Source organism: Mirounga angustirostris, unplaced genomic scaffold (genome assembly GCF_029215605.1).
Source record: "Mirounga angustirostris isolate CCGP_5_RB_7025 unplaced genomic scaffold, mMirAng1.0.hap1 SCAF_10, whole genome shotgun sequence".
Lineage (NCBI taxonomy): Eukaryota > Metazoa > Chordata > Mammalia > Carnivora > Phocidae > Mirounga > Mirounga angustirostris.
Genome location: NW_026991718.1, coordinates 65,715,817 through 66,004,174, shown reverse-complemented (window position 1 = coordinate 66,004,174; position 288,358 = coordinate 65,715,817). Strand labels below are relative to the sequence as shown.

The 288,358-nt window shown below is 39.4% G+C and overlaps 4 protein-coding genes and 1 non-coding gene across 19 annotated transcripts; 3 read left to right on the top strand and 2 right to left on the bottom strand.

The window, feature by feature from the left end:
• The first annotated feature begins 52,521 nt into the window (after positions 1-52,521).
• On the top strand, positions 52,522-235,292 carry ACYP2 (acylphosphatase 2). 14 transcript variants are annotated; one of them, XM_064572510.1, is made up of 6 exons: positions 52,524-53,198; positions 64,915-64,931; positions 66,289-66,398; positions 78,201-78,230; positions 218,685-218,849; positions 220,649-221,021. In XM_064572510.1, the coding sequence occupies exons 1-6, from the start codon at positions 53,057-53,059 to the stop codon at positions 220,845-220,847; spliced, it is 663 nt and encodes a 220-aa protein (XP_064428580.1). In that variant the 5' UTR covers positions 52,524-53,056; the 3' UTR covers positions 220,848-221,021. The 14 variants fall into 14 exon arrangements, with proteins under 14 accessions (XP_064428582.1, XP_064428580.1, XP_054365848.1 ...); XM_064572511.1 differs by having other exon boundaries at positions 52,525-53,198; positions 218,685-218,774; XM_064572512.1 differs by lacking the exons at positions 78,201-78,230; positions 218,685-218,849; positions 220,649-221,021 and adding exons at positions 85,541-85,619; positions 87,101-112,350 and having other exon boundaries at positions 52,522-53,198.
• LOC123851310 (complex III assembly factor LYRM7-like) lies at positions 127,091-127,689 on the bottom strand. The gene has a single exon (XM_045884998.1). The coding sequence runs from the start codon at positions 127,656-127,658 to the stop codon at positions 127,344-127,346; it is 315 nt and encodes a 104-aa protein (XP_045740954.1). The 5' UTR covers positions 127,659-127,689; the 3' UTR covers positions 127,091-127,343.
• Positions 168,314-169,577, bottom strand: TSPYL6 (TSPY like 6). The gene is given in 4 exon segments (XM_045883921.1): positions 168,314-168,868; positions 168,870-169,064; positions 169,066-169,243; positions 169,532-169,577. Coding segments are annotated over 4 exon segments (942 nt in total). The 3' UTR covers positions 168,314-168,345.
• On the top strand, positions 234,936-269,322 carry CUNH2orf73 (chromosome unknown C2orf73 homolog). Of its 2 annotated transcripts, XM_045884992.3 has the most exons (7): positions 234,936-235,005; positions 235,237-235,305; positions 235,421-235,500; positions 239,699-239,909; positions 246,228-246,381; positions 258,890-259,002; positions 259,814-269,322. In XM_045884992.3, exons 3-7 carry the CDS (start codon positions 235,496-235,498, stop codon positions 260,180-260,182), a joined length of 852 nt encoding a protein of 283 aa, XP_045740948.1. In that variant the 5' UTR covers positions 234,936-235,005; positions 235,237-235,305; positions 235,421-235,495; the 3' UTR covers positions 260,183-269,322. The 2 variants fall into 2 exon arrangements, with proteins under 2 accessions (XP_045740948.1, XP_045740947.1); XM_045884991.3 differs by lacking the exons at positions 234,936-235,005; positions 235,237-235,305; positions 235,421-235,500 and adding an exon at positions 236,235-236,388.
• Positions 266,762-266,868, top strand: LOC123852180 (U6 spliceosomal RNA). The gene has a single exon (XR_006792800.1). It is a non-coding gene; the product is annotated as a U6 spliceosomal RNA (small nuclear RNA).
• Positions 269,323-288,358: the final 19,036 nt, after the last annotated feature.

The window sequence follows — 288,358 nt, the reverse complement described above, 5'->3', positions numbered from 1 at the left end:
CTGTTACCATTTTTCCATCTGTTTCCTAGCTTTCAAAAATGTGTTATTTTTCCTCTGCTGATGTTCATTTCCTATTTGCTCTTGAGGTTTGTACCATTTTTTGATGGGATTCCCCTCCTCCCCAAAAGGAGACAAATACATCTAGTTTATCTGCCATATTTAACTGGAAGTCCCTTACTGGTTTTTGATTTTGGCAGTCTGGCTCATGGATATGAAGATGTCTTTTATGTCTCTGAAATACTAAATTAATAAAAAAAATGACAGTTTTGATTGGCCAGCATTATTTTCTTCCTTCCTCTGGTAAAAGCACTTGCATCATTACTTTGAGTGAACTGTCCCTTCTCCAATCCATGTGATTCTGTGGAGCTGCCAGTCACAGGAACTCAGCCCCTGACCACAGGTATGGGCATGTGATCTAATCAGGAAATTGGTTTTACTCTCATGGGAATATGACTCCAGAGCAGAGACAAATAGAGACCAAGAGTACAGATGGTGCTGAGTTTTCTTATTGGTGACCCCTAGAGGGATGGCCCATGATTGTATTAGCCTGGGTCCTTTGCTGGACACAATGAAAACAACTTTGCTACAGCCGGAAAGGGATTTAATGGGAGCATATTTATGGTTCATGGAATTTTTTTTTTTAAAGATTTTATTTATTTATTTGACAGAGAGAGGGGGAGTGGGAGAGGGAGAAGCAGGCTCCCCGCCGAGCAGGGAGCCCGATGTGGGACTTGATCCCAGGACTCTGGGATCACGACCTGAGCTGAAGGCAGACGCTTAACGACTGAGCCACCCAGGCGCCCGGTTCATGGAATTTTTGAGAAGATTTTAGAATCAGGTTCGAAGAATAATCAGTTACCAAGTGTATTAGTTTCCCACTATTGCTGTAACAAATTACTATAAACGTAGTGGTTTAAGACAACACACATTTATTTTATTATAGCCCTGGATGTCGGATGTGTAAAACCAAGATCTGATCCTTCTAGAGGCTTCAGGTAAGAATCTGTTTCCTTACCTCTTTTCAGCTTCTAGAGACTGCCCCCTTCTCTCATCCCTCTGGTCTCTTGCGTTTGATGACACATTTTCTCTCTCTCTGATCTCCAGTCTCCTTTTTATAAAGACTCTTGTGATTACAGTGGGCCCATCCAGATAGTCCTGGATAATCTCTCCATCTCAAGAACCTTAATTTGATTACATCTTCCAAGTTCCTTCTACCATGTAAAGCAACGTATTCACAGGTGCCAGGGATTACTACATAGATCTTTCAGGAGCCATTATTCAGCCCACCACATCAAAGAGAGCTAAATAGCCATGAACACAGCTGGATTACAGTGCAGCATGGTCATAAACCCCTGCTGCTGCCCGCATTGAATATGCACAAACAATGCCATCAGCTGAGACCCCAGAGCTGTCTTGATTCCTCCTCCCTGCCATCAGGGTACTGATTATTACTTTGTTATCCAATATCTGTTCTCTTCTCTTCTTAATAATAGAATTTTCAGATAGTCATAGGACTGCCCAGAATAAACACCTTCCCAGCCTTCCTACAGCTAGACATAGCCATATGACTAAGTTTTGGCAATGAGGTGTAAGTGGAATTGTCTTGTGGAAGCTTCTGAGACGCTTTGTAAGGAGGTAGTTGGGATTTGCTTGGTTCTTTATCCCTTCATGTGTTCTGCTGCCATCTTGGACCATGAGGACCAGGGCCACACCTTAAGGATGGTAGAGAGTGAGTAGAATGAGCCTGGCTTGCAGGGAACTTCATGAAGTAGGGCTGCTATACCAACTCTGGACATCTCTCCTTCAGGCTCAGTTTATGTGCGAGAGAATTAAAATTCTATTTTGATGAAGCCACTGCTTCATATTTAATGGAACTTAATCTTTTTTTTTTTTTTTTAAGATTTTATTTATTTATTCATGAGAGACAGAGAGAGAGAGAGAGGCAGAGGGAGAAGCAGGCTCCCAAGGAGCAGGGAGCCCGATGCGGGACTCAATCCCAGGACACTGGGATCATGACCTGAGCTGAAGGCAGACGCTTAACCATCTGAGCCACCCAGGCGCCCAATGGAACTTAATCTTAAGTGATACACTGGGGCTTTCTTGTTCAACTCTTTCTTCAATTGCATGAGCTACTCCAGTATCCTTCTCATAAGCTTTAGCTTTTTTTTTTTTTTCTTCTTGAGTTAGAAGGATACTGTTTCTGGGCCTGCTGGAAAGAATTTTACCAGCCAAAGGAAGGTTTAGAATGTCACATACTGATAGCATCACAGTGATTCTATCATAGTCAGAAAACTGATTACTGAAACCACCAACCTAGCAGTTCTCAACAGAGGCGAACTTGGGACATTTTTAAAATTTGTTGACCCATTTTGGCTTGTTAAAATGATTGGAGGATGTGCTGGCATTCCGTGGTCTGGGGCCAGAGATGTTCTGCAGTGTACAAGACAAACTTACACATCAAATATTGTTCTTTGAATTGAATGAGACTTTCGAATGTCCCACAGGACTTTCACGTATGTATAAAACTTACAATTATCTGTGCCTAGAACCCAACTCTATTTTATATGAACCTTTATGTAGTTTTGACATATTTTTTAAGATCACTGAATTTTCCAGGAATGTACCTACTATGTAAGCCGAGAGGAGATTGCACACTGTTTGCTGGGGAATGCAAGAGGCATTCACTATTTTGAAAACAATGCTGCTCATGGTGTTTGAGTCTCCAGTGCAGCATGATAGGCATTTGTGGTTGTTACATTCACAGTGATTCTACCCATAGAGGTAAGCTCTGAGTGCCTAGGAGTTTACATTCTGGGATATATATCACTTTATTTTAAGTGTATTTTATTTATCCTTTATTTTATAGTTAGATCATTATACTGGTTTAAAAAATATTTCATGTAAATTATATTACCTATGAATTCCATTTTGGGAAAGCAGAGGAGGCATTACAAAATGCTTGTTGTAAAAAGGGGACATTGGACCTGAGAGAGCTCTGGCCAGTAAAAACAAGATGATGTACTAGTGCAAGTAACATTGCGGGAGGGGTGGTGATGTCAAGTCTGTTTCCCACAGCTGGTAGGTATGAGTTCTTTGCACCTGGGGAGACTCCCTTGATAAGGCTCAGGGGCTTCTCTAAACATCTCTTCTTAGCCCTCAACATTACTTTAACTCTGACCAGGCAGATCATAGATTACTCCTATATCCCTCCAGTGGATTATTTTGTAACTGACCTTGCACACCACTCATCTCTGTTCAGCTTCCATATCATTCTCTCTGTGACATTAGAAATCAGTATTTTTATTTTTATTTTTATTATTTTTTTAAGATTTTATTTATTGATTTGAGAGAAAGAATGAGAGAGAGAGCATGAGAGGGGGGAGGGTCAGAGGGAGAAGCAGACTCCCCGCTGAGCAGGGAGCCCTATGCGGGACTCGATCCCGGGACTCCAGGATCATGACCTGAGCCGAAGGCAGTTGCTTAACCAACTGAGCCACCCAGGCGCCCCAGAAATCAGTATTTTTAGATGCTGAATCCAGATAAACCCACATAGAAAAAATAAATCTGGTTCCACTTTTACTTCCTGTACGTGATATCATTAGCATATTTTCCATATATGAATAGGGACTGTCGTGTACCATATGTTATTCATCATATGGCATTATGCCTGTTTCAAGGATATTTTAATATAGCACAAAGGCAAAAGGCTTAAGCTGAAATGTGTTCTGTGCATTGTGGTTTAAACTTTCTGGTTATCACGAAGCCTGAGAAAGTTAGCTTTCTACATATATGTAGTAAATTACCTAGAAAAAATAACTGAGCAGGAAAAAGTTTGGGCAAAATAAAAAATAAATTATTAGAATTTTAATTTAATCTTGGCAGGGCCTCAGAAGTTTTGTGATTATAGGCCATTTTACTAGATGGGCAAAGAAGAAACTGGGAAAGAGCCTGGCTAACAAGGAAGTAGGAAGGCATGATTTCCCTATTCTAGTTACTAAAGGCTTGAAGATTAGACTGTTGAAAGCACAATATTGCATATTGAAGATACTTTCATTAACTCAAGAAATAGTTATTGAGGCCCCTTTATGTATCAGGCACTTTGCTAGTTCCCCGGGGGGAAACAATGGTGAGCAAAGACAAACACAATTCCTGACCTTGAGGAGTTTAGCCATAATTTTTAAATGTTAAAAAATAAATTTAAAAACCACTTATTGTTATATATTTACAAATAGAGATAGATACTGTTAAGCAACGGAATCTAAAAAATCTAAAACAAAGGACACTGACTACTCTGGAATTTTTCCAGATACACCTTCCATCTTTCTGACCCTGTTTTTCTATAGTCTTCATCAACAGGTAACTCTGGTCTCAGGTTGGGTTTGTCCAATCAGAAGCATGAGCAGGAGGTTAGAGGGTGGGAGCAGAATAAGGTCAGGCTATTTACTCTCTCCCTGTCAGTATAGACGGACTTCTTTCTTTGCTGCTGGGTACAGCTATTCCCTTTGGGTTCCAAAAACCCACCATCCTTTCCTCCTTTAGGTGAGGGGTGATAAGGGCTTCCTGTTCTTGCTAGCCCATGATGCTTTACCATAGCTGGCTGGCTTCCTTTAGTGGGACCCATATCTCTGTAAATGGTCCCTTTGTTGAACTCATCCTAACAGCACCTGGACTGATACATTAGCCTAGACCAAAGTGCAGTGGGGCTGTTGATGGAGAGGAGAGCACTGTAGGTAAAGGGAGGAGCCCTGGAGTGGAAGTGTTTGAAGAAAGGACCATATAGCCAGAGCATAGAGAGGGAAGGGGTGAGATGGTGGTGGAGGGGGAGGCAAGGGCCAAATCCTAGGTCATAGGACTTAATGGATTTCCTTTTTTTCCTCTTTATTTTGGCTGCTCAGCATTTGAAACTCCTTCTTGTGTTTGGGGAATTCCCCACTTTAGGAGTATTGGTGGGAGGCTGGCCGGCTTCCCATTATAGAAGCTCACCTCCAGGTGGCTAGGTGTATTCACAGCCAATCAAGAACACCCACCCCATTTTTGGATCTGGAGCCAGAAGCAGAACAGTGAAGAATTTTCTTCTCCTCTTGGCAGGTCTGGCTATGTCTCGGGCAGTGCTTTCCAGGGTGTTGGCGGTGCAAACTGTGGCATCCATTTCCTCAGCTTGGCCCTCAGCCTTCTGGGTGGCTCACATCCTTTTTCTTAATTTCTTTGTTGCCTTGAATGGGCCAGAGTCAATTTCTTCCAAGAGGCAACCTCCTTTTAATAAATGTTTTTGCTCTTTAAATCGGCCAGAATCAATTTCCGTTGTTGGTAATTAAGAAACCTGGTAACTAAGTACACTGTGGTAACTAAGAAATTTGTGCCTTAATGACCCGGCTCAATGTTTTGACCTTTACCATAGAAACAAAGGGAGACTATTTAAAGCTTTTAAGCTGCAGGAATAGAGCAGTGCCAATGACAGATCAAGTTGCATTTTGGAAAAATCTTTCAGACTGCATTGAAGAGGGTCCAGATTAAATGTAGGGAAACCATGAAATAGGTGATGTTGGTTTAGACCAAAGAGGTCTTGCAGTGGAGACAAAGAGAAGTCCGTGGACCTGAGGATTGTTTAGCAAGTGAGCTTCTATGATTAGATGTGGGGGAGGTTAAGGAAAAGAGAGGCATCAAGGATAATCCTCAGTTTTCTGTTTCCTGAACCAGTGTTGACTCTATAGGTTCAACTACTTTGTTTAAAGCCTTCATCCCTACTGAGGACGTAATGGTTGGTCAAAATTATTTTTTCATCCTTCTATGCTTTATATACATGCATAAACCTGTTGGAGTTAGATAACAAATTGCACATAAAGTGTCTTCAGATCCGGACTCTGAACTCGGACCATGTTTCAATGCTTGGCTATCACCCATGAGGAGAAACACAGTTGGTCTCTGAGTCACACTGTTAAGTAGTATTCAGTGCTGAGGATTCATCTGCAACACTCACATCAACATATCCTTGGGCTCTTATGAGTAGGAGGAAAACCTTTTTAGAGAAGCCAGAATTAGGCTGCCATCTGTTGTGCATGGGCTTTGCTTCTTACACATAACTGGTGAATAAAACATTTAACAGGTGGTAGCTGGAAAGTGATATGCAGCATCTCCATTCATGAGAAAACTCTAAATTTTGTTTTCTGTTTAAGGACATTGCTTAAATGCCCTTCTGGGTTTGTTTGTACATCCTCTGTTGAATGAATTATAAAGTCCACTAGCATCAGCACTTACACCATGACCTGACATCTGGAAATTGAGAAACTGGTGTTTCTTACTGGTGTTCACAACCTCCTCAATGGGAGTCAAGCCATATTTAATACCTCTTCCAAACTTGACTTATTTACAGCTTCCCTCAACCAAAATAATAAAATTTCAATTTATTGTGTACTTATTTTGTACCAATTACTCTGTCAACCACTAATAAATATATTTTTATACACCCCTCCCACACCATATATTTATTTAATTCTCACTCTAACCATGTGAAATAGGTATTGCTGACCCAACTTTACACTGAGGGAATTGAGGTCCACATTTAGAAATCCTAATCTGAACTCACTAGTATGTTACTGGGCCCATGCCAAATCACTGTGCCATAAAATCATGTGACTTATCATTTGTCCCTCTCCTTTATTCTGCATTCCCTCGACTGCTATCAATCCAGAATGTATTATATTGTTTTGAAATTGAAGACATCATGTTATGTATTCTTAGAGATAAAAGCGTAGACAAGTTAATGAATAAGTAGAGTGAGGATTTAAAGTAGTTAAGGAATTGAAAATTTAACCGGTTAAGAGAAGTCATCAGGATCTCTGATCAATCCAGGAAAGTTGGTCTAACACTTTTCAGTGGATTCTTCCATCTGAATCCTATAAATTAGTGTGAGAAATAGGATCAGAAGATTTTTTAAAAATTAAGTTAACTCTACCCCCAATGTGGGGCTCGAACTCACAACCCCAAGATCCAAGAGTTGACAGAGCCAGCCAGGTGCACCTAGGATCATAACCTTTTTTAAGACTTTGTTTATTTATTTGACAGAGTGAGAGCACAAGCAGGGGGAGTGGTAGGGGAAGAGAGAGAAGCAGACTCCCCAATGAGCAGGGAGCCAGACATGGGGCTTGACATGGGGCTTGATCCCAGGACCCTGGGATCATGACCTGAGCTGAAGGCAGACGCTTAACCGACTGAACCACCCAGGTGCCCCAATCAGAAGCTTTTTAAAACATTACACAAGGGGCGCCTGGGTGGCGCAGGTTGTGATCTCATGGGCTGTGGGATCGAGCCCCACATCGAGCCCCACATCGGTCTCTGTGCTCAGCACAGAGTCTGCTTGAGACTCTCTGCCCCTCCCCTGCAAGCTCTCTCTCTCTAAAATAAATAAATAAATCTTTAAAGAAAAAAAAAAAACATCAGACAATCTCCACTATAATAAAGGGGATATACTGGCCCTGGAGTCAAAATACGGGGTTTGAATCCCAGTTTTGAATCCTAGGTTTATTACCAGTTGTGTGAAATTGGGCAAATCACTTGACATCTTAGTCTGTCTCCTCAGACGGTAGCACCTTTGTTATGGAACATTTGTATTAAATGAACAACTTTTACAGAAGTTATTTATCAACTATAAAACATTGTACAAATACAGATATTATTAACTTACTTGAGGCCCTAAAGTTTGAATTTTTGGAAGTCAAGTCTAGGGCAAATGATGTCTGTGTTCCTATAAACAGAGCAATGTTACTAACAGCAATACCAACCATCACGGCAATTTTACCTTTTGCTCCATCTTCACGTTTTATTTTCTTCTTACAACAACACTGTAAGGCATTGCCAGTGTATAAAATTTATAGAACAAGAAGCTGAAATAAGTTCTCCAGTGTCAGCGAGAAAATCGGAAATAAAATCAGGATTAGGGGCACCTGGGTGGCTCAGTCATTAAGCGTCTGCCTTCGGCTCAGGTCATGATCCCAGGGTCCTGGGATCGAGCCCCGCATCGGGTTCCCTGCTCAGCGGGAAGCCTGCTTCTCCCTCTCCCACTCCCCCTGCTTGTGTTTCCTCTCTCGCTGTGCCTCTCTCTGTCAAATAAATAAATAAATCTTAAAAAAAAAACAGGATTAAATTCTATCTTGCATTGTACATTTCCCCTCTTTAGAATAGCTTTGCTTAAGACCATTTATGGGAAAAAAGCATCTGTGGTTAAATTTAGCAGATAATGTTGAAAGATGAGACTAGGAGAATATATTTAGAGAGAGAGTCTAACTTAATATGAATTATCTGCTAGCAAAAAAAAAAAAAAAATGGGTTTCAGGTATTCCTAGAACTCAGTCTAGCAAATTATTCATTACTAAGGGAGAAAGTCTGTGATAACTGTACTTAAAAATTTTTTAAAGCATCTCAACTTTGAATTTAGGTCTGAAAGTGATTTTTTAAAAGTGATTTCTTTTTTTTTATGTGAAGTGTCCCATACTTATTGATATGTCTACATGGTACATTAGCAAGCCAACAAAACAATACATAGTTGACTATCCAATGATTCTTTAAAGTTAACATATAAATTTTTTGCCTTTTCCAGGGCGCCTCAGTGGCTCAGTTGGTTAAGCATCAGAATTCTGATTTCAGCTCAGGTCATGATCTCAGGGTCATGGGACTGAGCCCTGTGTAGTGCTCCATGCTCAGTGTGGAGTCGGCTTGAGATTCTCCCTCCCTCTCCCTTTGCCCCTCCCCCCTCTCTAAAATGAATATATAAATCTTAAAAAAAAAAAAGTAAGTTGCCCTTTCCAAATATAGGCTGTAAGCACAAATTGTTTCATTATTAGCCTAAGTGCTTTGGTTATCTTAAACATGAAATATTTTTATATCTATTTGTATAACCCATAGGATTTAAGCAAAACATTGAGGGAAGGGGAGCCCAATGCACATTGTTTAGTGGGACATTTCATTTTACAGGTGTATTTTGGCTTGGAAGTTGTCCAGTTGAATGTGTTACTGATAAAATGGATTAGATTATTCTTACACTGTTACTGATATTTCTATGTGGAGGGATATTGATTTCTTTAACACTCTTGGGCTTTTCTATGCTTCTTTAGTCTTTTCATTCCAAGAGAGGAAGGATGACATTGTTCTGTTAAATTTGAGAGGGAACTGGGCTTGCATAGTCCTATCCATTTGTAGAGACACTATTTGGTATGTCTTTCTAGCTTACAAAGAATCCCTTGAATACTTCCTTGCTCCCAGGGATGGGTTGCCAGGCAGCAGGATGCCTGCCTCTGGCCACAGGCTACAGGTGGAGGTAAGAGTACTTTGGGCCAAATGAGATTTTCTCTCTAGAAATTTGAATAAAGAAATAGAGTCAGTCTGGCCATGATACCTATGTACTGGCCATTGCTTTCCTCTTATGTGGATCAAGAAGAGAAGGCTATACTGCCAGAAGAGGAGGATAAAGTAGGTCTAGAGAAGAGAACTGCCTGCATTCTGATGGTTTTCCAGTTCTTATTTCTGGTCTTTTCTGGGGCCTGGTTGAATTCCTGACATTAGATTCTATGAGACAGCTGTTTCCTTATAATAAATCTTCTCTTCTTGTTTTTGCTAAAGATAGCACTAATTCTTTTCTGTTACATGTGCTCTAAGTATCCTAAATGACACATTATTTAGTGGTCATTAATAAAGTAAATAGTCTTACACAGACTATTTGAGAAGGAGGCTGCTGGTATATGTATTTATTGATAAAGCCATTTTAGGTGGTATAATGACATTTTATTTTAAATATCCTTGTTTGGTTTAACTGATAAAACATTATTTATAGGGGGAGGAACAAGATGGCAGAGGAGTAGGAGACCTAAATTTTGTCTGGTCCCAGGAATTCAGCTAGATAGGGATCAAACCATTCTGAACACCTACGAACTCAACAGGAGATCAAAGAAAAGAATAGCAGCAACTCTCTGAACAGAAAAACAACCACTTTCTGGAAGGTAGGACGTGTGTGGAGAAGTGAATCCGAGGTGATATTCGGGAAGATAGACGGCAGGGGAGGGGGCCTCCATAAGCTGCTATTGGCAAGTGATAGAGCAGTGGAGCGCAAAATCGGACGATTTAGAAGTCTGCTCCGCTGAGGGACGTCGCTCCAGTGGCTTAGCAGGGGGTGGAACCCTCGTGGGACAGTGTGGTCTCAGGACCCTTGGGGTCACAGAAAGACCAGGGGTGCCTGAGTGCGGCAGAGCTCCCAGGTATAGAGCAGGGAAGCCGGCTGCACAGATGGAGCTGAGGAGCGGGCTCTCAGCTCGGGGTTGCCATAAACCATGATCTGTGGCACAGTCGGGCCACTGCTCTTGCAGCAGAGACCCAACAAGCAGCAGATCTGGGGAGACTCTCCTTCCTTCCCCGGGAGGAGCGGCGCAGGAGCTCACCACAGGGATCCACTGGGTTTGGAGACTCTACACAGGGGTTGGGTGCCAGAGCTAGAAATGCTCGGTCACAGGCCGGGTGAGCACGGAGTGCGGCCGGAGACCGGGGAGCCGGGAGTGATTGACTGCTTTTCTCTGGGGGCTCACTGAGGGGTGGGGCGCCAAGTTCTCGGCTCCTCTGAGCAGAGATTGGGAGGCCGCCATTTTCATTCTCGACCTCCAAAGCTGTACAGAAAGCTTGCAGGGAACAAAAGCTCCAGAGAGCAAACCCGAGCAGATTACTTAGCCCAGACCAGCAAGGGCAGGGCAATTACGCCTCGGCAAAGACATTTGGGAACCACAGCAACAGGCCCCTCCCCCAGAAGATCAGCAAGAACAGCCAGCCAAGACCAAGTTTACCAATCAATAAGAATGGCAGAAATCCAGCGCTCGGGGAATAGTGCACATAGAATGCATGGCTTTTCCCCCCCTGATTCTTTAGTCTTTCAAAGTTAATTTTTTAAAATTTTCTTTTCTTTTCTTTTCTTTTTGTTTTCCCCTTTTTCAACCAACATCTTATCAATCCCTTTTTAAAAAATCTTTTTTATTTTTCATTTTTAGAGTCATATTCTATCCCTTCATAGTAGTTAACCTTGTTCTTGATATATATATAAGTTGTTATCTCTTTAAAATTTTGGTAAACCGATTCTTCTAACAGACCAAAATATCCCCTAAATCTTTAGTGTATGGCTTTGTTCTAGTCTCCTGCATGATCACATTCTCTCCCTTTCTTTTTTTTTTTTTAATTCCTCTTCTTTCTTTTTTCAACCAACTTTTTATCAATTCCTTTTATAAAATCTTTTGTAATTTTAACCTTTATAGTCATATTCCATCCCTTCATCATATTTACCCTTATTATTGTACATATATAAGTGTTTCCTTCTTTAAAATTTTGGGAGGCACTTCCTTCTAACAGACCAAAATGTGCCCAAAATCTGGTGTGTGGCACTGATCTGTGCATCAGCCTGGTCATATTTGATCATATTCCTTTTTTTTTTTTATCCTTTTCTTTTTATTTGTCTTTTCTTTCTTTCCCTTTCTTTCCCCCCAGTTTCAGGTCTCTTCTGATTTGTTTAGTGAATATTTTTCTGAGGTCATTGTTACCCTGTTAGCATTTTGTTCTCTCATTCATCTATTCTCTGGACAAAATGACAAGATGGAAAAAAACCACTTCAAAAAAAAAAGAACAAGAGGCAGTACTGACTGCCAGGGATCTAATCAATATGGACATTAGAAGATGTCAGAACTAGACTTCAGAATGACGATATAAAGATATTAGCTGGGCCTGAAAAAAGCATGGAAGATATTAGAGAAACCCTTTCTGGAGAAATAAAAGAACTAAAATCTAACCAAGTCAAAATCAAAAAGGCTATTAATGAGGTGCAATAAAAAATGGAGGCTCTAACTTCTAGGATAAATGAGGCAGAAGAGAGAATTAGTGATATAGAAGACCAAATGATGGAAAGTAAAGAAGCTGAGAAAAAGAGAGATAAACAACTACTAGGTCACAAGGGCAGAATTCGAGAGGTAAGTGATACCATAAGACGAAACAATATTAGAATAATTGGGATCCCAGAAGAAGAAGAAAGAGAGAAAGAGGAGAAGGAATATCGGGGCAAATTATAGCAGAGAACTTCCTTATTTGGGGAAGGAAACAGGCATCAAAATCCAGGAAGCACAGAGAACCCCCCCCTCAAAATCAGTAAAAATAGGTCAATACCCCGACATCTAATAGTAAAACTTATGAGTCTCAGAGACAAAGAGAAAATCCTGAAGGCAGCTTGGGAGAAGAGATCTGTAACCTACAAAGGTAGGAACATTAGATTGGCAACAGACCTATCCACAGAGACCTGGCAGGCCAGAAAGGACTGGCGTGATATATTCAGAGCACTAAATGAGAAAAATGTGCAGCCAAGAATACTATATCCAGCTAGGCTGTCATTGAAAATAGAAGGAGAGATAAAAAGCTTCCAGGACAAACAAAACTAAAGGAATTTGCAAACATGAAACCAGCCCTACAAGAAATATTGAAAAGGGTCCTCTAAGCAAAGAGAGAGTCTAAAAGTAACATAGACCAGAAAGGAACACAGACATTAGGACCACCTTTACTGCATCCCAAAGATTTTGAACAGTTGTGTTTTCATTTTCATTGGTTTCCATGAATTTTTTTCAATTTTCAATGACAGCCTAGCTGGATATAGTATTCTTGGCTGCATATTTTTCTCATTTAGTGCTCTGAATATATCCTGCCAGTCCTTTCTGGCCTGCCGGGTCTCTATGGATAGGTCTGTTGCCAATCTAATGTTTCTACCATTGTAGGTTATAGACCTCTTGTCCCAAGGTTCTTTCAGGATTTTCTCTTTGTCTCTGAGACTCGTAAGTTATACGCAAACAATGAATCATGGAACACTACATCAAAAACTAATGATGTAATGTATGGTGATTAACATAGCATAATAAAATAAAATTTAAAGAAAATCCACAGCTAATATAATACTAAATGGGTGAAAAGCTGAAAACTTTACCTTAAGATTAGAAACAAAACAAGGATGTCTGCTCTCATTACTTTTATTTGACATTGTACTGGAGGCTCAAACCCAAGTGATTAGGCAAGAAAAAAAAATGAGAGGCATCCTGATTGTAAAGGAAGAAGTAAAAATATCCTATTTACAGATGACAAAATCTTGTATGGAGAAAATCTAAAGGCATCTATAAAAAACTCTAAGAACTAATAAAAAAGTTCAGCAAGTTTGCAGGATACAAGATCAATATACAAAAATCAATCGCATTTCTTTTTTTTTTTTCTGTACACTAGCAATGAAGAAATGATATCCAAAAATGGTATTAAGAAAATAATTCAGTTTATAATAGAGTCAGAAAGAATAAACTATATACATTGGGCTTCAAGAGAAGCCCACTTCTCCCTCTTCCTCTGACCCTCCCCATACTTGTGCTCTCTCACTCTCTTTCTCATGAATACACCAAATCTTTTAAAAATAATAATAATAAAAAGGCAAATAACCTGATGGAAAAGTGGGCAAAATATCTGAATAGCCATTTCTCCAAAGAAGAAACACAGATGGCCAATAAATACATGGAAAGATGCTCAATGTCATTAGTCTTCAGAAAAATAAAAATCAAAACTACAATGAGATACCACATCACACCCAGTAGGTTGGCTACAATCAAAATGGCAGACAATAGCAATTATGTCAATGTGGAGAAATTGTAATCTTCATATGTTGCTAGTGGGAATGTAAAATGGTACAACTCCTTTCGAAACAGTTTGACAGTTTCTTGAAAGGTTAAACAGTTACCGTATGACTCAGCAATTCCACTCCTAGGTATATACCCAAAAGAAATGAAAACATATGTCCATATAAAACCTGTATATAAATGTTCATAGCAGCATTATAACCCCATAATCACCCCAAAGTGGAAATAATCCAAGTGTCTATCAACTGATGAATGGATAAATAAAATGTGGAATAGACATCCATGAAATATTATTCAGCAATGAAAGGAATGCAGTATTGATATGTGCATCAACATAGATAAACCTTGAAAATGTTATGAAGGGTGAAAGAAGCCAGTAACAAAAAACCACATGTTGTATGATTCTATTTATATGAAGTGTCAAGAATGGGCAAAGCTATTGAGACAAAAGCTAGATTAGTGGTTGTTTAGGAGTGGGGAAGGAGGGGATAAATGGAAAGTGAGTGCTAATGTGTATGGAGTTTCTTTAAGGTGATGAATGTGTTCTAAAACTGATTATGGTGATGGCTGCACAATTCTGTGAATATACTAAAAATTATTGAATTGTACATTTAAATGGGTGAATTGTATGATATAAGAATTATATATAAATTTTATATGGGGGGGAGGGAGCTGTATTAGAGTTCTCCAAAGAAATAGAACCAATGAGATTGGTAGATTGATTGATTGATTGATTGAATATAAGGAATTAACTCACATGATTATGGAGTCTGGCAAGTCCAAAATCTGCAGGGTGGTAGCCACCCAGATGCCCCTTAAATCTTAATTTCATCCAAAAACCCTCTCACAGAAACATCTAGAATAATGTTTGACCACATATCTGGACACTGGTTTGGCCAAGTTGACAAAAAATTAACACAAAGGCCTATTCTTCCCATTTTCTCATTGGTCCCAGAGACTGGAAAACTTTGGGAAAGGCATTGTTAATTTGTCTCAAAAGGAGTTCTAGATATAGCTTGCTCTGTACAGTAAAAGTTCAGTGGACAGTGTGTGCCTGACAGACTAATTAGGCTATTAATAGAGTTAATAATAGGGGTGATAAAAATAATTCTTAATAATAAAATGACTCAGTATCTACTTCTAGAAGTTTCCTTTTTCCTAAACTTTCACACAACTAAACGTTTAAAATGTCATTCATGTTGACATTTCTCCTTTTTATTAACACATATATTTTGTGAGTTCCTTGTAGCATATATTGTGAGCTTTACATTTAAAAAATGTTTTTATTTTATTTTAAAGATTTTTGGGGTGCCTGGGGGGCTCAGTTGTTTAAGCATCTGCCTTTGGCTCAGGTCATGATCCCAGGGTCCTGAGATAGAGCCCTATATTGGGTCCCTGCTCAACGGGGAATAGGCTTCTCCCCCTCCTTCCCACTTGTGTTCTCTCTCACTATCTCTGTCTCTCTCAAATAAATAAAAAAAAAGATTTATTTATTTATTTGAGAGAGAGAAAGAGCACAATAGCAGGGTGAGGGGCAGAGGAAGAGGGAGAAAGAATCTCAAGCAGACTCCATGCTGAGCATGGAGCCTGACTTAGGGCTCGATCCCAGGACCCTGAGATTGTTAACTGAGCCCAAATCAAGAATCAGCTGCTTAACTGACCCAGGTTCCCCAAAAGTGTTTTGATTTTATTATTTTTTAAATTTTTTTTTTAAAGAAAACCCAAACATTTTATTTTATTTTTAAAGATTTTATTTATTTGTCAGAGAGAGAGAGAGAGCACAAGCAGAGGGAGAAGCAGGCTCTCTGCTAGCAAGAAGCCTGATGGAGGACTGGATCCCAGGACTCTGGGATCACCACCCAAGCTGAACCTTAATGGACTGAGCCACCCAGGGGTCCCTGTTTTGATTTTAGATGCAACAATCTTTCCTAAACATTCACCAGGGCCTAGAAATGAAAATGTTCCCTTCTGGAAACTCATACATTTAAGCACAAGTTAAGCTCTTATTTCTTTGCACAAAGTCTGCTTAGTTTTTTATATAAAATATTAAACCTGGTAGGGAGCTTATATAAATGCGAGGAAAGAGTTCTGGAAGGAGATATACCAAAGAGATAATAATAGGGAGATGAAAAGGGAACTGGAGCTGAGAAAATGGGGGAAATTCAAAGTGGTCTTCAAACTTATCTATATTATATTAAAAGTTGATATGAAGAATATATGCACTGATCACTTTTGTAATTAGCAATGAAAAAGTAACACATCTGATCTGATTCCCTTATTTTGCAAGTTGCAGAATGGTGGCTTGGAGATCATTCTACTGGTAGCAACAGGACCAGAAGCCAGGTCTCCTGTCGCTTAGTCCCATGCTCTAAATCATCTACCCAGCCAGTAATGTACTACAAAGATCAAAACCAGCTTTTTTTTTTTTTCATATACTGAATATAGAAAAATATTAACTAGTCTAGAAGCTTAGTAGGTTCTTTTATAGAAATTCAATTATAAGACTCAAGTTTGTGTTTTCCGGTACCAGTAGGAAAAAAAAACAGAGTGCCTTGGAGAAGGGACTCTGAAGAACTGGTGTGCCTTAAGATGAGTCAATGAAGAAGAAAAAGAGGGTAGAGAGGAATAGGGCTACGCTGGAGTGGGGCTGGTGCACAGACCAGGGTCCCTTACCAGCAGTCAAATATGGCTCCCCTGGCCTGTGAAAAAGATAGTGCTTAGCAGTTGCCCTATATTGAGTCCTGAAAGTTGCCTTACTGATTTTACGTCGGTGAGTATGAAGATTTAACTATTTCTAGAAACTATTTTGATTTACTTCTAAACCTGAACCTGGGTTCTTAGGGTCTTCTAGATGTATGTTATTTGGGAATAAAAAAGCATTTAATTTTGGGGGGCCTGGGTGGTTCAGTTGGTTAAGTCTTGATATCAGCTCAGGTCTTGATCTCAGGGTTGTGAGTTCAAGCCCCATGCTGGGCTCCACACTGGGTGCTTAGCCTACTTAAAAAAACAAAGCAAAACAACAATATTTAATTTTATTAAGCACATACACATACATATATAAATCTGGCTTTCAATAATGTGCTTTTCTTTGTAGACAAAGCTAATACATTCTATCCTCATTTTGAGTTACTTTTTAATACATTTATATTCTGTGTCTTGGTTTTCTTTCTTGTAAAAATTTAAGATGAATTTTCACTAAATACAACAAAGTTAAAGTAGAGTTAGAGATTTTAAGAGTTGGAGGAAGATGTAGATTCACCTAAGCTAACTTAGGTCAGCTGTGAATTTAAAGGACAAAAGACCTAAGTTTATGACTTCCCTTTATTCTTATAAGCTCCTTGGTGAATCTATCCACTGTTTGCTCCATGAGGGCAAACTTGTTTTTTGCTCAACATTTTATCCCTAACTCTGTGCCTGGCACATGATAGGTGCTCAATAAATATTTGTGAAATGAATGACTTCAAGGCTAATTGCAGAGCCAGTAGCAGAGGTTCAACAAGTCTCAGTGCATGGAATATTGCAGCTTGGCTGCTGGAGGTGGGCAAATAATTGTTGACAAGGGCAAAGCCAGCCAAGGAAGAGAGGCTTCTGAGCAGAGGAAGTGGTAGTGACACAGGGAAATGGCTCATGAGGATACAGAGACTGTCAGAGTGCCCAGCAAACTGGTCCTGCAAAGTAAGCAACGCTTCAAGGAGCCTGGGAAAGTATAGAACAGGGGAATGATCTAAATGATTGGTCCATGTTCCCAGTAAACTAAGGCTCAGAGAGGCTGTGACTTTCCCAAAGTGTCTGGTAAATCAGTAGCAGGGTTGGGAAAAGAAACCAAGTCTTCTGGCTCCTTGAACTAACGTTCTTTCTCTTGTACCATTTCACCTTCTTTAGAGACTAAGAGACAAAGATGTGCAAAGCTAGACTAGGAGTGTGTTCTGTGTAAAACCCCCCGCAGCCTACCGAAGCAGTAACTACTGAGCTTTCTGTCTTGTCTCTGACACAGGGAAGTATGCTATCCTATAAGAGAAATGATGTCTGAGAGAAGTCCCACAGGTCAAAGTGCATAAGTACTGATATCTATTGCCTCTCACCCAGATTGGAAGTAATCACTGATAACAAACCCTGGTTGATAGTGAAAATTCAGGGGGCGCCTGAGTGGCTCAGTTGGTTAAGCTTCCAACTCTTGATTTCAGCTCAGGTCATGATCTCAGGTTCATGATTTTGAGCCCCACAACCACTATGGGCTCAGTACAGAGTCTACTTGTCCCTCTGCCCCTCCCCTTGCTCAAGCATGGGTGCCTGTGCGAGCACACTCTCTCTCAAATAAATAAATAAATAAAATCTTAAAAAAAAAAGAAAGTGAAAATTCAAGTATACACTTTAGGACAAAGCCAGCCATTTACTAAGTAAGAAGTAATAGTAATTTTTTAAAACTGTAGCTTTGTACAACCCATCAGAAGCTATTCTTGCACTGTCTTGGATCATCTCTTCTATTGCCATTTATTTATTTTTTTGAGAGAGAGTGCACGAGCATGAGGGGGAAGGGGCAGAGGGAGGGAGAAAGAGAGAGAATACTAAGTAGCTAGGTAGCTCCAGCATGGAGCCTGATGCCAGGGTCTATCTCACAACCCTGAGATCATGACCTAAGCCAAGATCCAGTTGGAAGCTTAACCGACTGAGCCACCCATGTGCCCCTATTTTTTTTAAGTATAGTTGACACACATTCTTTTTTTTTTTTTTAATGAATTAATTAACCAGTTTTATTTAGAGAGAGAGTTGAGGGAAGCAGAGAGAAAGAGAATCCTAAGCAGGCTCCATGCCCAGTGCAGAGCCTGACGCATGGGGTCTCACAACCTGATCTCACAACCCTGAGATCACAACCTGAATGGAAGTCAAGAATTGGGCACTCAACCGACTGAGCCACCCAGGCACCCTGACACACATTCTTTTGCCATCTTGAACAGATATTTATTTATTTTAACTATTTAAACATTTCATCATTTTAATTTTTCACTTGTTTAAGACACCTCAACAAGCTTTTTAATTGCTGAAGTCAGAAACAGCATTTGCATCTCACTTCATGATGAGTATGCAGTGTATGTACTGTTTGTTTATTGAATAAGTGGAGACTTAAAAGTGAAATTTATTGTAGTTTCATTTTTTTAAAAAGTTTATTTATTTATAATCTCTATACTAAACATGGGGTTTGAACTCATGGCTCTGAAATCAAGAATCCCATGCTCTTCTGACTGAGCCAGCCAGGCACCCCTGAAATTCATTGTAGTTTTTTTTTTTAAGACTTTATTTATTTATTTGTCAGAGAGAGAGCACAGGCAAGGAGAGCAGCAGGCAGAGGGAGAAGCAGGCTCCCCGCTGAGCAGGGAGCCCCATGTGGGGATGCAGGACTTGATCCCAAGACCCTAGGATCATTACCTGAGCCCAAGGCAGATTGCTTAACCAACTAAGCTACCCAGGAGTCCCTCACTGTAGTTCTTAAATTCACTTTATAGTAGTATCAAAATCAAATATCCCAAGCTCCAAAATGGTCTTTTATATATTTATTTTATTTTTTTATTTTTGGGCCCCAAATGGTCTTTTAAAACGAAGAACCTTTCCAATGACGAGGACAAGCTGGCTAGTATCTAGTTCTTATTTACCTTCGTTTCCCTCATCTGACACTTGACATAGAAATGAGTTCATGGTGTGTTCTAAGGAGATGACTGTGAAGCAAATGAGTCACCACCTCGCACTTCTCATCCTTTTCTCCTTCACCATGCACCAGTCTGGAGGCTTGGGGAGGGGACTGACCCCTTCCAGTAATCCCATCACCTTGATACAGGGAGTTTGTTCAGGTAATCCAAACCTGTCAATCAGTGATTCAGGAAAGGGCAGGTGACCAATTCAGGCTAATAAATAGGGACTTATGTTTTAAAAAGGTTTCTCATTTTTTTGAGAGAATGATGAAATCAGTCACTCTCCTTCTGGCTGAAATGGAATACAGATGGGAAGTTGGAACTGCTGCAGTCTTTTTGTCACAATGAAGGAAGCCATAATTAAGATAATGCTGACACCATAGATGTCAGAGCAGAGAGATGGAAAGACAGGAAATCCTTGATGATAGTGTTGAGACTATGTCAAATGATTCCCATCAAACTGACCTTGAAATCTGACCATGGGCAGATCCAGGTTTAGGTTTGGAGTGTTGGAGTGACTTCAAAGCTTATACAATTTGAGAGTTTTCTTTAAGAAAAAGAATGCGAGATTACAAATGCAAAAGTAAATTCAAATGTGACTATTTAATTAGAATGAGAAAAAAAAAATCATACCAAACCATGAATTTTGAAAAGCTGACAAATTTCCCCAAATCAGTAATCTTTTTGTTTTCTTTTCTGCCTGACATATCTTTATGGTACTTTTTGCTCCTACTTTTTGGGATGCATTTTCTTTGATGTCCTCTTTATAAGACAATAGCATTAGAGAGATTTTGTAATCTTGACGAGAATTCAGTGTTTCCTCTTCCATGATCCAAATTTGTTTTGTTTAAACCTTAAATAAGTTTATTTCAGTCTTACAGCATTTTTGTAATGGCATGCAAAGTATACAGGTTTGTCAAATGTGGGAAACTCTATCACATTTCATATGTGACTTACAGGATTTCAGGGTATTTCAAATTTTCTTGAGCAATGATAGTCTTAAATCTTACAGTGTAAAACAGTGCATTTTGAGTGGATCACCTGTAGTTTACCAACCGTCCTCAGTGTCTTCTTTGTAGTGGCAGATTATGAATTTCCTGCTCTCCTCCTTGGTATCAGTATCTTGGAGCAGCTACATACATGTGGCCCCCCTCAGATTTGTTCATTGCACTGCTATAGTTTGTGCCCTAGAAGCACAGGAATTCTAATAAGTTCTATCTCAAATGATTCCCATCATAAAAGAAAGAGCCAGCTACATTTTAAATTTTATATACTGCATCATCCAGTGTATACCTGACATGAGAGAATTTCTGTTTCTGCTTACACTTGCACCTATCTGATGATCTGATCGGGTTCCTTGGGCCATGACTGAGCTCAGCGGATTTTACTCACTGTTGGATGTGAAGTGGTACTCAGCTGGCAAGCTGACTGGTCACTGGATGATTGGGGATGGAATCTCTGGTGGCCGGTGGTTGGCTGGCCCTCAGCTGAGGCAACAGGGAAGATTAGGCTTTGTGTGTTCCATCTTTCAGGAAGCTCGCTTGGGCTCCTTCACAGGGTGGTCCGAGATCCAAGGGTGGTCACTGTTCCAAGCGCTAATGCGCAAATCCTTTTCAAGTCTCTGTTTGCTTCATGGATGGGATCACAGGAGTCTCACAAACACTTCCCAACGCTCAAGCCCTGCCTTGGCCTGATCTGACGCTCTTCTCCCTGAGTCCTAACCCTGATCCAACAGTAATTAGGTACAGAGATATGGCCTTAAAGGATCTCTAGTGATGGAGCTGAATCAATTTTCCTTATTCCTGTCTTATGCCAGGATGCATAATTTGTACAATTCTTTCATAGTAAAAGTGTCTTGTTATTAAAATAGAATGCTTTGTCCCCAGTAATCAAGTTTTAAACCTACCATTCCACATTATCATGGCATTTCATGTCTTTAAGCTTGTTTTATGTATTTGCAGCCTGAATCTAGATGAAATTTTCTGGTACTGACAAACTTTCAGTAATTGAGTTGTAGGTTAACATTCTTTGTCTTGCAAGCAAAACCCAAGTTCATATGTAGGGCTGATAAGTAATCACTATCTCCTCAGGGAACCAGAGATTTGCATGCTGTGTTGTCAAGGTAACAGCTGCCCATGTCTTCCCATTAGGATCTGTTCATACTGTTATTGAAGCTAACACAAGTGTGAGTCTGCTGCCACAAGCCAGGGGTCAGTTTGCAAATGATGTCTCTCTTGAGGACTAATCAGTAAGAGCATTACCTTCCCAGACAGAGACCACAGTAATGGCAACCATGTGAAACTGACACATTATCTTCCTTTTCCATTATATCTGAAGCTCTAATGACAGCACACTCATCTTTCTTTGTTCAGTTACGGGTTTTTTGTTTTGTTTTGTTTTTGTGAGCTCTAAAGATTTAATACCCCATAGCTGACCCAGAATGTTTGACTGGGACAAGTCCTAATGGGTTGTTACTTTCAAGAGAAATCAAAGTCCTAAGTTTATAGAGAACAGCCGTCAGTGGAGAGTGGTAAACAGAGTGGTAGGAAAGAATGGCGAATCTAGAAGGATAAAAAGAGACAAGCATATGTTACAGAGAAAGACTTTCTACACTAGCAAATTAGGAGAGTCTGGCCTGCTGTGAAGCAGCTGACATGAGGCTCCAAGGTCCTCCTGATAATCATAGGACCTCCACCTTCACAGACAAAAAAAGAGCACAATCTGGACAGAATATACTCTCACACTCTCCTAGATCCTGGGGGAAAAAGAAACACCTTTTAAAAAAACCCCAAACCAAATTCTACATTCTAGGTGAAAGATGATCCTGATGAATAAGCCTCTCCCACTGCAAAAATAGAAGAATGATTTCTATGCTAACATCCTTAGGAGCCTAGAGACCATACCTATTTAAGGACCGTCCAAGGATTAGATTCATATCTTAGTATTTGGTTTGTTTCTTAACTTATAAATAATGCAGATTTGATTTTCCTCTAATGGATTTGCTGAAAGTATAAGTGAAAATCACAATCATTTAAGTGAGAAGTTTGATTATTCCTAACCATTTAATAGTATTACTTACTAGGAAAGGAATACCACGAGAATCAACAAAAATGGGCTCCCCACACAGTCAGTTGCTTGCCTTGCGCTGCCCCCTTCCTGCCATTCATTTCCATCCAGAACAAGTAAGGACCTTGGAGGCTGGTGCTCAGAGAATCCCTCACTGGGAAAACTTAAATATAGACTGACTGTATATCAAAAGACACTATTAAATTTATGTCAGTTTTCTTAGATGTGGTAATGGTATTGTGATTATGTAGGTGAATGTTCTTATTTTTAGATGAAGCATGTGAACTATTTAGGGGTTGGAATTTTCTGATGTCTTCATCTTACTTTCAAAAAAACATATGTGGAAAAAGAGAAAAAAAGGAGGGAGGCAGGGGGTGGGCAGATACAAGCAAATGCACCAAATGCTAAAATTATTTGATCTCAGTAAAAAATATATGGTGTTAATTGCACCATTTTTATTTTCACTATTTGGAAGGTTTGAAAATTTTCAAAATAAAATGTTGGGGAAAAGATATATATAAAAAGAACTTCATAGTCCCTGACCTCTAGTGATTCTAGAAGTTTCTTTGAATCATTTTTAAAGAAACCCCAAAACCAAATTCTACACTCTAAGTGAAAGGTGATCCTAATGAATAAACTTCCCCTACTGCAAATATGTAAGAATGATTTCTATGCTGACATCCTTAAGAGCCTAGAGACTATACCTATTTAAGGACTGTCTGTCCAAGCTTCTTTGAATCATAACTGAGAAGCTGACACTCCATACCAGGCATCTGGTGGTCCATGCATTAGTTAGTTCAGGCATTGTTCCTCCAAAAAACTAGAAAGCAAGTGGGCAGGAGGGTTGCTGTGGGCAGGACTTCAGGTAGCAGAGGGAGAGCCTAGGATGCTGTTTCATTGGCTCACTGATCTTACAAGTGGACGTGGGAGGTGGAGGGTTAAGCACAAAGTATTATCCAAAGAACAGTCTAGACCAGTCCTAAAATTTGTATGCAACCACAAAAGACCCGAGATAGCCAAAGCAATCTTGAAAAATAACAATAAAACTGGAGGTATCATAATTTCAGACTTCAAGTTATATTACAGAGCTGTAGTAATCAAAACAGTATGGTACTAGCACAAAAACAGACACATAGATCAATGGAACAGAATAGAAAGCCCAGAAATAAACCCACAGTTATATGGTCAATTAATTTTTGACAAAGGAGTCAAGAATATGCAATGGGAAAAAGTCTCTTCAACAAATGGTGTTGGGAAAATTGGACATCTACATGCAAAAGAATGAGACTGGACCACCTTCTTACACCATATACAAAAATAAACTCAAAAAAGGACCAAAATGTGAGACCTGAAACCATAACAATCCTAGAAGAGAGCAAAGGCAGTAATCTCTTTGACATCAGTCGTAACAACATCTTTCTAGATAATATTTCCTGAGGCAAGGGAAACAAAAGCAAAAATAAACTATTGGGACTATATCAAAATAAAAGTTTCTGCACAGCAAGGAAAACAACCAGCAAAACTAAGACAACCTACTGAATGGGAGAACAAATTTGCAAATGACATATCCAATAAAGGGTTAGTATCCAGAATATATAAAGAATTTATATAACTCAATACATAAAAAACACACAAAACCCAAATAATCCAATTAAAAAATGTGCAGAAGACATGAACAGACATTTCTCCAAAGAAGACATTCAGATGGCCAACAGATACATGAGAACATGCTCAACAGCACTCATCACCAGGGAAATGCAAATCAAAACTGTCAGTATGGCTAAAATCAAAAACTCAAGAAATATCAAGTGTTGGTGAGGATGTGGAAAAAAAGGAACACTTGTGCACTGTTGGTGGGAATGCAAACTGGTGCAGCCACTGTGGAAGAGAGTATGGAGGTTCCTCAAAAAATTTAAAATAGAAATACCATATCATCCAGTAATCAAGCACTACTGGTATTTACACAAAGAATACAAAAATGATATTTCAAAGGGATATATGCATCCTATGTTTATTGCAGCATTATTTACAATAGCCAAATTGTGGAAGCAACCCAAGTGTCCATCGGTAGATGAATGGATAAAGAAGAAGTGGAATATATATACACAATGGAATATTATTCAGTCATAAAAAAGAATGAAGTCTCACTGTTTGCAATAACATGGATGGGTCTAGAGGGTATAATGCTAAGAAAGTAAGCCAGTCAGAGAAAGACAAATACCATATATAGTTTCACTCATACGTGGAATTTAAGCAACACAACAAATGCACAAAAAAGAAAAAAAAGAGACAAACCAAAAAAACAGACTCTTAACTATGGAGAACAGAGGGTTACCAGAGGGGAGGTAGGTAAGGGGAGGATGAAACAGGTGAAGGAGATTAGGAGGGCTCTTGATGAGCACTAAGTAATATGTGGAGTTGTTGAATCACTGTATTGTACACCAAAACTAATGTAACACTGTATGTTAATTACACTGGAATTAAAGTTAAAAAAAAAATCAAGAACGTAAGGTTGAGGACATTAATGTATTTCTCTTTTCTCTATTTTGCTGCATCATTTATTATTGTTTTGGTCTGAGAATCAGATCTGTTTCCCTGGTCTCAAGGAGCAACTTTTTACACCAAAACGCAGTAAGTACCATCCCAATAGTTTCTGATTCAAGAGAAAAGCTGAGCACGAGTCTATACCTGTGTGCATGCATGCAGGTCCATTTGCTAGGCGTTTGAAACAACCGCAGACTGCTACAGTGGAAGGAATGGATTCAGTGTTTCCTAAACTGTTTTCCCATTAAAAAAATACTTTGTAGTCAAATAAGTTTGGAAACACTGCATATTACACTATCTTCTTCAGATTCATTTTTTTTTTCTTCAAGATTCTATCTATTCATTTAACAGAGAGAGACACAGCAAGAGAGGGAACACAAGCAGGGGGAGTGGGAGAGGGAGAGGGAGAAGAAGGCTTCCCGCTGAGCAGGGAGCCCGATGCGGGGCTCGCTCCCAGGACCCCGGGATCACGACCTGAGCCCAAGGCAGACGCCTAACGACTGAGCCACCCAGGCACCCCAGATTCAAAGCACATTAGTTTATTTAAAAATTTGAGAGGTCCCACAAAAAGGACTATGTTAGGGCGCCTGGGTGGCTCAGATGGTTAAGCGTCTGCCTTCGGCTCAGGTCATGATCCCAGGGTCCTGGGATTGAGTCCCGCATCAGGCTCTCTGCTCCTTGGGAGCCTGCTTCTCCCTCTGCCTCTCTCTCTCTGTCTCTCATGAATAAATAAATAAAATCTTAAAAAAAAAAAAAAAGGACTATGTTATGTACTAACGGTTTAGCACAGGGTTTTCCAAACTTATCAGGATACCTACTCAACATTATGCTGCAGGACGCTCAAGTCTAAATGCAACTAGGAGAGCTATTTAAAACTATCAGACATTAATGTTTTCTACTAAATTCTGTTGCTATTAAATGACAATCTAGAAACAATGGTTTTTCCAGAGACAGATTTTGTATACACTATCATATGTAAGTTATGGTAGGAAAGTTCTGGGAGCCAAAGTGACTTAGATACAAATCTTCAATGAAAATGAGGCATTTGATGGGGCGCCTGCGTGGCTCAGTCAGTTAAGCGACTGCTTTCGGCTCAGGTCATGATCCTGGAGTCCCGGGATCGAGTCCCATATCGGGCTTCCTGCTCGGCGGGGAGTCTGCTTCTCCCTCTGGCCCTTCCCCCGCTCATGCTCTCTCTATCTCATTCTCTCTGTCTCAAATAAATAAAATCTTAAAAAAAAAAAAAAAGAAAAGAAAATGAGGCATTTGAAAAGTAGAATCTTAACAGGAAAGTCCAAGTTAGGAAAACACACTTGTAGTTGTTTCAAGACACACATATATTTTAGAAACCAAAGTGTATCACTAATGTTAAATATTCCTAATCTCATTGGCATTGCCATGCTAATTTCATTCTTCCATACTTTTTGCTATTCTCTTGCATTTCATTATTGCCACGAACTCTTCCTTAAAAGTGTTGCCTAAGACAAGTGGATGGGTAAATAGTGTATAAATGGATGGATAGATGGATAGATAGGTGGCAGGATAATTTTTTTAAAGATCCTATTCATTTATTTGACAGAGAGAGACACAGCGAGAGAGGGAACACAAGCGGGAGGAGTGGGAGAGGGAGAAACAGGCTTCCTGTGGAGCAGGGAGCCCAATGCGGGGCTTGATCCCAGGACCTGGGATTATGACTTGGGCCGAAGGCAGACGCTTAATAGCTGAGCCACCCCGGTGCCCCGGGTAGCAGGATATTAAAACTGAAGTTTTAACCAGTACACCAAAATAAGATAGATGGGAACTGCCAGAGACAGATTCCCATATGTAGAATTTACAGGGGAGATTTTCTCAAGACTCTTAGATCAAGGATATAAAGTGGTGGGGGAAAAAAAAGTGGGGCAGACTTTGAGGAGCCCATGCAAATGACCCATCAGAGAGCCAACATATTATTTTTAAAAAATACTTTATTTGTGGGCACGGGGGAGTCTGCTTCTCCCTCTCCCTGCTCCCCGCTTGTGTTCCCTCTCTCACTGTCTCTCTCTGTCAAATAAATAAAATCTTAAAAAAATATTTTATTTATTATTTATTTAAGAGAGAGAAAGAGCACAAGCGGGGGTGGGGCTGGGGGGGAGAGGGAGAGGGAGAAGCAGATCCCCGCTGAGCAGGGAGCCCGATTCAAGGCTCCATCTCAGGACCCTGGGATCATGACCCGAGTGAAAGGCAGGTGCTTAACTGACTGAGCCACCCAGGCGCCCCAGTGCTAACTTATTTGATGTCTGCCAGGCCTGAGAGCACACAGTCTCTCCTCCTACTCCACCCTTCCTACTCTCTTGCAGGGGTCTGAGATTGGCCTGAAAACTGAGGTTGGGGTTGAAGGTGGAGAGAGAGAAGCCAACCACAGAGCCCCTTCTCTCACTTCAGGTTTCCAGTCTGCAACAGAACTGAGCTGGGTTGAAAATAATCAATTTATTTATTTACCTATTCATTCATTCTTTCGTTCATTGCAATCACCCAACATTGAGCTTGAACCCACACCCCAACATCAAGAGTGGCAAGCTCTACCAAAATAAGCCAGCTGGGCACACAGGAAGAATCACCTTTAAGTCAAGTTCAGAATTCTGTTCAACATCTTGGACTGGAAAGTCTGATTATGAATTAAGACTGTGACTTAAAGTGACAGTCACTTAAAGTGAGAGCGACCAATCTATTAATTAAGATTGAGCTGAAAAGTTACGGAGACCGCCACCGTTTTCATTTCAGATAAGGGGAAAGGTTGTTGCTGCTTAATTTACTGTAAAGAGTATACGGAAGATAGAAGAAAAGTTGTGTTTGATCACACACAACCCTATTGCTCACGTCCAGTGTCACGACCTAACTTTCTGTTCTGCCTGCAGTGGTATTATTCTGATGCTGTGCACCTCACAAGTTGTGCATTCACCCGGCTGCTGAGTGTTAGATGACGGATAGATGAGACAGTAAGAAAGATAAGATAGTAAGATTGATAAAGTTAGTTAACAGAACTTCTACCTAACAATTCTCAGATGTTTCTAGAGAGCACTAGAGATGCCTGGAATGATGCAAAAAGGGGTTGAGAATGTTTGTCTTACTGCTAGACCATGAACTCCTTGCAACAAAGGACTGGTTCTTTTTCATCTTTACTTCCCAGGGTTTACTTCAGTTGCCAGAACACAGAAAGAGCCGACAAACTACTCTGAATGGTTAATGTACCTTAAGTAACATTACTAGTTAAATCATGATTGTTGATTTTTTAACTATGTATTTAGGTAGTATTAATGCTATTGAGTTATTACTATTTTTCAATGTGAGAATTTAATCCTCCAGCATGTAATTTTAGTATATTCCTCATCATAATTCAGCACTTTTTTTTTTCATTGAACTGTAACTATAAAAACTTTGTACATCCCTGCATCACTGCTTAGTAACTTTAAATGGAGCCACAAGATGGGGAAATGCCGGGAATTCTCTTGTTGACATTCAAGCCTGATTACACTCTGCTCTCCCCTGTCCTTGCCCCCTCTGTCCTGCCATTCTTGTCCATGAACTGCTTTTGCAGTCAAACTGGGCTACTTGGCATCCCAAAGTGCACAGTGTTTCCTCTCTTCCTGCCTAACGATTTCCTCTTGCCTGGAGTGCTCTTCCTATTCCTCTTTGCCCTACCTTCTCTTGCATCTTAATGGATTCCTCATAACCCTGTCCCACCTTCTCTACAGCATTGTCCTGGGCCAGCCCAGGAACATCTTCCTCTGACTCTGGAAGATCTACCAGGCTACATCACTCAGGAAGCATTAACTTGTTAACTTTTTGTGTGTGTTTGCATGATTTGACCATCTGGATTTTGATGTTTTGAGGGTAAGGATTCTGTTTTATTTTACTTTTATTTGTTTAAAGATTTTTTTATTAGTTAGGTAATATCTACCCCCAACAAGGAGCTCAAACTCACAACCCTGAGATTGAGTCAGGTGCTCTACCAACAGAGCCAGCAAGCTGGCCCAGTTCTGTTTTAGACATTTTGATTTCCCTCACATGCCTTGGACATAATAAGAACTGATGTAATTTGACTTATTTAAAATTGATTTTCCTAGTTTAAAATAGGCAGAGGAACTGTGCTAATGTTTCTCAAAAGGCAACACCCAGAAGAGGCAGACTGGGATGATTGAAAGTGTGAGTGTTGTTATATACTCTGATTAAAATTCTCAAAGCAATTCAAAAGAGTATTTATTGGGTGAATAAATGAATAAAATAAACACTGAATATTGATTTGGTACATATGTAATATAACTATATTGGAGGATGGGGGAAGAATGTGTATATTGGCATGGGGCGCATAGGAAGAAAGCTAAATCTTCATCTTCCATAGTCGTTAGGAAATCAATACATAATTTCTAAAATGGAAAAAAATTCAATAAAATAACAGTGTCAATATGTTATTTAGGATCACAGAGGTAAATAACAAAAGAGCTAAGAAAGTACAAAAAAATGGTTACCTCTGTAGACCTTTTATCTCTTGGGAGCACATCTCACTCTCTTGATTTTAAATAAATACATTTCCAATTCTGGATTTCTTAGTTTCTCTTTCTTTTTATATCTTTCAGATGTGTCCTGCTGGGTAAACAGCTTACAACTTATTTGCTTAAAATCTGACATCATCTCTCTCCCTCCTACCATACTGAGAGGTTTCTACAACTTTGCATCACTCCCAGGGGCATCATTTTGTTATTCCTTCCTCTTCTTTCTCTAGTCATTCAACAAGTATTTATTGAATGCCTACTCTATCTGAGCCATTGAACTAGATCCTGGATAAGTAAGTAATTGATAAGTAAGGCCTCACAGTTGAGATGATTCTTCTCCAGTGTTCCTTTGGTCTGCCTGCTTTGTTTTGTTTTAGTTTTTGCAGTCCCTTCCCAAAAACAGATGACAACCATTGGTTCATTGCCCAGGGAAAACAGAATTATTCATTCTTAGGCTATGAATATAAAATCTTGGCCGTCATCTCGAGGTCAGGCCAGAGAATATGGGCCAGTCAGCAAACATTGGTCAACACTGTTGGGAAACTCTGAAGTATATGCTCCATTGGTGGAGCTGTTGGTGGGTCAAGTGCATCGTGCTGTAAACAACATTTGTATATTTCATTTATCCATTCAATATTTCTTGATTATCTACTGTTTCTAGGAACTGTGAAAGTAATGTAATACATTAGGATCACAACAGAATATAATACAAGACCACTGCAATTTTTTATATATTTCAGCCACATGTATTTGTGTGTCTAAGGCAAATAATTGAACATAATGTGATGAGCGTCCTAATAAAGATATGGAAGAATTGCAATGTGACCATGGGGAGAGAAGCATCCAATCCTGCCTGTCAGGAAGAGTCACGGATGGAGTGAAGTAAATCTCAAAAGAAAAGTAGAGTGTGACAAGAGGAAGAGTGTGTGGAGGCATAAGGGCATGAAGGGGGTCTGTCATCTTTGGGCAGCAGCAAGTGACAACTAGGTATGGGAGGGGGTGGAGGGGGAGTGAACGGAGAAGTAGGAGGGGCCAAGTTGTGAAAAGCCTAAACATGAAAAGAATCTTAAGCAGTGAAATGGCATGCCTTTTAGAAAGATGTGGTGTGATGTGGGTGGGAGGGTTGTAGGAGAGACTGGAGAAAGGAAGAGCAGTTGCTCGGTTTTTGTAATAGTCCAGGTGAGAAATGATGAGCCCCTGAATAAGGATAGTGACCGTGGGGAAGGAGAATGAGAATGACTTTAAAAGCTGTGTAGGAGGTAGAATTTACAGAACTTGGTAGACATATAGGGAAGGAAGGTAGAGGTTATGAATCAGGTTTCTAGCACAGGAGCTGGATGGATGAAAAAGGAAGAACAAGTTTATGAGTGAGAAAAAAATTGATTTAGTTTTGAAGACATTGAATTTGTGGCCATAGGGGACAGTGGATTAGAGCTCCTTAGAGGCACCTGTAAGTATGTGAGAGAAAAATAGGGACGGAAACCATATAGGATAGGGAAGAAACAATGAAGGGATAATGGGCACTGATCATCAGGAGAGGAAGAGATGTTAGCTTCCTGGAGGGCAGAGAAGAATACATTTGGTACCCAGCCGATCCAGGGCATCTCTTCTTTTTGCCTGCCCAGTTCTGATGGCAAGTAGGTAATGTAGCCAACCTAACCTGAGTAGAGCTGGCTCCTTAGACTCAGACCCCTCAGAGGTGAAGGTCAAGGATTCTCCCACCCCCCATCACTCCAGGTAAGCCATTTAGACTGGCAGAAGTGTTAGCTGAGGGAAGGGTAATCTGGAATTGTCAGTAGAGAAGGGAAATGGAGTATCTCAGATGTGGTTTTGAGAGCACCTGCAGGGGCAAGGGATGTAATCCGATTCACCAACATTTTCCTAAGTTTCTCCAAACAAAGGAACCAACCAGAAAGCTGAGGGAGATAATTGCAAATAGAATGGATTTACTATAAGAAGTAAGTGAATCCAAGCGTGGTAAAGGTGGGCTGTGATGGACGCCATGGTGCTCTGCTCGCCTCCCAACCCGCTTTGGAACCAAGCTGTCCATTCTCCAGTTGCTGGAAGTATTGACTGCTGACAACTTCCCTGCAAGTCCTTTTCTGGAAAGATTCTTAGCTGTCTAATTTTACATCCCCCAGCTCACATGCAAAGACTGCTCAATGGTGGGGTGCAAAGTCCCAGCCCGCTTGTTTCAATTCAGGACAACTCTGAAGGGCCCCAGAGCTCCTGAGATGGGCGGGCGGGTGGAGGCTTCCACTGCAGCTGCACAATAGGTCACCTCCTCCTGAAGTTCTCTCCAGCAGGGTTGTCACCAGACCCTCCTGCACACAAGTCTCTGCTTCAGAGTCTGTTCCTGAGGAACCTAACCTGAGACGTGAGGGCAATGCAAATGAGCAAAATATTCCCTTTTCATAGTAGAAAGTCAGCAAATAATACCTGAAGGTGATAAGATATATATATGAAGGTGTAAGCATAATGTCTAGAGCTAACACAGACAACCACCAGAACTACAAATAGAGATAATGAAGACAGTTCTGTCCTTGTAAAGTCACTGGGGATTGATCAGGTGGGAGGCTTGCTTTTCCTCCTCAGATTTTCTGAACTACCTCATTTCATATCACGTGCAAATAGTACTTTGATTCAAATCTAGTTTTAACATAAAAAAAGACTCTTAGAAGCAACTAATTGTGGAGAAGTAGTGGAGTGAGGTCAAGAAGTAATGTTTGCATTCAGAGGTCTGGAATTCGGATGCTTTGTGTCTGGCTAATCTGGTTTAGGTCACTTACTCTTTCAGAGCCTTAGTTTTCTCATCTGGTAAGTGGGAATAATAATGATATTGAAATTAAAACTATGCAAGAGTATGGTGAGGTATAAATAAAATAATGAAAGTGAAAACGCTTAGTAAAGCCATAAAAGGCCATATTATATGGGAGAACGGAATACATGTTACTAGCCAGGTACTAGAGAACACAAAAGAACAGTTAATTCTGGCAGTGGATGAAAGACCTCAGGAAGACTGATCTCTTGAAGTTGTCCTGAAGAATAAAAGAGAATTTTGATAGGCAGAGAAAGAGGAGTGAGGAGGAGGGGGATTTTATTTATTTGTTTTTAAAGATTTTATTTATTTGACAGAGAGAGAGACAGAGAGAGAGGGAACACAAGCAGGGGGAGTGGGAGAGGGAGAAGCAGGCTTCCTACAGAGCAGGGAGCCTGATGCGGGGCTCAATCTCAGGACCCTGGGATCATGACCTGAGCCAAAGGCAGACACTTAACTGACTGAGCTACCCAGGCACCCCTTTATTTTATGTTTAAAGTAATCTTCAATTCCTTTTATCAAGCTAAACCATGGACATAATTAAAAGGCAACAATTCAGAAGGGTTTATAATCTCCTTCACCTCCTTCAAGTCTTTGTTCAAATGTCATGTTTTTCAATGAGCTCTTTCCTGAACATGTTATTTATATCTGTAAACTTGGCCCCACTCTTGATCTCTCTTACCCTACTTTATTCTTTCCTCATAGCACTTACCCACTTCTAACATATTAAAGCTTATTTATTCTGTGTGTATGTGTTTGTTTTTTTTTTTTCTTTTTAAATAATCTCTACATCAACGTGGGCTTGAACTCATGACACTGAGATCAGGAGTTGCATGCTCTTCTGACTGAGCCATTCAGGCGCCTCTTGTATGTAATTTAGTTGTTTCTTCTCAGTGGAATGTGAGCTTTAGTAGGACAGGAATTTTTATTTGCTCTTTTCCTCTCCCAAAAGTGCCTAAATAGTGCCTCATACATTGCAGGGACTCAATGAATATTTATTGAATAAATTAAAAACATAAAACAGTATTTTTTTAACTTGCTGGATTATTTATTTTCTATTTTTATTTTTTAAATTTTTTAAATTTTTAAAATTTTTTTAAAGATTTTATTTATTTATTTGTGTGAGAGAGAATGAGAGAGAGCACATGAGAGGGGGGAGGGTCAGAGGGAGAAGCAGACTCCCTGCTGAGCAGGGAGCCCGATGTGGGACTCGATCCAGGGACTCCGGGATCATGACCTGAGCCGAAGGCAGTCGCTTAACCAACTGAGCCACCCAGGCGCCCTATTTTTATTTTTTAAATTTTGTTATGTTATGTTAGTCACCATACAATACATCATTAGTTTTTGATGTGGTGATCCATGATCCATTGTTTTCGTATAACACCCAGTGCTCCATGCAGTACGTGCCCTCCTTAATACCCATCACCGGGCTAACCAATCCCCCCTCCTCCCTCCCCTCTAAAACCCTGTTTGTTTCTCAGAGTTCATAGTTTCTCATGGTTCATCTCTCCCTCCAACTCCCCCCCCCCATTTTTCCCTTCCTTCTCCTAGTGTCCACCATGCTATTCCTTATGTTCCACAAATAAGTGAAACCATATGATAATTGACTTTCTCTGCTTGACTTATTTCACTTAGCATAATCTTCTCCAGTCCTATCCATGTTGATGTAAAAGTTGGGTATTCATCCTTTCTGATGGCTGAGTAATATTCCATTGTATATATGGACTACATCTTCTTTATCCATTCATCTGTTGAAGGGCATCTCGGCTCTTTCCACAGTTTGGCTATTGCAGACATTGCTGCTATGAACATTGGGGTGTATATGGCCCTTCTTTTCACTACATCTGTGTCTTTGGGGTAAATACCCAGTAGTGCAATTGCTGGGTCATATGGTAGCTCTATTTTTAAATTTTTAAGGACTCTCCACACTGTTTTCCAAAGTGGCTGTACCAACTTGCATTCCCACCAACAGTGTAAGAGGGTTCCCCCTTCTCCACAACCTCTCCAACATTTGTTGTTTCTTTCCCTGTCCATTTTTGCCATTCTAACTGGTGTAAGGTGGTATCTCAATGTGCTTTTAATTTGAATTTCCCTGATGGCTAATGATGATGAACATTTTTTTATATGTCTGTTAGCCATTTGTATGTCTTCTTCAGAGAAGTGTGTTTTCATATCTTCTGCCCACATTTTGACTTGATTATTTGTTTTTTGGGTGTTGAGTTTGAGAAGTTCTTTATAGATCTTGGATACCAGCCCTTTATCTGTAGTGTCATTTGCAAATATCTTCTCCCATTCTGTGGGTTGCCTCTTTGTTTTGTTGACTGTTTCCTTTGCTGTACAGAAGCTTTTTATTTTGATGAAGTCCCAAAAGTTCATTTTTGCTTTTGTTTCACTAGCTTTTGGAGATGCTTGACATCGCCCACAGCAATGTCAAAGAGGTTACTGCCTATGTTCTCCTCTAGGATTTTGATGGATTCCTGTCTCACATTGAGGTCTTTCACCCACTTTGAGTTTATCTTTGTGAATGGTGTTAGAGAATGGTCGAGTTTCATTCTGCATGTGGCTATCCAATCTTCCCAGCACGATTTATTGAAGAGACTGTCTTTTTTCCATTGCATGTTTTTTCCTGCTTTGTCAAAGATTATTTGACCATAGAGTTGAGGGTCCATATCTGGGTTCTCTATTCTGTTCCATTGGTCTATATGTCTGTTTTTGTGCCAGTACCATGCTGTCTTGGTGATCACAGCTTTGTACTATAGCTTGAAATCGGGCAACGTGATGCCCCCAGCTTTGTTTTTCTTTTTCAACATTTCCTTGGCGATTCGGGGTCTTTTCTGATTCCATACAAATTTTAGGATTGTTTGTTCCAGCACTTTGAAAAATGTCATTGGAATTTTGATTGGGATGGCATTGAATGTATAGATTGTTCTGGGTAGCATAGACATTTTAACAATGTTTATTCTTCTGATCCATGAGCATGGAATATTTTTCCATCTTTTTGTGTCTTCTTCAATTTCTTTCATGAATGTTCTGTAGTTCCTAGAGTATAGATCCTTTACCACTTTGGTTAGGTTTATTCCAAGGTATCTTATGGGTTTTGGTGCTATTGTAAATGGAATCGTTTCTCTAATTTCTCTTTCTACAGTTGTGTTGTTAGTGTATAAGAAAGCAACTGATTTCTGTGCATTGATTTTGTATCCTGCCACATTACTGAATGCTGTATGAGTTCTAGTAATTTGGGAGTGGAGTCTTTTGGGTTTTCCACATAAAGTATCATGTCATTTGCGAAAAGAGAGAGTTTGACTTCTTCTTTGCCAATTTGAATACCTTTTATTTCTTTTTGTTGTCTGATTGCTGTTGCTAGGACTTCTAGTACTATATTGAACAATAGTGGCAGGAGTGGGCATCCTTGACGTGTTTCTGATCTTAAGGGAAAGGCTCTCAGCTTTTCCCCGTTGAGGATGATATTCGCTGTGGGTTTTTCATAGATGGATTTTATGAACTTGAGGAATGTTCCCTCTATCCCTATACTCTGAAGAGTTTTAATCAGGAAAGGATGTTGTATTTTGTCAAATGCTTTTTCTGCATCAGTTGAGAGGACCATATGGTTCTTCTCCTTCCTCTTATTAATGTGTTCATTCACATTGATTGATTTGCGAATGTTGAACCACGCTTGCATCCTGGGGATAAATCCCACTTGGTCGTGGTGGATGATCCTTTTAATGTATTGTTGGATCATATTAGCTAGGATTTTGTTGAGGATTTTGGAATCCATATTCATCAGGGGTATCGGTCTGAAATTCTCCTTTTTGTTGGGGTCTTTGCCTGCTTTGGGGATTAAGGTAATGCTGGCCTCATAGAATGAGTTTGGAAGTTTTCCTTCTGTTTCTGTTTTTTGAAACAGCTTCAGTAGAATAGGTATTATTTCTTCTTTGAATGTTTGGTAGAATTCCCCAGGGAATCCATCAAGCCCTGGACTCTTGTTTTTTTGGGAGGTTTTTGATCACTGCTTCAATCTTGTTACTGGTTATTGGCCTATTCAGGTTGTCAATTTCTTCCTGTTTCAGTCTTGGCAGCTTATAGGTTTCCAGGAAGGCCTCCATTTCATCCAGATTGCTCAGTTTATTGGCATATAGTTGTTGATAATAATTTCTAATAATTGTTTCTATTTCCTTGGTGTTAGTCGTGATCTCTCCCCTTTCATTCATAATTTTACTAATTTGGGTCCTTTCTCTCTTCTTTTGGATGTCTGGCCAGTGGTTTATTGATCTTATTAATTCTTTCAGAGAACCAACTTCTAATTTCATTGATCTGATCTACTGTGTTTCTGGTTTCTAATTCATTGATTTCTGCTCTAATTTTAATTATTTCTCTTCTAGTGCGTGGCTTAGGTGTCATTTGTTGCTTTTTCTCTAGTTCTTTAAGGTGTAGAGTTAGTTGGTGAATTCGGGATTTTTCTATTTTTTTGAGTGAGGCTTGGATGGCTATGTATTTCCCCCTTAGGACCGCCTTTGCAGTATCCCATAGGTTTTGGACCAATGTGTTTTCATTCTCATTGATTTCCATGAATTGTTTAAGTTCTTTGATTTCTTGGTTGACCCAAACATTCTTGAGCAGAGTGGTCTTTAGCTTCCAAGTGTTTGAATTTCTGCCAAATTTTTTCTTGTGATTGAGTTCCAATTTTAGAGCATTGTGGTCTGAGAATATGCAGGGAATAATCTCAATCTTTTGGTATCGGTTGAGACCTGATTTGTGACCCAGTATATGGTCTATTCCGGAGAAGGTTCCATGTGCACTTGAGAAGAATGAGTATTCTGTTGTTTTAGGGTGGAATGTTCTGTGAATATCTATGAGGTCCATCTGGTCCAATGTGTCATTCAAAGCTCTTGTTTCCTTGTTGATTTTCTGCTTAGATGATCTGTCCATTGCTGAGAGTGGAGTATTGAGGTCTCCTACAATTAACATATTTTTATCAATATGACTCTTTATTTTGGTTAACAGTTGGCTTATATAGATGGCTGCTCCCATGTTGGGGGCATAGATATTTACAATTATTAGATCTTCTTGTTGGATAGACCCTTTAAGAATGATAGAGTGTCCTTCTGTGTCTCTTATTACAGACTTTAGTTTAAAATCTAATTTGTCTGATATAAGAATTGCTACCCCAGCTTTCTTTTGAGGTCCGCTGGCATGGAAGATGGATCTCCATCCCTTCACTTTCAGTCTGGATATATCTTTAGGTTCAAAATGAGTCTCTTGTAGGCAGCATATGGATGGGTCCCGTCTTTTTATCCAATCTGCAACCCTGTGCCGTTTTATGGGAGCATTTAGGCCATTCACATTGAGAGTGATTATTGAAAGATATGAATTAATTGTCATCATGTTGCCTGTGAAGACCTTGTTTTTATAGATTGTCCCCGTAAATCTTTGTTGTATATCACTCTTGGGATCTTTCTCCTTTTATAGAACCCCCCTTAATATTTCTTGCAGGGCCAGCTTAATGATCACATATTCTTTCAGTTTCTGCCGGTCGTGGAAGCTCTGCATCTCTCCATCCATTCTAAATGAAAGCCTTGCCGGATAAAGTATTCTTGGCTGCATGTTCTTCTCATTTAGTACCCTGAATATGTCTTGCCAGGCCTTTCTGGCTTGCCAGGTCTCTGTGGATAGGTCTGACGTTATTCTGATGTTCCTCCCTCTGTACGTAAGGAATCTCTTCCCCCTAACTGCCCTTAAGATGGTTTCCTTGGTTCTAAATTTTGCAAGTTTTACTATTACATGCCGGGGTGTAGGCCTGTTTTCCTTGATCTTGAGAGGGGTCCTCTCTGCCTCTAGGATGCGAATGATTGTTTCATTCCCCCAGATTAGGGAAGTTCTCAGCTACGATTTGCTCAAATACATCTTCTAGTCCTCTTTCTCTCTCCACTCCCTCCGGGATTCCAATTATTCTGACATTGGAACGCTTCATGGTGTCACTTATTTCTCTGATTCTATTTTCATGGATTCTGAGTTGTTTTTCCCTGGCCTCCTCTTTTCCCTTTTTATCTATTATATTGTCTTCCAGGTCGCTTATTTGTTCTTCTGCCTCAGTTACCCGAGCTGTTAGATTATCTAGGTTGGATTGGATCTCATTGATAGCATTTTTAAGTTCTGCCAATTCAGCCTTCATTTCTGCCCTTAGAGACTCTATGTTGCCATTAATTGATTTTTCCATTCTAGCCATTGCCTTCACAATTGCTAGCCTGAATTCCATCTCCGATATCTTGGTTATATCTGCATCCATTTGTAAATCCAGCATAAGTCATAATCTCTGAGTCTTTTCTGTTTTGGGGGTTCCTCCTCCTAGTCATTCTGTTGATGGGTGTTTGAGGGAATGTATAGAGTCCAAATTATTGACCAGAACCCAAACAAGATGCACCTGTTTTCTTGGGACCTTAGGGTTGCTGGCCTCTTGTTCTCCCAGCCTGTCTTCTGTGGGAGGGGCCTGCCGCGGTGTTACTCAGGCAACCCTGTTGGGGTGGAGTTGCCCTGTGTCCCTGTGGTGGGGGATGGACTCAGTGGGAATCAGTCTTTGGGGCTTTTGTTCTCTGGTGCCTTTCCCTGGCGGCTTTCCGCGTCTCTTCCACGAGTCAGAGCAGAAGAGACCATTTCCAACCCTCTGCCTCAGAGCAGAGAGACCTCAGTCTGTTCTTCAGTGAGCTCTCCAGGCCACACTCTCTCAGTTTCTGTCCGTGCTGCTATAAACTGCAGCGTCCTGGGTTGTGCGCCCCTCCACAGCGCTCCCAGTCCTACCTCCAGGTCGGAGCACGTCTCTGCCCTTTGTGCTTCTAAAACCGCCAGCCGCTCCCAGTTCACCCAAGCGACCCCACGGCTCCAGTTTCGGCCCCCGGGGCTGCAGTTCGCAGATGCGATCCTGCAGCTCCGGGTTTCTGCCCCAGGGGCTGCCCTAAAGTCCTTTCCCCGCCACTACCGGTCTGCGAGTCAGTGCCCCGTCCGCAGCGCGAGGCTGTCACCCACCGTAGGTGTAGGATCCCCATGGCCAGGCTCCCTCCCGCTGCTGTTTATCCTCCGATCTGCCCGCAGAATCAGGGCTCCCCGCTTCCTACCTAGAAACCAACCACCTGCGATATTCTGCTTGTAGAGATCCAGATCTTCTTACATCTCAGGCTGGTTTCGTGGGTGCTCAGAGTGGTCTGGTAGATATCCAGCTCAATTCTGGGGACCAGTTGAAATAGGGTCCCCTACTCCTCTGCCATCTTCCCTAGTCCCTTGTTCATAAAACAGTATTTTTAAAAATATTTTATTTATTTATTTGAGAGACAGAGAACGAGTCGGGGGGAGGAGCAGGAGGAGAGGGAGAGGACAAGCAGACTCCACGATGAGCATGGAGCTGGACGCAGGGCTTGATCTCCTGAGATCATGACCTGAGGTGAAATCAAGAGTCAGATGCTTAACTGACTGAGCCACCCAGGCATCCCTAAACATAAAACAATCTTGCTTATTCTACTGCTCTCTAAACCCTTTCACATTCCTCAGAGACACCTGCTTTAAAAATAAATAAAAAATAAATAAACAAACAAACAAATAAATAAATGTATATAAAAACAAAATAATCTGTTCCTTTGGAAAATTTCAAATATACACACATAAAAGCAGAGAGAATGGTACAGTGAACCCCATGACCCCTACTTCTACAATTACCAACATTTGGCCAATCTTGTTTCTCCATCTTGCTATATTTGGGGGGTATGGGAGATTGGCACTGGAGTATTTTAAAGCAAAGCCCAGGCATCATGTTAACTACAAATGTATTTGAAAATCTAACCTCCGTGCCATTATTATATCTAACAAAATTAATGATTTCTTCTATAATCATCTTATATCTGAATCATAATCAAATTTTTCTAATTGTTTCAAACTCATTCTAATAAGGATCCCAAGCGAAATCTCCACATTGAATTTATTTCATCTCCTAAATTTCATTTATTCTATAACTCATTTCTACCCCTGTACCATCGATTTGTTAGAGAAACTAGGTCAGTCATCTTGCAAAATGTCCCATATTCTGGATTTGACTGATTGCTTCCTTGTGGTGTCCTTTAACTTGCTCTCTGGAGGTAACTACTTTTAGCAGTTTCTGTTTTTAGTTCTTTTCGTGATTACCTTGATATCTCTAAATGAGTGTTTCTTGATTTAGACATCATGTGTGCAAATTTAGCTTGCTTGCCCTGCCTCTCTCCTCCGCTGCCTTGCTTCTCCCAACATAATTTTGTCACGGATCTTTGTTTCTTTCACCTCTTTGATTTCAGACAATATTCTTGAACCTCTATCTGCCATTCCATCAACCAGGAGAGCATCTCTCATTGAAGGTGTTTGTGCTTGGCTGGTCCCCTTCACCTGTTCTTCTTCCCTTTTACTTCCCAAACTCTATTGGCAGTAAATCTAGTTTTAAATTTTCTGGCTGGATAACATTCTTTTCTGTAATCACAATTTTGTCTTCTGTGATTTGTCTGTTAGTTTATTCTAAAATAGTAAAAATTAAGTGCCCATTTATATTATTGTGGCTTTTCAGGCTTAGTTCACTGCAGAGGCAAAAAATACCCTTTGATTTCTTTTTTATGCGGTCAATGTCAGTACCCCTGTACCAAAGAATGTCCTCTAGTGTCACATTAAAATACCTTCTCCTTTTTTTACACTCCACCAATTGCACAAAATCGTGCCACATTTTAACTTGCTTTGTATTGGTACATGCCAGGAATGATGTTTGAAACTGGTTTGGATTGACCATTCCATCATCAGCCTATTCATAAGGGACTATTTTTTTGAACCACAATAGAAGAAAGTACCTAGTATTAAAAAAAAATAGCCCCTTGTGAATGGGAAATTAGGCTGGAACAGTCAACTCAAACTACATAATGGAAGGTCAAGAATACCACGCCAGGAAGTTGAGACTTTGTAGGTCCTAGGAGGCTCTTGAGGGTTTTTAAGGAATGCGAGGTACTTGGGCTTAAGCTCTCTTGGAAGCAGTTGTCTAAAGAAGGCAATCCAGCAGCAAGGGAATTTCCAAGTTCTACTGGTCACTTGAATAGCACTCCCCACATCAGGGAGCTTTATGGTGACAGGGCCTCACAGGGCATCCAAAGAACCTGCAAGTGGCTTCATGAGAGAGTCAGTATTTGAACCTCCGCAGCCCATCCTGGACTCTAGGTAAGAAGCCCTGATCAACATCAGCATTCTTTAAGACTGCCTAGGAATTTACATAACTTTTAAAAACTGATGGATATTCAAGTAGATTCCAATTCCAATTTTTTACAGTAACAAACAACTTTGCAATGACAATTGTTTTATTCCTATCTTTGCATCCCTGTCCAATATTTTCCTTGGGAGAAATTTATAATTGCAGAACTGCTGGGTAGTGCTTATGTAATTCTTTCTTTCTTTTAAAATTATACACTTAACTTCTTATAGCAGTTTTAGGACAACAGAAGAATTAAGCAGAAAATTCAGAGAGCTTTCATATACCCCACCTGCCCCCACAGAGTTCCCCCTATTATTAACATCTTACATCAGTGTGGTATATTTGTGGTTACAATAGATGAATGAATATTGATGCTTTATTACTAACTGAAGTCCCTATTGTACATCAGGTTTCACTTTTTGTATTGTGCAGATCTCAGGTTTTGACAAATGTATGATGCCATGCATTCATCATTACAGTATCATACAGATGAGATGCGCTACTCTAAAGATCCCTTGCATTCTGCCTAATCATCTCTTTCTCCCTCCTCCAACTGTGTGTAATTTTTAAGGCTTTTGAGGTTGATAGTCAAATTACAAAATGTTTGTATCCAAACACCAGCAGTGTGTGAGAGTTTCTATTTTGGCACATCATCAGTAATACTTGGTATTATTATTATTATTTTTGATTTTAGGGAAATCAAGATCTCAGTTATATTAGGACAAATACAAATAAGATATCGGTGTGTTAGGTCTCTTGGTTACAATGACAGAGACTTAATAAATGCTAGCTTAAGCAAAATATGGGATTTATTGCCTCATTCATCTGGATGAAGGTCTCAGGAACTCAGCTGATGTCAGAAGGGCAGGTTCTAGGTGGGGTTCTGTTCTGGGTAATCTCTGGCAATCCTTTAGATGTCATGCGGCTATTTCCCTGTCTCTAAAATAGACCTGCTGGGGCGCCTGGGTGGCTCAGTCGTTAAGTGTCTGCCTTCGGCTCGGGTCATGATCCCGGGGTCCTGGGATCGAACCCCGCATCGGGCTCCCTGCTCAGTGGGGAGCCTGCTTCTCCCACTGCCCACCCCCTCCTCATGTTCTCTCTCTCTCTCAAATAAATAAATAAAAATCTTTAAAAAAAAAATAGACCTGCTGTGCTTAGTTCTCAGGGTTACTATAAGTGTTAAATGGGAGCTCGTACATAAAAGTGTCTTAGTAACTGTAAAATGCTACTGCAAATGTAATTTAGTGTACTATTGACTCACTCCAAAGGAAACCATATATATTCAATCAGCAAAATATGTTTTAAGTGCTGAATTATTGACATTTTATTATATTCATCATCACTGCCAACCTTTTTCCCCCATTATCAAACTTTTTAAGACAAGATTTTACAAATGGTAGTGAAAAGTAAATCATTCTAGATGAAAAATTTCCATGTTGCAAAAAAAGTTTCCTATGCCCAGGTAATCACCATCTTATTAGTATAACAAGATATCCCTGAGACACATGGTCTTTAAAGGAGGTTAATTTAAAGGATGCAGTAGATGAGTATATTGTAAGCCATGATGCCTCGTACATAATAGGAGTTCAATCAGCATTTACTGAATGGGTTTTCTTGTAAGTTTTGCTTTTCCTATAACATCCATATCTAATAGAAATTCATGGTCAAGATCCTTTCATATATAAGTGATGTGTTGAGTAAACAGCCCTAACAATACTTAAACTGCTTATCATTTAGGGTTCAGCATGCACCTAAAAGTGTTTTAGAAGTGTGACTGAAACAGGAGAGAACTTAGCTGGTACTAACGTTCCTGAAGGATTAGAATAGTAGTCAGGTGCACATGGCCTGCCTTGCCTCGGAGAGATGGTAGGTGGCAGCAACAGACCAGAAATCATAGTTCATCGAAACAACCCAGGCTTTGGAAGCGTTCTTTTTAATGTATTCTTTCATTAATTTTCTTTCAAAATAAAAAGTACAGCTGCAAAGCAAGTAGACATCAAAAATAAATGAGCATGATTAACTAACTTACAGGATATAGGCTGCCTAAATCTTTATGCTATAATCTCTCAACAGCAAGTTATATTTCAAAACTCTAGGCTTAGCTTTATTACCATTCTCGGCTTGTTTTTTCTTACACTTTTTATTTCTTCTCTTTGTAAGCACTGAAAATTTTCATGCTTCTTTATTGACAGGAGGGTGGGTGGCATATTTGGACTTTCATTCTGCTTAAACTTTGATCTATCCTATTGTGAAGATTTTGTCCCCAGGCATTACATTGGTCATGGTTCAGTTACAGAAAAAATAATCCATTCTAGACAGTTTAAACAGAAATGGATTTAACACTGGGTATTAAATGGCTTATGGAGTTGCTGGGGGGGCTAATGAAAGAGTCTCTGGGTCAGTGGTTCTCAATCTTAGCTTCACACCCCAAGCATCTGGGTTGATTTTAAGAATATAGATTCTGGAATCTACTGCAGACATATTGAATCAAAACCTCTGGGGGGCATGTGTATGTGTATAATTAGTAAGCTCTCCTGGTGATTCTAATGTGCAGATAGGGTTGAGAACCACTTTGAGGCTGAGGTTTCAGGATTGACCCTCACTGTAGCACTGGGCCACCAAGGGAGCTACTGATTCTTTTGCCATCAGGAAATGTCTGAATTGAGAGGCTGCTGGCTTTAAAACTATGTCTCCCCTGCCACCATCAGGAAGCTGCCATGGTCTGGACATTGCCACATCCAGGGAATCGCAACTCAGAACCTGCCACACTTGCTATGATATTAACTAGTAAGATGGATGTCCTGAGCCCTGCTTCCTGGTGCCCAAAAAGTTGCAGTCACTGTGACCTCAGTTAACAACACCACAGAAAAACTAAACTACTCTCTGATTGTGCTTATCACAGAACCAGCAGCAGATGGCCTCCACCTCACTCATGCCCTCCCTCCTCATCCAGCATGATACTTCTGGTGTTGATCCTCTATCACATAAGGAGTCCCAATTGCAGGAATGTCTATGGGATGCAGCTTTAAAATTTCCAGCTCTACAGAACAGGAAAGCAAGCTGGAAAGAGATTGGAATGGATGTTGTATACCAATCATCTACTAAGGGCACCATGAAATAGATTTTGTTTTCAGGACGGGAGAACCGTTGATGTCACTAGCCCAGATCTGAGGGTAAATGTGATTTATACCTCTCAGGGAATAAGCGTGCATGCTTGTGTGTGTGTGTGTGTGTGTGTGTGTGTGTGTGTATAAACTAAGGAGGGATCAGAAAGAATGTCTTTCCCAGATAGGCTTCTTGCTTCCACAGGAAAAGCAAATCTGAGACTGGCTGAATTCTATGCTTGAGAAGTATTAGGAAGGGAAGTGCCTGTACTGCCTACTTTTTTCTGAGTTGGTGTCTGTCTCGTTTCTCCCCTTCCTAATCTTGGCGCTATAGCTCAGAGCCTGGGCATACTCTGTTCAAAACCTGGCTTTGCCATTTGTTGCCTCTATAATGTGTCCAAGGAGAAGTATCTATGACTAGTTCTCTCCTTATCCAATCTTATCTTTTCCTTAGTTAAGACGTACAGACACCTATTTCCTGTTTTCTAAAGCACTCAGTGCTAAGTATAATGGCATTTTTCTATACTGTTTCTTCATATCTAGACATGTTCTTATGCATTTTATATATTTTCTTCTTCTGGAAGTGAACTATGTTTCTTTTTTTTAAAAGATTTTATTTATTCATTTGAGACACAGAGATACAGAGAGAGAGAGAGCATGAGCAGTGGGAGAGGCAGAGGGAGAGGGAGAAGCAGACTCCCGGCTGAGCCAGGAGCCCGATGTGGGGCTCGATCCCAGGACCCTGAGATCATGACCTGAGCTGAAGGCAGACGCTTAACCATCTGAGCCACCCAGGCGCCCCTGAACTATGTTTCTTTTCATTAATTAGGCATTACTATATTTAATTATCTATTTGTGCTTCTTCACACCAGTTAAGACCTGATCTAGTGCTTTGAAGGTCAGCTGTTTAGTCCCATCTTAGCTTGACTTAGATTACAAAAAATTTAAATCATGTGCCCACTTAGTGAAGTAGTTGAAAATTTTTTAAACTAATAATTTTGTTCATGTACTATGGTGAGAAATTATTTTGAAATGTTATGAAAACATAGAACAGGATATTAAAATGGATTTTTGAAAAGTAAACTTTTAATTTTAGAACACTTTTAGATTTATAAAATTATTATGAAGATAGTGCAGAGAGTTCTCCTATACCCTACACCTAGTTTCTCCTGTTATTAATATCTTCCATTAGTATGGTACATTTGTCACAATTAAGGAGCCAATTATTAATACCTTACTGTTTCACTAAAGCCCACACTTTATTCATATGTCCTCAGTTTCTTCCTAAATTCCTTTTTCTCTTCCAGAATCCCATCCAGAATACACATTACCTTTAACCAGCATGTCTCCTTAGGCTCCTCTTGGTCGTTTCTCAGGCTTTCATTGTTTTTCATGGCCTTGACAGTTTTTTGTTTCGTTTTGTTTTGTTTGTTTGTTTTTTAAAGATTTTAATTTATTTGAGAGAGAGAGAGCGCACAAGCAGGCAGAGGGGGAGGAAGAGGGAGAAACAGACTCACCGCTGAGCAGGGAGCCTGATGTGGGGCTCCATCCCAGGACCCTGGAATCATGACCGGAGTGGAAGGCAGATGCCCAACCGACTGAGTCACCCAGGTGCCCCAGCCTTGACAGTTTTGAGGATTATTGATCACATATTTTGTAGAATGAAAATGGACTCTTTTATTTTTATTTTTTTATTTTTTTAAAGATTTTATTTATTTATTTTAGAGACAGAGCACAAGAGGGGGGAGCGGGAGAAGCAGACTCCCTGCTGAGCAGGGAGCCCGATGCGGGACTCGATCCTGGGACTCCAGGATCATGACCTGAGCTGAAGGCAGTTGCTTAACCAACTGAGCCACCCAGGTGCCCCAGGGACGGCTGGGTGGCTCAGTCAGTTAAGCGTCTCTTTTGGCTTAGGTCATGATCCCAGGGTCCTGGGATTGAGCCCCACTGTAGTCTCCCTGCTCAGAGAGGAGTTTGCTTCTCCCTCTCCCTTTCCCCCTCCCCCATCTTGTGCACGCTCGATCTCTCTCTCTCAAATACATAAACAAAAACTTTAAAATAAAAAATTAAAAAAATATATTTATATGAGAGAAAGAGAGCGCACATGGGAGGTGGGGTGGGGCAGAGGGAGAGAGAGAAGCAGACTCTCCACTGAGTGCGGAGCCCAAGGCAGGCTCCATCTCAGGACCCTGAGATCATGACCTGAGCTGAAATCAAGAGTCAGATGCTCAACCCACTGAGCCACCCAGGTGCCCCTAAATTTTATTTTAAAACTTTACATAAAAATTTCAAACACATAACAAAATTAGAGAATAGTATAATGGATCCAATCCCCATGTACCTATGACTCACTTGCAATAACTATCACCAACTTACTAAGTTTATTCTACCTACATTGTCCTGTCCCCAACCCCAGAGGATTTTAAAGCAAATCCCAAATATCATTTCATAGCACCCTTCTATATTTCAGTATACACCTCTAATTGGTAAGGTCTTTAAAAAAAATACACCCACAATGCCATGATTTCATTAACAAAGATAATGCTGTAATATTTAAGTCAACCTGTTTTCAGGTTTCCCCAATGGTCTCAAAAATGTCTTGTTGAATTTATAATTTCAAATCAGGATCCAAACAGGGTTTATATATTGAATTCTGTTGATTTGAAAAGTGGGACTTTTTGGTCTCAGTTTTACTTGAGACCTGAGACTGAAAACAATAGTTACACCTCATTTCAAGATGAGGTACTGCACCACCATGTCACGCAAAAGGGGTGTTTAAAACTGGCTTTAAGATCCTTAACCCATAAAATTAACAAGTCAGGAAACAATAGATGTTGGTGAGGATGTGGAGAAAGGGGAACCCTCCTATACTGTTGGTGGGAATGCAAGCTGGTGCAGCCACTCTGGAAAATAGTATGGAAGTTCCTCAAAAAGTTGAAAATAGAGCTACCCTACGATCCAGCAATTGCACTACTGGGTATTTACCCCAAAGATACAAATGTAGGGATCTGAAGGGGTATGTGCACCCCAATGTTTATAGCAGCAATGTCCACAATAGCCAAACTATGGAAAGAGCCTAGATGTCCATCAGCAGATGAATGGATAAAGAAGATGTGGTATAAACACACACACACACACACACACACAGAAATATTATGCAGCCATCAAAAAATGAAATCTTGCCATTTGCAATGATGTGGATGGAACTAGAGGGTATTATGCTAAGTGAAATAAGTCAATCAGAGAAAGACAAGTATCTTATGATCTCACTGATACGAGGAATTTGAGAAACAAGAAGAGGATCATAGGGGAAGGGAGGGAAAATGAAACAAGACGGAAGAGGGAGACAAACCATAAGAGATGAAACAAATAATACATTATATGTTAATTAAAAAAAAGATCCTTAGCCCGACACCCACATCAGGCTGGAGAGGATTTCTTTCTTTCTTTAAGATTTTATTTATTTATTTGACAGAGAGAGAGATAGCGAGAGCAGGAACACAAGCAGGGGGAGTGGGAGTGGGAGAGGGAGAGGGAGAAGCAGGCTTCCCGCCAAGCAGGGAGCCCGATGTGGGACTCGATCCCAGGACCCCGGGATCACGACCTGAGCCGAAGGCAGATGCTCAAGGACTGAGCCACCCAGGCGCCCTGGAGAGGATTTCTTCCAGGAAAGTGATTAGAGGGCTACGGCTTTCCCTCTCCGCCCCCCTCCCACTATGGGAGAGAGAAAACAGGTGCTTCCCTTCACCATGTGCCTCCCAAGAGGCTCTTTAAAAAAAAAACCCTTTTTTTGGAGAGCTTGGCATTTACTCCTTGGAGCTAAGAAGGGACTGGTATTTGATCCATACCTGAAGAAAGTAAAGAGGAAAGACTGTGGCTGGAGATTATCTGTATGATGCCTGCCAAGACAGCAGAAAGAGGGGGTCAATTCAGAGCAAACTGCAACTTCTCTCAGTGGTAGGACAGAGATAGGAGCCCCACAATTAGATGTGACGGGAAGGAGGGATCTGGTCCCGTGTTCATTTTAGGAGGGATCCCACCCACGCGTCCTTGCTGAGGGCTAGTCTCTCAGCAGAAAGGGGTTGGAGGTGTAGCATTTGATACAGAAGTTGGGATAGGGGTGTGTATGCACAGCCGAAGTATAGGCCTTGTCCATCAGGGGAGCAAATGTTGGGCACTTCTGGTGGTTGAAAGCTCTGAGCCTCCCCAGAAAGTTTCCTTCAAAAGAACTAATGAGCTTTGAATATCTACCAATCCTGGAGAGCCCAAACTGGATTCCAAAAGTACGAGTTTCTTCCAATTCTCAGGCAGGCAGACAGAAACTGAGGTAGGAGGTATCAACCATGCCCTCTCCCCTCTCGAGCCTCAGCAGTACCAGGGTAGGAGAGGGAAGTGACTTTTTTCTTTTCTTTTTTTCTTTTTTCTTTATTTATTTTTCAAAGATTTTATTTATTTATTTGACAGAGAGAGACACAGCGAGAGAGGCAACACAAGCAGGGGGAGTGAGAGAGAAGCAGGCTTCCCGCGGAGCAGGGTGCCAGATGTGGGGCTCGATCCCAGGACCCTGGGATCATGACCTGAACCAAAGGCAGATGCTTAACGACTGAGCCACCCAGGCGTCCCTTTTCTTTTTTTTTTTTTTTTAAAGATCTTATTTACTTATTTGACAGAGGGAGAGAGCACAAGCAGGGGGAGAGGCAGGCAGAGGGAGAAGAAGAAGCAGGCTCCCTGCTGAGCAGGGAGCCCGATGCGGGGCTCGATCCCAGGACCCTGGGATCATGACCTGAAGGCAGATGCCCAACTGACTGAGCCACTCAGGTACCCCGAGGGAAGTGACTTTAATGATAAATGTACTTCTAAGTTTTGAATATCAAATTGGACTGTGATAAGGAAAAATTGGTTCAAACCTGGGACGGAAATTTCCTTCTGAGAAGAAATATGCTTTCCTGATAAAATGCTTAAGCAATTTTCTGATAATTTGTAATGAGGTTAAAGGCTCTTCTGGGAAACTAGCTGCTTTCTCATCTAATAAACTGGCCTCTAATGATCTTGAATCCAGTTTAGTACTAATTAACCATTTCTTTGTCTATAAAGTATTCCGTCCATGAGGGAGGCATGGAGTTGGTTTGTTTAGGCCTCTTCAATTGTGGAAGTTAACAATTTGTATTCTGTTGACTCCTGCTCTTTTAACATAATTATTGTAAAACTATTTCAGGTGTAGAAATATGTTGATGGATAAAGTAATTTTGGTTGTCCCTGAAATTATACCTTAATGTCAAATTTCTGAGAAATCACTCTCAACCAATACTTCATGGTGATGGATTAGAGATTTATAGGTGGAACCTCCTCAGTTCAAATGTCTTTTGGGTACAGAGACTACATTGTCTGTCCCTACTTCACAGGTTCTGGGGCCTGGTCATTTTTTACACTCATATTATACAGGCAGGATTTTCGTTTTCTATATATTACCTTAAACATGATCCTGTATCACACACAAATTGTCTTAAAGGGTTCAAGAAACAGAATGATTTCGCTAGGTTTTAATTTCAACCAGCAGTAACACAAAGCCTAATTATTTCAAGGCTATTGCTCAGGTTATAAAATGAAAACTTTTCTTCTAATTGAATCATGTATTGTATGTGAAGCACCTGCTTACGTCTGTTTGCATCAGAAGCCAAACAGTCATACACCCATACAGTGTTGGTAGTGGTATATTGAAATTGGTGCAGCCCTTTGAAAAACCACTTGGCAATATGTATCAAGAACAGTACACATTTATACAGCTTGGGTATTCTAACTTCTATCCTAAGTAATTAAAAAATATGGGAAGGAAGCTATGTGCATGAATATTTTCTTCAAAATATTTTTTACAGTAATGAAAAATTAGAAGCAACCTGGGTGCATAACAACAGGGACTTAGTAGGTGAATTTATGGTTATACCCACATAACAGAATATCATGAAATTAATAAAATATTTATTGGAAAGGTTATAATACGGAAAAAGAAAGAATAAAGGTTGAATTTATACTATGATTTTAACTACTTAAAATAGATGTGTAAGAGAATACACAAATGATAAAGGTTGTGTTAGGGTTATAGATGATTTTGTCCTTCTACTTAAAAAAATTTCTCTATGCATAGATATTTCTATTATTTAAAATTAGCTTAAATATTAGCCACATTTGCTTAAAAATTTTAAAGTCTTAGAATCACATATTATTGGCAATCCATGCTGAAACAGTACATAAAAATGCCTGTTTACTAATGTTCTGTAGTTGGCAGACAGAAAATTTTTTAGCTAAGCAAATGTCAATTGTTGCTTAGCATTTCTAAAATTAGCTACATAATAATTGGCAGGGTTACTCTTGGGTAAATGTGGAGAAAAGTCAAAGACTAAGAAAAAGAAAATGTCAACCTTATCAGTGACAGGATTAATGATAGTGACAGGATCTCAACCCAATTTGAGTTTTACTTCTTGAAAGGCACAGTACTAGCAGGGAAGACGCTAAATAATTAGGATGAAATCTGGTAAGTACTTGCACAGACAACTAAACAGGATAGAGGAAGATTTGGGAGTAGGAAGAAGTATTCTAGACAAAGTAGATCCAAGAGCAAAGATTTTTTTTTTTTTTTTTTAAAGGTCAGGGTACGTTCAGAGAGCTGAATAATCCAAAGTGCCTTGACTATGGGTTACTTATAAACTATAGAATAATCTATGGATGGGGATAAACAGGTAATAAGAGGTTAGTGGAAGGCTGAAGACCTTCACTTTTATTCAGAATGCAATGGAGAGACTCTGAGGAGATGTCATTGAAAATGATATAAGATCTATGTTGATTCTAGAATCTGCATGGAATAAACTGGAAGGGAGATGAGAGGAAGACATAAATTGTGAGGTCTCTGCAATAAACCAGGAACTTCATTACATAAAATTACCTGGAAATTAGCACTTCCAGAACATATTTTACTTTAAAACGTTTCAACCAAATTATAAACAAGTTTTAGGTGATTTTTTGGTGTTCCCTAATAAAATTGGCACATAATATTTAATCAGACTGCAGAGGATTATTTTAACTCTGTGAGATGCAGAGAAATATGCAAAGGTATTGAAGCCAACAAATATGTTGAGAAATGCAAATTCTCACAAGTAAAAAGATTTGGAATTCTAGAAGGCAGCAGATTACCAATAGCTGTATCCAGATTCTTTGGAGCGGTGGGTTGCTTTAAATTAAGACTTCATAATAGCTCACGATGAAGTGAAATTCTCTAAGTACAAAGTGCCTTAACCTTGTAGGCAACTGGGATGTTGCTGAACAATAATCAAGGCCGTAAAAAAGCTATGTGAGTGAATAGCAGACAAGACGATTACTTTCCTCCCCGTTTCCACGGCACATAACAGGTTATATTTTTAAAGTTTCGTCTTAGAAAATATCACAATCCACGTAGAATGTGGATTCAGGCCGCAAACCTTTATGACGCAATAGAAGAGGTGAAGAGGATGCTGACAATAAGAATTGGCTCAAAACAGCCAAATAGAGTTGGCAGTCGCCTAAACATTTCACAAAAATTAACTCACTAACCAAGTACCCTCAAGCACCAAGCTAGCAGATCCTTCACTTCAAAAGCAACCACGTTGGGGCACCTGGGTGGCTCAGTCGGTTGAGCGACTGCCTTAGGCTCAGGTCATGATCCTGGAGTCCCGGGATCGAGTCCCGCATCGGGCTCCCTGCTCGGCAGGGAGTCTGCTTCTCCCTCTGACCCTCCCCCCTCTCATGCTCTATCTCATTCTCTTTCAAATAAATAAATAAAATCTTTAAAATAAATAGATGTTATTCCATTTGCAGTTCAGAGTGTGGCAAATGAAAAGTACAAACAGGGGCGCCTGGGTGGCTCAGTTGGTTGAGCGACTGCCTTCGGCTCAGGTCGTGATCCTGGAGTCCCAGGATCGAGTCCCGCATCGGGCTCCCTGCTCGACGAGGAGCCTGCTTCTCCCTCTAACCCTCCCCCCTCTCATGTACTCTCTCGCTCTCTCAAATAAATAAATAAATCTTAAAAAAAAAAAAAAAAAGCAACCACGTTTGGTTACCAAACTATCGACATCTGGGCACAGAATCCGGCTTTTATTTACCAACACTGAGAAACGAGCCCCGAGTTAACTGCATCGCAGGGAGCGCAGAAGCGGCGCATCCCTCCCGGGGAAGCCAGCCTGGCTCCGTAAGGGAGGAGGCGAGGGCGAGGAGGGAGGCCTCGGCGCCAGGGGCCGAGCGCTCTCTCCGTCTAGTGTCCTTAGCTACCCCGTTCGCGGCGCCCGCCGTTCATTCGCCGCCTTCGACGCGTGACCCCGGCGCGCTCGCGTCCCGGGCCGGTGACAGGCGCGGGGTACGCCGACAGAGCCCATGTGCCCCCTCCCTCTCCTGGCCGCCGCAGTTGCCGCGTCCCGAACCCCGCGCCGGCTCCTCGGCAGAGGACTTGCCGCCGCCATGTCTGCCGCCGGGCGACTCAAATCCGTGGACTACGAAGTGTTCGGGAGAGTGCAGGGTAGGGGACCGCCCCCCCTACAGTGGGAGGTCAAAGAGGCGTTAGGGGAGGAAGGGGAGAAGGCTACCAGACGTGCCACCCATCTTAACGACCCCCTCACCCCGCGCCACACTCGCGGAGGCGGGGACTTCCGCTCTGCCATGACACAGCAGCCGCGGGTGGGCAAGGAAGCGGAGCGCGCCTGCGCTGGAGAGCTGGGGTAGGCGGGGGAGGGAGAGCTGAGAACGCCGGGGTGGCGGGGGCGAGGGGAGGGAGAAAGGCGTCCCGAACGCGCGGAGTGGGGGCGTGCGCGGTCGGGGGACGTCCGGCAGGCAGGGAAAGAGCAAGGCTGGGTGGGGAAGGCAGAGAGGGCCTTTGAACTAGTGGCCCCCGTTTCAGGCCACTTAAATTACCGGGCTGACTTGAGTTTCAGGAAGGACCCCGAAAAAGAAAGAAAAAAGAAAGAAAAAAAAGAAAGGACCCCGGATGATGTTTGATGGTTCCCTCTGCCAGAGATTACACTCCCCCCCCCCCGCCCTCCCCCGGCCTTGTAGCTTTTAGAAGAATTAAGTTGTCTAATTTTTGTTTCATCCTAAATTTAAATAGTTGCAAGGGATGTAATGTCTGGCTGATTTTTGCCATTGTTATTTCTAAATTAAAATGTTAAATCGCTCTGAAATTTATCCAATGGAATATAAATATGGTAGTGATTTACTATTTACCGTTATTCATTTAAATTTAAGCTTTTTAACGTTGGGAAATTTTACATCATACCTTTCCTCTGAGTTTGATTTCCATTCTACTTTCCCCACAGCATTTTATCCCATTGTTATGTTTGAGAGTTTATTGATCACACTATCAAGCTTTTTTTGCAATATATATGTATAGTATGTGTGTATATATACACATATACATTTAGATATATTTTCTTAATTTTCTTGGACCATAAAGCTCTATTATTTTTTTTTCTTCTGGCTTGAGTTGCTATTGTGATTATTATTGGAACACAATCATGAAGATAATAAAAATACATTTAAAGACATGATAAACATTCAGTTTAAAAGGAAAATTTGTATTGGAAATTTATTTCTTAAGGAGAAAGCTGGGGGTATTTATGGAACCTTGATTAAAGGAAGTATACTTTATTTTGGTATGCTAGAGGTTTTTACACTTTGAAGTAATGTACAGGGTCAGATTAAAGATGGGCAAGAGTATGCTTTTTGTAAATAGATGGGCTTTCCTTTCAAAGGTGGTTGTGAAAAGGGAGGTAGGAAAGGAGAATCACCTCAGAGCACAGGTACTTTCTCAGACAGGCCCGTGTCAGGAAAGAATACATGTGAATGTTGAAGATCTGGAAATTGATTTTCTTAAAATTATCCATGGCCTTGTACCCTATAGAAGGTCTTTGGGTACACCCAACCGTCTGGTATTATGGATTGAAAACTACCACAATAAGTCATTGGAAGCACAGGACATAAAATATGAAAATGGTGGCAGAGACCACCTGACAAAATATTTGGACAGGAATGTCAGTGGTTAAGAAGTGCGTGTATGTGTCTGTGCACGTGACATTTATGGGGTATGTTCCATGTGCTGAGCATCTTACTATTGTTTACTTAATCCTCATCACAATTTTGTGAGATATATGTCTTATTCCTGTTTTCACAATGAGAAAACAGATACAGAGAAGTTCACTAACTTGGACCAGTCCTTAGTTGACAAATGGGATTTGGTCCTGCATCTCTCAAATTCTAAAACCTGTGCTTTTCCATTATGTGGTGTTTTTCTGTTAATACATAAGGTGTTTCTCTCGATTTTAACAATATAACTGTACTTTTGTGCATATGGTGGTTATATGGTATGTGAAGATCAATTTTGGGCAGCATTACAAATATAAAAAAGAGGAATGTACTACACAAATAGTGGGATTTAAAAAATCAGCTTTAGGGGCGCCTGGGTGGCTCAGTGGTTAAGTGTCTGCCTTCGGCTCAGGTCATGATCTCGGATCCTGGGATCGAGCCCCGCATTGGGCTCCCTGCTCAGCTGGGAGTCTGCTTCTCCCTCTCCCACTCCCCCTGCTTGTGTTCCCTCTCTCACTGTCTCTCTCTATGTCAAATAAATAAACAAAATATTTAAAAAAAAAAATCAGCTTTAGGGCTAACTTCCATAGTTTGCAGTATGTTAAATGGAAGAGTACATGCAAACTATTGATTTATCAAGGCACAGTATGTAAGACAAATTCACAATCACATGTTTGCTCACATACACACTGACATTTGCTGAGAACTTAGGATGTGCCATGCTCTGTACCCAAGGTTTACCTCTGTTGTCTCATTGAATCCTCAACACTGTGACCTCAGCATTTCCCTCATTTAACAGGTGGAGAAATTGAGGCATAGAGAAGTAACTTTCCCAGTAACAGTGAGTTAAGTGGTGGTGCTAGGATTTGAACCTTGACAGTCCGATACCAGAGCCCATGCTCTTAATCATTATAATCTCTTGATTCTTCTCTCAATACTTTTCCACCTTTATTTTGCCTTCTTCCTAACTTATGCACCAAACACATATATACACTGGTGTAGGACATTTGGACTAAGTTATTTGGACCATTCTGGATGACCCAGAGGACATTTTTATGGTACTTTTGGCTCCAAGGAAGTTTGACCTGGTCCGTAAGGAGTCAGACCTCTGCCTCTCTCTCTGTTGCTTGTTGACCCTGCCACTATTTCTGTATATTAGTCTGTATCTCTGTCTCATAAAACTCACTATTTTCTCATGGATTACTTAAGAAATAATACAAACCATTAGCTTTTTGTCTGAGTCATAATGATTATGTAGAAGTAATCGACAGCAATCAAAAATAATATAAATGAATAATAATTAGAGGGAACATTGTAAATTTAACTTCTAAAAGTATGGAATAATAAAATCTTAGTGAAAGCTGTCTTGCTAGAAATAATGGCCATGAAAATAAATTTACAGTGGAAGTAGCTGTAATTGGGAACATTTAATATGGACAAAACAGATTGATAAATAAAATTGTCAGTAAAATATTTCAGTGGAAAATATTCCCAATGAAGATGGTTTCAGTGATAGCAAAATGAACATGGAAGATATGGAAAATGATTTAATTGTCCTGCCTGATGGAAAACTGGTCAATGAATTAAACTGGCTTGATGGAATTTATGATAGAAAATATTTTCCAACCCAAAACAAGGTTTGTTATATTTGTGTTTAGAATGTTTGAAGACATCCTTGGTGATAAAAGGCAGTCAAAACATTCTAGGGGTCAAGTATTACCTGCCTTGTTCTCAAATACACACAGCCTAATTTACAAACAGATTATATTCCAAGAATTAGTTTCTAACTTGGTTGTTTGAAATTCAGGAAAATACACTTATAGAAACAATATTACCAATATTGGATTCACTTCTCAGGAGCGTCTGCAAAGTTGACATAGAGAGCCTTTGGTTGCTGTTGCCTTTTCATTGCTGCTTCTCTTCCTCTGCCTTTTTAAAAAATAAATGTTGTGTTTTAGAATAGTTTCAAATTTATAGAAAAGTTGGAAGATACTGTAGGAAGTTCCTGTATACCCCACATTCAGTTTCTTTAATTAAAATCTTACATTAGTATGGTACATTTGTCCCAACTGGTGAGCCAATATTGATACATTATGATTAACTAAAGTCTGTACTTTATTCAGATTTTTTTAGTTTTTAACCTAAAGTCCTCTTTCTGTTCCAGGATTCATCTAGGATATCACTTTACATTTGGTCGTCTTGTCTCCTTAGGCTTCTTTAAGCTGTGACAGTTCTGTCGACTTTCCTTGTTCTCAGTGATTCTGGCAGTCTTGAGGAATACTTTGAGGTTAGGTACTTTGTAGAAAGCTCCCAGTTGGGATTTGCCTGGTATTTTTGTCATAGTAAGACTGGGGTTTTGGGTTGTTGTGAGGGAGACCAGGCAAAGTGCCATTCTCATTACACAGTATCAAGGGACGTACTATCACTGTGACTGTCGCTGTTGATGTTAACCTCGATCACCTGGCTGAGATAGTGTTCATCAGGTTTCTCCACTGTTAAGTTACTCTTCCCCCCACCCTTTCCATCCTTTATGTTTTAATCTCCCTGTTCTCAAGAAGCTCCACGTATTCCCCCACCAATTTCTGCTGCACCGGGGACTGTGGGATAAGGGATAGGGGAGCAGAGGACTGAGCTTCTGTATTTTTGGAGTATTCGTAACCATGGCATGGCTTAAAATGTTCCTCTAAATCTTTAATTACAGTTACATCTGGAATAATACCTGAAAATTTGAAAGGGAAATTGATTAAGCTATGTATAGATGCTTTGATGCTTTACCAGCTCTTGGGTGAATACTAATGACAGTCATAGAAATGGATTGTGGCCCTCTGTTGGTTTACCTGTGCTTTAGAAATTTGGCAGTTGATTTTTGACAATATTAACTCAGATTCAGAATAGGAGTAACTTATTGGACTACAAACATAAATAATTTTTTTAAGATTGCTTTAAAAAATCGGGATGAGGGACGCCTGGGTGGCACAGCCAGTTAAGCGGCTGCCTACAACTCAGGTCATGATCCTAAGGTCCTGGGATCGAGTCCCACATCGGGCTCCTTGCTCAGTGGGAGTCTGCTTCTCCCTCTGCCTGCCGCTCCCCCTGCTTGTGCTCTCTCTCTCTCTGATTAAAAAAAAAATGGGGATGAGTTATTAAATAGCTTTGTCAGACCCACATGATTTGGGTGTACACATTTTTCCTTATGTAGACTGGAAAAGCTGTGTTTGAGAGGTTGAAAATTTTAGTACCTAAAGTCAAGAAACATAAATATCATTAAGTCTAATTCCCTTGCTTATCTCTGTTCCTGTAGCATTTCATTTATAGTCCTGTTCTACTTCTTGTTTTTACTTCTCATTAATCCATTCTGCTTTCAACTACAATTATTTGTGTACACATCTCTGTGGCTCAACTAGACAGAAAGGATAGTATTTTCAAGGTCAAGCTGATGGCTTGTTTTTATAGCCCCTACAGCTGTGCTTCTGGTGGGGACTTCAGAAGGGTCTTCAATTAAATTGAAGTGCAAGGGGAGAGTTGGGTTGGAGAAAAAACAGTAGTGTGACGGCGGTTTCAGCAATCTGAAAGATGTTGGTGGAAGGTGAAAGGTTAAAGGAAGGCCTTTCTAAAAAAGATGTTTAACATCATTAAGAGCCACTGTCTAAGGTAGTGACTGGATGACTTCCTGCATCCAAAACTGACACCATGCAGTCAGATCCCAGGATGAAGGGGCACATTACAACATAAAAATTTGATTTTACGTGAAAGGATGCGGATGTTTAAAATTCATCATGGTTTCTTTAAATATCGGTGCTTCTTTGTGAATTTCAAGTAAGATTTGCTTTGCAAATATTCACCTCAGAGGCTCTCACTGACACATCTTTGCACAATTGCGGCCCATTGAGCCTCGACTCAGCAGCGTGTGTTTGGAGTCTTTCATAACTGAAGGGGCTGATGTCTCTGTCCCAGTTTCCAGAGCAGTGTGTCTGTAAAAAACCTGCATGTGTCATATCAGCTTCCCTTCTCTTTAACAAGCGAGGTGGAAGCGGGGCCAGAGAGGCCATGGAAGCCCATAGAAGCATCTCTTCCAACACAGGCCCAGTCCCAGGAGTGCTCTGTTCCCGCCAGGGCCAATGATAAACTGCAGAGAATCCATCTCCATGTTTGCTTTCTCTTTCTATACGGATCTCCGTCTGTTGTACCCAAGTGCTTCAAACTAGGGATCAGGACTCTCAGAAAGATTCTGAGAAAATTCCAAGTGGGTTATGGAGCTTTGGATGGTTAATTCTCGCATGGTTCACTGCTTCACAAAGTGAATGGACTGACACCTCTCGATGCACATTCCTGTGGGGTTGTGGTTAAGGGGCCTAATAAATAACACCCCTCTTAATTATGTGAGTTCTTGACGAGGAAGACGAAGAGTGAAGCAGAAGTTTGGGAACGTGGTGTGAATCTTCAGGTAAGTGGATTTCGCAACAATCTCAGTGCAGAATGAAACACACTCACCCCGGCATAGGCAGGGCTCTCCTAACACGTGGAACCGGGAGACACATAAGATCCCTGATCCCTGAGGGAAACTCACTCCCAGGAGGAGGAAGAAGAGGAAGCACTGGGCTATGCTTGTTTCTCCTTCTGAACTTACCAGTTAGATAAGCCCCTGCATGTCCCTGAGGAGGAGTAGGGACAGGGTAGAGTGGCCAAGAGTGTCACACTAATGGATATTCCTCCTCAAAGAAGGAACTACCGTGGAGGCTCAGAAGCTTTCTCCTCTAGAAATAGGTTGCAAAGTCCAGAGAGAGCTCCACCATTTAGTTCTGGCCCCGGTTCTTCAAGATGTTCTGTTCCCCAGAGTGTTTTTGTGTGGGGTGAAAGGAAAAGTTAGGGAGGTTGTCTGGTGACCACAATGGGAGAATGACTGCCCTGTTTGACAGAAAGAGGCAGGAAGGACTACACCACGGTCCTGTTTTCTGCTCTCCTTTTTCTTTTTTTTTTTGGGTGACATTTTAAAAAATTGAGATATAATTCACATAATATTAAACTCACCCTTTTAAAGTGTTCAAAGCAAACTAAATATATAGTGATTTTTTCCAGTAGTCACGATGTTTTTGCACCCATCACCACTAATTCCAGAACATTTCCATCACCCCAAAGAGAAACCCTCCCTCACATTTCCCTTTAGCAGTCGTTCCCCATTCCCCTCAGGGGGGTCAGGGCCGAGGCCATTGTGATGTCCTTGGCCTTTTCCTCATGGTTTCAAGAAGGCTGCTATAGCTCCATCATGATATTCAACCTACAGTCAGGAAGAGGGAGGCTATGAGGGCGAAACCGCCGGCCGTGTCAGTCCTGTCAACGCGCTTTCCTGAAGTCTTCCACCAGGGACATGGCTCGCATCTCATGGGCCACTCTTCTTACAAGGAAGACGGGAACTATAGAAAGGCATGTTGCTGCCCCGAGTAAAATCAGAATCTGTTAGAAAGTTAGAAGGGGAGAATGGATTCTGTGTAGGCAGTTAGCAATGTCTGCCACAGATATTTATAAATTAAGTAAATTTAACAGTAATGATTACATTCTGTATTCTTTCCCAGCTAGTGACACAGAAGGATTTATTCCAGGAAATCTTTGATCTCCATGGTCTCAACCTCAAAACATTAGATCGATAACCAAGACAAACTAAGTTTCTGTTAAGTCCATACTGAATCTTTCATACATGATTTATTTCAGTCTTATGTTTTGTTGTCCATCTGTCACTGCCTAGAGTAATGGGCAACATTTCCATTTTCTACCTGGTTTGTTAAGCAGTATGAACTTAGCCTAAAATTATGTCTCTTAAATGGCAGTCCTTTAGCTCTATTGTTTTAAGATTTGTTTAATAAATGAGTGTGCCATTATTGCTCATAGTTATAAATACAGCCACACATTCTGCTTCAGTCTCTCATCTCAAATCCTGTTAAGTTCTATAAGACGACCGATTTAACCTTTACTTTTTCCCGTTCTTGTGGTTGTTATGTCTTTATTTATAAACAACATGCTGATATTAATAGTTCTTTTTTTGCCAACTTAGGCATTATCTAGTGGCTTCTTACTATCTTTTATTTTATATACTAAATATGTATGTATACATGTAATGTTAACTTTAAAAGTAAAACTGCCAGTTATTTTACCAGCAAAAAAGGGTTTATTTGGGAATAAAAGAGAATTGTGAATCAGGACAAACAAGTTGGGGCACAACCTTAGGTGAGTCTGGGCAACAAAGGAGAGGCATGCTTTTTTAAGGACAAAAGGGGTACTTTGGGAAGGCCATTATGGACTAAAACTCCAGTGGGGTAAACTGGGAATTCCAAGTGTGGTGGCTTCTCTTTGACTGAGCTGTTGCCCAGATGAGGGGGCAGGGAATGAGGAAAGTGTTTCTTCCTTAGGCTGCAGTAGCAGAGTACTATCTATGTGCAAGGTCAAGCATGGGTAAGGTCAAGTCCCTCACTTCCTGTTGGGTCTGCAATGGACTATGAATGGCAGGGCGTGAGAGCTCCCCCTGCTTAAACCTCCCAACTCCATTTGAGTCAAATTTCCCATTACTAATTTTCATAACACTATGTATTATTTAGGTAAAGTTCTGCTAGAATCAGCACAGAATTCTTGAGATTCTTCCCAGCTCTGGAATGCAGTAAATTTATTATCATCATTTTGAATTAAAGTCTAATCAATCTGCCTGTATGTATATTTGCAATATTAATAAGGAATTATTACAGGAGAGTTAAGTATTTCACTTAAATAATTATCAGCTGGTTTATCTTTCATTCATTTATTCAACTGCTATGTGCCAAGCTCTGATCTAGGTGCCGGGAACACAGTGGTGAACAAGACAGAAAAAAGTCGTGTCCTAATAGAACTTTCAGTGAAGACAGGAAATTTAAAAAAAGTAGACAAATGTCTTGTAATGTCATATGGTAATCAATACTATACATATACAGGAAATATATGGGGTGCATTGTTGTTTTAGATGAATTGGTCAGGTGACATATTGTTACAGGATTTTTTTTCCTTTAGTGCCCGTGGTTCTTGGTCACACCGCTTTGAAGAATGAAGAGGCAGACCAGAGGAAGGGTGGTGGGCAGCAAAGGGAAGTTTTTTGAGTGATAGTAAAGCAAAGTTTATTGAGCGATAGTGCAAAGCTCCTGAAGAGGGAGGGGACCCAAGAGGGTTGCCACCAGAGTTTCTAAGTCTAGGGGATTTTATGGGTTTGTCGGCAGGCTGTTTTAATCTTATTAACCCTCCATGCGCCTGTCACCCAATCAGGTTTTTGTCATCTACCTATCACCTGGGAAAGGTTGGACGGCTCCGTCCAGGGTGGTGTAAAATCCTTTTAAGGGTGGTTTCCTCTTAGAGCGGGGGTGGGGTGGGGTGGGGGGCCTTTGTCCCTGCCTGCCTTTCTCCCAACCATCCTTCATTAATACTTCTAAGGAGATGACATTTGTGCAGAGACATGAAGGAGATGGAGTTAGTCATTAGAAGGTCAGGGGAAGAGCATTTTAGGCAGAGGGAATAGTACATACAAAGACTGTGAGGCAGGAATATGCTTGGCATATTGAGGAGCACGAAGGAGGCAAATTTGTCTGAAATGGAGAGAGCAAAGAGGGAGTCCTAAAATATGAGGTAGATTCATGGGGGAGGGAGTCTGGAGGCTGTGGCCAGTAGGACACCTCTTATTTTGAGTGTAATGATGAGCCAGTAGAGGGTTTTAAGCTGGGGAAGAAAGTGATACGACATTACTTAAGAAGAGAAAATCACCTTGGGTGTTTTATAGAGAATAGACTGTAGGAGGGCAGAACTAGAAGCAGGGAGACGAGTTAAGGAGGCTGTTGAGAAATGATAATTTGGACTAGGGCATAAAAACAGTATTACCCATGTTTCTAAAAACATTGAAACAGAATCAGCTTTTTTTTTTTTTTTTTTTTTTGGTAAGTCTTAAATGAAGTTTGGGGCTAGGAATAATTTGTAAAGTGAGTGCAGTGACATGGTTTTGAATATTTAACTAAGTGACAATCTAAGTGAAGGGCTGCGTGGGCTGCTCTAACACCAGGTCCAAGGAGGGCACAGGGGAGGGTTTTTTTTGCCTTTTCATTGTCTGAAGCTCCATTCCTGTAGTGCTGTGGGCTTGTAAAATAGGTGAAGGAACATTGCTCTGCAAGCACATGATTTAGTTACCAACATGAACCTGAACAGCGTCATCCAGAAAGGCATCAGATCTGCAATACCCTACAAGACTTTTCCCTTTACGATGCAGTTCTTGATTGGGAATAAAAGTTCTGGGACGCCTGGGTGGCTCAGTCGGTTAAGTATTTGCCTTCGGCTCAGATCATGATCTCAGGGTCCTGGAATCGAGTTCCACATCAGGCTCCCTATCCCTCTGCCCCTATCCCCCGTTCATGCTCTCTTTCTCTCAAGTAAATAAATAAAATCTTAAAAAAAAAGTCCTTTTCAAACCTTTCCCAGGCCTTCCATTAAGGTAGCACCACCCATTGGTTCTACACTTTCGTGTGCCTGTGAATCACCCGGGGAGGATGCTAAAACCTGATTCCTGGACTCTACCTGCAGAGTTTGTTTCCGGAGGTCTGGGGAAGGGGCCTGAGAATATGATTATTTGAAAAACTCCACTTCTGCTGGTGCTGTTGGGCATTGGACTGTTCTTTGAATAGGAAAGTGCCGGACCAGATGTTTCCAATTTCTGTTTACTTCCGTTGCCTGGCTTTCTTTTCCTAATGCTGACATCACAGGGGGCTGCTGGCTGTGGAGGACCTCGGGGTAATGGGCACAACACAGCCCTGCCCTAAACCTTTAATGCTTCTTGGGCAGTGTCTTTTTGGGTTCCTCTCAGGCTTAGGATAAAACGACTGCACACTTTTCACAGTTTGGCCTGTTTTCTGTTCTGTCCCTCTCTTCTACATGGTCGGCTTTAGCTGAAGTTACTCTCTGGTTTTCTGCCAAATCCTTGAATATCTACAAGCTACTGTCTTTCCTTCCATCTATATAACAAATTGCCTTTCTGATTCCCCTTCAGATCAATACTTGCCACTCATCATTTCTCCCCATTTTATATGTATCTTTTAAAATATCTTTATAGCCCTATAAAAATTCCATTTGTGATATATCCTGTCTTTATTGCATTACTACTCTTTTTCTTCATCCTCATTTGATATCACAATACGCTATCATGAGAAAACAAATGATACCCCCTGTTATTATAAATCTGCTTACAGAATACATAACATTATCTAAACCATCGATCTTTTCTGTATCTTTTTAAGTAGGCTCAATACAAAATACATAACATTATCTAAACCATCGATCTCTTCTGTATCTTTTTAAGTAGGCTCAATACAAAATACATAACATTATCTAAACCATCGATCTCTTCTGTATCTTTTTAAGTAGGCTCAATTGCTCTATATATAGGCACTATCTTTTGACCTCTTTGGATATTGGTTTGATTTATCACTTATGATTTCCCAATGTATTTAAAACATTTTTTCAGTTGAGATATAATTTAAATTCAGTAACATTCACCTTTTTTTCGTGTATAGTTTAATGAGTTTTGAAAAATGCATACAATCACTTAATGACCACCACAGTTGAGATGCAGGGCAGTGCCTTCACCCCAGAAATTTCCCTCTTGCCCCTTTGCAGCTCTCCTTCCCCCAGCCCTTGGCAAACCTGATCAATTTCCTGTCCCCATAGTTTTGCTTTTTCCAGAATATGGAATTAAAATAAAAAAAGAAATGTTTTATTGCATTCAAATTTGAATTTATTCCTTTCACTTAAAGAAGAAATTCTAAAAACTGAGGATGGGTAAGTTGTATGCCAAATATACTTAACTGTCCTTGGTAATAAGTATTTTGTTTTATTTGCCCTTTTGAAATAGAATGAATATGCAGTGTGGCTTTTCATGATTCTTTGGTTTCAGAATAATACTATTTTTCTCCAAAAAGTCTTCCTTTTCTGTTTTTATTTTAAAAGAAAATAATTTTAAAAAACATTCTCTGAATATGTTCAGATATGAAAGTTTTTGTTCATTTACTTACTATTTAATAAAATAGATGAAAGTGAAGTCAGGAGATACATAATTTTTTAAAAGTTAAACGAACTGACATTTCTTTTTATCTTTTTTTTTTGTACAGGTGTTTGCTTCAGAATGGTAAGTGAATTTTTTGGTTTTTTTTCCCCCCTACTTGTTATTTCTATTTACAGAGATAGAGCAGTTTTATACTTAGTGCTGGTCTAGTGCTTATTTTCTGTCCTTGATGGTAAATGAAGTACTTGTATTTCTTCCAAATTACTGCTTGAGATTTTTTATTATAGTTGTCTTTTGGAAGTAGTCTATCAAAAGCATTACAGCCTGCCTAGTTTGTAGTTAATGTTTTGTATGAATTTCAAAAGTATCTCTACTGGGATAATCAAATTAAACATTTTGGTTAGGTTTACTGAATATAAAGTATGAGATTTTGTCATTGTTCTGGATGGAAGAAGCCCTCCAGGCAAATGTCTCTATCTTGAATTGCATGATAAAAAATGCTCATGTTGCATAAGGAAGTGGTTCTCAGGGATTAAGACAAGTTAAGACTCCTTATTACTTTAAAAATTTTTATTTTGTTAATATGCTTTTTTCCTAAAAGTAAAATGTGCATGTGTTTTCACCTATTGCCTGAGCTAGCAGTCACTAGATTAGCTCTCTGTTCCTAACCTCTGAGGGTTCTAGCATGTTCCCAACCAGTGAAGTCTCCTCGTTTTGAGATAGTTCCCTACCCCACAGATCAGATTGTCTCCTTTTTCATTATCATTTTCACAACCAGCTTCACCATAAATCCTAGCTGTAACCATCTCTGTTTGGTTGGGGATGTAGAGTGTGTAGATTCTTGGTCACTCTGACCTCCAAACAGAAGACTGTGTTTTTAAAAAATTTCCGTAGATAGCATCCACAAGAATTTTGTATGATGTCAATAAAATAGTTCAAAATCAAAATGTTGCTAGGTTTTCATTTGTCAGCGTAACTGAATTTAGAACTGAGAAGAGGAATTTTTAAAAGACTGTAAAGAATAATAGGAGAAATAAACTTACCTATAGACAGTTGTAACATTTGTGTGGCAAGTCCATAGCCAATGGAAGACATCAGAATCTTTTAATTGAATACTGTATATTGATCATGATTCAGTATTTTCCCTCAGTGATTGAAGATCTTGGAGTGATGATCATGTGGAATCCAGACAACGTAATTGAGTGTTAGAAGGTATAGGGGCCATGCAACTGAATTTGATGGATCCCAAAACACATCATGGAAACTGTTTTCTGAAGTAATTCCCACTATCAGTTTATTTTCTCATAATATTCGCTTTCCTGAAAGTGGAATTTAATAAGATCCCATTTAGGTGAAGGTCTTGTAAACAGGTATGATTGTAGGTCAGCTACAGAATTTTTGGCATGGATTGTAGGAAAAAAACTATCAGTTACGTTTTTTAATGCTGGATTTTGTTTCATTTATTTTCTCCTAAAACCAGTACACAGAAGGTGAGGCTAAGAAAATAGGAGTGGTTGGCTGGGTGAAGAATACCAGCAAAGGCACTGTGACAGGCCAAGTGCAAGGCCCCGAAGAGAAAGTCAATTCCATGTAAGTAGCAAGACTAATAATGCACTCATGCTATTAATGAACTTATTTTAATGTTTCATTGGACACTAAGAATAGTATTGATGGACCAAATTCAGTTTGTAGATTATAACTAAACTAACACGTTTTTAGGCATACCAGCAAGGAAATCTTCAGAGTTGGGAATGGAATTTATACATTTAGGAATGGATTTCCCACTTGGGCAGGCCCTCCAAAAGAGCAATGGTGTCACTCTTTAATCTATTTGAATTGTGTTCTGTCTCTTCTAACATGGGGGAAACATCTTGGGCCCATGTATCTCTCATCCAAAGTGGTTGTGAAGAAGCAAAAGCCTTTGGATGGTTCTTGAAGTTCTTTTAATTAATTGATTAATTAATTTTTTGAGATACAGCATGCGAGCATGTGCAAGGGGTGGAGGGAGAGGGAGAGAGAGAATCTCAAGCAAGCTCCATGCCCAGCACAGAGCCTGACATGGGGTTCAATCTCACAACTCTGAGATCATGACCTGAGCCAAAATCAAGAGTTGGATGCTTAACACCCAGGCACTCCTGGTTCTTGAAGTTTTTAAAGTAGACTTCAAGGCAAAAAGGCTGCTCTCTACTTTTTATTAAGTATCTTATTTATCTAATTGTAATTTTATTTTTACTGTTGGTAAAAGTGTGTTTTATGAGTTTTAGGGCTACCATAATGAGTCCTTGCATTCCAAAGGAGACCTGGGTTCAGTAGTAAGGAAAACAGTGCCCTGTCATATTCAAAGGCCTTATCTTTTCAGTTTCATAAATTCCACTGTTCTCTGAAGTATTTTTTTAAAATAAAAAATAGCTAACATTTGCTGAGTATTTGCAGTATTAGGTAATATGCTACACGCTTCACATGGTTTATCTCATTTAATCTTCATAACGGATCTTATGACAAAAGTGCTAAGTCATACCCAATTTATTTTATTGTTTGCAGTTTATCTTTGTTTTCATTACTTAATGTTTTCAGATTTCAAAAGTAATACTTTTTTGCCTATTGTAATAAGTGAAGTAGTAAGATGCTGAGAGGTAAAAAAGCAAAGCTAGTAATTTGCCCCTTTACCTCTGCTTCCCTCCTCTTGATGGAACCCCGGGCCTGTGGCCTTGTGAAGACTTTCTGAAGCTTTCTCTTTCACTTTAAAGTATTTAAGCATTTATAGTTAGGATTTTGTTTGTTTTTACCAAAATAGACTACTTTATGCATATTTTTCTGTAACTAGTTTTTTCATTTTATAGACATTCATCAATCAGTAAACATATAACCACTAACTCCTTATTTTTTCTAATTTCTTTATGCATAAGTACATACTTTGTGTATAAAACTTGTAACCCAACTTGGAAAGTGGGGTCTAAAAATTCAATTTCATAAACTGTATGGTAACAGTTAATGAAAAACTAATTTTCAGTAGGATTGTCCAAAATGCAGAAAAGATTGTGAGACTTATGTTGTATAGAACTAAGTAGTTAAAAAAATGATAAAGTGCCAAATGACTATGAAGTATTAGGAATAGGGGCTGCATGGGAGGATAGATGCTCATGCCTATCATGTTATATCCTAATCCATGTTGTAGCAGGTTTTTTATTAATATCCTTCACATAAATGTAATCATATCATATACATTCTGCCCAGTTTTTCTTTTCAACCCCTGCACACCCCTTCTTCCTTCCCAGTACTACCAGTAATCTATGTTAGCAACTGGGAGGGCTTCTTCCCGTGTTTGTTTCCATATTCACCTTCACACACACACACACACTTGGGTGCACAAACAGTTTTGGGTTATGAGCAATATTTGCTTTTTAAAAATGGGATCATGGTGTACACACTTCTGTGCATCTCACTTTAAGATTCAAAAATATCCCCAGGAAACAAATAATCCAATTAGAAAATGAGCAGAAGACATGAATAGACATTTCTCCAAAGAAGATGTCCAGATAGACAACAGACACATGAAAAGATGCTCCGCACTGCTCATCATCAGGGAGATGCAAATCAAAACCACAGGGAGATGCAAATCAAAACCACACTGAGATATCACCTCACAGCTGTCAGAATGGCTAAAATAAAAAACACAAGAAACAACAACTGTTGGCAAGTATGTGGAGAAAAAGGAACTCTCAGGCACTGTTGGTGGGAATGCAAACTGGTGTAGCCACTCTGGAAAACAGTATGGAGGTTCCTCAAAAAATTAAAAATAGAACTACCATATGAGGGGTGCCTGGGTGGCTCAGTTGGTTAAGCGACTGCCTTCGGCTCAGGTCATGATCCCGGAGTCCCGGGATCGAGTCCCACATCGGGCTCCCTGCTCGGCGGGGAGCCTGCTTCTCCCTCTGACCCTATCCCCTCTCATGCTGTTTCTCTCTCTCTCTCTCTCTCTCAAATAAATAAATAAATAAATAAAATCTTTAAAAAAAAAGAACTACCATATGATCCAGTAATTCTACTATGAGGTATTTACCCAAAGAAAATGAAAACACTAGTTCAAAAAGATATATGCACACCTATGTTTATTGCAGCATTATTTACTATAGCCACGTTATGGAAGCAGCCCAAGTGTCCATCCATAGACGAATGGTTAAAGAAGATGTTATATATATACAACAGAATATTACTCAGCCATAAAAAAGAATGAAATCTTGCCATTTGCAACAACATGGATGGACCAAGAGAGTATAATACTAAGCGAAATTAGTCAAAGAAAGACAAATACCATATTTCACTTGTGTGGAATTTAAGGAACAAAACAAATGAACAAAGAAAAAAAGAGACAAACCAAAAAGCAGACTCTTAGCTATAGAGAACAAAAAGATGGTTACCAGAGTGGGGGTGTATGTGGGGGCTGGGTGGAATAGGTGAAGGGGATTAAGGGTACACTTACCATGATGGGCACTAAGTAATGTATGGAATTGCTGAATCACTATAGTGTAGACCTGAATAGAACACTGTGTATTAATTATACTGGAATTAGAAAACAAAACAAAACAAAAATACATCCAGGGAAACCCATCCAAGTCAAATGGTAGAGCTTTAATTCATTCTTTTTAATAGCTGCTTAATATTCCACAGTATTAATGTACCATTATTTATTATCTTATTGCTGAGAATTCATTTTGTTTCTCTTTTTTTTTTCCAGTAAGAGCAATGCCATAATAAATATTCTACTGGTGATTTCATATTTGGGAGATAGATTCCCAGAAGTGTGGTTGACATGTCTGTGTACTATTAATTTAAAAAATATTTGTCAGACTGCTTTTCAAAACAGCTGTAAACAATTTACATTTTTTTCCTTTTCATCCTGTGGGCAATTGGTATTATTGCTCTCCAATTTCTTTTATCTGATTGGGTGTAGAGTGATGTATTATTTTTTCACTGTAATTTGCTTTTCTCTAATTACTGGTTATTTTGAGCATCTTCGTGCTTGTGGCTATGTGGATTTGTTCTCATGAACTAACTCCCTTTCACATCCTTTCTCCATTTTTCTATGGGACTGTTTGTCTCTTGCCAATTTTTAAGAGCTCTTTTTATATTGGTAATGATTACTAACTCATTATCTGTTATCTCTTTTGCAAGTATTTCCCCAAATCTATCCTTTGCCTATTCATTAGTTTTGTTTATTTATGATGGCTTTTGCAACATAGATTGTTTTAATTTTTATAAACTCAAATATGGTTATCTTTTCTTTCTGGTTAAGAAACAGATTGTAAGTGTTGTTCTAACTTTTTGATGCTTTATTATATTACACATTTATTCCATTTGGAATTTGTTTTTTGTTTATAGTATGGGATTGGGGACTATTTTTTACCAGCTGGATAGCAGTTGTGCCAACATTACTATTAAATAATCAGTCTTTCCCCATAGAACTGAAATCATTTTATCGTATATTGACATAGCATATAAACTGGATTTTATTCCTGGGTTCCCTTCTGGTCCCCTACTAGATCTATTTATCTATTCCTAGACTAATACTTCATATTGATTTAATTACAGTGTCTTTGTAGGATATTTCCCTTCACTATTTTTTTTATTCATTTATTTGCTTCCTTGGGCATTTATTTTCTCTTTAAACTTTAAGATACTCTTATTCATTTAATTGGAATTATATCTGTTTTTTATTTTTATTATTTAATTATTTATTTAAAGGTTTATTTATTTATTTTAGAGAGAGAGTGCACTCTTGCGGGGAGGGGCAGAGGGAGAGAGAGAGAATCTTAAGCAGATTCCAGGCTGAGTGCAGAGCTTGACGCGGGGCTCAATCTCATGACCTGAGCCAAAATCAAGAGTTGGATGATTAACCGACTGAGCCACCTAGGTGCCCCAAGGAATTACATCTGTTTTTTTAAAAAAACTTCCCCGATTGTCTTACAAATATGCTTTTTAAAATAAGCTTTAGGGGTGCCTGGCTGGCTCAGTGGGTAGAGCATGAGACTCTTAATTTGGGGGTTATGAGTTCAAGCCCCACACTGGATGTAGAGATTACTTAAAAAATAAATCTTAAGAGCACTTGGATGGTGCAGTCAGTTAAGTGTCCAAGTCTTGGTTTCAGCTTGTGTCATGAATTAAGGGTCCTGGGATCCAGTCCTGCATTGGGCTTCCCATTCAGGAGGGAGTCTGCTTGAGATCTCTCTCCCTCTCCCTTTGCCCCTTCCACTTGTGCTGTCTCTCTCTGCCTCTCTCTAATATAAGTAAATATTAAAAAAAAAAAATCTTAAAAATACCCAACAACTTTATTTTTTAGAACAGTTTTAGATTTACAGGAAAAATTGTAAAGATATTACCAAGAGTTTCCATATACTTCTCACCCACTTGGCCCTATTAACATTTTACATTGGTATGATACATATGTTACAATTAATGAACCAGTATTGATGCATTAGTATTAACTGAAGTCCATAGTTTTTTCAGATTTCTTCAGCTTTTACCTAATGTTCCTTTTCTCTTTTAGGAACCCATATTTTACTTGCTATTTGATTCCACACTTTTATGATATTAAGAGAATTGATATTAAATCTTCTCATCTAAAAATATGGATTTCATTTCATTTGCTCAGATTTTTAAATGTATTCTTCAATATGTTTTTATGATTATCATCATATAGATTTTGTGCTTTCCTTGCTGACTTTATTCCTAAATCTTTGTCTTAGTCAGTTTGGGCCGCTGTTACAAAGTCCCATAGACTGGGTGGTTTATAAATGACAGAAATTTATTTCTCACAGTTCTGGAGGCTGGAAATCTGAGATTAGAATGCCAGCATGGTCAGGTTCTGTTGAGTCTTCTGCTAGGCTGCAGACCACCAGCTTCTCATTCTATCCTTATATGGCAGAAAGAGAGCTAGCTAGCTAGCTCTCTGGCCTCTTGTTACAAGGGCACCAATCTCATTCATGAGGGCTCTGCCCTCACGATCTACCTACCTCCCAAAAGCCCCACCTCCAAATACCATCATATTGGGGATGAGGCATCAACATATGAATGGGGGGCACATTCATTCCATAACAATATTTTATTGACTTTTTCACGATTGTGTATGGAATACTTTTCCTATTTCTATTTCTGTGTGCTTATGCTAGAATAGGGAAAGCCTAAAGACTTTTATCTTATATCAGAGTTACCTTATTGAATGTTCTCATTAATTCTACTAATTTTTTTTTGGTAAACTATAGTTATTGGATTTTGTTAGTACACAAATATGTAATTAGCAAAAATAATGTATCCTTTTTTCAGTGTTTATTTCCTTTACCAGACCCATCAAAGCAATGTTGAATAATAGCAATAGTGGGCATCTCGGTCTGATTGTATTTGAAATGGTTTTATTTCATCAAGTAGAAGAGTTTGCTGTTGATTTTTGTCAAATATACTTTATCACATTGAATTTCACTCTTGAGTTACTCAAATTAAGCTCTAATTAGTCACAGAGTGTTATTCTTTTGAATCATTACTGAATATTACTTGCTAATATTTTATTTAGAGTTTTTGCATCTCTATAAGTGGGATTATGGTTTCCTTCTTTTAAATTTTTACTCTATCAGTTTTGCTGGCTTCATAAAATGTGTTAGGACATTTTCCATCCTTTGCTTCATTCTGGAATAACTTAGATAATATTGGAGTTACTGTTACTAAGTTAGCTGAAACAAGTTATGAAATCACTTGGTCCTGGTACCTTCTCAATGCTGAGCTATTAACCACCTTTCCAATCTAGTCTATTGTAATTGGTGTGTTTGAGTTTTCTACTTGTTCCCAGATTCATTTTTTTTTTAAGATTTTATTTTTATTTTATTCATGAGAGACAGAGAAAGAAAGAGGAAGAGGCAGAGGGAGAAGCAGGCTCCCTGAGAAGCAGGGAACCTGATGCAGGACTCAATCCTGGGACTCTGGGATCACTACCTGAGCCAAAGGCAGACACTTAACCGACTGAGCCACCCAGGTGCCCCCATTTATGTTTTCTTAGGAAATTATCCAGTTTTTCTAGGTTTTCAAATTTCTTGCTATGGATTTTATATATATTTTATTTATTTATTTATTTATTTATTTATTTATTTATTTATTTATTTATTTATTTATTTATTTATTTATTTAAGAGAGGGAACAAGAGCGCAAGCACATACAAAAGCAGGAGGAGGGGCAGAGGAAGAGGGAGAGAGAATCCTAAGCAGCCTCCGAACCCAGCATGGAGTCCGATGTGGGGCTCAATCTCATGACCCTGAGATCATGAACTTGAGCTGAAATCAAGAGTCAGATGCTTAACTGAGCCACCGAGGTGCCTCTGGATTTTATAGTTTAAAAGTCTCTTTGGTACTGTGGTTATATATCTTTTGAAAATTCCTAATCTTATATAATTTTATTCTCTCCTCCTTTTTCCTTAATCAGGTTCAGAAGGAATGTATCCATTGGTATAGTTTAAAAGACAGCTTTTGGATTCATTGATAATTTCGCCTTTTTTTTTTTTTTTTGGTTTTCTGTTCATTAATTTCAACCTTTATCTTTACTAATTCCCTCTTTATTTCTTTTTATTTTTTTTTAAAGATTTTATTTATTTATTTGACAGAGAAAGACACAGCGAGAGAGGGAACACAAACGGGGAGTGGGAGAGGGAGAAGCAGACTCCCTGCCGAGCAGGGAGCCCGATGCGGGACTCGATCCTGGGACTCCAGGATCATGACCTGAGCCGAAGGCAGTCGCTTAACCAACTGAGCCACCCAGGCGCCCATTCCCTCTTTATTTCTTTGTTGATCCTTCTCTAAGTCTTCAACACACATTGTAGTTTCCTTTAGTTTTAGTCTATTTAAGTTAATAATGAAGTTCGTTAAGCATTTCACCCTGAATACAGCTTTTGGTTTGTTCCATAGATTTTGGTAAAATGTGTTCTTTTCATTGCTTTTGGGATAGTTTGTAATTTCATTTTTAGTTCCTCTTTGAATAATAACCAATGGTCTTCTGGGTATGTGTTTTTTGAAATGTCCAGTGTCCCTCTCTGTCTTTAATAATGTTTTTTTTGCCTTAAAGTTACTTTGGTATTAACAGTTATACACACTTTCTCTCTGTGTTCCTATAGAATATCTTTTTTTCATTGTATCATTTTCAATGTTTCTTTCTCATTGTGTGGTTTTGCTTGTTTTTATTGAAGTAGTTGATGGACAATGTTATATTAGTTCCAAGTGTATCTCATTATGTTTTATGTGTCCCTTGCAAGCAGCATATAGTTGGGTTTTGTTTCTTTATGCAGTCACATAACCTTTGTTTTTAAATTAAGGTATTTACCCATTTAAGCTTAATGGAATTACTCATATTTATAATTAAATTTATATCTTACTATGTTCTTTCCCCCTTGTTTTATTAGTTCTGCTTTCCTTTTCTTCTTCCTAGCCTTCATTTAAATCGACTGTTTTTGTTTGATAACTGACTGAGATACCAGGATCGTTTAAAGTTGTTGCTGATTTAAGGCAGATCACTGGAGAATTTCCTCCCATCTCTATTTTCAAAAATTATTTTATAAATTTGTACCTGGCTTATACAATAAAGGATGCCACCCATCAACAGTCTGTTAGTCTAGACATCACATAGAGCTGAAGAGATAGCTTCTCCCTCTCATTCTCTGTCCCATTATGAGGTTCCAGGAAAAAAAAGGTCTTTTGGGACCTCAAGGCCAGGGGGAAAAAAACTGTTTCACATTAGTAAACGTCTTGTTAAACATTTATGGATAGGGGCACCTGGCTGGCTCAGTCAATAGAGCATGCAACTCTTGATCTTAGGGATGTGAGTTCAAGCCCCATGTTGAGTGTGAAGCCTATTTTTTTTTTATTATGTTATGTTAATCACCATACATTACATCATTAGTTTTTAATGTAGTGTTCCATGATTCATTGTTTGCATATAACACCCAGTGCTCCATGCAGAATGTGCCCTCCTCAATACCCATCACCAGGCTAACCCATCCCCCCACCCCCTCTCCTCTAGAACCCTCAGTTTGTTTTTCAGAGTCCATAGTCTCTCATGGTTCGTCTCCCCCTCCGATTTCCCCCCTTCATTCTTGCCCTCCTGCTATCTTCTTCTTCTTCTTCTTTTTTTAACATATAATGTATTATTTGGTGAAGCCTATTTTTAAAAAATAAATTAAAAAAGTAAAAAATAAAAAAATAGTTTTTTATTATTCCATTTTTTTTCTCTGTTAGGTTAGATGTTATATATTCTTTTGTTTCTTTTACTAGTATTTTCGTAGAGGTACAACATGCAACCATAACTGGTCAAAATTTGATATTAATTGGTGTCTTTATTCTCTTCCCTAACAATGTGATATCTACAGTACCCTTTAAGTCCATTTACCTCACTCTTTATTTAGATGTTAATTTAAATAATCTATTTTAAAGCTCATAAGAAATTATTTCCAAAAGCCAATATTTTTTTGGGGGGGGTGTCTTCTGTGTATTTGCCATTTTTGTTGCTTTTTTCCCCCTTCCTAATTCTCTAGGCTTCTGTGTGGGAATATTTCCATTCTGCCAAAGATCATTCTTTAGTATTTTCCTTCATTTGAGCTGTTGGTGATGTGTTACCTCAGTTTTTGTTTCTCTCTACACGTTTTTATTTTACTTTCCATTCCTGAAAAATGTCTTTGTTGCATATGACAGTTATTCTTTTCAGTACCCTGTGGATACATTAGAGTGTCTAGCACCCATTGTTTTGTTGTGAAATCGGCTGTCAGTTTTACATTTTGCCTCTTTAAAGTAATTTTGCCGCATTTAAAATGGCAACAGTAGTAAAATTGCCAGTTTACCGTTTGCGATAATAAATATAACATTAAGCCTGTCAGTCGGTTTAGGTGATTTTCCCCACTGATACTTAGTTCTCTGGGTACATATGCGGAGGAGGCACGAAGTGAGGTTCATCGGGGGCCGGTTGTTACCATCCACAAGGAGCAGAAGTGAGAGAGCAGGGCTGGAGGGCACTTACAAGAGTGTGCCTAGAAGGATGAAGCCTGGAATCTAGTTTGGACAAAATGAGAAATGGGCTGGGAGGAAATTGATGGGCAGTGAGAAATGGTTGTCTTATTCAGTTGTGGGTCCACAGACTTGTGATGGCTTTCAGGAGCACTGTTGTGTTGCACAGTGCAGCTGGGGAATCAGGGGAGTCAGCGCAGAAGTGAAGGGATGGAGTGGGGATGTGAGACATCTCCAGTGTTTCCTGCCCCGCAGGAATTCTCCCTAAACTTCCCCAGGAAATGTGCCAGAGAGTCAAGTGCTCATGTGGATGGGCTCTTTCACTGACTTTTTTCTGTGTCCAGCGGTTCTTTCACTGGACTTCATCTGAGCATTGCAAAGTGGAACTTCCTCCAGCTGTCTGAAAAATTAGTGAAATTTTGCACATTTTGGTGATGTCATGATTTTCTTTTTTTACTGCTTTTTATTACGGGATTTTCAAACCTATCCATGGATAGAGAGAATGGACAACGAACCCCACATGTCTATTACCCAGCTTCAGTAACAATTTCTTGCATTCTTTTCTTTTTAGTATTTTATTTATTTATTTGTCAGAGAGAGAGAGAGAGAGCACAAGCAGGGGAAGCGGCAGGCAGAGCAGGCAGAGGGAGAAGCAGGCTCCCTGCCAAGGAAGGAGCCCGATGCGGGACTCGATCTCAGGACCCTAAGATCATGACCTGAGCAGAAGGCAGATGCTTAACCGACTGAACCACCCAGGCGTCCCAGTTTCTGGCATTCTTATTCTACATAGTCCTCCAACTTTTCTTTTGCTTTTCTCATTATTAGAGTATTTAAAGCCAATTTCCTGCATCATATTATGCACCTGTAAGTTAGGTTGAACAATCAAAATTTTGAGGTACAAAGTGGCAATTTCACATTGTTCAGTCTAAAACTTTTACTATTTTTCTCTAACAGAAACTCTATGTACCTGTCAATATATTTTTCTAAACCCACAGCAGATTTATCTCCAAATGTCAAAGTGCATCCCTTCATCGGTCTGTTGCACCTTCCCTGAGGCTTGTCTTCTTCCCAGGCTTGGTCTCTGCCTGCTGGGCCGCTGTCATTCTGATGCTTCCTTCTGTCCCTTTCCTGTGGAATGTGTTCCTATTTTCTTAATCATGTTTTCATCATCTTTGATTTATTCCTTTGTTTTGCTGAAGCATAATTCTCCCTAAGCTTCCCCAGGAAATGTACCAGAGAGACATAAAGTTTGTACCCTTGTCTGCCTTCATTTGCCCTCATACTTGATTGATTATTCAAGTTATAAAATTCTATGCCCCTGGGATGCTTGGGGGTGTTCCATCGTTTAGGCGCCAAGTCTTGATTTCCACTCAGGTCATGATCTCAGGGTTGTGAGATCAAGCCCGTGCTGGGCTTCACACTCAGCAGGGAGTCTGCTGGAGACTCTCTCTCTCCCTCTCCCTCTGCGCCTCCCCCTGCTTGTGCGCGTGCTCTCTCTCTCTCTCTTCCAAATAAATAAATAAATCTTTAAAAAGAAATGCTATGCCCACAAATCATCACCCACTCAGAATTTTGAAGGCATAGCTCTATGACTTCTCGTGCTGCTGTCGAGAGATTTGATGGCATTCTCCTACAAAGGAGTGGAAATTATATGTTTATTCCTCTCAGAAAGCTTTTTAGATATTCATTGTATCCCTCTTTTTCTGTGTTTCACAATCATCTGCCTTCATGCTTGTTTTCATTTCACTTTCAGTGCTGGCCTCTCAGAGGAGGAGAATTGTCTCTCATGATTTCTCGCCTGTTGTCCCCTTGGCTCTCCTCTTCTGAAACTTGTGTGCTGACCTGATCCTCTAATTTTCATTTTTTTCTCACCTCATTTCCAAACTTTGTTATCTGGAAATTGTCTCACTTTTGTCTTCCAACTTTCTGATTAATTTTGTTTCTGTTGTGATGTTTTGTTTCTGCTTCATAGCACCCTGTTCTTGTTTTTATCAGATCTCCCTGAGGGTATTGTGTGTGTGTGTGTGTGTGTGTCTGCTTTGTTATCTTCTGCTTTTTGCATTGTTTCTGTTTCCTCTAAGTTCCTTCTTTTTTCCCTCACCCTTCTTTGCCTTTCCTTGTTTTTTGTTTCCTTGTTTTCTCTGCTTGTAATACTTTCCTTACAATCATATTTTCAGTAACTTCCTCATCGATATGAACAGACAGCCAAGAATAAACAGACTTTTAAGGAAATTTTCCAACATGTAATTATAAACTGTTGGCTGGAGGAATGGTGGAGACTTGGGGAGAGATGGCGTTTTTGTTGGCAAACCTCCAAAATGTTAAATCTGTAGGTCTTGTCTTTTGTTTTTCCTGGTGCCTCCAGATCCAGAGTCTTCTGTGGTGGAGTCAGGAGGTAAGCTGACTTGCTGCTCATTGTTTTTGGTTCTGCGGGCACTTAGGCTGAAGCATCTTTTGTTTTTCTGTGTAGTTACTTATCCTACATCTGCTTTCCTTTGAATTTATTGAAATCTCTTGCTCAGGTTATACTTCCGTATCAGCTGGAACTGTTTTCAGCTGCAGATTAATAGAAAACCTGACTTAGAGTAGATAAAACAAACAGGGGTTCATTTTTCTCAATAATAAGAAGTCTGGGGGTAGATGGTTACTGGCCTTGGCTCAGTAGCTCAGTGGTATCAGGGTCAATGTCTCTGTGATTCTCTCAGCCTTTCCTTCGTGGTCAAAAAAGGGGAAGTGCAGCTACACAGAATATCCATAGTTAAGGCCTGAAGAAGGCAGGAAGGGGTAATGGTTGTATTGCTTTCCCTGAACTTGCCCAAACAGACATCTGCGAGTGTTTCATTGCCTCGCATATGGTCATATAAATACTCCTTGCTACAAAAAAGACTGGGAAATTGGTTTGGCATATCGATTGCCTGAACAAAATTGGTGTTCTCTTGGCCAGCAAGAAGGGGAGGGCAGTGGGTAGTACGTAAGCCATGAATGATGTCTGCTACATTTTTTTGTATCCTGATGCTATCGTTTTAATGGGGTTTCAGGTAAAAGGAGATAAACATGCCACATTTAATTGCACTGTGAAGATTAAGTGAGAAAATCCACATAAAGCACTTAGCACAGAGCCTGGCACAGAATAAGTAATAAATAAACATTTGCTCTTGTTATGTGACCCATGGTGCTTCATCTTTGCACATGTTTTAGTGGCAGTTGGACTGGCCAGGTGGAAATGCCACTAGGCTCTTGGATATATGGGTCAGCCCTGCAGAGAAACTGGGCTGGAGAAATAAATTTGGTTGTCATCACTATGTGGATAGTGTTTGAAGTTACGTACATGGATGGGATTTTCCAGGGAGAGCTTTTGTGATGACAAGCAAGCAGGAAGCACACATCAGAGAATGTAAATCAAGCTTAACCAACATGATAAATTGGGATGTCATTACAAATAAACATATTTAGATTGTGGAGCCTGAATTTAGTCTTCTAGCCTCTACTTTGTGCAATATATTGTTTAAAATACTGAATTATCAAAAAATTAAGCCACAGTTGAGAGAAGTTACAGAAGTAGGTGGTAAGGTCAGACTAAATGTGGTATATTTATAGTTAAATAAATATGGCCTTATTTTCTTCCAGTTATTTTAAAAAAACCACTTTACTTACTTAAGACTGCTATGACATCAAAAATCAGAACTAAATTGTCTTTAAACACATGGGTGTGGTTTCTTCCTAAGTTATTGAAATGTGGAATTCAACAGGGACCATCATTTGGAGGTGGCCTGGCTAGGACTGTAGCAGCTCTGCTCTGTTCTTGCAAAGGAGCCAGCCGTGTCCCAGGACACACTGCAGATGTTTGTGCTTCCTTTCCCTTCTGTGTTTCATTTTCTTGGAAGGAATGACTGATAGCTTTTTCTGCAAATTGCACTCTATAATTCCAATTGCGGTGGTAGGGTCTGCCAACATTTTTTGATGTGTAGAAACCATTTGAGTCTATTGTTTTAGTAAACCTCCTCCCCTTTTCCCCCAAAATTCAACAAAAATATTTTCTATTTCTTGGTAATCATGTAAAATTAATGTATAGAGAGGATTCTGGGCATAAACTTTTGACATCTATACAAATCTATACAAAATATATTTTTCTTAGAGACTAGATGGTAATTCTGTAAAAAAAAAAAAACAAACCCTCAAAACACAAAAACTAAAAACATTTGCATTTGGAGACATCGAGCCAAATTCTAAAATTAAAATTACATCTTGATTGGTACATATTTTTAAAACCATATGTCCTGTATCTGTACTCTGCACTTGAAAGCATCATTGATGGGCTGGGGTATGTACTGTAGACAGTGATCAAACAGATATGTGGTTTGGAGAACTATGTCACAATACAGAATATGCTTGAAGGCATTGAGGATATTTAGACTGGAGAAAAGAATACTTGAGGGAATCATGATCGTTTCCTTCAAGTATTTGAAGGGCTGATACATGGGTAAAGATAAATGTTCTCTGTTGTTCCAGAAGGTGATAATTTTGAGTATAGCAATGGGTGAATTTGTTTATTTCAGTTCACCTTGACAAAGAATTTCCCCATAAAGGCATCTAATATATCTAATGGAATTTTAGCTAAGACTAGAAGAGGTCTACAGGAGGGATCGGCATACTATAGCCTTCCAGCCAGATTTGGCCCACTGCCTGTTTTGTAAATAAAGGTTTATGGGAGCACAGCCACGCCCATTCATTCATGTTTTGTCCACTGTGCTTTTGTGTTACCTTGGCAGAGTTAACAATTGAAACGGAATCCAGATGACCAGAAAGCCTCAAATATTTACTATCTGTCCATTTACAGAAAGAGTTTGCCAACCCGTTCTGTAGATATCAGACAAGTCAAGGGAGTTGTAGAAGATCTAACTCATTGGATGGTAAGTTAGTGTAGGTGACCTCCTAGGTCCTGTCCAACTAAGATTCTGTGGTTCTCTATAGAGCTGATAATAAACAGGGACTTAAAATGTGTTCATAGGAGAGAACCCAAGACGGGCGCCTGGGTGGCTCAGTCGGTTAAGCGTCTGCTTTCGGCTCAGGTCATGATCCCAGGGTCTTGGGATCGAGCCCCGCATCGGGCTCCCAGCCCTGCCATCTCACACTCCTTGTGTTTATCTCTTCCACAGATACTTAGCATTTGTGTGAGATGTGAATTTTAACAGCCTTGTGCTTTAACTATGAAAATGCCATTGTTTTGAAATTCTAGTTGTTTCAGTAGTGGATTGGAATGAAGCAATGGATTTTGTAAACAATTAGCTAGTGTCAGATTCAAAGTTATTTAAAATTTTTTAAAATAACTTTTCTCTGGCAGACCATTCGTGGCATGAATTTCTATGTAATCGGAATTGCTAGTTTTCCTAACTTTTTCATCTGAGAATCTCAAAGCATTTAGCTAATATTTTTATGCCTTATCCATCAGTGTTTCTTATACAAGTACATGGGATTATTAAGAAAATTCCTTTGGTTGTTCTGTATGAGTGTGTGTGTGTGTGTGTATGTTTTCCATTGGATGTTCTATTGAAATACAGAAGACTTGGACATTTTTTAAGACAAAAATTCATTGAGGAGGTGTAATTTTGGAAAAAATTTTAGTGTGACCTGATGGTATAAATCATTCCAATGGGAAATTAGAATCATAAAAAATATTTACAGTGGAATCTAAAACATCAGGTTTTAGACCTCAAATACTAAGTCATTTATTTTCCTTTGAAATATAACATCTTTATTAAAACTACTTAAATTCATGGTTTTTGCTTTAAAGTTTACATTTTAGATATGTGAACTTAGTGAGATAATCATATTTAAGAAATGCATAATGCAGCACTAATTACTTTTTTAAAAATTAATAGATTTTATTTTTAAGAGAAATTTTAGGACTACAGAAAAATTAAGTACAAAAAGTAGAGTTCCTATCCAACCCCTCACATCTGCCCTCACCCTAACCCCACTGCCCATTTCCTTTATATTATGAACATCATACATTAGTGCAGCACATTTGTTACAATCGATGAGCCAATATTGATACACTGCTATTAACTAAAGCCCATAGTTTACATTGGAGTTCCTTCTTTGTGTTGTATATTTTGTGGGTTTTGACAAATTATAATGACATATATCCACCATTATAGTATCATACAGAATAGTTCTACTGCCCTAAATATCCCATGTTCTACCCATTTATTCTTTCCTCCCTCTCCCTAGCTCCTTTCAACCAGTCATGTTTTTACTGTTTCCATAGTTTCACTTTTTCCATAATGTCATATAGTTGGAATCCTATAGTATTCAGCCTTTTCAGACGGGCTTCTTTCACTTAGAAATATGCCTTTAAGATTCCTCCATGTCTCTTCATGGATTGTGAGTTCCTTCCTTCTGTGTGTGTGTGTGTGTGTGTGTGTGTGGTTTTGGAATTTATTTCAAAAAACAGATTTTGGTTAGATGGTAATTGTATACATTGAGTTTTAAAAGTTACAGAAACAGTGACTTTTTAAAGCTTTTTTTTAAGACTGCTTTTTTAGAGAAGTTTTAGGTTTATAATAAAACTGAGAAGAAGGCCTAATGATATCCTTTATATGCCTTCCCCCACACATGCAGAACTTCTCCAATTATCAGTATCACTCACCAAAATGGCACCTTTTTTTTTTTTTTTTTAACCAAGGATGAACCTGCATGGACACATTGTAACCACACAAGGCCCACAGTTTACCTTAGGGTTCACTCTTTTTATGGGTTTGGCTCACTTCTTTTTATAGCTCAATAGTACTCCACTGTATGGATGTACCACAGTAAATTTATCCATTTAGTTGTTGAAAGACATCTTGGTTGTTTCCAAGTTTTGGCAGTTGTGAGATTAATTACTTTTAAAAATATAAATAAAATAAATAAATACACTTTTAAAGTATTTATTGTTATATTTTAAAGTTAACTTACATATGAAAATGTAAGCATAAAATATTTTTTAAGAAGATACCTCAATTTTTCAGCAGCTTGAAACCTATTTCATTCTACCCACTACAAAATAAATGTGTTATTTTTTTTTTTAATTTGCAGAAGGTTTACATGGTTGTTCCAAAAATTCAAATGCTATAGAATTATATGGGCTAAAAGATGTAGGCCTTGCCTGTCTTTCTAAGATCATAGTCTTACACATTTTTACTTATGGGTATAACAACATGTGTATATGTTAAAAATACATATGGTATAGTCCTGTTATTATAAAAAACCCACAACTATATATGCCCATATGATTACATTTATCTCTTTATCATTTACAAAGATGGCATCATGCTATACATATTGTTCTGTCACTTGTAAACATTTCACAGTACTGTGTATTGTGGATATCTTCTTTTAAAAACTGAAGTACAGTTGACATACAATGTTACATTAGTTTCAGGTGCACATCGTAGTGATCTGACAAGTCTATACCTTACGCTATGCTCAGCACAAGTGTAGCTACCATCTGTCAGCATACAACACTGTTACAGTACCATGGATATCTTTTCATGGCAGTAAATATTCTTTTAAATCCCTGCAGAGTATTCCACTGTATGGATCAATCATAATTTAATCATTCATCTATTACTGGACATTCATATTATTGTAATTTTTTGCTACTATGAATCTTGTTGCAGTGAGCATCCATATTTATATATGTATTTCTTTTTCATTTATTCTATAATTATTTATTTGGCCAGGTAATTCCAGGTGCTGGGATTCAGCAGTGTGTACCAGAGACGATGTTCCATTTCTTGTGTGGGGAGACACACAATAAACAAATAATAAATAAACTAGATATTTTCAGATAGTAGTAAATGCTGTGAAGGGAGTAGTGGTGGTTTTCCTACTTCAGATGGGATGGCCAAAGAAGAGGTTTCTGTGGAGCTGACATCCGAGCTGAGAGCTGCATGGTGTAGAGGAGGCTGCCGTGTGTTGAGTCTGGGGCTGTGGCGGGGGCAGGGACAAGCAACTGTGCACCAGGCAGGGCAGTGGGAGCATCTGCCTGGTACAGGCAATGAGGGTGCATGTGTGTAGGGAACCTGAAAATGAGGAAACCAACTAAAATCCGTTCACTTTTTATTATCATCCTATGCCAGCAATTCTAACCAGTAACATCCTGTTCTCTGCTACCTTTCCCCACCACAACATTGACATTGTGTGCTTGTCACTATATCCCTTATAGTTTTGAAGCCTTGATTCCTAGACATGAGTCAAAGGCTATGTGCATTTTAAATGTAAATTGGTGGTTCACTTTTAATTATAAAAATTATTAAGTATTTTTCAGATAAATACTGAATAAACTAAGGACTCATGAATGAGGAAGTTTTGTTCTATGTACTTTTGTAAGTAAACAGTTGTATAGATTTAGGTAATTTAAGTGAATCAAGACAATTATAAAAATTAAGAAATGGAAATGAAATAAAGTCATCCATAAACTCACTGTTTAAAAATAAATACAGGGGTGCTTGGGTGGCTCAGTAGGTTGGGCATTGGGCGTCTGCCTTCTGCTGAGGTTATCATCTTGGGGTCCTGGGATTGAACCCTGTATGGGGGGGAGGGTCGCTGCTCAGCAGGGAGTCTGCATAAAATCTTTAAAAAAATAAATACAGACATACTATTTTGATTCATAATGGAACTATTTCTGCTTCTGTTTCTCTTTTGCTGAGGTATTAAAGTCAAGATCCTAGTGATTTTAGAAAATACTCAAAATTAGGAAATTATAGAGCTGTTAGGCTTATCAGAGTTCACCTAATATTTTAACCCTATTAAGGTCCTATTGAAACAGGCATCTCAGTCAATCATGTGAAGAAGGCATACCTGCATGTGTGGTGGGACTTACTTGCAGAACAGGGCCTCAAATATAGTAATCCATCAGGTCCCTTATTGGATTATGACTTTGGGGGATAATTTTAAATAGTTAAAAGATTCTATCATGATAATGTTTTCTCCAGCAGATATTTAGTATGTGTCTTTCCATGTCCCTCTGCTAGGTGCTGGGGGTACAAAGATGATTGAAGGTATTGTGACAAGTCCAGTCTAACTGGGAAAAAAGAGGCAAACAGGTGGATTCAGCGCAGGGTGGGACCTGGGAATGGAGCTCGGGGGAGGGGGAGTGCATGGTGCTAGGGTGCCCCTCCTGCCTTGGGGAGCTGTCCAGGCCGTGCCTCCCTTCTGGGCTCTTGTGCCACTGTTCTTCTCACTGACTTTTAATCCTTTCGCCACACCATGCTCTTGCACCCTTAGGACTTTTGCAGAAGCTACTCTCTCTGCCTGAAATTTTTATCTCCAAACCTCTCTGATGATTCCCCACCCACCCTGTTAGACCCTCTCTGCGCATGCTCTGCTTCTACAGCTGTTAGGAAGAATTGCTTGCTTCCTGTCCCCACCTCCTCCCCAAGAGAAAGCTTTCAGCTGTAAGTTAACAGGAAACCTGATAAACAAGTGGCTCAAACAGACAGGGTTGGTTCTTCGCAGAGATAAAGGAGGCTGGAGGTCAGGGACATGGGAGGTAGTTGTCTTATTATCCGTGTCAGGTGTTTGGTGTGAAGGATTCTCTTGCTTTTTCCCTCGTGGTTATAAAATGACCACCCCATCTTCTAGCCTCACCCACATTCAAGGCTGAAGGAAGGGATGGCTCTGGGTCTATTCTTTTTTTGTCTTGGAAACAATCTTTTCCAGAAGCCTGCAGCACACTTTCTTGTTGGTGCCACTGACCTACTGTAGCTGTGATCAGCTTCTCCAGCACATGATATGGAAGGTAAGGGTTTTGTGTTTTTCTGTGAGATGGTCAGTCCGGTGCGGCCACAAGAAGAGACAGAGCAGCTTCAGATACTTCAGCTTTATTATACTTCAGCTCCTAAAGACAGAGGGTCACGGGGAAAACACCAGCATGGTCAGGAGGGAACAAAGGGAAGGATAGGCCAGAGCCTGTATTAGGGTTACCGAGGGAAGGGCAAGATAGGGCATGGTGAACAGTGGAAGACTGGGTAGTTTGAAGAATTCCAGAGGGCTTTGGGTTTTAGTTGCCTGGTACCTGGCCCTGGGATGTTTAGGGAGAGGAATATTGCCTCCTGGGATGCACGGGTATGATAGAGGAGGTTGTAGGGCTCTGGATTGGTTTGTTTGCATATTAGAGGTGTACTCAAGGCTGAACTCTGCTATCTCTAAGAACTGGTTAGTCCCTAGGAGAGGCATTCTCCACTTTCCGCACCTGCAGCCAGAAGGTTTTTTAAGATGTCAAAACATAATATACAGAAAGTAAAATATATATATATATACACAGACAATGCCATGAGAGAGAAGGGATAATTAAGATGTGTTGGGTTCACTGTTCAACAATGTCCATTACACGCCTGGAGATTCCTTACAGGAAGGGATTGTCCTGTTCTTCCTTGAATTCCCAATGCCTCGCACACTACCTGGCACACTGCATGGTGACATGTAGATCAGGAAAAGAAGGGAGAAGGACATCCCAGGAGAAAGGAATCTTCAGTACAAAGGCACTGATCCAAAAGAGCCTCCTTTGTGTGTTTGGGGACAAGTGACTGGAGCAAGACAGAGGACAGGGACTAGCAGAAATTGAGGCTAGAAAAGTAGTTTGGGTCAAACTGAAAAGCTCTGAGTGTCATGTTAATTTGTCCTCTCCCTGTATTAGCACTGGGGAGTCACTGGAGAGTGTCAGGCAAGGGAGTGACAATAGGATTTGTGGGTTAGCTATTAAGTGTGATGGTAACGTGATGTAGGAACTGGTGCGAGAGCGACTGGCGTCCGGGAGGCTAATTAACAATGTCTAACTGTGGTTTGTTAGGGTAGAGTAAGAATAATTTGGGGGATTTGGAGAATGTCATTTTGAGGTCCTCATCTAGAACAGTCATCCTCAAAGTATGACTCTGGCCCCTAGCATCAGTATTACGTGGCCGCTGGTTAGAAATGGCAATTCCTGGGCTGCCACTGAATCAGAATCCCTGGGGCGGGTCCAGCAGTCTGTTGGAACAAGCCCTTAGGTGACTCTGAAGCACCTAACGCTTGAGAACCACTACCTAGAGCAGCAGATACCTGAAGGGATGAGTGAGATCATCTGGTCCGAGGCAACCAGTCTGCATGGCAGAATCACCTGCGCAGCTTTTTTTAATGTCCGTGAGGTTGGGCCCCACATCAGAGCGATTAAATAAAAATCTCTGGGGGTGGGAACCAGACACCAATTCATCTCTCTTGCTCCCCGGGGATTCCAATGTGCAGCCAGGGCTGAGAACTAATCTTGTGGAACCCTTATTGATGAGAAAACTCAGGGCTGGAAGTCCTCTTGCTCAAGGTCCTACAGCAAGTTCAGGTGAGAGTCATTTTCTCCCTCTCTCCCCCCCGTTTCTCCCTCTCTCCCCCCCGTTTCTCCCTCTCTCCCCCCTTTCTCTCTCTTTTCTTTCTTAGCATGTGTGCCCAAGGGTGGGGAGGGGCAGAAGGAGAGGGAGAGAGAGAATCTTAAGCTCCACACACATTGGGCAGCCCAACACGTGGCTGGAACTTAGAACCATGAGATCATGAACTGAGCCAAAATCAAGAGTCAGATGCTTAACAGACTGAGCCACCAGGTGCCCCCAGAGTCAATTTTTTAAGCTGTCTTCTCTGTGCTGTGATGAACACTATCCCCACTTTTTAATAAATTGCTCCAGGAGACTGGTTTTTAAAATCATTCACAGTGACAAAACTGCCAAATTATTAGAGAGAAAAATAGGTTACAGACAGGATTATAAAAAATTACCTTCTCCTCCTAGTTAACATTACTTCACACTTGAGAAAGTTACCCTTTTTATAAAGGTGTTGTAAAAATATTTTTTCCACATCAATGAAAAGTAGTGCGTAGATAAGATACCGATAAATAGTGCTTTGTCATTTGTGTGTTTAAGTAATGAGAACCTGCTTTCAAACTCTAGGTGGAGCTCTTTGGTTTATATGTCTTTGTTCTATTTATAATTTTGAGGGTCTTTGTTGAAAAGGTATTTGGGATTCTTTTTAAAAAGACCTTAAAAATTTGTAAGTATTTTTAAACACTTCTCAAGTCTCCTTTTCTTGCTTTAGAGCCATATTGATAAAAACTTAAATTTTTGTTTCGTTCCTTGCCCAAAGAATCCAAATCCAGGCCTCAGTCATTTTCAAATCCATCTTAAATCTGTATTGTTATCTCCTAATGTTTAATGAGTGGGATGTTTCCTTGGTTTTTGTTTCTGATAAGTCTCAATGTTGAAATAGAATTGAGGTAAGGTGGGATTCCTTTTGTTGGTGGAGAAAGACTTTGTGGAGAACACAGCTGTTGCTATAGTAACTTCTGCTGTTTTTACCCCATTGTATACAAAGGTGTGTTAACAACTACCTTCCTGTAAACAAAAAAGAAATATTTTGCTGCCGCTTCTTTTTGTCTTCCCTGGTAACTAGCTCGGTATTCTCTTTCTGCTGGGAGTACGCTTGAAGCAAAATTTCCAGAATAGGCAGCATGTTATTTTTGGATGGCACAACTCAGTGGTTGTGGTCCCTGGACCAGCAGCATCAACACTGGCATCACCTGGAAGTTTGTTAGAAATGCCTATTCTTGGGTCCCACCTAAGACCTACTGAAACAGAAACCCTGGGGGTAGGGTCCGGCAATGTGTGTGAGCCCCTGGTCTAAGCTATTTTGAAAAGATGAGAAAACTCCATACTCATTGATGCTGTGCTCATTTAAGCGTTCTCAAGTGCTTTTAAAATCACCTTGGGATTTTGTTAAAAGGCAGAATTCTTACTGAATCAGTTTGAGGTGGAGCCTATTACTCTGCATTTCTTTTTTTTTTTTTTTAAAGATTTTATTTATTTATTTGAGAGAGAGAATGAGAGACAGAGAGCACGAGAGGGAAGAGGGTCAGAGGGAGAAGCAGACCCCCAGCTGAGCAGGGAGCCCGATGTGGGACTCGATCCCGGGACTCCAGGATCATGACCTGAGCCGAAGGCAGTCGCTTAACCAACTGAGCCACCCAGGCGCCCCTTACTCTGCATTTCTAACAAGCTCCCAGCTGATGTGCATTTTTCGTGTCCATGGATTAAATTTTGAGTAGGGAGGATGTTGACTAGGATATTGACTATACTCATGCCCACATATGGGAGTCATCTATGATTTATCAAGATATACTTTTGATTTGGTATGCCTAAAATCATTGAGTTTTCCCTTATCAGTCACAGTGTGAAGAGGCGATTTCTAGAATATAATGCTGTGACTCACCCTTGTTAAATGCTACAAGAGGGTATTGTTGGCCAGAATCTGTCTCTGAGACCCTCTATGCTAAACAACAGACACACTTGTGGATTGCATTACTTTTTTTTAATTGAGGAAACTCGTTCATTCATGGCATGTTAAAGCTAGAGAGACAATTCTGAAGTTTGGTGTTTGTAGGCAAAATAATTTCAGCCAAAGAGAAGTGGTTCACAAGTGTTGGGAATCAGTCATTGCTCCATATTTATTGAGCACCTGCCATGTGAAGCTTTGAGCTGGGCACTTAAGGAAATTAAAAAAAAAAAAAAAGCTGAAGTCCTTGACCTTGGAGACTACAATCTGCCTGAGGAAATAACCTATGCCTGTGAAAGTTAATTACCAATATAGGGAACATTCTGTCAAATGGTAAAGCAGAGTGGTTGAACCTCAGAAAACCAAAGGATAGCTATTGGCTGAGGAGGTTAAAACTATGGAGTCTGGGCTCTGGGGGTGGGTAGAATTGGGCTATTTAGAGGAGAATGAAAGAAGGGGACTCCACAAAAGACGAGGTGGCATGGGCCAAGGTATAGCTTCCTGGAGTGAACCTTTGGTCCATGTGGGAACAGAGGAATAGTTCAGGCCACACAGAGTTTAGACTTCTTGTTTTGGGGACATTATGAAGGTGAGCTAGAGCCTGATTGGTAAGGATTTAACTGCCAGGCTTCTGAGTTTTGACTTGAATTCCTTGTGTACCAAGGAGCTATTGAAGAAGGCTTTGGTGGGGGGCGGGGTGTGTGTGAATGACCCAATCATGAGGATCTAGAAAAAGTCATTAAGGAAATTGTGCAGGATGAATTGAAATGGCAAAGACTGGAGGCACAAACACTTGTTGGATTGCATTGGGTGGCCTTGGCAGTAGGCCTGAGAGAACACTGCAGGAAATATGAGGAAGAGATTTGGCAAAGGAGCAATCTAAACTGAAAATACAAGTGGATTAAAAAGTTAAGATAAATTCATATAAATGGCAACTAGGGGCATTGGGGACTATATGTCTATCCTTTTGAGATCCTCCTTGCGGCAAAAAGCCTTTTTTCCCCCCATAACCATCTTGAAGACACTGTGTAGATTAGGTGGGTTAAGTAATACTACTTTTCTAATGGTTCGAGATTTATGTCTTATTACACTTGCATTTATCTTGTGGGTTTTGTATCTCGCTTTATGGTGCTCTGCCTTCCTGCAATCATGAGTATGTTTTGGATACTGCCAGTCACAAATTCCCAAGCTGTTAGGTAGTATTTTAAAGGCAGTCATCTTAAAATATTAAATCTAGACGGAACCTGAGAAGTAATCTAGCATAACACACACACATTCTCTGTCTTTCCCTGTCTTCTTTCTCTCTTATTCTTTGGAGATAACAGAAGTCCTCTAGAACTTGAGGCAGAAGGAAACTGCACTTGAAAATAATGGCTAGTATCACCATGCCTTGTCCATAAGATGGTTTACAAAGCTGTGTCTGATCTGATCACAGGTGCCTTGGGCTGGGGCGGGGGGGGGGGGGGCCGGGGGGAGGTGGTCATCCTGGTATGAATAGAGCATTCTGAACCACTCTTCCAAAGAGTCTCCCTCCCTATTCTACCCCAGGGGAAAGCCAATGCACCTTTGACCTTAGGGAGAGGGATATTTATTGACAGTCAATGGCCATTTGCCCATTAGCTCTCCCAAAATCCCTGGAACCATTATAAGAGTTTTGAGTCAGAACCACCCAGCCTAACTTACTGAAGAAAATACAATGCCTTACTACACCAAAACGCACTAGTGTGAACTCTTCTAAAGTTTGCTGCCGTGCATTTTAGTTCAGACAGTTACATAGCAAAATTGAAGCCTTAACCAGTGGTGCCTCATTGTTGTGTTTATGAGGGTGCAGCCTCAATGATCGGCACGCTGTCTAGTCAGCTAGCCAAGGAGACAAAAGAGCGTCTTTTCCATATGGCTGTGATATTGCCTTGAGAGCGTCCAGAGCATTATGTAAAATCTTGGATACATGATCTGGTGCATTGATGATTGCCTGTTTCCTGTAGGTAAACATTCATTCATTCCATGAAGTATCTACTGTATGTATATCAATCAGGTAGAGTGATGGAGCTATGGATACAGAGATGAGTAATGTAGTCTCTGCCCTCAAAGACTTGAGGAGAGATGGACAAATGAACAGAGAATATGTATACAGGCTGAAGCAAGATGAGGATTTGACCCCAAAGCGTCTTGGGAGCTGTGTAAAGGACTTCACCCTTCTCAGAAACTGAGACCCTCCTGCTTCCCTTGTCACTTCCTATAGGCTGAGGTGACATTCATTCTGATACTGCGATATTTTATTATTGCTCAAACATGTCCACATCTCCAGTTTGGCTGACCCTTCTATCCTTGTGAAATCTGCCAAACACAGAACTAGGGAATCTGATTGTGGGCCAGACCAAGGACCTGAATTAGATGCCTGACCAGTACTCACCTTCTCACTAGCAAGTAGGTAGGCTGCCTTGTTTCTCATCTTGAAGTGTTCCCAGAACCACAGACCCATGCAGATTTTTACAGCAGTTTGGCTTTTTTATTCCCGCCTTTCATACCACCCCTTTGTTCCATTTCTTAGTTGGACATTGACCATCCCAGTATCCCTGGTAATGTGAAGCTGACAGAACTCACAGGCAGGGAAGGGCAGTGGCCCCTCTTGATAAAGGATTCCCCCCCCCTTTTTTTTTTCAAATGCTTCCACCAGTTCCATTTGTTGTAGCCATCACAAAAGCTAGATGGCAATGCTTAGGTCCCTTCCTCATTACTACATCTGTTGTCTTTCTGCTTCCAGCTTTGGCTGAACATTAAAATATACCCAATGTATCACCACTTGTTCCACCAATTCTTGTTACAATTAGAACATTTTTCTGGATAATTCAATTATCCAACACATCCATTATTTCTCCCAGCTCACCAACGAGAAATTTGACAAACCTATTTCTGTATCATTGCTCAAGTAATTGATGACTGTATTGAACAGGACAGGGCTCAGTAACATGATTGAGACGTATATAGACAAATGTGCAAAAACATAATGATGTAATTACTTTAGACATTATATTATAAATATTTTCAAATGAATAGAAACTGGGGGAATAGCGTAATGAACACTTACCTCTAGATTTCATAGTTGTAATATTTTTCTAGATTTGTCAAAAATATAGATACTAATTTTTTTTTTCTTGGTTTGGTTAGACCAGCTGTGAAAGATACTTGAGGGACTGTTGGGGGACATTTGAATATGGCCTGGGAACTAAAGAACCTTAAGGAATTCATGTTAAATTTGTTAGGTATGATAGTAACATCATGGTTATGTAGGAAAGGACTTTGTTTTTCAGAGCTGTATAGTGAAGTATTTGAAGTATAAATGTTGTGATGCCTGTAATTTTATGTCCAGTACTTCAGACTGTCATGAGGAAGCCTGTGAGAGAGGGAGTTGCATGGGAGATACCTAAAGAGAGTAATGGCTAATGGTCTGTTGTCATTCTGTACGGATGTAGTTGTTTTGAGTCTGGAATATTTTGTTAAGTTCTAAATAACGAGCCAATTTTTGTTTTGTTTTAAGATTTATTTATTTTAGAGAGAGAGAGAGAGTGTGTTTGTGTGGGGGGGTGGGACAGGCAGAAGGAGAGAGTCTTAAGCAGACTCTGAACTGAGCATGGAGCTCAACGCTGGGCTCAATCTCACAGCCCTGAGATCGCAACTTGAGCCGAAAGCAAGAGTTGGACACTTAACCAACTGTGCCACCCAGGTGCCCCGCAAGCCAATTAAAAAAAATTTACCATATTATATGCAGACCAGAAACTCTCCTCATCTCTGTGCCATCCCAGAGCCTCATGCCATCCCATTTCCCCCACCCCTAGTATTATTGTAATTTATAATAAAGTGTTTTTATATTTTGGTATAGACCTCTCAAAACTGTCCACTCTGCTGTTGGCTCTATCCAAACATGCCCCAGACAAAACCTCTGTGTCGAATCTGCTACATCAAAATATTCAATAAAGGAAAAAAGCAACACGAATGGTCAATTAGGGACCGTCAAAAGTAATGGGATATTACCAAGGGAAGTGTTAATAATATAACTTCACACACATTACTAGGATAATATTTAGACAGGTGTAATAGAATCAGTTATTCTATATCTGCAGTTATTAAAAAAATACATATGGTAATCACTGAATTAAAGTAAGAAATTCCATTTAATAAAGAAGAACTGTGAAAATGAATATAAAACATCTGTTGGGAAAAGGTAACATGGATGGTAAGACACCAGTACTGGAGAGGATGATTATTAGAGATAATACATTAGTTGTAGTCTGGCTGTATCTGTAACCATTGGAATGAAATTTGAAGTATTGCAGTTTTCTGGAGATCTAAGGATGAGAAAGGCAAAATTTGTATCCCACGCATTCAATTAAATGGCATATGAAATGGGCAACCAAGGTTAAACACGGGTATGATGATCCAAAACTTTATTTTTGGCACCAGTTTCCATCCCTTTAAACCTGTTGGGATTTGTAAAACTTGATTTTGCTGCTGAAGGGGCCAATTAGGAATGTTAGAGGTGGTGTGGTTTGTGGTTTTTGCTTTTTGTTTTGTTTTGTTTACCTAAACAATTTTAGATGCTCTTCTTTGTAAACTACTAAAGTGTATTACATTCATCCTTTTACCTCTCTCCCCCCACCCCCACCCCAGTTGGAAGCTGTTGGGCAGATGTTAGCCTCTTCTGGACAACTCCAGTCTGTAATTTCAGCAATGACTGTTCCAGGGCCAGTCAATGTGTGTGGCGTCATTTGTGCTAAGGCCTAATGATCACTGTGTTCTTGAGTTCTTCAGTCCTTCTATGGTATTCTTCTTGACTTGTTGGGTCTGCCTGACTCTTACTGGTTTCTGTAAATTTGCGGTCATGCCCATGAGAGCCTTTCCCTTCTCCCCCCAACCTTCCATTTCTTTCTTTTTCTCTTTCTCTCTCTTTCTTTCCTATTAATTTGACAGAGTGCAGGCGAGCATGCACACACGCAGGGAGAGCGGCAGGGAGAGGGAGAAGCAGGCTCCCCACCGAGCAAGGAGCCCGATGCGGGACTCGATCCCAGGACCCCACGATCACGACCTGAGCTGAAGGCAGACATTTAACCATTTCTAAAATATGGGCACCACTGACATAAACACATACTTTAATCTGGCCCTTATATCAGAAAAATTACTAGACAGTCTTCAACCTCTAGGAATTTGACTTCAAACTAGCTATAGTCTACCAGCTCTATCTGTGTTACTCTAGACATTTTTGGCAAACAGCTCACAGGAAAGGCCCACAAAAATTAATAGTTGTTTTTTTTCCCACTAAGGAAAACTACTGTCTTGTGTTTTTATAAGTTAATTTTGTTTTTAAATAAAAGAACTGCCCTTATTTTAAAAGTGAAATAGTGCTAAAAATAACAAACAGCAGCCTCCCCTCTTCAAACCATCCCATCCTACTCCTCAACAATTGTTTTAATGATTTCTTTGGGTGTTCCTTTGAATTTCTAAGTAATATCCTTAAAGTATACTTCAAGTATAAAGTATATATATCTCTATTGATGTTCTATTATGATAGATGAAGAGGTAACTGTTATACTGCTTATACCACACTTAGCTTTCCTCATTCCCCAATGTGTCTGTGTCTGACTTTGGGTTAAATGAAGCAGAAGTCAGTTTTTATATTCTGAGATCTCCGTGTTCACTGTTAGGTGAGTAGTCTGTTCCCCAAGAATATGCTTGTGAGCCCTTGGGAGGCTATCCTTGCAGGTCCCTGTAACTTGCCTCCCTTCTCCTTTTCTTTTTTCTTTTTTCTTTTTTTTAAAGATTTATTTGTTTTAGAGAGAGTGTGCACATCCGAGAGAGTGTGCAGCAGGGGAAGGGGCAGAGGCAGTGGGAGAGGGAGAGAGAGAATCTCAAGCAGACTCCACACTGAGGACAGAGTCCATTGTGACCTCCGTCTCCCGACACTGGTATCATGATCCGAGCCAGAATAAAGAGTCGCTCAACTGACTGAGACCCCCCCAGGCACCCCTTTTTCTTTTAAAGCCTGGGAGGGGGTCCAGCTGTTCTTCATCCTCCTAAGAAGCCCCTAGGGAGGAATCTGGCTCCAGTTTTTGTCTTTTTATAATTTGGTGATACTTAATGATATTTGATTGTCCGTTATATACAGTTGGCAAACTTTTACCCCCAAATACAGTTATATTTTATCAAAAACACTATTTTTTTAGAAGATTTTTATTTATTTGACACAGAGACACAGCTAGGAAGGGAATACAAGCAGTGGGAGAGAGAGAAGCAGGCTTTCTGTGGAGCAGGGAGCCCGATGTGGGGCTGGATCCCAGGACTTTGGGATCATGACCTGAGCCGAAGGCAGACGCTTAATGACTGAGCCACCCAGGCGCCCCTCAAAAACACTTTTTAAAAACATTTTATTCTAGAGAGTGTGAGAGAGAGCACACAAGTGGGGGGAGTGGGAGAGAGAGAATCTCAAGCAGATTCCATGCAGAGTGCAGAGACCAACACGGGGCTTGATCGGAGGACCTCGAAATCAGGAGCTGAAATCAAGAGTCCGATGCTTCACTGACTGAGCCGCCCAGATGCCCCCAAAACACTTTTTGCCATAGACCAGACATAATCTCTCTGATGGGTAGAAGCATATTTACATCTCTGGCTAGATTTTGAAAAGAAGATCTTGAGAACAGGGATTCTGAATGGGGGATTTGAGAAGGAAAGGTTAGGATTTGGACAAGCCACAGGAAGGAGGTTATGTCTTTTATATTCTTGGTCTCTTGACTTTATCTGAAGCTTCTGAACTCCTGGAATGGAACATAGTTATGCAGTCATGGTTAACCTTTTACTGCTCCTCTTCCTATAGGTTGTTAGTGAGGGGAGTGGAGCAGTTACATGAGGCCGAGCATGCTGGCTTTTGAAGCTTATGGGTGGGTCTTGTATTCCCAAGGTTTCCTGCTGGCTTTCCTTCATGTCTGCTCTGTACCAGCCCCAAATTTGGGCCCTTTCAGTGTCACAAAACTACTTAAAAGAACTATAAAGATACAGGAGCTCAGTTTTCAGTCACAAGTGTCCCTCTCACACTGAAGATACCAATTAGAATAGGAACTATTGTAGAAGGACGAGTTGATTGTTTCCTATCTATTGAGGGTTTTCATTTCCGATGACCGAATTTATAAAAAATAAGTAACTTTAGCTGCCAGGAATTTTTCTTTGCATAAATTGAGCAGACTCTCTTGATGTCACTTGTGGTTATGTAAGAATTGCAATGTGTTAGTGGTTGCTAAATATGTTATTACCCTGCTGGAGAGCAATAGTGCTCTTTCTTTGTTCGTGAAGGTCAGTTTTCATGAGTAGAGGAATTATAAACAAAATTAACCAGGGAACTTAATTTTATTTCATGTAAGAGATTTCTTCACCCCTTAAGTTAGTGATTCTAAAAATCTAACTGGAAAATTTAATAATAGACTAAGTAGATCTAAGCCTCTTTGGAAGTTAGACTTGTCAATTCTATTTTTGGTTTCTTAGGAAACAAGTTAAAAACAGCTTTTTAGGCCTTAATACATTTCTAATTACATTTCTTCTCTTTTGAGAAGCTTGTTTTTCTTAAAAAGGGTGCTGAGTTCTTTGTACTAAGAGGAGTATTGGTTTTAAAAATTCATATTCCCTCCAACCATACTCATTAAAAATATATGTAAATGTTTGCAAAGGGATACACAAAAGTCCTATATTTTAAGTAAAGCTTTTCACATTGAAGTTGTTGAGTATGATCATGTGTTTTTATTTGTGAACACATTTGTAGCAACTGCAGTGATGGCCTGGGTTAAATTTCTTTTATCTCCCCAAATCTGCAACACCCAAGAGTGTCTATAACCCATGGGTGTGGAGACCAAGTCAGCTTCCCTTTGTGGACTAGGAACAGTGAGCCGGAGTTGGGGTGTGTGTGTGGGGAACTGCCCTGCAGTCAGCCCTTGGCTCCTCTGTCTGTAGTTGGTAGCTCGCAGACCTCGCATGTTGCAAGGCTTACATGTTACCTTGACTGATGTCCACTGAGTTGCTTGTATCATTTCCAGACACTTTAGAGATGAAAAAAGTGGAAGGAAGAGGGTAATTTTGCAGATGAGTTGCTGCCTTTTTTGGGAACGTGAATGGAGGGAAATTGTGCAAATTCTCAGCCTGTCTGCCATGGTGACACCGTGTCTTTGACATTGGCCAAGTGGTGGTTACTAATGACTCTTCAGCTGCTCTCACCAAGTTCCAGGGAGATTGTTAGTGTCCCTGACAATCTCTAGAGGCATGGGGAGTACATACGCTTTTCTATCCCCTTCTCCCCACTGGCCATGCACCTACTCCATTGGCCATCATCTTGCTCCCCAAATACTGAAAGTTTGGAGGGTCCCCATCTTCACAAGGTTATTCCGTTGTCATTTAGTGCTCCATTCAAGTATCCCTTCCTCAGACATTTGTGGGGCACTCCATCTGAGTAGGCCTGGTGTCGCTCTCTGTCACCCTAGCCTAGACACGTAGTGTCATTGGGTATTTTTGTGTTTGTTTTCCTCTGTCTCCTTCCAGAATCTAAGCTCCATGAGAATTGAGCCTATATTCTAGTTGGTTCAATGGTATATGCCCATTATCAAGGGAAGGGGTTCAGCAATTTTTTTCCCTGTAAAGGACCAGATAACAGGTATTTTAGGCTTAATGGACCAACTAGTCTCCGTCACAATTACTCAACTTTTTTCTCATAGCTCAAAAACAGCCATAGACAATAGGTAAACAAATGAATGAAGTTGTGTTCCAATAAAGCTATATGGACACTGAAATCTGAATTTCACGTAATTTTTATAGGTCATGATTATTAGACTTTTTTCTTTCTTTCTTTTTTTAATAGATTTTATTTATTTATTTGACAGAGCGATAGAGAGCACAAGTAGGCAGAGCAGCAGGCAGAGGGAGAGGGAGAAGCAGGCTCTCCGCTGAGCAGGGAGCCGGACGTGGGGCTCGATCCCAGGACCCCAGGATCATGACCCGAGCCGAAGGCAGCTGCTTAACTGACTGAGCCACCCAGGCGCCCCTATTAGTCTTTTTTCTTAACCTTTTTTTTTTTTTGGATAGCTTTATGTACTTATTTTTTAATATATGCTCTAATAAAATAGTCAAAATAAGCACTTGGCTTCCCAATATAATACATATTTTTAAATTCCAGTATAGTTAACATATGGTGTTATATTTGTTTCTGATGTACAATATAGTTATTCAACAATTCTGTACATTACTCTGTGCTCATCATGATAGCTGTACTCTTAATCCCCATCACCTATTTCATCCAATCCCCCACCCACCTCCCCTCAGGAACAATCATTTTGTTCTTTGTAGTCAAGAGTCTGTTTATTGGCTTATCTCTTTTTTTCTTTGTTCATTTGCTTGATTTCTTAAATTCTATATGGAAGTGAAATCACATGGTATTTGTCTTTCTCTGACTTCTTTCACTTAGCATTAGATCCATCCATGTTGTTGGAAATGGCAAGATTTCATTCTTTTATATGGCTGAGTAATATTCTGTTATATAATCTGTTATATATATATATGATCTGTTATATATGTATACATATATATATCACATCACATCTTTATTCATTCATCTATCAATGGGCACCTAGGCTGCTTTTGTAATTTGGCTATTGTAAATAATGCTGTAGCCTTAACCTTTTTAATTTGTAAAAACCATCCTTGCTTGTGGGCTAGATACAAACAGATGGCAGGCCAGATTTTGCCCTCAAGCTATAGTTTCCTGACCTCTGATGAAGAACATCGATTAGCCAACACTTAGTACAATTTATTATAATGAATGAATTAGTAAAGTAGAATGAAAGGGAGAAATTTTTACATGAAGAAATCAATATATTTACTCCAAAATATAGAATGTGAAAATATTCTTGTAAATCAATTCTGAATAAATATATTGTTCTAGAAGGATAAGAATAATATCCACTCTTTCAGTGTCCTAGATTTGGCCTGGCTAACAGAATACACGTTGCGAATTGAGTCTCAGTCAATTTAGACATGCACGACTCTTGTGTTCTTTGTGGTGAATAATGATAGCTATCAGGGGGCTGGTATGGTTAGTTACTCTCACACACATGCTACCAGTAGTAGCAGCAGGTTTCAGGCAAAATTCAGGCACACATGCAGGTTTTTATTAAGTATTCATTAGCAAGTAGCCCAAAGCAGTTCATTCAAACTTTCTGTAAACCCACTGGAATTCCAGTGCCCTGTTCTTGTAAGTGCTTTGACTTTATCTCGTAAGCAAAGTTTATTAAAGACAGACTACATTCTCAGGGCAAAAAAAAAATCTTGTAGTCACAACTCCTCTAAAACCAGTAGTTCATATGGACCAGTTAGAGTCAAACCCCTCGTGTCATCCCTATATTTGTGCAAAGATAGAGGAGGTTTTCTAAGCCATTTGAGCTAATCCACATACTTTGAATACCTTTAATTTCACCAGTGATAACTCATTTTGAACATTTGTCATGCCAGTGAACAAGTCACCAATTCACCAGGAAAAACTGGTTTGTGATAAAATAGCAACTAGGTAGCAAAGTGGCATTCATTGGTGTGAAGAGCAGAAGGATGTATAGAAGCTGCCTCAGGAACGTTGTCTTTTTTATAACATCAACTGACCGCTCTGGACTGTGATTGTTGATAGCAAGTTACCTGACCAGCCCCAGCCTTTAAAGTTAAACTAACTGGCATCGACTTACTGTCACCCTGATCATACCGAAGTGGGAACAGACTTTGTAACAACAGCCCGTGCCCTCAGTCCTTACACCATCCAATGGAATGTGTAGCCAAGGGCACCAACCTTCTTTCCGGTACATGTGCATCCCAGTGAGGATGAATAGAATTACAAGGGAAGGGGAAGAGAAATATCTGTTGTAAGTTTTGTAGACGTATGTAGTGACCACACAACAGCAGCTCTCCAGCATTGCCAAGCCTGGTGTGCTTCACCCTCTCTCGGTGGTTTCTTCTATCCCTGATCAGTCCTTTGTAAGCAGTCACTTAGCGTGGTCACCCCATTTGAGTGTGCTGTGCCTTCCTTGGAAGGACCATCACTGATGCAAAGATGAGTGGAAAGCATTCCCCACTTCTTAAATATTCTTCTAAAATAGGATTTTTATTGGCCATGTGAAATTCTGTCACATAGACTTCAAGTGTTTTTCGAGCTAGTTCTCTCTTGTTGAAGTGCATATACAGTGTTATACTGATGTTTATCATGATACATCAAAGCATTTATGGTACCATGAAAAACTCCCAATAAACACATTTTTAAATGTTTACTCTGTTATGAACAAAGCATAAAGCTTGAGTTGTTCATTGAATAGTGACAAGAGATTTGCTCTAATCCATCTGGTTTGTTTTATGTAGTGCTTATAATGACAAAGAAGTGTATTTTCAAGATAGTTGGCTGGGTGTACTCTGTCCTCTATAGAATAAAGCAAGGCTGAGGCCCAGACCCACAACTTCAAGTTCTTTAATTCTGGGCCCTTAGAAAGGTTGAACTGATTGGTGGAAATAACACTTTTACTTGAATCTGAGATTTTTTTTTTCTGTGTTCTGGGCCAGCCTTTGTTTGGATAATGGATTACATGACCTTTTTATGTTCCTTGTGTGCTCATAATTCTAGGGAAAAAAAAACATTTAGTGGAAAAGATTTGAAAGAGAATATAGTTTGATGATCATGTAGCTTGTGTAGGAATAGTGCCACATTTGAAAACAGTGAGTAGAATTTTAATCAAGGAGTAGGAGACAAAGGAACCATGTGCTCTTAAATTCTGGGCTATTATTTCTCCACCTTACTAGCTCACCCTGTATACATTCTCTTTACTTAGGTTAATTTTCCCCTAGTTTTAAAAAAAAAATCACGAGTCCTTTCCTTCATTCACTCATTCATTCAGTGCATTCAAAAAATATTCATTGAGCACCTGCCATGTTGTAGGCACAAGGCTATGGCTGTGAACAAGCTGGATAAATTATCTACTTGCATACCCTGACATCTCTCAAGGGAACTGGGTAATTAATAAGTACACAAATAAGATAATCGTGAAAAATGATGAGAAGGAGATATATAGGATGATGGGGAGTAAATGAGATAGGGCACTTTAGGTTGGATGGTCAGGGGTAAGGCCAAACTCATTTTGTCACAGAAGTTAGCACCCTAGAATGGAATGAGGGGACCTGGCTTCAGGACCTGTGGCAAATTCTTCAACCTCTCAGAACACCTTGACAGCCTGAAGATAATGATGTCTACAGTAGTTAAAGAATTAGAGAAAATTCCTGACACTGTGAGCATTATTTTCTGTCAGGAAGGCGACAAATAAATATTAATTTCCTTGTTAAAACTCTTAAAATTGGGGCACCTCAGTGGCTCAGTCATCAAGCGTCTGCCTTCGGATCAGGTCATGATCCCAGGGTCCTGGGATCGAGCCCCGCATTGGGCTCCCTGCTCAGCGGGAAGCCTGCTTCTCCCTCTCCCACTCCCCCTGCTTGTGTTCCCCCTCTTGCTGTGTCTCTCTCTGTCAAATAAATAAATAAAATCTTAAAAAGTATAGGGCGCCTGGGTGGCTCAGTCGTTAAGCGTCTGCCTTCGGCTCAGGTCATGATCCCAGGGTCCTGGGATCAAGCCCCGCATTGGGTTCCCTGCTCCACAGGAAGCCTGCTTCTCCCTCTCCCACTCCCCCTGCTTGTGTTCCCTCTCTCACTGTGTCTCTCTCTGTCAAATAAATAGAAAAAAATCTTTTAAAAAATTCTTAAAATTATATATAATCTGAATTCTATAATATCCATTTTCCAATGATCTGATTTCAGAAAACTCTTCTGTACATCTTTGAATCAATTTAATACATCAAATATCTACTGGGCACTTACTGTGCACCTGTCCATGGTGATACATTATCACAAATGAAATAGACACCACCCCTGCCTTGTCAGAGGTCATCTGATGACCTTATCTGTGACTGACAAAGCTGTTTCTGATCACTGGTTCTCCTGACTAGTAGTGACAATGCTTCACCCCACCGGTAGGCAAATATCATGTTCAAATTTTGTTGTGGCTGTGAAATGAAACAAACATGTACAAAAACTGTATAAAACATGGGCTATAAATCTTAAAATCTGATGAGTCCTCTCTTACAAAATGCTTATTTATGTGCCAATCATAAACTTCTGTTCCTCCACTAAAAAGAACAAAGGAAACAGAAAAATAGAAGATAACGTCTATGACCACCATGTGCTGCCCGGACAGCCTTACTTCTGGATTGCGTCGGGCTTGAAGGAAAAGAAATGGGGTGCAGTCATGTGAAGTCCTACAACTGGCAATGACTCTGAATCTTGAGCAATTTATCCAATTGAGAGTTGGTGGGGTGTTGTGTGTATTTTTGTTTTGGATTATCGTTTATATATAGTGGTGTCCACACTGGTACAGACCCAGATTCCCCGGAATTTGCCAGGGAGTACTGGCCATCTAGTTTTGGAAGGACTTCATATGGAAAGGACAAAGAATATATTAAGCTAACATCAAAATGATATTGGCAAAATACCAAAGGCAAATCCAATTCAAGGTATGAACAAGATAGGGATATCTGCTCTCACCACCACTGAATCCTGATTTGAGAGTTTAAGGTAATATAATAAAAACAAAAGATAAACCAAACTTGTGAAGCAGGAGGTAGGATTATCACTATTTGCCTTTTTTTTATTATGTTAATCACCATACATTACATCATTAGTTTTTGACATAGTTTCCATGATTCATTGTTTGTGTATAACACCCAGTGCTCCATTCAGTACCTGCCCTCTTTAATACCCATCACCAGGCTAACCCATCCTCCCAGCCCCCTCGCCTATAGAAACCTCAGTTTGTTTCTCAGAGTCCATAGTCTCTCATCATTCATCTCTCCGTCCGATTTCCCCCCTTCATTTTTCCCTTCCTACTATCTTCTTTTTTTTTTTTTTTTTTTAACATACAGTGTATTATTTGTTTCAGAGGTACAGCTCTGTGATTCTACAGTCTTACATAATTCACAGCGCTCACCATAGCACATACCCTCCCCAATGTCCATCACCCGGCTACCCCATCCCTCCCACCCGCCACCACTCCATCAACCCTCAGTTTGTTTCCTGAGATTAAGAATTCCTCATATCCATGAAATCATATGATACAAGTCTTTCTCTGATTGACTTATTTCGGTCAGCATAATACCCTCCAGTTCCATCCACATCGTTGCAAATGGCAAGATTTCATTCCTTTTGATGGCTGCATAATATTCCATTGTACATATATACCACATCTTCTTTATCCATTCATCTGTTGATAGACCTCTTGGCTCTTTCCACAGTTTGGCTATTGTGGACATTGCTGCTATAAACATAGGGGTGCGCGTACCCCTTCGGATCCCTACATTTGTATCTTTGGGGTAAATACCCAGTAGTGCAATTGCTGGGTTGTAGGGTAGCTCTATTTTCACCTTTTTGAGGAACCTCCATACTGTTTTCCAGAGTGGCTGCACCAGCTTGCATTCCCACCAACAGTGTAGGAGGGTTCCCCCTTCTCCACATCCCCACCAACATCTGTTGTTTCCTGACTTGTTAATTTTAGCCGTTCTGACTGGGGTGAGGTGGTATCTCATTGAGGTTTTGATTTGGATTTCCCTGATGCTGAGCGATGTTGAGCACTTTTTCATGTGTCTGTTGGCCATTTGGATGTCTTCTTTGGAAAAATGTCTGTTCCTGTCTTCTGCCCATTTCTTGATTGGATTGTTCTTTGGGTGTTGAGTTTAATAAGTTCTTTATAGATTTTGCATACTAGCCCTTTATCTGGTATATCATTTGCAAATATCTTCTTCCATTCTGTCAGTTGTCTTTTGGTTTTGTTGACTGTTTCTTTTGCTGTGCAAAAGCTTTTTATCTTGATGAAGTGCCAATAGTTCATTTTTGCCCTTGCTTCCCTTGCCTTTGGCAATGTTTCTAGGAAGAAGTTGCTGCAACTGAGGTCGAAGAGGTTGCTGCCTGTGTTCTCCTTTGGGATTTTGATGGACTCCTGTCTCACATTTAGGTCTTTCAAACATTTGAATCTGTTTTTGTGTGTGGTGTTAGGAAATAGTCCGGTTTCATTCTTCTGCATGTGGCTGTCCAATTTTCCCAACACCATTTGTTGAAGAGACTGTCTTTGTTCCATTGGACATTCTTTCCTGCTTTGTGGAAGATGAGTTGACCATAGAGTTGTGGGTCCATTGCTGGGCTCTCTATTCTGTTCCATTGATCTATGTGTCTGTTTTTGTGCCAGTACCATACTGTCTTGATGATGACAGCTTTGTAATAGAGCTTGAAGCCCAGAATTGTGATGCCACCAGCTTTACTTTTCTTTTTCAATATTCCTCTGGCTATTCGGGGTCTTTTCTGGTTCCATACAAATTTTAGGATTATTTGTTCCATTTCTTTGAAAAAAGTGGATGGTATTTTGATAGGGAATGTGTAGATTGCTCTAGGTAGCATTGACATCTTCACAATATTTGTTCTTCCAATCCATGAGCATGGAACGTTTTTCCATTTCTTTGTGTCTTTCTCTATTTCTTTCATGAGTATTGTACAGTTTTCTGAGTACAGATTCTTTGCCTCTTTGGTTAGATTTATTCCTAGGTATCCTGTGGTTTTGGGTGCAATTGTAAATGGGATTGACGCCTTAATTTCTCTTTCTTCTGTCTTGTTGTTGGTGTATAGGAATGCCACTGATTTCTGTGCATTGATTTTATATCCTGCCACTTGACTGAATTCCTGTATGAGTTCTAGCAGTTTTGGGGTGGAGTCTTTTGGGTTTTCCACATAAAGTATCATATCATCTGCAAACAGTGACAGTTTGACTTCTTCTTTGCCGATTTGGATGCCTTTGATTTCTTTTTGTTGTCTGATGGCTGTGGCTAGGACTTCTAGTACTATGTTGAATAGCAGTGGTGATAGTGGACACCCCTGCCGTGTTCCTGAGCTTAGGGTGAAAGCTCTCAGGTTTTCCCCATTGAGAATGACATTCGCTGTGGGTTTTTCATAGATGGCTTTTATGATCTTGAGGTATGTACCCTGTATCCCTATACTCTGAAGAGTTCTGATCAAGAAAGGATGCTGTACTTTGTCAAAGGCTTTTTCTGCATCTATTGAGAGGATTATATGGTTCTTGTTCTTTCTTTAATGTATTGTATCACATTGATTGATTGGCGGATGTTGAACCAAACTGGCAGCCCAAGGATAAATCCCACTTGGTCGTGGTGAATAATCCTTTTAATGGACCGTTGGATCCTATTGGCTAGTATTTTGGTGAGAATTTTTGCACCCATGTTCATCAAGGATATTGGTCTGTAATTCTCCTTTTTGATGGGGTCTTTGTCTGGTTTGGGGATCAGGGTAATGGTGGCCTCATAAAACGAGTTTGGAAGTTTTCCTTCCATTTCTATTTTTTGGAACAGTTTCAGAAGAATAGGTATTAATTCTTCTTGAAATGTTTGGTAGAATTCCCCTGGGAAGCCATCTGGCCCTGGGCTTTTGTTGGGAGATTTTTGATGACTGCAATTTCCTTAGTGGTTATAGGTCTGTTCTGGTTTTCTGTTTCTTCCTGGTTCAGTTTTGGTAGTTGATACATCTCTAGGAATGCATCCATTTCTTCCAGATTATCTAATTTGCTGGCATAGAGTTCTCATAATATGTTCTTATAATTGTTTGTATTTCTTTGGTGGTGTTTGTGATCTCTCCTCTTTCATTCATGATTTTGTTGATTTGGGTCATTTCTCTTTTCTTTTTGATAAGTCTGGCCAGGGGTTTATCAATCTTGTTAATTCTTTCAAAGAACCAGCTCCTAGTTTCGTTGATCTGTTCTACTGTTCTTTTGGTTTCTATTTCATTGATTTCTGCTCTGATCTTTATTATTTCTCTTCTCCTGCTGGGTTTAGGCTTTATTTGCTGTTCTTTCTCCAGCTCCTTTAGGTGTAGGGTGAGGTTGTGTATTTGAGATCTTTCTTGTTTCTTGAGAAACACTTGTATTGCTATATACTTTCCTCTTAGGACCACCTTTGCTGCATCCCAAAGATTTTGAACAGTTGTGTTTTCATTTTCATTTGTTTCCATGAATTTTTTTCAATTCTTCTTTAATTTCCTGGTTGACCCATTCATTCTTTAGTAGGGTGCTCTTTAGCCTCCATGTTGAGTTCTTTCCAACTTTCCTCTTGTGATTGAGTTCTAGTTTCAAAGCATTGTAGTCTGAAAATATGCAGGGAATGATCCCAGTCTTTTGGTACTGGTGGAGACCTGATTTGTGACCTAGGATGTGATCTATTCTGGAGAATGTTCCATGGGCACTAGAGAAGAATGTGTATTCTGTTGCTTTGGGATGGAATGTTCTGAATATATGTGAAGTCCATCTGGTCCAGTGTGTCATTTAAAGTCTTTATTTCCTTGTTGATCTTTTGCTTAGATCTGTCCATTTCAGTGAGGGGGGTGTTAAAGTTCCCCACTATTATTGTATTGTTGTCAATGTATTTCTTTGTTATTAATTGGGTTATATAATTGGCTGCTCCCATGTTAGGGGAATAGATATTTATAATTGTTAGAACTTCTTGTTGGGTAGACCCTTTAAATATAATATAGTGTCCTTCCTCATCTCTTATTATAGTCTTTGGTTTAAAATCTAATTTGTCTGATATAAGGATTGCCACCCCAGCTTTCTTTTGGTGTCCATTAGCATGGTAAATGGTTTTCCACCCCCTCACTTTAAATCTGGAGGTGTCTTTGGGTCTAAAATGAGTCTCTTGCAGAAAGCATATCAATGGGTCTTGTTTTTTTATCCAATCTGGTAGCCCGTGTCTTTTGATTGGGGCATTTAGCCCATTTACATCCAGGGTAACTATTGAAAGATATGAATTTAGTGCCATTGTGTTGCCTGTAAGGTGACTGTTACTGTATATTGTCTGTGTTCCTTTCTGGTCTATGTTACTTATAGGCTCTCTCTTTGCTTAGAGGACCCCTTTCAAGATTTCTTGTAGGGCTGGTTTCATGTTTGCAAATTCCTTTAGTTTTTGGTTGTCCTGGAAGCTTTTTATCTCTCCTTCTATTTACTATATCCAGCTAGGCTGTCATTGAATTCTTGGCTGCATATTTTTCTCATTTAGCACTCTGAATATATCATGCCAGTCCTTTCTGGGCTGCCAGATCTCTGTGGATAGGTCTGTTGCCAATCTAATATTTCTACCATTGTGGGTTACATATCTCTTCTCCCGAGCTGCTTTCAGGATTTTCTCTTTGTCTCTGAGACTCATAAGTTTTAGTATTAGATGTCGGGGTGTTGACCTTTTTTTATTGATTTTTGAGGGGGGTTCTCTGTGCCTCCTGGATTTTGATGCCTGTTTCCTTCCCCAAATTAGGGAATTTCTCTGCTATAATTTGCTCCAATATACCTTCTGCCCCTCTCTCTCTCTCCTTTTTCTGGGATCCCAATTATTCTAATATTGTTTCATCTTATGGTATCACTTATCTCTCGAATTCTGCCCTTGTGATCCAGTAGTTGTTTATCTCTCTTTTTCTCAGCTTCTTTATTTTCCATCATTTGGTCTTCTATATCACTAATTTTCTCTTCCTCTTATATCATAGCAGTTAGAGCCTCCATTTTTAATTGCACCTCATTAATAGCCTTTTCGATTTTGACTTGGTTAGATTTTAGTTCTTTTATTTCTCCAGAAAGCATTTCTCTAATATCTTCCATGGTTTTTTCAAGCCCAGCTAGTATCTTTATAATCATCATTCTGAAGTCTAGTTCTGACATCCTACTAATATCTGTATTGATTAGGTCCCTGACAGTCAGTACTGCCTCTTGTTCTTTTTTTTTTTTTTTTTTTTTTGAGGTGATTTTTTCTGTCTTGTCATTTTGTCCAGAGGAGAATAGATGAATGAGAGAACAAAATGCTAACAGGGTAACAACGACCCCAGAAAAATATACACTAAACAAATCAGAAGAGACCTGAAACTGGGGGGAAAGAAAGGGAAAGAAAGAAGAAAAAGAAAAAGATTAAAAAAAAAAAAAGGAATATGATCAAATATGATCAGGCTGGTGCATAGATTAGCGCCACATACTACGTTTTGAGCATATTTTGGTCTGTTAGAAGAAAGTGCCTCCCAAAATTTTAAAGAAAGAAAAACTTACATATGTACAAAAATAAGGGTAAATATGATGAAGGGATGGAATATGACTGTAAAGATGAAAATTATAACAGATTTTATAAAAGGCACTGATAAGATAAGAAGTTGGTTGAAAGAAGAAAGAAGAGGATTTAAAAAAAAAAGAGGGAGAGAATGTGATCAGGCAGGAGACTAGAACAAAGCCGTACACTAGAGATTTAGGGTATATTTTGGTCTGTTAGAAGAAAGTGTATCCCAAAATTTTAAAGAGAGAACAACTTATATATATATATATATATATACCAAAAATAAAGTTAACTACTGTGAAGGGATAGAATATGACTCTAAAAATGAAAAATAAAAAAGATATTTAAAAAAGGGATAAGATATTGGTTGAAAAAGGGAAAAAGAAAAATTTTTAAAAATTAACTTTGAAAGACTAAAGAATCATGGTAAAAAAGCCATGGATTCTATGTGCAGTATTCCCCTAGCGCTGGAGTTCTGCCGTTTTCATTGATGGGTAAACTTGGTCTTGGCTGGCTGTTCTCACTGATCTTCTGGGGGAGGGGCCTGTTGCCATGGTTTCCAAAAGTCTTTGCTGGAGGCGGAATTGCCCCACCCTTGCCAGTCGGGCTGAGTAATCTGCTCGGGTTTGCTCTTGGGAGCTTTTGTTCCCTGCAAGCTTTCCGTACAGCTTTGGAGGATAAGAGTGAAAATGGCGGCCTCCCAAACTCTGCCCTGGAGGAGCTGAGAACTCAGGGCCCTGCTCCTCAGTGAGCCCCCAGAGAAAAGCAGTCAGTCACTCCCATCTCCCTGGTCTCGGGCAACACTCCGTGCTCACCTGGCCTGAGACCGAGTGTTTCTATCTCTGGCATCCTGTGTGGATTCTCCAAACCCAGCAGATCCCTGTGGTGCGCTCCTGCGCTGCTCCTCTAGGGGGAGGAAGGTGAGTCTCCCTGGATCTGCCCCTTGTTGGGTCCCTGCTGGAGGAGCAGCGGCCTGACCATGCGGCAGATCACGGTTTATGACAACCCCGAGCTGAGAGCCCGCTCCTCGGCTCTGTCTCTGCAGCCGGCTTCCCTGCTCCGATACCTGGGAGCTCTGCCGCACTCAGGCACCCCCGGTCTTTCTTTGACCCCGAGGGTCATGAGACCACACTGTCTCACGAGGGTTCCACCCCCCGCTTAGCCACTGGAGCGACGTCCCTCAGTGGAGCCGACTTCTAAAAGTTCCGATTTTGTGCTTTGGGGCTCTATCAGTTGCCGGTAGCCGCTGACAGAGGCCCCCTCCCCCGCTGTCTATCTTCCCGAATATCACCTCGGATTCACTTCTCCGTGCTCATGTCCTGCCTTCCAGATAGTGGTTGCCTTTTTGTTCAGAGAGTTGCTACTATTCTTTTCTTTGATCTCCTGTTGAGTTTGTAGGTGTTCAGAATGGTTTGATCCCTGTCCAGCTGAATTCCTGGGACCAGACGAAATTTAGGTCTCCTTCTCCTCTGCCATCTTCCACTATTTGCCTTTTATATCATTGCTTACCTAGAAAATCCACAAGAACCAATAGAAAAATTACTGGAATTAGTAAAAGTTCATTAAGAGGGAAGATACAGGGGCACCTGGGTGGCTCAGTTCATTAAGCATCTGCTTTTGGCCCAGGTCATGATCTTGGGGTCCTGGGATCGAGCCCCATATAGGGCTCCCTGCTCAGCGGGGGAGTCTGCTTCTCTGTCTCTGCCCCTACCCCAGCTTGTGCTCGTGCTCTGTTTCTCTCAAAAAAAAAAAAAAAAAATATATATATATATATACACACATATATATATAAATAGGGAAGATAAAAAATGAATTTGCAAAATTAAGTACCTACCTTAGATTTCAGTGTAATTTTAATTTTGTTAACTGCCAGCATTTTTTCTTTAGAGAATCACCTCTGATCCACTCCATGTGACCCTGCCCAGTCCCAGATACAGGGAAGGGTATGAGATGTTGCTGGGCTTGTCATGACACCACATTCCCTGGGTACAATGATATGTCTGGGCAGGGGAACCATATGCCCCAAGCAGGACTAATCAGAAATGCTGAAAGAGCCCACCTTCTACTAGGACTGCACGGTCAGGAGATGCTGGGATTGTCAGCGGCCATCCTACCCTAGCACCATCATTTGATCCCTGGATCCAGCTGTGACTAGGCCCACATTACAACTTCAGACCAGGTCCTCCCCTAATCGTTGCAGGGTTTGGGTGAGAGGACAAATGGAGGCCCACAAACCATGTGTTTCTATGTTGAATTTTGAATTAAGCTATGAAATAAAATGTTTTACCTCCCTACCTTGATAAACCTTCTAGTACAACAGAATTAAAAATGCAAATCAAAATTGTGGAACGGTGCTGTCTATATGAGAGTAAGTTGGCAAAATATAAAAATGATTGCATTAAATAATTATCATGCAAACCTGGGTGTGCTGATCAGGGGTCAGAATTTTAGGATGAGTACGAATATAAAATAACACATGAGTCATAATTCTACAAAATATATTTTCCTTGCTTACATTTTAGCAAAATCACTACTATTATTATTATCAATAATTTTTGTTCTACCTACAGTAATCTAAAATATTTAAAAATGTAACTGTATTAAAAATGTACCTAATTGAATCAAAAATGTAAATTAAGGCAATTGCAAGAATTTGGAAGATTAAATGTTCTAATATATACTTCTTAAGTTATTTGAGAGAGAGAGACAGCACAAGTTGGGGGGAGGGAGAATCAGTCTCCCTGCTTGGAGCCCCATGTGGGGCTCTGTCCCAGGTCACTGAGATCATGACCTGAGCTGAAGTTTAATGCTTAACCAGTTGAGGCACCCAGGCACCCCCTCTAATATATTTTCTAAAAATGTTATTTATTCCCTAAAATATTTAGGATTATCTAAAAATTGTCATTTAAATAATGAAGATTTAACTTTCTTTTGAAAATTTAATTTTATATTTTCATGAAAATAAAACTTCTTAATTAGGAGCAGGGTCTGTCTCAAAGGTCACAGTTGGAGAATATTCAGAAAAAGTTGCTTTTTAATTTTGAGAACACAGGGCAAGAAGTGTGGAGAAATTTTCCAGGGGGCTGAATAGTGTTAGTCACAAGAGTGGCTGTTCAGCATTACAGGTTGCATTTGTCACCTCTAAGTGTCACGTCCTGAGTAACAGAGGAACTCATGCATTGTTTAATAAATGTACTTATTAGTGTCCCTTTTTTGTGGGGGGCCTGTAGAGAGTGAGGCCAGGGCAGGAGCCCTCTTGCTTCTGTCGAAGGGTAGTACTCTCTAGGAGTTGGCAGTCACGTAAACCAGCAAACTTTCATACAACTATGTAGAAAATATAATGCAATAAGATTCCATTCATAATAGAACCTTAAATAAAAGTTATCTGGAATTAGGTAGACTTAGGAAGTAGACACATGTATAGTATGTATATGAAGAAAACCACACGCCCTTACTAAAATATGTTAGAAAAGCAGAAAATTTGAATAAATGGGGAGAAGTGCTGTGTCTTTGGGTAAAAAGTCTCAAAATTATAAAGATACCAATGCATTTAAAATTAATGCATTTAGACAATTCTCATCATAGTGAAAGTTGTGACTGTCTCCATACCCATTCCATGACAGGTTTATGGGTGCCAATAATTTTAATCCTGTTTTTCTTAGTTGTGATTGATAAAAAAGAGAGAGAACGGGTTGGTGACACATTTCAGGCTAATGGAGCACAGCAAGCAATTGCTGGTGGCTCTTGGTCTTCAGCTGGCTGTCAGTGAGGATGCATTGGTCCAGGTTGCTTCTGGCAGCCATCCTACCTCCACGAGGAAACATAGCTGTAAGATGAACTCGACCCCATTAGGGTAGGATACCTGGAGGCTGAGAGATGGAAACATGGGTTATTAATGACATGGAGGGGCCATTGTTTCAAGCAACGCTGAAATTTGATCTGCTTTTGGATTCATAGTTATGAACACCAATCAATTCCTTTATTGTTGTAATGTCTTTGAATTGGGCTTTCAGGGTTTTGCATCCCAGAGCATCTTAACTAATGTAGTCATCATTATCTCCCATGGATGTTTTTTTAATGAGAAAATGCTTTTCAAATTTATGGGGAGGAATGAAAAATTTAAAATCCTACAGTAATCTTAGCAGTGCAATACTAATCCAAATACATTAGATCAGTGAAAGAGAATAGGAAGTTCAGAAACAGACCCTAATGCATGCACTTCCTATATGATGAAGATGGATTTTTTAATAGACAAGGCTGAGACCATGGGTAACTATTAGAAGAATATTAGCTTCCTTCCTCCTATCTGGATTAAGAGTTGAATGTAAAAGATTAAACCATTGAAGAACTAGAAGAATATATAGATATGAAATATCTACATTGGAGTTAGTGAGGGCCTTATAAACTGAAAGACAAAATATAAAGGATATATAGGGTAGACTTGAAGTGTTTAGAAATTTATATGCCAAGGGACACCATAAACAAAATTTATGGGCAAAAGGTAAATTGTTAAAATATAGCTAAATGATGTATGTTGTGAGTATAAAAAACTCACAAATACAAATATTTGAACAAAACATTGCCTGAAAAAAATCCAAAGGGGAAAAAAAATGGCCAGGTAGTTCACAAAAAGGAAATTATTGATCAGCAAATACATGCAAAAGGTTTAATATCCCTAGTAGTTATGGAATTTCAATTTAGAGAGCTTTTTCCCACCACCAAATTGGCAAAGATTAAAAAGAATACTAGCATAATATCTGAATGAGCATGTATACATATATATTAATATAGGGTGGCCAGCTACTCTTGCTTGGGAAAGTGCTAGATAAAATATATCTAATAAATGAAACTTTGTTTTCTGTTTGTTTCCTGGAAGGTGTGTTCTGGTTTTGCTCAAGAGGCCAATTTTTCAATTAATAATAATTATGTGAACTTATACTACCATAAAAATTAACCTCATATTTTTTAGCCTATAATATAGGCTGGAATGTAGCCTGGAATGATCGACAACTATTATTACACAAATAGCACATTCTGTTGGAACAATGGCAGCAATTTATGTGTTTTATAATTGCGTTGTTATTGTTGTCTATCTGCAAGTGATAAATAGTCGTAGATTAGAAAATAGTTGGTATTATGAATTTGCAGAAAATAGAAACATTCCCATTTGCAATTCAGTTAAAGTTTGCTTTAAAATTACAGAGTAAGTGGGTGCCTCGGTGGCTCAGTTGGTTAAGCAACCGACTTTTGATTTCTGCCCAGGTCTGGATCTCAGGGTTGTGAGATCAGGCCCCACGTGGGGCTCGATGCTGGGCGTGGAGCCTGCTTAAGATTCTTTCTCTCCCTCTTCTTCCGCACCCCCCCAAATAAAATAAAATAAAATAAAATAACAATAAAATATTTCTTTGTTTTGCTTTTATTTGTACTATGTTCAAAAAGAGGGGTGTTTGGGTGGCTCAGTCAGTTAGGTGTGGGACTCCTGATTTCCCCTCAGGTCATGATCTCGGGTGCTGTTGGGCGTGACCCTGCTAAAGATTCTCCCTCTTCCTCTTCCCTCCCCCCTGCCCCCTGTTTGCATTCACTCTCTCTCTCTAAAAAAAAAATAGGTTAAAAACCAGAGCTTTAAATAGGCATGAGATATAAAACCTCAAGACTGATCATTTTTCACCCCACTGGCATTTTCTTTGGGAACACTGTATAATGGCATTTGGTCAATGCTCCAAGAAGACATCAATAATTGGAGATGAAAAAAATTAACTGTACATTTTTATTGAGTTAAATCTTTTGTACAACCAGCCTCTTCATCCTTGAAGCATTTGATTCAAATCTTAAATGCACTGACTTTTTTCTCATCAGGAAGTCCATATTATAATTATATATAAAGATAAAATATCCTATCTATAGAGTTGTACTTTCAACGTCAATGATTCTTATTTTCCTCAACATTTAATTTTGTTATTTTCTTTCCTATATTTAATCTATTTACAAGTTCTGGTGAACTTGTAACATTTTTTCTTTTCCTGTTGCTTTGTAATTTATAGTTGATTTATTTGTAAGTGTAATGTTTGATATTTCTACCTAGATATGAAAAATATTTAGGTTAGAAATGAATTATCTTTTATAAACCTTTATACCTTATTAAAATGCTATCTGCACAGTGGATGCCCACTCAACTGTGATATTACTTAAAGTGTAAGTATTCAGAGTTGGTATCACTAGTGAAAACTCTAGGAGCTATTTTAGGAAGTTGTATTTTCTGATAATGAATATTCAAGTGAAAGTAGAGAAAGAAAGAACCATATGCATTTGCTTGTTTGGGGGATCTCCCCAGACTAGGTCAGAAAAGAGACCTCAGAACTCTGGCTAAACTGCATCAATCTTTTCTTGTTAGTTAAATTTTGGTCTTCACTGCACCTGGCATGCAGCTGTCTACAGGTTGATGATTCTCTTAGCCTTGTTAGCTCCTTTGGGAATGTTCTTGTTGTCAGGGGTGCAGTGTTGGTCCCTGTGTGCTTCCAACATGGAGGGCTACACTCGCCACAGACTGATTCAGTCAACTTCTTGTACTGCAGATCTTCTCAGGTTCTTCTTTGGCATGATAATCAACTGAGAGATGCCATTTTACATATAGGTCCTTTGACATTCAGTTATCTTTCATGACTATGGTTTGTAGGTTCAATCTCTTGATTGAACCGTCGAGGATGGAGTCTGTGATCCTTCTGACCAAGAAACTGAGGGCTCCTCAGAGTTGTAAATTTTTTTAGAGGTTTAATGAATTACATTAAATATTTATGAGGCTCCTATAGTAATCCTATAATAATCAGGATATTGTGCTAGACAGTGTTTCTCAACCTTGGCACTCTTGACGTTTTGGCCAGATAATTTTTTTTTTTTTAAGATTTTATTTATTTATTTGACCGAGAGAGAGAGAGACAGCGAGAGAGGGAACACAAGCAGGGGGAGTGAGAGAGGGAGAAGCAGGCTTCCCGCCGAGCAGGGAGCCCAATGCAGGAGTTGATCCCAGGACCCTGAGATCATGACCTGAGCCGAAGGCAGTCACCTAACCAACTGAGCCACCTAGGCGCCCCTTTGGCCAGATAATTCTTGATTGTGAGGGGGCTGTCCTGTGCGACATCCCTGGCCTCTATCCAGTAGATGCCAGTAACAGCTCCCAGTTGTGACAATCAAAATTGTCTCCATACATTGCCACGTGTTCCCTGGGGGGACAAGATTGTCCCCACTGAGAACCACTGTGCCAGAAGATAGCCCCACATTTATTTACATTGCCTGTTTGGTTTCCTGTAAAAGCATGTCACTGTAGATTTTACTTGGTCACTGTTTGTTATGAACAAAGTAGTATTGGTTGATTTAATTTTTACTGTGTGCCAGGCACCAGGATGAGAACTCTACATATATTACCTGATGTAATCCTCGTAACAACACTGCATTAAAAGTATTAATGACGTTAGATCGTATTCTCACCCCCATGTTACAGATGAGAAAAAGGAGTTTTGGAGGTTATTTTAGCTTCGATTCCCCTGAGACCCTGGCTTACGTGTGACTGATTGAATTGGGAGGCAGTCCCAGGAAGCAGTGATGGAGAAGGGAGAGTGAAACAGGGAAGGAAAAACAGCCAGTAAGCAATAGATGTTGAGCTGGGATCTGGCTACCACCAGAGCACTCTACCTCTCGAGACCTTTCAGAGGAGCCATGAAGAATGCATCTCAGAATTATTTCCCTTCCCTGTTTGCTAGGTTGGGAAGAGGCTGAGGAATGTCTCCCCTAACCCCATTGGTTACCCCCAGGGGCAGGCACCTGCCTGCCTTTCACTAATACAAAGACTCGGCGGCTGTTCCCTGAAGGAGTCTGTTTTCTATCACTATGTAACAGCTTACTAAAAGTTTAGTGGTTTTTTATTTATTTATTTTTAAGATTTTATTTATGTGTCAGAAAGCAGACAAGCAGGGGGAGCTGCAGGGAGAGGGAGAAGCAGGCTCCCTGCTCAGCAGGGAGCCTGATATGGGACTCAGTCTCAGGACCCTGGGATCATGATCTGAGCCGAAGGCAGAAGGGTAATGACTGAGCTACCCAGGCGCCCCAAATTTAGTGGTTTAAAACAACATCCGGGGCGCCTGGGTGGCTCAGTCATTAAACGTCTGCCTTCGGCTCAGCTCATGATCCCAGGGTCCTGGGATTGAGCCCCACATCAGGCTCCCTGCTCAGCGGGAAGCCTGCTTCTCCCTTTCCCACTCTCCCTGCTTGTGTTCCCTCTCTCGCTGGGTCTCTCTGTCAAATAAATAAATAAAATCTTTAAAAACAAAACCAAAAAAACAACATCCATTTAGTAGCTCCCAGTTTTGTAGGTCAGATGTCTGACATGGCATTGCTGGGTTCTCTGCTCAAGGTATCACAAAGCTGGAAACCAGCTTCCTGTCACTCTTCAGGCACTTTGGAAAAATCCACTTCCAGTGCTTTCAGGTTTTTGGTAGAATCCAGTTCCTTGTGGTTGTAGGACTGGGATCCTCCTATTTTTGCTGGCTATTTCCTGGGGGTCACTTTTAGCTCTTAGGAGTGATATGATTTACTCCATTTTTTTTTTTAAAGATTTTATTTATTTATTTGAGAGAGAGAGAATGAGAGAGAGCACATGAGAGGGGGGAGGGTCAGAGGGAGAAGCAGACTCCCCGCCGAGCAGGGAGCCTGACGTGGGACTCGATCCAGGGACTCCAGGATCATGACCTGAGCCAAAGGCAGCCGCTTAACCAACTGAGCCACCCAGGCGCCCTCACTCCATCTTTTTAAAAAACATCTTAATTCCAATATAGTTAACGTACAGTGTTATGTTAATTTCAGGTGTATACTACAGTTTCAACAATTCAATATATCACCCAGTGCTCATCAGTACAAGTTCACCCCATAATCCCCATCATTTCTGCTCACCCATTCCCATCCCTGCCCCCCAATCATGAGTTTGTTCTCTATAGTCCAGAGTCTGTTTCTTGGTTTGTGTGTGTCTTTTTTCCCCCCTCTGCTTGTTTATTGTATTTATTTATTTATTTTTAATTTAAGTAGGCTCCATGCCCAGTGCGGAGCCCAATGCAGGGTTTGAACTCGTGACCCTGAGATCAAGACCTGAGTTAAAATCAAGAGTTGGATGCTTAACCAACTGAGCCACCCAGGCGCCCCTGTTTTGTTTTTTAAATTCCACATATGAATGGAATCATATGATCCACCGCATCTTTCAGCCAGCAACCATGCATGAAATCCTTTTCATGCTTCAATCTCTGACTTCCTCTTCTGCCACTTAAAGAAAACAATTTGTTGGGTTTTAGTATATTCACAAGATTTGCAAGCAACATGACCACCTAATTGCAGAATGTTTTCCTCACTTCAAAAAGAAACCTGTTAGTGGTCACTCCCCCTTCCCCTGTAGCCTCAAATCCTGGCAACTGCTAACCTATGCTCTGCCCCTATGATTTGCCTGTTCTGAACATTTACTATCAATGGTATCATACAGTATGTGCCCTTTGGTTCTGGCTTCTTTCTAGGTTCATTCGTGTTGTAGCATGGATCAGTACTTCATTCCTTTTTATGGCTGAATAATATTCCATTGTGTGACTTTACCACATTTGATTTATTCATTCATCAGTTGGTAGACATTTGGGTTGTTTCCTCTTTGGGCTGGTATGAATAATGATGCTGTAAACATTTATGTGCATGGTATTGTGTGGACAAAAGTTTTTAGTTCTTTTGAGTATATTCCTAGGATTGGAATTGCTAAGTCATTTGGTAAATGTATATTTAACATTTTGAGGAGCAGCCAAACTGTTTCCTAAAGTGGCTGCACCATTTTACAAAGCAGTGCATGAGAGTTCTAATTTCTTCACGTCCTCACCAGCACTCATTCTTGTCTTTTATTTTTTTATGACAGACATCCTAGTGGGTATGAACTGGTATCTCATTGTGGTTTTGATTTTCATTTCCCTGATGGCTAAAGATGTTAACATTTTCTCATGTGTTTATTAGCCCCTTGTATATACACTTTGAAGAAATGTCTATCTACATCCTTTGCCATTTAAAAAAAATTCGGTTGCCTTTTATTCAGTTGTACAAGTTTTCTGTGTACCATATTCTGGATATTAGACCCCTATCAGATATAGAATTTGCAAACATATTCCCCCTTTCTGTAGACTCTTTTCATTTTCTTTTTTTTTTAAGATTTTATTTATTGAGAGAGAGAGAGAGAGAGAGAATGATAGCATGAGAGGGAGGAGGGTTAGAGGGAGAAGCAGACTCCCTGCTGAGCAGGGAGCCCGATGCGGGACTCGATCCTGGGACTCCAGGATCATGACCTGAGCCCAAGGCAGTTGCCCAACCAACTGAGCCACCCAGGCACCACCCCCCCTTTTTTTTAAGTTGTATTTTAAGTAATCTCTATACCCAACATGTGGCTTAAAGTCATGATCCTGAGATCAAGAGTCACGCACTCTTCTGACTGAGTCAGCCAGGCACCCCTCCTTTCATTTTCTTGATAATGTCCTTTGAAACACAAAAATTTTTAATTTTTCTTTCTTTTTTTTTTTTTTTTTAAGATTTTATTATTTATTTGAGACAGAGCAGGAGGGGAGGGAAGGGCAGAGGGCGGCTCCCTGCCAAGCAGTGAGCCCAATGCAGGACTCGATCCTCAATCCCAGGACCCTGAGACCATGACCTGAGGTGAAGGCAGACGCTTAACTGGCTGAGCCACCCAGGCACCCACAAACATTTTTAATTTGATGATATCTGTGGTTCTTTTGTTGCTTGTGTTTTTGGTGATACATATAGGAAAACTTGCTTATTCCAAAGTCAGGAAGATTTACACCAATTTTTTTTTCTTAGATTTTCAGGTATATATTTTAGTTGTGCCTGGGTGGCTCAGTCATTTAAGCACAGGACTCTTGATTTTGGCTCAGGTGTCACGATTCTGAGATGGAGCCCTGAGTTGGGCTCAGTGGGGAGTTTGCTTGAGGTTCTCTCCCTCTCCCCCAATCACTCTCTCTTGCACACTTGCTTTCTCTCTCTAAAAAGATCTTTAAAAAATACTTCTTATTTTTTATTATTTTTGATAAACTCCACCCCCAATATGGGGCTCACATGACCCCAAGATCAAGAGTCGCATGCTTCACTGACTGAGCCAGCCAGGCACCCTGAGTTTTATATTATAAGCTCTTATATTTTGAGTTAATTTTTACACATGGAATAAGGTTAGGGATCCAACTGCTTTCTTTTACAGATAAGTATTCAGTTATTTCAACATCATTTGTTAGATGACTCTTTCCCAATTGAATAATCTTGGTACCCTTGTAGAAAATCAATTGATCATAGAGAAAGGCATATTACTAACTCTATTCCATTTGCCTGTATGTCTCCATATGCCAGTACCACACATTCTTTGTTCCTGTAGAGTCATATTATATTTTGAAGTTGGAAAGTATGAGTCCTCCAACTAAGTCTTCATTTTCAAGGTTTTTGTTTTTGTTTTGTTTTGTTTTTGGCTATTATGGGCTCTTGAAATTCAATGTGAATTTTAGGATCAGTTTGTCCATTTATGTAAAAAAAGTTGGAATTTTATTGAGACTATAGATCAACTTCAAGAGTATTGACATATTAACAATATTAAGTCTTTCAATCCATGAACATGAGATGTTTTTCCATTTATTTAGGTCTTTAATTTCTTTCAACAGTACTGTGTAATTTCTGGTGCATAGTCTTGCACTTCATTTGTTAAATTTATTCCTAATGTATTATATTCCTTTTGATTCTACTGTGAACATAACTGTTTCCTTAATTTCATTTTCACATTTTTCACTGCTAGTCTATAGAAATACAACTGATTTTAATTTGATCTTGCCTCCTATGGCCTTACTGAATCCATTTATTCTAATAGTTTTTTAGTGGATTCGTTATGATTTTCTATATATAAGATCATGTCATCTGCAGTTATAGAGAGTTTGACTTCTTCCTGTCCTGTCTAGATGAATTTTATTTCTGTTTCTTGGCTAATTGCTCCCGCTAGATTACTCTAGTACAATGTTGAACAGAAGTGTTGATTGTAATAAGTAAGTAATAAGTACCTTATTGTTAAGGGACAGCTTTCAAGCTTTCACCACTGTGATGTTAGCTGTGGGTTTCTCGTAGATGTCCTTTGTTAGCTCGAGGAAGCTGCCTTCTAGTCCTACTTTGTTGAATGGTTTTTAGTCGTCTCAGGGTGCTAGAATTTGTCAAAACTTTTTTCCTGCATCTGTTAAATTGATCACATGGTTTGTTTATCTTTCTAATACTATAGGGTATTATGCTAATTGATTTTTTAAATATGTTGAACCTGGAGCAATTTAATTCTCTCTTTCCTTCAAAAAGGTAAATGAGTGATCCATTTTCTGAATCCTTGTAAGTCTGAAATTTGTCTCATTCAAGTTACATACTATATATTGTCTGGAGGCAGGATTCTTGGAATGCAGTCCCTTTTTCTTTAAAGTCTATATACATCTATCAGGGGCCAATATGGTATATGAAAGATCCATTGCAGTCTGATTATTTTATCTTTGTGAGTATCTCACAAAGAATCACAAAGAATACTCTTTGGAGTATTCTCTCTCAAAGTCTCTAAAGCTTGATCTTTATTCTTGGAGTTCAAAAACTTCACCATAATATGTTAATTGTGTGCCTCCCCACCCTCCCTGCCCCCATTATAACTGCTTGGCATTTGGTGAACTTTTTTGATCTGAAAACTCAGTTTTTCCTTCAGCTCACAAAAGTTGTCCTATTTGAACATTGCTTCTGTTCTTTTCTCTCTTTCTGGAAATCCTGGGTTGGTTCTCTATGCCTCTTATATTTTCACCAGTAATTTACATTTCTTTGTAATCTTTGCTTTATCATGCGATAGTTCCTTTATTTCATCTTCCTGTTTATTAGTTTGGTTTTCAATACTAGCCATTTTACTTTCTCTGTTGGAATTTTGACCTTAGATTTCATGTTTCCTTTAGCACCACCCCCCTGAAATTTTTGTAGTTTTTCTGTGTGTATCTATCCCCTTGAACATTCTTAATACATTTTTATTGTTTCTTACATTCCCTTGGTGTTGGTAGAAGCTGCCTATTCTGTCCATTCTGGTATTCCTAGTTTGAACTGCTAATTCCCTGAGATGTCTATGCAGTTTTTTTTCTTTCTTAGGTCCGGGGAGTGTTCTCTCCCAAGCACCTTACAGGGTGTGGTGGGTGAAGTCTCTTGGCCTTGGTGGATGTTGCCAATGACCTGTGGCAGCTAATCTCAGAAACTTGAGAATGCATCTGGGCCTGGAGAGGCCATTTTGGTCAAAGGCAAGTTGAAGAACCAAAGGAAACCAGTTTGCTTCAAAGAGATAATGCCCAGAGAGAAGCAGATAGGTCACTGGTAAGAAAAGGAAGGCTCAGTTCTTGAAGGGGAGGCCTACTTTTTTTTTTTTTTTTTTTTAATCCTTGGTTTCCCACAAAACCTTTGCATATCTTCTTAGGATAATGTTTACCTATCTCCTCTTCCCATCCACTCCTACAAGACACTTACCCTCCACCCCTTTCTTAAGATGGTTTGAGTTGATTTCTCTTCCCAGATGAGGCAGCAGTCACATCACTGTTGCCTGGGATGCTTCTGTCTTCAGACAGGCCTCAGGAGATGGTGGGGAGCCATCTCCTCAATATTCTTTATTTAGTGGCTTAGATTTACCTCACCAGGTATCTCCTTTCTAGTAATCTCTTCCAATAATTCATTCCGTGCCTAAATCCCTTCTCTTGAATTCTCTTCTACTCCCCAGAGTTTAATTCTCTTCCTTGTGTCTTTAATTGGTACACATTTACCAAAGTAATTCACATATTGGGTCAGGGATACTCATATGCAGCTAATTTTGTACTTTTCCTATGATACAGGCTTTGCTTTAGGGTTAAATAGATTTCACTAATCCTGACTAATGAGCAAATAGACACCCCCTTTTAGAGTATATTTTCTGAATACTTATGGCTGTATTCTCTATCACTAGTTCATGTATTTACTATTCTAATTTACTTCTGTTGTCTTATTCAAGGATCACAAACTGGCAGCTGTGGTTGAATTCCACCTGGGGCTGATACATTTTGTTGGGAAGAAATAAAGTTGTTACCATTTCATTTTAATATAAACTTATCTTTTTGATGGAGCATGCATGCCCTGCATCCTCACTCCTCTGTTACAGCCCACACTTCCCACATTTGTTTACTCCCGTATTCTTGAAGGCACTTGGGTTTTAAGTTTGGGAACTTGGGCTCAAGATGTCATTGTGATTTATTTGTTTGCCAATAGTTTTCTTAAATAATTGTAAAGGATGATACTGTGAATTAGAGGCACAGTTTAGATCTGTTATTGACTGTCATTGCTGGCTGCTCCCAGAGAATGATCTGGCATTGTTTTCTATTCAATTAAAAAGTCCCCCCCCCCCAAGTCCTCTGGTGTTTATAAAATGTTTCTACCCAAAACCTGTGGTATGTTTTCACTTAATTAGGTTGCCTGCCACTTTGCTAAAGGTATAATTAGTGATACCTCTATTGTGTTTGATTCAAAACTAATATACTAAAAGGTGCTTTGACAACAAGATAATTTATCCTTTGTGTTTTGACAGACCCAAGACTCTTAGAGTTTTCAGAGATGACATCCTTTATTTATGCTAGGTGCCTGGTAGCATTTATATAAATTTTTCCCAGTACTGATGTCTCTTCTTTGTTTCCCTTAAGCAGGTGTATCAATGCATTTCACTTTGGTTTATTCAAATCTTCTTTGTGATCTTTTTCTGCTGTTAATTGTTCCAAAATATAATTTAGAAATGCAAACTAAATGTTCCCCTGTAGGGGGAGCAATCTGTTTTAAACTCTTAATAAGTGTAATAAAAGCTATAAACCATAGAGGGAACATTCGTAGGCTCTCTTCCTGTTAACGCAAGTTCTTTGAGTGATCTGAAAACCATGAGAATTTGATGATAACCAATGTTTGCCGCTAGTTATAAAATTGGAATTATATTAGGATAAATGAAATACTCATTTTTTGGTTAGGGTTTTGGGCATTGTATTAATCAGAGTTCCAGGGAAGCAGAACCAATAGTATGTATGTATGTATAAATACACATTTTTATTAAATATATATATATATATAGTCTGAAGACTGGAAACTTAGGCAGAATTTCCAAGTTGCAGTCTGGAGACAGAATTCCTTCTTCTCTTGGAAACCTCAGTTTTTGCCCTGAAGGTCTTTAACTGATTGGTTGATGCCCACCCCACATTATGGAAAATAATCTGCTTTACTTAAAGTCTACTGATTATGAGTGTTAATTACATCTTTAAAATACCTTTACAGCAACATCTAGACTGGTATTTGACCAAATAACCGCACACTGTAGAGTCTAACCGAGTTGACACATAAAATTAATCATCACTGGCATCTTACATACATTTTTATCAATGTAGGGATGAACCTAAATTAAAGATAATGGTAGCTAGGTTTTTTGGTAGTTTGGATTCAATATTTGGCACAACTCTGCAGTAATAAAGATATCAATTTGTACCTTAGTACTCCAAAGTTGAGTGGGGACCATGAAACATATAAATCACAAACCATACTTCTTATTATTTTGGATTTTTTTCCCTTTTTGGGGGGGAGGGGTTAGTCTCCTATAATAGTATTGTTCTAGTTTGTTCTTTGAAACTTAGCTTTCAAGCTCTTTGTGTGAATTCAATATTGGGCAATCTTGAGCACATAATTAGAATACTGGCCAAAAGGTAGATTAAAGAGAGAAGGCTAATCAACTGGCTATCCTGTGGAATTTCTGAAATCCCAAAATTGTTACAACACAGAATGTTCCAGGACCTCACACAGATCCATAAAATGTATCTTCTGGGTTACATCCCTCATGTGGTTTGTGTATGCTTCCAGCTCAAGGAGATGTGGAGCTTGCTTTTCCTTTGACCTCACATGATCCAGTTGGAGGTTGCACTCCACCCTCTAATTTAATTTTTGTCTCTAAGTTAAAAAAAAAAAATTGTATTTACCTTTTTCTTTACAGTCCTAAAGTGGTTCTCCCTCTTTCCTCTTCCCTTCTTCTCCCCCCCTCTTTTGGCCCCTTCAGTTCTGATCCTGCTGTTAATAATATACTGTCCTTAATCTTAGACTTCTTATTTTCAACTTATGTGACAATCTTCAACTATATTTTTTCCCTAAGATGATTGCAATTTACTCTTTCTTAGAATGGTGAATGGAAGCTTTGTGCATGTGTGTGTCTTTTTAATTGTTGGAGCTTGATCTCTACATGACTTTCCATTAACTTGGTATCATGTGACCCCTAGGGTTGGGCAGGAAATTAATTTTTGTACAGAATAGCAGGATACAACCGAAATAATTTTCTTAGCTCCAAGACCTCTTTGCTGCAGAAGCACAAACTAAAATTGTGGCTTAGTGATTGACTTAACTCATTAGACAGCCTACTAAGAATGTAGGTTTAGACTTCGGAAGGAAAGGGATTTTTTTTTTCCCCAGGGCTTAGCATAGGTCCTGGTTATAGAAAAAATAAGGAGAAAAACTGTTACTTGCCTATAGTACTGAGCAATATTCTGTGTCATAAATCAAATTTTACAGGATTAGTCATTTATCAGATTGTGTTCTCACACTTTATTGTGTGTATGTGGAGGGCATATATGTTCACCGAGGCAATTCCTAATATAAAGTTTATTAGCTTTTCCTTTGATTTCTCCTTTATGAGAGAAAAGTATTGAGGAAATGACAAAAACACTTTTTTTTTTTTTTGGCAAGCTCAGCTTTTTCAAGCTGTTTATTTTTGCAGATGTATTTCATCAATTCTTAAGAATGAAGCTAGGAATGTTTGCTGGCTTCTAGGTTAATACCACCCAGAAAGTTTTTTTTTTTTTTTTTAAATCTGTTTTCTTAAAATATATTTGGAGGGGAGGTAAGGAGTCTTTTCATTTTTGTGAACCACTAAATTAAAAAAATATTTTTACAACATTTTGAATACTGCCTTTTAATATATAGCTTATTTTAATTCACTATTGGCTTTTGGATCCTTGTTCTGTGTCGATGTGTTCATTACTTCATAGTTAACGATTGTTATGGAAAGGAGATTAAGTTGTTCATGTTTATTTTCTTTGGAAAATTTGAATATACTGTTCATGTCCTCTTAGGATTGTTGATCATTTGGAGAGCCTCCTACAGAGGTTAGTCTCCAAGGATATTGATACTTATCGACTGTGACTGTGTGGTCGGTCAACATCAAATACACTTCTTGTAGAGTATTTCTTAGAGAGTTAAAATAACTGTATTAAGACATTTTGTTCTGACGCATTTTTTTGAAACCAGACTGGAGTAAGAGGAGTTGAGAAAATCACCTGGAATGGTTCATTCCTTCATTGGGAAACAATTAAAAAGCCTCCCAGTTGTGACAGGCTTTGATGCCGCCCTGTCCCTGTAGAAATGGACAGTTGAGATAAAAATGAAAGCAATTAAAATTCAGTATAGTGACTGTTACAAAAGGGGTTCCTTTTCCTGATTGTGTCCTATCATTTCTGGCCATCTTTAGATGGCCTGCTACTTTGAGCTTTGAAGTTGGGGTATAAAGCCGAAGCAAGGACACAGAGCAACTTACTTTGAAATAAAGAAATAAAATTTAAGCTGCCAACAGAGAACCATGGTAATATGCTTCCTTTTCTCTTAAATCCTAGATGAGACTAATGTGCCATAAAGCAGAGTTCCTCAAGCTGAGGGATTTGTCCCACCTTGTGGAAGAAAGTAAAATCCCTGTGAACTCCAGTGTTGACTGCAATTATTATATTACTCAAATTACTTATTTTACTTAAATTGTTCATTATGTTAATATGCGCAGACTTGAAACTACAATATAGTATTTTATGCTTTTAACTCTTAGATTATATAAAACCAAAACAAATTTACATATTACATATAAATAGGACTATGAAAGCAGTAGAGTTCAAATGAACATTACAATTAAAGGCACATCCGCATGGATTTAATGGGATGGGTGACGCCACTTTGCTAAAATAGCTGTTGATTTGGGGGCTCACAGCAGAAAGATGTTATCCCAGGTCTACTTGTGTGGTTCATCTGTTTCTGTATTTGGATTCTGATAAGACTCAACAAATGCCTGTTTACATAAGTATGTTATTAAAAGAATGTTAGTACCTTGAAGTCTGTAATTGGAAGTTAGGCTAATCAAGCCTCATCTTGAGTAAAATTCTGCCAGTGAGTAGTCTTGGAATAGCATATAAAAGCTACAATCCTGGGCGACTCTGTAAAGCCTCATCACTTGATAAAGTTAACCTAACTGTCTTCATTAAATAGGTATCTGATGTAATTGTTGCAAGGGTTAGTAATAGAAAATTTATTTCTTATGACCATATTCCCAATAAATGGATACAGGTTGGCACAAAGATGATACTGGGCCCTCCCACCACTCTGCTTATTTGGACCCCAAGACCTTTCAGGCACACAGCTTTCCCTGATGACAATTGACATAAACCCACTTGTGCATACAAACTACTGCATAAAAATCTTGTGGCAATATGCAGTTGCATGGGGATCGTCTAAAAGATGCAGATTACCTTTATATTCTTTTTTTTTTTTTGACATACATCCTGAGCATTTATTTTAGTTTGTAAAGTTTGATTTTTAAAGCAAATAACATGTCTTATTTAATGCTGTCTAGGAATATTTATGTTCTGCAGTTTTCAGCAATGTCCTTTTAATGTGAAATTTAATTATGAAGTAATACTTTAATTCATTCATTTTCAGTAGGCTGGTTCTGAAATACTTACATTTCTAAAACTTTTGCCAGAGTTATGTACTTAAGATTAAAAACTAAAAGACTTGATTTTATCCTAGAAAACTCATTGCTTCTGAGTTGGTGCATCACAATATGGCACATTTTCTATAAGGAGCTCTTTCCTAGGGACCAATTTCAGTGTATTGTGGTCTGTGTGAATACCTTGTATAACAGATGTTCTGAGTAACAATTCAACATCGGAACCTATTTTTATTAGCTCTTCTATTTTCTTGGGAGAAGTTTCACTTTTATTACTTTTGAATTCTTCATTTATCTTTATTCTGGCTGCTTCTAATGCTCTGGTACCATTTTTAAAAACCCGTTGTCTGGTCCTGTGTAATGTTTTAAAGAGCTGTAAAACCTTGGCCGCCTGACCCATGGCTCTCCTCACCGCGGTGGCTACTTCTCCGGCGATCCACCTTTATATTCTTTTTTAAAAAATTATAAAAATTAAAACACAGTTTTTAAGCCATCATCCAGAATATGAAGACCTTTAATACCATATCCATAGATTTTAGTTTGAGAAATACTGCCACAGAGTACGCAAGTTTACTGATACTAAAAAAAGACTTTGGACTCCAAATACAAAATTCTGTCTCTTTAAATAGATTTGTGAATAGGTTCTCGATTCTGTGCATAGCACTACGATATTTAAGTCTGATGTCTAGGACCTGACAATGAAATATGTATTATATTAATTTATGAAATATGTATTATAAAGAACTTGGATATGTTCTAGGTTTTAAGAGACCATGCTAACTGCTGTTAGCTTTTGTTCCTCTGAGGCTATGAACATCCTGATCTACTTAGCTGGGCTGAAAGAGTGACCATGAAGCTCAGCTTTGGTGTCGTCGTCTTCTTTTTTTTTTTTTTTTGTTAAAGATGTTAGTTATTTGTGAGAGAGAGAGAGAGAGAGCGTGTACGTGTGCAAGTGCAGGGAGGGGCAGTGGGGGAAGGAGAGAGAATCTCAAGCAGACTTGGAGCTAAGCATGGAGCCCGATGCAGGGCTTAATCTCACAACCCTGAGATCTAACCTGAGTGGAAACCAAGAGTCCATGGCTTAACTGACTGAGCCACCCAGGTGCCCCAACTCAGCTTTTGTGTTTTCTGTACCCAGTCCTGGCTCTGGGCACTGTTGTTGGTTTTATGTTTACGTAGGTAATTTTATTTTACTTTGAAAACTGTGATACTCACATTTTCATGTGTTGCTGGTTACATTTAATTTCTAAATAAAGAAGTGATTCATTTACCAAAGAATAAATTTAACTCTAGCCTCACCAGTTTTTCCCCTATCCTTTCTGTGTTTCAGATGTCTGACACCTGCCATTTCTCTATGGTTTGCATTATAGTGGCTTCTTTCTTGTACAACTTCAAGACTCATTATTTCCATCTCTGTATTCTTCATGATGTCAGTATCTCTGCTTGCTTGCTTGCTTGCTTTTTTGAATTTATTTTTAGCTAACTTAGATCTGGCACAATTTCAATGAAGGGCATAATGTGTTTACATTTGATAAGGGGCTGATTGTAAGCTCCACCCACTGCCGGCCATAATGTTTGGCACATAGGTATTCATTGTAGGTGAATGAAGGAACAAATGAATGAAGAATGGATGGATGGATGGATGAATTTGGTATAGTAGTAGTGGTGATGGTGGGGCCATGTTTCTCAGGAGAGGCATGTTTTAGATGGCTTATCATTTGAAGCTGGAGACTTTGTCTTACTGATTTTTGTATTGCGTGAACCTTTATTTTTGGAGATTGAGGAATCGTGTGGAAAATTTGCTAGTTCTAGCTAATGTATTTAGGGGGGAGCATGATCTTTGGATAACCAAGTAGATAGGTTGCCTTCACATTACAGGAAACAGTTGTCATAGATCATACATCAAATTGCATATAGAATTTCTACTTTGTTTTGCTTTTCAGTTTTGGTTTGAATTCACCTGTCATCCTGGATCTTCAGATGTAATCTCCTTTTCCCTGCACTATTGACTGAGAATGCATTTCTCTTTGCCTTACTGGGGCTGGAATAACCCAGTTACGATCATACTAATCGTAGTCTGTCTTGTCGGCCTTTACCATCTGCTTTCCTATTCCCAGCATCAGTGGTTAGTGAGAACACTAAAAGAATACAAAGAAAATGGCTTAATTTCAGACTTTGCACATATAGCTTATTATTTGTGACTCAGGCAATAAGTGTGAAGCAGAGGAGGTCATGTGCATTCCTCATTGATCAGTTTGCCCATTGGGTCAGCAAGTTTCTTTTTATAAAGTGGTTGTGTAATCACTAACTGCACAGTAGCCAGATGTACTTGATAAATCAAGTTTACTTTATTGTGACCGAAAGAGTAAATATATTCTTGTACAAAAATATTCAAAAAGCCTATGTGAAGAAAATATTAATCAACTGTAATCCTACTTCCTAGAAATAACCACATTTTAATAGAAGTTATCTTTTGCTTTTTTTTTTTAATATCTTGGCTGTTTTCACCACAAGAACTTAAAAAATTTATTACCCAGATAAAATATATTTACTTATAGAAAAAATAGAAGATATAGATTAAAATTTAAAAATACCCATTGTAATACCATCTAGAGATAAGAGATACTAAGATTTTGGTATATATTCTTCCAGACTTTGAACTGCACAATAAATTATATAAATTCCACTAGGTGGAAACACACCATACATACTTAGGTATAATCCTTTTTGTGTATATCTTTCCATGTTAGTAAATACATATCCCCATTATTAATAAAAGCTGTGTGATATTCCATTGTACGGATATATAAAATACATAATTTTTTTAATCATGAGCTTTTAAAATAATCTTATAATTGTTTATGGTGGGGTTTGTACCATACATAAGTTTTACATTTTTTATGAGTCCTGTCTCTCAGTCTTGTTATGGTGTCTCTTTTTGGGATCATGCTTAGAATTTCCTTCTCAATACAAATTTTAAAAAATTATTCAGCTCTGTTTTTTTTTTTCCCTAGTACTTTGTTGGTTTCTAATTTAACAGTAAAAACTTTAACCAATATAGAATTTATGTCTCATATTATGAGACAGAAAGCTAACTTTATTTTTTATTTATTTTTTTAAAGATTTTATTTATTTATTTGACAGACACAGCGAGAGAGGGAACACAAGCAGGGGGAGTGGGAGAGGGAGAAGCAGACTTCCCACTGAGCAGGGAGCCCAATGTGGGGCTCTATCCCAGGACCCTGGGATCATGCCTGAGCCGAAGGCAGACGCTTAATGACTGAGCCACCCAGGCACCCCCAGAAAACTAAGTTTATTTTTTTTCTAAAACCCTTTGTTAAATAATTTATCCCGCTACTAATTTAAGATGCCAGTCTGGTCATTAATGATCCATATAAATAATTAGATCTGTTCTTAGACATTTAAATTTCATTTCATTGATGTATTCTCTTCCTGTATGAGATCCGGGTGTATTGTTTTAATTTTTGTTTATAATATTCATTTCATGTCTGTTTGAGCAAAACCTCTTAAAGTTTCTTGGCTAGTCTAATAGCTGGTCATCTTCCAGATAAATTTGAGAATAACTTGTCAAGTTAGAAAATTTTCTGCAACTTGAGTTTTTTTATTGGAATTATGTTAAATGTAAAGATTAATTTGGGGAGATTAACATGTTTATGATATTTTCCCATCAAATATAAACTATGGTGACTATAGTTAACAGTACTATAGTCTATAATTGAAAATTGCTAAGAGAGTAGATCTTAAATGTTTTCATCACACACACAAAAAGTAACTATGTGAGGTAGCGGATGTATTAATTAACCTTATTGTGGTAATATCACAATATATGTCATATTACATTGTATGCCTTAAACATACACATTATTATATGTCAGTTATTTCTCAATCTGGAAAAAACATAATATAAAACATTCATATTTATTCATTTTATTTATTTTACTTCCAAATGACCTACGTTTTATTCATATAGTTATTGCATATTCTTAAGTTTATTGCAAAATACTTTATTCTTTATTGATATTGTGAATAGGACCTTTTTCTCTTATTGTTAGTACAGATATATGTAAATTTGATTACATTTGTTTTATATCCAATTTTTTAAACTTTAATTTGTTCTAATAGATTTTTATTTTATTTTTCTGGGTTTTTCGTAGAGATAATCGTTTCTTTCCAGTAGATCTCATTTCCCTTTCTTGATCCATTGTGTTAGGTTCAAACCTATTGCAGGAAAATATTCAAAATTTCAATAACTGGGCTTCCTTGCTTAATTCCTGACTTGAAAGACAAAGACTCTAAGTTGTTACTGTTCAGTAGAATTTCTGTAGCTATGGGATTAATTTCCCAATGTCCCATACATGTGGCCATATGAGAACTTGAAGTGTGGCTAATGAGAAAATTTAATTTTAATTTAATTTGATTTTAAATAATTTAAATTTCAACAGCCAACAGGTTAGAGGCTACCATATTGAACAGCCCTAGGTTTTCACTGTTAATTATGTTGAGTATTTATTTTAGGTGCATCTTGAAGAGAAAGCCAGCTTAGAGTAAAGGAGATGGGATAAAAGTGAGATGCCTTTAGCAGAATGTGGGAGTAGAGTAGAATAATTGGATGAGGGTTGAAGGAAAGCTTATTTTCCATCTATTTTTTTACTAAGTGTGGTTGTAAACTAAACCCTTTATTTACCCAAACATGTACCTTCTTCTGTGTTCTTTTTCTGCATTTCCACCATTTTCCTAGCCTAAAACCTTATCACTTTTTCTCCCCTCTTTCTAGTCCCTAATACCCAGACACTCCTCCACCCCACCCTCATTTCCACAGACCTCCATCTTACCCATTCTTCAAGGTCCTTCACAAATGTACCTTCTGTATGAAAGAACCCTTTTTTGATGTCATCGATTAAAAGTAGTTTTGTCTCCCTTGAAACTAGGATTTAATTTGTACTTCATTTTTGTAGTACTTAGTCCTACACATTTTTAAAGCTTTTTATGACCACATATAGATACATATCTATATCTATTGATAGGTTTTACAAAAGATATTGTAAATATTACAATAGATAAGCATATCTATTATAGTCTCTTTAAGGAAATAATCCTTGACTGATTTACTTTTCTGTCCTCTGCTGGTGTGCTCTCTGCATACATGTGTGTATATATACACGTGCTCAGTACGTATTAAATGAGTCATATACAACTTGTATTACTCATCTATGTTTTGTATGTCTTTTCTTCAAATGAGAACTTTGGGAGAGCAGAGATCATACGTATTTTTGTATTTTCTGTGTACTAGCACAATGCTAAGCATTGAATGATTGTTTGGCAATTATTTAAAATATTCATAAAAAGTTTTAAGACCTGTCACTTAGGATTGACATTTTGCTCTATGTAATGGGTATCCAACTAGACTAGCTTAATGGAAGATGAGTTATTTTTCTCAAAAATAAGAAGTCTGAAGGTATACCGTCTAGGGCTGGTACAGTGATGCCATGATGTCATGAATGTCCCAGGTTTTTTTTGTCCTTAACATTTAAGGACATAGAAAACATGTCACATATTGTCCTTATAATCATGTGAGGCTCTTCCACCTCCAAGCATCATATTCATGTTTTGTCCCTTTCTATCAGGAGAACAGTAGCTTTTCTAGAGATCTCTAAAAATTGACTTCTGTTCTTACTTCTTTAGTCAAAACTAGGGTCGCATGGGCACTGCCATCTGCTAGGAATTTTGGAAGGTGCATGCTTTTAACTGGGTACGTTGTTGTCCAGCAAAATTTGGATTCTATTCATAAGGAAGAAAAGGAGAATGAATCTTGGATGGGTAACCTGGAGTATGTATCTTGGATATGGAATGTACACTTAAAAACATTAGGATCAGGGCACCTGGGTGGCTCAGTCGTTAAGCATCTGCCTTCGGCTCAGGTCATGATTCCAGGGTCCTGGGATCGAGTCCCACATCGGGCTCCCTGCTCGGCAGGAAGCCTGCTTCTCCCTCTCCCACTCCCCCTGCTTGTGTTCCTGCTCTCGCTATCTCTCTCTCTGTCAAATAAATAAATAAAAATCTTTAAAAAAAAAAAACAAAACCATTAGGATCTACAAGGGGATAAGATATGTGAAAAGTTCAAATCAAGACAATTACATGAAAAATTTCATATGCACAACCAGACTTTAGTAAGTGCTACTAAAGATTTGAGGTACAAGAGCTCTCTGAAAGATGGAGTTGACCAGGAAATCTTCAGTGTAAGAGGTAGAACTTGAGTAGAGTCTTAAAAGACTGGTCAAATATGATACAGAGACACTGGATGCCTGTTTTGCAAGTGAGAAATAACATGGTTAAACTATGTTTTTGAATCACGGGACCAGCTTAGCAAGAGTAATGAATTCATGTTACAGGGCAAGAGAAAATAAGTTGGGGACAGCACAATGGAGGCTTTTGTATGCCCACCATGAGGAGTTTGGATTTGAGACTTGTTCAGATTAGATCTATTGGAGGTTTCTGAAAAGAGGAATAATAGGGGGAAGTAGAAAAGAAATGATAACTGAATAGATACGATAATAGAAATGTTAGTATTAGAGAAAGCTTAAAAGACTAATTCACAGATTTGTCCATTAGAATTAATATCTAATGCAGTACCTCCTATCCAGTAGTTAAGATGGTTCATAATAATTTTGACCAAAGCAGTTGGTTCTAAGGAGTCTCCAATACTTAAAATAGATATCTAATATTGTTATATTTGAAGTCTCCAGTTACAGACCAATGGAACTCTAGAAACCAAATTTTCTGTTAAACTTATTTTTTATATTGCTGAGGAATTCTTGGTTTCCATTAATACCACGTAGATTTTAAATATTATGTCAGCATGTTTTATCATATTAATACCCAAGTGTAATCTTTCTTAATTAAAATCATTTCTCTAAGCTTGCACTGAATAATTTATAAAAAGATGATTGAAAACAGATTGGTGCTCTTTTGACTAAATGTACTTTTGATGTCTATTTTCTCAACCTAGAATTTTAAGTTTGTTGATAATGCTTAAACTTCAAAGCACTTATGTTGACCTAATGTTTCATTTTCATTTTTAAGTCAATCTTAATACAATTTGCAGTTTCTTTTAAATAAGTGAGGTGTGTTAGAACTTTCACCAGTGCACTTAACAATTTTATAAAATGACATATTTATTCAACTGTAAATATCTAAAGAGTAAAGATTTATCTTCTATTTTAACAGTGACATCGATTAGTTTTGATGGTTTGACATACCAGTTTGAATAAGAAGACAATTTGATTCTATTGAAACACATAAAACATGGTTGAAATTATTTTCTACATAATTATAAATGAACATCTGAAGCCTGAGTTACATCATTTATTTAGTAATTGGAGTATCATAAATTTTCAACTTCATTAGTGGCTTCTCTCTCCAGAATTTTCTCTTAATTACCACAAGATCTTTCCTTTCAGAGATTCCTTAGTATAAATTTAACTCCATGTGGAAATAGACATATGATGTAATTTTACCCAACTAGTTAAAATTTTGGTGTTCATTGTTGCCTACTCTGATTGTTCAGCCCCCATCCCAATGATAATGGATTTGGCCGTGAGACTTGCTTTGGTCAATGGAATGTTGGTGGATGTGACATAAAGCCTTACGTATATTTGCATGGTTTGGCTTTGGCTTTGCACACTGGTAATATCCCTTGGGAAGAACTTTCCTTGGGCAGCTGCTGCCCCTTCTTCAGCTTGGTCCCAGAGTGAACACAGGTGGAATGAGCCTGAGTCGAACCACAGTCTGAAACAGAGCAGCTCAACCAAGGCTTGCTTAGACCAGCCAAACCTTAGTCAACATACAGATGCATGAGCATGAGAATAAGTGCTTGTTATAAGCCATTGAATTTGGGATTCTGTTGGATTATTGTAGCAATAGCTGACTTGTATGGTCTATAAAAAATCAGTCCTTATATTTTCATTAAGAAAAAGCATAATTATACATGGCTAAACTATCAGCTCTCTTCTTTATATTTTTTAAGATTTTTCATTTTTATTAGAGAGAGCACAAGCAGGGAGAGCTGCAGGCAGAGGGAGAAGCAGGCTCCCCACTGTGTAAGGAGCCCGATGTGGGGCTCGATCCCAGGACCCTGGGATCATGACCTGAGCTAAAGGTAGATGCTTAACTGACTGAGCTACCCAGGTGTCCCAGCTCTCTGCTTTATTCGTTGAAAAGTAATAGTACATAACACTAATTGAGAGTATCTCTTGGCTAGTGGCCATTGCAAATTTTGAGTAAAATGCCTGAAATGGAACTTGATGAATTAGTTGTTGAAGCTCTCTTTTCTTTTCTTTTCTTTTTTTTTTTTTAAAACATGGCTGGTACTTTAAGTAATCACAAAATGGAATGACATAGGAGTCATGGCTAACATTTGTTCGGGGCCTGGCCACACATGTGCTTGGCATTAATACCACATCTTATTCTCATAGCAAACCTGTCATTCAGTAAATAGATATTTATTGAGCCGCTAATTATATGCCATATTGCATGGTATGTCTTGCATTCATTTTTGTTGAATGAAGACACCAAGGCTCAGAGAAGTTAAGTGACCAGTTCAAGTTTCACGGCTAGGGAAGGGCAGAGCTAGGATTTGACTTAAGGTCTGACTTCAAAGATCAAACTACTGCCGCCATTGTGTTGTTCATGTTTGGAGAGAGGTAGGAGAGAAGTAGAGAGAAGATAAAATTTACAAACGGATTTACCTAACATTTGTTGGTGTTCTGTCTCTCCCTAACCATCATTTGCTATTTAAACCAGGTATCACCTGGAATTACCTCAGCATTCAGAAATCAGTAATTAGCTTAGACTCCATTTGTGTTACAGCCTTTGAAAGTCTGAAGCTGTCCCCACAATTTCTTTCTTTTTTTTTTTTTTAAGATTTTATTTATTTGACAGGGAGACACAGCAAGAGAGGGAACACAAGCAGGGGGGTGGGAGAGGGAGAAGCAGGCTTCCCGCTGAGCAGGGAGCCCGATGTGGGGCTTGATCCCAGGACCCTGGGATCATGACCTGAGCTGAAGGCAGACACTTAATGACTGAGCCATCCAGGTGCCCCCCCCTCCCCAATTTCTAATTCCCAGGTCTCATGCTCTTACGGTCTCCCTCCTGTGTGTCTGGAGACCACTTTGATCTGCCATGTCAGTCTGGGTGTAGAGCTCTGTCCTTCCCAGTTCCTGTAGCACATGCCTTCACCAAGCAATTTATGGACGTTACTAAGGATCCCCACACAACACCCAAGGTCTTCCACCATTCTCTCCCTCACAGCCTTGCCCCTAATTGCAGTGCCCTCTCCAAATTCTCTTTCTGTTCTGCAGAATATCTTTCCATTCCTTTTGAAGCCTTGATATTCCAGGCACCTCACAACTCTGGGAATCATCTCTTTCCCCAAACTGGAGTACCACTGTGTGCCATCCCTGTCTCTATCTCATTAAAGGCAAAAATAGATTCTCCTGGGAAAACAGCAAAAGTTGGAATTGGTCCCATCACTGTGACAGCCCCCATTTAGCTGGATTTTGATTTGAATTTCATTGAATTTTCAACATCAACAGTTTTGTTCAACTAACCTTAAATGGTGAGAACTGAAAACATCTAAGAAAGAGCTACTCTTCTTAGGTTAGAAATAAAATACTTTACATAACTAAGAAAAAGCCTATATTTAGAATTTTACTTCCTACCTCTTTCCAAAAATGTGATTTACAAAAATTACAGAAAAAATCTGAATATAAGCTTTTCTGTCCTTTTTTTCAAACCACTCTTCCTATTAGCTATTCAGAGTGAATTTTAGGAGTTTGAGAGCTTAGTTTGTTTATGAGTCTAGAATTTAGCTATTTGTATAAATTTGAAGAGTCTGAAGCATTTGCTTCTACAACACTGTATTAGATATGGTTGAAGAACTGCTTTCTGCTTCTGGATAAGCCCAGACTACTGTCTTGTCTTGTATGATTGGCCACTTAAGAATAATTCTGACAGAAATTAAAATTTTTTTTTAAAGATTTTATTTATTTAAGAGAGAGAGTGAGAGAGAGAGAGAGAGCACAAGAGGGAGGAGCGAGAGAGGGAGAAGCAGACTCCCTGCCGAGCAGGGAGCCCGACGCGGGACTCGATCCCGGGATCCAGGATCATGACCTGAGCCGAAGGCAGTCGCTTAACCAACTGAGCCACCCAGGTGCCCTGTCAGAATTATTCTTAATGGGAGAAATCTAAAAACCAGTTGACTAAGAACACTTTAATTCTCACTCATTTCAAATATATTCATTGGTTCATTTTTAATTTAGGAAGCAATTTTCCTAGTAATTTGGCAGAATTAGTTCCTTTAGATAAAAACCTTACCAAAGATGCTGACCTTAGGGATTTTTTGAGGAACTCATGGTTTTTTTGTCTTTTTTTTAATTTCATGATTATAGTGGTATTATTTTTTACTTAACAAACATTATTTTCTTTATTAAAGCATTGCACTAGGGCATGTTTCAAACATGTAAGCAGTAATAAAAGGGAGTGAGTGAAAGATGGGGTAGATCTCAGAAGTGAGATGCTTTTGAAAGTGGGATGTCTCAAGATTCCACATTGGACATTGGTGTTAAGGTGCTCATACTGTTAGTGAGGTCTTAATACTAAGACTGAAAAATATTTTACCTTTGTGTGACCTTGACCAAATTCTTTAACCTTCCTTAAACCTCTTATTCCTTATGTGTTTACTAGGGATTGTATTTGCCTTGCCTATCTCAAAAGGTTGTAAGGATCAGATAAAAACAATAAATGTGAAAGTACTTTGTATTGTACAATAACTATAGACATTAGTGATTATATTTGTGGAGCAAAAAAGTAGGCAAGATGGAGAAGAAGGAAGGTTGCTCTTAAATTCATTCCCTCAGTGTGTTTGAAAATGGATAGTCTTCAAATCCTAAATGGTTGAAAGATGGCAGGAAGGGTACCACCAATCTGGGGCCCAGCAATGTCAGGGCTCTTTCACTGGCCCCAGTGAATGCCAATTCCAATCATTTCAGTAATATTCAGTGTTTACAAAGGTCTGGGCACCATGATGATTGCTAGGGATACACACAATGACAAGATACAGATCTTGTCCTCCAGCAGTATCCAATCCAGCTATGGACAACACAGCTGTTCATCCTTAGCAGGGGTGAGCTGGAAGAAGGCTGGGCAGAGTGTGATTGGAACAGAAAAGAATTAGTTATTGTGACTGGATCTTGCATGTTTTTTCCCATCATTAAATAGGGTAATTTAAGCTACACTTCTGGTCAAGCATAGCATGTGGTATAGACTTCTGAAAACATTATGTTGTACATCTGAAACTAATGTAACATTGTGTATAAGTTGTATCTAAACAAAAAAATATAATAATCCACGATATTTTTTACTGTTTAACATAGAAAAGAAAAAAATTAGGATGTTTAAAAACGGTGGTTACAAACAAAATTCTACAATCATTTTTTTCTTTAAACATTTTTTTAAAAATGTGAGTATCCATTATCTCAAATATTTTCTTTATCTAGTATCTTAATGTCTTCCTTATCCACTCGTCTGTTGATGGGCCTTTAGGATGCTTCTATGTCTTGGTTATTGTAAATAATACTGCAGTAAACGTAGAGGTGCGTATACCTTTTCAAATGAGTGTTTTCCTTTTTTTTTGGGTAGATAGATACCCAGTAGTGGAATTAGTGGACCATATGGTAATTCTCTTTTTAATTTTTTGAGGAATCTCCATACTGTTTTCCACAGCAGCTGCACCAGTTTGCATCCCCATCAATGGTGCACAAGGGTTCTCTTTTCTCCACATCCTCACTAACACGTGTCATTTACTGCCTTCTTGAGTTTAGCCATTCTGACAGGTGTCAGGTGGTATCTCACTGGGTTTTGATTTGTGCTTGCTTCGGCAGCACATACACTAAAACTTGGAATGATACAGAGATTCGCATGGTCCCTTGAGTATACCATTTTTCCTTTTAATAGATGAGGAGTGACGGGACTAGTGTCTTCTTTACAGTTTTGTCATGTTTCATATTTCTTATATGCTCTTTTCAGGTTTCAAGAACATTGTCAGGATGAGGTTCTACTCTATTGCTAGTGTTTTTGTTGGACACTAAATCTTCAGGTGTCATTTTTAACCTAATCTTTTGTATTCAAAAGTTAAATTGTTAGTGAGCTTTATCTTTGATAGTTTTTAAAGGAAATAAGTAGATAACATACTATTCATATTAATGAGGACCTAATGACAAAGATTACTCCCAATTAATGGTAATCATTTTTGACTCTAAAATGCCTGAAGGATTTCTTCCCAACTTCTTTCTTAGACAAATAATAAAATAAACGGTTCATTTTCAGGGTATACAACAACAGAGAGGGGAGAAGATGCCAGAAGATGCCAAGTAAAGTAAGGAAGTTAAGCTAGGATAAAAAACTACAGAACATCCAGGGGGTCGCATGGGGAGTAATCTGGTATTAAAGCAAATTCTGTACTGTATCTAACTGCTGTTCTACTCCAGTAGAATTGCTACTTTGGTGCCTACTTTAACCTAAATATTTAGAGAAAATATGGGAAAGTTTGTGAGAAGATGAAGTCTTGTGTAAACATGCTGGTCTTAATTGTTTGTATTTATGGTATAAATCCCACAGTGGCACCAGTGTGGCTCAAATACTCACTGTTATCATAAAGTCACACGCTGTACTGAATGCTTTGGGAGAAGGTAGCCAAGCCCATGTTCAAAATTCAAAACAAAAATTGTTGAAATACCTAAGTGAGTAAAAATGGATTCTCTTGGCTAAGTCTGGACCCGTCTTTTAAAGATGTTGAGCATCGGGGCGCCTGGGTGGCTCAGTCGTTAAGCGTCTGCCTTTGGCTCAGGTCATGATCCCAGGGTCCTGGGATCGAGCCCCACATTGGGCTCTCTGCTTGGCAGGAAGCCTGCTTCTCCCTCTCCCACTCCCCCTGCTTGTGTTCCCTCTCTCGCTGTGTCTCTCTCTGTCAAATAAATAAATACAATCTTAAAAAAAAAAAAAAGATGTTGAGCATCTGGAATTTTTATGTGCAATTGTGAGGCCCCTGTTTGCTCTGATAGACAGTCTCTTGTTGTTATTGGCTGTAGGCAATGAGAAAGGGCAGGGTCGGGAAGGACAAAGAATTTACAGTATAGAGCTTTCAATAATAATGTGTCGATGTCAGGAAGAGTTGAGCCATTTCTGGTAAGAAAGAGGTGTTCATTTTAAACACTGGTGAATTTACTTACACGATCTACTCCTGAAAAGTAACAGGGGAATTCACAGGCCATGGGTCACAAGATGCATTGAAGTAATCAATTCCTAAGTGAAACCACAGAGAGGAGAAGTAAATGCTAGAAGAGGTGACACAGTTCAGCCATAGGAAGGGAACACGGTGTCTTCTCTGATTGATGTTCTTGCCCAGCTTGAGACTTGGCAGTAGCTTCTTCCCTCACCACTCCCTTACCATGATGCACACTTAGCAGCCAGCACAGTGTAAAACACAGTTCCAGATTAGAGTTTCAGAACAGGCTGATGCTTCGTAGCACTCATTTTGATGCTCAAAGATATAAGATAACATTTTTCTAAACAGATTCAGGATTTTGATCAATACATTTGGCTGGAGTGATGGAAAGCTGCCCAAGTCTATGAAATTAGTTAAGAATTTAGTTTGGTGAAGGTACATATAATCTGAAGATCTGTCTGTAAGTCATTAGGTATAAATATTGAAGGTGAGTTGAGTTTGGTAATTGACTGCTTCAGGGTTCCAAATTGGACAGTTAGTGTTAGGATGTCTTCAGTTTTAAATCCAGCCTTAATAGCTATATGTATTTAGAGTATCTTTTTACAAAGAATGAGTAACAATTTTTCTTTTTCCAAAGGCAGTTTAGCTAGGTATTAGATGTTTAGAGATTGGGTTTCTTATTTAACTCTTCCTTATAAGAGTTTGGAGTAAATCACTTTTTATTTTATTTCTTTTACTCAATTTATAAACTAGGTACACTAATTCTGGCTTCCCTTTGTCTGAAGGTGTCATGCATTACCACTCTTCATGATAAAGCCTTAAAATATCAGAAGTAGTGTTATGTGTATAGATAGTGGTATCAATATTGCATAGAATAATAGCAGAGTCATGTAAATGAATGCTAAAATATTTAACCTTTATTTTTCATTGTTAATATTTATGTTTATATTTTATAAAAATTCCACAAGTATTTGGAACAATGAAATCAGATGCAAAGGCTCATACATGTCTATTTTCAGATTCCATCTTTCAGGTCACAGCTTAAAAATTCTAGGGTTAAGGCCTTGTAGGAATGGAACAGGTCAGTACCCAAAGCTACTACCATTTTGGCTTGATTTTTGCAAAACTTACACATCAGCAGCTCACAAACTAAACTCCAGTTGCTCTTTAAGATAAGCCATGATGACAGAGTGGCTATAAAAGTAACATCTCCTAGATACAGAGAAGTGTGAACAGGTTCAGGCTGGGTAAACAATAGCTCCTTCCTCTTTGAAAGGAAAGGAAGATAGAAGCAAGTAATGGATTTCCATCCCTTACTACTTTCTTTTGGGAAAGTGATTACATTTACTGTAAATTAAGAAGGAAAAATTTACATAGGAGTAGGGAGGCAGATCACAAGTGAATAGATATGGGATCAGGCAGATCTCCAGCATTAGGCAAGACCCAAAGATAGTAATGCAGCCTATAATTCCATAGATGGGTAGATAGGAACCATAATAATAACAACAGCTAATTTTTTTAAAGATTTTATTTATTTGAGAATGAGAGAGAGAGTGAACATGAGAGGGGGGAGGGTCAGAGGGAGAAGCAGACTCCCTGCTGAGCAAGGAGCCCGATGTGGGACTCAATCCTGGGACTCCAGGATAACGATCTGAGCCGAAGGCAGTCGCTTAACCAACTGAGCCACCCAGGTGCCCAACAACAGCTAATTTTTATGGAGTGGTCATTATTTATTAGCCATATCGACAGATAATTCATGTGTGAGGCAGGTGCTGTCTCTATCTCTGTTAAGGAAATGAAGAAATCAAGGTATACAGAGATTAAGAATCTTATTACTCAAGGTCATACATAGCTGAGCTAGCTTTCACACCTGGGGAATCTGATTGCCAAAACTACACTCTTAACCAGTATGCCATACTGCCTCCCATGAATGTGAAAAGTAGATTCCTAATTCATCAAATTTGTTAACAGGTAAGGGGATGGTGTGGATCTGGTGGAATATGGCCCTAACAGAAGCCAAGTTCTAAATTACTTAGGAAGTGGCCCAAATACCAATGTAATTCTTAAAAACAAAAACAAAACAAAAGGTCCAGTCCAGCAGGCCCTGTGTATTGTAGGAGTCTCCCGTGAAGTATTAAGGACCCATTACAAGGAGATTGAGACGGCACAGTAAGAAACCCAATCATGGGAAACTGGAATACAAGGCAAAGAACCCAGCACAGGGGATGGGAGTAAAATCAGAGTAAAGTCGAAGAAACCATAATTCAGGGCAGGGATAGGAAGATCTTGACAAAGGATTTCTTACCCTATCTCACCTGTTGAGAGCTGGAGTTGACCCCAGAGCTGGATGCATAACTGGAGGTCAGGTTAATTTCATAGATTCAGCTCAGAGGGAAAGAGAAGAAAGGACACCATCTGGGTAAGCCATGACAGCCTAATCAGAGTGGGTTAGAGTTCCAGGGAAGAGGCTAGAATCTACTCATTTCACTAACATCATTTCTTCCCCATGGCAACCCCTACCTGGGGGAGATGGTGGGAGATGATTAGCCAAGACTCTGGAATACGGCGATGAACTTTCATAGCATAATCACAAACTTAAATAGCATCCTTTCACATATATCTTAGGGCCCAATCTAAAGTTCTATTCTCTTACTATTTTTTTTTTAAACAAACATAGTATGTTATGTAATTTATTGAATGTGGGGTTTGCTAAGACATTTGGGAGATTATTAGAAAGAACAAATAGATATGGAATTGTTCATTAATATTCATGTCACTTGTTTATTCTGACTTATAATAACTTTTGGAGAATAGATAGGATTTGTATCCTTAAAAGATAGAGTAAACATTCAAGATAGTAGTACTTAGGAGAGTCATTTAAATGGTTTACGTTTTCTATTCCCAACCTCTATTCTGTGGAAGAAAAAAGCAATTTTATTTTTTCTTTCATGTGGTGTTTATCTACTGCTTCCATATTTTATCTTAGAACAGCTCCAAAGACTGTACAATTATCTATTCTTTCTAAAGCTCATGATTTTCTAGATCTCGTTATAAGGGCTATTAAAAATCTCCCAAAAATGTTTTGAAGAACCCAAGTTAGCTTCATTTGTGTCAGGAAGCTGTTTTCTAGATGACTGCCATAATATGGGGTGGTTTCTCTTCAAAAATCTTTCTCTTGATCTGTGCATTTGTCATGATCTGTTCAGAAAATAGCTTTGTTACTATGAACCAAGTCTGAGATGTCCAAAAGAAAAAATGTTAAAATACAGGATGCATCCAGGAATTAGAGTGACTTTCTGTGACGTCCGTTCTGAGTCGGAGTTGGGACCTGAGGTGAAAGCAGGTCAGCTTTTACCCAGCTGCTAAGTCGGTTCACTTCTCTGAATTTGTTTCTTGATGGGTCCGTTGGGAATAGTACCTATCTTGCAGGGTCCTTATGAAAAAACAAATGTATGTAAAGTTGCAAATGTAGGTTTCCAGTAAACACTGTTAACACTCATTGGCACCTGAATTTTACGACAATCGAGTCAAATTATTTCACACTGTAAGAAGATACTTTTGACATAAAAGACTGTTTCCTGCCTCCCTGGGCACTCTGCAAAGCCTGCTGCATCATTAGCTGTCTGAAGTTAATGGTGATGGCCTGGTTTGCATCCGGCCCTGTGCTAAATGATTTCCATATATTATGTCATTTAATTAGAACAGACATTCTTTGAAGGAAAGTTTTGGTTTCTAACTGTGTACCACAACTTTGAACTGTGTGTATTTTCTTTTAGGGCATATATTCTTTTGACTTTTGTCTGCCTTAGTTTTTCTATTGATTTGAACTAATTATGGTACTTTATGTAACCAGACTGTATCAGGAGGCTTTGGGATGCAAATAACAGAAAAGCAGAACCAATCTGGCTCAAAAAATAAAGGGAATTTTTCACACACACACACACACACACACACACACACCACAGTATAATTCTTGACTGGGCTCTATTTCTCTCTGATTCTTTTCACTCTGTCTTCCTCCCTGGTTCCCCTTATTGTATTAGAAATCATTGCATCTTGATACTATACTCTCCATTGGAATGAGAGCTTCTCTTCTCCCAGACAAACTCTTGTCTTCCTTTGACTGGACCAATTTAGATCTTGTGATGCCTTTGACACAGTCACTGGGAGTAGGGGGTTGGAGTGCATTGACTAGCTTATCCTTGTCCTTCCTTGGATTAATCACTGGACAAGGGGTGCCTGGGTGGCTCAGTCCTTAAGTGTCTGCCTTTGGCTCAGGTCATGATCCCAGGGTCCTGGGATCGAGTCCCGAATCGGGCTCCCTCCTTGGGGGGAAGCCTGCTTCCCCCTCTCCCACTCCCCCTGCTTGTGTTCCCTCTTCCACTGTGTCTCTCTCTGTCAAAAAAAAAAAAAAAAAAAAAAGGCTTGGACGTGATTGAAAAAAAAAAAAAAACCACTGGACAAGAGGAATCTGTTCAACTGCTTAGCTCAGACCTATACCTGAGGCTGTGGTCAGTGTCACTCAAATCAGGGAGGGGCATAATGGAGCAAGAGGTGAAGTGGTACTGGGAAGACATCTTTCTCTTGTTCCCAGTCTCACATGGAAAGCTTTAATTTGAACTATGATGTTTTGCTATAGGAGTTGTTTTTGTTTTTTGTTTTTTAAGATAGTCTTTATCTATCTAAGGAAATTACTTTCACTGTTAGCTAAGAGTTGTTTTTTAAAATCATGAATGGAAGTTGACTTTTATCAAATGTTTCTTCATTTCTGTTGAGATGATCATGTGGAGTCTTTATTCTCTTAATGTGATACATTACTGATAGATTTTTTTTTAATTGGCCAACTGATTTTATTTTATTTTAAAAAAAATTTAACATCCAGTACTCACCACCACAAGTGCCCTCCTTAATACCGATCACTCATTTAACCCACCCCCCTGCCCACCTTCCCTCCAGCAGCCCTCTATTTGTCTCTCTAGCTAGGAGTCTGTTTTATGGTTTGCATCTCTCTTTTCTCCCCCCTATGTTCATCTGTTTAATTTCTTAAATTCCACATATGAGGGAAATCATATAATATTTGTCTTTCTCTGACTGCCTTATTTCACTTAGAATAATATACTCTAGTTCCATCCACATTGTTGCAAATGGCAAGATTTCATTTTTTTTTTAAGATTTTATTTATTTATTTGAGAGAGAGAGAGAGAGAGAGAGCGTGCGCACATGAGAGGGGGGAGGGTCAGAGGGAGAAGCAGACTTCCTGCCGAGCAGGGAGCCCGATGCGGGACTCGATCCCGGGACTCCAGGATCATGACCTGAGCCGAAGGCGGTCGCTTAACCAACTGAGCCACCCAGGTGCCCCGATTTCATTCTTTTTTATGGCTGAGTAATATTCCGTTGTATAAATATACCACAACTTCTTTATCCTTTTTTTAAAAATTTATTTATTTATTTATTTGACAGAGAAAGAGAAGGAGAGACGGGGGGGGGGAGGGAATGAACAAGCAGGGGGAGCAGCAGAGAGAGAGGGAGAAGCAGGCTCCCCACTGAGCAGGGAGCCTGATGTGGGGCTCAGTCACAGGACCCTGGGATCATGACCTGAACCAAAGGCAGACGCTTAACTGATTGAGCCACCCAGGCACCCTCTTTATTGTTTTTTAAAACAACTTTAATGAAGTATAATAGCATAAAATAAACTTCACATATTTGTATTATATAGTGGGATCATTTTTCATATATGTATATACCTATGAAACTATCACTGAAATCATATAATGAACATATTTATCGCTTCCCTCTGAAAGTATCTTCATGCCCTTCAAAATCTGTCTCTAGTCCCTTCCCTGGAGACGCCCCTCCACACAGACTCCTGGACAGCCACTGATCTGTTGCTATCACCATAGATGACCATCTGCTGTCACTATAGATGAGCTGCATTGCTGACTGAATTTTCAAATATTAAACTAACCTTCCATTTCTGAAATAAACCCATCTGAATCATTGTATATTAGCTGTCTTAAATATTTCCATATTCATTTAATCTAATGTTCTGCTTAGATGCAAAAATCCTATGTCTATAACTGCAATTGGAGTATAATTTTTCTTTCTACTAATGCCCTTGTTGTACTTTGGTATTAAGGTTATGCTGACCTCCTAAAATGAGCCAGAGGGTGTTTTCTATTCTCCTCTGTTCACTGGAAGAACTTGTATAAAAGGCATGTTATTTTTTCCTTAAATACTTGGTTTGAACCAACCAGGTAAACCAACTGGACCTTTTTTTTTAATTTATTTTTTTATTATGTTAATCACCATATATTACACCATTAGTTTTTGATGTAGTGTTCCATGATTCATTGTTTGTGTATAACACCCAGTGCTCCATTCAATACATGCCCTCTTTAATACCCATCACCAGGCTAACCCATTCCCCCACCCCCTCTCCCCTCTAGAACCCTCAGTTTGTTTCTCAGAATCCATAGTCTCTCATGGTTCATCTCCCCCTCCGATTCCCCCTCTTCATTTTTCCTTTCCTACTATCTTATTTTTTTAAAAACATATATTTGTTTCAGAGGTACAGGTCTGTGATTCATCAGTCTTACACAATTCATAGCGCTCACCATAGCACATACCCTCCCCAATGTCCATCACCCAGCCACCCCATCCCTCCTACCCCCCACCACTCCAGCAACCCTCAGTTTGTTTCCTGAGATTAAGAATTCCTCATATCAGTGAGACCATATGATACATGTCTTTCTCTGATTGACTTATTTTGTTTAGCATAATACCCTCTAGTTCCATCCACATCATTGCAAATGGCAAGATTTCATTCCTTTTGATGGCTGCATAATATTCCATTGTACATATATACCACATCTTCTTCATCCATTCATCTGTCTATGGACATCTTGGCTGTTTCCATAGTTGGGCTATTGTGGACATTGCTGCTATAAACATTGGGGTGCACGTACCCCTTCGGATCACTACATTTGTATCTTTGGGGTAAATAACCAGTAGTGCATTAATTGGCATCTTGTCTCTTAGTTTAGACATGTGCCCCATGTGCTTTAACTTTTTAAAGATATTTTAATTAAAAAAAAAAATTAAACCTGTATTAGCTTGGACTGCCATAACAAAATACCATGGAATGGGTGGCTTAAACAACAGAGATTTATATTGTTTTAGGTCTGGAGGCTAGAAATTTGAGATCTGGGTACCAACATGGTCAGGTTCCGGTGAGGACCATCTTCCTGGTTTGCCGATGGCTGCATCCTTGCTGTGTCCTCACACGGCAGAGCGCGCGTGTGCTGGTGTCTTCTTCTTTTCTTATAAGGGCACTAATCTCAGCAGTTGAACCCCACATTACCTCATCTAAACCTAATTATCTCCTGAGGGCCCCATCTCCAAATACTATCACATTGGAGTTAGGGCTTCAACATACAAATTTTGGGGGGTATACAGTTCAGTTTACAGCACGTACCAAATAAGCTCCATTATTTTCCAGTGAAATAATAAATTTGTACATTCAGGACTAGAGTATTTTTCATAGTGTGAAATTATTGTGACTGCACAGAAAAATTTATTAACTTTTTTAAGATACTCTGAATGCTTATAAGTACAGAGGCTAAATTGGGCAGCACTGGGGTATTGTTTCATCTATTTCATTTGTTTATTGTGTAGCTGTTTAGGGACACACATGAATAGATCATTTTTTATGGGCAAAACTAACTCTGATTTCTAAATGTCTTCATCAGTTTCTTCCCCTAAATAAACCATGAATCCACCTATAATGCCTAGACTTATACATGATGTGCTGCCATTATAGCTACTCAGAAAGAATCTATAGTGTAGGTCAAAGCTAGTTGTCTAGAGAGACTGGACTCTCCTAATAGTAAGGGTTTTTTGTTTGTTTGTTTGCTTGTTTTTGTTGTCTGACTGCTGCCCACTATTTTGCCAGGTAGCCCAAGGTCAGCATGCCTTCCTGGTGTTCATGGACTGTGCTGACTTTGCAGGAATGTCTCAGGGGGATCCTGCCTTAAAGAAGAGATGCCATACCGTAGCATTTCACTGTCTGTAAAGACATCAAGAGTGGCCTCTGTCTTGTTCTTTTAGGCAGCTTAAAACAAACTTAGCCAGCTCAAAAACCGAAATGGAATTGAGAAAGCCATCAACTCAGAGCCTCCTTGCGTGGCCCTGCCGAGAATGAAGCTAATGATGTAAATAAGCACTTCCTAGAAAGGTTAAGAAGGAAAGCATCCACCACCGCACAGCTCCTCCCATTCCTCGTCCTTGAAACAGGATTGTTAGCATCTGATAGGAACTAGAGGAGGAGGAGGGCTATGCCCTATGTCCGTGTTAGAAACACTGGTCTCAGTGTTTCTCACTAAGAAACACCAGGGGGTTGTCTAAGCCACCAAGGCTGTAAGGGGCACAGCATTACTGTAGCTGCACTAAAATTTAATGTAATTCTTACTTTACCACTCATGGTGACCTAAGAAGGTGGTATGGCAGAGAAGCTCTAAATAGAGGGGCTTGGTCACAGCTCACTGAAAGGCCAGATATGCTGTTTTCATGGTGGAATAGGGAAGAAGAAACTGGTAAATATTTTTAAATGTCATATGTTTACATATGAGTTTTTTCATTTCTGTATTTTTAGGATTCTTCTCTTGTGAGAAGTACTATAAAAAACAAGCCCTTAAAAAAAGTGTTTATAACAAAAATTATACATATACTCAGCAATTTAAAATTAACAGTGTTCCTTAGAAAGAAGTGTGACTCCAGTGGTCTGGGGGCCAAGCGTTCTGCCATTAGAGGTGGGAATTTCTTCTCAAAATGAAGTTAAAGGTGTGCTCTTGCCTTTGTGACCAAGTGGAGGGTTGAGAGGGCTCTAGGGCTACTGTAATCCAGGTGGGTGGGGCTGAGACTGCCCACAGAGGTGGCTGGGGTGGGGCTAGGGAGTGTCACTGTGACATAAATTTGAGAAAGTAAATTTTAGGTGAAGAATGAAGTCATAATCTCGTAACTAAGAAGAGATTGATGAATAAAGTCGGTAACAGTGTATTAATTTAGAGTAGAAAGCACACCTCATTCTGGAATCCCTCTGCATGTGTACTGAAACCTTTTCGGCAGGCAAAGAATGAAAAAAGAAAATGGTCTTTTCTATAAAGTAATACATCAAACTATGTGGCCCGGAGAACTCACTCTTCTTCTCTACTCTGGAGATGTTTCTTTATCTAATAACTTGGAAATGTCTGCAATCAGAGCTCCTGTACCATACCCAAAGACATCTATAACTTTCTCCTCCAACTTTGAGTTTTCCTATCTTTATGGGTGGTCAGAACTTTGCCATTGCAGCATCTCCTGCCTCCTCATACCCATGGCAAGTTAAAATTCCCAGGACTCAGACTTGTATTACAAAGGGTGCAATTGAGATGTGCAGCTCCCCTGCAGATGGAGTGAGGAGCACCATGATGTTGGGGACAGAAGATCTGGGGGCCGGACCTAGGGCTCCTGTTCCCTCACGGGCTGACCTTGAGTACGTTTTTCTGGCTTCAGTGGCTCAGGCTGCCAAATAAGGTCCCTTTCACCTTTGACATATAAATTAGGTCTAGCACTTGACTTTATTTTAGTAATTCTAGAAAGAAAATGCTTAGGCTGAGGGGATGAATCTGTGTTCTTGTTGAAGGTAAGAGGTGTGTTTTTTTTTTTTTTGTCATTTTCTTGATAAAAATCTTGATTTTAAATCTGTTAGTCTTGATTTGTGTTCTTTTCTCTTCCTTTGGCTAGCTGGGGAGCAAGTACCTTTGACATGGTCCCAAGAATGTATTCTTTTCATCCTTAGAGCAAGGAGTACCAAAATGGAGCACTCTTATCCCCTCCCCAAATGCCTGGTAAAGGGAGGCCATGAAAAATATTTGCTAATTAAGTTAATTCAGTTATTATAAGTTGAATTGATTTCTAATTTAGGCATAGCATGGGAAACTATTTATAATATATGCCAGTTGACCATTATCCAAATTTCCATGGAAATAGCATTCTTATGACACAGTATGTTCTTGGACTGTTTTTGAAATATCTAGTTGCTTTGTGTGATACTGAACCTAAAAAAGAAATCCTTCTAACACAATGTTTTTCAAGCATGTACTCAGGTGCTCAGGAGGTAGACTTAATTTGAAAAAACTCACTGAAATGACTGTAGGTGCAGTAACCCTGGGCTTTCCCTCAAACCTCTTTAATTGAAACTCGTAATGTTATTGGGTTGTTCTGTCCAAAGTCAAACTGGAAGAGACTGCAAAAAAGTTTTGTGGTTTTACTTTTTTCCTCCATGAGATCGAGATTTAACTTTTTGAGGAACCTCCATAATGTGGAGAAAGGGGAATCCTTTCACACTGTTGGTGGGAATGCAAGCTGGTACAGCCACTTTGGAAAACAGTGTGGAGGTTCCTCAAAAAGTTGAAAATAGAGCTACCCTATGACCCAGCAATTACACTACTGGGTGTTTACCCCCAAAATACAGATGTAGTGAAAAGAAGGGGCACATGCACCCCAATGTTCAAAGCCGCAATGTTCACAACAGCCAAACTGTGGAAGGAGCCAAGATGCCCTTCAACAGACAAATGGATAAAGAAGATGTGGTCCATATATACAATGGAATATTATTACTCAGCCATCAGAAAGGATTAATACCCACCATTTGCATCGACATGGATGGAACAGGAGGGGGTTATGCTAAGTGAAATAAGTCAAGCAGAGAAAGACAATTATCATATGGTTTCACTTATATGTGGAGCATAAGGAATAACATGGAGGACATTGGAGAAGGAAGGGAAAAATGAAGGGGGGTGGGCTCAGGGGGGGAGAAGAACCATGAGAGACTATGGACCCTGGGGAAACAAACTGAGGGTTTCAGAGAGGAGAGGGATAGGGTGATGGGTTAACCCAGTGATGGGATTAAGGAGGTCACGTATTGCAATGAGCACTGGGTGTTATACGCAAACAATAAATCATGGAACACTACGTCAAAAACTAATGATGTACTGTATGGTGACTAACATAACATAATTAAAAAAAAAGAGAGAGAGACCGAGATTTATATATGTCAGGAGACACAGAGGCAATTATATTCTTCTCTTGAATGATCAAATAAAGTTCTTGTCCAAGAGATAAACCATATTTCAGTAGTACCAGATTTACTCAAATGCATTGCTGTTAAGAGTACAAAAATATTTCAGATGAAATAATATATAGTTGTGTATTTCTTTTTTCTTTTTAAAGATTTTATTTATTTATTCATGAGAGACAGAGAGAGAGAGAGAAGCAGAGGGAGAAGCAGGCTCCCAAGGAGCAGGAAGCCCGATGTGATGCGGGACTCGATCCCAGGACTCTGGGATCATGACCTGAGCTGAAGGCAGACGCTTAACCGTTGAGCCACCCAGGTGCCCTAGAGTTGTGTATTTCTAAGAGGCCTAATAAAAGTGCAGAGGCCATGACTACCTGGCATACTTGGTGAAAGTAACAGTGTTGCTGTGTTTATAACATTTGTGATCATCTGTGCAAACTCTTGCACACCACTCCAGAAATGACTTTGATGGCGTGGTCACTGCAGTCTGCAGCAGTTAAAACACAGCATCAAACAAGATGGAAATGACAGGCTTGTTAAATAGAATATCCTTCCAGAATTTAGTAATCCCAAAGTGACCTTGCCCATCACTGATGTCCTCTGAGACAGGTGCAGGCTTGTCTTACTCATTTTGTCCTGGTGACCTTGTGGTTATTGGCTTCCTCCATTAAAATGGAAAGTAGAATTATATTTGATGGAAGAAACATTTACTTGGCACCTTAGGTGAAATAAATACATAAAGTGAAGTTAGCATCCTTCTTTGGTGAATCCCTGGATCAGTGATTTGCAACCTTTCAGTGTAATCCTTTCTCACCATTCTAGAAATTTGGTGATACAAAATTATGTATTCCCAGTTGGTCATTTTTCTTTTGACTTGCTTATGGATTTTTTTTTATCATGTAGATTTTTAAAGTCTTTCCCCCCAGTTTTACTGAGAAATAATTGACCTACATCACTGTAAGTTGAAGGCATATAGTGTGATGTCTTGCATTATACACTGTGGGATGACTGCCACAGTAGGTTCAGCTAACTGTCTTCTCATATAGATAGATATAATAAAAGGAAAAGAATAAAGGGGGAAAATTTTTCTCCTTGTCATGAGAACTTTCAGGATTTACCCTCTTAACAACTTTCTTATACATCACAAAGCGGTGTTAGCTGTAGTCATCATGCTGTATATTACATCCCTGGTACTTTATCTTAAAACTGGAAATTTGTACCTTCCTACCAGTTTCCTCCAATCAACCTCCCTCTCCCGCCCCATCTCTAGTAACCACAAGTCTCATCTCTTTTTATATGGGTTTGGTTTTTTGTTTTTGTTTTTAGATTTCACAATAAAGTGAGAGCATACAGGTTTTGGCTTTCTCTTACCCACTTAGCGTAAGGCCTTCAAGGTCCATCCATATTATCACAAATGGCAGGATGTCTTTGTGGGTTTTTTTTTTTATGGCTTAATAATGTTCCATTGTATGTATATAGCACAACTTCTTTATCCATTCATCCATCAGTGGTCACTTGGGTTCTTTCCATGTGGTAGCTATTGTAAGTAATACTGATAGGAATATGGGGGTGCAGATATATTTTCAAGTTAGTATTTTTGTTACCTGTGAATACATTCATCAAAGTGGAATTGCTGGATCATATGGTACTTGTATTTTAGAGCATCTTTCATACTCTTTTCCATCGTGACTGTACCAATCTACAATCCCACCAACAGTGCACAAGGATGGCCTTTGTTCCAGATCCACACCAGCATTTGTGTTATCCCTTGTCTTCTTGATGATGACTATTCTAACAGGCGTGAGGTGATACCTCATCATGGTTTTAATTTGCATTTCCCTAATGACTAGTGATGTTAAGCATCATTTCATGTACCTGTTTATCTTCTTTGGATTTGGAGAAATGTCTATTTAGGTCCTTTACTCATTTCTTAATTGGGTTATGTGTTTTTATTAGCATCCTGGGACTCGATTTCCTTATATGTTTTAGGTATTAACCCCTTTTCACATACACGGTTTGCAAATATTTTTTCTCATTCCATAGGATGTCTTTTCATTTTGTTGATGGTTTCTCCTGCTGTGTGGAAGCTTTTTAGTTTGATGTAGTTCCACTTTTATTTTGTTGCTTGTGCTTTAGGTATTGTATCTAAAAAATCATCAAGACCTATGATAAGGAGCTTTGTCTCTCTTTTCTTCTATGAGTTTTATGGTTTCAGGTCTTACACTTAAGTCTTTAATCCATTTTGAGTTAATTTTTTGGTGTAAGATATGGGTCCAATTTCATTCTTTAACAGGTGAATATCCAATGATCCTAGCACCATTTATTGAAGAGACTGTCTTTTCTCCATTGAGTATTTTTGGCTCCTTTGTCAAATATTATTTGAGTGACTATGCTTGGGTTTCTTTCTGGGCTCTTGATTCTGTTCCATTTGGTCTATTTGTCTGTTTTTATACTGTTTTAGTGACTATAACTTTATAGTATAGCTTGAAATCAGGGGTGTGAGGCCTCCTGCTTTGTTTTTCTTTCTCAGAATTTCTTTGGCTATTTGGGGGATGGTCTTTTGTGGTTCCATACAAATTTTAGTTTCTTTTTTTTTTTTTTTAACTTCTGTAAAAACTACCATTGGACTCATGATAGAGATTGCACTAAGTCTATAGATTGCTTTTGGTAGCATTGATATTTTAATGATATTCTTCCAACCCATGAACAGGGGATACCTTTCCATTTATTCATGTTTTATTTGATTTTTTTCATCAGTATCTTAGAGTTTTCAGCATTGAAATCCTTCATCTCCTTAGTTAAATTCATTCCTAAGTATTTATTGTTTTTGATGCTTTTGTAAATGGATTTATTTTTTTTCAGAAATTTTGTTGTTAGTATATAGAAATGCTAGTGGTTTTGTTTACTTTGTATCCTGCAACTTTACTGAATTCATTTATTAGATCTAACAATTTGGTTCAGTCTTTAGGATTTACTAAAATAAAATTGTGCTGTCTACAAATAGAGACATTTTTACTTCTTCTTTCCCAATTCTGATACCTTTTATTTCTTTTTCTTCTCTTCTTCTCTCCCCCCCCCCCCCCCCCCGCCTGCCCCGATGCTCTAGCTAGGACTTCTAGTACTCTGTTGAATAGGAGTAGTGAGAGTCCATACCTTTGTCTTGTTTCCGAACTTAGAGTAAAAGCTTTCATCCTTTTCACCATTGAATATGATGTTAGCTGAGGGCTTGTCATATATGGCCTTTATTATGTTGAAATATGTTCCTTCTGTGCCTAATTGGTTAAGAGTTTTTGTCATGAATGGATGTTGACCATGTAGATTTTAAATTTTTTTCATGAACTACATTTATTTATCACTATTATCCTTTATGTATGTATCAATTTTTTCCTTAATGTCTCCAGACTTCAAATAAGAGAAAGTCTTCCCCATTCCAAGTTAATAAAGAAATCCCCTTTTGTGTTCTTCTAGTTTTTTTTATTTCATTTTTAAAAATTTAAATATTCTTTGAAATTCACCTGGTGTACATTATGAGGCATAAATCCAAATTAATTTTACTAAAAATGTCTCTCCAGTTTTTAGAGTTTTTTGAGTTGTCTTTTCCTCAATGATTTCAGATACCATGTTTATCCTACACCAAGTTCTGTATGCAGTAGGGCCTATTTCTAGATTTCCGTTTGCATTCCATTGATTCATCTATTATCGTGTCAAGATTACACTTTTAATTATTGCAGCTTTACGTTAATTTATAGTAAGTATTAGGAATACATCCCCTCATTTCTGCTTTTTTTTTTTTTTTTTTTTTTTTTTTAGGTAACTTCTACCCCAAATGTAGGGCTTGAACTCACGACCCCAAGATCAGGAGTTGCATGCTCTACTGACTGAGCCAGCCAGGCACCCCCACATTTCTACTCTTTTTTTGGGGAATTTCCTTCAAATTGTTGTTATTGTTTTTTAATGTACTTTAGAATTTGTCTCTCTCTGACCCTTCCTCAATTTTTGGACTTGTTTATTTTAATTATAATAACTTTTAAATTTTTCTTAGGAAGAACTGATCACTTTGAGTTTGATACTTCCTATCTAAGAACTTGTTATGCCATTTCTTTTCTACACGTCTTTGTGTATTTGTAAATCTTAAATATTTCTAAAGTTATTTTTCTTAGATATTTCATCCTTTACTTACATCCTTTCTTCCTTCATTTCCTCTTCTAATTTGCTGTGTTTGTTCACCTGAAATTTACTGATCTCTCTCTAGTAATTCTATATCATGTTACTTTATTAATTTTTTTTGTTTATAGTACTTTTTCAGTTGAATATCTCAGGTTTCCCACAATAACAAATGGTGATATTTTTATTTCCTTCTCTACATTTCTGTATCTCTACTTATTTTCTCTTATTAACTGTATTGTCTAACATCAAGTACTGTTAAGTAATAGTGGTGACAAGTGAATGTGAATGTCCTTCTTTGTTCCTTACTTGAGTGGGAATACCTCTACTGTTGCCCAGGAAGCACAGTGGTCACTTTGGGGCCAAGGTATATTTTATCAAGTTAAGAAGATACCCATTTATTTCTGCTTTATTAAATTCATTTAAAAAATTTTTTATTGTTATGTTAATCACCATACATTTACATCATTAGTTTTTGATGTAGTGTTCCATGATTCATTGTTTGTGTATAACACCCAGTGCTCCATGTAGAATGTGCCCTCTTTAATACCCATCACCAGGCTAACCCATCCTCCCACCCCCGCCCCTTCTAGAGCCCTCAGTTTGTTTTTCAGAGTCCATCGTCTCTCATGGTTCATCTCCCCCTCTGATTTCCCTCCCTTCATTCTTCCCCTCCTGCTATCTTCTTCTTTTTTTTTTAACATATGATGTATTATTTGTTTCAGAGGTACAGGTCTATGATTCAACAGTCTTACACAATTCACAGTGCTCACCATAGCACATACCCTCCCCAATGTCTATCACCCGGCCACCCCATCCCTCCCACCCCCCTCCACTCCAGCAACCCTGTTTGTTTCCTGAGATTAAGAATTCCTCATATCAGTGAGGTCATGTGATACATGTCTTTCTCTGATTGACTTATTTCGCTCAGCATAACACCCTCCAGTTCCACCCACATCGTTGCAAATGGCAAGATCTCATTCCTTTTGATGGCTGCATAATATTCCATTGTATATATATACCATATCTTCTTTATCCATTCATCTGTCGATGGACATCTTGGCTGTTTCCATAGTTTGGCTATTGTGGATATTGCTGCTATAAACATCGGGCTGCACGTACCCCTTCGGATCCCTACATTTGTATCTTTGGGGTAAATACCCAGTAGTGCAGTTGCTGGGTCATAGGGTAGCTCTATTTTCACCTTTTTGAGGAACCTTCATACTGTTTTCCAGAGTGGCTGTACCAGCTTGCATTCCCACCAACAGTGTAGGAGGGTTCCCCTTTCTCCACATCCCTGCCAACATCTGTCATTTCCTGACTTGTTAATTTTAGCCATTCTGACTGGTGTGAGGTGGTATCTCATTGAGGTTTTGATTTGGATTTCCCTGGTGCCGTGTGATGTTGATCACTTTTTCATGTGTCTGTTGGCCATTTGGATGTCTTCTTTGCAGAAATGTCTGTTCATGTCTTCTGCCCATTTCTTGATTGGATCATTTGTTCTTTGGGTGTTGAGTTTGATAAGTTCTTTATAGATTTTGGATACTAGCCCTTTATCTGGTATGTCATTTGCAAATATCTTCTCCCATTTTGTCAGTTGTCTTTTGGTTTTGTTGACTGTTTCCTTTGCTGTGCAAAAGCTTCTTATCTTGATGAAGTCCCAATAGTTCATTTTTGCCCTTGCTTCCCTTGCCTTTGGCGATGTTTCTAGGAAGAAGTTGCTGTGGCTGAGGTCGAAGAGGTTGCTGCCTGTGTTCTCCTTTAGGATTTTGATGGATTCCTGTCTCACATTAAGGTCTTTCAACCATTTTGAGTCTATGTGTGTGGTATAATATTCAACCATATTTCTAAGTAGTAGTAAAGCCCCAGGGATGTGTATCTGCAGCCTCCCTAGCATGATAGGATCAAAGCTCTAAAAGGAAACTTAAAGACTTTCTAGTCCACCTCCCTCTCATCATGAGTAATAAATTCCAACCATAGGGAGATTACACTCCCCTTGCCAGAAGTCCCAAAATTAGATTGAAAAACAAGCTAGAACTAAAAATCACAGTCTCTTCGGTCTCACACCAGTGTTCTTTTGGGTATATACAACTAATATTGAAAATTTCTCTTACACTATTTTTCTCTTCCATTGTGCTTTGTCCTTGAGATTTTTCCATTTTACACTTCTCTTTGTATCACATTTCTGGGACCTCACATGTGTTGCTTGGCTGTGCGTTCCTTCCCCAGCCTGCCATTGCTGGGGAGCCAAGTTTATCAAAGATTTCTAGACAGTGACATAATCCCTTCCCCACCCGAAAAGACCTCTGTTATTTGGTCTTCCTGGACAAAGTGCATTGTCTTCCAAATCCTGCTGTTTACTTAGGGACAGAAAGCTTGTTGGAGTCACCTGAATATCTAAAAATATGATACAGCTGTGACAGTGCCTTTAGCAAAGTGACTTGAACCAACAGTAGATGTGCCGTAAATGCCACTATATCTTAAAGTCATTTGTGGGTGGTATTCAGATTTCAGAAGACATTAGGTCATAATATGGTTGATAATCGTTAAAGGAAAAACAAATGATAATGTATTGTTAGTACTGTTCTTCTGATTTTACACTTATCCTTTGTTGTTGGAATTTTCATTAATCATCAAAATTAGTAAATGTTTTATATACTAAAAAATTTTGTACACAAATGGGAAAAATCTAAACCATTGGCAGATTATCTTGATTAATAATTTTCTACTATAAAACAAAAGATAAGATTTCTATCCCTATACAGTTATGAGACTCTGGAGTCAGACTTGGGTTTGAATCCTGGCTTTACTACTACCTTGGTGAGTGACCAAACACAAGTATCTCAACTGAGCCCCATTTTCCTCATTTGCAAAATGGGAACAGGAATACCTTGTAGGGTTGTATGAAAATTAAGAGAATAATGCACATAAAATGCTTAGCACAGTGGTACCATGATGTAGGGACTTAATAAATGAGAGCTATTATTAGTATAGTCTATTGTTAAGGACTGTAATAAGGTCTGTTTTCTTTTTAACTTAGATGAATTTAGAGATTAAGGAGCAAATATCACAGTTTTGATACCATTTGGACCTGTAATTTCAAAACAGCTCATTTATCCACATACACTCCTTTCTTTCTTCTTTTTTTTTTTAATGGTGGTTTATTAAAGCACGGGGACAGGACTCATGGGCAGGAGCTGCTGCCCCTCAAATCAACTTATTCTAATAACAGAAACCTGCAAAATATATTGCTTATTTTACCAAAATCATCATCATTGAAAATAATTACAAGTAGATCATATTACCATGAATCAAGCTTTGGATTTACATAAAGTTCATAAACATCTTCTAACCAAAGTCATTAGTACAGTGATTCAGTTCTATCCTCGTATTTTCTCTCATCCTCTCTGAGACTTGGAATTAAGGTATATGTAATGATTTGACTGAAGTCTCTGCTCTGGCTCTTCTTTCTTAGGACTTATTTGGGTAGCTATGCCAGTTAAAACTTACCTAAAACCTCAAGCCTAAAAAATAAGTCATTAACTTTTTTATGAGGTTTTCATTAGCCAATTATTATTTATTGACCATCTGATAAGTAGGATAAAAAAGTACAAAGGACTAATATGATTCACTCTACACATTTAGAACTATAAATGACTTGGGCATCTTTTTTTTGACACATTCATTAATTTTGGAGTGTCTATTTTGTGCTAGACATAAAATATGTATCCCTACAGATACAGAGATAAAAAGATAAATCTCTGAAGAAGCTTATAGTCTAGTATGGTGTCTACAAAGGAACTTGAAAGCCACTTCTTATAATAATATAAGCCTTCCCTGACACTCCTTAACTTCAGCTTGGGGAAACACCGTTCTCATGTGGTCCCATGGCATTCTGTGCTTGTTCTTATTTTAGCATTTCTCACACTGTATATTGTCTCCTGTGCTAGACTCTAGGCTACTTGAGGACGGCACAGTGTCTTATCCATTACAGAAGAAAAAGATAACTAAAACATGATCTTGGCCCTTAAATAACTTAAAATTGAGTAATGAAGACCTATATAACCAAGTAACATATATAAAGAACTACAGTATAAGTTTGTATGAAATAAGTGCCTACAAAGTGTATGCTGCAGGAGGTAGGGGGTTTGGGATGTTTAGTTTTTTTTTTTGAAGAGATGGCATTTGAATTGAATTTTGATAGGATTTCCATAGGTAAGGAGGGAGGGAAGAAAATCTAAGATGAGGGAAAGGCACAGAAGCAGGACAGTGCATGAGCCCTATGCGTGGGATCCAGCAAGATTATTGGGTGGGGGCTTCATTGTAACTGACCTTAAGTGCAGTAGCAAGGTGTTGGGACTATGTTCTGCAGGCAGTGGTGTGCTGACAAGGATTTCTGGGCAAAAAGGACTTGATCACTTTGTCAATAGGGTGAATGTTGGGAAAAGAAAGATTTAGGAGAGGCAGTCTAGAGATTTCCAGTAATGTAGCAAGAGATGTTGTAGTGAAACCCAGATCAGAGGGAATAGAGCAATTTTGAAAACATTGTACAAATGGACATATCAGACCCTGATCTAGAGTAAGGGTTGAAGATTGCAATTTCACAGTCCTTTTTTCAAAGGTGATGACAGAAGCTATGACAGTGGCTAAGGTTACCCAGGAAAAGTACAGAGAATGCAAGCCAGGCAAAGGCATAGAACTTTCTGGAAAATTTATTTTTAAGGGGCAGGTAAATCTACAGATTTAGAAGATGAATAGAACTATCTTTGGAATTAAGGGATTTGCCTACAATTTAGGGCAGAGTCCCCTAGAACCAAGGTGCCCCCACCTCTAACTCGGTGCACTATTAGTTTAATGCTCTGGACCCTTGTTTAATGCGAGATTCAAAAATCCCAGCTATCACCTTTCTCATCCCTATCCATCATGGTAAGACAGACTAAACTTGAATTTTGGACACCTTTACATGAATCAAAGTGTCCTATATGCCCTATGCTTCTAGCTACTAGTAGCAAAGAGAAAATTTTGCCATTGGAAAACACAGGGCAAGCCATCCAAATGGATGCCATTTAAAATTATAATGTGTGATATGAATTGATAGTAGGCATTTTGAAAAGCCTAATTTCTACCTTATGCTTCAAAGGCAATAAGTTAATCTTGTTTATTATTAAAAGTTTTTGTATCCCTTATGTAAAAAAGAAATCTACATTTTCAACACTGAACTATTTTTATTATCCACAATACCTTGTTATATACAGAAATGGAAAAATTTTGCTCAAATAAGCCAAACCAAATTTTTTCTTTACATTTTTAACAGAAGATTTTGTTATTAATGACAGTCTTCTATGGAATGTGCCAAAGGTGTGGCTTAAAACTGTTCTTAACTCTTAATTATCAATTGAAATACTTATACCTCAAAGAGGGAGCCCTGAAAAGAAAGGCTATGAAACTTTAATAAAGACCATCCTAATGAGCAAGTACATAATGGGGCCCATCCTGAGACTAGCATCATCTATTGCTGAACAATAGAACTAAATTATACACAGGTTTTATTTATTTGGCTGGCAGAGCTGAACTTTGAAATGAACTATCACCTCATAAAAAAAAAAAAAAAGAGGACCCAAATAAACAAAAACAAAGGCAAAAAAAAGAGGAGAAATAACACCAGAAATACAAACAACTGTAAGAGAATGTTATGAAAAATTATATGCCAACAAATTGGACAACTTAGAAGATATGGATAAATTCCTAGAAACATATAATCTTCCAAATACTAAATCAGGAAGAAATAGAAAATTCGAACAAACTGATTACCAGCAATGAAATTGAATCGGTCATCAAAAAGCTCCCAACCAATGAAAGTCCAGGATCCAACGGCTTCACAGGCAAATTCTACCAAACATTTAAAGAAGAGTTAATATCTATTCTTCTCAAACTATTCCAAAAAGTACAAGAGGAAGGAAAACTTCCAAATTCATTCTATGAGACCAGTATCACCCTGATATCAAAACCAGATAAAGACACCTCAAAAAAAGAACTACAGGCCAATATCTCTGATAAATATGGATGCAAAAATCCTCAACAAAATACTAGCAAACCAAATCCAACAATACATTCAAAAAATCATTCACCATGATCAAGTGGGACTTATTCCCAGGATGCAAGTGTGGTTCAATATTCTCAAATCAATCAATGTGATATATCTTATCAATAAGAGAAAGGATAGGGGCGCCTGGGTGGCTCAGTCATTAAGCGTCTGCCTTCAGCTCAGGTCATGGTCGCAGGGTCCTGGGATCGAGCCCCACATCAGGCTCCCTGCTTCTCCCCCTCCCACTCCCCCACTTGTGTGCCTGCTCTTGCTAACTCTGTCAAGTAAATAGATAAAATCTTTAAAAAAAAAAAAGGATAAAAATCATATCATTTCAATAGATGCAGAAACAGCATTTGACAAAGTACAACATCCATTCATGATAAAATCTCTCAACAAAGTAGCTCTAGAGGGAACATAACATATTAAAGGCTTTATATGCAAAACCCACAGTGAACATCATGTTCAATAGGAAAAACCTGAGAGCTTTTCCCCTAAGGTCAGGAATAAGACAAGGATGTCTACTCTTACTGCTTTTATTCAACATAGTACTAGAAGTCCTAGCTACAGCAATCAGACAAGAAAAAGAAAGGCATCCAAATTGGTCAGGAACAAGTAAAATTTTCACTGTTTGTAGATGACATGATATTATATATAGAAAACCCTAAAGACCCCACCAAAAAACTACTAGAACTGACAAATTCAGTAAAACTGTGGGATACAAAATCAATGTACAGAAATCTGTTGCATTCCTATACACTAATAATGAAGCAGCAGAAAGTGAAATTAAGAAAACAATGTCACTTAAAATTACACCAAAACCAATAAAATATCTAGGGATAAATTTAACCAAAGAGATGAAAGACCTGTACTCTGAAAACTATAAAATGCTGATGAAAGAAATTGAAGATGGCACAAAGAAATGGAAAGACATTCCATACTTATGGATTGGAAGAATGAATAGTGTTACAATGTCCATACTATCCAAAGAAATACACAGATTTAATGCAATCCCTCCCAAAATACCAACATTTTTCATAGAACTAGAACAAAGAATCCTAAAATTTGTATGGAATCACAGAAGACCCTGAATAGCCAAAGCAATCTTGAAAAAGAAAAACAAAACTGGAGGTATCACAATTCCAGATTTCAACTTACATTACAAAGTGGTAATAATTAAAACAGTATGGTACTGACATAAAAGTAGCCACATAGATCAATGGAACAGAATAAAAAACCCAGAAATAAACCCATAATTATATGGTCAATTAATCTTTGACAAAAGAGGAAAGAGAAAGAGTAAACAATTAGAAAAAGACAGTCTCTTCAACAAATGGTGTTGGGAAAATTGGACATATACATGCAAAATAATGAAACTAGACCACTTTTTTACACCATACACAAAAATAAACTCAAAACGGATTAAAGAACTAAATGTGAGACTTGAAGCCATAAAAATCCTTGAAGAAAACATAGGCAGTAATATCTCTGACATCGACTATAGCAACATCTTTCTAGGTATATCCCCTAAGGCAAGGGAAATAAAAGGAAAAATAAACTATTGAGACAACATTAAAATAAAAAGCTGCTGCAGAAGGAAACAATCAATAAAATTAAAAGGCAACTTATGGAATGGGAGAAGATATTGGCAAATGACATATCCAATAAAGGGTTAATATCTATAATATATAAAGAAATTATAAAACACAACACACAAAAAATGAATAATCCAATTAAAAATGGGCAGAAGACATGATCAGACATTTCCCCAAAGAAGGCATCCAGATAGCCAACATACACATGAAAAGATGCTGAACATCACCCATCATCAGGGAAATACAAATCAAAACTACAATGTGATATCACCTCACACCTGTCAGAATGACTTAAAAAAACAAAAAAACAAGGATTGATGAGGATGTGGAGAAAAAGGAATCCTCTTGCACAGTTGGTGGGAATGCAAACTAGTGTGGCCACTGTGGAAAAGAGTATGGAGGTTACTTAAAAGATTAAAACAGAACTACTCTATGATCCAGTAATTGGACTGCTGGGTATTTACCCCCCAAATCCAAAAACACTAATTCAAAGGGATACATGCACCTGTATGTTTATTGCAGCATTATTTACAATAGCCAAATTATGGAAATGGCCCAAGTGTCCCTCAACTGATGAATGGATAAAGAAGATGGTGGTATGTATATACAATGGAATATTATTCAGCCATAAAAAAGAATGAATCTTGCCATTTGCAGTGACATGGATGGAGTTACAGAGTATAATGCTAAGCAAAATAAGTCAGAGAAAGACAAATGCCATATGATGATTTCACTCATATGTGGAATTTAAGAAACAGAACAAACAGGCAAAGGAAAAAAAAGACAAACCAAGAAACAGACTCTTAAATATAGGGAACAAACTGATGGTTCACCAGAGGGGAGGTGGATGAAATATGTGGTAAGGATTAAAGAGTGCACTTACCACGATGGAAAAAGAAATGAACTATCACAAGCCATGATTAATGAACTGTTTATAAGTGAAAAACTCTGATAAAAGTCAGTTGACAAAATGAACAGGTTCAGTAAACATACTAAAAGTTGATGGCCCATACCTAGATAATTGAGTACTTTTATCCTTAGAAAATGGATTTTAGCCATTTGAATGTGACACAGAAAATGAACCCATTAGAATTCTCAGATATGGAATCATTGCCTACCCAAAAAGATCTGAAACATACTTTTGAATTAGCCAGTCATTTTCTAGTGTAGAGGTTCCAGAAAAATGATCAGGTTTTGTTTTGTTGTTTTTAATTTTTTCTATTGTTTTATTTTCCTTAGTTTACTTTGGATTTCTATTTTTTTGCTTTTCTCAGGTGTATTTCATTAAAGGATAATATACATATAGCAGTGTGTTTCACAGGTATACAACTCAGTGAAGTTTCACAAATTGAATACACCCAGGTATCCAGCACCCAGATTAAGACATAGGACATCTCCAGTCCTTTAGAATCCACCATCATAGTCCCTTCCAGTCAATAGGTACCCACCCTCCAAAACTGTTGGAAGATAATTATCATGGGTCTCTGATGTTTCTGCACTTTTGGAAGCAGAAACACTAACTGCCTTGGTTCAGAGTATCTTTTCAAGGATATCCGTGAATAGCCTTGGAAGACAGAAATGGTGTTTCCCTCCAGAGCAAAGGGCAGGTTTGCTTACAGCCTTGAAAAAGTAGAGATTTTGTCTCCTATGGGTTTCCTTGCTGTTCAGTATAATAAAGATAATGTCTGCCTTCAAAGCAAAGGGCAGACATGCTTAATTCCCATTATAAAGGATTCACTTTTTTTTTTTAATAATTTTTTTTTTTTTTAAGATTTTATTTATTTATTTGACAGAGAGAGAGAGAGAGCAGGAACAGAAGCAGGGGGAATGGGAGAGGGAGAAGCACGCTTCCCGTGGAGCAGGGAGCCCGATGTGGGACTCAATCCCAGGACCCTGGGACCATGACCTGAGCCGAAGGCAGACGCTTAACGACTGAGCCACCCAGGCGCCCAAGGATTCACTTTCCTTCAGGCCAGGGTACCTCTCCTCTAACGCAGCCCACTGTGTGTGCAGGTGTCACGTGGCTTTCGTCATGCTGCAGATTAAGAGTTTTCAAAGGGCTCAAGAGATGGGTAGAAATACTGACACTGGCTGTTGAGCTGTAAGGTCCTTTGTCTCTGACTCAGCATCTGCTAACTAGGCAGGATAACATGCTAAGTTTGTAAGTAGGGGGTCAGATACCAGAATCTTCACTGTTCTTGGTAGTGATGACTGTTTGGACTTCTACCACCATAGGTCAAGTGCACCTGTTCTTAAACTTCATACAGAAATGGAATTATATAGCACATACTCTTGAGTCTGGCTTCTTCTATCCAACATCATGTTTGTGAGATTCATTCATATTACTACATGTAGGCATAGTTCTTTATTTCTCACAGTATTCCATGGTGTGAATATTTAAAGCTTGTTTATTTTTTCAACCAGTGGTGAATATTGGGGCAGTTCCCAGTGTTAGCTAGTAGAATTGTGCTGTTAAAAACATTTCTATGCAGGTCTTTGTGAATACATATATGCATTTCTGTTGGGAATATTCCCAGAGCTGGATCAGAGGGTGTGCATAGAGCCTGCCAAACAGTTGTCTAAAGTATTCGTATCAGGCTACTCTTATACCATTCTGGTTTCTCTGTGTACTTTCCACCCTTTTTATTTTCCATCTTTTTAGTTTAACTGTTTTTTCAGGCTGACATGCTTTGATTTTGCCATAATGTGTATAAATAAAGATAAATATGCCAATGGTACCCTTCCAATTTTACAGAGCAATCTCACAAGTCATTTTGCTATTTAGAAAAAGAGATACATCAATGACTAAGCTGTTACCAGGGTAAATTGTCAAGACAATCAGAGCCACAAATTTTTTGTTAGGGAATTTTTCCATGAAGACAACAATTTCTGAAGTCTTCAGCTTCTGACAAGACCAAGTTATTCAAATTGCATTTCTAAAGATAATTTTAACGGAAACAAGGTGAAACTGTTAAGAATATTCACAGAACTCTCCATGGTATACAGGAAAGAGATGGATATTCTTCCAAATGTTCCCAATTGAAAATAAAATCTATACTGCCAAATCTTCCCAGTAAGCAGAAGCAGAGAAAGTAATAGATTTTACTAAATACTAGTGAAATTAAGGGCACAGTAGTATTGTATTAATCTTCCACATAAACAAGATCACATGAAGACAAGAGAGAAAACAGTCAACATGGCACTGTTTTTCTTTAGAGAACCCTTTGCAAGGCAACAGAGTTAATGCTTCAGCAACCTGCAGTTCTCCCAGGCCAGTCCTGAGAACAGTATTCCTCCTCCCATCACCACTCCCAGAGCAAGTTGTCCTTGCAGGCTCACAGTTGACCCGGTCTTAATTCTAGGCCCTGCATTTCAGACTCAGTCCTGCATCTGGCCTTTCATTCAGTTTTCCCTGCTTAGGGCACCAACCACAATCTCTTTGGTTCCTTTCATCCATTCTGAACTGGAAACACTTTTCCTTCCCTGTGGACTGGTCTTCCTTTGAGCCCTGTAGTCATTGCTAAGGGAGGGAGGGGTTGGAAGAGCGCAGAGGGGCAATAAGAGCTCCCGAAGTTTCCTTGAAAGGACACCCGCTCTGCCTCTGGAGATGACAAGAGAGCTAGATTAAACTAAAGAGCCTGCTTCTGCAGATGAGTCTGGGCTACCTTTTTTTTTTTTTGAGGGGGCGCTACTACTTTTTTTTTTTTTTTAAAGATTTTATTTATTTATTCATGAGAGACAGAGAGAGAGAGAGAGAGGCAGAGGGAGAAGCAGGCTCCCAAGGAGCAGAGAGCCCGATGCAGGACTCCATCCCAGGACCCTGGGATCATGACCTGAGCCGAAGGCAGACGCTTAACCATCTGAGCCACCCAGGTGCCCTGAGGGGGCGCTACTACTTTTAAAAAGAGGTAGAAGAGATATGAAAGAGGGATGAGAAACAGAAGGAGAGGAGGAGGAGAAAGAGAAAGAGTACACCACCCTGGCACCTCTGACACTTGATCATGTTGAGGACGAAGAAAGGAGGCCAATCAGAGTCCCTACATTTTGTATGAATTCACTGGGCGAGGCTAAGAAAACTTTCTCACCAAAGACATTACTGTTATCCTTGCTGTGTGAATTGGCTCTAACTTGTCCACTCAACCACAGCCAGACAGTCAGTAGTGCCTGAGTGATGGTTGTGGTGGTGTGGAATTAAGGTCTTTGAGGGGAGAAATAGGAATGCCTTTTCTGGGCTGGCAGGGAACCTAGGTCTACCAACACTTCTGAAGATCAGGGTTGATCAAAAACAAAGTGGAGCTGACAGTGGTCTGGAAATTGTACATCCATCAGGCAGCAGCCCAAGGGGGGTGTATAGCCAGGAGCAGGCAGCACTCAGTGACTGGAAGGGCAGGAAGACCAATGGAGTTGGATACATCACATAGGAACAAGTGGTACACTGCCGTTCACCCTGGGCTTGATTAATGCCCAGCAGTTGTCCACAGTGATGAGCAGAGTGTGTCAAACACGCTTTTGAGGACACATGATATCATGAGCACTGGGTGTTAAGACTGATGAATCACTGACCTCTATCTCTGAAACTAATAATACATTATATGTTGATTAATTGAATTTAAATTTAAAAATACATTAAAATTAAAAAACAAAACAACAGGCTCCTGAACAAAGCTAGAAATCCAGGTGGTAGTAACCAGACTAGAGGTCCTGGGAACAAACAGGGTGCAAGCATTATAGATAAAGACAGTGCAGTGTATAGCATCATTTGTTTGACTTAGAAGAGTGTGAACCGTGCCACAGAGCATGTAATGTTAATGCAGAACAGCCATGAAGGTCTCAATCCTGCAGTTGAGAGAGTGAGTTTTCAAAGGAAGCAGGGTGCAGAAAGATCAGTACACAAAGAGTAATAGGCATACCCAGTGCTGTTGCCAAGGCACAGGTCCAGCAGGAAGTGGTAGGGGATCTTGTATGGGAGTACTTCCAAGGGCAGAGGTTAACCAGATTGGAACCCAGAGGGATCCCCATTGGCTTCCTTATCTGGCAGAGTCTAACTCTATGGGCCCCTTCACACAATAGGCAGTATTCAAGTGGATTTGGTCAGAGGTCCTCTTTGATAATCTCAGCAATTGTGTCAGGCTCTGGAAGGTTGTGGTCTGAAAACCAACTGAAGAAGCTGCAGGTGACGTCTCGATTCCTATGAATGGAAGACTAGAGTTCATGGCCTGGGTGCCCTATGATTGGAGTGGCAAGAGGCTCCACTTGGTCGGATGATCTGACATATTCCTCGACAATCAGCTTGTTTCTGCACTGTGGGTTTCTTTGAAAGAACTAGAACTTGAAGCCCACCCTAGGGTGTCTCCAAATTGGCTATGTACCTTAACATATCTGCTTCTTGGCCTCTAATCAGGGTGGACAGCTATCGATGGTTCCAAAAGGCACTGACCCAGAAGCTGGGGATATTCTGAACAATGCAGTTCCTCTGCTCTAGGAAGTGTTGACATACCTGACCACACTTGTGCTGTAACTGTAGTACGGCTCTGTCAGCCTGAGCATTCAGTCTCCACTTCTAGTTGGATGGCCTCCAGGGAGCTCGCGTGGGCATCCACGTTCAGGGACCAGGGACCTGCCTTGACCTTCACCTCATTTACCACCATATTTTCCTTCACCATTTCCATTTCTTTACCTCCTGGCTTCTGCTCCACCACTTCAGCCCCCTCCTCCTCATCTACTGCTCCTGGGAAGATGGCACACCCTCAGTCTTTATTTCCTTGGCCTTTGCCCGTCATCACTTCAGACCCCAGCCTCCCTGAGCCCTGGATTTCTAGGCCCTTGTTCCCAACAGGGCCATGTGGCTCTTCACACTGAAAGCCATTTTTTCAGGCTGCTAGCAGTTGCCCAGAGGCTGCTTCCAGGCTCTCCATGGGTCAGTCTCATGACCGTCTGTTTCCATAACTTCTGTCATCCTTCTTATTTGCTTGTCGGTGTGTGGTGGTATCACATGGTGGTTTTAAGTTGCATTTACCTAATGTGTAACAAAGTGAAAACCTTTTCATGTGTTTTGGGGCCATTTTGATATCCTCTTTATGAAGTGTCTGAGTCTTCTCCCATTTTTCTATTGAGTATTCCATATTTTTCTTATTGATTTATAGGAATCCTTTACAAGTGCTAGATGCAAATCTGTTTTCAGAAAGGTGTCTTGCAAATATCGTCTCCCTTTCTGAGTTGCTTTTCTCTATATTAAGGATGTCTTTGGATGAACAAAAGTTGTAAATTGTAATGTATTCCAATTTATCATTTTCCCCTTTAGATTAGGGCTCTTTGTGCTGTTTAAGAAATCTTCCCTCTCTAAGATCTTTCACTTTTATAACTACAATCGATCTGAAATTGGCTTTTGCGAATGGTATGAGAGGAGTCAAGATTTGTTTTTTCCATATGACTATTGAATTGACCAGACACTGTCTATTGAAAAGACCATCACTTCCCCATGCATTAAATGTTTCCATCAAAAGTGGCATGTGGCATATATCATTGGCCAGAGCCAGTCAGATGGCCTTGCCCAGCTTCAAAAGGTCAGGTAAGTGTTACTGTCCCCTGAGCCTGGACGAAGGAAACTAGAAGTACTGGTGAGCACTATATCACTCATCAAAGAGTATAACTTGAGTAATGTGTAAAAGACCAGCAGAGTTAGGCCAAAGAAAGTAGAGAAAAGGTAATGAGGACTGTAAGAAGAGAAAAATGAATGACAGTAGAGTATCAACCAAAGATTAACAGTAAAAGGAGAGAGAATGAGTTAACAGTACTTGGAATGAAATATATAATCATAAGTTAGATCTTTAGTAGTGATCTAAAGAAATATGAGAGAGCATGTTGGACAACTTTTATGCCAGTGCATTTTCAAACCAGGATGAAATATATTCATGGCATGTATAACTTATTCACACTGAAATGCAATACAAAACCTAAATAGACATAGAAACAATAAATAAATTGAATCAAAAGTTTGAAAAGAATCTTACCACAAAAACAGCATGAGGCTGAAATGGTCTTGAGACAAATACTACCATACCTTTAAGGAATACTTAACCTACTAAACATTAAATATTTATTGTGTACCTGTGGTATACCTGGCACTCTTCTAGGCCCTTAGGATATACTGGTAAATAGAACAAAGATTTCTTCCCTCTTGGAGTTTGTAACAGAGGAGAAAAACAATGAATAACAAGTAAACAGTAAATCATACCAGAAAGTGATGAATGTTAAGGAAAAGGAACAGTAAGAGTTGAATAAGGGGATTGAGGGTTCTGGGGTTGGGAGTGGGGAGTAGTAGTTTTAAATAGGGTGGTCAGAGGAAGTCTCATTGAAAAGGTAAGATTTTGGCAGAGATTCAAAGATGAGAGAGTTAGCTAGTGGATAATCTAGAGAACAGCATTCTAGGAAGAGAGAAGAGCCAAGTGGAGGCCCTAAGACGGGAGCATGCCTAGGGTGTTCGAGAAATAACAAGGAGATCAATGTGATTGGAGCAGACTGAATGAGAGAGGCCAGATCAAGTAGGGTCTAATATGATACTATAAGATGTTTGGTTTCTGCTCTTAGTGAAATGGAAAGCCATTTCAGGATTTTGAACAGAGAACTCAGAATCTGACTTAGGTTTTGCATGGATCGCTGTGGCTCTTGCATGAGGAATAGATTGGATGGGGGCAGTAGTAGATGTAGGGAGATCTTTTAGAAGGCTATCAAAGTAATCCAGGTGAAAGAAATTTCCCAGATCAAGTGGTAGCAAGGGAGGTGGATGGTAGATGCCCTATAATGGTATAGGGAAATGAATTGGATAGGGGAAATAAGAAAAAGAAAGAAGTCAAGGATGACTCCATGGATTTTGACCTCAGTAGCTGGTAAGATGGAATTGCCAGAAGCAGAGAGGGGAAGGTCGTGGTGGGACAACTCTCCACAGGGGAATCAGAAGTTTGCTTTTGGATGAGTTAAATTTAAAATCACTGTTGAACAACAGAGTTGAGATAGTAGGCATTAGGAATTTGGAGCTCACAAGAGGTCTGGGACAGGGCTACATATTTGGGAATAATCAGCATACATGATATTTAAAGCCATAGAGCTGGATGAAATCACCAAGAATGTGAGTATTGATAGTCTAAGCCCTGGGGCCTCCAAAATTACACAGTCAAGGAGAAGACGACTAAGGAGAGATCAGTGAGGTAGGAGGGAATATGAGAGTGCGCAGTGTGCTGGCAGCCAGAGGTATAAAGGAAAGTGTTCAACTGTGTGACATGGTGCTGACAGGTCAAGTAAAATGAAGTCTGAGAATTGACCATTGAATTTTACAACAAAAAGAGTCACTGGTGACTCAGTAAGAGCACTTTCAGTGGAATAGTGGTGGTTAGAATGGGTTTTAAAAGGAATTAGAGGAAAGAAATTGGAGACAGTGAATATTGACAATCCTTTTGAGGAATCTGCTCCAAAAGGAAATAGAGAAATGGGATCATCACTTGACAAGAACAGTTTTGGAAGAGTGGGAGGGTGACAGCTTAGCTATAATGGGTTTAAGAGGAAATGGAAAGGGAGAGAGTGAAAGCAGCAAGAATACATGACTCTTGGGGAGTTTTGCTTCAGAGAAGTGGGATGATGGCTGGTGGAGAAAGTGGGTCAAAGAAAATGTTTTTAAAATGGGACAAAAAGAAGTATGTGTACATGCTGATGTCAGTGATTTAGTAGGGAGCAAAAATTAATGATGTGGGGGAGAGGAAGGAGAATCAGTGGATAGATGTCCTTGAATAGATAAGAGCAGATAGAATCTGGTACCTAAGTGGAGGAGGAGGCTGCCTATAGGAGCATGACAAGTTCACCCATGGGAACCAGCAGGAAGGCAAAGGATGAGGGTGTGTATGCTGGGCAGTGGGTAGAAGTGGTGGGATCTATGAAATTCTCTTCTGGTTGTTTCAGTGTTGCCAGTCAAGTTTGGAAAGCAAGATTATCAATTGAGTGCGGATGAGGCAAGAGGCAGTGGGACTCTGAGGAGAGAGCTCAAGGTCATGAATTTAAAGTGAGGCCCATCAGCCTGCTTGTGAATTTTTCTTCAGCTACATTCAGTGTACAGGCGCAGCATGAGAAAGCAGAGTTAGATTTAGAGCTGAAGCAAGAAGGGCAAGAGAATGATGACAAAAATTGATCTTAGAATTTAAGCCTGGAGGAGTGGAGGACATACAGGGATGAGGGGCAGTGAAATGGTGGCCTGATCAATACACTGGAAGACCCAGGGAACTGAAGATCACTGGGGCCAAGTACCAGAGTGAGCTAGAAGGATGCCGTAGTGTTCTGGGAGGGGACTGCAAGGGATTGGTCAGAATCCTCATCCTTCCAAGTGGGGCTTGGACGAGGCCGACTGAGGGTGAGGCCATTCCAGGGGAGGAGGTCAATGAACCAGGAGGCCAGCGTGGGAAGGATCGCTGATGTGTATATTAAAATCGCAGAACGGTAAGATCAGAGAGCAGTGAGAAGGAGCCAGGAGCTAAAATCATTAAGAAATGAGGGGAATGAAGTTGGAGTGGCATGAATGCAGGACATTAGGTGATCTAAACTGATGACGGATTTAAAGCTGGGTCTGTATTCTAGCGCCAAGGTTAATTATATAGCAATGCCACCTTTGGCTGAAATCAGTGGGAAAGCAGACACCTTTAGAATTGCAATGTCACAGACCCTGTATTTTACTATTTTTCTTTTTCTCAAAGTGCCTAGAGGAAGGTTACACATACATTAGCTGATCAAAAATAAGGAATGTTTATGTTATTTTTTTTAATTGGAAAGTGAGCAGTGATCATACTGAGTTTAGTTTGAAATGTAATTTTCTCTTGGGGTCTCTCATTCTGCTTGTGTCCTAGAGGAGACGGACTAGAAACTACTGAAAAGAACAAAATAGGATTTTAAGTTGGGACTTGAAACATTCGGCTATATACCTACATACATATATATATACACACACACATATATATAATTTTTTTTAGGAAGGGGAATAAAGAGAGATAATACAAAATATCTGAACCATCTAGTCAACCAGAGACAGAGGTGTGACAAGAGAGGAAGAGGGAATGGGGAGGGATAGAAGAGAAAAAGAGAAGGAAGAAAAGAAGAAAAATGAGGAAAGAAGGAAGGATGGCTTTTCAGGAGAAGTACAGTGTGACCACAGTTCTGCACACCGTAGAATTGTGAGTGTTTGACTTCCCTGGGAAACAGGGAAAGCATGCTCTTTTAACGGATAAACTTAAGATGAATGAAGAGAGCCTGTGAATTGTATAATCTTCTTTCCCTTGGACTCTTCAAATCTCAATGAGCAGTTGGTCCTTGTTTTGAAAAGGATCTCTCACTCTTGACTGAATTCTTCAAACAAGTGTGTTTGTCCACTGATCTGGCAGAGCCATGGTTCCTTGGGCTAGGCCATCCAGCATAGAACGCTGAGGGCCTCAGTACCGTGTTACTTGCTTAAGACTGAAAAGAATGTTGGGTAGAGGAGGGGGGAGCTGCACACTTTGTTCATTTCCTCAGTTTCCCATAGAAAGCACATGAAACTGTGTTTGCAGAGGGAATGGTGAGAAAGAGGCTTTGCGTGATTAACCAAGTAGCTTTATAGGGAGCAGTCATCTCTCTGTGGCCTCTTAGAAAAAGTATATAAATAGAGAGAAGTGGAGTGAAAATATTTTAGTTACCAGAGTGTGGGTAATGATTTACTCTGGGAAAGTCAATAATTGTGATTTAATGATTTTCTAGTAATGCAGCACTCAGAGAGAGCAAATACTCATGACGGTGCCTGATGGATCTGGGAGAGGCTGAAGGTCTGTGTCGGGGGCTGGCCTGGCAGACCGGCTCCAGGGTGGCAGAGCCAGATGGCAGGGGTGACAGAGGTCAGCCCAGGGGTCTACAGAGCCATTAGAAAGATGGAAAAATACAGTATAAAACATGACATAGAAAATGTTTGTAATATGTAAATGTTAAATGTAATCATTCTAGCCTGATTGAGATAAAAGTAATGATTAAAAATGATACTATAGCAAATCAAAATTTATTTATGAAAATTTGAAATATTGTGGGATCTTTAAAAAAAAAAAATAACGTGACTTTAAAAAACAAAGTGCATCAATGGTGCCATCATTGCAAGAGCATATTTTTTGAGCCAATACTGCCAACTGCTTTAAAGACTTCTTTTAGACCCTATACTAGTTACAGAATGGTGGACAGAATGTTGTTCTAATGCCTGGTGTTTTCTTCTCAGCTGTCATTTTTAAATAATCTCTTAACATCTTTTTTTCTCTAGAAACAGCAATATTTTTGTTTTGGTGCATTATGTCCTCACTGAACCCTCTGAGCTAGGTACTATCATTAGCCCCATTTTACAGATATGAAACTGAGGTGCAGAAATAATAAGTAATTTGCTCACAGACACATAGTAAATGGCAAAGTCAAGATAGGAATCCAGGCAGTCAGAACCCCCAGCTCTTCCTCTTAAACACTGCGGCACGCTCTGAGCCTTTCTCTGCCTCACTTTTCTCCTGGTGGTTGTGACGATTAAATAAGATACGGAGCTCAGGCAGGGGAGGCATTGGTTCTGTCGTTATCTGTTTCCGTATTGTTTGATTTGTTGTAACAAACATGAATTATTCATGTATTTTTGTAATCAAGAAAAAAAAATGAGGCCGCCTGGGTGGCTCAGTGGGGTTGAGCGTCTGACTTGGTTTCGGTTCAGGTCATGATCTCAGGGTTGTGAGATTGAGCCCCCTATTGGCTCCTTGCTGGGTGTGTAGCCTGCTTGAGATTCTCTTTCTACTTCTCCTCCTGTCCTCCCCACCTCTCTCTCCCTCATAAATAAATAAATAAATAAATAAATAAATAAATAAATAAATAAATAAATTCTAAGGCCTATATGACTCCCTGGCATAGAGAGGCACCTGATAAAGTTGTTGTTATTACATCTGAAAGCAAAGTTCTAGAGTTTCCACTTGACCTAGGAGGGATTTATGAGCTCTGGAAGCTTGGTTGTGAAGGGAAGAAATAAGATAGGGCAATAGGCAGAGAAGAATTCGGGTTAGAGGTTTCTATTTTCCAATGAGAAGGGCTTGTATTTGCTAAAGTGAGGGGTGGGAAAAGGGGGAGGGAGAGCAAATCGGTTAAGTGAGTATGAGAACCAATGGAGTTAAGTCCCAAGGAATAGGGGGAGAGGGATAGTCCTAGAACCTTGGATAAAATAACTTACCTTGAAAAAGGTTAACATGACTTACCCGTTAGTAGATAAGGCCCATTTTTTTGAGCTCATCGAGGTAACAAAAATAACAAGATCATTTTGGAAAATGAGAAGGGGATGAAAAGAACTCTATGGTTTTATTTATCTGCCTGGTTCTGGGCAATGTGAGAATAGGTTTTCTGAAGAGGAGCCAACAGTTTATTTTTCCATTTGTGGGTTACGATGGTAAAATGATTGTCGGCAAAAGAACATCTTTTCAAGTGTCTTCCCTTGGTGTAGGTCGGGGGTCAAGAAGAGGAGGTATTTCTGCAGCTGGGAGCAAAGTTCAGAACTGTCTTCCTGGAATGGGCTCTCATTTCAGAGTCTAAAATAGATTTGAAATACTGTGCTATTTGGGAATTGGAGCCTATTCCTTCTAAGCACATCTGTTGGTAGCTGTTGAAATTCAAATAAATTCAAATAAGGTCCAAGGAATGCTCATATTACACTCACCGATTTCAAGGAGCATTTAAAAAACACATTCAGAAAACCTACACTAGTCACTGACGGTACCAAAGACACAAAGCCTTGATTTTCTGCCAGCCATAGTTATTCTGAGCCCAAGCCACAACATTTAATTTCTTTAAAATGCCCCTTTCTCCCTACCTGAACTTTTCAACTGAGATTCATTTTTATTTCCAAAAGTTTAAATATGAACTGCATCACAAAGTCGTGTATTTTGATTTTGATCATTCTGCAGCCTTCACTAGGTGAAATGAGGTTGTTGGACTATTAAAGTCAGAAAGCCAGGGGGCGCCTGGGTGGCTCAGTTGTTAAGCGTCTGCCTTTGGCTCGGGTCATGGTCCCAGGGTCCTGGGATCGAGCCCTGCATCGGGCTCCCTGCTCAGCGGGAAGCCTGCTTCTCCCTCTCCCACTCCCCCTGCTTGTGTTCCCTCTCTCACTGTATCTCTCTCTGTCAAATAAATAAAATCTTTAAAAAAAAAAAAAAAAAGTCAGAAAGCCAGCATTGAACAGATGCATTTTCCCCTGTCTTTTCTCCAGTTTTAGTAAATGAAAATTTTCATTTCAGTGTTAGAATTAAGGGAACTTGGTATATCTACTTATTTATACACAATTCCATTTTAGAAAGAAATCAGGGCATCTCTAAAAAGGCAAAGACGGGGGCACCTAGGTGGCTCAGTTCGTTAGGCATCTGACTTTGGCTCAGGACATGATCTCAGGGTCCTGGTATCAGTCCTGCATTGGGCTCCCCATCAGCGATCAGCAGGGAGTCTATTTGTCCCTCTCCCTCTGCCCCCCCCAACTTGTGCTTGTGTGCGTGCACACACACACACACACACACACACTCTCTCTCTCTCTCTCTAATAAATAAAATATATTTTTTAAAAAGGCAAAGACAGGACAGAAAAATACAGAGAGTTCTCTTTTTCATTAAGCCATGACTCTCTGTAAGGAAATGTGATCTACCAAATATATTGGAAGAAATAAAAGGTTGTGAGTTTTTCTTTTTTTCTTAGTAGTTGAAATTTTGACTAGAATTTCAAATAGCATATTCATATGTCATCACCTGAAAGTTTAATGTTAGAAGTAGATACCACACCAGTACATTACATGAATTATCTCCTTTAGTTTAAACCTCATAATTACCCACCCTATGGAGTATTATTATTTCCATCTTATAAATGAAGGTATCCAAAGATTAAAAATAAGCAGTTCGCTCAAAGTCACACAACTGAGTCAGAATTCAAACCCATGTCTGTTATTCCTGGTTATTAACTCCTAATCTAAATTATGTCTGTTATATGGAATGCAGTAAAGGAGAAGATGAAGGACCATAAAAAGAAATCAAAATGTATTAGGAGTTGTAAGACATAAATTCACATGTAAAAAATGAAGACATTTGTCTAAATTCAGGCAAACTTTTAAAACAAGTATTATGGTAAAAATAAAGCATCAGGGGACATCTGGGTGGCTCAGTCGTTAAGCGTCTGCCTTCGGCTCAGGTCATGATCCCAGGGTCCTGGGATTGAGCCCCACGTTGGGCTCTCCGCTCCACAGGAAGCCTTCTTCTCCCTCTCACACTCCCTCTGCTGTGTTCCCTCTCTCGCTGTGTCTCTCTCTGTCAAATAAATAAATAAAATCTTTAAAAAAAAATAAAGCATCAGGAAGGGGTAAGACAAACAGGATACCAACAGCTCAGAACAAGGCTCCATAGACAAAGGTGTGGCAAAAATCGCATATGCTTGTTTCTCAAGGTGTGTTCCTTGCATTTTCCAGCACCTTTTGGAAACATGAGTGGTCTATGTAAGGTTCTGGCACAGTGAAAGATCCTTCCCCTAGGAAAGCTAATAACTTGCCATTTGACACTGATATTCCTATTTTCTTTCAACTCTTTACTTTCATCTAAAATACCGTAGGTGGGGGTGCCTGGGTGGCTTAGTCGTTAAGCATCTGCCCTCAGCTCAGGTCATGATCCCAGGGTCCTAGGATTTAGCCCCATGTCAGGCTTCCTGCTCTGCGGGGAGTCTGCTTCTCCCTCTCCCCTTCCTCTCTTCCATGCTCGCTCGCTCTCAAATCAATAAATAAAATCTTTAAAAAAATTATAAAATACCATAGGTGCTTAAATATACCATAGGTGTTAGAGTCTATAATGTTCAACAACTAGTATTGTCCAACTGCGAGTATAGCTGGTTCCTCCTTCCTCCTCAGATTTATATACAGAAAAAATATTATCCATGATTCCACTATTCCATGTCAGTAGTGACTTTCACTTTTGTCTTCAGTATGCACAGTAAGAGAATTATTACTGGGCTCCCCTCCACCAATCAATAAGAACAAATTTTTCCAGTTTTTATAATTATAACTCTAATGCTGATGTAATAGTCTATTCAGTTGATATAGTACAGTTATATTGGGCATTTTGCTTGTTTCCAGTTTTTGCTGTTTTAAATAGCCTTCTAATATTAGTTATATATTATATAAATATAATACATATATTTGAGTATATATTTTATTATATACTTATTAGTATATATAATTCACATACATTTCTTCATAATTGAATTGTATGTTTATATCCTTTGACCATTTATCTCTTGAGGTTTTAATATTTTTGAAGGTTTGAATAAATTCTATATTATATATGCCAACTTTTTTTTTATCATAATACAAATGTTCCCCAGTTTTTTGTTTTTTTATTTGTGTTAGTTTTTAATGTTACAGTCATTTTCTTGCTTGGTTTTTGGAGCCATTTATTTTTTTCCTTTATGATTTCCATTATTGTTACAAGCTTTTCAGAGATATATCCCTCCGAAGATTTCATAAATATTTGATTATTTCTCCTTGCTTTGCTAAGAGTTAAAGTAAATATTTAACTCTTTAATCCACTAAGGGCTTACTCTGGTATGTGGTATGAAAGCCGATCCAAATCATGTTTGGTTTTGTATTTGTTAGCCAGTTATCCTGGGAATTCTTAAAGTATAGTTAGGCAATTGTTAAATAACTATTACTTCCCCTAATTTTATGATATTTGTAAATTAATTTCTCTTTCCATACTGCCTTATTTATTCATGTATTTATTTCTAAAGATTTATTTACTTACTTTAGAGAGAGAGCACAAGGTAGGGAAGGGTAGAGAGGGAGAGGGAGAGAATCTCAAGGATACTCCCTGCTGAGTGTGGAGCCTGACATGGGGCTCAATCCCATGACACTGAGATCATGACTTGAGCTGAAACCAAGAGTCAGATGCTTAACCGACTGAGCCATCCAGGCACCCCTTATTTTAATAATTAATATGTTCTGTTTTAGGATTTCCTAGGAAGTAGATCATCATTATACTCACGGTTTCTTTGTTAGCATGGAACTTTAATATTTAACAAATAGTAATTAACTGTACTTGCTGAAATCTGTTTTCCTATATGATAACATAGTATATATCTTTACATATGGCTCATAAAATTCTTTGTAATTTTCTTTATAAATATTATAGACAATTCTAAGTTTATCCTCCCTCTTGTTTTGTTTCACTTAGCCATTTTGAATGGAATTTCTTCCTTTTTTATTATATTACTGAGCTGGTACTTACCATCATAAAAAAAGCTCCTAGTGGGGCGCCTGGGTGGCTCAGTTGGTTAAGCGACTGCCTTCGGCTCAGGTCATGATCCTGGAGTCCCGGGATCGAGTCTCGCATCGGGCTCTCTGCTCGGCGGGGTGTCTGCTTCTCCCTCTGACCCTCCCCCCTCTCGTGCTCTCTGTCTCAAATAAATAAATAAAATCTTTAAAAAAAAAAAAAGCTCCTAGTTATGGTAATTTCATTATAAAGCCAGTCACTTCAATAAACGCATATAGGCTAATAAATTGAAACAGATTCTTAGGATTTCTAGACCTGCAGTCACCCTTTAAAACATCACATTTCATTGGCACTGAGTACACACTAAATGGAGTCGCCATTATTTGCATATTGAAAAGAGCATTGGGCTGGAGAGTCAGGAAATTTGAATCCTACTTTCATATCCTCAACTGAGAAAGGCATCTATGAAGCATCTTGTCTGGGTAGGCACCCTGCTAGGCATTTGACATAGGCCATCTGGCCTAAGGCTTAGAATAATCCTACAGAGTATACATACATCTTTAAATACCATAAACAAGGAAAGTAAAGTTGAGCGAATATAGTAGGCCAAGGCTGGCCCACGCTAGGCACAGGGAAGCAGTAAGAAATGGAATACCCAAGTGCCCAACTGTGGCAGTCTGTGGGTCCGCAGCCTGGCGTTCATGACCTGGCCGGTTTACCACTCCCTGGGGGCTGCAGTGACCAGTGAACTTCAGCCAAGGGTCTGTGAGGAAGGCGAGAGGCATGGAGAAGCTGCATCAGCTCACTTTCATCCTTATCTTGTACATACACTTTACACTTCTTGCCTTTGGGTCATGGTAAGTTTGTGTGAAACTGTCCTGAAGGAAGTCTGTGTTCCCATGCTCATCAGTCTTCCAACCCAAGTCAGCCCTTTGAGGTCTGGCATAATTCAGTGGGTTAAAGAATTTGTCCCAAATCATATGAATAATGATGGAGTAAGTGGCTTGCTCAACAGCCAGTGGTTTCTCCATTCTCCCAGTGATGTCTACACCAGTGATACGGTTCAGGCCGTTCATCTCACCTCTCAGTACTGTGATTTCCTCATCTGTCCAACAAAAGAGTCCGATAAATGGTCCAGTTCTGACAGGCTGGACAACTCTGCTATTAAATACACATTACATACTTCTTTCCTTCAAGACTGCAAATTTCTCAAAGTCAGAGACTGTACTTTCCACAATCTCGAATCACTCCTATTGCTTTGCATATAACAAGTGTCCAGTGAATATTGATGCAGAATGAGTGAATTACTCAGTCAAAGAAAATAGTCTTAGTGCTTTTCTCACAAGACATTTGCAATGCTAGGACACAAGGAACGCCTACGATATTTCACGTTTCAAGTGTGGAGTCTTATAAAGACTGCATTGGTCATGAGCCTTTTCACGGGAAGATGCTTACTTAGCAAGGGTCAGCTTGTTTTCATCTGAAAAGAACAAAGAATGGAGCTTAGGGAAGCAGGAGGCCTAGGAAGGATCAAGGCGGGGGCTGTGGTAGATAGACTTTTCTCTAATAAAGCTGTTTGGGCTCTTTCTAGCTCTGTGCTGCTATGACAGCAACAATACGAAAAAACTGTGAGTCTTCAGGTTTAACAAAACTAAAGCCTGTCCAAACCCAATCTTGAGTAAATGACAAACTATGGGGAGCATGCCTTAACATCTCCATTTGGGCATGCGCTAGGAACTACTACGTCTTAAGTTCCCGTCTATAATTGAAGCTCACAATGTGTTCAATGCACCCTTAGAAGATAGAAGTCAATCACCTCTGCATTATTTAATATTCTTTTTATGCCCCCCAAATCCAAAGGAAGATATACAGCCCTCGGAAGGCATAGCGTCTGTGGATTTTGTAATTACTGGTTTTAAACTTAAAATCTCACTGAAGTCTCTAGTTAACATTTCTATACCTTTATGTCCGAAACCTTCTGAGCAGATATCCCAACCACCCTCCTGTTCCTTTGACTACCCCCAGCCAAAGAGGGTAGGGGGGAACACCTGCATGGCCACTCGTTAACAAAATTTATTTTTGGAATAAAAACAGCAATTTGCAGCACGCTCAAGTGCCTGGCTTTGTCTCCTGAGCTTCACAAAAACCAGCATCATAGTGAGACAATACAATTATTGTTCTCTGAAACTAAAAGACCTGTCTGGGGGAAAATAAACATTTTTTGTTGGAAATTACTTAGCATATCAAACAATTTTTAACTGGGTTTTTTTAAAAAAGGAAGCCTAGGGGGCGCCTGGGTGGCTCAGTTGGTTAAGCGACTGCCTTCGGCTCAGGTCGTGATCCTGGCGTCCCGGGATCAAGTCCCGCATCGGGCTCCCTGCTTGGCAGGGAGCCTGCTTCTCCCTCTGACCCTCCCCCCTCTCATGTGCTCTCTGTCTCTCATTCTCTCTTTCTCAAAAAAAATAAAATAAAATAAAATCTTTAAAAAAAAAAAAAAAAAAAAAAGGAAGCCTAGGGAGGAAGAGCCATAATGAATCAAACTGTTTTTTAATGAGCTACAGTATTTGCAGGAAAAGAAAATATTATATAAACCAAGAAGAGCTTGCCTAACATGGTTATAAAGGAGAAGGATGAGAACCACAGCAACATGTTAGTGCTGCCCCAGTAAAGAACAACACTGGTGGTTTCCTTATCTTTTATTTATTTATTTATTTATTTAATTTATTTTTTTATTATTAGGTTATGTTAATAATCACCATACATCACATCAGTTTTTGATGTAGTGTTCCATGATTCATTGTTTGCGTATAACACCCAATGCTCCATGCAGTACGTGCCCTCTTTAATACCCATCACCGGACTAACCGATTGCCCCACCCCCCTCCCCTCTAGAAACCTCAGTTTGTTTCTCAGAGTCCATAGTGTCTCATGGTTCATCTCCACCTATGATTTCCCCTCCTTCATTCTTCCCTTCCTGCTATATTCTTTTTTTTTTTTAACATATGATGTATTATTTGTTTCAGAGGTACAAGTCTGTGATTCAACAGTCTAACACAATTCACAGCACTCACCATAGCACATACCCTCCCCAGTGTCTATCACCCAGCCACCCCATCCCTCCTACCCCCCACCACTCCAGCAACCCTCAGTTTGTTTCCTGAGATTAAGAATTCCTCATATCAGTGAGATCATATGATAAATGTCTTTCTCTGATTGACTTATTTCGCTCAGCATAACACCCTCCAGTTCCATGCATGTTGTTGCAAATGGCAAGATCTCATTCCTTTTGATGGCTGCGTAATATTCCATTGTGTATGTATATATATATATATGTGTATATATATATATATATATACACACATATATATATATATACCACATCTTCTTTATCCATTCATCTGTTGATGGACATCTTGGCTCTTTCCACAGTTTGGCTATTGTGGACATTGCTGCTATAAACATCGGGCTGCACGTACCCCTTCGGATCCCTACATTTGTATCTTTGGGGTAAATACCCAGTAGTGCAATTGCTGGGTCGTAGGGTAGCTCTATTTTCACCTTTTTGAGGAACCTCCATACTGTTTTCCAGAGTGGCTGCACCAGCTTGCATTCCCACCAACAGTGTAGGAGGGTTCCCCTTTCTCCACATCCCTGCCAACATCTGTCATTTCCTGACATGTTAATTTTAGCCATTCTGACTGGTGTGAGGTGGTATCTCATTGAGGTTTTGATTTGGATTTCTCTGGTGCCGTGTGATGTTGAGCACTTTTTCATGTGTCTGTTGGCCATTTGGATGTCTTCTTTGCAGAAATGTCTGTTCATGTCTTCTGCCCATTTCTTGATTGGATCATTTGTTCTTTGGGTGTTGAGTTTGATAAGTTCTTTATAGATTTTGGATATTAGCCCTTTATCTGGTGTGTCATTTGCAAATATCTTCTCTCATTCTGAAGGCTGTCTTTTGGTTTTGTTGACTGTTTCCTTTGCTGTGCAAAAGCTTTTTATCTTGATGAAGTCCCAATAGTTCATTTTTGCCCTTGCTTCCCTTGCCTTTGGCGATGTTTCTAGGAAGAAGTTGCTGCGGCTGAGGTCGAAGACGTTGCTGCCTGTGTTCTCCTTTAGGATTTTGATGAACTCTTGTCTCACATTTAGGTCATTCAAACATTTTGAATCAATTTATGTGTGTGGTGTAAGGAAATGGTCCAGTTTCATTCTTCTGCATGTGGCTGTCCAATTTTCTCAACACCATTTGTTGAAGAAACTGTCTTTTCTCCGTTGGACACTCTTTCCTGCTTTGTCGAAGAGGAGTTGACCATACAGTTGAGGGTCCATTGCTGGGCTCTCTATTCTGTTCCATTGATCTATGTGTCTGTTTTTGTGCCAGTACCATACTGTCTTGATGATGACAGCTTTGTAATAGAGCTTGAAGCCCAGAATTGTGATGCCACCAACTTTGCTTTTCTTTTTCAACATTCCTCTGGCTATTCCGGGTCTTTTCTGGTTCCATACAAATTTTAGGATTATTTGTTCTATTTCTTTGAAAAAAGTGGATGGTATTTTGATAGGGATTGCATTGAATGTGTAGATTGCTCTAGGTAGCATTGACATCTTCACAATATTTGTTCTTCCAATCCATAAGCATGGAATGTTTTTCCATTTCTTTGTGTCTTCCTCAATTTCTTTCATGAGTATTTTACACTTTTCTGAGTACAGATTCTTTGCCTCTTTGGTTAGATTTATTCCTAGGTACTTTATGGTTCTGGGTGCAATTGTAACTGGGATCAACTCCTTAATTTCTCTTTCTTCTGTCTTGTTGTTGGTGTATAGGAATGCCACTGATTTCTGTGCACTGATTTTATATCCTGCCACTTGACTGAATTCTTGTATGAGTTCTAGCAGTTTTGGGGTGGAGTCTTTTGGGTTTTCCACATAAAGTATCATATCATCTGCAAACAGTGACAGTTTGACTTCTTTGCCGATTCAGATACCTTTTTTTTTTCTTTTTGTTGTCTGATTTCTGTGGCTAGGACTTCTAATACTATGTTGAATAGCAGTGGTGATAGTGGACATCCCTGCCGTGTTCCTGACCTTAGGGGGAAAGCTCTCAGTTTTTCCCCATTGAGAATGACATTCGCTGTGGGTTTTTCATAGATAGCTTTTATGATCTTGAGGTATGTACCCTCTATCCCTATACCCTGAAGAGTTTTGATCAAGTAAGGATGCTGTACTTTGTCAAATGCTTTTTCTGCATCTATTGAGAGGATCATATGGTTCTTGTTCTTTCTTTGATTATTGTATCACATTGATTGATTTGCGGATGTTGAACCAACCTTGCAGCCCAGGGATAAATCCCACTTGGTCGTGGTGAATAATCCTTTTAATGGACCGTTGGATCCTATTCGCTAGTATTTTGGTGAGAATTTTTGCATCCATGTTCATCAAGGATATTGGTCTGTAATTCTCCTTTTTGATGGGGTCTTTGTCTGGTTTGGGGATCAAGGTAATGCTGGCCTCATAAAACAAGTTTGGAAGTTTTCCTTCCATTTCTATTTTTTGGAGCAGTTTCAGAAGAATAGGTATTAATTCTTCTTTAAATGTTTGGTAGAATTCCCCTGGGAAGCCATCTGGCCCTGGGCTTTTGTTGGGAGATTTTTGATGACTGCTTCAATTTCCTTAGTGGTTATAGGTCTGTTCTGGTTTTCTATTTCTTCCTGGTTCAGTTTTGGTAGTTGATACATCTCTAGGAATGCATCCATTTCTTCCAGATTATCTAATTTGCTGGCATAGAGTTCTCATAATATGTTCTTATAATTGTTTGTATTTCTTTGGTGGTGTTTGTGATCTCTCCTCTTTCATTCATGATTTTGTTGATTTGGGTCATTTCTCTTTTCTTTTTGATAAGTCTGGCCAGGGGTTTATCAATCTTGTTAATTCTTTCAAAGAATCAGCTCCTAGTTTCGTTGATCTGTTCTACTGTTCTTTTGGTTTCTATTTCATTGATTTCTGCTCTGATCTTTATTATTTCTCTTCTCCTGCTGGGTTTAGGTTTTATTTGTTGTTCTTTCTCCAACTCCTTTAGGTGTAGGGTTAGGTTATGATTTGAGACCTTTCTTGTTTCCTGAGAAAGGCTTGTATTGCTGTATACTTTCCTCTTCGGACTGCCTTTGCTGCATCCCAAAGATTTTTTTGTTTTGTTTTGTTTTGTTTTGTTTTACAGTTGTGTTTCATTTTCTTTGGTTTCCATGAATTTTTTAATGGAACCATGGAACTGGTTGACCCATTCATTCTTTAGTAGGATGCTCTTTAGCCTCCATGTATTTGAGTTCTTTCTGACTTTCCTCTTGTGATTGAGTTCTAGTTTCGAAGCATTGTGGTCTGAAAATAGGCAGGGAATGATCCCAATCTTTTGGGATCAAATCAGGTTGAGACCTGATTTGTGACCTAGGATGTGATCTATTCTGGAGAATGTTCCATGGGCACTAGAGAAGAATGTGTATTCTGTTGCTTTGGGATGGAATGTTCTGAATATATCTGAAAGTCCATTTAGTCTAGTGTGTCATTTAAGGTCTTTATTTCCTTGTTGATCTTTTGCTTAGATGATCTGTCCATTTCAGTGAGGGGGGTGTTAAAGTCCCCCACTATTATTGTATTGTTGTCGATGTGTTTCTTTCCTTTTGTTATTTATTGGCTTATATAATAGGCTGCTCCCATTTTAGGGGCATAGAATTTACAATTGTTAGATCTTCTTGTTGGATAGACCCTCTAAGTATGATATAGTGTCCTTCCTCATCTCTTATTATAGTCTTTGGTTTAAAATCTAATTTGTCTGATATAAGGATTGCCACCCCAGCTTTCTTTTGGTGTCCATTAGCATGGTAAATAGTTTTCCACCCACTCACTTTCAATCTGGGGGTGTCTTTGGGTCTAAAATGAGTCTCTTGCAGACAGCATATTGATGGGTCTTGTATTTTTATCCAACCTGATAGCCTGTGTCTTTTGATTGGGGCATTTAGCCCATTTACATTCAGGGTAACTATTGAAAGATAGGAATTTAGTGCCATTGTGTTGCCTATAATGTGACTGTTACTGTATATTGTCTGTATTCCTTTTTGGTCTGTGTTACTTTTAGGCTCTCTCTTTGCTTAGAGGACCCCTTTCAATATTTCTTGTAGGGCTGGTTTTGTGTTTGCAAATTCCTTTAGTTTTTGGTTGTCCTGGAAGTTTTTTATCTCTCCTTCTATTTTCAATGACAGCCTAGCTGGGTATAGTATTCTTGGCTGCATATTTTTCTCATTTAGTGCTCTGAATATATCCTGCCAGTCCTTTCTGGCCTGCCAGGTCTCTGTGGATAGGTCTGTTGCCAATCTCATGTTTCTACCCTTGTAGGTTACATATCTCTTCTCCCGAGCTGCTTTCAGGATTTTCTCTTTGTCTCTGAGACTTGTAAGTTTTACTATTAGATGTCGGGGTGTTGACCTATTTTTATTGATTTTTGAGGGGGGTTCTCTGTGCCTCCTGGATTTTGATGCCTGTTTCCTTCCCCAAATTAGGGAAGTTCTCTGCTATAATTTGCTCCAATATACCTTCTGCCCCTCTCTTTCTTTCTTTCTTCTTCTGGGATCCCAATTATTCTAATATTGTTTTGTCTTATGGTATCACTTATCTCTCGAATTCTGCCCTCGTGCTCTAGTAGTTGTTTATCTCTTTTTCTCAGCTTCTTTATTTTCCATCATTTGGTCTTCTATATCACTAGTTCTCTCTTCTGCCTCATTTGTCCTAGCAGTTAGAGCCTCCATTTTTGATTGCACCTCATTAATAGCCTTTTTGATTTTGACTTGGTTAGATTTTAGTTCTTTTATTTCTCCAGAAAGGGTTTCTCTAATATCTTCCATGCTTTTTTCAGTCTTTTTTTTTTTAAAGATTTTATTTATTTATTCATGAGAGACACACAGAGAGAGAGAGAGAGAGAGAGAGAGAGAAAGGCTCCCAAGCAGCAGGGAGTCCAATATGGGACTTGATCCCAGGACCCTGGGATCATGACCTGAGCTGAAGGCAGACGCTTAACCACCTGAGCCACCCAGGCGCCCATCTTCCATGCTTTTTTCAAGCCCAGCTAGTATCCTTCAAATTGTTGTTCTGAAGTCTAGTTCTGACATCTTACTAATGTCCATATTGATTAGGTCCCTGGCAGTTGGTACTGCCTCTTGTTCTTTTTTTTTTTTTTTTTTTTTTTTGAGGTGATTTTTTTTCCATCTTGTCATTTTGTCCAGAGGAGAATAGATGAATGAGAGAACAAAATGCTAACAGGGTAACAACGACCCCAGAAAATATACACTAAACAAATCAGAAGAGACCTGCAACTGGGGGAAAAGAAAGGGAAAGAAAGAAAAAGAAAAAGATAAAAACAAACAAAAACAGAATATGATCAAATATGATCAGGCTGGTGCATAGATCAGTGCCACACACTAGATTTTGGGCATATTTTGGTCCATTAGAAGAAAGTGCCTCCCAAAATTTTAAAGAAAGAAAAACTTATATATGTACAAAAACAAGGGTAAATACGATGAAGGGATGGTATATGATTGTAAAGATGAAAATTATAAAAGATTTTATAAAAGGAATTGATAAGTTGGTTGAAAGAAGAAGAGGATTAAAAAAAAAAAAGAATGTGATCAGGCAGGAGACTAGAACAAAGCCGTACACTAGAGATTTAGGGTATATTTTGGTCTGTTAGAAGAAAGTGTATCCCAAAATTTTAAAGAGAGCATAACTTTATATATATATATATATATATATATATATATATATATATATATATATATATATACCAAAAATAAGGTTAACTACTATGAAGGGATAGAATATGACTCTAAAAATGAAAAATAAAAAAGATTTTTTTAAAAAGGGATTGATAAGATGTTGGTTGAAAAAGGGAAAAAGAAAAATTAAAAAAAAAAAAAAACTTTGAAAGACTGAAGAATCAGGGGGAAAAAGTCATGAATTCTATGTGCAGTATTCCCCTAGGGATGGAGTTCTGCCGTTCTCGTTGATCGGTAAACTTGGTCTTGGCTGGCTGTTCTCGCTGATCTTCTGGGGGAGGGGCCTGTTGCCGTGGTTCCCAAATGTCTTTGCCAGAGGCGGAATTGCCCCGCCCTTGCCAGTCTGGGCTAAGTAATCTGCTCGGGTTTGCTCTCCGGAGCTTTTGTTCCCTGCAAGCTTTCCATACACCTTTGGAGGATGAGAGTGAAAATGGTGGCCTCCTAGTCTCTGCCCCGGAGGAGCCGAGAACTCAGGGCCCTGCTCCTCAGTGAGCCCCAAGAGAAAAGCTGTCAGTCACTCCCGTCTCCCCGGTCTCCAGCCACACTCCGTGCTCACCCGGCCTTGACTGAGCATTTCTATCTCTGGCATCCGACCCCATGTGGAGTCTCCAAACCCAGCAGATCCCTGCCGTGTGCTCCCGTGCCGCTCCTCCCAGGGGAGGAAGGGGAGTCTCCCCAGATCTGCCACTTGTTGGGTCCCTGCTGGAGGAGCAGTGGCCTGACTGTGCCGCGGATCACGGTTTATGGCAACCCCGAGCTGAGAGCCCGCTGCTCGGCTCCATCTCTGCAGCCGACTTCCCCGCTCTGATACCTGGGAGCTCTGCCACACTCAGGCACCCCTGGTCTTTCTGTGACCCCGAGGGTTCTGAGACCACACTGTCCCACGAGGGTACCACCCCCTGCTTAGCCACTGGAGCGACATCCCTCAGCGAAGCCGACTTCTAAAAGTTCAGATTTTGTGCTCCGCGGCTCTATCACTTGCCCCTAGCGGCAGACGGAGGTCCCTCCTCTGCCGTCTATCCTCCCGAATATCGCCTCGGATTCACTTCTCCGCACGTCCTACCTTCCAGAAAGTGGTCGCTTTTCTGTCCACAGAGAGTTGCTGCTATTCTTTTCTTCCATCTCCTATTGAGTTCATAGGTGTTCAGAATGGTTTGATCCCTATCTAGGTGAATTCCTGGGACCACAGGAAATTTAGGTCTCCTACTCCTCTGCCATCCTATTTATTTATTTTTTAAGATTTTATTTATTCATTTGAGAGAGACAAGGAGCATGAGCGGGGGAGAGGAAGAGGGAGAATCAGACTCCTTGCTGAGCCAGGAGCCCAACGTGTAGCTTGATCCCAGAACCTGGAGATCATGACCTGAGCTGAAGGCACACACTTAACCATCTGAGCCACCCAGGTGTCCCTTCCTTATCCTTTATTATCCAAAATATCTGCATTCAATTGCAACCTGAGAAACAGGCAATAAAGTCACAAATGTCTTTCCTTTCAGGATTTTTTTGTGGTTTTGTTTTGTTTACCACTTTGTAATAGTGTTAGCTTTATTGTCCCAGAAGAGGAAACGGTAAACATCGTGTTAATCAAATTTCGGTAATAACTTATTCATAGTGTAGATATTTTTTACATTCTCAGTGTTATTTTAGTTTGAAAGGAAGGCACAAGGCTCAGCTGTAGAAAATGCCATGGCAACCTGAGCTGAGGTGGTCCCGAATGCTCTAGATTGCTTCAGGCTTCCTAGTGGTATTTGGCAGTTCTGTGCAAGGTGAGGTATGAAAGAAGAAGATGAGGACCTTCTCACCTAAATAACCTTGGTCTAAATAAATGCTCCAATAAGGTTTTTGACCTTGAGTTAAAATGCTCCAGCTCCATTGGCTGACTATAATGGGGCTGCTCGTCTGTATTTATTCAAGTTAAATTTCATGGAAGCCCCTAAATTGTAGGAGTTCAACTATATTCTCTAAAAGAGAACCCAAACAATGTGAACCTAAATCCAAGTACCCCTTTCCGGTCACATCTGACTCCTTGGACCTCCTCCTCTGTCGTGTGCCTCACTCTGCCATTCCCACCCACAGGAGCCTAAGCATTAGCTCTGTGGGACTATTGGCTAGAGGTGAAAATCTCATGTTTTCAACAGTTTTAATTTTGAAAGGAAACTAGTACTGCTTGAGTATTTCTAGCTTCTGGTATTAGATGTAGAAAGAAAACCCTTTTTTAACGTTTTCCCTAAAAATCTTGGAATAAGATGAAATGGGGAAATTTTCTAGTACTTTCTTTTGGCAACCTCAGGGATGTGCTTCCCAAGGGTCTCATGGGGAGAAACTGATGGCTCTCAGAGTGGGGATCGGCTTTGTATTTAACATTTATCTTTCTAACATTAAGTGAATTCCATTTAGGTGAACTTGGAATGTCAGCATGTATTGATTTATAATGAACATCTAAGCTATACTTGATGTACCTAGTGTAGAGTATTTGATAAGGACAAAATAAGTTCCAATTTAATATAATTTCTTACTAGTTAAGATTTAGTCAAACAATAAATTGCAACATTAAGCATATCCCTAACTATATATATTTTAATTGTGTACATAGCTGTAGCTATGAGTTTGTTTATCGATCATATTTTTTTTTCTTAAACAAATAGCTTTTAGTGTGCCCTTTCTATCCTTGTAGGGGAGATTAAAGAAATTGCAATTAGAAAATGCCCCAGGGTCCTCTGTTTTTAATTTTTACTCCCTCTGTGGGCACCTTGAGTTTTCATTCTGAAATAAACCCAGTCTGTGTCTTTATAGAAAAAGTCCAAATCCCTAGGACGTGGTACAAGACCCTTCACCGTCCATCCATGGGCCACAATAACCTATTTAACCCATATGAGTCTCCCATTCAGAATGTCTGGTATTTCAGCCACCATCCTCATTTGTTAATTACAGATTCTATATATGTTAGTCTAACAGTTTTCAATATTACAAAAGTTATTTTTCACACAAGCGGAAAATCATTCCTGACATTACCAGTTGGAGTTACTAAATCTTGAAAAGGCTTGATATCATTGGTAAACTATTAGGTAGTATCTAACTCTGGATATCACTGCCCCCTGCAAGAGACACTGTCAATAAAATTTCAGCATTTTTTGTAATGATTTTGACTTTGATCACAAAAGCCAAATTTTATATTTCTGTGTTCAGATTGCTCTTTCACACAGGAAGAAAAGAAAAAATTATTATTTTTTTAAATAGAATGGTGGTTGCCAGGGGCTGGGGAAGGGGGAGGTAGTGTTTATTTATTTTTTAAAAGCTTTTATTTATTTGACAGAGACACAGCAAGAGAGGGAACACAAGCAGGGGGAGTGGGAGAGGGAGAAGCAGGCCTCCCGCAGAGCAGGAAGCCCGATGTGGGGCTCAATCCCAGGACCCTGGGATCATGACCTGAGCTGAAAGCAGACACTCAACGACTGAGCCACCCAGGCACCCCAAGACAAAAATTATTTTTATTCACTTAGGCATTAATCTTTTATTTAAAATTAATAATATTTATTGGAGAACTTGGAAAGTAAACAAAAAAAGGAAAGGAAGAAAAACTATCCAGATTTCAGGAGATGATTACTATTATTACTTTGGTGTACACCTTTTTTTTTTTTTTAGGATTTTATTTGACACAGCACACGCAGGGGGAGCTGCAGGCAGAGGGAAAGGGACAAGCAGGCTCCACTGAGCAGAGAGCCCAACAAGGGGCTCCATCCCAGGACCCCGGGATCATGATCTGAGCCAAAGGCAGCTGCTGAACCAGCTGAGCCACCCAGGAGCCCCACATCTTTTTTTTTTTTTTTTTAAGATTGTATTTATTTGAGAGCGAGCACACAAGCAGCAGGAGCAGCAGGCTATGGGAGAAGCAGGCTCCCCGTTGAGCAAGGAGCCTGATGCGGGGCTTGATTCCAGGACCTTGGGATCATGACCTCAGCCGAATGCAGACACAACTGACTGAGCTACCCAGGCACCCCACATCTTTCAAATATTTTTCCATCCATATACATTTTCTTATAAAACTAAGGTCATACTATACATCTTGTTGTGTAACTTGCTTTTAAAAAACTTAACACCATATTACAAATATCTTTATAAGTAAAAATTCATCTTCTATATTCCTTTATATGAAAATATAGTAATTTATTTAACCAGTTCCTAGTTATTAGATATTTAAATTGCTTGAAATATCTTCTTGTTGTATAAGTGAACATCCTTGTGGTAAAATCTTTACCTAGTTCTCAATTATTACCTTATGATAAATTTTTTAGGAGTGGGATCATGGAGTCACATTTTATTTATCTAATTAGACAATGGGTGCAGGATATACAAAATTTCAAAAGGAAAAACAGGATATTCAGTGAAGAGTAAGGCTCCGTTCTTCCTCCTGGGAAGTAACTACTTATGGTGGTTTCCATTTATTTTTCAGGAAATATTTCATGCATTTATAAGCTTGTATAAATCCTTTAGCATGCCTGTTAGGAAACTAGTAAAATGGTTTCAATAGTAGAATTTGTTTTTTAATTTCATATGCTAAATAATCACAGGCACAAAACCTTCCACAATAAGGCAACATTGAAGTATCTCAGTTCTGTACTTAATTTAGATTTTATTTTTATGTAATATATCACTTACCAACTACCGTGATATTTTTATCTTCATTAAAAACACTTAAAGTATTTATGTAGATAAGTTCGAAACACTCAATAGCAAAAAGAACAATATAATGAAGCCCCAAGTACCCAAATGGTATGCACATTTTATGGCTTTTAATAAACAATGCCGAGTTTTTTTCCATAAGCAGTTTTTACTGATTTATACTCCTACCTGCTATACGAGATTTACACTAGCTTCAATTTTGTATCATTGAATTTTAGAGCTGCTGTATTCAGTGTTGTATGCCTATCTTTTATTTTTATATAATCTTTTTTAGTAAGAGTAACTTGGTAGTAGGAAGGGAAGATGATAGGAAAAATAAGGCCTAACTGTTGCAATAGGACAATAGATTTAATCTAGCACAGCGATGCCAGTCACCTTGGTGTAGCTTCCTGGTTCCGTGTGTTTGGAAGAATTATGGGAACACATCCAGGTTCTGTGGGGGGAAAGTGCTAGAACTAATTAGTAATGTCTACCAGAGGAAAGGGAGGAGGTGGGGAGGATTGTTGGTATCCATGCCATGTAGTTGGCTGACTCTGCTTTAACTAATGTGTATACAGCTTGCTTTTGTACCATTCTTTTGTTTAGTAGCCATAAAAACCAGTTTGGTTGAATAAAAAGGTGATGAGACATTTCTCTTGACCTCTAGATGCCCAAAGCCTGCTTTTACATTGACAACCTTTCTTGAAAATAAGTTGCTCTTTTGAAATGGACTCAGTAGTGCTGGGACACGTGTCAAGAGGATGCTGCTGTGCCATCATTTGGGGAGCACGTGGTGGGGGGGGCTGTTCTTAGAAGCAAGAAAGGCTGGCATTGGCCTGGTCACATGGCTCTACCTGACTCCAGGCAGGACCAGGAATCTGCTCAAGTCCCCAGTGTGGTTTGTGGTCATGGAACAGAGAAGCTAATTGACCCACAAGAAATCAAACCCCAAATCTTATTTTTAATCTTATTTTAATTTGATTTAAACTTACGGAGCTCACCAGCCTCAACAAAAGTATATTTTAAAAATATCAAGTATATCAAGTTTTTGAGAACTACCGTTTCATGAACCAATAGAATGGTAAATTTAGAACACATCTTCGAGGCCATTGAGACAAAGCCTAAGCAAACTACATCCCATAGGCCAAATCCAGCCCACTGCCTGTTTTTGTAAATCAAGTTGTACTGGAATGCAGCCAGGCCCATCTGTTTATGTATTGTCTATGGCTGCTTTTGCATTACAAGAGCAGAGTTGAGTAGTTGTGACAGACTATATGGACCACAGAGCCCGAAACATTTACTATCTGGCCCTTTATAGAAAATGTTTGCCAGCCTCTGATTCAAACCAGCCTTTTCATTTTAGAGAGGTAGAGATTGGGAATCACCTCAGTTGTGTAACTTGAGAAAACAGCTGGCTGAATTCCCCAGATCCCCACTGTCAGGATGCAGAGCCACAGTCTCTTAAAGTTTCTGTGAGAGAGAGCGTTTTCACATCTTCTGGAAGCGCTACTCTTCCTCCTCAGGCAGGATGTCACTCCCTCCTCCACCATCTTATGTTCTTACTGCAATAAGGGCAGAATGAAAACTGTCCTATGCTCCTACAACGCTTCACACATTCCTTGGTTATGCCATTTATCACGCTGAATTCTAATCATTTGCTTTTCCCACTAGATCGTGAGTTTGTTGGGTATAGAAACCATGCCATATTTGTCTTCGTAACCCAGATACCCAACACAGGTGACAGAGTAAATCTCTAACAACTATTTGGTCATTGGTTTGCATTGGACACTGCATCTTTAGTGGCTATTTTAAGATAAATTTCAACTATCATAAAGATGAAACGCAAACGTTATGGTTGATAATTTTCCATTCCTGAGCAAGCACCTCCCTGCCCCTAATCTCCCAGCAATAGGAGTTGTTCAGAGCCAAACCCTGTAATAGAAAGGTAACAAATCTCATAATCTTTTCACTGCACCTGCTAAGTAATGGCCCCAAGCCTCAGAGCCAATCTTGACCTGTATTCCTGGCAAGTAGAGAAGAGCCTGATGTAAGTCAAGGGCAATAAAAATGGACAGGAGAGATGAAAGACAGCTAGAATCAACAGGACATGGCTGACTGACGAGGCAGGGATGTTGAGAGTCTGTGACTCCCCAGGTTCTGTCAACTTTCAGAATGTGGGAGGAAGAGCACTTTGGTAAGGGAGGAGTGGGTGGAAGTAGATATGGTACAATCAAGTGGAGACACTCAGTAGGCAGAGGAGTATATGAATCTGGAGCTTTTGTATTAAATCTGAGTTTAGATGAAATCATTCAAAGAATAGATAGAAATTGAGAGAGTAGAGGATTAGGAGCAGAAGCCTAAAGATCAGAAGTAAGTAAGGATTTAATAAGGTAAGAGGAACTCTCCTTGAGAAGGATCACCTGGAGATGTGGGAGGAAGACAAAAGTGGGGTGTCCCAGAAGCCTAGGGCTGAGAGGAGGAGAAATGTCAAGTAAGAAAACAGCAAAAATGTATGATGCATTGGATTGAGTGATACGGAGATCTCTGATAACTTGGCTGAGAGCAGCTTTAGTGGAGGAGTAGACTTAAAAGCCAGTTTCTACGGGTTGAAGAGTTAATGAGGAGTAGGGAAGAGGCGTTGAACAGATTTTACTCTTAAGACACAAAAGAAAAAATTGAGAGAAAAACAGAAATGAGATGGTAACTGGAAAGTGGGTTTATGTTCCATTAAACGGTTAGCATTATTGATTTAATAATCGTTGGAAAGGAATCTACCAGGTGTCAGTATCATGGGGGGGAAGTGTTTAAAAGTCAAGTGGAAAAGGAGACATCACCAAGAGGGAGAGGAATTTATCTCTGTGAGCCTAGGTCTCTTCATATGTAAAAGGAAATAATATCTTCCTGAGAGAGATGTTGGAGGTTGAAATGAAATAACATAATCAAAAACATTCTGAAAATAGCAGAGCACTAAAGTTCATTACACTCTGTTAGTGACTCCAGTTTATTACCTTGACTCAATGCCTGATTAGTCTCTGTCATGGTGACTTAGTTTAGAATCTAGTTATGATTAACCTTGTCACTGCAGCTCAGAAATCAGGGCTCAAGTCCCTTCTCCTGACAATTGGATATATTCTGGTGCTTTGGATGCCAGATAACTTGTGTGTGTGTAGAAAAACACTTAACATGAGAGCTCCCCTCTTAAATTTATTAAGTGTATGATGCCGTATTGTTGATGATAGGTACAGGGTTGTACAGCAGATCTCTAGAATGCATTCATCTTGCTTAACTGAAATTTCCTCCTCCCTTCAGATCCTGACAATTATCATTCTACTTTTTGATTCTATGAATTTAGCTCTATTTTAGATACCTCATATACGTGGAATGGTGCAGTATTAGTCTGTGACTGGTGTATTTCACTTAGTATAATGTACTCAGGTTTATCCTTTTTTTTTTTTTTAAGGCTGATTCATATTCCACTGTAGGTATATACCACATTTTCTTGACCCATTCATCCATTTATCTGTCAACAGACATTTGGTTGTTTCTATATCTTGACTACTGTGAATTGTACTGCAGTGAAGGTGGGATTGCTAATAACTCTTTGAGATCTCTATTTCAATTCTTTAGGAGAAATACCCAGGAATGGGATTGCTAAATCAAATCCAGGTAGCTTATTTAATTCCGTTCATCAAAGTAAGCACCATGTACCAAGTAAATCAGGGGCGCTACTATAGGGCACATGTACAGAGCACTGTCCGTGGACGTTCTGTGGATACAACCGTCTCAATCAGTAGGCTCAGAGGTACATATGATTAGCCTAATAATGCCCAGGAGTGGTAAGGATGGGCTGAGTTTGGGGACCAGACCAAACTTCAGCTGGTTAAGAGTCTCCATTTTCTTGGAACTAGATGGTGAAGACATCATAAGACAGAAGTCACCCGAGCCAGAGTTTGGTGAAACCCGAGTGCTCAATTTTTTGTGATGGAGAAGTTCGTTGTAGGCTCTGGTATCATGAAGTAAAATGAAAAAGACAAAATCGGAACCATACTCTCTTGAATGACAGTGGCTTAACTCCCAGTGGGAGCACCAGGAAGGAGACTTTGACTGTGGGACCATTTCCTAAGGAGTTAAATACAGATCAAAGTGACAGAGAAACCTAGAGGATTTTAGAAAATGCTTGACTGAGTTCTACTTTTTTCCCATTACACAAATTCAGTTAAATATGTCTGAACAAGCAAGAGTTATAAAAATAGTAATTGTACCCTACCCACTAATTATTTCCTTCTTTAGAATGAAGGAGTTATAACAGAAGCAAGCAACATAATTAGCAAACTTCATTACTGTTTATTTTCATTTATACATTTACTTATTTATACCCTATCTCCTTCCACAAAGGAGCTGAAGTGACTGTTACTCATTTTATATAGCTTTATTCATAATTCATTATTCAGGACACCCCAGTTCCCTTGGAAATGAAATTTATGTTAATTTGAGTATTTTTGCCTCCAAAACTTGACGTATATGGTAAATCAAAATCTCTTATGAAAGAACAATTCAGAAGAATATCCAAGTCCTCCAAATCTTTCTCAAATTCCTTTGGAACACAACTGTATCCCAAGATGAGTTACACTCCCATGTCTGTTGGGGGTGGGGATCGGGGCTTGGAAAAACAACCTCAACAATAAATGACTAGCAAATCCTATCAAGGATGATGGGAAACAGAAAATCAGTGTTCGTGCTGGGAATTTCAGTGTTGGGAATTTTAGCAATTCCCAAACTGGCTCGCAATCCTCCTTTGTGTCCTCTGCCTTTTCCAGCCTTTACTTTGCTCCATTAGAATAGACATGCACCTTCCACCTGGCACTCGCGCGCGCGCTCTCTCTCTCTCTGACACGGTGCTTTTGGATTCCTGAGCTGATCCAAATGTAAGAAGTCTGGCTGCTCTGAGATCACCTTGTTTGTGGTTCATTTTCAAGATCCTGGAAATTAATTCTGAACTGGAGCATGATTCTCCCTAATTTGGTCTTAGTTCTGGTCTCGTGTCTCCACCCCGTCACCTTGGCCCAAACTCCTATGAATGTTTAAGAAAAAGCACTTCCTTATTAACAGAACAAAAACAGTTGACTTGTTTTTAAGTGATTAACCAACAGGACGGAGCTGGTCACTCGCAGGCATACATACCACTGGAAACGAACTTTGGCAGATAAGAACACCAGACTGGTGACAATCTTTTCTGATAGCAATCACTTAGAAGCTGGTTTGGTTTTGTTTTTAATATGAAAGTAGAGCACCATTTTGAGACTTCAAATGATGATGATTCACTGGGTATACGCACATCAAGCTTTGTGTATTCTTGCATTTGTATGTGCGCAGGAATGGGGTCAAAGACTGTACTTCAGAGGGGGGCAACATCTAAGAGTGGGGCTGGGAGGTGTGAAGGGGAGCTTTCACTTTCTGCTTCCTATACTTGTATCCTGTAAGACTGAGATTGTTCTGAGGAACAGGTATTACTGTTTTAATTAACAGCTTAAGGAATAAAAATATGATTATTTCTAACAAGCCTTCACATATTTAAGAAAACAGCATTGTGAAATAATAGTGTCACCACTGGTTTGAAATCTTTTTATATTTTTCACAGTGGTGTTTTCAATTTAATGATGTATGGTATATTTTAGGTTTTGTCGTAATGAATGAATGAAAATTAAAAAAATTATCCAAGTAATTCTTATACATAAACCCTCTGTTAACTTTGTATATCTTGGCTCCGGATTCTACAATTTAGTCCTACCTCTGCGACTAGGATTATAACCTTTTAATATTGTTACTTAAGATCTTGTGTACAAATCATTTATTCAACAGGCTTATTGAACATCATCACCCCATGAATCTCCTTCAATTACACAAGCTAACCTTTATTTTTTTTTAAGATTTTATTTATTTGAGAGAGAGGGAGAGCAGAGGGGGAAGCAGACTCCTCACTGAGCAGGGAGCCTGATGCGGGGCTTGATCCCAGGACCTTAAGATCATGACCTGAGCCAAAGGCAGACACTCAACTGACTGAGCCACCCAGATGCCCCAAGCTAACCTTTATTGCACATTTTCCATGCCCTAAACATAGTCTTTAGTGCTTTATATATCTCCTTTCATCTTCATATCACCTCTATACAGTAGAAATATCATTAACCCCATTCTCCAGATAAAGAAACAAATAGAAAAAAGATAAAATATGGACTACATAGGTGAATGTTAGTAGAAAGTTATTGTCCTTGAGCAGTCACAGCAGTCCTGGACTATCTGCCTCCAGGCTTCCTTCCATGATGGAGAAGTGAAGATCTCCATGCTTTTATCTTTTGTCTATGAGAGAACAATCCTCCTTTTACATACTAGGCTATTTGGAATATTTAGGAAGTCAAGGAAAACTTATATATTCATCACTAAACGTATAAAGTTAGTAGAAAAGACGATTTGCTTTTACACAAATTTGTTCACCAAATACATTTTCTAGAATATATTTGTTTCTAATGAAGATTTATACTTCTATTTTCTCAGGTTTTTAATAAGTTCTAATAAAAACCCATTTATGCTGCTGAGATTATACTCCTCTCCAAATGGATGATTGTCATTATCCGTTATTTTGTGCTGGTTTGAAAACTTTCATATGACAGGCCTGAAATAAAATACATCCTTCCTGATGCATAAGTCATGTCCAAATATGAGTTGTCTCAGGCTAGAATCCTTTAAGAAGGCTAGGTTAAGTTAGTTTATGGTAAAAGCTCATTAAGTATTTGTTGAATGAATGAGTAAATAAAGAAATGGTATATTCTCCTGTAAATCTTCAGCTATACAAAGTTATTGTGGTAATTTTATTATTTATTATTTTTATTAAATATTTATTTGACAGAGAGTGAGAGAGCACAAGCAGGGGGAACAGTAGAGGGAGAGGGAGAAGCAGGCTTCCTACTGAGCAGGGAGCCCGATGCGGGACTCGATCCCAGCACCCTGGGATCATGACCTGAGCCGAAGGCAGACACTTAATGACTGAGCCACCCAGGCGCCCCTATTGTGGTAATTTTAAAACAAGCTCAGAAACTCTTTGCCATCCTCTGCCCCTGAATATGGATGAGCCTTGGTGACTGGCTTCTATCAGACAGAATGCAGTGGAGGGGACACTGAGTGTCTACCAAGACTAGGTTAGAATAGACAAGCACCTTCCACCTGGCTCTCTCTCTCTCTGACACTTTGCTTTTGGATTCCTGAGCTGATTCAAGTGTAAGAAGTCTGGCTCCTCTGAAGCCACCATGCTGGAGAGCCTGAGGAGCCCTGGCCATTCCAGACTGTAGTTGATTGGGTTTTCCCAGGCTCACCTGCCAGACCTGTGAGCGATTGAGCCTTCCAGTTCTTCCTTTCCTCCGCTTTTGAGCTTTGTTTTCCATGGAGTGTGGCAGAGCTGAGCTCTCTCTGCCCAAACTGCAGACTTACAGCAGGGTAAATATTGTTTCAAGCCTCTATGTTCAAGGGTAGTTTGAGTAGCAACCATGGTAATGGACCCATTCCCTGACACAGAACACTGAGTCTATTTGCTGCCATGACAGTATTATTGCTTGATCGTCATGGAGAGGACTAGGACCCTTCAGTGCATTCCCTTTCTGAATAATTCTCTCTGTGGCAAAGGGCATTCTTGCGGTCACCAACAACCTCTAGTTAGAAAGGGTTTCACTTCTTTCATCTTTTCCGAACCTAGAGAAATGTTGCCTTTCAAAATGGAAACAAAATCATCTCTTTCAAAGCAAACTTCCTTAAGATGTAGTTTGTAAATATGGTGCAGTAAAGGGATGGGTTTTTCCTTGTCTTTGCCCTAGAAAGAGCCTGGAATGTGCTTTAGTGTAATCCAGGTGACCAGGGAATGTGCTCAGGACAGGAACAAGGTAAGCGTAAAGAAAACCATAGCCTCATTAACTTGTCTGAGGCAATGATATGCTAAGTGAAAAGCAGCAGGTGATGAAGAGTTTGTAAAAAGGGGAACTATATTATCACTTCTTCAGTGTTTCCTTGGGAAGAAAGTAATATCCGCATAGATTCTCTAAACCAAAATATGCCTAGACTGGAGAAAGCAATCTAATGTAATTCCGTTTTAGCATGCTTCCTCAGTTGGAAAATTCTTGCACAAATGGATGATATATTTGACAAATACAGCGCCCAGTATAAATCAATACAGGGTATTCTGTTTTATAAATTGATCTATGAATTTGGTTAGCATTTATTTGTGCCTCTAAACCTGATCATTTCAGAGAAAGCTTTTAGGATCAATTTCCTAGACCACTGAAGACTGTTGGCGTCTCCACCAAGGTAATGATGGCTCATAGGATTCTAGAGGAAGCTGCTAGCTAATTTCTTTCTTTCTTTGATCCAAGTTTCACTGTAGCAGGAAAGAGTGTCTAATTAGAAGAGGCTTCCAAACATTAGTCCTCATCTGGATGATTGCCAGGCGCAAAGAGCACTTTCTAGACCCAATGTCTGGGAGGCCAGTTTCTTCCACAGTGGGACCTATCTTCTGACTTGAGCTTTGTGACTGTAACTTTCGAAACCTCAGATTTTTAATTCTCTTTAAATGCAAGCATATCACTCTGGTGAGTTTGGGTTTATATGCCCAGTTTGAGTGGCTTTATCTAAAAGTCATTTGGAAAACTAAATATGACAGCCATCTACTCTCTAAGAAGCTTTCGATTCAGAAGAGGGAGATATAATTAATTAAATTGCATTTTGATCCTGGTGAGTAGACATTCTTTGATCATTTTATTATGGTGTCAGAGAAACTGAGCACATCTTAGAATGCAATAGTAAAATGATGAAGAGTGTTACTTTAGAGAGGGATCATTACCTGTCTCTCAGCGCCTTCCATTAAATCTTCTCCCTTCCCCCTCTCTGCCTGTAATCTGTTCTTTGCCCTTTTCACTTCCCACTAGATAGACCAATAAAAGGACATTATCAATATATTCAAGTTGCCTAAGATTCATCAAGGTATTCATAAGATTTCTTTATGAAAAATAAAACCGTTTAAAGTCATTTAGCAAGCACACACTATTTAAATTTTGTTACTAAGGTGACAACAATACATGCAATTTTAGTTTTTAAAATTTAGGCCAAAGTGTTCATTGGGATTTAGCAATAACTTTTTTACTATCTGCAAAAAACATTAATGTTAGGAGGATACGTATTTTTTTCCTTCACCTTCTGTTTTGTTATTTTTGTAAAAGGAGGAAATCAACTGGCATATATTTTTATGAATACAAAAAGGAAAACCTTTTGAGAGGAAATGGCTACTTTCTGAATTTAATACAAATTGAAACTTATGTGCATCGAATACATTAGTGCTGAAAAATACTCAGTATAATATCCAAGTACCATTCGTGGGTGGCCACCTATGAAGTGAGACACTTTAGTGATGTTCTTACATCCTATCATGAGCCTCCCTATAAACTGAGTCACATGGATTTAAAGAATAAATACCTTTCTAGGGGAAAATGAGAATCTAAAAAGATTTTTTTTTAACCCTGAGAGTTTCAAAAGATAAGCCATTTCCCTAATTATGAAACATCCCAATAAAGAAAAGTTTCAGTATTTTGACTTCTTGGTGAATATTTAAAGGCATTCTGAAAGTGCCCATCTTTAGGGTTAACAACATGTAGTGTGATAGGCTCTGGGTCACAGGTGATGCCCTTAAAAGACACCTGGACAGTCTTCTTTCCATTAACGTTTTTGTTTCTCATTTTCCACCTGTTAAATTTCTTGTTTTTCCAGTGGCTCTTGTGTTATTGCCTGCCTCTCCGTTCTCCTCTGAACTATTCTTTAGATTGAATTCTGCACAAGTTATTTTCACTGACTGTCAGGGAGATGCTTCATGAATTGTCTTTAAAGCCTTGCACACCCCTCTCCGTGAGACTTCCCCTAGACCAGCACTGGCCTGGCCGGGGAGAACCGATGCTCCTCCCCAGCAGCCCCAGGAAAACGCTGCATGGGGCTCTCACCCAGCACCACGCTCAAGGTCTCTGCCCTACCCAGCCCCTCTCTGTTCAGGGCAGCCCCCCAGCTCCAAGCTGCCCTTGTCCCAGGGCCAACGCTGAGAGCTCTTAGTCCCTAAGTTCAGGGCCATTGACAGATTGGCAGCCAGCTACTGAGACCACTGCCCTAAAGATACAGATTTTTAGGACCTCAGAACGTTGCATGCCTTGCTTTAATGGAAAAGTAGATGGTAAAGCAAAACTCCATAAATAAATCTCTACCCTCCTTTCCAATAATTTCCTTTATAAAATCAAAGAAACAGTATCAGCAAGAAAAAAAACCCCTCAGTTTTATGTGTTTATACCTCACTTGGTTCCCACATGATTTAAAGTGATTGGTCAGGGGCGCCTGGGTGGCTCAGTTGGTTAAGCGACTGCCTTCGGCTCAGGTCATGATCCTGGAGTCCCAGGATCGAGTCCCGCATCGGGCTCCCTGCTCGGCAGGGAGTCTGCTTCTCCCTCTGATCCTCCTCCCTCTCATGCTCTCGGTCTCTCATTCTCTCTCTCAAATAAATAAATAAATCTTTAAAGTGATTGGTCAGAAAATGTAAAACTGTAACGAGAGAACGTACATTTAAAAGTGAAAAAGAACAGAAAACAAGGGTGGGGACATAAAATGGGGCCAGGAACAAGGCTTAAAAAAATGTATAAAATACTGACCTCTGCTCTGTGTGGGTCACAGTTTGGCTCTAAACTATCTAGTAGCCCACTATCAGCTAATGGCATCCCCCCAAACACTCAGTTTGCTTGTGAGCATTTTTTTGGGTTGGGGAAGTGGAGAGGTCAGGGTGAGGGGGTGAAAATACAGGGGAGTCTGGGCAACTCGCTTTTCATTTGGCTTCACGTAGGAGTAGATTTTAACATATCTGGAATAGAAAACGCCCTAGACTGTGTGTTATTAAAACAATCCTCCTCAAATATTGTTCTTCTGAGACAAAGCGCTCATAAATATTGGAAGGCATTGAATTCAGAATCGAGGCAGGCTTGCTTGCCAAGAACAAAACCTTAAAGATGTATAAAGCTACTCTGTGTCTCTCCTCTCCCTCAGAGACAGCTCAAAAGATTGATCTATTCTTGCTGTCTGCATTGCTTCACTTCCCCCTCAGTCCTAAAGCCATTTAAATCTGGCTTCCACCCCCACCACGTCACTGAGGCTGATCCTGCTAAGGTCCCCAAAGCATTTTTCAGCTCAGATTTTATTTAGGTCTCAGCAGCATCTGGAAGTTGACTTCTTTCTCCTTCTTAAAGTATTCTGTGGCCTGGGTTTTCTTTAACACCACACTTTGTGGATATCTCCCTGTTCTCTGGTCATTCCTTCAACTTGTCCTCTGCCTTCTTCTCCTCTTCCACCTAACTCTTCAATGTTTGTGTTCCTCGGAATTCTGTTCTAGTGCTGAGAAGAACTCTAGATCCGAGAGAGCCCACAACAGTGTTGCTATCATACAGATTAGTAACAAAAACAAAACAAAACTTCTCATCTCTGTACCCCTTAGAGTAGAAGTTCATCCAGTTCTTGTTAACTGAATAGCAGTGGTGGACATGGTACGTTGCCTTGCTCAATCACGGTTCCACACTCCTGGTGCCTTTCCTTGTCTGCAGACGAGAGCTAGGAACCATGTTTCCCTGACTCTCTTGCAGCTAGAGCCTCAAAGGTGATGGAGGTTTCATCCATCAGAGGTCCACATGTGAAATTTGAACTTGAAACTGATCTAGGTGGAAAGAGAAGCAGCAGAGGTGCCCGAGTCATCCATTTAGCTGGTGTGAGGATCTAGCAGATATCACGTGGCTCTGGAGCCAGCCATCCTGGTGGGACTTCCTGATGCCTGGAGTGCAGTTAGGGTAGCATGTTCATTAATGAAGTGATTTTGGTGACAGCCTCCTGATTTGCAGCAGTTCCCCCCATGGGCTTGTCACACAAAAAATTGTCCAGGACTTAGTAGTGGAGATTAGGGGGTGTCTTTCAGGGAAGTTCTGGGTATGGTCGAGGGGTAGCTTTCAGTAATTTTCTGATTCTATACAGATGTGCACCTTTGATTTTCTACTAACTAGGCTATTTTACAACTCTAAGGTAGAAATTTACTTGTAGTAAACTAAAGAAATGCAAATACTTCTTGTTCATAGCAAAGCAAATTGCTTTTTTTCTGGTAGATAGAGAATTGACTTTTGCCCTAAAGAAAACGTAATCCCATTTTTTTTTTATTATTGCTCTAAAACTACACGAATATGGGGGCCCTTAGTCATATGTGGTTATTGAGCACTCGCAGTGTGGCAAGTTTGGATTGAGATATGTTGTAAGTGTAAAATACATGCCAGAATTCAAAGCCTCAATATAAAATATGTAAAATAGCTCGCTTTTTCTATTAATCGTTTGTATGGATCATATATTGAAATAATAGCTTGGATATATTGAACTAAAAAAATTATCAAAATGAATTTCACCTTTTTTACTTTTATATGGCTCCTAGAAGATGCTCATATTATAGCTGTTGGACAGTCCTGCCCTATAGAATTTCAACCAAGTTGACCTCTATTAGCCAGATGAGTTCAGCATCCCTGCTTGTATATATGTATATATACACCTAGGTCTACATATGTATGAGTCTCTAAATTTTCTTTTGAGCCAGATAGAACCTGGAAGATGTTCTGTCATTAATGCATTGAATAGAAATCTTTGACACAAGTCGTTTTATATTTGCGGAGAATCTCAGTTTTAACATTTTACTCTTTAACAACCAATTCTACAGAGTTGCTCCAACAAGCCCAATCTAAATATGTTCTTCCAGCCTGCCTAGTGATTTTGTAAGGACCAAATTCCCTTCTAAAAGAGCTAAGGTGGTTTTCTGACCTGCTACCGCACCCTGATACAATAGCTAAATATGGAGTGTGTGCTAGGTTCTGCATTTTACCCTATTCATCTTCAGTAACAACTTGGAGGCAGGCAATGTACTCTCCATTTTACAAATGGAGGCACTGAGAGTTGAAGAAACTTGCCCCACATGGCCAGTGGGGAAGTGGTAGCTGATTCACACTCAAGCAGAATTGATCCCAAAGTCCCCCTCCATACCACTGTGCCACTCTCATCTTTCCCCTCCATAAAACAGAAAGGAGAGGGTATCTGTCACTTGGCTGACCCAACAATGGTTGTCTGACAGCGCAGCCAGAGACTTAGGTCATGCCCTCACTACTTCTGCCTCTTCTACTCCCAGGCCCTTTGATCCAGTTGTCTCGTTTTCAGAATCCTGGGGAGCTCTTCCAGACTCTCCTAGCTGAGGAGATGGAATGACCTGCCCTTTCCCCCTGCAGCAGAACAGTAACTCCAACAGGTTTTACTAGTGGAATTGCACTAGAAGTATGTGACTTTGACCATCACAGAGCTTGCTTAAGAGGCTCTCCACCATCCTTGGCAAAGACAGAACAATTAGACAGCAATAACTGCTATTAAGGGCTTACTGTGTATGGGATGTTGCACCGGGCAATTTCTACACATTCTCTTTAAATCATTCAGTAACTCAGTAAGGTAAGGGCTAACCCCCTTTTAAAGAGGAGTAATCTGGGTTCAGGTTAATTATGCAAGTGCTGGGATTCCCTTGAAAATCACTGAACTCTTCTCTGTTCATGGGCTACAGATGACAGAAATTTTCAACATTACAGTTGATACTTAAACAATGCTGGGGGGGGGGTTAGGGGTGCCAACCCTCTACACAGTTGGAAATCCACGTATGACTTTGGACTCCCCCAAAACTAATCCCCACTATTGACCAGAAGGAAGACTTACTGATTACAGGAAGAGTTAACACATATTTTGTATGTTAGATTATATACTATATATTTTTAAGATTTTATTAGAGAGAGAGAGCATGAGCTGGGGGAGGGGGAGAGGGAGAAGCAGACTCCCCTGCTGAGCAGGGAGCCCCATGCAGGCTCAATTCCAGGACACTGCCCCCCCCCATCATAACCTCAGCTGAAGGCAACCACTTAAGTGACTGAGCCACCCAGGTGCCCTTGATTATATACTATATTCTTAAAATAAGCTAGAAATTTTATTAAAATACATTTACAATACTGTGCTATACAAAATCCTCATATAAGTGGACCTGTGCAGTTCAAATTCATGTTGTTTAAGGGTCAACTGTATAGTAAAATACCATTAAAAAGCTTATATCAATAATGAAAAAGTCTATGGTATTATTTGTTTACATGTACCTGAATAAGAAACATGCTTAAGAAAGGAGAATAACAAAAATATTATGTACTCTCCTTCCATTATTAATGCTAGTTTAAAAGCTTGAAATGGACAGGCAACTCAATATTTTCCAGCATGCACCACGTTTGCTTTTGATTCATTAGCTGTCTCTTCTTACTGTCTGCTTTCTTGCTATGGTCTACATTTTACACCAGTGCTGCAGAGATATCCAAAAGGATTATTCTGCCCCACTTCAGACCCAGCAAATAGAACTGGTATGAATTATTAATAGTGTTGGCTTTCTAGTGCTTTAATTCCACCTCTTTTTTTCAAGAAGGATATTAGTTAAATGGAATTTTTCTTATCATGCCAGGAGCTTACTACATTTTGTAGGAAACACTAAACGACTTGAGTAATAGAAGAGACAGTCCTATGTTGATTTCTACTTGTACTTATGATGGATTCTCCATCCATTCCACTCCCTATATCCTTGTCAGTGATAGGTTAATAGGGCAATTTTTACACTGGGCTCTTGAGAGCCCTTGGGTTTCCCCAGAGGTGCTCCAGGTAGAGTTGGGAAACAGAGAGGCCTGAGGGGGAGGTTCTGCACCTCACCCCCAACCATTCCCTTGCTTCAGAGAAGCACTTCACTTCTACAAGAATCAGGCTTTCATGCAAGATTATGTTGGGAGAAAGGACTCTTCTTTTTAAAAAGCTTAAAAATCCTGACTACAACTATGACAGCAGGTGTTTGTTTGTACATCTTTGGAATACTAAGAACAATGTCTAAAGACTTTTGTATATCTGAGGATATACAACCAACTGTGCCCTGAACTTAAATGGCGGCAGGTCAATGTGACTGAGTTTGCAGGATGGACTTGGCCCTCTGGGGCTGTTCTAATAATCACTCTGTGTTCTGGGTGAAGTCAGTTACCATGCTTTCTTATATAATGAGTAAACCTAAAATGACAAGAATTGTAATAACATTCGGGGGCTGGCAAAAATAGGTGAACAGATTCCACAAATAAACTTGGTTCACATGCTTACATCCAGGTTATTAGGTCAGACTCACAGACCTCCAGCTTCCTCTAAGAGGATGAATATAGTCATTACTCATGTTATTTCATAGGGACTGCCATGAATTTTTTCATTTCTCTGTAATAAGAGCAACTCTTTGTTTACCTTTCAAAGTGTGTAAAAAATGGGAGTGTTTTGTTTCATGTGAGATAAAATCAGAGTTAAAAGGTTGTGCCCAGGGCTCCCTTCTGTGTGTGGACTGTGGAGCACCCTAGAAATGCCCGCTTTTCTCATGCATGGAAGCTATAGACTGGAAGGCAGGCAGGTGACAAAGATGCATTCATTTAGTATGTATCGTATTTACTGAGTGCCCATTGTCATCAGGCATCATGCGAGATGTTGGGGAGGCAATAGTGAGTCAGACTCCTACTCTGCCTTCTTAGAATTTGCATTCTAATGTGGAGGAGCCACGTAGTGAACACATCAAGCATTACATAAACATAGCAATTACAGAATGTGATCATTCCCATGATGCACACCATAGTGGGGGCAGGGTCCGTTTTAGATAGGGGCAGTCAGCAAAGGGTCTCTAGGAGGGTAGAAACCTGAGTGCATTTTAAAAGGCCACAGCTGGCCTCTTTGCTGGTTGCTGAGGCCATAAATGTGTGGCATTTACTATACTTGAGAGCTAAATGTGTGCCATCTGCACCGAAGAATCAGCGTGCCGTGGAAACCCTGAGGGGACCCATAGTTGGTCCCTGCCTGAGCAGGAATGGAAAAACACAATGCAGTTAATTTATTAAATGAATAGATTTTTCCTCCGTCATCTAACATTTACCAGCACTGTGTTTTATTCATTTTCTTTTATGCAAAGATGGCGTGAAGAATACTTAACATACAAGCAATATCATTGTCTTTTGCCATTCCACACAAAAATTATTCTTACAACTATGTATAATCCTCATCAAACATGTAAGAGCTGCATCTATAATAAAATTCCCTCTTATATTACTTCATTGTTAAGGACAACATGATTTTGGTAAAAAGAAACACTATAGAAATTAGTTTCATTTTCAAAAACTCTACATACAACATTTAAAATATATTAGAGTGAAGGGAGAACACGATCATCAAGTAACAGGCCTCCTGTTAATAGAATTTTCCACTTTACATCTTATCCTTCCATTTTTATTTATTGAGCCTTCTTATTTTTTGTTTTTTTTTTTAAGCCTATCAGTGGATACTTCTTAAAAATATCTGAAAGATATACACATACAAAGCAGACTAAAATTTACAGCAGAAAATTAGACTTCAGTGTCACTCAAGCAAATGTAATTCACTCATCCATCCAACCATCCATTCAGTATTTATTGAGTCTACTAACCTAATAGATAAAATATGCTGGAGCCTGAGCCATGTATGCTGGCCCCCTTGCTGGGTGAACACTGTTCATGATTCTTTCTTTACATACTAAGGCGATTCTCTCGAAGCCACGGAAATAGCCGAAATGTGGCTTGATAGCCTACAGTAAAGAGTAATTTGCAATTATCCAACCAAGGTGATAAAAGTGGATTAACAGAACAAATCCAGGAGAACTACATAGGGTGGTTTACCTAGGAACCCCAAAGGAAAGAAAACTATTCTAAGGAACTTCAGTAAGACATCTGATTACAATGAAGACATTACTAGTTTCCCTAGGTACCCGTTTAGAAACATGACCATTAAAAAGCATCTTGTTCAAAATAGCAAGAAAAATAGAACATATTTAAGTATTATCAGGAAATAGGACCTGAATCAAGTAAACTACAAAATTTTGATGAGGAACATAAAGACTTGAACAAAAGCAGGGAAAATTTTTACTCTTGATGACAAGATTAAATGTTAGAATGCCAGTTCTTTCTGAATTATTTTAAGATTTAAAAGGGGATTTGAAGGGATTAGACAAAATTATGCTAAAATCTAGTAGACCTCTAGATAGACAAGGACAATTAGAATTATTAGTTTACAGGGTGGGAAAGTGTAGAGATTGCTTGAGCATTAATATATATTCTAAGGGTATAAGAATTAATATAGTTTGATGCTGGTTTAGGGATTAACCAAAGGTATCAATGGAGTTAAAAAGAATGTCTAGAAAAATATTCAGGCATACACGCAGATTTAATCTATGATTATAGTTGTTCTGGGGAAAATGTCTATGCATTCAAAATTAAGACCTCTTTTTCATATCATGCAATCACATAATTCCAGATGGATTAAAGATTTAAATATAAAGGATAAAGCCATACTTTCAGTTAAAGAGGTTACATTTGGAACATATGCATTTACTTCTGCTCCCACCTAAACCCCACTTAAATATGAGTAAAATTGATTTTTTTTAAAAAGGTTTAAACACCAACAAGAACAAAGCTTTGAAAGACAGGGCAACAAAACTTTGGAAATTAGAAAGAAGAGCTAGTGGTCATGCTGACCTGAATGGTAAGGGTCCAGTGGGGGAAGCAGAGAAATGGCCCTTTTAACACAGTGGAAACCCCCCAAGGCTCAGGCCACTGGAAGGGGGCAGAAAGGTGGGGTCAAAAATACAAGGATTTAAGATTTGTTTAATAAGCTATTCTCTCACCCCTACACTTCGGAGTAGCTTCCCTGCCCACCTAGGTGGAAGCCGGAGTTTCATGCTCTAGAGATGGTCTCCTAGGCACAGCTGAAAACAGGTGTCCAGTTAGTTACACAGTGAATATTGAGGCCTTACCCTTCTTCCCAAAACACACAGAGCCAAATTGATAGACTGTAGGTGGGACATTGGACACACCTTCCCTAGAGGATCTGCCCAGTCCAAGAGAAGAAATACAAAGATACCAAAATTGGAGGCTGCCCCATGAAATGGTTTATTCACCTCCCTCTAGTAAACCTAAGACCACAGCTCTGCCTCTGGCTAAAGATAAGTCCATTCCAGATTGGCGGATGGGGAGTCCTGCCTTCCATTGTTCACTCTAAGAAACATCTGATTGAATTGTTAACTCTGCCCCTAAGATGGGATGGATGTCCCTATGGAGAAGCCTTTGGCCCAAGCACTGATCCTTGGCCCCACTGGTCCCACTATGCTTGTAGGACAGGTGTCTAAGAAAGCACAGTGCAGGGCGCCTGGGTGGCTCAGTCATTAAGCATCTGCCTTTGGCTCAGGTCATGATCCCAGGGTCCTGGGATCGAGTCCCACATCGGGCTCCCTGCTCTGCGGGAAGCCTGCTTCTCCCTCTCCCGCTCCCCCTGCTTGTGTTCCTGCTCTCGCTATGTCTCTCTCTGTCAAAAAAATAAATGAAATCTTTAAAAAAAAAAAAGAAAGAAAGAAAGAAAGAAAGCACAGTGCAGTGCAGGCAGGCAGGCGTGTATTCTGCTTCTGGCCATCTGGTCACCCTCAACTGCTCTCCCTGCTCATCATCAAGAACTTCCATAGCGGGGTGCCTGGGTGGCTCAGTTGGTTAAGCGACTGCCTTCAGCTCAGGTCATTATCCCAGAGTCCTGGGATCAAGTCCCACATCAGGCTTCCAGCTCAGCGGGGAGCCTGCTTTTCCCTCTGACCCGCTCCCCTCTCATGCTGTCTCTCTCTCTCTCTCAAATAAATAAATAAAATCTTTAAAATAAAAATTAAAAAAAAAAAAGAACTTCCATAGCAATTAACATCTTTTCACTCTAATTCCTCAACCCTACCTTACCTCCCTTAATTCTTAATAAATTACTGTACCTCTTACTTTACTAAGAAAATGGAGGTTATCTTATGCCAATACCTCTTCACATCCAAGTTGCTCTCATTTTTTTGACTCCTTCTCTTCTGTACAGAGATGTGTCCTCATTTCTAAACCTAATGAGTCTATTTAATGATCCTGTTTGTTCCAACCTGCCCTGGAGCCTTGTCCCACCAATTACTACTTCTTTGTCTTGCATCTTCAATTCATTCCTTCTGCCCACTTGTGAGAATATGTGCAGTAGTACTGAGATGTGCCACTCAGACTCCCTTTCAGGACTGAAGGACTTATTCTCCAGATGCTGGGAGTGCTGGTGGAAGGTGGCCCCCAGGCATCAGTCCACTTTAGGAGTTGCCTCAGCAGAAGGAAGTCACCACACTAACTGTCACATCTCCTTCTCTGGGCAGCTCTTCTCTAATGACTCGCTCATGGTGGGGGGATATAAAGACCCTTCCCTCTCACTGTAAATTGGGACAATGCTGAAGGGTCTTCCCAGCTTCAGAGTTCCTCATGTGTCGGCTGAGGTCTTCAATGAAACTGCATCTCACCCAACTTCTCCTTCATTCCAATCCTGTCTACTTTCCTTGCCTCCCACAGTTCTTGAACCTGAGAGCATCCCTAGGAACTAGTCTCCATCGCAGAGTCTATATCCCAGACTCCCCTCTCTATGACAGCAAGACTGTAAGTCATGGACATTTAAAAATTTGATAAGTGGTACCAAATTGCCCTTTTGAAAGGCTGTACAAATTTGCAAAAAGTGCCTCTTTTCCCACACCTTAACTGTCATTATTAGATATTATCAACTTTTCAAATATTTGCCATTCCCTAAGTAACAGATGGTGTCTCATTCTTGCTTGATTTGTATTTTTAAAATTATGAGTAAGAGTGAGAATATTTGCACATATTTACTGGCCATTTATATTTCTTTCCCTTTCATCTGTTGTTTATGTTCTTTGACCATTTTTTTTATTAGATGGCTATCTTTTATGTATTGATTTTTAAGTGTTCTTAGTATAGTAAGAAACCTGCAAGTTTTCCAGTTTGCTGTTTGTTTTGGCTTTGCTTAAGACATTTTTTGACCATTCAAAAGTTTTACATTTTTCATTAGTTAACATTATTAATTTTTTCCCTAATGCTTCTTGGTTTCCTGCCATGCTTAAATTGGCATTCCTATTCTAACATTTGGAAATTTCTCTAGTATTTAAAACTTAGCTTCAATGCCACTGCTATCACAAAGATGTCCCTGAGTACCTTGTCTAGAAATTAACCCCATCCAATTCCTTTCCCTTTATATTAAAATCACATTGCTCATCACATTCTGAATTATAGTTATTTTTATCATTCTCCAAACTCTTCCATTAGATTGTGAGTTACTGAGGGAAGAAGCCTCCTTTTATTTTTATTTTATTTTATTTTTTTAAAGATTTTATTTATTTATTTGACAGAGAGACACAGCAAAAGAGGGAACACAAGCAGGGGGAGTGGAAGAGGGAGAGGCAGGCCTCCCGCTGAGCGGGGAGCCCGATGCGGGGCTCGATCCCAGAACGCTGGGATCTGAACCTGAGCCGAAGGCAGGCGCTTAACGACTGAGCCACCCAGGCGCCCCGAAGCCTCCTTTTAGATATCCGTGTGTGCATTCCAGTATCAAGGATATGCTTTGCATACAGTGCTACTTAAATATTTATTAAATCGAAATGAATTAACAGGTACTGTTTGATTATGTGGTTCTTAACTAATACCCTTCGTGAAACAAAGAGGTAAAATTACAGCACTTTAGCTAGAACTCCTAGATCTGCCATCTCCAGACCTGAGCCACACCTATAAAGTGCTGACTGCAGGAGTAGCACGTGAGTGAAGTCTTGGGGCTTGCAAAGTGACAGGTGACTAGAACACTCCTAGGTAAGTAGGCAGGTCAGGCAGGATGGTTCCTAGCAACAGGGGTTCCATGCTTGGGGCCATGGAACAAAGTGGCCCTCCACTTTACACACAGTGTAAAGACAGCTGAATTCCCTAACAGCACAACCATTCTGCCCCTACCAGTGGCATAGATTTCTCCTTGGCCATACTTCTGGCTGATGAAGTTCTTAATGGTGTTGAAGACCAGCTACAAGTAGGTAGTCAGGCTCTCAACTAGCTTAATACATTAAGTTATCATCCTAGGTGGATTAGTCATTGCCAACTCATGGAGCCATTAGTACTGGTCCTAGATTCACTGGTTCCAATTGCTCTCCTTGCATTCTCTCTTGAGCCCATTTAAATACAGCTTTCACTCCACCAAAACTGTTCTTAGCGAGGTCATCAGTGACTAGCGTGTTACCAATGCAATGGTTCTCAGTCCTCACCTTACTTGAACTGCCAGCTGCAGGGACCCTGTTGATCCCTCCTTGCTCCTGGAGGGCTGCATCTGACTCCTAGGACAGGATGCCCTTGCAGCTTTTCTGGATGCTGCTGCTTTTCTTTGCTGGTTCTTCCTCTGCTTCCTGGGCTCTGAACTTTGTGGTGCTCTAACCTAAAGTACAATCCTCAGAACTCTTCCCTTTTGTATATTCATTTTCTTGGTGATGCCATCCAATCTTATGACTTTCAGTACTGGCCACCTGCAGACAAATTCTGACTTTATCTCCTCCAGCCAAAGATCCAACTGCCTGTACAACATCTCATGTAGATGTCTACTAGTTATCTCAGTCAACATTCCAAAACTGAACTTCTGATCTCTCCCCCACCCCCAATCTGCTCTTCTCACAGTCTCTCCACTTCAGTCAATTACGACCACGACCAAGTAGTTTTTCACCAATAACTCTGGTGTCATCCTTCAGTTCTCTTTTCCTCATACCATGTCCAATCTGTCAGCAAATCTATTGATTATACCTTCAAAACACATCTCCAGAATCTGACCATTTGTCACCCCCACCACTGTTACTACCCTGAGCAAATTACGTAACTCTTCTGCTCTCTATGGACTATAATGTACAGGGTTAATGTGTGGATCAGAGTTAAGAGTCTATAAAGAGCTCAGCACAATGCTGAGCAAACAGTGCTCAATACATTTTCGCTTTTATTATTTCTAGTCTCTGTTTCAGAGAAGATTTCAAGGAGATAGGACTAGTAAAATTGAAGCCATTGGCTCCGTTTTATAATAACTGAATTTTCTTGTTCAACACATGCAATTTCAACTTTTAAGATTTTAACTGAATTGAAGAAAGTAAGATGTGTTACTGGGCTTAGCTTCTAAGGAGGAGAAACATGAAATTTTACCTTACCCCAAACTGTCATAAGAGCCAAAGAAAGGGTTAAATATTACAATGGCAATTTGAGTCATTGGAATTTTCTAGCCCGAGTAAGAGTAATTTTCAGCTAATCAGATGACTTTAGCCTAGAAAATATTTGTAATTCAAGGTTATATAAGATTGTTACTTACTATATTACGCAGTTGAGTGTGGAACTAGCTTCACATTGAAAGAACTTTGGGGATAAAGGGGCGCCTGGGTGGCTCAGTCGTTAAGCATCTGCCTTCGGCTCAGGTCATGATCCCAGGGTCCTGGGATAGAGCCCCACATTCTCTCTGCTCAGCGAGAAGCCTGCTTCTCTCTCACCCTCTGCCTGCCGCTCTGCCTACTTGTGCTCTCTCTCTGTCAAATAGATAAAATCTAAAAAAAAAAAAAAAAAAAAGAACTTTGGGGATATGAGCAAACTTGCCGACTATTTCTACAGCAACAGCTGGGTAGCAGCCATCGCTTGTATAAAACTGCCTCATATTGTTTATCTGTTGTCCCACTTAATCTGTCATCTGTTGCAACTAATTGTTAATAGGTAGAAAAAGTCTGGAAAAATCTTTAATATCTCAAATGTCAACAATATTAAAATATGCCTGAATTGTATAGGAAGCATCTCAGAGAAGTACCCAAAGGCATAAATTAGACACATATATTTTGCTAATAAAGAAAAACCAATGCACTACAGAAGCAGAAATAGTTTCAGAGCATTTAACTTGTCCCTTTAACGTAGTCACTTTGATAATAAATGTAGTAAGAAATGGTTTTTTTGAATAGATAAGAAAATGTTCATCTAATTGCATTTTAATGTTTGTGGAAAATCACATTCTTTACACATTTTTTTCATTTTTTTCTTTTAGTCTGCACAAATGTGTGTGTGTGTGAGATCTACCATGTGCTGGATAATGAGAAAAAACTGATGAATTATTATTACTTATCTTTTTGTAAAAATATAATCCTTTTACATATGAGAGCTAGGTTATAATGGCTTTGGATGTTTTAAGAGGGGGGAAATAACCCCAATATGAAATCATCAGTTTATTGTGCTTAATTTGCTATTAGCTTTTCTTTGTCCATATTTAATTATGTATTAAACTCCGATATATACATGATGTATACAATGTAACAAAATTTTATTTCACATTAGATGCAAAAGTTACAGTAAACTCCCATTGGGACCTGGGGTAGGATCATTTTAGCTAGCCCATATACACGTCATAGGCTAATTTTTATTTATTTTTTGTAGGATGTCCTGATATACACGTTATATGCTAATTTTTGTTTATTTTTTGTAGGATGTTCTGGCTGAGCAAAGTTGGAAGTCCTAGTTCTCGCATTGACCGCACAAACTTTTCTAATGAGAAAACCATCTCTAAACTTGAATACTCAAATTTTAGTATTCGATACTAATAGAAGAGCAATAAAAATTTTAATGCTTATATTGCACAACAAATACTAGATCTTAAGTCTATGTTTTAGAATATTAGTAGCAGAGTAAGTTAAAAAAGGAACTTCCTGTTCTGAAAGCTACAACAGAATATCTGTTACTAAAAATGTCTGACACTGAAATAGTTTTACTCAACTATGTTTTTAAAAAGTAAAAACTTAGCATTATAAAATAAATGTCATTACAAAACATTTAATATGAATATTAAACTTGTCTAATGGAATCCTTAAGTCTAATGAATGGCCTAGCAAACATGTTACTTGGCTAGGCATAAAATAAAGCTAACCATTTAAAAATTAAAAATCATTGTTGTCTGAAATGAATTCTAAAACCTTCTGCATAATAATTTGTTATTGAAGTTGAGTAATTTGTTTAATATAAAGACCCAATAGTTAGATATAAATGTATGATTAGTATAACCATAAAATCATATCAATAAAGAATTAATTTTTAAAATCCTGGTTGAGACATGATTCAGTATTTAGGTTAGTACTTAATGCTTCCTATGAACTGTACTGTTCTGTATAGTGAACAAGTGGGTGATGGAACTGATAAGAACTCACAGTTACAGTACAACGAGCAGCAAGATTTATGTCAACAACTATCTACGATTGCTGTCCTATTAACCAGAAAAGGAACTGAGAGTCTAAATAAATCATACTATCCCCTAACCTTGACCTATCATTTGGGGATTTTCACATGTAAGTGGTAATTAATTAAGCAAGAGAGTATTTTAAGGGGAAGGTTCATTTCTATACCATAGAATTATACTATCAAAAAAGGAAGATCTTTAACTCCAAATACTGGGGAGTTTCAAATGTTGTAGGTATATACATGCATATATCCTTCAAGGATTTCCAATTTTTATAACAATGGAATCCATCATGAAAACAAAATTTTACATTAAATACATGAAGTGAAAAAGCACAACTAGTATGATTGAAATGGGCATGGAGGTCCCTGGATCCCTGCACACTTGGTCTCACTTGCTCTCCTGCATCTTGTCTGCCTTGCACAATTTCACATCCCCAAACCACCATTCTACCTATGGAACCAATCTCCACTGCTCCTCTCCACAGCAGAGAGAAAGACTGCAGGCCTCTCTCCTTCACCTGCTGCAAGATTAGAACTGAGAAAAGGAAATGAAGTGGGGCTGACATTGTTCCTTTGAAAGGTTAACTCTATGGATAATGGTAATATTGGTATCAAATATATGTATGACAACACAACATCAGCGACTGACAAAGGTATTTTTTAAACTTTCCAAAAACACTTAAAGGAATAAAGAACTTTCCTGTTATTCTAACGTCATCATGTTGAGCATTATAAGTGTTAGATATCATACAGGAGACTCTATCGTGATACTCCTTTGGAATTTTGGTCTCCTTTTATTTCCCTACTCCTGGTTGAAGGAAGAGAGAAAAGCCTTTGTGTTCCCTAAGCTCAGGGAAGGCTTTGGTGCTAGTGTCCTGAAGACAACTTCTCTTCCGAGGTTTTATTTTAAAGAGGGCATGATGCTATGAGTTGAGGACAGAGAGAAACTCTAGACCTTAGCAGGTAAAAGAGAAGCAGAAGTGGCAAGAGCCACGGGAAGAAGGAGATTATCCAAGACTTTGGAAAGGGACCAAAGGCTGTGGGTTTCCCAAGAGATGGAGACCTGTGTCTTTTTTCCCCAGTGGCCCCTCTGCAGGATGGCTGCACCTGAGGAGGGAGCCGCAGGAGCATCCAGAGAAGCGGGATCCCAGGCCCAGGGAGTCCGGCACCAGGCAAGATTCCTGTCCCCAAAAGTTCTACAAAGCATCCTGCCACAAGGGACCGTGGTGGCTTGGACAGTCATCCTGGTAATTGGAATGGACTGGAAACCAGGGAAGTCTTTCCTGAATATTCTCTCTGCATGAGACCCTTTATGTGGTCCTTCTGGAAGAGGGTAGAAAACCCCAGGGATGACTGAGAATTAATTTCCCACCTCTCAGGATGGGACTTGAAACAGGCTTGATTTGATTTACAGAAAACAAAATAGACATTTCTTGCACACTCAAGTTTGAAACAAAATATGTATCTCTTTACACATAGAAAGGCTAAGTGATTTTAGAAAAATACCACCTCAGAAGTGACACCAATATGTCACTTTTTATTACCTCAATACCCTCTGCTAGTTCCCTTCCCAGCTCTCTTTGTAAGAAAATCATACTTTGCTGGCACAATCTTCTAACCTCACAAAGTGAATCACATTGGTCAAGGTTGCTTAGTGATGAACACATAACTAAATTCTATTACTGGATGAAGAATGTTGTAAATAATGATTAAAAGTCAGTGTTCATGAATGGGTAGAAAGAAAGAAAAAAAACTGGGGCGCCTGTGTGGCTCAGATGGTTGGGCGTCTGCCTTCGGCTCAGGTCATGATCCCAGGGTCCTGGGATCGAGTCCCGCATCGGGCTCCCTGCTGGGCAGGGAGCCTGCTTCTCCCTCTGCCTCTGCCTCTCTCTCTCTCTCTCTCTCTCTCTGACTCTCATGAATAAATAAATAAAAAACATTTAAAAAAATAAAAAGAAAGAAAAAAAACTGGTGAAACAATTTTACACATGTGTTATCGAGACCAGATAACACATCTTACCAGTAAACTTGATAATGTCAGATTTCACAGTGAACTCACACAGGGAATTTTGAATTTACATATTTTAGATAATAATAAACCTTGACAGGTTTAGTTTTGTCAGAATTAGACATTTTAAAAGCCAAGAAAAGAAAATTAAGCAAAAGATGGGTATCTAGTTCAGTGACGATCAACTAGGTGTTGCGACAATCCACATGCCTACACCCTCAGAATCGGGGGTATGATTTGTAAGAGCATACCAAATACTATTTTTTATATTCATATAAAAATGCCTATCTTTTAAAAAGCTAGCTCAGGAAGGAAAGCTCAGTACAATCTTCTTGGCTGGAGGGAATATGCAAAAGAGAGACTCTTTACCAGCTGGGGCACATAGAAGCGACTGGGGTGTGGGAGAAACATGAGATTTTTCCCATTAGGGGGGTATGGGCTTCTGACCTTGAGAAGAAGCAATGGAGGTTTCATCGGACACTGGGAATCTCTAAGTTCAGGGGCATATCCTGCAGCCTGAAGGATCCTAGTGCTTCAAAGGTAGGGCAGAGAAGCACTGAAGGAAGACAATTGACAGGTGTGGGGTGAGGGGTGGGGGGTGGGGACACGGCCACACCCACTAGTTTGTGCTGGAAACTGGTCACTATTGTTATTTCTAAATATTTTTAATGTTGTCTACTGAAATTTTTGAGAAGCACCACCTATCTCTAAGCTCATTAATTAGAGACAACAGAAAACCAGAATCTACTTCCAAAATTAGCCTGTATTTGGAAGGTCTATAGTTCACAAATATATTTCATATGGTAGCTCTCTCTGGCGCCTGTTAATTTAAATATCGAAGAATGTTCACTATTTAGTTCAAAGGAAGAGATTTCTAGATCTGGAACTAATTTCAGGAACTGCAAATAGGCAACTTTGTGCAGTAGAAAGTAGGAATCAGAAGATGTGCATTCTGGGCCCAACCCATCCATTAATTAGCTGTATGCCTGGGTACATTTGCAAAATAATGAATTTCAACTAAATTGAGACTTTTTGCAGGATTCCAGTAAGCCAGGGGCCTCCCAGGAGGTGGTGCCCCTTACAGAAGGGCCATTTGGAAGATGGACAGCTGAAGGTCCCAAGATCTGCTCCAATCAGAGCGGCCCTGCTCTCCTCTCTTCCGTGCATTAGGGTTCTCCCTAAGACATCTGAGAAGAACTCTTCCTCAAAGAAACAAAAACAAACAAGACAACACTGAATTTAGGATCTGGGGTCTTCTGTTCTAAGTGTCTAAACATGTTAAACTCGAACTCATGTCCTGTTCTCTCGTCAAGCCAGTGTGGCATGTATGGTCTCCCTTCAGCCCCTTCCACTGAAGCATGCATGATTTATGACAAGTACTATTGGAAATAAATTCTTCGTTTTCACAGTGGCCTCCATAAAGGTCCATGGTAGCTAAAATAGTTCTGAAATTGATTTCTGTGATCTTTTGTTTCTATGTTACCAAAATGAAAAACATGCAAGAGGAAATATAAATACATAATTAGTGGCTTAATTAAAATGTATTTTACAAGCATATCTTGGAGATCTTTATTTTAACCTGACATTTAGAATTATGTGTAAGAGGTAATTTTCCTTTTCTTAACGGATTCAAATTGTTTGGAATAAAACCAAAGTCTGACAAAAATTTTAAACTTTAGAATTAAAAAGTCTAGTTACTGTGTGAATTTATTAGCAGGTTTTTCTACAGAAAGTGGGTTCTCCCCCCTTTAGAGACATGATTTATGCTCTCTCTGCTGCTAAAAGATCTGTATACATTACTGGTTGGATGTCCAAGATGCTGCTTTTATCCTCAAACTATGTTTTTCTTTTATTAGCTTGATTTTCCATGGTGGCATGGTAAACTCTGCACGTATCCGTGAATACAAGCCTCCAATATGGCAGTGCTGCTTCCCCGCCCCCTTCTCATTTTTTTCAAATACTAGAAATGCATAGGGAAAGAGAAGATGCAAGAGATTGTATTGGAAACAGAGTTTCTGTTTCAAAACAAGTATTAAAAGCAAGGACTGTCATCAGTCCTTTGGTCATTTGCAAGCATCAAAGCCAAATTTCTAACTGAATTCAGTGCACATTAATCTGGATTAACAACATGCTTGCAATACTTCACCAAGAAATTGGCATAAACAGGTAGACACAATGTACCATTAGTTTTGAGATGCAGTATCTACAACAACCAGAATAAATAGAATAGAAATCCTACTTTTCGGGTACTACTTTTTGAGGTAGCAAAACAAGAATCCAGCCTTCTCTCTGTTCTCTGATCCCAACTACTATCCTTTCTCCATTAACTGGGATCATCTCGCTTCTCAATCATAGCACGCAGGAAAGGGAAGGACACAGGCAGTGGCATCCTGGGTGGTCCCTTTACTTAGAGCATGGAAATGAGGCCAGGTAGCTTCTTCCGTGTTCCCTTGATAATGATTTGAACTTTATAAATTATTTTATATATCCTTTCATATGTGCATCTCATAATTAAAAAAATTAAGTCTCCTAGAAATCTCATAGGAAAATAACAAAATACTGGATTGGGCGAGATCAACCATTCTGGGGCTTTAGACTTGGGAGGGATACCCACCCTCTATTGGCAAATACCAGGATATAACCAAACTCTCCACATTAAAAGATAAACAGTAAAAATTAGCCTTAAGATTTATATATAAAAAAAAAAAGCACTCCAGCTAAGGTAAATGGAACATTATCCTTTAGAGTCAGGCAAAGTATACACCTCAAAAAGTTATTTATTGTAGGAAAAAATTTTCAGGGAACATCTGCTTTTATCCTTGACAGCATGTAATGAAAGTTGATCTTTGAAAGAAGAGCAGGGAGCCCTTGTGGGGGAGGGGGAGATGTGCAGATTAAAATAAAATATATGGATTAAGGGAAATTAGCTGAGATCTAAAAATCATTCTGAAGAGCCGGAAATACACAGATACAGACACACATTTAAGCTGTGGACAGACTATAGGGAATGCAGAAAGAACCAGGGGAATTGCAATCCATTTTGGAATTCAGACCTGGCCAGTGTCATTGGTGATGGAGAGCTGTGGTCGCTAATCCCAGCTGATTATCAGAATTACCCAGGAAGCCTTTTCAACACACAGATTACTAGGCCCCAACCCAGACCTAGTGAATCAGAATCTTCCATGGCTTTTGTCCCTGAATCTGCATGTTTAAAAATACCCGCAGGTGATTTTGACAATCAGGCAGGCTTTGGAAACACTGGTGTAGAGAATTAAATCTGAAAACGTCATCAGGAAAGTGAAAGAAAGAACAATGAAAAGAAAATGTGAGAGTGGAAATGAGTGGTTTAGAGGAAAGAGAGCACATAAATCAATAAAAGTGCAGGGTAAAAAAAAAAAGCCAGAATAATTGGCACAGAAAGGAAAAAATCAGTTATGACAGAAGAAAACGTTCTTGAATGAAACGATATAGCTACAAAGTATACAGTATAAAGTTATAAACCTAGAAAGGACTTAAGTTTTAAGCAAAAATTACTGTAAAGAAGCCCATACATAAAGTCTGGTTAAAAAATAATTATTAAGACAAACAAGGCAAGGCCCACTGGCATTCACCTCACAAAGAACCTAATTGCTGCCCAGCAACTGTTCTGTTTCTCTCATCCCCACCCTCCTAAACAATGATTTCATACTTACTCCTCATTCGGCCGTGGCTTTGCTTCCTGTTGCCATCAGAAAAGAGAACTTCCACAAGCTCCTACTGTTCCATTTACCCATCTCCCACACTGGTACCCAAGAACTTCCTCAACCTTCCTGCTAATGACTGTCGCCGGCGAACCATCTGGGGTTTCACCCCAGCAAAGGCAATGCCGGGATCCCATACCCTCAAGGATGCCGCTCCTGCGATTCTCACTCCTCACCACCAATTTGTGTCTTCTACTGAATGAATCTTTGCCATCAGTCTACAAACATGCTATTATTTCTCCTTCTCTTGACCCCTCCCTCTACCACCACATAGCTCTTCCTTTTACAGATCAACTCCTCCAAAAAAGTGGTCTATACTGGCTGTTACCCAGTATCTCCATTCTTGGAAGCTGTTTCTATTATGCTTTTGCTCCAGCTCTCTTCTACCAACACTCCTCTTATCCTGAATGATTTTGTTTCATTGTTGCTAAATCCACTGCTCCTTTCTCTAGTCTTCTCTTAAAGCCATCAGCCCTTTTTTCCATTTGGCTTCCTGGATATCATCCTTTTTTGATTTCCCTCTGACCTCTTTATTTACACGTTTTCAATCTTCCTTGGATGATTTCTCCTCCTCTAACCTTGTGCCATTGGAGGATCCAAGAGCTTAGGTCCTGGACATCTCTTCTCCTTAATCTGTACTCATCCCTTTGGCAATATTATCCAAACTCGTAACTTTAAAGATTTTATTTATTTATTTGACAGAGAGAGCAAGCACAAGCAGAAGGAGTGCCAAAGGGAGAAGCAGCCTTCCCAATGAGCAGGGAGCCCAACACGGGGTTCAATCCCAGGACCCTGAGATCATGACCTGAGCCAAAGGCAGATGCTTAACCAACTGAGCCACCCAGACACCCCTCCAATCTCCTAACTTTATATATCATGTGCTTGTTGACAACTCCAAAATTTACATTTCCTACTCGGGCTTATTTTCTTGACTTCAGGTTCATATAACCAACAGCCTACTCAACATTGCCAACTGGACTTCTATTAGACATCTCAAATTTTCATGTCCCAAACTCAGTTCCAAATTTTCTCCCCCAACAGACTCTCCACCTCACCAATGGTCCCTCCTACAGACTTCTCCATCTCTGTCAATGGTGGCAACACCACAGTTTGAGATGCTCAAGGGCAAAAACTCAGGGGGAAAAAGACAGTCATCTTTGACTTTTCTCTTTCATTCATTCCCCTGTTGTCTCTTCAAATGTCCTTAATTTGTTTAAAAATAATCCAGTAGGAGGAAGGGAGGGGCAGAAAGTGGCTGGAGGTATAGATAAAACAAGATTAAACATGAGTTGACAACTATGAAAGTGGGCACATAGGAGATCATTAGGCCATTCCCTATCTTTTCCTTTGTTTATATTTTCCATAATAAAAAGCTAAAACATAGATGCTCAAATCCAACCACTTCTCACTAACTCTTTGGCTCACAATCTTCTGATTGCCATCGATTTTACTTTAAGTAAAAGCCACAATGGTTACAATGTATTACAATCATATACCATTCTGGGCTCCCCTCATGTCTTTGACCTCATCTCCTACTGCTCTTCCCCTTGCTCACCTGCTCCAGCCTCATGGAACTTCTTGCTGTTCCTGGCCAGTTCCAGGCATCCTCTGCATCCCTTCCACTTACTAATTTCTCTGACTTAAATGCTCTTCTCTCAGACATCCACAGATACCACTCCGGGTCTCTGGGTAAATGTCACTTTATCAACCAGTCCTTCCCTGCTCAGCTACTTAAATTGTCAATCATTCCCCTAACTCTCTATCTACTTCTCTCTTTCTCCATGGTGCCTATCACTATCTAATATTCTATATATTACTTATTTATTGTCTTTATCCCAGTGTAAGCCACCTTAGGGCAGGAATTTTTCTAAGTTTGTACCCTGCTATATCTGTAACACCTAATATAGAAAAGGAAATATTTCCCCAAAGACTTAAACTAAGATGACAGAAGACTCTATCTCCATGAAAATATGTGAGAGACGCTTTCAATTCCCCTATAAACACTTCTCCCATAATCAAGCACATGTTGATTATGAGACACATAAAATAAGGTGACAACAACTTCCACTATCATTCGTGATACAGTGACAAGCACTAGACTTAATCTCACATGGTAAACACTAGAACACTGCACAAAATATATAGAACAACTGATTCCAGACATCAGACCACAGGCCGTGCAGGACCGTGATCCCCGAGGAAAGGGCAACAAATGAGGTGAGCCCTTCAGTTGCCATTATTTTCTGCCTACAGGCAATTTCTAGACCATAGGAGCGGGAAGAGGGAATCCACACAGTGCATGGAGGCCCTGCTGAAGAGAAGAGACAGAATGGGGTTTAGGGGGACACTGCTGCAGGTGGTGAGTGGCTACCATATTAGCACAGCTCTAGACTGATGAGGGCAACATGGGTACAAATCCGTTGCAGTTGAACACTGGTTGTCTCTAGCGGGTCAAATTGAGCTTTATTTATATGTATGTTTACCAAATTTTTCTATAATAAGCAGGTATTCTTTTATAATATGAAAAAAAAAAAACACCTATTGAAAACATATGTACATCAAATTCCTAATACCTAATTTGGAATTTTAAGTGGTGACTTCACCAGAAAGTTTTTAGGATTAAACTCTAATAGTGGAGAAACTGAGTTAGCACTTAATCCTTAAAAGCAGGGTTCATCTCTGGATAGGAATTTCTACGCCAATGCAGAGTTGAGCAAAATGGAAATCTCATTTGAATTTAAGTAACTAGTTTCAAGTTTCCATGTGCGAGTGAAATGAATAGTTTCTTTACAACAATAGTTCCTCTGTATGTTGATGGATCTAGATAGGATTATTTTTAAGAAGTACAAGAAAGGCATTCTTATCTCAGAGACATAATGGATTACCCAGACAATATAAAAATAAGTGAAATTTTGAAACTTTCAGTCATTTGTCTAAGTATATCACAGTTAAAAGGGAAAGAGCTTTGTTTATGGTTGCGTAGGATTTAACAAATATTTTAATAAAGTAGAAAATAAAATTAGTTTAATGGACTTAAATTGAGATGAATAAAAGACTTTATATTAGATTTTTAGAAAATTGAGGGAATATACTGTAAATTCTTTCAATCTGTCTGCGACCTCCTCACATTTCCTCCTTCACACCAATTTGTTTCAATTTATCAACAATAAGACCTCTTAATGGGCCCCATTAGTGCCTAAAATATGCAGCCGGAATAATACATTTGAGACATCAGCATTCTGGTATTTAAGCCTTAGCTTAACTCTGATTTTAAAAAGAATGCCAGTGTTCCATTCGTTTTATTGTTTTACCCATTGTTTGAAAACAGAGTGGGAAAAAACCACATTAGCTCTTCTCGAATGTCAGCAAACAGGGATAACTCTCAATGTGTGGAGCTGTCAATGCAGGGCACATCACAGGGCTGGAAGTCAGCGGTATGAGGGCTGTATGTGGGCAACGTTGCCAGCCAGGAGTTCAAGCTCTTCACCGATACAAGTTTAAGTTCTACCTAGCACATCCTTTAGTGCTCAAAGCTTTGCTACATTTAAAAAATTAACCACATCCAAGGACAGAACTTGGGTGTATTAAGTGGTATTCATAGGACTACAAATGACAATACCACTTTGAGATAGGACAGGTCATTTTAATGCAAATCAGGTTTTTCCAAACCATAATGTGCACAGTTTTTTAAGTGCTGGCTGTCCCTGAATAGCTCACAATCTTACTGGGAAGTACGGACCTTCACAAACACACATCTAGAGTAAAATTCCAAGGTAATGAATGAATGACGTTATGTTAGTATAGTCTGTGTGGTATAAATCCTAAAAAATTAAGGCCCAATATTATGCACTGCCTTGACACTGGATGACATCAGGAGGAGCTCAAATGGCCCAACTGCAAATTCTCTTTCCCCGTCTGCTACCAGGGAAAAGTTCCGCTGGCCTAACAACCTCCCTTCCAAGGGACCAGATGCACTTCCCGCTTAACCCCGAGTAGCAAGTTTTAGTTCCCTGCCAGCCTGCAAAATTAGTCAAACAAGCCATTCACATTCCCCAGTGGAAACCAGGGGTGACCTCATCTTCCTGACACTACAAAGCCTGCCTCCCACCGCCTCTGGGTGTTCATTCTGTTCTTGATGCAACCCCCATGTGGCCCTGCAGGGCATGGTGTCCATCTCCGTGGCTGTGTGACTAGGAAACTGTGGATGGTGTCATCTGTCCAGGGTCAGGTGTCCTGTGTTCAACCATCCCCGTTACTGTAGGGCAGGACTCTCTCCCTCATCAACAGGGTAAATAGGAGAAGATTTGAATAGGCTACCTCTCTTAATACTGTAAAAGGTCTAGCTTTAGAAGAAGATCCTTACAGTGGTTGTCTAAAAGGTTTTAGTGAACTAGGTTGGACTGGATGGAGAAGGACATTAAGGGTTTGGTTTTGCACATGGCCTTGGTCTTACCTCTGGGATTCTCTGCCAAAGAAGTATATAGACAAGAAATGACAGCCCAATAGCAAACAAAGTCATGATTTCATTAACTGGACAAGGACCCAGTTCAACAATGGAGTAGAAGTAGACTATGACTAAAGCCTACATTACAGAAACTGATTTGGAGTAGGAGGCCAAAGCAAGCCCTCTTACTTCCTCCATGTTTTCCCTTGAGTTCTAGACTCTCTCTAAACAGCTGCATGATTCTGGATGACTGCTCCATCAGCTCCATCCAGCTGCAGGTAGAACGGAGTGTTAAAATGGCCAGGCCAGCTGAGAAAGATTCTTTCTGGTTTGTCCAATTCCTGGGAACAGGAAGTACAACATTCCTGAGCAATGACCTTTAATGCAGTGATCCCACCCGCTGGTAAAATGGTCCCAGTCAATGTCCAGTCCTGACAGTCTGCTGAGCAAATTTGTTCCACGGTGGAATGAAAGTAGGTGGAGAGAGGGATGCTAGAAGTGCAGCAACAGTTTCCTTTTAAACCATGAACAAAGATCAAAGTTCCTTCTTCCAAATAGGAGGGAACAGAGTCCAGGTAAGTTAACTATATCTGTAAACAGAGTAACGCAGAAATGAGGATGGTTTATGGTAAAATACACCATTTGGACTAGAGGATCCAAACTGTGGAGCTGTGAGATCAGTAGGGCCGTGTGAAGACAGAGATCCATGCCTTGTAAGAGTGCCAAGTCGAAAGCCAAAAGAGGGCTGAAAAATACGTCCCCAAAATATGCAACCTTTATGCAACCTTTCTTGCATAAACACCAAGGTTTCAGGACACTCCAGGAATCCGATCTCTGGTACCCATAACGCTCAGTGGAAAATTCCAGAAGCAGGGATAAACCGGTGGCCTGGCAAACAAAGAATGAGGACTATATAAAACTTACTGGGTATTTTTGCCATTTATTCAGGAAATATCTACCAAGAATCTGCTGGATCCCAAGCATGGGGCTGGGCACAAAGAGAGGAGTATGAGACAATCTCAACTCTTAAACCATTTGTTTTTTAATGGTAATCCTGACTGATCAGTGGCTTAGCACCTACCATGGGCCAGGCAGTACATATGGACCATCTTATTTCAGCCTCACAAGAACACTATGAGGAAGGCAGGGACAATAATTATTACTACTTTTTGATGAGGAAATTAAGGTTCAGAAAGGTAAAACTTGCTCAAAGTCATGTCATTAGGAAGTGGTTCCAACTTCAGAGCACAGTTTGTGACCATTATGCTATATTCCTGCAAATACTGAATGAGAAGCAAAAAGAATATTAAAACAAGTAGAATTTCAGTTCTATCTACATTCAGTTCAGAAGAAAAGTTCATAATGGATGGGGCACCTGGGTGGCTCAGTCAGTTAAGTGTCTGACTCTCTGACTCTTGATTTCGGCTCATGATCTCAGGGTTGTGAGATTGAGCCTGCTTCAGATTCTCTCTTTCCCCTTCTTCTGCCCTTTCTCCCTGCCCCTCCTTTCCCTCTCTAAACAACAACAACAACAAAAACCACAATGGATCTGTTAAAAAATATAAAAAATTTTCTTAGATAAGGTAAAAAGTTTAAAGAGCAGTAATTCTAAGGGGAAATACCCACGACCCTTACATATATGGATAGGAAATGATAAAAAGAAAATAGTAACGTTGGGATATAACCCCATGAAGTATGGCCAAGATGAAATTATATGGCTTCTACAGATTTTATTTTATGTAATCTCAAACATTCATTAGGGAAATAACATAATTAAAATCACTGTATTTTCCCATTAGTGAGGCTTTCTGTTCTCATCCAATCTAATCAAACTATATTCCACTCAAAGCAAAAGTCTAACGTTAATTACTTGGTCCCATCTTCTACTCTATTCAGGCCCATCTACAGAGAGTTTAGAGCAGATTATCTTATGGATAAGGTAACAGTCTTAACACAGATGAAATATAGCTTCACATGAGGATTAACAGAAGGCTCAACAAGGGGACAGAAGCTAAAATAGAAACAAAAAGCAAAAGAAAATACAAGTTTTGCAGGAGAGTCTGCTACCAAAGCGCACACTGAGGCAAACTGTCCTTAACATGTGAGCAGTTGCTTTTTCTCTTGCAACTCACCCCAAGAAGGTGAGGTGAGGACACTAACCTGGCCCAACCAATGCATCTAACAAAGGGGGGTTTAACAAAGCTCTCGTGGGTGCAAGGGCCTCGCCGGGGCAGATAGGGTGGGTGTTGGTATCCCAATGTATGGACTAAAGCACACAAACCCCGAGAGGTCAGACTTGCCCTCTGGGTTTCTGTCAGGGGAGCTCAGGTCTTTGTTCATGGTGGCAGCTCCTTACGGCCTGCAAGGCTTCGTGCGTCCCCACGATGCTGACTAGCCAAGATAAAGTTAGGACTATGGTATTTCCCACTCTGTCCTCTACGTGACAGAAAACTACAGAAATACCAGCTTTCTTCCTAATGCTGTTTCCCTTCTCTTAAAATATAGGAAAGTCCTTTAAGATTTCTTTTCCTGAATCTTACAACCCATTATTAAAGCCTTAGAGCAATGTTGGCAGAGAAAGCCAAAAAAAAAAAAGGAAATTGAAATCAGGAAGTTTGCTCCCAGCTTACCCTAGGATGATAAAAAAAAAAAAAAAAAAAAAACATGGCTAAGTTTCCAAACTCTTGAAAAGCTTATAAACACCAAAATAATTAACTATAACTTGGAGCACGTAATACCATTATAATTACATAAGGGAAAGGGGATAGGTTAGAAAAATAGTTTAAAGGAAATGACTTGTGAAATGTTGATTTGCCGTGTCAGATTGAAAAGATGGGCCTAGGAGGTATTTGCGGTAAACTACCCCTTATTAATTAAAAGTGTTGCACTTTTCTGTTTAAAATCTCACCTGTGGGGCGCCTGGGTGGCTCAGTTGGTTGGGCGACTGCCTTCGGCTCAGGTCATGATTCTGGAGTCCCTGGATCGAGTCCCGCATCGGGCTCCCTGCTCCGCAGGGAGTCTGCTTCTCCCTCTGACCCTGCCCCCTCTCATGTGCTCTCTCTCATTCTCTCTCTCTCAAATAAATAAATAAAATACAAAAAAAAAAAATTCTGCTTTAAAAAAATAAATAAAAAAACTAAAATCTCACCTTTTTTTTTTTTAAGGGATATTCTAACTTGTAGGTCAAAACCCTCATTTTTCTTTAAGTGGAAGCTTCTGTCCTAAGGCTTCACTTGTACTAAAGCGGAAACGGATTTTTAAATTTATCAAGGTCTACCCATCCATATAAAAACAATGACCATGGCTCAGCAGCTCGTCACCCCAGGCTGACACTGTGGCGCCAGGAGCTGTGGCGACTAGCGATTGTGTGCTTGTTCTCGGATTGCCGCTTCTGTTTCACGAACTCTGGCACCTCAACGTCAGTTCCAGCTGCTGCACGTTGGTGACGATGCACTGTGTATGGTGACAGTTTACAAGTAGACGGTGCAAACTTTCGCTTTTCAACCCCCCCCCCCCCCAATCTCTGATGGTTATTATGTTCTCCTCCCCTATCGGAGCCTTCCTGTTTTGAAGGAGTCCACTCCTGAAACATCTGCTGGGTTTACTCTTTCTAGTTATTTTTACCCATTCTCACACCATAGTGACATTAGGAAGACCCTATTTTGAACTTTATGTTCCATTTTTATTGGCACGATTTAAACAAGAGGTAGAGAAACATTAGGCAAAGGCACTGAGGTATAAAAAAGACTGATCTAAAAACAAATCCTTGCTGTTTCTCTTTCCAGCTGGGTGAGCTTCCACCACAGTTAAGGCTAGGGCAGGGCGGTGGGAAATGGTACTTTTTGGGTGCCTACTTTGTGTAAGGCGCTTTACGCTTTCCTTATTTCATCCAATAACCCTACAAGGTAAGTTCTTTCATCCCTACTCTTTTGGGATCTTATTCATTCATTTTTTAGTATATGTGCTGCTGAAGCGAACACTATTCATTTATTTTTTAAAGATTAATAAGAGACATAGTCCAAATCTAAAGCTCAAAGAATTTAACTAAGTTATGCAGAGTCACAGAGCTTTAAAAACAGAGCTAGGACTTAAGCTCAGCTCTAACACTGAATTTCAATAAACATTAGTTCTCCTCTGCTAGGGCAAGTACAGGGAATGGTAATTTGTATCATCGAAGGGATCAAAGGTTGATTTTATTGGGCAGAAATTTAAGAACTTAAGTTGCTTAGTTTAAAAGGTAGTTTTAATTACCCTTTTTAAAATGCGGAGATTCTCTAAGGAGTTGTTGAACAATTACTACCTATGTCCAGTAAAAACACCGAAAAGCTCAAAGTAGTACAATATATTTTGTATTTTCTGGGTATTTTTTCTGGGTTAATTTCATTGATAATTTCATTGATAGGACCTGTTGTTTGCAAGGCACTTTCCTGGGTGCTGAGAACCCTAAATGAATCAACTATGAATCTCATGGTCCAGCAAGAAGAGGCCAGAACACAAAAGGTGTGGAATATATGTTGGATTGCTCAATAATTAGATAATAAGACGTGATCATCTTCCTTGCAAGTCATTACTACATCTCTGGAATTCTTCATAGAAAACAAGGAAAGCAGTCCCCCCCTTCTAGCAAATATGCTAGAGGACAGAAAACCCTCAAAACTAGACAGCTTAGACTAGGGATTCCTAACTTTTGGGGAATGGTAACCACCTCAACCATGTTTCATTTTGTATTCCTTTCTCAAGAAGTAGTATGTCCATAGCTATTCATTCAATAAATCTTTACTACATGACCACTCTATTGAGGACATCACTATAGTACCAACATGGTCCTTTACTAACAGCTGCCTAGGACCACCTTCGCTCATCCTTTGGTTATGCAGCTTCTATGTAAGATACCATAGGTGGATTATTTTAAAATAAACCTTGAGTCATGAAATTATAGAGGTGACTAGAATGCTCCAAAATCATAAAATACAGGTTTCTTTCTTCAATGGAGTAAATTGCCAAACTCATGATTTCTAACAATGATTTGGGAGTAGCCCAGGCCGCCTGTGATTGCTTTAGTGATTTCAAGAGATCTCATAAAATTTTTAAGATTTTTATGTATACATTAAACAAATATAAACATGTTCATGCATATATCCAGGATTACTTGTATCAGAGAGATCTACGTGATTTATACTAGAGACTTTTAAGAGATGTCACACCTCATATTGTTTTATAATCTTTCTCTCTCTTAAAAGTACAATATAAATCAATTAGTTTTGAACTTAGACTAGAGGAAAACTCGGGGTTCCTTTCCTATCTGTAATTCATTTGAAACTATTAATCTTCAAAGATAAGCAAACCTAACATTTTTCATTCCCATTGCCCTCAAATTAATGTATATTTTGGTTTGATAAAATTCTTAGTCTAAGGACTGCCTGGGGGGCTCAGTCGGTTAAGCGGCTGATTATTGATTTCGGCTCAGGTCATGATCTCAGGGTCGTGGGATCGAGCCCCACATTGGGGCTCCCTCTCCCTCTGCTCCTCTCTCTCTCTCTCTCAAATAAATTAACTCTTTAAAAAAATTTCTTAGTCTAAAGTAATGAAGTAAAGACAATGAAAAAAATGACAATATAATACATGTACTTGATGGACTGTCTACCCTACTAATTATAAAAACAGGAAGAATACTAACAGCTAAGTTTTAATGAGTGCTTACTATGTGCCAGGGTAAATTCTCTGTATTTTCTCATTTAACTTTACAATACCGATCATTGAGGAAAACAAACTATCTTTAAAAAAATAAAAGTAGAGATAGATTTGACTTGATGCCATACTCTTGAGCTCCTCACTGGTATCACATCACTGAATAAAGAACTAAGAGGAAGCTGGACTCTCTTTTCCTATCAGGTTATACAACTGTACCTTCATTATTTTTGGCATTTTCCTATGGTTTGAAAAAAGTGTTGACAATTTTCTGCATCTATAACATTTCGGATGAGCAATTTCTATCCTATTGTGTTTCCTCACATATGGTGTTCTAGCTCAAACAGCACTAGTATTTTTAACTTGCACAATATTAGTAAGCCACTTTGAATTATTCTTCGCTGATAAGAATCCAAACTACCTAACATGAGAAAATTACATGTATTATTGACACTAGTGTGTTCACTGATTTTCAGACATAGATTACCCAGAATCACTGTATTTTACCGCTGAAAGGGATCACAAAGATGATCTAATCTACCTTTTTTTTTTTTTTTTTTTAAACAAATGAGAATCTACAGCAGACAGGTTTAAGTGTTTCTCCTAGGTCAGAGTAGCTGGTTAGTAGTAGAAAAAACTAACATTCCAGTGCTTTTTCTACATTAAAAAGTCACTATTAAAATCCACATTATTTTGCAGTGCCCTACAGAGGATGTACCAATCATAAGTAATGGGCATTTTCAAATAATTGGCACATTTTTATAATACTGTATTATCCTCAGTACTGAAATTTGACACTTACGACAATCAGTTACATACTACTATTGTGTATCATTGTTCACATTTTTTTTCAGTATGTATGTCTTGTATTCCTAACTAGATTGTGACTTTTCTGTGGTAGGCATAATTATCTTTTTAAAATGCTTCTAACATCCCTCAATAAATCTACATATATATGAACTGCTTAACAATTGGAAAGAGATTGACATAAATATATTTATTTAGATTTTAGTCTTATACTACATGACTCAAAATAGAACCAAACAACTTTCATTTTGTATGGATGCAGGTGAATTTGTTTTGAAAGGGACAAAGTTGAGAAATTCCTCATTTATTCACAGCAAGCAGTTGGGAATGTCCCTGAAGGTGAGTGGTTTTAGGAGCTTGAAGAGATTGGTGAAGGATGGAATCAATATTAGAGGGACTGACGAGAGAGTTGACTAAGTCTTAAAGACATGGGGTAGCATATCACATCAAACTGCTCAATCAAAACCCGAGCTAATAATGACCAAGGACTGACCATGAGTATGCCAACCCCCCATCAGTACTCTGCCTGTATTAAATCATCCACACCTGAGGACAACCTTAAGAATATTTTCATTTTGTGGATGAAGACATCGAAGCTCAGAGATAATAGATCATTTGCCCAACTGAAGCAGCTACTAAGGGGTGGAACAAGGATTCAAACACCGACTGTGCCGAAGGCCTATGCTCCCAGAGACTGATGACTAGGATAAAACCAGGTAAGTATGTGGTGTTTAATACAGTGCTGAACAAAGGCCTGGCTCTCAAGCAGGAGCTCAATTGTTAGTTCCCCCATTTGGGGGTTTTCAACCCGCTCTCCCCATACGTATTTACCCACCCAATCCTTATTCCCCAAACACGTATTTACACACACTCCACTCTTTTTACCAGCTCAGTTGTGTAGGTAACTAGATATCAAACTTCTATTCATATATTCTTCTTCCTCATAGGAGGGACTTAAGCTCACGTATGTACAATGAGTCCGGCGACCAAACTCGACTCTCTCCACATTACTCCAGGTAAATGTAAATACATACTAATACTGGCTCTGGGTCACAAAACATGCGCACATGCATAGCTTGGTTATGCAGCAGAATTCAACTCAATAAGGATTTTTCTTTTCCCATTATCCAGGCAAGTGCAAGAGTTACCATGGCTGATTCCAAAGACATTTGGCTCTGGTAGTGGAAACTGGGAAGCAATGGCGAAATGAGGTAAGAAAATCCGGGGCCAGAAGGTGGACGCAAGTCATCAACTTGCTCTTTTTGGATGAGCGCTACTAATACCAACCCCAACCTGCTGCCAAAGCCTACCGTCCCCTCCGCCCGATTCTGAACCCCATTCAGGCTGGAGCAGATGCACACACCGCGGGGAGTCTCGTTTGCAGGAGATGAGTGTTCCCTTGCTCTATTTTAATGCTCGCTGCCGGGCCGGGGAAGGAAGATTGGCCAGAAATCGTGGAGAACAGCGACAGCCAAGCTTTTTCAAGTAAAGACTAGTCAGCCCAGGAACAGCGAATCATGACTTGCACAGTATTTAACGGTTCACGTGAACAAGTTCCTCTCCTGCCTGCGCGCACTTTCGGAGCCAGCCGCCGCAGACGTGGGCAACGCCGGGAGGCCTCCTGCCAGGCTCTGCGGGGACGCAGGCAGTACAGCCTCCAGCACCAGAGCCGAGGGCCGCGGGGGAGGCCCTGGGAACCGCCCCTTGCCGATCCCCAAGGCCAAAGTGGGCCTTAATGAACACTCAGCCCGGCCCGATAAGAAAGGCCAAGTTCAAACACACATCGTTCAGCCTGGGGCGGGTCCGGGAAGGACGCCCAGAGACCCGGCCACCAGCCCCTGCTTGGCCCTGCGGGCGCACCCGCGAGCTTGCGGGGCCGAGCCGGATTACTGCGCCTGCGCGCTCCGGCTCCGCCCCCAAGCCGCTTTCCGAGGCCGCGCGCCGGGAGCCCGCCGTCGCTTGGCAACTTGCGAGTCACAGTCGCGGCCCTCCGCGCGCCCCTTTCCCCGCAGGGCTTAGTCCCAGATCGTCCCGTGAGGCTCCTCGCTGCCTCGTGTCAGGCCGTGGGAGCCCATGGAGGTAAAGGAGGATAAGCAGCAGTAAGTGCTGGGGTTTGGTTTTCTTTCCCCTTCTGAAAATATTTCCTTCCTTCCTTCGGGGAGGGTGAAGTGAGACCCGAGGGGTGGGTCCTCGGGCCATCATTAGAGCTTCTCCTCTTCCATCCTAGTAGTTGAGCGCGCTCACCGGAATATATTTTTAAAACACTTACTGGGCACCCACTGTGTGTCGGGCACTTTACATGCATTGCATCTGGCCCAGCATTCTTCAAGTCCCATGGAATCATCCACTCCTTCTCACACCCTACATCTAAATTATTAGAAAATTCTGTAGCCTTTACTTTTAAAATATATCCAGAATTCCAGTATAATCCCCACCCTCGCCCAGCTACCAGCGTCTCTTACCTGGATGTTGTTAACAGTCTCGGCTGCTCCGCTTGCCTCTCTGCAGCGTCCTCAACATAGCAGTCTGGTCTTTTTTTTTTTTAACAACGTAGGTTAGATCACTATTCTCCATTGGCCCTTGCAGAGTAAGAGCTAGGGTCCTTACAGTGGCCTGAGGGCCCTACACAAACTGCCCCTTTTCCTTTATTGGGTCTTACCGCTTGCCCTCCCACTCCACTTGGCTCCAGCACGCAGGCCTCCGTGCTAGCAGTGATTCTCAAAGTGTGCTTCCCTCCCGCCCATCCAGCATCACCTGAGAACTGATTAGAAATGCATATTCTTGCAGGCTCCCCACCACACATATACTGAATCAGAAATTTGGAGTTGAGAACAATAATCTGGGTTTTAAGAAGCCTCCAGGTGATTCTGATGTACCCTAAATTTTAAGAACTATTGACCAAGGTGTTACAGCTAATACCACATGGCCAGGGGTATCTGCTTCCAAAGCCTGTATTTTTGTCACTGAACAGTGGTTCTCAACATACATAAGAATCACCTGGAGAGCTGGTTAAAACAGTTTCCTGAGGATCTGCCTCAGGTTGGGATGGGGCCAGTGAATTTGTGCTTCTAACAAGGTAAATTGATGTTAATGCAGCTACTTCCGGGACCATACTTTGAGAAGCACCTAAGGACAGGTGCTTCTGTTGCAATGCTTTGACAATTACAGTTCACTCTGCTAGAACACCCTTCCTCAAATATCCTCTTAGCTCGCTCCCCTCTTTCCTTTTTTCAGTTGCCACCTTCATAATGCAGCCTCCACCCTGTCTAAAAATGCAGCCTCTCTCCCACATACATGCACTTCTTTTCCCCATTCCCTGCTCTGTTGTTGTCCTCAGCACTTAACACCATCCAAAAGACTGTATGTTTTACTTATTATTTGATTTCTCCATCTGCCTTCCCTCACTAGAATGTAAGTTCTGTGAGGGCAGGAATTTTTGTTTCGTCACTCCCCTATCCTCAGTGCCGAGCAGCACCAGGCACAAAATTCAATAAATATCTGTTGAAAGAATGAATTATTCAATGTTATTGTCACATCTCTCTCAATAGGCATTCTTGCCCTTACCATGCAAAGGAGGAAACCAAGACTCAGATATTAAATGGCAGAGTTGGGATTCCAACCCAGGTCTAACTTTCTTCACTGCCCATTAGTGTTTTTGTATTTCCTTCTAGTAAGAAATTACTACAGAATCAGGGCGCCCGGGTGGCTCAGTTGGTTAAGCGACTGCCTTCGGCTCAGGTCATGATCCTGGAGTCCCTGGATCGAGTCCCGCATCGGGCTCCCTGCTCGGCGGGGAGCCTGCTTCTCCCTCTGACCCTCCTCCCTCTCATGCTCTCTGTCTCTCATTCTCTCTCTCTCAAATAAATAAATAAAATCTTTAAAAAAAAAAAAAAAGAAATCACTACAGAATCATATAGTTCTATGTGTTAATCTATAACTACTCACACCACAATACTTAATTGAACAAATGCGTATGTAAGCAAGCATATAGCCACAGTCGGACCTTCCTTCAAGGATGTGATGCTAGTGCAAGTGTATTGCTGAGTTACAACCATGAGAAGCAGATGGAAAAAATTGATATCAGATGTATATAATAAATTGTATCTTTCCAGAGATACAAGTTTTTTTTTTTAAGGTAATAGAAAAAGCCTTAGAAGTTATTCACACTTGACCAGTAATCAGTTTTTCCAAAACCTTTACAGAGAGCAATTTTTGTTGGGGCTGCAGGGAGCTAGAATCCAAGGGTGCTGAATGTTGTCTGTATGTGTACTGGAGTGGGGGTTGGGAGTATACAGCTACACTAAGCCAGACTAAAAAACAATCCCAGCAGATTCACCAGAAATATGCAAATACTGTAATGGCGGTCCATTTACCTGTGATGAACAGGATGCTTCCTCAGGTAGCTACTTAATGATGATTCACATTCCTCTATTTCATTCTTTATTTTCCAAGAATGTGAAATTTTAAAATACTGCCTTTTATAATCTCTGTCACTCTTTATTTAAAAGAGAAACTTTCTATAAATTCTTTCTAAACATTTTTTAATATTTTAAAAAATTCAATAATGTTCATTTTGGTACCAGTCTAGTTATTAAAAGCAAAAAGTGATGAGATTGAATTGATTTTTCTCAGGCCTACACAGTGGTCTTTTCCTGAAAAGGTAAATAATAGTGGTCATTTGGTAGCTTTTATAAGTTTTGCCAAGTGAACTTTTAAAATTAAATAGCTATCCTTGTCCAGGTGACTGAATTTACTAAGTAACTTTTCTTTTTAAGATTCATTCATTTATTTGAGAGAGAGAGAGTATGTGTGTAGGGTGAGGGAAGGAGGGACAGGGAGAGAGGGAGATAGAGAATCTCAAGCAGACTCCCCACTGAGCATGGAGCCTGACACTGGGCTGGATCCCTGGATCCCAAGATCATGACCTGAGCCAGAATCAAGAGTCAAGCTCCATCCTGGACCCCAAGATCATGACCTGAGCCAAAATCAAGAGTCAGTCGCTCAACCTACTGAGTCACCCAGGCGCCCCTTAAGTAACTAACTTCTAAAGAAGATGAGTTAAGATTAGCATGTAACTCACCTTCATGAATAAATGCTGCAAACAGGATCTGTAACCATGATCAAATCACTACTCTTTTTTTATTCCAAGCAAGTGAAAGTCTGTACAATGCACTGGTGTATTGTTATGAATAATCATTATTAACACAAATCCCTTTATCTTTTATATGATTTAAAATGACAAGATACCCTTCCATATTTTAATTGCACAAGTCCCTTATAACTATTAATAAAGCCTAAATTGTCTTGACTGATACTTGAAATATATTTAAATTTTATTTTATACAATTATGACACAGTCCTAAAATGCTCATTGGGATACATTACTTACTATTTAATTCTGTTTTTCAGAGAGCATAAAATAGAAGATGCTGGTATAGTGTATGTAACTGAAAAAAAAGAAGAAATCAAACATGACAAAAAACCTGGAAAAAGTATACAACAGTCAAAACCATGTGTCGGGAGAGGACGTGTATATTATGCGAAATTCATTCATACAAATGCAAGAACATTCAATGAACCAGTTCCCTACATAGATCCCAAAAAAGGGCCAGAAAAGCAGGTTGGATGGATGTTCCTTATATACAAATACAGATTTAGATTCAGAAGCTGTTTTGCAGGATAATTTGGTCACAGACTACATAAAGGATGTGACATATTTCAGACTAATACTTTTTATAATCCAGTAGTTAAAAGCAGTAACCTGAGACTATTCTCCCAAATAACTATTGCATATAAACAATATATAAAAAGGGAAAGAATCCAAATAACCATTTTTCTAGATTGAGTCAGATTATGGCCACTTAGTAGTGCTTGGCAGGTACTGAAGAAATCTATAATATTGTATTTGTGTCACATATTCTAATATAAAAAATTCCCATGATACTCTCTATAAAATAATAGCTACCATTTATTTAAAGTGTGTGAAGTGCTAGGGATGAGCTAAGTGTTTTATTTTATTTTTTTTATTTATTTTTTTTTATTTTTTTATTTTTTTAAAGATTTTATTTATTTATTTGACAGAGAGAGGTAGAGGCACAGCGAGAGAGGGAACACAAGCAGGGGGAGTAGGAAAGAGAGAAGCAGGCTTCCCACCGAGCAGGGAGCCCGATGCGGGGCTCGATCCCAGGACCCTGGGACCATGACCGGAGCTGAAGGCAGTCGCTTAACCAACTGAGCCACCCAGGCGCCCCGAGCTAAGTGTTTTATATAAGTTATATCCTTTAATCTGTGCAACAGTTTTTAGGGGTTAGTATTAGAAATATTTTACAGACGATAATGTATCGTGATGAGATGACATGGTGAGCAAATGTCACAGTCGTGTTTCTGACACAGGACTGTTGGTTTAGTCAAACCACACTTTTATTCTCTATCGTACTAAAATATATTTCATTATCTTCTTTCTTTAAACTTAGGTTTGTTGAGGTATAATTTATTCTGTTAGTTTCCTGTTCCTAATGTTACAAATTACCACAAATTTAAACACTAGCTTAAAGCAACACAAATTTATTCTCAACATTTCTTGAGCTCAGAAGTCCAAAATCAGTCTCCTTAGCTATTAGCAGGGCTGGTTTCCTTCTGGAGGATTTAAGGGAAAATCCAGTTCCTTGCCTTTTCCAGCTTTTAGAAGCTGCCTGCACTCCATGGCTCGTGGCCCCTTCCTCTTGAAAGCCAGCAGCATGGCATCTTCAAATCTTTCTCTGACTCTCCTGCCTCCCTCTTCCAAGGATGGGTGTGATTACATTGGGCCCACCTAGATAATCCTGGATAATGTCCTCTTCCCAAGATGTTTAACTTAATCTCAGCTGCAAAGTTCCTTTTGCCATGTGAGTTTATGTGTAGTTGTGATTTAACATTTAAATGGAGATTGCTTTTAGCGACCTATCTTCACATCAATAACATCCAATGTTCTTATCTTAAAATAGATAACATACCAGGTCACTGTGTTTGAATGGGAGATCTTCTTGGGGCAGGAATTAATGTAGTCATATATGCATTAATGTCATGTAATAAAACTTCATGTGGGCAATTTTAAGGCTATTTTGTTTTATAAATAAGCAATTATTGGGGGATTTAAAAGATATTGATAGTCCAGGCCTAAAATGGGGAAATAAGTCTGGTCCAGAAATCCAGGTTAGTGAAGTTCCCATGTTTCTTACAAAAGTTAATGAATGACTTCCTGAGCTCTAAGTCAGGGCTGAATTAAGACCTAACTGTTAACTGAACCCACCCTTACCTTGGAGATACTAAGGAAAAGAAATGGGTTTTAGAATGGAGATATAAAATGTAAAAATCTCAAAAAAATCAATCAACTACTTTTCTCTTACTCTTAGTTGATAGGTGTCTTGAGAAAGGTAGTATTAGGAGCTGCTGTCCCTATGGGGCAACATAATAGCAGTAGGATCCTTGTTTATGGGTACTAAAGGCTAACTGAGTCAGGGACCTTTAAGAGATGGTAAAAGGAAGTTTGAGATGAAGTAAGAGGACAGGGAAGAGAGACTGCTGGTGGACATGAGTGAGGAGGTATAAAGAAAGACTGAAGATGCATCACAGAGTTAAGACTGTATTTGTTTTGGGCGTGGAGTGAAGGCACTGTTCATATTTAAAAAACAAAAACAGCAATATAAGTGTACTCACTTCCATGGACTGGAGGAGTAATAAAAGAATGCTCGTTTCACGTATCTGTACACTTTGTTCCTTTATTTAAGATGACAGGTTTCTTTTTAAAGGTTAGTTTGGTTGTTTTAAAAAATTAACTGGTTTAGGGTAGTGCTGGCTTTAATGCAAGAGTAAAGAAAATAATGTTGCCTAATATTTAAAGTGACACATCTGCTCTCCTATGTGTTTTGCTAAGATAACAGCTTAAGAACCTAACACCAGATTGGTTGGTTTTACTTATTTACAAGATATTTAAATAAAACAACCACACAGTTCTATATAGGGACATAAAATTGGGGGTGCCAGAAAAAGTAAAAAAGCTGTAGCTCGGTCACTGCCAATCACAAGAGTTTGGTGGTCTTGTGTTTTTAAAAGAGATTATACTAGGTCATTATGTTCCAAAGTATATGTTTCAGAGCATTAGCCCTGCCTATGTGCTCAATAAAATAACATTCCAAAGTCAATACATTTTGGAAAAGCTATATATTTAGATCTTAAAGCTTCACAAATCCCATTTGTATAGAAAGGTTCTAAGAAATCCCGTGATAAACTTATTTCACTTTATTTACCTCAGTATTTCCCAAATTTATTTAACTTTGGAAACCTTTTTTATATAACACCTTTTAATATGCCACAGAACTAGTATTCCACAGAACACAATTTAGGAATAACTTATCAGGGACATTATGGGTTGCTTAAAAAGAGCTATTTTCAGCACTCCCAGTATCCACAGCAAAATAGAGATGAACATAGATAAAATGTACCTCTAGAGTTTCCCATAACACTTCAATGTTTTAAAGCCTTTGAGCTCCCCTAATAAAACGTGATTCTCTGTAAAGTGTTGTCAAAAGTCCATATTTCCCTAGGAATCCCCCAAGGAGGATTTTGTGTTCCACAGAGGACCGCCCCTGGCGGCAGCCGTCTTTGTCAGGCTGCCGTGGAGTTCTACCTACCACCTCTTGCATTCTCTTAACTGGTTTCTCCAGGTTGCCCCAATTGCCTTTACTACTTCTCCGCCCAAGACTCTCCCTTAATTTCCCAAAGAATGAAAACTAATTAATGTCTCAATGCCTTTCTGAAGGCTTAGAGATAGCAGAAGTATAACAAAGACCGCCTCACAGTGGTTTCCAAAGGTGGCTAAGGAGTTCACAGTATAATGGCCATCAGGTCTTCCACAGGTGGGGGTTAGTGGGAGCCTCTGCCTCAGGAATCTCTAGATGTCTCCATACCATGGAGCTGCAATGACTGTTATCCTGAAGCAGGAAAGACCGGTCTTGGGCTAGAAGGGGAGGCATCCTGCTTTCTCTGGGTCCAAAGTTTTGAACTGAGATCAACTACCTCTTTAGGCAAAACCCCTTCCACAATCTGTAAGAGTTGGACTGACCCCTGAAGCCTAGACAAAGCAATCACAGTAGAAAACTTTTCCCAGTTTGGCTTATTTCATCATAAATAATTCATATCAACCCCTCACAATCCACTTCAAGTGATGGTGCAGTAAATTTTTATACTTAGCCTTTCCCTTCAACATGGAGTGAAGGAAAAAAACAAGCTCTCACCTATCTCTTTAATCTTATCATCTTTTATGAGCAAATGCTTGTACCAACATGGCATGTACATGTGCACAGGCCCATATACATTCTCACTCTTCCAGGAACAAACCAGACTCTTCAGGCAAAGGGCAGACTATCCAGAAATAGAAAACAGAAAAACAGCATTTTTTGAACTGTAGGATTTCATTCTGCTGAAGTGAAGCTTCATCCCACTTACAACACCCATCAGAATACTTCCCCAGCTCTGAGGTCTTCAAGTCATCAGTCACACTTGAGGAAACATTGTTCATTATTTCCTTTATATTTTATGAAACTAAAGAGACCATTTCGGTAAAATTCTAAATTCATAAGAAATCTTGAGAGGTGAATTGATTATCTCTGCTTTTGGGGTAACTTTTGCAATATATTCTTGTTCAAAAAATAATTGAATGCTGCCAGGCATTTGCTAGCAGTTTGCTCATCCCAGAGTCACTTACATGGTAACTTGGGTGTTAGCAAAATAAGTTTCTGATCAACAAAAGAAGATAATATACAGTGTACTCCTTAAAACCTTTTCATAGAAGATCTTTCTCAAGATACTTAAAATCTCTCTATTGTTACTTCTGAAATAATTTAAGTAGGTTTGTGCTTCTGTGGCTTTGCATTCTACAGCAGATTTGATAAAGCAATGTAGCATGGAAATTAGAGGCATGCATGGATGGAGGCAAGGGTCTGACTTGGACAGCTCTGTTGTCTGCTAGGGATACACTTTGGGGAAGTTAATCTCCCAGCAGTTTTCTCATCTATAAAGTGGGTATATCTACTCGCAGAATCATGGTGAGGGTAAGTGAGAAAAGGCCTATAAATCTGAGACGTTGAGGCATAATAAGCACTATCATAATCGTGCAGTGGAGGAGGCCTGCAAGAAGCAGGCATTCTGACAACAGTTAGATGTGACTATTTTCAGCCAGATAGTGAGAAGACACCATCTGTTTAGTAATCTGTTCTAGAATTCCCAGGATCGACATCAAGTACTCTTAAGTTTTGTAATTCACCTTTCAGCCCATCTCTCCTGTTCTCCAAAATTCCCTGGTTCCTAAATTCCTTTGATCTCTGCAAACGTATTCATTACCCAGGGGTTACAATTTGTCATTGGCCTAAAAACTAGCACTCATTTAAAGTTGCCAAGTGAGGTCTAACTCTCTCTTACATTAGTCAGGGCTCAGTTCCCTCTTAGGTCCACGTTCATCCTGTGTTTTTCAGCTTGAAGATAATTTCCCTTAACGAAGAACCTAAGTTGAGGAGCTCTGATTTTTTGCTCTGAATTGCATACTCTTCTTCAAATTCTTAGACTTTCTGTGATTTCTTGATATAAGATTTTTTTTTCTCCCAGAAAACCCTATTTTTGCTGCCTTTGGTATATTTCATGAATTTCTTCTAAGCTTCTTGACAATCTCCTGACAAGGTGACCCCATGAAATTATTTTTTTTTAATTTGATATTGTACACCTCTTTTATACATGCCTGTCTTTTTAGAAACTAAGCTACTTTGGGAGCTGACTCCCTGTGGAGTCAGATGTCTTCAAATGCCTCTTTTCATAGCACTGTAGCTTCAATTGCACTGTCAGAATTTTACTTATGTGAATCTCATATTCATCCCCCTTGAATCATATTTTTCAAGTCTCTGACTACAAAATCATGGTTGATTTTTTAAAAGCCTGATCTCTCTCCTCAAAGCCCAAAGTAGGTGTTCGATTATACCTAAAGTTTCTTTCACTGTCTAATAATATCCAAGAACTCCCAGGTGTCACAGTTGCCCTTTCCCAAGGTTGTCTTAAGTCTACCTGATCAACCAGATTTAAAAGAAAAATGTTTACTTAGAATTAAGTTTAGTAAGTTTCCCCTCACTGTTTTCACAACTTCTAAGAGATCAGATTCTAATATGTGCTCATGGAGAATCTATCAATTCTCCCTTTCCTGGGTACTTAAGTCAGGTTTTACCATCAAAAATTCAGTAACATTGGAGATATTTTTCGTTAGAACAAAGTTTTTCAAACTGAGGCATTAGGTGGGTTATAAAGCACTGTGGTTTGCAACTAGCATTGTGAAATGAAATGGAAGAGATAAATGATAAAATAGAAAAATAGTCAAGTGTACTGCATGTAGTAAGAATAAATATTGTGAAACTGAGTTTTATGTTTGTGTATGCATTGTGTGTTCTTGCATGGCAGAGTCTATTTCACTGTGTGCATCATGGACTGAAAACTATGAAAAGCACCATCTTAGATGATAATACATTATTTGTATTTTCATAATGAAAAGTATAGAACATAATTTTTAGATTAAATCAAGCCATATATATACATGTATGTACATATATATAATAAAATGGTAGTACAAAATATAGAAATATAACTACTTGATTTTTACCACTCCACTTCTGTTGACAGGAAGTAGTTTAAGAATTTAGCAGCTATCTTTTAGCTAAAAATATGTGATAATTCACTTTTAAGTACCTTTTAAAAAATTCAGTCTTTGTAAAAATATACTTATTCCTAGATCTCAGGATTCCATTTTAGTACTAGAATATCCAATAACTTATTGAATCAAATCACTGAACATTCAGACATCAAGCAGCACATGAAAATGTTCTAAGGTATTCAATTTTGTGTTTCCAATTTTTTTCCCATAAAGGGTGACTGGTGGTCACATGGTAAAAGACTGGAGCATCCCTTCCAACCATCTTATGACACTAAGAGCACCCAGAGGAGTGACTTTCAAAAACCAGCATGTCCATTGGTTTTGCCAGTCAAACACAGCAAGTTGCAAAAGCCTTCTTGTGGAATAGGTAAGTTTAGCTGTGATAAAGCTTCTTTCCCATTCTCTCACATTACTGCTATCGAATTAAGGTGTGTTAGATGTACTGGCACCTCTTGAGAAAATCACTTCTCTATAGGGGTTGAAAATACACATACAGCAAATGCAACCCTTAACAAGTCTGTTCTTTATCCCTTCTTGGTGGACAGCTTATCTCCAAACATATTTACTATCACATAATAAAAATTGGCTTGATCATTGATAACACCAGCCTCCAAGTCACATACTTAGTAGCATTCTGCTCATTATTGTTGTCACCAAACTTTAAAAAGTATAACTAAGGAAAATTGTAGGCAGTATTTCTCTAAGCACACTCTGAGGGATGCTAGTTCCTTACGATGTTTGTAGATGCTCAAAAAAAGAGGGAAGTGGTCAAATAAGTTTTGTAAAAACTGAATTTATAAAGCCAAACAGATGTTTTAAGCCATAGAACTCTTAAAACCCTTACTGTAAGCACAAGCATAATGTATTCCAAGAAGAGGAATAAAGAATGTTTTGTTTTCCCCAATATTGACCACCTCACCCTTTTTTGAGGAGATTATTTCAGATGACTGGTATCCCATAAAACAACGTAGGAAATACTGTTACATGGACTGTTAAAACATTGTCCGATCTTAAAGTTATTTACCTGACAACGTTATTATAATAAACTAAGTCTTTCATATTTAGTCAGTTTCTATCTGTTTCCTACCACATTTTCTAGTCATCTCTACTGCTGGAGTAGAATTTAGCAGGTCTTAAAGAAGTGCAGGATCAAGTCGAAACAAAAATGTATTTAGTGAGTACCCACTCTGGTTGTCACTCCATATAAAAGTTCATAAGCTAAACTTCAAATAATTTTCTGAACATGACAGTAGATAACAAAGGGTTACTTTTATTGGTCAGCTGTCCCTTACTTAATTTTAGCCTTCAGACCTCTGTGATCTGGCCAGTTTAGTTAAGGATACAAAGGGCAGGTAGATTGAAGATCAGAGCATTACAAAATGGTCATATTCAGCATGATTTCCACTTCAAGGGTGGTAGTTAATGGAGAGGACTGTTAGATAATCTGTAACGTGATCTCTCCTTTAGAAAGGTAATGAAGTTTGCACTTCTGATTCAGGATGTTAGACTGAACATAGACATCTAAATCCCCCACCTCCCAAGACTCTATTAAGTGATAGTAAAGCAATCAACCCATAAAGATGAAGAGAATGGAAAGAAGAACTTTCTGCAGTGTGGGAAGGAATGAAAACTTGTTGCTGTATTAAAGAAAGCAAAGAAGCAATATTCCAGAAAAGATAGAGGGAAAGGCAGCAAAGAGCCAATCTACCCGAAAGAACCTCAAAGTAGCTGGAGGCTCAGTCAGCAGGCAAAGCAGAAGGCAAGAATGAATCCAGGGAGAGAATCCAAGGGTGACCTGAAAGTCTGTCGTTTAAATAATCACTTCAGTCATGAACATTCTATTCTACACCAACATTAAGACTAGTGGAGCCCAGTGTCTCAGCCAGCTAGTCAATTACTACACCAGTTACTTTTTTTTTTGTAATTCAAGTTGATCTCTTATCCTATTCTTAGTTTATGAATGGACAGCCAAAGATTACAATTATGCCAAATTATTATTTTTTTTTAATGTTTGGAGGGTAAAGTCAAGGAAACATCACAGAACATAAAACAACAACAGCAGCAACAACAAAAAACTAGAAAATATGAGAGAATAAAAGCAAAGTGGAGAATCAGTCTGGGAGGTCCAACTTTTCTGGAGCTCCAGAAAAGCAAGGAATAAAATTGAAACTGGAGATAATTATCAACACATAAAACTTATTGAGCACATACTATTTGCCAAGCACTTTATGGAACTTCCTAAATATTGCTCATTCAATTCTCATTCCAACCCTAAGGAATATATTAGTATGGTAATATTATTAATACTCTCATTTTTCAGATAAGAAAGCAAGCACAGAGTTTAAATAATTTGCCCAAGGCTACAGAGCAAATAACTGGTATTTGAACTCAGTCTACCTCCAATTAAAACCAGTACTCTAGAATAATAGAATAACACAGCCTCTAGAATAATAAAAAAGTTTCCCAATGTAAGAGAGTGAGGCATTAAAGGAGTCTACTGAGTGCTTCTAAGTATGAAGGGACAAAAGATACAACCTATATATCATTATGAAATTGCAAAGCAATAATTACAAAAAGAAGATTCTGTAAGTTTCCATAAAGAGAAAGAAAAATTAGTCACTGTCTAAGAAATAAGAATCAGTATGGAATCAAGAAGTACTGATGCAAAAGTGAAATGGAGTTATGTCTTCAAAGTTTCCAGGGGAAAATTTTTTTTAGTTGGAAAAGAGGGTTTATTTAACACAAATACTAGAACCATTCTTTTTCAAGTGGCACCAGGCTTTGGACACAGTGAGAAAAAAACGTAGTCCCAGCACAATATTTGGCCCTGAAGTGAACAAAATTCATATAGTTATATTATAAATGCTATTTTGTAGTTTTCAACTTTTAGCATTATATAAATACAGTATGGAAAATTTAAATGTGTGTACAGAACAGAATTATGTTACTAGCCTTAACAAGAAAAGCACATCAACAGTTGACAGAAAATGGGAAGTAGAAAGAAGGCCACTAATATCTTTATTTAACATGAGTACCCAAGAGATACTACCCAAAGCAGATGAAACAAGGAATAGAAGTTTAAGGTTGAAGTCAAAGGAACTAATATAAGAACCAATTTCTCTCTCTAGCCCTGACCTCTTTGCTGAACCTCGAACTCCCGTCCAGCCACCAACCTAACATCTTTTCTTGGAGAGCTAATCTCCTTTCAAACTTAACATGGCTCGGATAGAACGGTTCCTTTCCCCCCATTCAAACCTGTCCCCTGCCAGTTTTCCTCTTTTCAATAAATGCCACTTCTATTCCCCCTCAAGTTTGGATAACCTAGAAGTCATTCCAAAACTCCCTACTCTCTATAGCCAATCTATCAGCAAATCTTGACACCTCTATCTCCAAAATACTCCAAATCTTACTAATGTTGTACAGTTCCTGTTACCCTGCTTTCTCTCTTTCTCCTGCAAAATATGTTTTCCACACCATTGTTAGAAGGATCTTTTAAAAACACAAATGATATTGCTTTCCTCCATTAGATGAGTTACGTCTCATTGTTTGTAAAGTTGATTTCAAATTCCTCCTCATGGCCTACACGGTCCTGTTTAATCTATGGAATCTATCCCCTATTGCTCATGATATCATGAGAGGGACATTTCAAGAAGGGGCAATTAACTCAGGCCAAGGAGGCAGAGAATGTTCTCTGAAAATCATGGTTATTTCCAAAATGATTTATGCCTGTGCATTTGTTACTGTATTTCCATAATTAATTTATTCTTATAAATTAAAATCTGAGTACTAAGAGAGTTTCTAGAATACATTCAAAGTTGGATACTTTGGAAAGGCTTGCCAAAAGGTGATGAACTTTTTTAAAAAAAGATTTTATTTATTTATTTGAGGCAGGGGGGAGACAGAACGTGAGCAGGGGGAGGAGCAGAGGGAGAGGGACAAGTAGATGTGGGGCTTGATCTCACGATCCTGAGATCATGACCTGAGCCAAAATCAAGAGTTGGATGCTTAACTGAGCGACCCAGGTGCCCCTCAAAGTCACTAACTTTTAAAAGTGCTAATTAGGTGTGGACAAAATCACTACAAGAGAGGAGCTGGAATGAATTTTTTAAATCTTGAAGGATTCTGCAGTCATTTTATTTCAGATGTGTCTTTAAGTTTCCATTCTGTTTTAAAGAAACAAACTAGAAAGGTTACATTAGGGGTGTGGTTTACACAAGAAACACACAGTGCAATTCCAATCAATGGATACTCCCGCAAAGGAAATGCATTGGCATTCCAGTAAAAATTTGGAGACTGAACTGGTTAGAATAAAGTATCTAAGTTTAGTATATATAATACTCCACAATTCTTTGTTTTAACTTTTTTGGTTAAGTAACCAGTCAGATCCCAGTTTTTTCTCATAAGGTGGGGTTGCTTCTACTCTAGTTCAGTATGGGACATGGTAGAAGATGAGAGCAGAGAGCTAGGTTTTGTTCTAGGATGACCAGGCAAGGCCCAGCCATTTCATAAGAGACCCCCAACCCCCCAACATCAATGCCTATCGGTCTGTTCTGTTGTGCCAGTCTATTTTCCCAGAGTGGAATCCTCCAAACCTCTGCTGGAGTGAGGAACAAAAACTCTGGGAATTTCTCCAATAATCCTCTGTTGGAAACTTCACCTTGTCACATGCTCCCTGCCCCAGAGCTGTCAGATGCCTCCATTTTTGGAGCCTTACTGGGACCCCACCCCATCCCCATAAGCACTTAGCTTCCAGTTTTTTTGTGGTCTACTCAAGTTCATTGCCATTTAACAATCTGCTTTCCAGTTTCCAAATTTGTTATTATTTTTGCTCTCATTTAGTTCTCTTTTTTCCTAAGGATTTAAGCTTTTCAAGGTCTTTACTATCATTGTACTGGTGTTTTGGGAGGGGGTGAGGGAAATGCAGATGTTGAATTTGTCATGTTTAACTGGAAATCATGGTCATCTTATCACCATCAATACTCCCTCCCCGTAGAATTTAATACTGATTTAGCACTTATAGTGGTTTGATCCTAGGCCCATTACTTAAATTTCATCATTTTATTTCCTCAATTCAAGAAGTGGGAATAATAATCCCTACTTTGCAGGATTGTTAGGAGAAATAAAAAATATGTCAAGTGCCTACCACAGTGCTTGGTACATAGGAGACAACAAATGCAAGTTATTTCTTTTATTAATTATTGCATTGTACTACGTTAGGTTGGAATTTAGCTTTGGAAACCAGGTGTGGAAGTCCCACTTTTTCCTTCCTCGCCCTCCCTCCTCCTTACCAACCCGTCCTCCTGCCTCTCCTCCTCTGTCTCTGTCTCTCTGTTCTTGTATTGGTGTTTCTCATTGCCAAATTCATTATTGTATCCCAGGTCCTCATACAATGCCCAGATTCAACAAATATTTATTGATTAATTTAATGATAATTACATATTATTCAACAGATTAAAGACATAATGTAATTTAGACAAACATATACACTACAATATAGGCCTGCAATTTATTCATATTTTGGATGGTGTTTGGATACTAGTGAAAAGGGTTTTTAAGAGGAAATATTTGGGCATGACATTTTAAAATATATATAGTTTGTATATTCCAGATTTTACATATATATATATGTGCATATGCATACAGACATAGAAACTGTGGATGTAAACATGCATCATACCAATTAAAAGTCATCTCCTGGTCATTCTGTTCCATCAGCCCACTTAATTATGCCTGGTCTTTGGCATTTCAGCAATGTCATCTTGTGCTGATAATGAAAGTGCCCTTTATTCTTATACCACTACACAATTTCCTGGCTGCCATCCATGGTCACTTCAACAAATGGCTGGGCTCCATCATATCTGAGTCACTATAAGAATAAGTGTTCACTTTAGGTTTTATATCATAAAACTTTATAAATTGGAAAGGCTGATCTAATTTGTGAGAAAAGTCCTACTTAAATAAAACTTTGAGTCTTTTTCAATGACTTGATATTTTAATGTTTTCTTGAATTGCAAAATCAGATTATTATTATCATTAAAAATAGTTTTCTGAAGTAGGCTTTAGTTTGTGTTGCTTCTTTTGCACCAAGGTGTAGCTTAATAATGATTTCTTGCAATAGTTATGTTCGAGTTTTTTCACTGTATTTTGAAAATCTATACCGTTATTTTTTACATTAATAATACTTTTATATAAGATCAAAATAAATACTACTTAGAAGAATGGAGTTTCTGATAGAAAAATATTACTGATGAATGTTTTTTAAGTAGACACACAAAAAGTTAAGAAAATTTCCCAAAGTAAAAGTTGCTGAGTTCCCACCAATAAAAGAATCAAGTTGTGTGTTTGAATAAATTCTGTCTTTGTTGATAAAATATAGATGGCCTGACACCAACTTGTTTGGCGTATCCTTGTTTAGAAAATTTCTATTTTAATTAGATCAAGTTTCCAAGAAACAGAGAGTGGATTTCAAACATTCTTCATGGACTTTGCCTTATGTTTTGTAATCCTCATGTAACAAGGCTTCTTTAAAAGTAATTACTTTGGGTTCAGTTTGAATTCTGAAGTAGAATAACCACAAAGAACTTGAATATCTTCTTTGATGTTTTCCTACTTAGATGTTCTTCACTATTGTGGGCTTCTTTAAAAGTCTCATATATTTGCATAAATTAATATGGTAGTTATGTCTGATTTTAATAGATATAATGTCTGAGTAAGGAATTTCTCTAATAGCGCAGATTCATTTTCTATTAGTTCCCATAAAGAAGTGTTTTGTTTTGTTTTTTAAGATTTTTTTTTTTTATTCATGAGAGACAGAGAGACTCTGAGAGAGAGAGGCAGAGGTAGAAGCAGGCTCCCAAGGAGCAGGGAGCCCGATGCGGGACTCGATCCCAGGACCCTGAGATCATGACCTGAGCCGAAGGCAGACACTTAACCATCTGAGCCACCCAGGCGCCCTTTTTTTTTTTTAAGTTATTATTTTTGAGATTCTGGGAGGTTCTAGATCACTATTTATTTATTTATATTTTATTTATTTGAGAGAGAGAGAGATAGCGAGAGAGAGCACTAGTGGGGACGAGAGGGGAAAAGCAGGATCCCCATGAGCAGGGAGCCCGACACAGGACTCGATCCCAGGACCCTGAGATCATGACCTGAGCCAAAGGCAGACACTTAACCGAGTCACCCATGTGCCCCTAGATCACTATTTAAAAGATAATTCATTTTAATTGATTTAACTGACTTGCTTCTGAAGTATTTGTTTCTTAATTGCATAACAGGTCACCTCAAAATTGAGTTGCTTCAAACAACCATCATTTTATTTGCTCATGATTCTGTAATCTGGGCTGGGCTCAGCTGGGCAGTTCTTTGGCTGGTCTTGGTGGTGGACACTTGTGGCTGCATTCACTTGGCAGGTCACCTGAGGACTAGACTCAGCTGGGAGGCTGGAATGACCAGGCCCCTCTTTCTACATGTGGTCCCTCCATATGGGCTCTCCAGTAGGGTAGCTGAACTTCTTACCTAGCAGCTCAGGGCTCCCAAAAATGCAACAGAAACTGAAAGGCTTTCTCAAGGGTATTTTTTATGCTTGCAACTGGCAGAGTGTTACTTTTGCTACATCCTATCGGTTAAATCTAATCACAAGGCCAGCCCACATTCACAAGGAGGGGACTGTACAAGGATGTGAATAGTGGGAGACCAGTAAACTAGAGCCATCAATGTAATGGACTACCACATGTCGTTAAATTGTTCTTCCCATGTGAGTTTAGGAGTAGCTAACTCTTCACTTTACTTTTGTCTGAAATGTCTTCAAACTGTCCTCACTCTAATGGGTGAGAGTAGAGCTGGATATAGAATTCTGGGTTCATGGTTATTTACCTTTTACACTTGGAAGATATTATTCCATTGTCTTCTGGAGCCTATTGTTACATCAAATCTGCAGGAAGTCCAATTGTTAATCTTTTGAGAGTAATATGTTTTGATGTTAAGATTTTTAATGTTCAAAGGGGGCCTTTATATATAGAGTTATTTATAGTTACTTATGATTTATATTAATATCCCAGATTTAATATTACAAATGAAAAATATTTCTTTCCTTAAGCCTTTAATTTTTAAATATTGTTTCACTGTAATTGCAGGGCTGTTGGTTTGCAAGGATTCTGTACAGGAGAGAGGCATGAACTTTTCACCTATGGATTGTGCATTGGGTGTTTATGAAGAGTTTTTCTACCTTAACATCACAAAAATATTCTCCTACATTTTCTTCCTTGTTTTTATAATTTTACCTTCCATAATTTAGCCTTAATCCTAGCATCTGCCTTTATGTGCAATATTAAATAGGGAACCTATTTCATTTTTCTCCATGGGGTGAAGAAGTTTCCTGGATACTAAACAATCCATACTTTCCTTGTTGACTTGTGGAATCTCCTTACTTGTATGTTAGAGTTTCCTATATAAATGGGTCTGTCTCTGAGCTTTCTATTATTAATTTTTAGTTCTTGGATCAGTACTAACATGTTTTAGTTTTCTCGATTTTTAGCTTAATATCTGATAGGGAAAGTCTCCATTCTTTGCTCTTACTTTTCAGAGTTGACCTCTCTATTTATGGACCTTTATTTTTCCATTTAAACTCTGGAATTTATGACATCCCTCAAAATATCCAGGTAGAATTTTTATTGGGTTTGTTGGCATTATAGATTAATTTAGGAAAAATTGTTACCTTTACAGTAACATACTATTTCATCTTATCTAATAGTATGGAAAGTCTATTCAGTTCTACCTTTATGTCAAGAGAGTTTAAATTTTTTCTCAGGAGAGGTCTTGTTAGTTGTTAGTTTCTAAAAACTTGATATTGTACAGTTGTTGTTCCCACAGAGAGTGTATCTTATTTTTTGTTTTGTTTTCTAGTAGATTATAGCTTTGATTTTTATACACTTAACTGTTTACCTTGCTACACTCTTATTCTCATACTTTGTTGATTCCAGTGGTGTTTCTATTCAGGTAATCATGTTACCTACAAATAATGAGAGTTTTTTCTTTTCCTTTGAAATCATTTTACTACTTCTTTCATATATATACTTTACATATATATATAGTTCACCAGTATCTCTATTAATATGTTAATAACAGTAGAATTTTAGTTCTGAGTTATGTGTGTAATACTTATTTTTTTGTTCTTTAGTCCTTGACTTTTTAAAGAAATAAAAAAAATTGTTATTTTCTTCTATATATCTTAGGCACACACCTTCCTTGATTTATTTCTATCCTTATTTGGATTTTTCCTCTTGGAATTTTGGAGTAGGCTTTTTTTATGGGGAAATATTCTGAGGATTTCCTTGCCTCCCAATATTTTTTATTTTTGCTTCACTGCTGAATGACAGTTTGGTTGGGTATAAAAATTCAAGGCTTAAAGTTCTTTTTAACATTTTAAAAAATATTAATCAATTATCATCTTGTGTCCAATGCTGTTGCTGTGAATTTTTATGTAAATCTTCTTTTTCCTCCTTTGTAAGTAACCTACCTTCTCTTTTTGAAAGCATTTAGAATTTTCTTTGCCCTAAATGACCATAAATTTCTCTATAAAGTGTCTTGGTTGTTAGTTTTTCCTTATGTATCCTTCAGGATAGGGAGGAGAGTGAGGCAAATGAGGGACCCAAGGTGCAAAACTTAAGGAGGCACTCATTCCCAGGGCTATGTAAATGCACCCTTAAATTTTACAGCACATGGGTCTCAACTTGCCTCATCTTACTCCTGGACCTGCCACCCTCCTTGGTAATCTATGAGCCCTTTCAATCTGAGGTCTTTGATCTTTCTCTAATTGGATATTTATCATCATTCTTTCCTTTTTTCTTTTTAAGTAGGCTCCACACAAAACGCAGGGCTTGAACTCATGACCACGAGATCAAGAGTCATGTGCTCTACCACCTGAGCAGTCAGGCACCCCTATCATTATTTCTTCAACTACTTCCTTCCCTCTGTTTCTTTATATAGGTCTCCTGAATTCTACCATCCATGTCTTTTAGCTTTTCTTTTATATTTTAATTTCTTTATCCTTTACTGCTGCCCTTTGAGAGAGTTTCTCAGTTCATGAGTCTTTTTGTTTATCTCATCTTTTTAAATTCAGCTATTATATTTTGTTTGATTTCTGATATATATGTGATTCTTTTTTAATGACCCCTTCTTCTTGCTTCATATTAATAATACTTTGTGTCTTTGAGCATGTTTGTTGTGCTTATTTTTTTTTTTAATTTTATTTATTTATTTGTGAGAGAGAATGAGAGACAGAGAGCACGAGAGGGAGGAGGGTCAGAGGGAGAAGCAGACTCCCTGCCGAGCAGGGAGCCCGATGTGGGACTCGATCCCGGGACTCCAGGATCATGACCTGAGCCGAAGGCAGTCGCTTAACCGACTGAGCCACCCAGGCACCCTGTTGTGCTTATTTTAAATTCCTGGAGTACCGGTTCTAATTATTAAGCCTCACACAGTATATGTTTTAAATTTTGTTGTCTTTCTTTATAGTGTCTGTCTAGTTTATCTTAGGTCATGTTCCCCAAGGGGAGCCAACAGCCCTGTGGAAGCAAAATGTAAAGACTAGGGTCTGACTTGTGTGCCTCCCAGTGAATTTCAAGGAAAGAAAATGAGGGTCAGGCTAGAGAGTGTCAGACCCCATAAAACCAACCTTGACCATTTCCATATGCTGTCACTGTACTAGGCCAGTCCTCTAGTTAGAACACCACCCCTCCCCTCCACTTTAAACTCTTAAAAAGAGGCATCACAAGAAGAGGCAATCTCTTGATGTTTTCAGTCCACCAGCACTGATGGTTGCTGGGGGAATGGTAGCAGAGCAAATACCCAAAGGGGCAGCATGCACCCATTTCATCAGCTCTAGAAGGACTTCTGTGCTGTTCACAAATTACTAAGTTGACAACAGATGGCTAGCCAGTTGCTGTTAGTTTCTTCCCCCTGAGGCAAGCAATGATCTTCCCAGGCATTGTGTGTGTGGGGGGGGGGGGGTGTCAAGAGAAGATTTTAAAACCTCTCCGCCTCCTATTCTCTCTTAGCCATATCTGACCTTCCTACCCTCCAGCCCAAGCTGCCACCAACCCTTCACCCCAGTCCACCAAAGTCTTTGGGTTTCTAACAGCCAATAGTTCCTCAGATTCATACTTCTCCCTTCCAAAGTTTTCCCTTTCATTAGGATACAAAAGAACTGGCCCCTTGCCTAGGTTGAAAGACCCTCTCTCATTTGATCCCAGCATCTTTCAATTCTCAAAGCAAATTATTATCCCCATTTTAGAGAGGAGGAAATTGAATCTCAATGAAGTTAAGTGATTTGTCCAAAGTCACACCACTAGGAAATGTGGTAGGGCTAGAATTTGAAAACATGTCTATCTTATCCCAAAGCCCATGCTTTTGATACTCCATTAACCCCAACTGATTAATGACTGAATTTAGAGCTGTTTTATTTTATTCAAGAATCTATCAAACCATGTTTCTAAAAACACTAATGTTCTGTGAACTAGACCATGGCATTTACCCAAAACCCAACAGTCTTTTCCAAAATGGTAGAAAAAATGTGTATGTTATGGTTAGAATTTTCTCAGTGTCATAGTTGCCCATACATTTTTAGTAAATCTTTGGCACCTGCTGTTCTTTTGTACACTAGCAAATCCTAAAAAAAAAAAAAAAAAAAGTAATGATTATGTAGAAAATGAGTTTTGAGTAACTGATCTCAATTAGAAATCAAGAAAATGTTATCAGTTAACATTTTTTTCCCTGCTAACAGGGAAAAGATTGCCATTTCAAGTCATATAATATATAAATACTTAAAGACTCATCATTCCTGCTAGCAAAATTAGTTTATATCAATGTCTGAATATTGAATTGAATTCATGAATGCTTAATAAGTATGAATTTACTAACATATTTCTCCTTCTTATATATTCTCCCTAACTTTAAAGTCAAGATTTTTTAAAAATTAAATTTCATTTCTTCATAGTTAACACAAGCATATAGTGCAAAATTCAAATGGCACAAAAGAATACACAGTGAAAGTGAACCCACCTCTGTCCTCCATGACCTAATTCTTTCCCCCTGCAGCAGTCATTTTATCAATTTCTTGAATATTGCTCCAGAGATATGGTAGGTGGACATAACCTCTTATATATGACTTTTTATAAAAGGGAGAAATTTTAAATTTTTTCCTTGCCATAATTTTACCTCACTAAACTGGGAGTTGCTCTGATCTTTATATAACCTTGCATGCTAAACGTAAAAATAAAGTGAGTTTTAAAAGTTATTAAAAATGTGAAACAGAGAGAGACCAATAGAATGAATCCCTATATACCCATCACCTAGCTTGAAAAATTATTTAAAAGTGATTTTAAAAGGGTTTAACAGTCTTATAAATTTTCAGAACGTCTGTCAATGGGAAATGAAAAGAATCACATGTTCAACTGTTAACTACAGCAACCCTGGAGTCTTTCAGCTCATTCTGTTAGTGCTAGTTGGGAGCAACGTATGCATAAAGTTCACATAGCCTTTCTAGTAGTAAAAAATGAGTTGACAAATGAATTGTACTTACACCTTTTCTAAAATTTTGTTTGGTATATATGCAAAAGACATATCTAACAGACTTTTAAAGCCATTATTGCATTAATATTAGTTTTAGAAAGTACCAGTAATTCCATATATGAGGCTAATTCAGTTGTTTGGATTTGGTTCTTTTCATGGAGAAAGAATGATGTATCCATTATATTTATCCATACTTTAAAAAATTAAGTTTTATTAACATTTTTTAAAAAGCATGATTATGAATATTGATTATATTTCCATATACAAATCTTATTTTTGTCCTGACTTCACAAAATCTTTGTTCTCAGTTCCACTTGCCTCTCCTGATGCATCAGAACTTCAAAAGAATTTTATACAGCACATCTCTTTTTTACATCAATATGATGCTAGGAAAAATCCCAATGAGCCCATCCGGGGAAAGGTGAGAGTATTCAGAATCAATTATTTAATACTTTAGGATGGGACAGATTTATGTTAGAACATTAAGCCTTTCCGAGTCATAACCATTTTCTAAAAGTCTATTTCAACAAACTAACGTGGTTGTTAGGGGGGTAAAATCTCAACAACATGTCATAGTTAAAATTAAGGAATGATGTCATAATTTTGGATCACAGTCTTTGGAGTTTGGTTTCAATTATTACAATCATTCACTTAAGGTAAAGCAGTTTGATAAACTGTTGGATATGCTCATGTCGGTGAGGCAGGAGAATGCATCTAAGATTTACAAAGCCAAATGTAAATGTTATTACATATTATAATACATGCTGGATTTTTTTTCCAACTGCAGATGTTTGTTTTCATATTTCACTTTAAGTCTTTCATTGAAACTAACTGATATTTGGGATGCAATCACAAATCCTGAGGTCTATGAACTGTAGTTGTTATTGTATCCACAGCAAACTATAGAGCAAGAAATGAAATTTGATATGTGTAGTCTTATACAAGCCAACTGATAGAAATGTTGAGAAGGGGAAACAAGATGCTGACTCTTTGGCTTTCTGCCTTTCCCTTTTATTTTTCTGGCACACCCTGTTTTTATCATTGATTTAAAAGTTTCACTAATAATTATTATGCCACTGTCTTCAGTTTTAGACTAAGGTGACAACCAATGCAGAGGCAGAAATAAGGGCCTGCCTCACCAGAACTTGAGCTAACACATGAACTGAGTTCACAGCTGCATCTTCCAGCAACTTGTGTGCCCTGGTTAATGTCAACTTTGTTTTCCTTTCCAGCGACATGGAGCTTTTGTGCAGACAGAGATAAAACCAGGGAGTAGGCCAATAGTTCCTACGGGAACAGAGGTATTACGGAATGCTCCGGGGTCATGCTCATCAGAAGTGTCCAAAAAAACAGAGAAAGGAAACTCAGCGGAAAGCAAAATGATCTCACCAGGTCTCTGCCGACAAAATTCCCCAGAGCTGTCAGAGACTGAAACTCCCTTATCAGAAACAGATGTCAGAGAGGCAGCCAAGGCATGCCCCCGAAGTCCTGAGAAAAGGGAGAAGGTCGCAGACATCTTCCAAGTAACTGCAGTAAACGTTCTTCTCCCCAGGCATGATCGTTTCAATCCACCAATAAAAAGTCAGGATAAGTCAGGATAAATTACCTTCTTCAGATAAAAATCTAATCCTTGGAATGGAGAGAAATTGCAGAATCCCACAAACCATCACAGTTGCTTTTTCTGTTATCAATAACCTCAAAAAATTCAATTTACATAAATGGGAAAATGAAAAAAGACAATTAAAATTTACCAAAAATTTAAGAGTGGTCTCTAATGAGTGGTGGATAATGAGACATATTTCTAAGTCATATTATTTATAACCAAACAATTTTGTTTTTCACAAAAATGAACATAATTAACAAATATAAAACTTTTATGAGAGGCTCTATGGGATAGTCATTCTCTGGAATCAAAGCAGGGTTGGAATTTTGCCTCTACATCTATGAGCTGTGTGACCTTGGGTAAATTACTTAACCTTTCTAGACTTCAGTTTCCTCATCTGTAAAATCAGGATAATAGCGATTTCCCAAGGTTAATGAGCATGAGATTATATACATTGATCAGTTAAGTAACCAATGTGATTACATTATCACTATTACTATAATTAAATTTAAAGATAATGTTCTCCTATAACCTTAAATTTTCCTCCTTATTCTAAAACTTTTAGTCCCTCTGTATACAATTAAGAGTGTGAAAAATCTGGAAACATTTCTCCTGGTACTAGTTACACAAATGTGCACGCACGCACGCACACACACACATACTCTTAATTCAAGGACATATGGATACCTAGAATATAAAAATATTTCCTAAGTTGTTTTCTATTTTACTTAGATCACTTCTAGCACTAACTCCATCTTTGCTTTTTACAAGAGTTTGGCGTGGTTAATTCTACCAGCTCTTCTATTTGGCACATTTGGTGTGCCAAAATGTATGTATCAGAGGCTGTGTTCTGTTGCACACAAGTGGAGTAGGTGGAATATCTCTCTGCTGCCAAAAGAGTATTTATATGCTCAGCAAATTTCCATGGCAATATATCAGTCGCACACTATTATCTGTAGTGTTGATAAGACAATAGGTGTATCTTTATCCCTTTTTTTCCACTAAAGAAATTTTAATAGACTGCAAATGAATGAATGTCATTATTATAAATTTGTGTATTGGGGACTTTCAGTTCTTACAGCAGATTAAGGGTAATAGTGAGCCCCTTTCATTACACACACCTTGAAATGCTGAATAAAATAAAACAACAAATAAATATATAGCCAAGGTCACAAAACAGAGAAACCCTCAAATAAGAACTTGCTTATTTGTCTATCAATATACACCTTAAAGATCTTTTGTGTAGAGTACCTCGTTATTTTAAGAGCTGCATAGTCTTCCTTAGTATAGATATACTATAGAATTGAAGCACAAAGAATGCAAGCTTCAGTGTATGTGTGGGAAAGGGTGGGGGGAAGTTTGATAGCAAATATGGAAAGAGGTCTTAAAGGCTAAGGACTTGAAGTTTTTTAAAGATTTTTATTTATTTAATAGAGAGAGCACAAGCAGGGGGAGCAGGAGAAGGAGAAGCAGGTTCCCCGCTAAGCAGGGAGCCTGATGCGGGGCTCAATCCCAGGACCCTAAGATCATGACCTGAGCCGAAGGCAGCTGTTCAACTGACTGAGACACCCAGGCACCCCTTGATGGAATCTTATGGCCTCCAAAATAGAGTTAAGATTGAAACCTGCATAAAGCTAGAACCCTCAAATAGTTGGCCTATCTTGGTACAAGGCAGACTAGAAGAACTTCACTTGTATAACCAGGCAGACAGCAAAAAAGTTTGCCTCTTCCTACAGCTATATATAGTGGTTAAAATATTTGTAAGAAAGTAAAACCTCAAGCTTGTGCCACATTCCAGTTTGGAATATGAATTTACATGCAGAACATCTTATAGGACAGAAAATTAACATAAAAATTAGTCCTGCTGGTGAAATGCAAATGCAAAACTCCCCTAGAGAGAGATTTCCACAATCCACAGAAGAAACAGTCCCTGCTAAAGGTAAGGTCACAAACAAAAATTACAGATCACAAAAAAGAAAACCAAACCGAGTAGGAGTCTGCAGTATAACAAAGAGAATGGTTAAACCTCAGAATTAGAGGTAGTAGAATTTAAATACTTTCAACTTGAAGGTACTTGCCTTTCTTTCATTCTGGAAAATTTTACTCTGTAGCCTTTCTATTATTTCCATCCCCTCCATTCTCTCTCTTCCCTCCTTCTGGAACAGCTACCAGCTGAATGATGGAACACTCAGATTTATCTTCTATATGTCCTAACTTTTCTCTCATGATCTTTTTCATGGTACTTTACCATTAAGTAATGCAAGAATCCCTTGACACCAATTTTCTACTAATTTGCTTTTCAGCCATGTCAATTGTTATACCAGGCCATCTATGGAAAACATTTTTTAATTAGTATTTTATTTTTTAATTTCTAAGATCTATAAATGCTTCCTTAATACATAAGACTCTTCCTATATTATGGATATGATAGTTTCTCTTATCACTCTTAGAACATAATAAAGCTTAACATCTTAATTGTTAATTTTTGTTTGTTGAGCATGATGCCTCAATTTCTTGGTATTATACTTTTTTCCCTCAAATGTGTGGTGATTCTTGGTTGTATACTCTTCTCTGATTATGTGATTTTCAGATCCCTATCAGTGTAAACTGTTTCTGTCTGCTGCACCTGACTTTGGGACAGGGTTAGGATATGAGTCAGACATGATCTGAAGATGATTTGTGTGATGGGATTTTTGACGTTCATGGAGGTCAGTAGCTACTTGAGCACTGGCCTGTTTTTCTAGCCCTAGTGTATGAGTCAATTCATCCACAGCTGCCCAGCACTTAGCACATGCAGAACAGGGAGGGGTTACTAATTTGCTGCTCCACGTGCAGTTTCCTAATTTTTCAAATTGATAAATGCCCCAGACCCCCTTCCACTTCTTAATATCCATTAGCTCTAAAAAATAAAAAAAAATAAAATATCCATTAGCTCTAAGCTCGTAGTTCTATCCAACCTCCCTCTACAGCAGTCATCTCTAGACATGCGTTGGTTTTTTTTGTTTTTTTAAGATTTCATCTATCTACTTTAGAGAGAGAGTGTGTATGTGTTGGGGGAGGAACAGAGGGGAAGGGAGAGGAAAAATGAGAGAATCACAAGCAGACTCCACACTGAGCACAGAACCCCATGCAGGGCTTGGTCCCACAACATCCTGAGACCACAACCAGAGACCAAGAATTGAGTCACCCAGGCACCCCTCGGTTTTTCTTTCATTTAGTTTTGTTCCTCCAAACATTTGTTCTCTGGTAATATCTTTTAGAACTTAATAAAAATCTATTTCTTCTGATAGTAGGTTTCCCTGGTTTCCAATGCTATTAAACTATATTTTATTATTATCTATTTACATGTATTTTTGTGAGATTTAGTGGGCAGTAAGTGGTAGATGTGTATGACCAGTCTGCCATCGTGAATCATTCTCTAATTTTCTTTTAAGTAAATCATTTGCAAACTTAGTACTGTGGCCATTAGTAAATCACAGATTTTCTGCAATAGACCTCACAATTGACTGGCAGGCATTAGGTAAGAATTGTCATAGTCCTTCTGTCTTAGGGAATGTGTTTTAGTGAGAGATGGAGGGTCTGGGGCCAAACAGCCCAGTTAGTGGACTACTACCATAGGCTAGATTGGTGGTTCTCAACATTTCCAAGTATAAGGACATGTTTTCTGCATTTAAAAAAAGTTTATTGTTCCTTACAAAGTGTAATTAAACTTTTAGTATCCATTGTTTGAGAAAACACATAATAACAAAATGCAGTGATGATTTCCAGGTTCAATTATCTGGTTTTTTTAACTGCTAAGGGTGTGTCTCTCCACAATGAATTCCATAGTCTATTAAAGTTATAACTGCCTATTGGTACAAATAGTGCTCTTAAATTTCACAAGAATATTTGAATATTTTCAAGTTGTCCCTTTATTAGTATTTTCTTAGAATTATAGCTTTTACCAGGATGAGGATTGTTTTCTGCTTAACAAAGGGGAAAAAAAAAGTCCTTCATAAAATTTAATATTTTAAAAAATACCTTAATGAATGAGCTAATGGTTTTTAGTCCTTAACGTTGCTATTAATACCATAAATCTTTGTGTGTTTTAAGGTTTAAAGCAGTTTCCAATCTATTATCTCATTGGATCTTTACAATAATCCTATGGAGCAGGGAAAATAATACTATGTATGTCAGTCTTCCAGCTAATTAATAGACTCAGAGAACTTAAATAATTTCCCCAAGTTGGCAGTTAGCAAGCAACAAAACCAGGGACAGAACCTAAGTTTCTCAGTGCTCTGTCCATTCATTCTCAAATGTCAATGCACAGGACAATGCTGGCCCATTGCAAACAAAAAAACAAGGTTAAGGAGTATAAAAGCAATTTCAAAACTTTTATTAAGAGATTGTCACTTTACTGCTTTTTGGGATTCAAAATGCTCTCTGTTAGACTTCTTATCACTATGATGGACTAAGTTGATGTGGGAAGCACCTATCATACCTACACCAACAAAGGCTCGATAAACAAAAACATTCAAAATACACAACTAAGCACTAAAACAAGAAAGCAAAATCCTCAGGTGCCAGAAAAAAAGAGAACACTAAAAAGTAGTGATCAAGAGGTAAGGTTAACTAGGCAACTGCAGAAGTGGAATCAGAAGTTGAGCTTAGGAGCTACAATGGGAGTTGAGGCCCCACGTGCAATGGAGCTGAAGCTCAGCTGTTGTGAAAAGGATTCTAGAATCTCTCTCCCATTAGCCTGAGAATTAGGGGGTGAAGCAAACTGATTACCTCCCAGACAACACACTTCCCAAACTAAGCTGTGCACAAAGTAGGAGCCACAGGTGTATTCCTGAGAAGTAGCACAGAAAACGCAAACCAAAAAACCCTGAGAATCAAAGATCCAGAAGAATCAGAGAAACCCAAAGGACCCTGGTATAGACAAAAGACAAATACACTACTGCCCCATAGTCACACTCTACAATCCTGGGGACATGAGACACCGTGGAAAGAAATACCTAAAGATGAGATGGAAAATACCTATCTTCCAGCGGAGGGAGTTAGCAGAATTCATACCCTAAGATTTACAGACAACAGAGCAAAGAGACTATAAAGTAAGTAAGCTTAAATGATTCTGGACATAAAAGAATAAAAGCTATACAGAAAAACCAGAACAGCATAAAAAATAAGAGGCATATTTCAGGGGGGGAAATAAGCTATAGAAATTCCAAAGATAAAAAATATATCATTTTTTCAAAATTTAGTAGATTAAAAAAAATTTTAAAACTTTGTAGACTAAACATAGCTTAAAAGAAAGTTGGAAGGCAAAGTTGAAATCTCACAGAATGAAACACAAAAAGATAAAAAAGAAATATTAAAAAGAAAGAGGCACAGAGAAAATAGAACATTACTAAGTGTTCCAGAAGGACACAATAGAGGGAATATGAGAGAAATCTGCAATAAAAATGGCTATGATAGAGACTGCTACCTGTTCCCAATAACCAGTCTCCCCCTCTGCCCTTTTCACAGAATCACCCATTTTTAGCTAAGAACCAGGCTGCCCAGAATAAAGACAATATTTCCCAGTTTACCTTATACCTGGATTGGCTATATGACTATGTTCTAGAATGTAACCAAAACAGCATGTACAACTTCCAGAAATGTCCTTAAAGAAGTAGGATTTTTCTCTCTACTTTTTCTTTCCTAGTAGCTCAAATGCAGATGGTATGATTTAAGTTTGATTAGAGAATCTACTTGCTGAGAATGAATGGTGGAACAATAAAATAAAAGGGTCCCTGAGCCCCTGACACCATCAAACACCACCTGGAGAGCCTCATCTATGTGAAAAAGAAATAAACTTCTATCTTGTAGGAACCACTTTGATTTAGAGTTGTTTTTAAAACCACTTGCAGCAGAATCTAATTGTAACTTCTGATTGAGAATTTTCTACAATTAAAGATGGGAGTCTTCGATTTAAGGGAGCGAAATGAATTTTGAGCTAGAAAAAATGAAATTAAATCCACACATGGACACAGAATAATAAAACCACAGAACATCAAATGTACAGAGAAAAACTTTAAAAGCAAATCAGAGAGAAAAGAGATTGTTGCCCATAAGGAAAGACAAACTTCTCAGCCAGAATGAGAGATACAAGAAGAAAATGGAATAATACCTTGAAAATGTTGAAAGGCAGTAATGCTCAACATAGAATTCCATGCTTAGCTAAACTATAAGTCAAGAATGAGGACAAAATATGGACATTGCCAGACATACACATTTTAGCAATAATAGCAAGTACATATATAATACAACTTTATAAGGCACGGTTCTAAGTGCTTTATATATTTTCACTCGTAATCTGCACAACAAGCCTCTGAGGTAGATACTATTAATATTAGTATATTAAGGATGATGTAACTGAGATACAAGGAGGTTAAGTAACTTGACCAAGGTTACACAGCTGGTAAGTGGCCAAATTGGGATTCAGGCCCAGGCATCCTGTTTCAGATTCTGTGGTTTTAATCACTCACAGAATAGAGTTTTTTACTCACAGATCTTCAATGAGATCACTACTGAAATCATTTAAAATATTAGTATGGTGCTCGCTTTGGCAGCATATTTGCTAAAACTGGAACAATACAGAGAAGATTAGCAGGGCCCCCGTGTGAGGATCACATGCAAAAGACTGGTATGGAACCTGGACAGAACAAGTAGGATGTAAGCAGAAAAACAAGAAAACTAAATCAGCGAATCCTATGGATCAATTTATGTATTGACTACAAAAATGTTATTTCATGAAATAATTCCGATATTAGATTCTAGGGGACTTTTTCCTCTTGTAGTGTCTTTATTTGGCAAAAGAAAATATTTGGCTACTCTATGTCAATTCCCCCCAAAATTTTGGTAATTTTCCTAGTCTGTGAAATCATAGTCTGGCAACCATTGATCTATTGTGCAACAAAGGCTTTTTGTTTTTTGTGTTTTTTTAAAGCAAATTTGCAAAGTTAATTACTGGTGTGTCATACCAAAAAATATTTATTGGTATTAGTATATTTTGTTATTTGTATTCATTCTGTGAGGACAGGCTGCATGTAACCATTAGTGAGAATCGCTATTTTCCTCAAACACTGCTCCTCAAACACGGCTCCTTTGAAGGCCATGCTATAAATCAAAATGTAACAAAGGAGAAAAAAAACCCTTTCCACCACAGAAACTCACTGCTAACTTATTAAGGTTTATGGAGAAAATGCTTTTTGTTGATAAATTATATCAAGGTGATCTACAGTATTTCAGCCCAGAAGGCAGAGCCCAGTGCTGTTACATGCCCACCAAAATCAAAGATGGGTAACCACACAGAACACTTCTGAAGGAGTGAATTTTGTGAGAAATAGAGAATATATGTTACTTTTTACTTGTAATAATAACTATTATAAAATTTTCTTCAAATTACTCTGTAAACTTTATATGCTGTAGATTAAGAAAGCCAAAGGTTTTACTTTTAAGTAATTTTATAGGTCTCACACAATTTTCCCACTCTCTAGTCTACCTTGCATCAGAAAGAGATACCCCAAAAATGGTCCCCAGAGTTCCCAGCAATTTGCTTCACAATCATAGGCAAATGATTTGAAAAAAATGTATGACCTAGCACAATTTCCATGGCTAGAATCTTAATTGTGGCAGTAAAAGAAACCGAATTTCCAGATTAAGTTCTCTGTAAAAACAATTTAATTTTTTAGGGTGCTATTATTATTTCTTGCTTTGCTTTTTTGTTGTTGTTGTTAAGATTTTATTTACTTATTTGAGAGAGAGAGACAGAGAGCACAAACAGGGAGGACAGGAAGCAGGCTCCCCAATGAGCAGGGAGCCCTATGCGGGACTCGATCCCAGGACCCAGGGATCATGACCTGAGCCAAAGGCAAAGACTTAACCAACTGAGCCACTCAGGCACTCCTTTGCTTTTGTTGTTTTATGAGTCTGTGTGTTTCACTGTGGAAGGAGTTGAGAATATTGAGAAGGTATTTTTTTTAATCTTTTTTTTTAAAATTTGACAGAGAGAGACACAGTGAGAGAGGGAACACAAGCAGGGGGAGTGGGAGATGGAGAAGCAGGCTTCTCAAGGAGCAGGGAGCCCAACGCGGGGCTCGACCTGAGCCGAAGGCAGATGCTTAACGACTGAGCCACCCAGGCGCCCCTTGAGAAGGTATTTTTAAGCGTCAGCCTATAAAGTAAAGATTCCCTTGAAAGTCCCCTATATAGTCCATGATGTCCAGTATACAAAATTTTGTATACAGTAATTCTTATATACACTAAAAAATATCACTGAGCTATGGGACAAAAGGAAAATCCCTATCAGATGTCTGCCTACCTGCAGGGTTTCCTCCATCCTGTTTTTATATTAGGCTTTTATAACCGTAGTACATGCTTGTGTATTGAAGGATTAACCTTGCCCAAAGAGAGGTCTGGCTTTTGCCCTTGACTTCTGTGAGGCAACTTCTAAGACATTGGAATGTCCTGCTTGATAAGAGTGTCTTTGTTTATCTGGGGACCCTGGGCCATGCCAGAAAGTCTATGCTGACAATGCAATTTTTGGTGGGGGGAGAGGTCTTGGGCCACATAGTATTAGTTTGACCTCTGGAGGGGCTGGAGATTAAGGTCAGCCAGGTTGGCAGTCAACCATGACTATAGGACCAAGCTCAATTAAACACTCTGGACGCCAAAACTCAGCAAGGCATCCTAGTTGGTAATATTCCATGTGTTTCATCACACGTTACTGAGAGAAGTTAGCACTGCTCACAACTTCACTGAGAGAAGACAAATGGAAGTTCATGCTTGGAATTCTCCTGGACTCTGCCCCATGTGCCTCTTTTCTCCACTGATTTCAATGTGTATCCTTTCATTGTAATAAACCACAACTGTGAGTATAAGAGCTTTTAATGAGTTTGGTCCTTCTAGCAAATTAACAAATGTGAGGGTGGTCGTGACAACCCCCAGATTTGATGTCAGAAGTCAGGCTGCACTTGGGGATTCTCAAACCTTGCAATACAGATTTATTTGTGAAAATTAAGTAAGATGATGACATCTACAGTGAAAACCCTTGGTAATGTGGAATCTCTCACCATATTAAAGTTGAAATATTTGATAAAAGTTGATAATAAATTGTATTTGTTTTGCTCTAAAAATGTTCCAAAGCATTTTTAGTTAAGAACTTCTGAAATTTTTTTTTTTTAAAGATTTTTCTTTATTCGACAGAGAGAGAGACAGCGAGAGAGGGACACAAGCAGGGGAAGTGGGAAAGGGAGAAGCAGGCTTCCTGCCGAGCAGGGAGCCCGATGTGGGGCTTGATCCCAGGACCCTGGGATCATGACCTGAGCTGAAGGCAGATGCTTAACGACTGAGCCACCCAGGTGTCCCGAACTCCTGAAATTTTGAAGGACAAAGTATTGATTTTACTACAAGTAATCTCACAGATGGTACTAAAAAATGGCCAAAAGAAGAACTCTAGATCAATCACTAAAACTCTCATTTCTTCAATCAGTCCTATTAAAGGTCCTTTAGGCCTGTAAGTGGGAATCCCAATCTCTGTCCTATATCCAGCACCACTCCCTCATAGACTTCCTTTAACTCTGCCCACAGCTTCCTAAATAATCCTTTTATTAAATTCTCCTCACTCACCCGATTTGACTGGCCGCTATTTCCTGGCTAGACTTGATCAATACAGTGATTGGCACTAAGGCCACATGTGATCACAGAATTTTCTTAACACTGAGCTCCAGATTATTATTATGAATTGATTCAAGTTGACACTTGAAATGCATTTGTCATTCCTAGATTTGAGATTCAACAATATTCCTCCTGGTTTGAGCTTCCACCAAGAAACATGAAAAATGTTCCTTATTATCAGACACTTCATTGCTCTCTCACTTCTAAGTCACTGAGGAACAGCTTGTAATACCTCAGTTTTACCACTCTCCCTGGGACCTCAGTGATGAGAATTTTGGTCCAGTATACCTGTTGATATATAACATCCACCAAGATGCCCTGTGGCCCAATGAATTTCTGTATCATACCTCTTTATTTGCCAGTCACTTGCTTCTATAGCTCAAATATCCTCAGAGACCAGGCAGATGGTCTAAGAAAGACAGTGGTATAAACAATAGGCAGTTCTGATTTCTGGCACATCAGAGAAAAGATTTCTAAAAATCCACTCCTCCATAAAAGAAACGAGAACACTGGGCAAAAATTGTTGAAATCAACTGTTTCAAAACTCTGAAAATTAACCAAAGGCTTACAACAATTGGAAGAGCATTTATTCAATAAAAATGACTTAGTCTCTGTGAGAACAGTAAGCTTTGTGGTGTTTTAACTTGCCCTGTTCCCATCCTACTCCCAAAAAGGATAAAATAATTAGGAATAAGTATAGCAAAAAAAAGTGCAAGACTTTTATACTGAAAACCACAAAATGTTGTTGAAAGAAATTAAAGAAGATCTAAATAAATAAAAAGACAGAGCATGTTCATGGATTGAAACAAATAATTTTAAACTGGCAACACTCCCTAAACTGGCTGACAGAGTCAACACAATACCTTTCAAAATCCCAGGTGCCTTTTTTGCAGAAACTGAAGCTGATCCTAAAATTCATATGAAAATGCGAGGGGCCCAGAGCAGCCAAACAAGCTTGAAAAAGAACAAAGTTGGAGGACTCAAACGTCCTGGTTTCAAAATTTACTACAAGATTATGGTGAATCAAGATAGGATAGTACTGGCATAAAAAGAGACGTAAAGATCAGTGGAGATTGGACAGTTCAGAAATAAACTCATACATCTAAGGTCAATTGATTTTCAACAAGGGTGCCAAGACCATTCAATGGGGAAAGAATAGTCTTTTCAACAAACAGTGTTGGACAACTGGATAACCACATGCAGAAGGATAAAGGTGGACCCCTTCTTTACATTTAACAAAAATTAACTCAAAACGGATCAACAACCTAAATGTCAGAGTGAAAACTAAAAAAACTCTTACAAATAAAACATAGGTATAAATATTTATCACCTTGGATTAGGCAATGATTTGTATGATGTCAAAACCACAAGAAACAGAAGAAAACATAGGTAAGATGGACTTTAAAATTTGTGCTCCAGAGAGCACCGTCAAAAAAATAAATGTCAACCCACTGGAGAAAATATTTGCAAATCATTTAAGAGACTTGCATCCAAAACATATAAATCACTCAGAAACTCAACAATTAAAATAATACCCAATTAAAGATGGGAAAGGATTTGAATAAACTTTTCTCTAAGGAAGCTATACAAATGACCAATAAACACATGAAAAAATTCCCAACATCAAGGGACATTAGGAAATGCAAATGAAAACCACAATGAATAACCGTTTCATCCCCCTTAGGATGGCAAAATAAAAAAGACAACAAGTGTCTTCCAGGATGTGGAGCAATTGGGACCCTGATTCATTGCTGGTAGGATTATAAAATGCTGCAGCCACTGTAAAAATAGTTTGGTAGCTCTTCAAAAAGTTAAACATACAACCCAGTAATCCTACTTGTAGGAATATACCCAAGAAAACAGAAAACATATGTCCACACAAAAACTTACACACAAATGCTCATATCAGCATTATTTATAATAGGTAGAAAGCAGAAACAAGACAAATGTCCACCAATTTATAGACGAATCCATGAAATGAAGCGTATCCATAGTATGGAAGATTATGCAGCAGTAAGAGCAAATATTGAAAATACATTATGCCAAGGGAAAGAAACCAGACACAAAAGGCCACAAGTTGTATGATCCCATGTACAGAAGATGTCCAAAATAGGCACATCCATAGAAAAAAAGATCAGTGGTTGCCAGGGGCTGGGAATGGCAGAGGGGGAATGGGGAGTGACTGCTAATGGGTACAAGGTTTCTTTCTCAGGTGATGAAAATGTTCTGCAATCAGACAGTGGTGATCCACGCACAACCTCGTAATAAAAACCACTGAATTCTACACTTTAAAACAGTACATTTTATTGCATGTCGATTACAATTGACCTTTGAACAATGCGGGGGAATGGGGTGCCGAACCCCCCATGCAGTCTAAAATCCACGTATAACTTTTGATGCCTCCAAATCTTAACCGATAGCCTATTGTTGATGGAAGGCTTACTAATAATAGATTAACACATGTTTTGTATGGTATATGTATTATATATTGTATTCTTACAATAAAGCTAGAGAAAAGAAAATGTTCAGAAAATCATAAGGAAAAGAATCATGGTACTGTACTATATTTATCCAAAAATCTACGTATAGGTGGATCCACTCAGTTCAAACCCATGTTGTTCAAGGGTCAACTGTGTTTCTCAATAAAGTTGTTAAAAATGAGGCAATAAGCAGTGCTTGAACCTAGAGTAAACTAAGGAGTCAAGGCCCTTTCTAAAGACATCATAATTCAGAAACATTTTAAATACACAGCTGGTCAAATAAAATACCAGTAGGGCTGCCAGACCCAGACCAGGAAGGGGACCAGAGTCAGGGGGTTTCCCTCTGAAGTGGGTCATCACTTCCTAGCTATCCCATTCTTTGTCTCCCACACGTAGGACCTGCTCAGCAGAGCACCAAGATCCAGCCTGGGTGTCCCCTTAGTGTAGGGCACCCTTCTCTGGTGTACCCTGCCTCACCTGGCAATCTAACTGAAACTCCACCCCAGTAGGGCGGTTCCATCACCTCCAGCCCAACTGTCCTTCCAACATTTCTGAAAATCTTGCATCCTCTCAGACCCAAGTCGCAGCTTCCCCAGGGGCCATGCACTCGCTCTCCCGGCCTGCTGACTGGTCGTGCCGTGCAGCTTATGCAGAGGACACACACCGGGCCACGAGAACCTTTAGTCATCCGGGTCACGGCACAATATTCCTCTCAGAATAAGAACTTAGATCCTCAGTTTACCAAAAAGTAAAATGAAACTGACATAGACAAAACTTCCAAAAATTGGTGTAGGGTGTGTGTCAGTATGACTATCTGAAGTGAAATGATCCTAGATTTATGGACATTTGGACTCCTATCATCTAACAGCAATCCCTTCTCAGGAGGCTAAAAAAATCCTGGAAATCTCTAAGGAGGCACCTGGGACCAAACCTGAGCTAAATGCTTAAAAATCTGGTTTCTAACCCCAAGGCAGGTCTTGGAACAGGTCATCTCATCCACAGAAATATCAGTTTCATGATCCAAGAGCAGTTACATTCACTCTGCCTAAATCACAGGTGACCTGAAGGATCAAATTGGAATCAAAAATTTATTTGAAAGTGCTTTAAAATGTGTAAAACAACAGACGGGTGTGCAGTTTCTTTATCTTATCTTTGAAGTCCTGATCCTGTGAAAATTTTAATAGGCAAATAAAAATGGTTGTTTAAATAACTAGGATAATTCCTTGGTTACAGTGAAGCACTGTTCTGAAGGGAAGAAAAAGAACACTACTGCGTGCATTTATTTTCATATGTCTGTATATATATGACACATATATTACAGGTGCCTGGGTGGCTCAGTTGGTTAAGCATCCAACTCTTGATTTCAGCTCAGATCTTGATCTCAGGGTCGTGGGTTCAAGCCCAGCCTTGGACTCCATGCTGAGCATGGAGCCTACTTAAAAAAAAAAAAAAAATGGTTTTCTTTTTAGGCCACAGAGTAGGAGTAGTTTGTCAATCAATGTGACACTGACATTTCTCATCACACTGCTAAAAAGAAAATCACAGGCCCAAGATTGAGTCACTTTATGTTAAGGTCCATGTCAGCAAATGAAGACTCAATACTTAACCTAACTGCAGTTTCAACCCCCTGCGGAATGCGACCTTTAACCAGCCAACCTGGAGTTTCCTGGTCAGCACAAGGAGGTAGCCAGCATGAGGAGGTAACCCACTGAGAGATCCTCTCTGTTCCCTTTACCAGGGTGACCTTGCCTGAAACAATGCATTCTTTGCTAATAATTTCCTTTTTCCTGTTCCCTCTCTGCCTTTAAAAACCTTTTCTGCAGCTCAAAAGAGCTCCTTTCTATCTGCTGGATGGGATGATGCTCAATTCATGAATTATTGAATAAGCCCAATTTGATCTTTCAGTTTATGTGGAGGAATTTTGTTTTTTAACAACACCAAAGTTGCCAGAGTTGTTAAAGGAACCCACTGATAGCAATGAAGGCCATCCCACTGCAGGGTAGTGGGATGTTCCCTTCTTCATCTTGCTTCCAACATTGTTGTCAGTACATTCACACAGCACAAAACACTGAGTAATTCCATCCTACTTTAGTCCTATATTAGATTTCTGTGCTGCCAGCTATCAAAAAGAAAAAAAAAAGAGTGCAAATTACATTTTCAGAGAAAGAAGAGGGAAAGGAAATAAAATTCCCTACCACCTCTGTAAGAATGTAAAGGAAATCATGAGATGTTAATTATAAAAAGTACTTTACATATTCCTTTAACAGTACAAATATTAGCTGTTATTCTGGTGCTTTAAAAAAAAAAAACCCTCTAAGGAAGAGTAGCAAGTTTATTAACTCAGACTTGTTGCTGCAGAATAGATGTGATGTTTTTTGTTTTTGCCATCCAGGATTCCACCCCTAGCATCTGATTTGGGCAGGAAACCAGACAACTTGTGGGACACACACGAATCTGTGGGTAGTTCCGCCTGGTGACTCTTCCGACGCTGACCCTGGTCAGCCTGAGCTGTGGGAAAGGTGCAGAAGCCTCGCTGGTCTTCAGAAGAAGAAAGTTCTGTGAAGGAGGCGCCTTGTCTTGTGACTCGGGTGGAGAGGAAGCCTGGGTGGGGGTGGCCTGGGACCCACCAAGGCCAGACAGGGTTCCTGACATTCTTGCGAACTTCTTAGAAGCCTTGAGAGGTGAGCCACAATCCGTGGAGGGACCGGCTGCCCGTTGGCTTTGGCCATCCCCGGGCTGCCTGCCCAGTGAACTGCTTTTATTGTTACCAAATGTCACTCCACCCAAGACAGGATTTTCCAAAGATTCCTTAGATGAATGGGAACTTCTGGTTGCTCCTTGTTTTCTGAAGTGTGTTATGACAGGCATTTGATCTGTTCCTCCTTTGTAATTCAGGAAAAATTCCTTAGGGCCTAGAGGGTGCCCTTTAACAGAAAGCAGCGGACATTGGTGTGCCTTTCCAGCCAGTTTCAGGGTCTCTGATGAGTGGATAGATTCATCTTCTCGCAGATGTGCCAATGTGTTAGGTTGCTCAAGGATGAAGAGGAAGCCCGTCCCTGTGCTGAATGTTGTTGTTTGATTTTGAGCACCCCACGTAGAAGGCAGGTTGAGATTGGGAAAAGTCCTGAGCTTGGCCAGGGTGCCCAGGGACTGAGAGGAGCCAGCCTGCAGGTACCACCCTGGGGGCTGACAGCCTTCCCCAGGGTGCTGGCTCTCCTTGGATTTAGAGGGGGAAAGCCAGCCTGTCCTTATTCAACATCCCCCCAACACACACAGCGGTCTGGGCTTCTCCCTCTGGCCAGGAAAGGGGGTAGGAGCATCTGCACCTGGCATCTGCTCTGGCGCTGGGTCCGGGGGGAGCAAAGGCGGCACTAATGTGTCCCATCCCAGGTTCCCATTGGCTTTGGGGAAGGGGCTAGACCCCTACCCCACCCCAGCCCACGCCCGTCCCAGAGCAAATACAACAGTCTGCAAATTTCAAGGGGCGAGGCGGGTGCCTGCAGGAGTCCCACCTGCCGTCACAGTTGTAGGAATCTTGCTTCTAGTAAATTTCAGACATGCCGATAGTGGGCGAGGGCCGAGGCCGCCTCAGAGGCGGCTCCCAGGAGGACGACATCAGCGCCAGAAACGCAGCGGCTTGCCAGGAAGCTAATCGCACAGTGTGGGTGAGCGCCGGAGGGGCCTGGGAGCTGCAGAGCTGCCTTGGGAGGAGCCGAGCCTGAGGAAGCAGCAAGGCAGGTTTCCCACCCCTGCCACTTCGCGGCTGTGTGGTTGTGAGAATGCTACCTCACCTCTCGGGGTCACGGTCCTTCCTCTGTGACAGGAAGAGAACGCAAACAGCGACATCACAGCGTCCTAGGGAGTCCGTGAGATCTTGCACGTGGAATGCTTTGCCAACAATAGCATGCGCTGAGCGGGCCAGTGCCCGGTACTGTTACCTGAACTTCACGTTTCTTAAAGATTTTTTTTATTATATTATTTATTTGAGAGAGAGAGAATGAGTAAGAGCGAGTACATGAGAGGGGGGAGGGTCAGAGGGAGAAGCAGACTCACCGCCGAGCAGGGAGCCCGATGCGGGACTCGATCCCGGGACTCCAGGATCATGACCTGAGCCGAAGGCAGTCGCTTAACCAACTAAGCCATCCAGGCGCCCTGAACTTCATGTTTCTTAACTAGAGCCCTCACCGACACCTTCAAGGAGGTCCCTGTCACTGCAGCCATTAAAATGGGATAACGGGTAAAGAAAAAGGGGCAGAGGGTGCCTGGATGGCTCAGTTGGTTGGACGACTGCCTTCAGCTCAGGTCATGATCCTGGAGTCCCGGGATCGAGTCCCGCATCGGGCTCCCTGCTCAGCGAGGAGCCTGCTTCTCCCTCTGACCCTCCCCCCTCTCATGTACTCGCTCTCATTCTCACTCTCTCAAATAAATAAATAAATCTTTAAAAAAAAGAAAAAGAAAACGGGGCAGAGATATTAAGTAATATTTGCCTACGACCAAACAGTTAAGAGGTATTTAAACCCACGGAGTCTGACTCGGAGGCTGCCCTCTGATCCTAGCAAATACATTACAAGGAGGGAAATTTTCGCATGCATGTTCATCCTTGAGGCTTCCTTCCTCCCTGACATGATACTGAATCAGTTGCTAAGATTTGTATCATCTATTTGTGTCTTGTATTTGTCCTCTTGTTTTTATTCTAACTCATTGTAGGGGTTTTGAAACATGACCTCAAACTTTCTCTCCCATTGAGAGGAGTCTATGTCCCATCCTCCTTGAATCCTCCTGCTAGGACCAACAGACCAAGGCAGAAGCGATGACAACAGGCTTCTGAGGCCTGGTCATAAAAGGCCATAGTTCACTGGTACCCTTAGCCGGCATGGAAGAAGCAGGACTTCCCGAAAGCTACCCCGCAGGGCAGGCCAGGTGTAGACATTCCAATCAGGGTCCTGGCTGAGCCCAGTGGGCGAGTCTTCTCCACCAAGGAGCTAGATACAGGAGTGGAAGAGCGTGGAAGCAGCTCTTGCAGCTCTGGCCATTCACCTTTCTCTCCAGCAGAGGCCCCGGACTGGGGAGTAGAGGTGAGCCATACCCCCTGCATCATAAAACGGTTATCGTTGTTGGCCACTAAGTTTGGGCTTGTCTATTGTCTTGTAGTAGATAACTGGAACACTCATTATGTCCCAAATGAGACTCCAGTGTGTCTGTGTCCCCCCTTGCAAATTTCTGCCTTCAAGTTAATGGCATCATAGGTCACCCCGGTGGTCAGAAACTTTCGTGTTCCATCTCCCATCAGTCACCGAATTCTAGTTCTTCCATCTGTTTCCTGTTTCCTAGTTCCTCTGCCTCTGCCTTCCACGGTTCACTACCCCTACACTCCACTCATTTCCAGGCAACAGTCTCCTAACTGGCCTGTCAGCCTCAGCTTCTCATACCCTGTTCGTTCACTGCTCTCTGCAGGTTCCCCTCAGTCTCATCAGTCTCGGCCTCATGGAAAACTCTCCAAAGATTCCTCCTTGCCGTCAGAAGGACTTACGAGGCCTCCTCGGTATGACAGCCTCCCTCCAGACAGCCATGCCTCCAGTCTGATGCCCTGTACTCACACATGGAGCTACTCATTCTTTCCAGAACATTCCAGATACATTCGTGCTCCTGTGTCTTTATCCATGCTGTTCCCTCTGTCTGGACTGCCCACATCTTCACACCTCTCCCATTTCACACTCTCTGAAGTTCTACCTCCACCAACCCCAAGCAGAACAAACTGTTCCTAGCTGATTATCCCGTTGTTCCCCAGGATGCATGTCACTTTTGTAGCACTTACTTGTCTGTCTTTACACTCTGCATCTCTAGTGTCTACTGTGTAGCCTGCCTGGCAGACAAGATGTACTCTATCAATGCTTTTGGGATTTCCACTACTGCCACCCTAATTCAGAGAATAATCTTCACCCAAATATAATTTGTCTTCTTAAAGTATAGCCGCCCACAGGTCATCCCCCGCCCCCCTCAAAAACGTAGGTGTCTGCCCACTGAATGAAGACAGAACTTTGCACGACATCTGTGATCCATACCTTTGGACTGAAGGAGACCTGGAGTAAGGTTCAACCAGTAAGTTGGATGGATTAACGTATTGCCCACCTCTGTGCTGTCTCTTCATCTCTCTCCAGCATGGCACGGTCTTCAGTTTTTGAATTTCTACTCATATTTATCTTCCTAATAGTCTCTTTCTCTTGGACAGTTTATTCTTCGATTTTGCTTTTGAGTCTCCACATTAGGTCTCAGGAATGACCAGGAGGCAGGAGGTCATATTCATTTCTGGGTGTTAGATAGCAAGTTCGCTTTCTTTCTTGCCCATTGCCAAAGCAATGGAAGGTAGACATGGAAGATCAGAGACACAGTGTCTCGCCTCCTTTCCAATCACAGTCACCAGCATTTACTGTGCGACATCCTCCTGCAATAGTGCTTTCTCTCTTCTACTCCAGACTCTCCAAAGTAACTGGTGGTACAGTTTTAGCTGAGCACTCTTTGCTCTACAGTTATTTTTTTTATTCATTTATAAATATTGTATTAAATTCAAGATAATCTATGTATTGTGGTCACAATGCATATATTGTAGAGATGTGAATACATACATACAAAGGTGTGATGCAAGGAGCAGGATTATTTGAAAGTGACCTGGATTGTATGGACAATCAGGGGCTCTCTGTCTTCTACCAGTGAGAGGACTGAGCCTACACCTTGCTCCTTACAGGACTAGGAGCTTCCTTTTCTCTGATAGCAGAGACTACAACTTTCCGTAGTTCCTGATATCTCCAAGTTCTAGGCAGTTGTGCTTCCCAAACAACTCCTGAAAACAGCTGAAATCCCTAATCCAGACTATATGGTGTCAGGCACCATGCCCTCATGCTGTCATGCTTCACCCATAAAAAGGAGACCCACATTTGGGGAGGGATCTCTCCAATAGAACCCTGACCCAAATTTGAATCCAGCAGTGATCTGACCTGAGCAGGATGGGGGCGGGGAGGAGGATCAGGTGGACTAGTGCCTTTTTTAAAAAAATTGTGGTAAAATTCACATAAAAAGTGCTGTTTTAACCATTTAAAAATGTACAATTCCCTGCAAACACAAAACCAGCCCTACAAGAAATATTGAAAGGGGTCCTCTAAGCAAAGAGGGAGCCTAAAAGTAACACAGACCAGAAAGGAACACAGACAATATACAGTAATAGTCACCTTACAGGCAATACAATGGCACTAAATTCATATCTTTCAATAGTTACCCTGAATGTAAATGGGCTAAATGCCCCAATCAAAAGACACAGGCTATCAGATTGGATAAAAAAACAAGACCCATTGATATGCTGTCTGCAAGAGACTCATTTTAGACCCAAAGACACCCCCAGATTGAAAGTGAGGGGGTGGAAAAACTATTTACCATGCTAATGGACACCAAAAGAAAGCTGGGGTGGCAATCCTTATATCAGACAAATTAGTTTTTAAACCAAAGACTATAATAAGAGATGAGGAAGGACGCTATATCCTACTTAAAGGGTCTATCCAACAAGAAGATCTAACAATTGTAAATATCTATGCCCCTAACATGGGAGCAGCCTATTATATAAGGCAATTAATAACAAAAGCAAAGAAACACATTGACAACAGGGGCGCCTGGGTGGCTCAGTCGGTTAAGCGACTGCCTTCAGCTCAGGTCATGATCCTGGAGTCCCGGGATCGAGTCCCTCATCGGGCTCCCTGCTTGGCAGGGAGTCTGCTTCTCCCTCTGACCCTCCCCCCTCTCATGTGCTCTCTCTCTCTCATTCTGTCTCAAATAAATAAATAAAATCTTTAAAAAAAAAAAAAAAGAAAAGAAACACATTGACAACAATACAATAATAGTGGGGGACTTTAACACCCCCCTCACTGAAATGGACAGATCATCTAAGCAAAAGATCAACAAGGAAATAAAGACTTTAAATGACACACTGGACCAAATGGACTTCACAGATACATTCAGAACATTCCATCCCAAAGCAACAGAATACACATTCTTCTTTAGTGCCCATGGAACATTCTCCAGAATAGATCACATCCTAGGTCACAAATCAGGTCTCAACTGGTACCAAAAGATTGGGATCATTCCCTACATATTTTCAGACGACAGTGCTTTGAAACTAGAACTCAATCACAAGAGGAAAGTCGGAAAGAACTCAAATACATGGAGGCTAAAGAGCATCCTACTAAAGAATGAATGGGTCAACCAGGAAATTAAAATCTTTGGGATACAGCAAAGGCAGTCCTAAGAGGAAAGTATATAACAATACAAACCTTTTCAAGAAACAAGAAAGGTCTCAAATACACAACCTAACCCTACACCTAAAGGAGTTGGAGAAAGAACAGCAAATAAAACCTAAACCCAGCAGGAGAAGAGAAATAATAAAGATCAGAGCAGAAATCAATGAAATAGAAACCAAAAGAACAGTAGAACAGATCAATGAAACTAGGAGCTGGTTCTTTGAAAGAATTAACAAGATTAATAAACCCCTGGCCAGACTTATCAAAAAGAAAAGAGAAATGCCCAAATCTACAAAATCATGAATGAAAGAGGAGAGATCACAAACACCACCAAAGAAATACAAACAATTATAAGAACATATTATGAGCATCTATATGGTAGCAAATTAGATAATCTGGAAGAAATGAATGCATTGCTAGAGATGTATCAACTACCAACACTGGACCAGGAAGAAATAGAAAACCTGAACAGACCTATAACCACTAACGAAATTGAAGCAGTCATCAAAATTCTCCCAACAAACAAGAGCCCAGGGCCAGAGGGCTTCCCAGGGGAATTCTACCAAACATTTAAAGAAGAATTAATACCTATTCTTCTGAAACTGTTCCAAAAAATAGAAATGGAAAGAAAACTTCCAAACTCGTTTTATGAGGCCACCATTACCTTGATCCCCAAACCAGACAAAGACCCCATCAAAAAGGAGAATTACAGACCAATATCCTTGATGAACATGGATGCAAAAATTCTCACCAAAATACTAGCCAATAGGATCCAACGGTCCATTAAAAGGATTATTCACCACAACCAAGTGGGATTTATCCCTGGGCTGCAAGTTTGGTTCAACATCCGCAAATCAATCAATGTGATACAATACATTAATCAAAGAAAGAACAAGAACCATATGATCCTCTCAATAGATGCAGAAAAAGCATTTGACAAAGTACAGCATCCTTTCTTGATCAAAACTCTTCAGAGTATAGGGATAGAGGGTACATACCTCAATATCATAAAAGCCATCTATGAAAAACCCACAGCCAATATCATTCTCAATGGGGAAAAACTGAGAGCTTTCCCCCTAAGGTCAGGAACACAGCAGGGATGTCCACTATCACCACCGCTATTCAACACCGTATTAGAAATCCTAGCCACAGCAATCAGACAACAAAAAGAAATCAAAGGCATCCAAATCGGCAAAGAAGAAGTCAAACTGTCACTGTTTGCAGATGATATGATACTTTATGTGGAAAACCCAAAAGACTCCACCCCAAAACTGCTAGAACTCATACAGGAATTCAGTCAAGTGGCAGGATATAAAATCAGTGCACAGAGATCAGTGGCATTCCTATACACCAACAACAAGACAGAAGAAAGAGAAATTAAGGAGTTGATCCCATTTACAACTGCACCCAAAACCATAAGATACCTAGGAATAAATCTAACCAAAGAGTCAAAGAATCTGTACTCAGAAAACTATAAAATACTCCTGAAAGAAATTGAGGAAGACACAAAGAAATGGAAAAAGGTTGCATGCTCATGGATTGGAAGAACAAATATTGTGAAGATGTCAATGCTACCTAGAGCAATCTACACATTTAATGCAATCCCTATCAAAATACCATCCACTTTTTTCAAAGAAATGGAACAAATAATCCTAAAATTTGTATGGAACCAGAAAAGACCTTGAATAGCCAGAAGAATGTTGAAAAAGAAAACCAAAGCTGGTGGCATCACAATTCCGGACTTCCAGCTCTATTACAAAGCTGTCATCATCAAGACAGTATGGTACTGGCACAAAAACAGACACATAGATCAGTGGAACAGAATAGAGAGCCCAGAAATGGACCCTCAACTCTATGGTCAGCTAATCTTCAACAAAGCAGGAAAGAATGTCCAGTGGAAAAAAGACAGTCTCTTCAACAAATGGTGTTGGGAAAATTGGACAGCCACATGCAGAAGAATGAAACTGGACCATTTCCTAACACCACACACAAAAATAGACTCAAAATGGGTGAAAGACCTAAATGTGAGACAGGAGTCCCTCAAAATCCTAAAGGAGAACACAGGCAGCAACCTCTTCGACCTCAGCTGCAGCAACTTCTTCCTAGAAACATTGCCAAAGGCAAGGGAAGGAAGGGCAAAAATGAACTATTGGGACTTCATCAAGATAAAAAGCTTTTGCACAGCAAAAGAAACAGTCAACAAAACCAAAGACAACGACAGAATGGGAGAAGATATTTGCAAATGACATATCAGATAAAGGGCTACTATCCAAAATCTATAAAGAACTTCTTAAACTCAACACCCAAAGAACAAATGATCCAATCAAGAAATGGGCAGATGAACAGACATTTTTCCAAAGAAGACATCCAAATGGCCAACAGACACTTGAAAAAGTGCTCAACATTGCTCGGCATCAGGGAAATCCAAATCAAAACCTCAATGAGATACCACCTCACACCAGTCAGAATGGCTAAAATTAACAAGTCAGGAAACAACACATGTTGGCGGGGATGCAGAGAAAGAAGAACCCTCCTACACTGTTGGTGGAAATGCAAGCTGGTGCAGCCACTCTGGAAAACAGTATGGAGGTTCTTCAAAAAGGTGAAAATAGAGCTATCCTACGACCCAGCAATTGCACTACTGGGTATTTACCCCAAAGATACAAATATAGGGATCTGAAGGGGTACGTGCAGCCCGATGTTTATAGCAGCAATGTCCACAATAGCCAAACTGTGGAAAGAGCCAAGATGTCCATCGACAGATGAATGGATAAAGAAGATGTGGTGTGTGTGTGTGTGTGTGTGTGTATGCAATGGAATATTATGCAGCCATCAAAAGGAATGAAATCTTGCCATTTGCAATGACGTGGATGGAACTGGAGAGTGTTATGCTGAGCGAAATAAGTCAATCAGAGAAAGACATGTATCATATGACCTCACTGATAGGAATTCTTAATCTCAGGGAACAAACTGAGGGTTGCTGGAGTGGTGGGGGGTAGGAGGGATGGGGTAGCTGGGTGATAGACATTGGGGAGGGTATGTGCTATGGTGAGCACTGTGAATTGTGCAAGACTGTTGAATCACAGATCTGTACCTCTGAAACAAATAATACATTATATGTTAAAAAAAAAAAAGAAGAAGAAGATAGCAGGAGGGGAAGAATGAAGGGGGAGAAATCAGAGGGGAAGATGACCATGAGAGACAATGGACTCTGAAAAACAAATTGAGGGTTCTGGGGGGGGGGCGGAGGATGGGTTCACCTGGTGATGGGTATTAAAGAGGGCACGTTCTGCATGGAGCACTGGGTGTTATACACAAACAATGAATCAGGGAACACTATATCAAAAACTAATGATGTAATGTATGGTGATTAACATAACATAATAATAAAAAATAATGTATAATTCCCTGGTTTTCAGTATATTCACAATGTTGTGTGGTCATCACCACTATGGTAAGAACACTGAAGTGGTCTAATTCTAGAACAATTTCATCACCCCCCCCAAAAGAAGACCCCTGTACCCATTAAGCTCTACAGTTATTCTTACAGATGGAACCCTAAAATGTTGCATATGGAAGTCTTTTCTCTTCTCTGGTTCTGTTATGAAATATTTCAAGCAATTCTATATGCATGCACTGGAAATCCTATTTAAAACAAGCTATTCTGAGCAATACAATTAGAGTTATCTGGTTGAAGAATGATATTTAATAACTGTTTGGACATTCATAGTTCCTTTGGTTTTTGGTGGCATTTAAAGTAAAAAGAAAAACTACCTCAGGGCAAAAGGAACCTAAAGATTTTGATATTTCAAGTAAATGTAAAATAATGCTTACAGAACCAGGAAACATACCCTAAGTTTCTTAGGGAATAACTAATTCCTTCCCAAATTACAGCATAATTGGTCTCCACATTTAAAGAACTTAAACATCAGATTTCTAATCTTTTCTTTTTTACTTGCAAAATACAAACAGAATGAGCAAGTGTTAAATTTCAGCTCCAGAGCAAATGATGAAATGTACATGTTAAGACACCTTTCCCGTTTCCCGTCAGGCTCCTTCATTCACTGCTGTGTGCGTTTGCCGCTCACCGACGCTCAGTGCTGCTTTTCTACTCTGCATTGACCTCCCTGCATTTATTACAAGTATTTATTAAACTTATTGGAAAAATATTTTTTTTGTTTTGCTTCTGCACATAGTATCTAGTAAAGTATTTAAAAAAATGCTGGCTGTCTTTTTATGACATTTGTCAGTTAAACTTTCAAGGTTTCTTTTTCTTCTTAAGGCTTTCTAGTTGTCAGCACCTCAGAATATCCAAAAACACCCTATGCCCAGAGGCTACGGAACTAAGGAACAGATCACATTTATTTACACAGAACGCAAAATGTAAATATGGCCCCAAATAGGACTTTAATAAAGTTTTAAAAAATAAATGGAAAAGTGAGAAAGTATCCCTATCCCTACTTAGGGAAATTATCCCTAATACGTAAAGTTATCAAATGTTCTATAGAAAAAGCTCATATAAGTCAGATTAAGTCAATAAAAATTAATAGGAAAATGGACAAAGGGCATGAACAAGCAATTCAAAGAAAAAAATACAGTGTGAAGTTCACACGAGTCTGTGTGTCACAGTTTTGTGAATGGCCAAGTGTTCTCATGATGTAAGGAGTCTATGCCACTCGCCTTAGTAATGCTCCAACAGACTGTTGTCCTGATTTCCACTCTCCTGGCCAAGTCTCTCTTGGGTGGACGGCACATTAGGCTTACAGAAGGTACTCTTTAGTCTCTGTGGACTATTTATTTCTTATAAAGGGAATTCATGACAATACTTATAAGGATACTGCCCAGTGGTATGTTGGTAAATGTTTAACAACAGCTCTCCTGGAGAAACTACCCCCTGGCTTGTAATATTTATCAGTTTCCTTAGTGTCGTTGCAACTTCCAAGCCTGAGTTCAAGATACCAACAAAATGTCACTGACTATTGGGAAGACGTGCACACACACGGTAACATACCATCATACACTATTTCTACCTCAAAAGCAGAGGTAATGGTGAAGTGTAGTAAAATCATTAGGAAGTGACATTTGTTTTTAATATGTTATTGAATCATAAATGTATATGGTTTAGCATCTAATAATGGCCAAGTTCAAGAGCGTTCTGACAAAAATTCCTGAAAACTTAACAGCTGGCTCTCATGAGCCCGTACAAACTGACTCCAGCAAAGCCCCGAGACTCCCACAGTGCAAGATGTTACAGATACCTTTTTGCCTGGAAAAATCACAGTCATTTATTCCCTTAGTGGATACCCAGATCTCCCTGTGTTTTGGACAACACATGTGTCTGTATGGTGACAGGCAGCGTCTATGTTGAAGCATGTGTCTGTATTCACAGCTCCCTGGGCTTGGTGTCGGGGCTGGACGGCGCAGTAGATTAGGAAAGGCACCCACTCTGGAGTCAAATAAACCAGTACTGTTCTGCATCAATGTACCATTTAATTAATCTTTGGCTCTTATAATTTACTGTATTACCTACGTAATAAAAAAGAGATCCAGCAGGTAGAGAACATTCTTAAACATAAAGCAGATGTGAGGTTTAAGGACTGACATCTGTACAGCACTCAGCAGCTAACAGGAGCCTAATACATACTAGGACCCTTTCTCGTTAGCGAGCATCTCCACAGCTCCAGGTAAGGGATTGGAGCTATTTAGAGAGACCTGCAGAGCCAGGCAGCGTCAGGACACGGCAGGCTGAATGAGACTCCTTTGCTTTTTACCTGATTTGGAAATCAGGTTGGGAGAAACACTGACTTTATCATTCTGGTGCCTGGCAACGGTCTGTCGCCTCATCCCCAAGGCCAGCTGCCGTCGTGTGGCAGGCTCTACAGATAGAGCTGTCCTCGGTTCGTGGGGATACTATTCCTCTGGGTCACCCAGGTCGGATGCATAACCGGTGCCCTTCATTCTTGGGATCAATCTCCGCCTCATATAGTTCTGCAGCCACAGAGCCAACCCAGGAGGTGCTCAGTGCTGCTTCTCTACTCTGCATTGACCTCCCTGGTCTATAACAAGCATTTATTAAACTTATTGGAAAAATAAGTACAAAGCTTTTCAACGGGACAACTATATATGACAGTGATTTGAATTCTTCCCTAATTAACTGATCAAATCACATGCTTTGCACTTGTGAATGGATTGTTGTTGTTTTTTTTAGAACATCAGAAATTTACTCTAAAATGTATTTCAGAAAATATAGAGGTGGATTTACCCAACAGTTGTCTAGGGTAGAAGAAATACAAGAGTTCTCATTTTCCCCAAGAAACAGTATAATCAATAATGAAGGGCAGAGGTAATGGTTTGAACAATGACGACAAAACTTAGTAACACATCTAAAAACAAGATATGTGGTAGGATATGGAAGGGATATGGAAGGATTCACCAAACAAATAAAAAAGAAGTACTTGATGAAGGGGGAAAGCTGAAATGCCTTCTGCTCACTCTATCTGTCCAAATCAAACTCTCTTTTCAAGTCCCAGCCCAGGTCCCGAAGAAGCCTCCAGTAAACAGTTCTTGGATGCCCATCCCCTGAACTCCCATGACTACACAACATGTTATCTCTTACCGCTTTGTTTCTTCTTTCATCACATTCTGTACTGTTGTCTTTACAGAGAGTCAAACTGTCCTATTTTAACATCATCTGGTTTTGAGGGCAGAGAACAGGTCCTGTACTTTCCCGTAAGCTTCCTATAAGAGGCAGTAATTCATGAAAGAAGCAAAGCGATGAAGTCACAAATGAACCAACACTATGGATTTGGGCAGAGCACAGCTTCTGTGGCACCCAGTTTCCTCATCCGGCCTTACCCAAGGAGCTTACAGGCATTCAATTTACAAATGAAGCTTTTGCTGTAAATGTGGCCGACTGGCCTGGGGTCAGTGTGACAGGCATCTCCGAAAAGTGATGTGACTTTCCCCAACAACCCCTCCTCATCCCCTGCATAATAAAAATAGCCAGGAAGGAACCCTTGGTGTTCACTTGAGATCTTATCCTTTATTTCCAGGTTTCTCTAGTTTGTATCTCCTCTAGGACAGTGTTTTCAGATGTAGGGTTGGTGGATCGCCTCCTCAGATCTCCTGTGGCCCTGGGGAAATACGCAGATTCCTGGACACCACCCCCCCACCCTGCCCAAGGCTGTTGGATCAGATTCTCAAGTGGGAGGCAAGGCCTGCATCTCCCACGTGACTCTTCTGTACTCTCAAGTTTAAGAGTCTCTTACTGAGAAGAGAAGGGAGAGAGGAGAAAGAAGCATGTTAGGTGGCTCCTATAGGCCTGGTACTGGTATTTAAGATGCCTCCATGGATTCTCACACCACTAAAGGTCAATTTTATCACTCTCTTTCAGAGAGGAGTCTCAGACACTAATGTACCGATAAGACAGATTGCCAAAGGCCCCACAGCGCGTTAGTACTCAGACCGGATCCTGATGCAGGTCCATCTGGCCCCATGTCTTCCCTTCTTTCCACGACATTACAGTGCTCACCCCACTACTACCCAGGGCACCTCTCTATTTGCAGACATTTGAGATCCCGGGTTCCAGTTGATATTTTCTATGTTGACCAAAGGGACTTCTGAGATGCTATTCCTACTCCACCGATCATTTTCCAGAAGAGCTAAAAGCTCAAAAAGCTCCTGGAAATTTCTCATCTACCTATGGTGGGTATG

Coding starts and splice junctions, on each gene's coding strand:
- ACYP2 (XM_064572510.1), top strand. CDS start 53,057: ATGTGCCCCCTCCCTCTCCTGGCCGCCGCAGTTGCCGCGTCCCGAACC. Junction 66,399..78,200: donor GAAGAGAAAGTCAATTCCAT/GTAAGTAGCAAG, acceptor TGGTGCCTCCAG/ATCCAGAGTCTTCTGTGGTG. Junction 78,231..218,684: donor TTCTGTGGTGGAGTCAGGAG/GTAAGCTGACTT, acceptor TTTTTTCCCCAG/TGGCCCCTCTGCAGGATGGC.
- LOC123851310 (XM_045884998.1), bottom strand. CDS start 127,658: ATGGGTCAGGCGGCCAAGGTTTTACAGCTCTTTAAAACATTACACAGG.
- CUNH2orf73 (XM_045884991.3), top strand. CDS start 236,363: ATGGAGGTAAAGGAGGATAAGCAGCA. Junction 236,389..239,698: donor GTAAAGGAGGATAAGCAGCA/GTAAGTGCTGGG, acceptor TCTGTTTTTCAG/AGAGCATAAAATAGAAGATG. Junction 239,910..246,227: donor AAAAAGGGCCAGAAAAGCAG/GTTGGATGGATG, acceptor TTTCCCATAAAG/GGTGACTGGTGGTCACATGG.